The 288358-nt window shown below is 37.6% G+C and overlaps 1 protein-coding gene across 1 annotated transcript; it reads left to right on the top strand.

Annotated features, from left to right (window-relative positions):
- The first annotated feature begins 83571 nt into the window (after positions 1 to 83571).
- On the top strand, positions 83572 to 248106 carry SEMA3A (semaphorin 3A). Its single transcript, XM_066550951.1, has 17 exons — positions 83572 to 83701; positions 130291 to 130448; positions 133090 to 133152; positions 149557 to 149676; positions 180475 to 180568; positions 187387 to 187506; positions 210107 to 210249; positions 211386 to 211500; positions 211592 to 211661; positions 212711 to 212855; positions 218483 to 218702; positions 223788 to 223879; positions 226610 to 226651; positions 232132 to 232289; positions 236370 to 236437; positions 242127 to 242269; positions 243795 to 248106. The coding sequence occupies exons 1-17, from the start codon at positions 83590 to 83592 to the stop codon at positions 244248 to 244250; spliced, it is 2319 nt and encodes a 772-aa protein (XP_066407048.1). The 5' UTR covers positions 83572 to 83589; the 3' UTR covers positions 244251 to 248106.
- Positions 248107 to 288358: the final 40252 nt, after the last annotated feature.

The raw sequence follows: 288358 nt of genomic DNA, 5'->3' as shown, positions 1-288358 counted from the left end.
CTTTCACAACAAAACAAACAAACAAACAAACAGCCATTAAAATCTATTAACAAGAACTCTTTATGTTAATTGCCATGTTTTGTTTTGTCTGTGATAGTATATTAAGATAAATATAAAGAGATGAATTATTTAATCAGTATGTACATCAGCACAAAGTAAGAAACTAATTTTTCAGATTTATATTACACATAGGAAAAAAAATGCTGTTTTTCTAGACTGGTTTTGTCCTCAAGTTTTATCAGAATTGATATTGCAGAAAACCTCAAATATTGGCCTGGATATTTTTGAAGATGAAGAAAATAAGTTTACATAAGTGGAAAAAATAACATGCTTCATCTAAATCCATTAAATAGGCAGAGTGAGTCCTGTAAGTAAGAGCCAGATATTTCATTTGTATGTCCATAAGATTAATATAATATAATGAAAATAAATCCAATGGAACTGTATTGATAAAAAAATACAGACATTAGTGTTACATGGTCTGGTCAAGGATAATCTCAACAACTTGACCTATCATATTATCATATTTTGTGAAGTTATCATATTTTGTGAAGATCAGTGAGTCCTTGAGTGACTCTTACTTAATGGAGAAAAGAATCAACCACAGCTTCTAACTTCTCTTAACTTCTCACCTTACTCCACTTAGCACACATTGAACTTGCCAGCTGATGTTGGCTTTTCTCTCATCCCTCCTTTGATACCAATTTCAATTTGTCTCATGCCTAAATGGATGGGTGCATGGTAGATTTCCTCTTGCATACCTTAGAAGTGATTCAGTTCAATAGGCTTTTCTTGAGTATTGTACTGTAGAGCATTGAAACTGTCAAAATTTGCATGACATTTATTCCTGTTAGTTTTTATGCAGTGAACAAACTCAGCTGGGAAATACAGTTATGAAAAAGACAGGGGAAAACTGCAGACAAAAGCAGTGACCTAATGTTTTCTTTTCCCATTAAAAACTACACCCTGCAGGTTAAAGTCATGAAAGGTCACAATGTGCAGAAAGGATGTTGCACCAATAGGGTCAGAAGGCTCTGAAGAGGGATCTGGACAGGCTGTAACAATGGGCTGAAGCCACTTGTGTGCGGTTCAACAAGACCAAGAGGCTGGTCCTGCTCTTGGGTCACAACAACCCCTGGCAGCACCATAGCCTGGGATGAGTGGCTGGAAAGCTTCTCAGCAGAAAAGGACCTGGGGGCACTGATCCAGATGAACATGATCCAGATGTGCCCAGGTGGCCAAGAAGGTCAGTGACATCCTGACCTGTGTCAGCAATAGCCAGCAGGACCAAGGCAGTGATTGTGTCCCTCTACTCAGCACTGGTGAGGCCTCACCCTAAAAACTGTGCTCAGTTTTGGGCCCCTCATGACAAAAAAGACATTAAGGTGCTGGATAGAGTCCAGAGAACGGCAACAGAGGTGGGGAAGAGTCTGGAGTTCAAGTCTGATGAGGAGCAGCTGAGGGAGCTGGGAGTATTTAGCCTGCAGAAAAGGAGGCTCAGGAGGGACCTTATTGATATTTACAGCTACCTCAAGGAGGGTGCAACCAGGTAGGGGGTCAATCTCTTCTCCCAAATAACAACACAGAAAGAGAGAAAATTGTCTCAAGTTACACCAGGGGAAGCCTAAATTAGGTATTAGAAAAAAATTATGAAACATGCTGCTCATGGAAGTGGCAGAGTCACAATACCTGAAGGCATTTAAAAAACAATTGCCCAGAAAAGCTGTGGATGCCCCATCCCTTCAAGTGCTCAAGATAAGGTTGGATGGTGCTTTGAGAAACCTGGTCTAGAGAAAGGTGTGTCTGCCCATGGCAGGGGGGTGGAAACTACGTGATCTTTAAGGTTTCTTCCAACCCAAGCCATTCCATGATTCCATGATCCTATGGGGTGCTTAGGTTAGGGATATGGTTTCATTATGTGCTTGGCAGCATCAGGTTTATGGCAGCCCTCAATGATCTGAAAATGGTCTTTTTCCAACCAAAATGGTTCTATGACTCTATGATTATTACTTAATTGATCTCCCACCAGAAATAATGTCAAGATGAAAAGGAATATGGAGAAAAGTAAGTTAGAGAAGCCAGAGATTAAATCATCCCCTCCCTACAGGCCTTTTTTGAAGACAGTGAAGTCAGAAAAGGAACAACTGAAGGAGAATTTTGCTAGTAATAAGTTTTCTCCAGAAGGGGATTGAGATGGACTGAGTGTCTACATCTGCTCATTGGTTACAGAAATTTCATTAGAAGATATGGACATCTATTTAAGTCAAAGCTTCATAATATGGGGTTGAATTGTGGTTTCTGTGGGTCTGTGGCATGAAAAGTAGGAAAGGCTGCTCTGGGCTGAGAATTGAAGCTTTCCTTTTATGCAGTGTCAGCACACTAGCAAAAAATAGACATCTGATGTTCATTATTTTATTGCAGGAATTTTTATAAAGAAAGCAAATTATTTTATATGGTGCAGTGCATCCAGCAATGTTCTTGCTTAGGACTGGCAGGATGGAGTCTGGGGAAGGATTTGTTTTGGTATGACAGATAGTCCAAGGCATCAAATGCTTGAAGCAAAGCTCTGTAATCACTTTTGAAGGAAGTTAGTCAGAGAGTGTGTTCCTTCCACCAAGCTGTTACTATAAATCTATGGGGACGTGCAAGTGAGGGCAGGATGCCTGTTCTCAGCTTGTGGAGCTGGCAGAGCACTTCTGCAGTGACACAAATCCGGGGGAACCTTGGAGAAACTGAGCATGAACTTACATTTTAGGAATGACTGAGTGGGTGCAGAGCGTTTAACCACACCCACTCTCTGTATTTTAAGTCACCAATCTGAAAACACCCAACAAAAACAAAGCATGGGCCATGACATTCAATAGGTCAGTAAAGATTTAGATTTCCTAAGTTTTACTACAAGCTGACAGACCAAGAAATTCCTAGTGACTTGTGTGCTATGCCAATAAAACCATTACTCATGCAACAGGCAGAGGTTTGGTAGTGAAGTTTGCTTCTTGCATCATATTTCAAATGCATTTTTTCCAGGCAAAACCAAGTTCCCTGTATGGAAGCTGGCTGCATTAAGATAGCCTAGTGTCATTAAAAAGGTATCTGGGCACCCACAGAGCTGGTGCTAAGGCTCTGGACTTGACCATTTACTGTAGGGTTTGGTGTTCTCATTCTGACACCCCATGACTCAAATAAGTTGAGGTCATTTCATGGGGCTCTGGGAACACTGCATGCCTGACCTTCATTTCCAGGTTGCTGGTGATGAATTCATCATTTCTCTGTGCCACACAGGGTGCATCCACTCTCTGACTACACTCAAACTCAACCCACAGGTGACTGCCAAGGCTGGACTCTGCCTGTTGCAGGGTAAGGTGCACAGAGATGTTTTTCCTTGTTGGGGAGAGAGAGAGAGAGATTAGTCTGTGTTTGGCTGTGTTGCTCTCAGCATGGGCAGAGAGGGAAGGACAGAGCATGAGATTATCTAAACCAGGGCTGCCCTCAGGTATGTGTTCATTGCCAGGGCATGTCAGGAAGGATTAAGCGCTGTTAGCATGGCAGTTTGCACTGCTGCTGGAACTAAGTGTCGTCTCATCTATGGCTTTTGGGGAAGATGTGAAGAACTCCAGCAGGGAAAATAAATGTCTGTGGCATTCAGTGAGGAAGTGTTACTCTTGGTTAAACTCTCCTGACCTGAGCAGAGCTTTGACTTCAGGCTTGATCACTTGGCTCTGATATTTTGCTTAGCAGACTGAAAACCTGATTTCTTTAGGATTCTTCTTTTGGGAGACTTCACCCCCAGCTGAGATGAAATTAGCTTTTGAAATATATCTTTAAAAATCTGAAGTAGCAGAGTTTTCGCAGCTTCCTTCCAATGGCAAAGCTTGCAATAAAATATTGCTTTGAGCAGAGCTCCTATTGCCAGACCACTTTCAGTGACCTTGTAGACCCGAAAGTCATTTACCCAGGAAAGTGTATTCACTAGCAGAAAGAAGGTCAGAAAAATAGACATTATCTACTCTGTGTCATCAGTTAGACCTACACTGTAGTTAATTTTAATATTCAATTTCTGCTGAACAGAGAAAGAAGGTGATTAGGCAGTAGAATGAGATGCAGTAGATATACTGGTTCTTCCTGTGTTTCAACCAATAAGAGGTTTCAGCAGGGATAAGTGAAATAACTCAATCACCTGTTTACTTTCTGATTCCTTCAGATAGCAAAATGCATCCATGTGTTAGTGGTTAAGGTACCAGAGACTCTGGTATTCAAACAACATCAACAGAAGGGGAAAATAGGCTAAGAACCAAGCAGTGCGGTTTGCTTCCTTATTTTTATATTATCTCTTTTTCTTTGACAACTGCATAGCTACACCCAGAGAAGCAGTAATTATATCCAGAACCCAGAGAGGTCCATCATAACATGAAAATGTTGTGACATCATAGTCCTTGGTTAGGGAAATTATAATGATGGCAGAGGTTAAAGCCACAGTGTAGGACAGGCAGAGAAAGAGAAGAGCCTCAGAGGAGAGTTTCTTGCTTGAAAAAAGCACAAAACTCTCCAGTTTTGAAGGAGAATTGTCACAAGGTAAGCCACCTTACTTATTAAATGCTTTTTTGCATGGGGATGTTTTTGCAAAAGTTGTTCAATTGGTTTAAAACCACTCATGGGTGAGGTGGAGGAGAGGAAATAATGAGAAACAAATTCAGTGGAAAAACAAGTGTTGATGGTGTGACAAGGCAGTGAAGTAAATTTATGAACTGATTTGATCATGGATATTAGCACCTCCTTTCCTTCCAATGTGAGTCAGAATGAACATAAACATCAGAGCTATATGGAAAAATATACCACTGTGTGGAGGGGAAGGGGAGCAAAGGACAATTTAAAAAAATTCTCTTTTTTGCAAGTTTTTCGGTTTGCATTTTTTTAATATTAACTACAAAAAGAAATACAAACTGTCCAAATAGCTTTCCCATTTCTCTTCTGACTGGGAGGAGAAAATAAGAGGACTAAACACAGTTTTTGACACACCAATAAATTTAAAAGATAAATGCTACTAAGGCATTAGTGTTATTTTTTCTTAGATATGCCAATGAGCCATTATTTCCTATGCTATGAATTGTATTATGACAGGGCAAAAGGACTTTGTATCACATTTTATTAACTTTTCAAATATTCTTGGATTGTTATTTCTCCAGAAATAACAGAATATGCTAAGTTAGAAGGCTGCTATTTCAATGGTGAATTAGATGTTCACTTTGCTTTTCATTTTTAAGGAACTAAACTTAATTTCAGAAGTTTCAAACATTGACCATTTCACTATGATTTCCTCAGACAAATCTTAGATTTCTATTGTCTCAGCCATGTGCTTGTGCCTTTGTGCAATATAACAACCTTGTTTCTTTAAGTTCATTGGAACTGGCAAATAACAAAGGGAGCCTGAATTCCAAAACACACTCAAAATTTGCTTTATACCCATGACGAATGTAAAATCTGAACTCTATCTAATAGAAATATTGAATAACTTCATGCTGATCTCTTGATGCCAGCTATGACTGGCTATAATAGCTGAGGTCAGACCACTATCCCTGATGTGTATTCTCTATTCACAGAATTTTCTTTGGTTAGGAACTATACTGAGGAAGAATAGTTCAAGCTGGCCTAGTGCAATGAAATTAAAAACATTGTACCCATCCTGACATTTAATAGTCCTCAAGACTGCAGGAATTCACAGGGCTTAATTATTAAATTGGTATCTATCCAGATACTTTCATCTATACATATATTCTAAGATTTTTTTTGATAAAATAATTTTTAAAATATAAAATGTAGACATGTGGATAGGAGAATATGCAATGAAAAATTTTTATCATTTCTTAGCCCATATGAGGACTTCCCCCAAAATATGTTCTTAGAAAGAGAACAAGCAGACCCACCTATGATTAGATTTTTCTTCATAAGAGCAGAAAATTGCATGATGTAAATATTGTTTTTATTGTACAGATGTGCTGTAACAAAGAAAAATGCATGCAATATTGCGTTTTCTCTACTAAAAAATGAAAAAAGTTACAATAAAAAAGAGTAATCCTTAGCCTGTGGTATATAAACTTAAGGAAATGGTAATCAACCTTGATGCGTGGCTGAGGCACACATCTGTCTCTATGATTTATGACAGAACACAACCAGAGAATAAACTGTTCTTTTTTAAAAAAAAATAATATCCTCATTGTAAGAGGATATTCTGCTCTACAATGAAGCATAGATATTTTTTTTCCATATTTTCTTTTTCACTAAGCTAAGAATTGTTATTATACATCTACGAGATGTAGTTTCTTAGCAGTCATTATAGAAATCTTTATCAGTCTCTTCTGTATAGAAGCTCAGAGTTGTTTGTGAACAGAGAAATAATTCAACCTGTTTCATTACAAAAGGAAGAAAAATCTTCTTCCTAAAAAACATAATTATAATTCTGAATTAAATGAATTAAACTTAAGAAAGTTAAGTCTCTTTTATTTCTATTAGAAATAGGGCAAGACATTTTCATTATTACTATGTATTTTTAATGCTCCTTAGTTTGAATAGGACATTTCAAAGGGCTAAAAAACGTTGCAGCTTCATGTTTATTTCATAAAATTTCCAATCAAAGTATCAGCCATAGTAAAGACAACATGGCCATTATCAGTACTGGAATTTAACAAAGACCACTTAACTAAACCAGTGCAAGCTGCTGAATTATCACAAGGAGATTACTTTTCTTTTTATATAGATATAGACTGTATTTAAAGAAGTAAAACTTTACAGGTTTTTTGGCCAGTAGATTTGATTATAAATACAATATTGCTTGAGCTAGAACAGAAGGGCTTGGAACACTTACATTGACTCCAATGACAAGACTTCCACTATATTCAAATGTAAATTAATAAGCAATTTAATGTTTTCCAATGGCCTGCAGTCTTATCATCAACTTAATTTTAGATCAAGGTCATTAATGTGGGTTGAAACTTCTTTTACTGTAGACAAGTTACCACCCCTTCAGTGCAGGAAATAACATGGCATGATAGCAGAATATTCCGCTGAATTAAAAAAAACCAAACCCACTCAGTGAAGTGCCTAAAATCTTCTCCCCAGTGTTGTTCTTTGTTTAGAGTTGTAATGAAAAACTTTCAACTCACCAAGTCAATTTATGCTACTGGTGCTGGCTGGACCTGACAAACTGGCTGGCAGGGAAAATGATGCAAGAGACTCCCGTGCAAAATTTCTGGATCCCTGCCTCAGGGAGGAAGCAAAGTGTGCTCATGTATTTGTCACATTTAATGGCCTTTTCAGAAGGAAATTGTGTGTCCTGAGACATCTATGGGCAGGAAAGGTGACTTAATAGGGAAAGGGAAGGTCTTGCATTAGTAAGAACAGAGTGGCCAATTAGTAATTCTACAGTCATGGCAAAGCTATGTGATGATGTTTATGCAATACTGGATTTAGATGGGCCTGGAGGAAGCTTAAAAAGAGTAGGAGGCATGGGAGATGGCCCTGCCTCTGCTTTAAGTCAAGCACCCTATAGCATTAGGTTATGTTACTCTACAATTGTAGCTGCTTCTGCATCTCTTTCATTCATCCTGCAACATTTAACACAGAGAGATCAGAAACGTCTTAAGCAATTTTGCATATGGAAGAAATGTAGTTGCTCCACTTAATAGAATTTTGTTTGGAAGGCATACACTGAAAGAGATCAAAAGAGAATATTTATCACAATAAATGATTTGTTTATATAACACCAAAAAATAAATGTTAAAACACTTAAAGACAACAGTTCAGAAACTGCTCTCTATCCTTTTAAAATCTGTAACATGCCATTGGAGAAGGTTTCTACTTTTTCTTCTATGTCCAAATTCTATTATTTGTCTCTGTACTGAAATGGCATGAAATTTATACCAGAATGACAAGAATTGACAACTGTATTATTGATGACTCTAATTCCTTCCCAAATACCAAAATATTTAATTATCATCACATCTTAAAAAGAGGAGAAATGTGTGTATGCCTGCATAGTAAAGATGTAGTAGTAGAGACAGTAGTGCAGGTAGCAGAGGCAAAGATTTTAAAAATGTGAGTTAGACAAGAATGTCAGATTCCACAAAGTCTTAATTGCTCAGTTGTAAGACAGGGTTACTGCTGCTGCCAAAATATCAAATAGAGTGGAGACCTCTGCCCAAGGATATTCCAAAACCTATTACAGTCAATTTAGGCTCTCTGCTGAAAAACTTTCAGTTGTGTCTCATCTCCATAGCAATCTTGCTTGAGCAAGTTCAGGGAATGAAACTCATAGAACTGTTTTATTCACTTTGAGTCAGATTTGGGAAATGCACAATATTGCTCCACACCAGCCCAAGAAAGAGAGAATATAGCTCCTTGTGGACTCCAACAGGCATCTTGCTTCTGTGGCTGTGGGACCTAAAGGTAGCCATGAGATTTTTTTGCGGTTTTTTTCCCTTTTTTTTTTTTAATGCATCTAGAGCATAAAACAGGTTTTTATACTCTTAGAAGACCACCCATGAGGTTTCCTCTTTCTCTTTTACAAAGTTGTTTTTCACTGGGAATAATATGTTTGCCCTTATATGTACCAGCCAGGCAAAGCTTTCATTAATAAGTTCAGTTCTGAAAATGCCTGTGTTCATTTTCACCAATAAGTTCTAAGATAAGGAAGTGTTTCTGCATCTCTTTCCCTGATGGTGGGTTACCAAAATTTTATGCGCACACGGAGCAGTATGCATAATATAGCTTCTGAGAATGTTTATGTCAGCTGGAGACCACAAAACCTGACTAGCAGGAATTCTATGAACTTTCTCCAAACATACACTGGGACTCTGCCTTTCTGTGAGTCTAATTTTAAAAAGCCAGGTTTTAGGAAAAACACCTTTGCAGGTGACTTGTAGAGTAAAAATGATATGTACAATAACATGCCATTTCTCCATTATTAGAATATTTGCATTCAAATGTTATCTCTCATCATGTAATTATTATGTCTGGCATAAAGTTTATCTCTGCAGAAGACAGAAATATGCTTTACATAACTTTCTATCTGCTTGCAGCTTATCTCATGGCTTTGTGACAAACAATTCTAGCATTTGTTTAAAGACAAACATCACCTCTTAGGGCTCCTTGCTTATGTAAATAAGGATGTTTATGTCAATGAGGAATATCTTTATGAAAATGTATTCACTCGCATCTTTAGTGTTTTGTCCTTGATGAGATGCTGTGACAGGACACTTAAATCTTAAATCAGGCATAATTGTGATATGAGCCTGTCCAAATTTTCTTAGAGTGAGGAAAAAAACCCCAGACCTTTAATGCTGCATTTGATTAAAAAAAAAAAAAAGGCTTGGAGAAAGCTTATAGATCATAGGTGAAGGAAATGAAAGTAAGATGGTTTGAAATCTCCCTCTTGCCCAGTATAGCTTTCAGATCAAGATCTTGTTCCCAGTCAGCACTGGGATTCCCTTTACCTGGGACAAATCTACTTTTCCCTTTTTCTCTGTATTTCCTCTCTGCTTTTTTAAGAAATCCATGCTGCAAAGTCAGTCTTCCCTCTCAAGCTTCCTCCATCAACCCAGAGGCTTCTCTGAGCTTGTGGCATAGGTATGACTCCCTCATTTGCTCTCAGGAAACAATCTCTCCTTCCAGGGGCTCCTGTCTCATCTCAAGCTCAGTAGTTCAGACAAAGTGAGCTCATGGAATTCTCTCTTAGCTATAACTCAGACCTTTCAATCATGTATTGTATATAAAATATAATAATCACAGAGTGAAAAGAAAGCTCAAGGAAGAGATCTTTCATCTAAATTTATTTATTTCAAGTGTGGTGTATAAGCCCACTAATAAAAGAGCTAGCAAAACTAACACTTAGTTTCATCTGTGGAATACTCCACATACAAACTTAGTGAAGTGTATCTGAAATATCTGCCTTACTTAAAATTGCTGTATGTCTGCAAGAACTCATGGTTGAACAATTTATTTTCAATTTGGACTTTCAGTTGAGTAAAAGCTAATCACAGCCACAAAAGATTCCTCTCTGCTCTCTCTCTTCCTTTTGTCTTGTAAGAAATAATAAAGTGAACAGAATTTCCTATTAAATTTTTGCTGGTTCAACAGGGTGGTCTACTCCTTTCAACCCTAGAGCAGTTGTTAGGGGAGCAGGGAGCTAGAACTGGACTTGGCTGCTCGTATTTGATTATCAGAGCCAGCTGGAAAGGGGTCAAACAGTGCCTATAAAGGACTGAGAAACCTCAGCTGTAAAAAACAGCAGGAGGTAGTTTGGCTCCTGTGATTGGCCCTGAAGTTTTGGGAGCACACAAGGAAAAAGCAGTGAGGATCCTACAATTTTTTTAATAAAGATTAGTTTTTCTTTCTGCATACCTGTGTGTGTACATGTGGGTGGGTGGGTTGGTTGATCTTCACATCGCCATTCCTGAGACATTAAAACATTTGTGAAGTAAAATGTCTGAAACAGGTACAAGAATGTTGCCAGTCAGTTCAGGCAAGATGAATAAGAAAGATGAAAATCAGTGGTACTTGTTCTATTTATTACTGGGATGTTTACATTGAGCTTCATATGCATTAGAAAGAAGTGCATGCACCTGCAATCTGAATTTCACAAGGGATTAATTATCTTGGGTGCTTAAACTTTCAATGCCCGTCCTGGGAATCTGAAAAAAGCCTGACATTTTCTTCTTTTTTTTTTTAGTGTATTTTCTGTGATGATAAAAAGTCAGTTTAAAAAAATGGGAAAAAAATCACAACAGTAAATAATTTATTTAATGGGGCTTTTGTGGCTTAGAGATAAACTGCAGAACTTTTCCACATCTGATCTAAGGAAGTGTAGCCTTTTCAACACAGAGTTTTAATCAGAAACTTTTGTACGGAGAATGCTCTTTTGACCAGATGATAAAAAAATAAAAATACAGCTGCTACTATATCTCAGGAAAGCGTTGATAGAGCTGTGACAGAAGCATCACAATGACAATATTTCAATATCACTCAAATTCTGCTGTAATTAAGAATATGCTTTATTCAGCTGTTGCATGTTGAAGTCAATAGTTTAGTTAAGTGCATACATATTGCAGGAACTAGAAACTTTTAATATGAAGTGATTGAAAACCAGATTGTTTTGGGATGGGTGTTGTACAGCACTGTACAGAGACTGGATTAGCAGGATGACTACAGAGCTCGTGTAGTGACTAAGAAAACGAGCAGAATTGGGATGCTAAACCTGTTTAATACTCAGGACACTCTGTTGTCTTCTCAAATAATGGTTTAGAATCAGGTTAAGAAAAGACAAAACATAAGACTCTATAGAAGTATCTTTTATGGCTTCTGTATCAGTTTGCTTCTTAAATGGTGTCTGTCAGCCTCCTCAGATCTAGGGCTGTTAGGTTTGATGGATTTGCATCAAATTTGGGTCTTGTTTCCAGAGTCCATTGAAATGTCTAACTAGGTTTTGTCCAGGTTTTAACACAGGGCAGAATAAGGTCTGAAATATGTCTTTAGCCTACAAAGAAGAACACCAGTAGGAAAGGAAAAAAAAAAAGATTTTGCTCTCTGGAGAGTAAATCTGCTATTATTCCCTTTAGCAGATAAAGTAATTTATTTAATTTTGAATCACTGACAGTCTGGGTTGCAGAAGATCAGCTCTCTTATTATTGAGATATTGAAACTTTTTTTCCTATTTACTTCAATTATGTGTGTTGTCTTCTGTTTGACAGTCGATGTGGGCAAGATCTCAGCACTGGTTCCTACCACTGGATGAGTTTTCCTCTGCCAGCTCTTTAAAACTAGAGGCTAGAATGTCTCTCAGCAAACTTCTTATAATACATTTGCACAAGAAAATTGTCCCGTAATGTCATTTGTTTCTTCCTTATTTCAAAATGTTGTAGCATAGTTCCTCCTGTGTCAATCACATTTAGAAAGCCAGAGCATTTCAGTGAAACTGTAAATCATGATCCAAATATAGAAAGTTTTTTTGAAAAGCATGTAGCAAACAAGACCTTGCCTAATTTTACGTGAGAATGTTGCTAGCTTATTTGCCAAGGAATGTTAGGCATTGTGCAAGCACATATTAAAATACAAACTGTATCCTAGAAAACTGTAGGGTCCCATAGCATCTGCCATCAGAAATATAACAAAATTAACTCACACTGTCCATGTGTTCCAAACAGAAATCTTTAATTTGAAGTTTTCAGTGAAATGAGTCAACTGTAGATCCAACTGGGTTTAATTCCATTTGGACTTGATCTTTCATGGATACATTCCGTACAGAGAGTATTGAAAAGCTTTTTCTCTGCTCATCCATAGCCCTGTCACTCTCTAACATCTTGACAACCAGGGTATTTTTTAAGTCCTGGAGCAGGAAATCACATCCCAGGGTGTCTGTGCTCATGTGATGGGCACCACAGTGGTAAGTTTGTGCCAGTGCCTGAAAAGTCCATTTATGTGAGCAAATTTCTTGTTAACAAGTGGCAGAATTTCTTAAATATTTTTTCATTTACTTTAGCTTCTTCCACATTTTCAGGTTAAAAATAAAAAGCAGATTGGATGGAGAGCAGACATTCATGTAGGTGTAGAAAGGTCAATTATTTGAGTTTTTCCAGTCAAGTGTGATTCTTGTTTACAGCTGAAGCTTAAAGTTAACTGCTCTGAGCTACCTACTGCACCCCTGAAAACCTGCAGGGCCCCTCTCCAAATGAGCATCCCCTCACTCCCTGGCCTTCTTCTAAGAGAGATTAACAGGGTGGGCCATGGTAAAACCGCACTATAAAGTTTCAAAAAGTGGAACTATTTTATTTCAATATCATTCACCTAGGTTTGCCTTTATAAGGAGATATAACTTCATTCCAATGAAAATCAATGAGGGATTTGGGGGGATGGAGGACGTTCCTTGGGTTTGATATTTTTTCCAATAATGAGACAATCCTAACAAACTCCAGTTGCAAGCCAAGATGAGTTCACTTCATTACAGCAAAAAAAACAGCTGATACTTTAAATAAGTGCAATATGACTGTGTTTCCTCAAAAGAACCCTGCCATGCGCTATCCCAAATCTTACTGAATTAAGAATAGTACCTGTTACACAGTCAAGAATTTGGATGCTTTTAAATGATGCTTCTAAACAATGCTGTAGTAATTGATTATGTTCTTATTTACTGTTCAGAAGTAGGTAAACTTTTATGTTTTGTGGGTTTTTTTTCTTTAAACTGGTTGTATTTTTTAAATATAAAGTTATTTTCCTTTAGGAGTATCAAAAGAAACATCAATCAAACTGGATAATTTTGCTTTGACCATTAAACCCTTGTGGCTGTGTGAGGTAAGATCTTTTGTTCTTCTTCATTTACAAGAGACCATGCTTGCAGTCTCAGGTCTTGGCTGGATACTTGTATGTCTGAAATAGTTTCAGGTACAAGAGCTCAGTTACTGCACCTATGATTGATTTGACCAGCAAAAATTTTTAAAATTAAAACTTCAGATAGGAAAGGAAATCCATGAGGTTAATACCCTTGTGGTTTTTAATGTTCCCTGTATTATAGGAATTGTGGCTGCTCATGGGATAATTTTCCTTGCGTGGACTCTGGAGTAGTCACAATCGCTATTTGTATAGGTTCTTCTCACAGAGGTTGGCTTTGAGCACTAGTTTTATTTAGATATTCTGAATTCTTTTTGGAGCTGCCTCTTTTACCTAATTACACTGTGCTTGTTGCATAGATGCAACTTAATATTAAATGGTGCAAATACTTGTTTAGAGTTGCATCCTTCCAGGATATGCTTCTGTGAAAACATTAAAACACTTCACTGTTTGCTTGGAGAATTTTTTTCTCACCCAATGTATCAGTTGTTTCCTATGGAGCAAGGTACACAAAGGTCTTCTCATATTTCTGTCCTTTACCCCTGGAGTTGCATTCACAGTGGGGGGGAAAGGGAGAGAAGATTTCTCCCTCCCTTACACAACCAAGAAAGAGCTCTAATAATTTAGCCCTAAGTGTTTAAGCCATGCTCCAGTGCTGCTGAATCTGAGTTTGGCATCATTTGAAGGAGCTTGCTGAAGTGTGAAAGGCAATGATGTGGGTATGATTAAAAAGTATTGAAAAATTATAGACCACACTGCCAGAGGCCTTTATTCAGGTGGATGAGGTCAAGGCAGGTTAATACACAAGGAACACTTTTGTAGCTGATGCCTGTGTATGTCAGGCAAAGGCATATTAAGAGTTGTTCCATTGGGTCTATCCTCTCCTTCACCTTACTGGCCAGACTGCAATTGGCAGAACAAATCTTGCAGTAATAGAAGTTGATCTCACAACTCATAATTTTAGAAGGGATTGCTTCTGCTAATACATAACCTGTACTTAGTTCTCTCTATTCTATGTATCTAAGTATTTAATTTCTGCCTAGCTGAGAACCTGAGCTATAACGGAGAGGAAAAACTGAGAGTGGGGTATTTTATGTAACCCCACCAAAAAACTCAGGTGACTAAAGTTTGAAAGGTATGATAAATTTTAAAGGGGTTCCTGCTTCCTTGAGCAACTATTTCCATATCTTAATTGAACCTATTAAAACTGTAATATAAAGGTTTTACTTTGGGTTGATTTAAAAGTAAAAGCAGTATGTTAGCAAGTGGCAAACTTCCAAGATAACCACACATTTTAGGATGGGATGAATGTCATTTCCAACACTCTGGAACTATGATTGACCCCAATTTATAGATATTTTTGATACTCAATAATATTTTAGTCCCATTTTCATGGCTGTGTCCCAGACTATAGATGAAAGCTAAGTATCTGTTTTCTTTTTTTGGCAAACAATGATGTCCTGATTTTTCCAATCTAAATTGCCCTCCAGGGCACTAATAAAACAAGTCATGGCTCACAAAGTAAATTTCCTGTGTACTAATTGAAAACGGTTTCAAATTTATTAAGGTTTCAATCATCTTCCCAAGATCTAATGCTTGCATTCATGGTTCTCAATCTGACTCCTAATATCCTTACCTGAAAGGAGAAAGAAGCATTAAAGATACTTCTCAGGTATTTTAAAATAAAATGGGGGGGAAGGGGGAATGAAAATAACAATAACAGAAAACCACACATATCATACTGTTGAATGTAGTTTAAGGCAACATCTGAAACTAAGCACTCATTCTCATGAAATATTTGGGTCTATAGTACTTGCCAAAACTTCCCCTATACGTGTTCCCAGACATGGTTGTAATGCATGATCTACTAGGATTTGCTGCAAGACCTCGTTCTAAGGTGGTAGAAAAGGCAGAAAAGCCACAACATTGGTTTCTTCTTTTTTGCTAGGCTTTCTGTGTCATTGCTGTGTAAACTGCAGGAGACAGAGAGGGAGCAGGGCTGTTGAAATGTCCCAACTTTCTCCCCCTTCAAACCACATCACAAAGAAGTGTAAGTGCTGTGCAAACCGTCCCACAGCAACCCGCAGAGAGCCTTCTGCTCTGGGCTTCCTCTCTTCAAAATATTGTACTGGGAGGGAAGGCACTTGTCAGATTTTCTGGCACCACATTTCATAGCAGAGTTCCTCTAGCAAGGGAACCACAACCTCTTGTGCAGACTGAATTAATAACGTGACAAGAGCATTTGGCCTCCATGTGGATGAGGGCTGGCTGGAAAACTAGAACTCTGGCTTCTGAAAGATTTCAGGGTTTAGAAGTTTGTTTTATTTCCTTCATCATGCTAAATCGAATTGTGTAAAGGAAAAACAGGGTAGGAAAAAATCCTCAACCCCTATGGCCTTATTTTCCTAAAAATACCAAAATATTAATGCTCTAAAATAGTTCAATTATTATGAAGATCACCTCTGATTAAAAAGCAAAACAAAACTCTATTTCTCTCATGTCTCCAATAAAACCCAGGATAAAAAGAGTCTCTTTTCATTGTTTTTATTGTAATCGTTTTGGTTTGTGCAAATACTTAAATATTGGAAAACAGACTGGATGGCTTGATGGATATAAAAATGAAATTTCTATGGGCAACTGTTCTTTGTCTCAGGGAATATGGGAGACCACAGCTCAAATCTCATCCATTTTTGGTTCATGGTGATCCCTCAGGAAGAGGATGATGAGGTAAAACCCCAATTGTGAAGTGTCTTCAAGGCTGTCACTCTGTGCACCCTATGTCCTTGGAGAGATACAGTCTTTCTGATTGTCATTGCATATTTATACAAAATTATCTTCACTGGACCATGACAGACATACATTAATTCTCTATCCTCATGTTTTGTCTAAGTAAAAGTACAGTCAAGGCAAACATACTCCCTAGGGATAGTCTGTTATGGATCTATCTGAGAAAAGTTTCAAACACAAACCTTCTCAAAAACTATTCATTTTCGTTAAAAGTAATAATAAAAAATGTTCTAGCAAATCATATTTTTTGGGTAGGAAAGGGACTTTCCTGGAGAAATCCCATCCATCTGCAATGCAGATGGCCTTTGTTCAGGGTCTGAGCCCTGAAAGCTGCATGGAACAGCAGTAAATCCTCACGAGGTGGATTCCAGCCCCAGCTGTGTGTTTGTGCTGTACCTACTGTACCTTTCACCCACCCTGCCTTTCCCCTTCCAGCACCAGAAGCAGCACTCAAAGTCTCCCACCCCTGTTCTACTTGGCTCCAATTCTAAACACTGTAACTTCCCTCTGCTTACAGAGGTGCGTTCTCTGCTAGCATACCTAAAGGGACTACATTAATGTCTGATAGCTATTTTATCCAGCCACAGATTCTCTGTCAAGACTCATGTTCATGGCAGAGGCAGCAGAAGAGCAGATGAGCAGCAGTTGCAATGCTATAAACTAATTCCCAGATGTAGCAGAGTCTAGTTGTAATGGCTGTACTGTACATGTGGAAATTAAGTCTAAACATACTGCAGTCCCCATTCGCTTGTGAGCCAATTAAAATGTCACTCATGACAGCAGCATAGTAGATACTGTGTTTCTCCTTCTGTTCTCTTGTATGCATATCATCTTGGTATGTTCATGATAATTTATGGGAAAAAAAGATAATACAGACATTTCACCATCATATGGTTTTTGCTATGCTTAGTACAATACTACACTTAATTCCAAGAACTTTAAGAGACACCTATTGAACTCCAGTAATAACCATTCCTTTCAAACTGTTCTAAGCAGCAGTTGCACTTCTTTAGTTTTTCATAATAGTATTTTCCTATAAAGTTGCAGTATATAATTTATCATTTTATAAGTGTTAAAATATATAATCCATGTTTTATGCAGATGCATCTTTTTCTTGGCAGGACTGTACTCCATGATTCCAGTCAGAATCATGATGTGATTATGAAATCTGTCAAAAGTCAGATAATGTCTAATGAAAAAAATCTTGACACCCATTCTGTAGAATCCTTCAAATATGAATCTAGTTTTCAAGTCATAGCAAAAATATGTTTTATTCTAATAGACAGTTTATACAGAGATGATAACATGTCTGATTTTCAGCCTTATTTCTCATCAGCATGAGAGAGTAAAATATCTTCAAAGTTAGCATAAATTAGATCTACTTTTGTACCATTTGCAGTGATGGAAGGGAATAAAGCTAGTTGCAGACTGGGGTTTTTTAATTTAAAAATCCTAATGTTAAAAACTCAGTCCTCTCACACAGGTTATTTTACATTCAGAGAAAATAGTATTTTTGGTTCTCCTTTGCAAATATTCAGTTTCCTCATTATCTTTCCCATGAGAAAGAGCAGGAAAAGAACATTAATTTAGAGGGCACTGAGGCTGAGAGAAGGAAGGGTCACAGATTCACTGTCCTCCACATTATCACGCATTGATGAGCAGGACTGCTGTATTTAGTGACAGGCCTTTAACTTTCAGTGAAGTTTAGCCTTATAAGCAAGTTTGTATTTTCTTCATCTTTAGAAGGGAAGCATTCTTACACCAAAGTTCATTCACCATATTTGGTTACTTTTTTGGAGTTCCTATCTCAAATCTAAATTTACATGAACATTGACTAAATCTCATTTCTGAAGACTTTTTGAAATGAAATGGGAAAATGACAATGACATTGAGCATTCTGAATAGCACTTGAGTTTGGTTTCATGGGTTTGCTCTAGTACTGTTTACAATTACTTAATTCAATTAGCTTCCTCAATATTATGAAATTCGCTGAAGGAGAACCCCTGCTTAGATAAATAAAGAATTGAATTTGTGCTCAGATATTATAGGAAATAGTTAGACATCTCTTCAAAAGATTTTAGTATTTGAAAGCAACACTTAAGAATATTAAAAATTGCTATGAGGTCATCAGTGCATTTCTGTTCCTACAGCATTTGTATTTGTTCCAGTGGGGGTCCAAATATTTTGGAAGCTGAGTTCCATACGAATGGTGATTAGTGAACTCTAAAGCAAATAAGCTATACCTTATCCAATTACCTTGGAACTCTCACAAGGCATTTCCCCCAAGAAAAACACACTCACCAATCTATTTAAATTTTATAATAGCACTTTAATGATATACTAGGCACAGTCAAAAATGGATGAAATAACCAAAGGAAGAAGTATGTGTTCCAATTTAGAGCACAAATTTCTATAAAGTGGCTTGGAATAACTTCTGCTGGATTTATCTCCCTATTGTGTTTCTTTTTGTCTCTGCATTCCTGTGCTAGGAATTAGGCCTGAGAGGGAAAGCTATACTTTTAGCCTAGCCAGGGGCCAAGTACCAATCAGGCTATCTGAACATTCCTCTTCTGTTAAAGGCAAACCTCACTCTAATAGAAAATCTCAGCTATGTCCCAGGACAATGCTACTTCAAAGGTCAACATGTCATTCATGTCTAAGCTTCAGGGACATAGTAAAACTGACATTTGAAACCACAAGCCATGATGTTTCCTTGGGATTCTTTCTAATGTGTCACCAGGAATGGCTGCAGAGTCACACAGTCAGAAATAAACTGTGGACTCAATGAGGACACAGGCATCCAAAAGGAAAGCAAAAGCAAGGCAATGTGTGCAGCAAAAAAAATGTTTCTAAAATGCCAAAAGAACATAAGTTGCTATTCTGTTCACAATATATGGTAGCTTGATTCAAGGGGGAAATATAGATTTTTAGGAATGTCAGCATGAAGATAAACATCACACTCCTAGGTCAAGGGGTTGAGGAAGAGGATATGTTCACCACATTTTCTGGCTTTCTGCCCTACCTATGAAGCTGAACATAGTTGTACAACAAGTTATATGTGGTTATGATAATCATATTTAGAGACATATTGGCTATTTTGTTATTTAAAAAGTACATCTGTATCTTCCCAGGAGGAAATGCAGATTTGTTTCTGAGCCAGCTGACATAGCAAAATGAAAATCTGGACTGTCCCTTACTCAGCTGCACAGACATCCTTTTCTCCCTGCTTGCTATTATTAAGTCAGTGTAGGATGAACTTTGTAGTTACTAAATTTGTGTTGATTGCTTTGAAGAACAGCTTGGATAGGTCTGTATGACTTTTTTACTGAATTAGTGTTAAGTGCCTAATTTTTCCTTTTTCATTCTTTTAGTAAATTTTCTTAGTTTTACATGATACCATAAAAAATATTGAAAACTTTCTGTGGTACTCAGAGCTTATTTGTATTGTACATGTATGTAATTTATCCTATAACATAGAATATATATCACATATAAATATGTCACTTTGCTTTGAAGAAGTATCTGCTCAGAATTCAATGTCATCAAAACTAGGGGGGTTTCAAACTGAGATAATATTTTGTACCAGAAAAAGGTCTCTGTAATTAGACATAGGGAGCTTTTTTAAAAAAAGAATGATTAGAAGGTTTTTGTTGTTGTTGTTTGTTTGTTTTTTAATGAGATGTGCCTATTTTAATTATTTTGATTTCGTATTTTCTTCAGTTTGAAGTGTTCTTCTATACTTTATGCATTTTCATCTGTACCTATAGCCTATCTTGGAAACTGGAAAAAAAAATAAACAAAACAACCTCCCCTTCTCATAATGAAAGTCATGTAGAACAGATACATGGGGCAATCTGTGATTGCTTCTGCTATAGATTTTTTAGCAGTTACATGGGCATCAACTCTTCCCTTTCCATAATTACAAACTGGGAAATGAACTGTCCATAATTAGACAAAATGATCAAGAAACAGTCTATTTATGCAGAAATCTCTGTATCTTGGTCTGTTATGGATGGTGAGTAATGATTTAGGAAAGCTGCACAAACAAATGGATACACATCCTCAACTCCCCTGTCAGGGAAACAGTGGCAGTCATCGATTCCCTTTACTCCTCCTGACTTCTGAATTGGAATAGACAATTAAGCTATCTTAGCTTTCTCATAAAGCTTGTCTTCCCAGTTGGAGCAGTGTGAAAGGAAGCTGTGAGAAATATTAAGAAAAATAGGGCAAAGAAAGAGATATAAAGATTGATTTCTCTTCCCTTAGCGAGTGTTAGCAATTAGGTAAACTGATTTTCAGTGAGGTCATCTGTCACAATTGGAAGCTAATTTGAAAATGGATTAGCTTAGGAAGTAGCAATTTCTGCTCCATGGGATTCAGCAGCAAGTGATTCAATTCTGTCACAGAGCTCATAAACTGGCTGAGATCAATGCCCACCTAATGTTCCATTACACCCCGGGCACACTTCAGTGACAGCACAGGCAGCCCTGGCTGCAGGGAGTTTCCCTGCTGGCTTTCCCCTGCTCCACACTCGTGTTCCACAGGTGTGTTAGCTGATTATTTTGCCTAAGGGAATAAACAGTTTAGGAGAATTAGAACGGGTGAAACTCTTTCCCCCTCTCTTGAGAATGAGCTTTGTAGTCTGAGATCAGTAGCAGCAAGTGAGAAGGATTAGGTGGCACACCCTTTTCTTAGGAAAGGGCTGCATCTGCTATGTGAATGCAGGATTCTGCAGCAGCACAGCAGAGACTAATACACGATCTCCTGGAATTTCCAGTGACAAAGGACCTGGATCTGGTCAGATTTCTGGGGTTGTGTGAGCACACAGGTAAAGAAAAATAATCTCCTGCCCTGTGCCTCTCTTTTCCCAAGAAGATTCCCAATACCATTCTGTCATCTTCTCTGAATTATTTTGTCTCTTGAAAATCAGTACAGCCCTATTACCCCATCTATCCTTCTTAGCTGCCCATCCTCTTTCCCAGCCAAGCTCAGGCCCAGCTGAATCTCCCAGTGCAGGTCCCTGCACTGTGATCCAAGCAGGTTACAGAGACTGGAGCCCGTGACCTCTCATGGTCAGCAAGCAGATGGTGATGGCAGTGACCTGAAGTTGCTCAGGCATTCACCACCAGTTACTTCTAATGAATATAGAGATATTTGTGTAGCTGCTCAGGTGAGAAATTGAATGTGTTAATTGCCATCAATCCAGGGATGGTGACCTGTGAAGGTCTGAAGGGATTCAGGTGTATGATTCAAGTAAGCTTTGTTCAAGGAAGCTTTGCTGGACAAGAAACATCTGAAAGAGTTTTGTACACTGCCAGAGGGAGGAATTCTAGAATTCAAGATCGGGCTGAATTGATAAGCCTGGAGGAATATAGTAATATAATAATCATTAGTTCTCTTACAGAGAGAATTTTTAATATTTTGGGGAACATTTTTCTCTAAGCTTGGTCAAGATCTTTAGGCCAATATATTTAGAATTTTATATTAGAAGTCCAGCTAGCTGGATAAATTAAGAATCTTTGTTGTGATATTTGTACAGTGTTTCCTTGAAATTAATTCTGTCATCCTAAAATGCTTACAGGATGAGTGGCTTGCAGTAGAAGACTAGATTTTGAAATGGAAATTGATCTTGAAAAATGGGAGGGAATCTTTCACTTAAAAATGTGAAAAAGCCAACAATTCCAAAACTTTAAATGAAAGTCCATAAAAATCACTTAGCTGTTTTCTGACAAAGACTTTTAACAGGCTTTCTAAACCATAGAGATAAATCACGATGACCACCTAGTTATTGAGCTGTAGTGACAATATAAATTTGAAAGCAAAAAATGGTGAATAATTGAAGCAGATGAAATATTAAGCTTCACACCCTACTCTCAGGGCATGTGCAATTTATGGTTTCATTTTACAATGGAATAACCAGACACAATGCAAACACCAAGAATTAAGACTTCTAAAATTGAGACTCTGTTCACCCAGATATTTGTGGTTGTATAAATACCACAACCCCACATACAGCAATGAATCACATTTTTACTTCAGACCCTTAGATACAGTTGCTAACACTTCTTTTGTCAAAGAATTATTCAGAAAGATGAAATAGAAATCTTAGGATAAAATTGAAGGAATTCTTTAAATGAGCTCCTTAGGAATATGAAACGTTTCTATTGTCAGACATTAAACCCTTAGGAACCCATCTGATTACTGTATCTTTTAAGGGAAGTCAGACAACTAAGTAATATGGCTAGAGTTATGTTCCCCCTGACCAAGGCATTTTTAAAAGTGAATTTTAATCTGAAAAGTAGCTTAGATGCCTATCAGAATTTTTTGGGAGGTATTAGGAAAAAAAAATAAACAAAATCTGGAAAAACAGAGTTAATATAGTCTCTGCCTAAAGCATCAGAGCCTGTAAAGCTGACACTCAAATGCCCTTCCTTCCTTGTCATGCTTTCCTTGGAAAGGAAGCACATCCTCCTGGAACAGTGCAGAGTCATGGTGTGCTCTAATATGTCTTGCTTACTAGCCAGCTGAGGCATCAGGGTTCCATTTCAAGCAGTCTAAATACATGCTTAGAAATTGTCTCTTGTGCTATCTTAGCTTCTATTTTCCTATGTCAGTAATAATTTTAATGCAGAAAATTTAATAATTTCATGGAATTTCAGAGCAGATGTTTCATATAAGTGTGAAAAGATGCAGTTTCTTTGTTTTAATTGTATTTTTACCTATTGAATAATGATAATGTCAGGTTTCAGAAACAGTTATTCCATAATGCTCTCTGAAAGAAAAATTAGTAGTATCTTGACTCTACTGTGCTTGGAATCTACCATTGAAACAACAGAAACAAAATACCAAAGAGAATGATGAAAAAAAAATGGAAATCAAATATTAGGGGACAAAAATCCAACTAATTTTAATGGGGAAGTCTACCAAGTTTCTAAGAGAATTGTATCATGTCAATGACTGCAACAGCAACAACAAAGATGTTGACACTCAGGACTCTGATGCTTTGTACCCAGCTGTGCCTTTCTGCATCTCCACAGCAGCAAATACACTTCTTTTCCTGTTTCACTATTTCCTCATAATTTTTTCTAGTGTGATAATTGTAAGAAAGAATCATAAGAACAAATCCCTGAGTTTGATTCCTGAAGAAAATACTATGTATTATTTCCAGAGCTGGTTTTGCAAAAGCTATTTAACCAACAAAACTGTGTAGGCCCTCATTAAGATGATTTTCTCCTAACAATTAATAATATTAGAAATTCTCTGGCTCACCTCCTGTCACACTGGTGCAACATTCAGCTTGACTTTAGCAGCAGAGTGTTGAGTTTAGCAATTGGATGGGGCTGCACTTGTTTTTAGTGCAAGGGGCATTATTTAAGTCAAACCTAACCTGCCAGTGATTGCTATGACTGGACTGTGGGGTCACTCTCACACTGCAATTGTATGTCAACATACAGTTAATAAACAAAGTGACACTTTGTGATTATTGCACAGCAAGTTAGAAGTGAGGTGAAATTTCCTGCCTTTTCTGTAGAAGAAAATCAATGATGTCAGTGACACCAGCTCCCATTTTTTTTAACCATAAAAACTGAAAGAGGCTGGTTGGGTGATTAGATGTAGGAAAATTAGTTTTTGATGAAGTGTTGGCTAAACATGCCAAGTAAAATTCACCCCTACTATATGTTCATTGAGCACGTGGGAATAACACAAAAGACAAAATTTTTCTAACCTTAAACCCAACATTTTCTTTTACTTCTTAACTCTATCCTTCAAAAATCCTAACTGAAGTTCAACTTTTCAGTGTGCCTGACTCTTCTGCAGAGTGAAAGAAATTTGTAGCAGCGACTTCAAGGCAAATTGGCTTTTTAACACAAAGGGTATTAGCGGATGAGGAATTCTGTTGTCCTTTGTTCATGAAAGTCACAAGTGCTCAAGTATTTTGCTGACATCTTGCAGAATGGAGCCATCAGCAACACTGGAGTGGGAAAATCCATCTCCACATAAACAGCTGAGGCTTTATTACCCTTTACAGATGGGCATTGTGTCCATGGCATTTCTCAATCCTCCTTCTAGGCAGGGAGGATTTGGGATACTCAATCTGTAACTAACCGTGACTCACCAAATCTTTAATTTATCAAGAGTGTTGTCAGATGTCCGGGAGACATATCCACAACTCAGGATGTAAAATGAAATACATATGCTGCCTGATCCATTTTGTAGAGAAGAAATGAAGGTGCCCAGCTTGTGTTAGCTGACCCAGTTTCACTGAGGTATATGGAGGTGGGATGATCTATGGCATCAGCATGTAGTCTGTGTGGTGTTTAGATTGAACATCTGGGCTTGTGTACTTATCAGAGGTAAGAAAAAGTAATAATTAGTAATAATGAGGTCTGGCCATACTGTAGTATACTAGCCATGTGCTATATGCGGTAAATGTTGAAGCTTCAAAAAGAAAGGAGCTCAAGCCAGCTGAATGTCTCCTTACCCAAAGGTTCTTAAAGAATGTGTGTGACTCACTCCGTAAATCAGGTTGGAACTTTTGTCAGTCAGGTTGGCACTTCTGTCATTTTGCTGTGAGTATCACCATGTTTCACAGAGACTGGTCATCAAATTAGTGACTTCTACTGACTTGAAATATTATGGAAGGAATGAAAACATATCACATGTCATTGCTGTATGTGCTCTGCCAGACCTTCCCACCAGCTAACCACCCTGAAGATATGTTTGTTTCCTAAGATATTCTAAAGTCAAATTCTCAATGTTATTGTTCTGGTGGTTTTTTTTTATTTATTGTGCCTAGTAACTTCAAAGAGAGAAATTATATCATGGCTGTTTGAATAAAAAATATTTCAGCTTCATATACACATGGAAATATTTAAAATGAAATACTGGTTCAGCTAGCTGGAGAAACACCAAGTTCTTGTGTTGTACGCTTCTTGGTTTCTCTGTACAAACACAAATCCAAAGTGAACCAATAAGCATTTATACATGAGTTTTCCTCTGAGCTTCTTTAGAGACCATTTCAAATCCACTATGTGTATTAAATTATGAACCATAACTGACTTCCCCATATCAAATCCAACATCCACAAGTAACTGTTCAGTTATTTAACGCAACTCAGATGAAAAAAAACAGCATGTCTTATTCATGTCAAAAAGTATCACTGGGGAAAATAAAATAGTCCCCCGCACTCAAAGCCAACAGAATACTCAGCTTATGTTGATGAGTATAACTCAGTATAACTCTGTATCCTCTTGGATCACAGATCTTATAGGATCATGAGAAATGCATTCTGGCTAGTAGACATTTTTAAGCAGTTACAACTCTCCTTCTTAATAGGAGAAGAGTACACTTGGTTTCAGAAGGCAAAATGCAGAGACATTTCACTGACACAGTTCCCCCAAACTCTTTCTTTTAACATCCCCTTGGATGTTTTCATTACTTGAAGGAAAGCCAATATTCATACACTTCCTATAACCTCCTTTACATCTGAGGAACCCACAGGTATAGTTTTTACTTGATTGCTTTTGCTTTTGTAACTTCACAAAGTTTGTTTTGGGGATTTGGCTTGTAGTCACTGATGTCTTCTTGGATAACCACATTCAATTCTTTGTAAATAATGACTCACCATGCTTAATCCTCTGTCTGATAGTATTGACAGTACACTAAGTGGAATCAGAAACCAAGATGTTAAATAATCACCCATTGGATTCATAAGGAACTTCCAAGAATCTAGAACAGTCTCTTTCCAACAGACTTAACAGAGTCAGCCAAAAGATTTTCACATCAAGATTAGATATTAACTGGGTGTCCAATCCATAGTTACTATCTAAATCAGCATCCCATCATGTTCAGAATGGATAAACACACCACTCCCAGTACTCAGCCTAAGCACACATAATACAGTCAGGCAAACTTCAGATTGTTTATACAGTGATTTTCACATGAATAAACTCTGGAATCTGCCCTGAGATTAGCTCTTCTGACTAAAAAGAAATGTAACTAAAATCCTTTATCCTTCTTCAGAGATCATATTTTTTTCATTCGCCCTAGTGAGTCAGAGCTCTGGCGTGCACCCTCAGGCCTTCCATAGTGGCGTTTAACACTAGTCTCTAAGACTCGAGGACAAAAGAGTTTGTTTTATTTATTTTCCTTAATGCTTAAAGAAGAAGTTTGATACCAGCAAAAACAGAATTCACCACAGTCTGGTGGCTTTGTTAGAAGCAATGTGCCAACTGGATTTAAGAAGTGGCAGGTCCCATTAGCCCTGGATGTGATCAGCTGCTCTGTTGACAAACTGTAAGATAGGCAAAGTTCCCCTAGCCAGGCAGGTCCATAATGGAGCATTACAAGCTGCCTTCAGGCCTGCTCTCCTGAACATTTATGCTGCCATGTGCTGGGGAACCTGCTGTGTTTTCTGCACATGTACAGCCATGGATGCTCCAGAATTTACAGCACACGCTTGCCTTGCCTGCTCTGCATGCTTTATCATGATGCATGTAATTACACAGGTCTTTTAAAAAGTAAATTTTATATTTTTAATAAGCCCTTTGAATTCACTACTTCAGGTGATTTTCTAGTTATTGGCTCTTTGTTCATTATTTTGGGTACCTCTTTTAAAAATTATGACTGCTATGCACTTGCACTGCAATATTTCGTTTAGTAGTGGGGTTTTTTTGACTTGTTCTATTAAACACACTCTAAAATATAACTTTGTTTCCCCACATGCAGGTGTTATGAAGGTTATTTGTATCCTAAAGCTGTTTATAGTATATACCTGACTGAATTTCATATTCTCCTCTCCTTCCAAATTAAAAAAAAAGATTGTTATTAATCATGGTTTAAATTTTTTTATTTAATGCATCTCCCAGGAACTTGAAACACCTGCTGTGTTAACCTATGCTTTATAAGAATAGAGAGGTTATATATTAGATTTAGGCCTGTGGATTAAAATAAAGCTTTTCTTTATAAGAGTTCCACCTGGGAATGGCTGCTCTACAATTCTATAAAAACCATGAGAAAATTTGTTTCCAGCCCAAACGACTCCACAAAATAGAAGACATTAACATGAAAATGTAACTGAAACAAAATTGACAAATAAACTAAGTGCCATGGGAGAATCACAAATTTCACCCAGCCAATAACATTTTTGAGACCTGCTGTTTTACTCTAGGTGTCCACATGGCTCTGATTTTCCTCTGATTAGAAAAAAACATAAACATTGGCAAAGACAGTGAAGAAAGAGTGCTGACCCCACTCTGTGAACTAGCACTTGATGCTTTCTGCCTTGGTTGAGTCTCAGTTTGACTATAAAGATATATTCATTTGGTTTTAATTTGAGGACATTTTATATTTCAATAAAATCAAAATTAAACTCCCTTTGTTCAGATTAGTAAATTCTGACAGTTGAGTTTTACATAGATTTGTTGACAGTTAACCATGGCTCTGTCACTTCTTTAGTTGAGTTTCTTTTTTTCCTTAATATTTAAAAAAATACTAAATTTTGTCAAGAATATACCAAAAAAAAGGAAAGAAAAATGGAAGAAATCTATAAAACAGTAAATCAACACATTTCAATTTTCTCTGTAGCTTGTGTACAATGGGAGAATCAAATTTAAGGTCATATTCACTTCTGTAGGCAGCTACTTGCAAGAGACGAGGTGACAAATTTAGTCTTAGAAAACTTTGGCCTCCTGGTATTGTGGCTGCAGTTGCTATTTGGCTAAGTTGTGGTGTTGGCAGTGAGAACAGATTTATGCACATAAAGCTGCCATTCTATCAGGGCTTTTATAACACAGAGTGCACTTCTCAAGTTGTACCTTGGTCTGAAAAGAGCTGAAAGAAAGAAGCAATTGAGCACGGGGAGAATGGTACCAGATGCTGGCCTTTTGACACCAACCAGTGGGCCATGGCTGAGCACTTCCTCAGCAAGCCCTGCTCTCAGCCACTTCAGCTACCTAAAGAAATCCTCATAATAAAAAACACTATCAAAACTAAGGAGTTTCATGAGCTCCATGTGACAACAAAAAGAAAAGGGGGAAAAAAACGCTTAACTAAACAAGAAGGTGATAAAACAAAGCATGCTGCTGTATTCGGTTTCCAAGCTAGCTGTAGGTTTTTAAGGGACTGTTTTTACCTTTCTAACAGCAGTAAAAATCTGTAATTAGACGGAGCAGTGGGAAGATTGTAGAGAGACTCAGCTAACTAGAATCTCATCTAAATTAAGCACTTGGGCTGGTCTTTAGGAGATCTGCCTTTACATCCCTGCATCTGCTGCTTCTTTTCTGTACATCCTAAAACAAATATGTTGTTCATGTTTGAGTTCTTTCTCTGTAAAATGGGGATGATAATTTTAAATTTCTTCTGGCCTTTCATCTGTACTTTCTGCTCAGATGTAAATTCTTTGGGGCTGTGTTTTTATTTCTCAAATTCCACAAGGGCAAGGTGAAAAACCTGCTCATAAACACAGAGATAGACATTAGGAATTGACTCCTGTAATTTCAATTAACTTCTTTACACTTTTAAAGCACCTTTTAGCCAAAAATCTCCACATAGTTTACAAACGATGACAATGCTATGTTCAATCTCACAACACTCTTAAGAGTTCATTAAAAATTATTGCAGCTCTGTAGATGGAAAAAACAGGGGCACATAGTCTGTGATAGAAAAATCATTAGGCCACAGATTTTTTTAAGTGCTCTGTAATAGTGAATGCTAAAAAAACTACCATCCCTTCTCCCTTGCCCTCTGCCAATGTATTTGCAAAGTAATTGTATGGAGAGAGTAGAGACGTGTCAAACCACAAGTGATGCTCCTTCTCTAACAAAACCCACAAGCATATAATATTGCTATATTATTTCACCACCAGGATGCAAATACTGAGTCATTAAATGTATGGAAATCAGTTTCAATGGTAGAAGTTGAGCACACCCTTCCATGGTTTTGACAGAGAGAGTGTGGTAATCTTCTTTGATGTAGTAAAGGCTCCCTTATGTAGCTATGTCAACCTTATCCTTAGAATTAGAGGAGTAGAATGAAGTGAAAATGGTGACTGAAGGGCAGAAACAGTGACAGTTGAAGCATCCAGTTCCTAACTGTTGGAGAAGTCTTCAACGCTATTCTAGAGTGCTGAAGACTTCTCCAACACTTAGAAACTGACCCCAAAATAGATACAGTACTTACTTTCTTTTCCCTCTAAAAGAAATTTCTTTTCAGAGATGAGATTAGATCATTATATTTCTTTGTTATACTATACATTCTTCATTACATATGCTGCATTATATTACATATATCTATACCTTGGTTATATATTTTGCACTATATTACATAGTGTTTCTTCAGGGAAAGAAATGATGTCATACTGAAAGCTGAAATCTTGAGACTTGGGTTAAGTTCCTGCCTCTGCCACAGGCATCTTATGTCACTTAATTAAATCCTCTCAAGTTTTGCTCTTTTTTTGCTCCATATATTACCTAATTCCTTCAAAAATGCCATAACCAGTTAAAGCTGAAAAATATTTCTTTCTGCTAAAAAGACCATTCCAGAACAACTCTAAATATGTTCATGTGTATTTATCCATATATTTATCCATATTTATCCATATCCAAGCAATCAGCACAAAAACCCAGACACATAGGCGTGCATGTCTGAATAAGTTTATAGACAGAGACCATTTACTCCAATGGGGAAATTTGACCAGCTCTTAGACACAGATTGGTAGATATTTTCTGCTGGCAATGTTTCTCAAGGAAGAGAAAGTGAAGAATAGCTTCTACAGTTAGGACCTCTTGGAGAATTTAAGGCAGCATAATATCATTACGTAAGCTGGAAGCAAGCCAGGACACTGGGGTTAACACCCCTGCTCAAGTGAAAGGAGCCAGGGGACCATTCACAGCTATAAAAGTGGTCAAGAGTCGTGGTTTTAGGTTACATCCCAAATACAGGTAACTCAAGGACATTGCTAAATGCATCACATTGAGTACAAGCTTCACTGCTGTAGAATGGCATAGCATATTTTTAATACTTATGAATACTTGAAGCAAGCTTTTTCAGTCGTTACTGTTTGTGATACATAAAACTAAAATTAAAGGCAGAAGGAGAAGTTATATTAAGTCCAAGTGAGCATTCAGTTGTGATCCTGGTGAAACCACTGGGACATTTTCCTACTATTGAGAAAAGCATCAGATATGGTTTCAGTTTTATTGTGCATTGTGAGATGCCTAGCAAATAGAATGTGAGTCTTTCTGTATAGACTAGTCTTTATAGAGGCATCTCTACATGATGAGTATGTTTTCAGTTTTGTTTTCTGTCTTCTGTCTGTTTTCTAAACATATACAAAACTTGCTTGGGAATAATATGTTGTTATGTTAAAAGTGGCTGTACAGTAAAACTTCAAAGCATTTAAAATTTTTATATAAGGTTTGGGAAAGAGATTCGTTGTTCTGTTGAGTATTTTCATTAACTTTATTGCATTTGCTCAGGTGAGCTAAGATTGTTTGTGGTTCAGAAAATGCATGCCCAAAATGAAGTATACTCATGGACTTGTTAGACTCCTTTAGATCACATCTAACTAGACTAAATTAACTTAAAGCAGCATTGGCATACGTTCTGATGAAATTACCAATCATTACAGTATTGCTTCAGGAAAGACAGGACTCCTTGTTTCCACACCACAGTGGAGTGCCTTCAGTCACTGTCTTTTGTGATGTGTTCTGGGTGAAGGGATTTTTTATCTCTGCTGATAGATTATGACCAACAATGCAGAAACAGGAGGTCATGATTCTTAGGTGCCCTTATCTAGAAATCAGAACACCCAGCTGGGAAGTGGAGTCCTGTTTCTATGATAAAGTCTGCCCCTCATTGCCTACATTATTTTCTTCAACCTAGTGATGTGAAATGAGAAAATAATTTATGTAAACTGTCTAATCCTCTCTAATGAAATAGCTAGCTTTTACTGAATAGCACAGGGCTTCCTTAAGTGATCTGAGTGATTTTGCTCTGAAGAGGATGCACAGCACCTTTGTGATCTGTTCCAGAGCCACTGGCTCACATTAGTGTTGCCGGTGATGGGGACAATAATACCTCACAGTGGGACAGCTGTTTCCTCAGGGGAAGTCAGATCACAAGTCACATAAAGTATCTGTGGAGATGTACAGAACCAATTGTACTGATGGAGAACAAGGGATACTATGCACTTTCAGAGAGGAAATGACTGTGCAGAAGTCTTTGGAAAATGATGCTTGATGTCAGTGAGTGATGCTTGTCTTCCATGGATTTGAACCTCGTTGAATTTTGCTGCCTTTCCCTTCTTTCCCAGCCAGACATGCTCAGCGTGGCAGCACTCTGGCATGTACACCATGGAAACTTTAGTAGTCCATGTACAGCTGTGCTCAGCACACACACAGGTGCTTCTGCTTGTACTTTCTGTCTTGCCAACACTGGCAATGTATTTTTAAAGGCATTTTTGGCAATCCCACTCAGATTTTCTGCAGCCAAACAGTGAGTAAAGCCCACCCAGCAAGAACAAGTGAAATCATCCTTCTTCCTCACTGACTTCCTGGTCACTCTCAGCCTTTGAGGAAGAAGTCAGAGGGGTCAGCTGAATCATTGAGGAAATGTTTCTGTATTACCTTATGCTATTATGTTTATTTTGCTGTTTTGTAGCTTAGCCTGGAAGGCCTGAGCACAGCCTCTGGTGTGCAGTGAGGTCCTGCCTTTCCCCAGCAGTGCTGTTGGGTTGCAGAGGCTCACAGAGGTCAAGAGACTGTCCACAAGGTCATCCAATGACTCAATGCCTCAATTCAAACTCAGTCTCAGCATCTGCTTGACTCTTGATTTTTTGTTCAGACCGTGAGACTCACCCAAAATTAATTGGTGGAGAATTCAGTACTAGTTGGATTAAGTAGCTCCTTTTATGTTTGTGACAATAGTATGTCACTGCTTTCGTGATGAATAGAGGAAATCTGGTATTTAGCATCAATCCTTACAGAAAAATTCAGTCCTATTAGGATGATCAAGCTTCAGAAACTCAACACAAACACAAACGAAGGAAAGACAGTCTTGGGCCTATTCATTGATTCAGTCAAAGGCAAGTTTCCTTTCCTAATAGTTCTTGTGCTTCTGAGGCATTTTCTGCTGTGACCAAGGTCAGAATAACATGGCAGAAATCACTCTGGTAGGAAAGAACTCTGTCAGTGCTGGTTTGTATCTTTCCCTTTTTCTTTTCTCATGGTGTTTTGACCCTGGATGGATGCCAGGTACCCATCAAAGCCTCTGCCTCACTCCCCTCCTCAGCTGGACAGAGGACAGAAAAATATAATGAAAGGTTCATGAGTTGATAAGGGCAGGGAGAAATCACTCATCAATTACTGTCACAGACAGAACAGACCTGACTTAGGGAAAATTAGCTGAATTTATTACCGATGAAAATCGGAGTAGGATAATGAAAAGTAAAACAAATCTTGAAAAACACCTTGCCCTGCCACTTGCTTCTTCCTAGGCTTAAGTTTATTCTTAGTTCTCAGCCTTGGGCAGGGATGGGTGCATCTTGAAGCCAGCTGGTATTTGGCTATGTTGGACATGGAGGCAGAGAAGGCAACCCTGGACCTCCCTCCCTCCATTACCAGACCCTCGCTGTGGAAATCACATATATTTCTAAATCTTTCTTTTTCATTCTTTAAAATAAAGGTTACACTGAAGTTATGTCTATAATCCTTCTTAAAGTCCTGAAAATGTGAATAGTCAAAGTTTGAGTACATAATGCTTCTTCTCAAAGGAAGTCTTTAAGGCACAGAAAAAGAGTACTCACCTTGATTTATGGGTTTTTTATATTGTTTTATGACAATACACAGCTCTGTTAAATGTGGGGTTGAGTTGTTATTCCATCAACAAGCTGACATCGTCCAGAACAAATTGCTAAAGTGAAGAAGCTAGAACTATTTTTTTTATTAGCAGAGTTTCTTGAAGTCTTCCTTTTAAGCCATTAGACCTTTGAGGAAACCAGGACTTTCAATCTTACTAATATTTCTTTGTTTTTATTGAGAGAAAGCTTTCAAATTGTTAGTGTCAGTTGGATATAGACAGGAAAGAGTTTTTGGGAATGGGAGTTCCTAAGAGGATGAAGTAACTTGAGGTCATGGGGTGTTTTCTCATCACCAGCTCTCTCAAAAGAGAATTGGACAGGTTCATCATGTGGTATTGAGGACATAGCACCTTAAATCACGAATAGTTTTCTTTTGTAGGAGGGGCAGGTAATCTAACACTTTGCCTTTAAATACCACCTTTTCTTTCCATCTTTGCTGGAGCCAAAAAATGGAGCTCTGTTCTAGGTTAATCTCAGGATGTAAATTACATGCACACAAACCACGAGAAATCTCTCATTCCTTTCCATTCTTTCTGGCAATACTCCTCCCTGCCTTCCTCCATAAGTTTTGAACACTGTGGGTGTTTAAAACTCTCACAAAGCAACACAGCACAGACACTTCTGCTGGGGGGAAAGTAAAGAGAAGTCACCTATGGCAGGTGTCTGTCATATTGCCTGACACTATTTGGAGAGAGACTAAGCTCCTGAAATGAAAGGTGTCAAGAGCTTAGAAAGACTATAGCAGAGTTTCTAGGCCCTTGCAACCTACTTTAACAAATAGATAATTTTGATTATATCTTTCAAACACATTTTTATGGTTTATTTTTTTCTGCAACCACAGCCTATAACCCCTTGTTATCCTCCTGCTTTTTAAGGAGATTTAATTTTGAGGTATGTGACTACGTTTCAAAAAGTTAGAAACATCTAAAGTTTTTGTATTCTCAGATGATCACATGCATAAATACTTTTCCCTCTTTAAATAAGTATTTTTAAGCAGTTTCTCATTCAACTTTTTACTAGCTGTTTTTAAAAGCCTAGGAATGAAATAGTCTGCTTGCAACTAAGTGGCAGCACTTGTCCTGGAAATGAAATTCACATTGCTAAAGTGTTTATGGAATACCTGGAATGAGAGCTTATAAATCATGGTCTCTCTATGTACAGTTCAAAACCAGTAATTTTAAACATTGCAGGTATTACAGTGAGTTGTGCTGAAAAATAAGGCACCATTTCATGAAGGCAGGTGGGATGGTACTGACAAAATTCTTACCATGTGTACCAAAAAATATCTAATTTTATGTGGACCTAAATAAAGAATACACTTGATCAAATTTCACTTGTGAGCCTCTTTTAAAAACTTCAAAGATACCACTTATCACAGCACTGAGACTTTGGTGGTCTGAAGATCTCACAGTCTCAATTAGCTCTTCATTTAAAAAAGGAAAATAGAACACCTTAATTTTAGTAACAGAAATAACTAAATTTCCATGAAGAATGACTCAGAGTTGAACAATTTTTTTCTGTTCTTATGTTGGGGAAACAGTCAATTAGCTCTGATCTTCTGATTGATTTGATTTTTCTAACAAGAAATGCAAGTGGTCAGATGAGATTATACTGATGTCTATTCTACTGAATTTATAAATGAATTCTTCATTTCCAGAAATGGTGTACAAAGGCTGTTTTTGTGAATTCAGTTCTTAGCAGCCATAGCCAGATGGAAAGAAATAGCAGTTTCAGTGGGTAGAAAATAGAAATTATTTGCCACAAACTTCCTATTTGAGACTCTAAAAGAATGAGCTCCACTGTAGACAAATATACCTTTTAAGGTATTGCTTCTAATAGCATAATTAGTTTATACTTTTGAACTAGAAGATTATATAGTCTGTTTTTTGATTCTCCTTATCTCCCATTTTTTATAAAAATGGACTGCAGTTTCAAGCCAAGAATACCTGAAGTCAGTTTCCACATGCTGTTCTCAATTGCTGCTAGATAACTGTGTTCAACAGGAGAGTATTTGGCTTCTCAGTGTACAGCACATAAATCTTAAGCAATTGCTGTTTCAATTTTTCTCTTTCCTTTGAACTTTTGAATGGAGGGAAAGAATTTCTTAAAGAGTTCAGTAGGAATGTCCCATTACGAAACATCAATCATCAAATGCCTATTGTACATGGAAAGTGAGGTGACTGTAATAAAATTGACATAACTAAGCAAGCAGCATCTGACCTTTAGGAGCCAGAGCTTATGATCAGAAGACCTAGTCTTCCAAACCTTTAGGAGTTAAAAGTTATCATCTCCTGCAAAAAATACCTCAGTAAATGAAGTGCTACATATGAATGTATGTGATAAAAGAGGTGGAATAAATTTTTCCCTGACCCTTAGTAGGGGAGTGTTGACAGAACAGAGGTAGAGAGTGATTTTTGAAAGGAAGGAAAAAAGGAATGTATCTTTGGGTCTAGATGGGAGCAGCTGCTCCCCTTATCCTAGATCAGTGTTAAAGTAGTTGCTGTTCCTGCTGTGTCAGCCAAGTCACAACACAGCGTGCAAGGCTGCCTGCAGTAGATCCAAAGAAAAGAAGCAATGGGTACCGTGAAAACGTTGTATCCACAATATGAACATAAATCTTTTGCTTTGTCAACCTATTTGCTTTTGTCTATGCTGTTTTCCATGTAGCATGCTGTCACTACCATATTAGTCTTCTTGAGCTTGCCAGTTCTCCAAGTGTTTCAAGGGCTGGTTAGAGGAGACAGAGCCAGTGAGAGTTCTGACTCAGCATCAGGCTGCTGAATTAATGTCTTTTTTGTACTTGTTTTTTTTGTTTGTTTAGTTTCTCCCTCCTTCGCCGTTTTATTTAAGAGGAGTCAACTACATACACAACTGATGCAGCTGATTAGTGCAAACGAAAACATTCAATGTTTTAAGCCTTAGCAGGAGGCCCTCAGCTATCCCTGGAAAAGATTGCCCTTCCCATTCAGGTGCTTCATACTTTTGTAAAAATGAGTGACCATAGAGCAGGTTTAGTTGACTCCATGCACATACTTTGCCAAGAACATAAATGTTACAGGGTTATATCAGTCTCCTCCTAAAGTTTTCTGTGTATGTTTACATTATTGGTCAAATGAAAATGGCAGGAATTTAGAATTTAATATTTCCAGAAATCCTTGAGACAGTTCTCTCCCCACATCATGGAGACCCTACTTAACTGATCTCTGAGTTAAATATGTAAGCTTTTGATTAGATAATCCATTAAGCCAATATACAATAGAGTTGAACTGCATAGGGACTTTCACTGTAAAGTAAAAATTTCAAACCTTTCTAAAATGTTCAATTTCTAGAACAACCTTACAAAAAAAATCCCCCAATAGTTAAATTTTCATGTGAGCTTGATATTTATTACTTCCCTTAGGTTATTATCTTAGATATAGTCTGGTATTTTAGGATGACTTGACTAGTGGCTTCTGAGGTGGTAAGCAATATTTCCTTACTTGATCTGTGAAAGAGGATGGAGATACCAGAGTAAGAAGAAAGTAGTAGCAGTTAAATCTTTCTGTTCTTCTACTTTGATCTGAGAAATATTGAGTGCAAAGAAAGAAAAAGGGTAGGTTGCCCTCTCTGTGTTTTTGCCTCCATCCCTCTGTCTCCATGTTTACAGGACCTCCATTCCTGAGGTCCTACAGGAGGATCTGACAGTTCACATAACAAATTCAGAGAGAGTTTTCTGGCAGAGAGTTACTATGGTCTCTGTTTTGCAAACAGGAAACTGGAACTAAACTGCGGAGCAGAACATCCAAATAAGCCATAAGCAGAGCAATACATTAAATTCTTCCTTGGTCCATCAGTAAAGTTATACTTGCAAGAGGACTTCAGGAAGTGCTTATCTGGTTCTCTCTCTACTTTTTCCCCAAACACACTTTTTTCCCCATGGAGCACTATATTACAAAAATGATCTTTCACTTGGCCTGGCTTGATAGTGTTTGTGTTCAGGGGCAGATTATTAAGTTTCAGAATTAAGGATATTTATATCTCACAAACAAGTTTATGAACAAAACAAAAAGAGGAACTAACCATATGCCATCTTCCAGTTTGTGTTTTTAGAGAATGCATTTCCAAGAGCTCTTTGAACTTGAGAGCTAACATGCATTTTTTACTCTGCAGATGTTCCAGCAAACTATAACCCAGCACTGCTTCTCTGGAGTGTGGTGTACTGTGGCTTTAATTCAGCCAAGTACAGCATGTCAAATGTCAGCTTGTTATGACAGCAATAAACTTGTGATTCCCTTGAAGCAGATGTTTTAATTTGTTAGGTGTTTTTTGGGGAAAAAATCTGCTTGCATTTAAAGAGATTGAGAATGGAATTTTCTTGAAAACATCTTTTCCACCTGTATGAAACCAGTATCAGGGAGGCTTATGACACACATGTGAAGTGGTGAGAGAAATCATCACGAAGATGGCCAAAGTAGAGAAATCTCCTTCACACCTGAAAGATGACCTTTCTGAAGTCACTTCAGTATAGGAGTCAGATCTGGGCCATGTAGGACCCTCTTTAATGCATTTCATATTGCAAAAGAACACCGAAATCCAGAGTCTGCTGAGGCATCTTCTTCCTGAGGTGGTCCTTGCTGCTGTGAATTATCACCATACTCTTCTGATCTTTCCCTTTTTAGTGTGCTATTGGTTTTACCCCTTTTTGTAGTGATCAGTGAGGACTACAGTTTTAAAGGAGGTGCCAAAAGAAAAACCTTTGATGGTTTTCAAAGACAGGGAAGAATTATGCACCTGTCTGAGCTTCAGGTAAAGAATGTTACAGCTGTGAGAACACTATTTCAAATAATTAATTGATCTCACTTTGCAGTGAAATATTGGACCTTTGTCCTCAATAAATGATAGGATTTTCCCCAGGCATAAATCTGACATTAATGTTCATATCTTGCTGAATCCACATGGAAAGCAAAAATTTAGGGGACACTTTGCCATATTAAACAGTACAGAGAGAGATGAACTCCAAAGATTAGTCTAGAATTCCTTTTTTTCTGTGATTCCATGCTTCACATGTGTTCATTATTGTGTCATATATGTTTGCAGTTCACAATTTTTGCTCTAGTTCTTTATACAAGCTGGTGAAGTCCCGGTTGCTGAGGAACATATGATCTTTAAATTTCAGACTTTTTTCCTTTCTAAAATCTGGTAACTCCAAAAAAAGTAAGAAAATTTAAGCCTAATACCAGGCATGAACTTTTCTAGTTTCCTTGAAAGAAACACAAAACAAAACAAAACCCTGCTTTGTTTAATGAGTCTCTTCTCTCTGATAAAATTTTTAGGAATTCACTCCAGTCCACCTAGGCTTAAAACAATTCAGCAGAAGCAACTGGCAACTGTACAGAGCTAAGGCCCCACAAACTAACATAATCTAGCCCAGTGTAGACTGATTCCAGAATCACACACTCAGCAGAATTGTAGGGGCAATGTAGATCCATCATCAGTGGGAGTACAAGAATTTCTCCACATTACTTTGATTTATTTGTTGATATGTCTGCCTACTAGATACTCTAATAACTAAATAATGGCCCAGGTCACATGGCTGAATATCTTTTTTTTTAATGTTTAAAAAATTCTTGCATGTTCTTTTCATCTCAAAACTTCTGACCATTCATACTTGAAAGGAATGGTTAAATCCTGAAGCAACAGCCACAGAGCCAGAATAGCCAAAGGCTTTGAAAAGAAACTTACTTTTTTCTTCTTTTGAAACATGTTTGAAAGAAGAATTTGGGTAATCTGAAGCACTAATATTAACTTAATGGCAATTTACTTTGGAAACTTCATTTTCACCACACAATATATCTAATAATATATTTCCAAAGACAGCAGATTTGATGAAAGACAGACTTTAAGGAGAGGGAACTCTCTCTTTTCTGCTTTCTTCCCTACCCAGGGATACCCACACGTCTGTGGGAGTTTGAGGATTTTAAAACTTTACTAAATGGATGGCCTCACATATCCATGCATCATTGCTGTTTTGCTGTTTGAGTGTTTATAATTAAAAATCATGACATGTGACCTTTAGTCCATGGCCACAGCATAATTACATTCACCTTACCTTATTTATGAATGCAAATCAAGTCAATTTAACTCAGCAATATGTTTACTCTGCATATTTTTAAAAGACATTTCTTGCCACAGCATGTCTTTCTCCCAGCCTCCTGCACTTTGTGGTAATTGCAGAGCACGCTGTCACACTGGAATTGCAGGTATGGATAGTTTGAGTGGTGATGGAGCTTGAGTGGTCTGGAGATGCCTCGGATCTGTCAGCAGCCAAAAGCGATGCGAGCATTTGAGTGGCACAGCTTTTTCTTTGAATGGCTAACAATACTTCAACACAAGCTTTAATGGAACTGGCATACCCTGGCAATAAAACAAATACATCTCAACTGAAGTTCTTTGTGCTAGTCAGGGAACTAACTCCCGGCTTGTTATACAAGAGAGGAGGCTGCAGGTTTTGGAAGGCTCTGCCCTCAGAACTTGTCTATGGAAAGCCATTCTTCATTGTGCCTTTGAACCCACACCATGCCTCGAGGTAAACTCCTCCCAAGTGCCAGTGGATTAAATAACCCTTGTATGGAGGTACACAGGGAAAAGCAAGGGGAATTTCAACTGGTCATTATCAATCATGGAGCACAAACAGTTTGGAGAAGTAATCAGTCTCTCTGTCCTTCACACAAAGAGGTTTACAACACCAGAGGAGTTTATTATTATTGCTGGCCTAAGATCATCAAAGTCATTTTGTTTCGTCTTGAACAGTAGTCAGAGGGGTTAAAGGGAGGTTAAACTGCCTAAACAAAATGGAAGCAATTACACAGTGGGATCATGGATGACTGTTTGTTTTAACCCTCACTGACAAAAAAGGTACTATAAGAAAAAAAGTTTCCCGACTCTTCACAATCATTAAAAGCATCTGTCTATTTAAGTTCATGCCCAGCTTCTTCACCTAAATCTTTGGGGGAATGTCACTGCTTTAAACACTATCAGCTTCCTCTCAGCTCCCCACACAGCCCCCATTCAGTGTCTGATCTTTGCAGCATTGTCATCACTTTCCAAGCCGCTGTGCAGGGCAGGACTTACATGGTGCTAGCGATGCGCCTGTAAAAGCTGTGACTTCGCTCTTCTGCTCAGAGACTTGGCAGGAAAAGACAAAGCTCTGTGGAACAGCAGAATGATGGGGAATGCAGATTTGGACTGCTCCAGACTTTAGATTGCAAGAAGGGGAATTGACTCTTCTACTCCATTCAAGGTTATATCACAGCTGAGTTGTCAAACTTGGCCTTCCACTGACCTGCATCATGTGAGGGGATGAGATCTGCCCCTCACTAACCCTGGTTTTTCTGTTCCTCAAATATGGAAGGTAGTAGCATAAACAACTTTCACTTGCAGCAGGAACACTGCTGCTATTGTGGGGCTAAATGCTGCATTGAAGTCTTTATTCCCTGTAGCTCCACCACTGTTAAGGAGAAAAACATTTTAAATAGTCCTGGAAACATGATATGTTCAAAGAAAGCACCGGAAAAAAGTTTTAATTCCATAAGCAGGCATTGAAACAGTGTTTATTGAAACTTGTCTTTCTGAAAGGTAACTAGGGCTTCTACAGATAACCCAAATGAAAAATTGCATGTCTAATTTTATCATTATGTAAGACACTTGCAAAATGTACCCTGAAGGAATGCTACTAAAATTGCTTCTTTATTGATGTAAATCTTTGCAAAGTTAATGGTGAAATATTTCTGTGATCCTGTGTCACACCTCCAAACATGAGGTGACTCCATCAAAGAGTTCTCTGTAACATGTGAAGTGTTTATCTTGTTTGAGCTTGTTGCAAGTCTTAAGGAAAAAATCATCAGTGAATAGGATAGGAGGAAAGCACTGGATTTACAATTTTAAAAAAGCTTTTAAAAGAGCTTTTAGAAAAGCAATTATATGACATATCTTCTGTTGAAAAAAACCCAAAAAACAAAACAACAAGCAAAGAAAAACCAACAAAAACAAAATTGCAACAAGCAAACAAACAAAAAACTCCTCAAACCAATCTGTTTTTTTTATAAAGAGAAAATAATAAAAACAGCTTGTTGATGGAGCCAAAATGTTCAAGCACAAGAAAGATTTAACAGAGTCACAGTAATAGAAAGAGGCTGCACAGGGATGAATCAGGCTCTTACTTCTCAAAACATTACTGTAAATGGTAAAGACTAAATAATATTCTTAGACAAATATATATATGCATCTCTGATAATTAACCAGAGCCTGCACATGAAGGAACATATTTCAGTCTGTCTTGCTTCAGATATAAAGGAGTGGAAAGCTGTCAGAGTCAATGGGACTATTCTTTGTTTAAAACTCGAAAGCTGCATTGTGCTATTAGAAGAGGCTTATCATTTATGAGCATCTGCCATGAAAATGTTGAAACTATAAATAAGGTCAAGTTATCTAAAAGGCCACTGATTTGGCTGAAGTTCTGAGCAAATGGAGGAAAAGACTGGCACCTGTCCTAGGTTATATGTTAAAGAAAACAAGAGCCTGATTTTTTTCTGACTTGTCTGAGACAAGATAGTAGAAGACCTAGTGGAAATGTGCTTTCTGTTACAATTCAGAAGCATTTGAATCTGAAGAGTTAACACAAAACTGTCACTTGACTGTGTAACAGCAGTGTAGTATGCCAGTTGCTTAATTAAATAAATTTCCTTTCCTTCCTCCAAATTAATAGACTACTGGACCATGTCATGATTTATGTATCCTCTAATGCTGGCTCCCTAGATGCAAGAAGGACATAAATGTGATAGTGCAGGCACTTTTTTACAGCCAAGCAGACAACTGGATATGAGAACACAAATAGGAAATGCTTCTATAGTGTAACAATTTCCATAGTTTAACAAACCTGATGTCAAGATACTTGTTTTTGTGTCATGTCAGTGTAGTGTAGGGGAGAGTCTTATTCTTTTTTGCCTCTAAAAGCAGGATATCCAAAGATGTGTGAAGCTGCACCTGAATTAAGAGATCTGCACAAGCTCATATTCAGCAGCTTGTTTAATCACAGGATCTTTATGTCATATTTGCATCAATGCTTTTTCCTTGTACAGTCCTAAAATATAAATTTTATTAGCTAGAATAGAACTGAAGGCTATCCTGGAAGGTAATTCAGCCTGGCAGGGGTCAGTGGTGCTTAGTGACGTTCAGGCTGTAACTTATTGTCACTGTCTCACTGCTGACAGCAGAAAAAGGAGCCACTGAATTGCCCTGCATCTTCCTGTCACTGCTGCACCTCCTCCTGCTCAACCCACCTCCCCAGTGCTGCCTTGCTTAGGTAAAAGGCCACTGTAAATCACTGTGCTGTATAAAATAAACTTGGGTCAGAATGGGATGCACCAGGAAATGCTGTTGTACAGACTAAAGTTAATGGCAGGAATCAATTTTTGAGGCAAAGAGCATCTCTGAGAAAAGCCTGTGTACTCCAGTCTCCCAAAGATGAAATTTCCCAAATTTTCACTGAGGAGAGCTGCTGGGTATCTGAGGCTGCAAAATTAGGTTACTCTCCACAAACACTGAGTGTTACTAATTTTGTTGCTCTGTACAAGCTGGACATCCATCTTCTGTAAGCAAGAGATCAGAGGGGTTGTGCTGCATTCAGGATGAAGGACAATATTTTTGTCCTTCATTCTAGCACCAAGAGGATGGATTTACTTAGAAGAGAAAAAGAAGGAGTCAGTTTGTCATTTGAGGTCTTTGTTCCTGAAGCATACTAGCTTGTGCAGAGAGGAGAGATGAGACTTTTGGACTAATCCCCAATAATTTGTTGGGATTTCATTCTTTCCCCTTAAATGGGCAGGGAGGACAAGACTGATAGATATTTCAGGGCACTGCTTTGAATTAACAGTTTCAGTAGCAGCTATTATGAACAGCCCATCTGGGTTAGGATTTCTGATATCACTTTCTCTTTAGAAGCTCTGAGGCCAGCCAATCATTTTCTTCTTTTCTTTTTTTCTTTTATTTTTTTAAAATATTTTATTTCCTTTCACAAACTAATTCCAAAGGATTCCTAAACTATAAAAATGAAACTGCTCCCTATAAAATATAATTGGAGCTGCATTGTAGTTCAAGTGACAACCAGATGCTGGAAAAGAAACCAACAAACTGTCAGTCCAATTATATAAGTTTCTCGGTACTCACTGCACGAAGTCTGGTCCAAAAGAGATTTGCTTCTGCTAAGACCTTGCTGGTAATTTTTATTCATTCTTAACAGCCTTTTTGATAGCTTTTCTCCTCCTGTATCTACATGTTTTCTCAATATTCAGACACTAAAACTTGTGTGTGTTCTGTAGGCTGGGAAGCAAATTCAGAAGTGCCATAGGTATGAAAGCAGTTTATATAAAAGCAATAATGGCAGCTACAGGGGCTGTGTTCTCACCATCCCTTAAAACACACAAGCTATCTCACCAGGTCAATGGATTTCCATCCATGTCTAATAAATGCAAATCAAAGAAAATCAAGCAACTTATGTTTGCAAATCTGCATCTTTTTATTGAGTAAAAAGAAAAAAAAAAAGTGGGGGTTTCCTACTAATTAAATACAGTGGGGTTTACTTTTGTGTTCTGTGAAGAATTCCAGTCTCTGGCTTTGAGTGGCTGCACAATCCACTCAAACTCTGTCATAACTTATCTAGTTATCTAAGCTGAAAACAGAGTTAGAAAATTTTCTTACTTCCAGGTGGTGGCAACAAACTGAGCAGAACGGTTGCCCTGGCACTTTTAGCATCACTGAGCTGGTGGCAAACTTTTTTTCCAAAGCTTTGGAGTTTGTGTGTTCAGCTCTGGCACTGGATACAAGTATAACAGGATGCACCTAAAATGGGTATTTTGGGACTTCCTGCTGTCTAACTCCAAGTTCCTTCCATTTGGTCATTGTATAAATTAGTACCTTGACCAAGGTTAGTGAAAGTGGCTGTTAAAACTATACTCAATTTAAGTACTGGGAACATTTTGATGAGAGAAAATATTAGATGTGATTAGGCTCTTGTTGCCCAAGTCCAATGACAGCCAAAGTGAAAGTAAATGTCCTTTCTTCAGTGATAATTTCAAAATCACATTCTTCCAGTAGTCCAGTAGACATTAGCTCTATTTTCAAATGTCTGAAAATTATGATAGATGCTCTATTTACCTGTATAAAATTCCCATTTCCAGAAGTTGTTTTTTTTTTTTCCTTTTTTAATCCATGAAATCTTTTAATGAAAGTGTTTGTGTATTATGGCTTTTTGAGCTTCAGTAACAGAAATACTGACTTACATTACCTAAGAAAGTATGTTTATTTCATTGGAACCTCAATACCTCCTTCTGTTTTTTGCAGGACAGCACTGTACAAATGACCAGGCTTCTCCAACAACTGTTATTACCTAAGATCAAAAATATACAAAAATATAGCCTGGAATGCTTCAATTTGTACTTAGTATCAAAGTTGCTTCTGTATTACATATTTCTCATAACACTGCATTAGAAGCAGTTTCAGAGTGCTTCAAAGGCATAGTCAGAGATGAAGAGCTGAGTAATAATTCAGTTTTAAGTTAATAAAGACATGAGAAGTGGTTGGATGGTTGGAATCCCAAAGCAGGTGTCCTATCCTGTGCCTGTGCTAAGCACGTGTGTCCCTTTGCAACCACTGCTATTTGGATACACAATTTGCTGTGCTCAGTGGGCAAGTCCAAAGTCCTTTGGAGAGCTCAGGATTTCTTCCTTCTCATTAACTGAGCATTCATACAACTCTCCTGTGTCTCTTGAAGCACATAGAGGTGACCATAACGTCTTTCAGTCCCTGCAGGCCTGGAATAAGATTTTTATTGAGAAGGGAGAAAATGTTAGAAATGGGTGAACGTAAAAAGAGCCTTTGGATGCTTACCTTGGGCTGCTTTTGAATGAACTTTAACAACCAGCACTGAAAAACCACAAACATCCAACTAACAATGAAGAAAAATCAGAACCACTTGTTTTTTGGTGACTGAGGTGACTTGGTATCTGCTGTCAGAAGCAGCATTAAAACAGGAAAAATAATTCTAAAAACAAAACAAAACAAAAAATCAAGAAGAGCAAATTGCTTTGAATGCTCAATAGGGTATGTCACATTTCTTTGCAAGTGTTTATTAACTACATGATATACACCATCTGCAGTATGGTCTGTAAACAACCAAAAGTGAAATCAGGAATGCATTTGCTGTGTTTTTAACAGGACTTCTTAAGTAGTTTTTTATTTCATAGTTCTTGATCCTTTGAACAGAGCAACTTGTAACATGCAGTGCAGAACAACCCAACCCTATCAAATACTGACACTGGAAAGACACTGTGTGTCCAGATATACATACACTTTGTACCTGACCTGTCTTCCTATATCCTTCCAAAACTGTATGAGATTGGAGCTGTAGCACCTTAAGCAGTGTGACATACTCTTCATTTCCCTGCATAATTGCCCAGCGTGTCCCTGGGAATTTGTCTTCTATAAAACTCCCTCTCCTGGTAAGGGCAACCAGGGACAATGCTCAACCCTTTGGGGGTTGGCCTAAATGATTTTTAATGATGCATTCCAACCCAAATTATCCCATGTTTCTAAGCAAACAAAATCAGGGAACTCGAAATATTCAAAGTAGAATTTGGGATTTATTTTTAGGGTCAAAGCATCAGCACCTGCATCTGGCTGGAAGTTTGAAATTTATATGTGGAAGAGGATCTTGCTTGACAAGATTTAATGACCATTCTGTTTACTTCCTTAAAGTCTCAATGGTGAATGTTAGACATTTTTTCATTTGTCTTTTCTGATTCCAAATGCTGCTACTGACTTCAGCTTTCAGGCACAAGCAGGTACTTGCTTTGATATCTGTAGCTCTAAAAAAAGTCACAGTTATGCACTAATGGTTCAGAGGTTTATATTGCAAATTATTTGGGGCAGGAATTCTATATTCCTTGGTGTGTGTAACATCTGAGTCTCTGAGGACCCTGGGTCCCAGTGTTCAGTGAAAACAATTGGAATATAATATTTTGCTTAACTGGGTTTTAGATGAGGCTGTCTTGTTAACTGAAATGCAAAATCCAAATAGAATTAATATTTTTTTCACTCACCCTTTCCAAGGAGTGCCAGCAATCAGAATTTTCTTTGTCTTAAAGTCAGTCATAAATTTTATGACAGCATACATGCCAGAGAGCTTTGCACATAGACACGTTTCTCTGTTGTCAATAGTGGTTTGTGTCACAGTGGGAAATTTGACTGCTGTCTTCAACACTCAAATATAAGTGGCAGAACCACAATTCACAGTCATAATTTTATGAATAAATTTACCTTCTCTTCAGATCTCAGGGAAATTACTTATTTTGTTTGGACTGAGCACCAGCTCTTTTGGATGGCTTATATTTAAATTCAAGGCAGTTCATTCATATGCAAATACTGTGCCAGGGGCAAGTAGAACAAAGTAGCTGACATCCTGTTTTGCTACCCAAAGGCTGGTCCATGAGGCCATGTTTCCATTCCTACTGAACAAAAGTGTTCCTCTAGCACTTGTTTCAGAAGTGAGCATACCATTCTCACACTTAAAAAATACCTCTATCCTTCCCTACATTCTGATATGAACGACATGCCATGGACTGATGGCAATCCTTTTCACAGGTCATCCACAGCTTCTGAAAGCCACATTCTTGTCCTTTCCATTCCATAAACTCATAGTGTAGCTGAAGCACAGAACAACAGAAATATAATATATCATCAAGATGGTTGTGATTGCCACAAAATATAACAATATCTTGGTATGAATCTATCCAGGATCATTTTTTCCCCCTCAGACATTCACAAATGCATCAGATAGAAACTCTTTCAAGTGTTTGCCAAGTGAATATAAATATGAACAGCTGGGGCCAGGGAGGGAACCTTTCCTTTTATTTTCCCCTCTGTTATGCATCAGTATTTGATTGGTTTGTTTATCTGGTTTTGGGCCTTTTGTTTTGCTTGTTTGTAGATGTATGAATTTTAATGAACAGAGCGCTCTGGTATGAACAAAATATCTGGAGACAGCACAGAGCAGTGGTTAAGAGACAGTGTCTGTGTTCAGGTTATTTAGATGCTGTTTCAAGTCCTCTCACCTCTGAAAAATCTGTTCATTCTCTTCTGAGCATATGCCCATCACCAGTCTTTCTCTCATCTCTGGTTTTCCTTATCATGTTTCAGACATTTTTCTTTGTCCATATTTTTTGCTACACCTTATTCCACTGTTCAGCCTTTTCTTGCCATGCCCAGTTCAAATCTTTTAACACAAGAAGGTATAGAAAAAGCTAAATTTTTCATCACCTAGGGCTTCGGAGACCACAGCAAAATTACCAGCTAATACACCTTTTTTTAATGAGGTATCTTTTTGCACATCCAAAAAAGGTATAATTTGAAGCTTAATGCTACTTGATTTTGAGCCAAATAAGTAAAGAATAAATGGGATAAAGCAAAAAAACCATGGAGAAGAGTCCTATCAGCTGTGCCCTCAGAAAATCTGATTATACTCTGCTGGGAGGATGGTTCCCTTTTCCTTTCCATTTTTCTTATATTTCCATAAATTTCTACTGATGTCTTTCACAGAAAGGAACTGGGCTCTTGATCTGAACAGCTATGGCAGCTTTAAAAGTTTTAAGTAGAGAAAGATTAGAGGAAAAAAATGCAGTGATCAAGGCGAGGAAGACATTCTATCTTCATTAAATAGCTATAGGAAGAAATCTTACAAGAAAAACAAAGCAAAGGGTAGAAAAATTACAAGGCTCCACCAAAAAATATTCCAGTTGTCTTGTCACATACCCGGTTTAGACTTATTCCTGCCAATAAATTTCTTATAAAGAGACCAAACTGAAACACAGATGTCCCATCTCATCAAATGTATATCATGACTGGCCTTAAGCCATGGTGGAGTCTTGCTCATAACTGATTGGGCATTTCAGAAATCCCTGTGTCTCAATTGGAACAAACAGCTTTAGGAGTAAGAATGTGCGTGACCGGGAGCTGCCCTTCAAATACTGCTGCTGGCTTTTTTCTTACAGTGTGCATGTGAGGCCAACCATAGCCTGAACCTAAAGACACAGTGCACTTGAAACCTGGAAGTTAAAACCTGCACAGCCCTGACAAAGCTGTGCCTGGACTGTGCAGTTCAGTTCCACAGTACTTTTTCAATGATAGCAGGAAAATATATTGTTTGGCTTTCTGTGTCTTTGCTGAAGAGTATTTGAGAGAACTTGTTCTCACTCCCACTCTTTGGATAGGCTGGGCCTGCAGTACACAGGTGACTTAGTGGCTCCTATGACTTCAAATGTCTTACAAGAGGTTATACAGGAGCAGAAAACCTTTTTATTTTCTTTTTTTTTCTGTAGTAACATGATTATCGGGGTGAACTTTTGCAGCACAAATAGTGCTTTTGTGGGGATAGAAAATGCCCCAATGGGTTTCTCTAATCCTTCTTGAGAGAGACATCCTGGGGCAATCAACTCATTTATACATTCTCTACATTTTTCCCCCCCTTTTTCTTGAAGAAAAAGGCTGGTTTGCTGCCAAGACCTGTTTAAGTGGTAACCTATGCAATTCATTCTAAAAACACTCATTTATCATACCCAAATTAATCTTGTAACAGGATAGCTGCTCTTATTTTCATTGTCATTTTGCCCTTTGGATAAGAGATCACAAACACACAGATATCCAACTCAAAGGTTCTAAAGAGCATATATAAAAGAAGGAAAATAGGAATGGCATTGCTATAATTATAAACAGAAACAAGTAGCCATACATCTTCATTTCTCACATATAACATCTATTAATAATAGAATGAAATGTAATTTGTGCTGAATATTGCTCAGAGTCTTGTGCCAGCAGCATAATTATTTTCAATCAGATTGGTAGTTGGAAGGAAAAGGCTTTTTTTAAGACCACAGTAAACACAATTTATGCAAAATGATTAAAATATTTTATATTCAATTTTTTTCTGGAACACAGAATGCATTTTGACATGAAAAATTATATAAACAGTGAAGAGTTTGGTATGCAACTACTGTACAGAATTTTAAAACTGTATATGCACGCTGTTGTGTATAAAAAATAATATCTTGGCACTGGCAAGAACAGCTTGCTACAATGAAAAAGTTATAGATGTAATTTTTTACTGCAAGCACGCAGCCTTTTTAAACCTATGTCTTGTAAAAGCATTGCAGACAAATTTAAACTACGGGTCGAGGTTTCTGTGGCAGGCTTGGACTCGCGATTCTTCCTTTTTTGGGGGGGTGGGTGTAAAATTTTATGGGTTCTGCTCACACACTTAGAGGCTTTTCTCTCAAAGGACTTTCTTGTAGAGGAACACACTGCAAAATGTGTGATTTCTGACACCTCTCCTGTTCCCAGCAGCACAGGCCTAAATTTATGTTCTCTGTCCTGCATCCCACTCTGCAGGGACATGAAGAAAATAATGTCTTATTTTTCCTTCATTTCCCCACACACCCCCTTTTCCTTTATGTGCCAACATATCTCTTCAAACTGACTTTCCTTGTCTGTGGATATTGAATATCTCTAAGCGTTTTGGAAAGATGGTCCATCTCCTTGCATAGTTGAAAGGGTTTGAAATTGGGGTTTTTCAAGCAAGCTTGAAAGTGGGAAGCATTCACTGAACCCACTAAACCGTGATTCTTTCCATTGACTACAATGAGCTTCAGACCAAGACTCAATCTTCAGTCTTCATTGGTAATTTCTTTAAAAAATGAGTTTCCTCACTAAGCTGTGAGTTGTGATTCTTTAAACAGTTTATACCAACAATTTTAAGCTCATCGATTTTTTATTTCATTCATTCCCAAGTGAGAATTTGCTTTCTTTCTCCATCACTGTCTGCTCACTGGTTTGTCTGTGATGGGTCGCTGAGGTCAGTGGTACTTTTTCTGCTCCATGAATGGAACGACTCAAGTGTTTGAAAGAGACTAATGACTCTAATAGCCAACAAAGGATGAATTTGCTTATGTATAAACATCTTTGTTTGTGTGCCAGTTAGGACATTTATGCACAGTACATCTATTCTCCCACCATAGGTGTATGCAAATTGAAATAAAGCTGGGGGGGAAATGGCAAATGGAGCTTGGATTTCAGATGGAGAGACTTGGGAGCAGCCCAACTCCCTGGCGTGGTGCAGTAGGCGCCTCCGGTCCCCCTGTCTGTGCTCTGGGTTGCCCACAAAAGAAAATTGCTGCAGGTCCCATCCAGTCTGCATGTGGCAACAAGTCCCTAGTTAGGGTGTTTGGAGCAGAAGGACTGCAGGGCACAGCACCACACAGCCCCACAGGTCACATTATAATGAGCTGGAGATGATCAGAGAGATAGACTGGACACCTCCAATTCCCGAAAACAGCTGGAGTGTGTTTCTGATGCGCATTAGAAAAAGAAAAAAACAAGCATAAAAGCAAAAGCCTTTCAGAAGTCTCTGCCATACCTCCAGAGTTGAAATTGCTGTAAAGGATCTGCTTTTCAGTACCTCCTTCTTCTTCTCCTTTTTTTTTTGGTTTTTTTGTTTTTTTTTTTACTTCTGTCATCAGAAAATGACCACAGAAACCTTGAAATTTAAAAATAGCACATATTGACTAAATTCTCCTTGGGTGAAAGTGTTCCAACTATATACAAAGGCAACCCTCTTCCAAAATTATTTTTCAATTGAAAACATTGAAATTATCATTTTTCATTCTCTTGTGGGTTATTTTCTTCTGTCTTTGCATAGTTTGAATTATTTGTATTGGTTTGTCTGTTTTCTCAGACATCTGATTTCTTTTTATAAGCGTATCCATGCAAATGTTACATTAAAAAAGAGAGGAAATATCTTACTCTAGACCAGAGACAACTTTGGAGGCAGGGGGTAAAATTAAATTTCAAATTATTGCTGCATGTCTTAGGCACAAGCAGCAAAAACAAAGTTAAACATTTTCTATTGAAAAAAACAAAATTTGCATTCATTCTGTGCTTAGTGCTTTCTGATAGGTTTTTGTCACGTAGCACACTTCCTTGGTAAACCACAAAGCAGACATTGGAGCTCACATCTTAGAACCTTCTAGGGCTCCTAGGGCCAGACAAAGCTTTTAAGAAACAGAAGTGGAAGCAGCAGTGAAGGACCTGATCAGGTGAGAGCATCCCATACCCAGCCCCCCTCATGCCATCAGCTGAGGGCAGCGCTGCTGAGGGCCTTACAGAGGGACAAATGATGCCTATTAGTACTTCAAGTCAGACCTGCCACATCCTAAGATCTGTCTGAAGTGAAACATCTCTTTGGAGCTGAGCAGAAGCATTTTCTGAGATAAACAAGAGTGCCAGGAGCTGGGACCACCATCTCCTCTGGCTCATTGGGATGTCTGTCTGCCTTCACAGCACATCCAAGCCAGCGGGCTCAACACTGGAGCCCAGGGCTCCAGGCCAGGGAAAGCTTCATGTAGATATTGCCATAGAATGCCTTTTTTTTCTTCAGTAGTGGTGATTCCAAGCTTCCACCCACAGCCTGCTTTAATGACAGTACTGTGGAGGACAGTGACGCCCACAGTTTGGTACTAAGTCTGTTGTCAGCTCTCAAAGTTTCTCACAGAGTTTAGCTCAGCTATTTAGGGCTGATGAGATCATGCTGTTTAATAGACCAGAGACCACATAGGGATGATTTACCAGCACTTTGGAGAACCACAGTTTGAAAATCGTTGAGCACAGCTAATCCCAGGACTTGATTCTGGCAGGTAAGATCGGTCACTGGAATTGCTCCTGTCTAAGAGGTGCAAAAAGCCTTGACTAAAGCAGTATTTTCTGGATTTACTTCTGTAACACTGTTATGACTTCATTGATGCCTGCAGTAATGTATGGGAATGAGAGAAAAATACCAGCCATGATTACCACAGATCCTGTTTTTGGCACTGGTGCTTTCAGAAATGTACACTTCTTGTTTGGTACCTGCTCTCAGTTTCTCTGAAGATGTCTCTTTCTTACAAGCCTCTGCTATGCCTTGTCCATTACTGAATGGAGCTGTGAATTCCCCACAAATAGGGATCTATCCCTCCTGGCTGAGCAGATATTGCTGGCATTGTCTAAACACAAAACTGGGAGTTACTGTGGTATAGGTGATTTCTCACACCTCACTGAGAGTGCTTGGTCATGCTGGGTGTTGAGAGAAGAGGATCTGGCTTTCTTGCCAGTTGCCAGTGAGCTCCATGGATGTTTTTGCAGCAGGATCAGTGCAGGTACCTGTGCTCCTGTGGGTTTCCATGCAGAGGTGTCAGGGCTGGGTGCATATAAAGCCCCACAGCCTCTGTGTTTGCCTGATGCTCTTCAGTGCAGATCCCAGCCAGGGCTGGGATTTGTGGCTGGGCTTGGAGCCTGCAAAGCTAAGGAATCAGGATTTGGCCTGCATCTGTCTGTGTATTTATATGAAGACAGAAAAAGCAAATTCTTTACAAGCAAATATGAGTCAAAACAAAAACACTGCGAAGGTCAGCTGAGCACAGCAGTGGGATGATGTTATCCCAGCCACACTTCAACTCTTAAGCTGCCTGACCAGCCAGAGGAACTCCTGGGCAAAAGTCCTGAGAGGATGCCAGCTGGGAAACCACCCACCAACACCCAGCTGGCTGCTCAAAACAACTGGAGCCTCAGTGTTTGACACTCAGCTCCAGGCACAGCTGCAGGGCATAGCCCAGCCACAGAGCAATACCAAGGGCTTCTCATCAAGTTTTCCAAGAGAAATACTGCACATGGGAAAACATGTTACAAATCTTAATTGGTAAGGATTTCCTTTTTTTAAATAAGATGAACAGCAATAAATTTAAGGCTTTTTTTTTTTTTCAAGCTAGCTGGCATAATATTAATCCAGCAAGTCAAACTCTGGTTTAGAGTTGCTTTTTTTTTTCTTTTTTTTTTTTTTCCTATAAAGGTATTGGTTAGCATCTTGCTTTCAGCCAAGATAATATAAACAATTCACAGACACAGATCCAGTCCAGAGTTAATTAAGGCTGATCAAAGCTTATGCACAGCCCTGAACTCCTAGTGCTGAGGATAAAAGCAGAGGTCTTTGTTAAGAATGTGGTGTCCTTGGAAATATATATCCCCTCCTTATTTGTTTGGAATTAATTTAATTTCATTGTAACCTCATGTCTATAAATGCCCTTCCATTAAGTAATAACAATCTCAATGCAATTCTTCTTGGAAAAGTTTTGAAACTGTCTGGAGGCATTCACCGTAAATGTGTATTTCACTTTTAGAGATGTAGTAATGTGTTTACTGTAGTAATTTTGAGAAGTTACATTGCATTGTGATCACTTTCCTTGTAGGAAGACTCCAGCTTTGACCAGTTCCATTGAGTTAGGCTCTATACTTAGATACAATCAATATCTGCAAAAGTTTCCAGGCTACACGAACAAGACAACAGGAAGTTTTGTGGACATTCTACCAACTGAATGTAGAGACATCAGGGCTGAATCTAGAATTAAAATCTAATGTCCTGGCAAGAGGGCTATCTGCCCACCCCCCATCCCTCCAAAGCACCAGATGGACACACACCAGCCACCTACACTTGTGTTTTTCAGGTGAATGAGAACCAAACCCAAAGGGGAGGAGAACTTAGCAAACAGCAGCTGTTGCAAATAATTTGCAATTTGCGTGCTACATATTTGCCATTCTGTTTAGAGAAAGCCAAATGAGTTAAAATCTGGACTTCTAACAGTACCCTTGTTTCTTCAATGATAGACAGAATAAGTAAGTTGGTTGGTGCCTCCAGTATGCACCAGCTTTGTCTCTAAACTGAGTTGCCTTCAATAGATAGAGACTCTTAGTGCAGAGAATAGGGCACTTCAGAGCCCCATGTAATAATTTTAAATTGTTCCTCACATTTGCAGGAAGCGTTACCAGAAGTCAATAACATCTGCATTACTGCATAACAGGTGCTAAACCATGCTCATCTTTATGACCTTCAGACTATTCTGGGCCTAGAACAAGTTTGCTCCTGAAGGGCTGTACACAGAGAATGACAACTCTCTACTCAGGGGAGCAGTTTTTTCCATGAGGGCAGAATCTGGCATGGAATTGCCATGTGCCCCATCCTTCAACAGGACACGCTCTCACGTGCAGTAACCCACAAAAGAGCTCTTTTGTGTTATGTACAACTATGTACCAGATGTTTTACCCTGATAAAATGCAGATCAGGTTCTGTTTATGCTTATGTTGGAGGACAGCTTCTCATTAAGTTGGTGTGATGCAAACTTAATAATTTTGGCTGCATATAGTCCTCTCACAGAAATGGAAAATGGAAAATCCTATATCCAGTCTTGCTCACTCCTTGTGAATGGGGCAGGAAACCTCTCCAAAGACAGCAAAATTGGTCCATTTTTCTTTTATGCCCATATGCTAAATTACACAGATATTTTGCTTTACTTTTTCTTCACTTTTTTTCATGTATGAGTTTTGCCAATCCAGTTATCTTCAGAACAAACTCTCCTTACTCTGTGGCTCCTCACAGTACTTCCATCATGTGTAGAGGTAACTAATGCTCTATTCCTACAATTAAGATTTTGCAATATGCCCCTGAGTGCTTGATAAACATCCCCAGACTTATTCCAATGAGCCCATGGGACACTGAAGGCCATCTCTAGCCCAAAGCAGACTTTCCATTTGGAAATGGAATATGATTTTGAACTGGGAACTCAGAAGCAGAAGGATTGTAATTTCTATTGTTCTTAGCCTTTCATTGGTCTTCAATTACTCTTACTGTCAAGTGGAAAAAAAGATTATAGTGAAGTGTAAAGCAAAATGTCAAATTTTATTGCCTGCCAGGTTTTGTTGTCGTAATGGGAGCTGAACAAATTGGTAATGGGTAGAAGCCTTGTGCTCATAGTTACTAGAGAGACAAAAGAATTGGTGAACTTTGTGTTCTGCCTAAAAAATCACTCTGGGCTACTACGTGACTGCTATTTTACTGTGTAGAAATGAAACTTTTTTTCCTTAACTGCTGAAGCAACACAAGTATTCTCCTCTTCAATGGGAAAAAAATTAGAATGATTCCATCACTTTGTTAACAGCAAATCTTAATTATTTAATAAATTGTAAATATTTCCCTTAGGTTATATTTAAGGAAATAAACCAGCTCCTTGAGTTTGGATGAATTTGCACTTAGAAAAAGTGGTTCTATTTTATACTAAAGAAAAGTGAAAAAACATTAGTGGAAACATGACACAACGAAATATCACATCAAGTTTCAAATTTGAAATAGGAGAAAGTGCAATTTTTTCAGCAGATTTTTTCCATATAGATTTTTTTTCCAGCAGATTTTTTCTGCTGACTTTAAGATTAATTTCTGGTTTTGTTTTCCATTATAAATTAATTATTATCTATTAGTCTTCTCTTGCCCATAATCTGTGAGAACAGCCCTATATACATGTGAATTCTTCTGCTGTTTTAATTGGATGTGTCTCCAGTGTGACACCATAAGTCTCTCATTTAGCATCAGCAGTTTAACATCCTTTGGAGCAAAGTGAACCAATGACTTAATTAACTTCCACTTGGGCAGTTATCTGCTCTGGGAACCTGCAGGAAGTATTATTCTATTTGAGGGTGACAAATGAACATACATGAGGTACCACACGCCACCCAGTGGGAGATCTGACAAGAAACATAATTTATTTCATTAGTGGTGCCAAAATGGGCTTTCAAGCTGAAAACCTAAATATGTAGCAGTGTCTTAGAAGAGGAAACAGCATGGGCTTTGTCTGAAATAATTGATTGTGTACAGTTCACAACATATATTTCCATGGGAAAGTTTAAGTTTTGTGCCAGTCTTCATCCATCATACTGTAGTTTGTTAGATGTCAACCTAAGTGGTGTATAAAATAAACAATCATAAATACTTTTGGATTTGGTAATACTTATCAATTACATTATGAAATATAGATTTAAAAGAAAATAACTAGCCTTGATTCAGAATTAACTTTGGGGTTTTAGAACATATTTATAATTGCTCTGAGTATTGTAGATTTCAAAACATGGCTACAGTCTCCAACATCCTTGGCTTTCTTCAGATTTATTGTAATTTATAGAGTAAAAGTTAGTGGCAGCCTCTAATTACCCACAGAACCAAAGTTTCCTGAATGAAAACTTGAGATCAAAGGGCATGAATAATAGCCTTAAAGGCATCTCCCCTTACACAGGCTACTCTTAGCCCCTCTGCTGTCCTTTGGTATAAATTAAGCACCTTAGGATGAATAAAACATGAAGCACAGAAGGTTTAGATTTCACAGAAGATGAATGGTTGGATTATTGATGGGAAAAGGAGCATGGGAAAGTATAAACCATGTAGATCTAAAAATTTTAAACTCTGCAAGCAATCACCTTTGCTTTAGTAATTTTTTAAAATTTATTTTTTGGCATTTTGTTCAAATCCTTTCTGTTGATAAGGCAGCTGGGTTGTTCTGTGTCACTGAGCTGCACTTTTAAGCAAGCTCAGAAGCCTTTCACAGTTCATTCTGTTGATTTCAGTGGGCATATGACCAGGCCATAAAACCACAAGAGCAATCACTGGTTGTTAAAAACCATACAAGCACTTACATTCAATTATAATGAAAAAGGTGCATACCTCTTGTGTCTCATGAAACTCAGACTTGAAGGCTGTTTGATTCCCCTTATATATAGCATGAATCCAGTTCCTTCCTGATGTAAAGTTCATTGCCTTTCACTAGTGTTACACGTGCCGAATTTAATTCATTTCATATCCCATCATGGTATAAATGTGTGTAACTGTAGGAATTAGGAAAACAGGATCCAAACCCTTTCTAATGTAGATGTTTATTCATAGACAAAGATTTTTGGGTACATCAGGCAAAAGCTGTGTGTTAGTTTTGAACAAAATTCTGTACTTGATTTCCATGTAGAACATTTCCTTTGAAGGAAAAGTAAAAGTCCAAAAAGAAAAATCAGTAACAGTTTTGGGAAGCAGTAAAATAAAATGTTTCTCCATGAGCTACGAAAATGGCTGACTCTTCCTCTTGAAGAAAGATAATTTGTTAAGAATCAAAATATTAACTTTCTGAAATTTAGACATTTGAAAAGTTATTTATTTTGTGTTTATCTATATTGAAAGCGATCAATGAAAGCAGTCAAATGCCCAAATTACTTTCCTTTGTAAACCAGAGAGATGTATATTATAATCATACCTCTTTCAATCCTATGGCTCAGGTATCAGGGCAGCCAAGCAAACCCAGGGAAAAGCTTACACACTCCTTATACTTGATTCACATGTGGGCTTTGAACAAAGCTCATCTGGTTTCCAGGAATTTGAGTGAGGCTTTGTCTCTCCTCTTAAGGCTGTTCCACTTTTGAGGACACAATTAAAAATTCATTGGCCTGAGAATGGACCCCAGTGTCTCACATCCCCTGGGATGGGTCTGACCACTGTCTTATACAGTCATTTTCATGCTCTCTTGCTGCCTCAATAAATATTGAAGTATTTTATGCAAAACGAAAGACCCTCCGTATGAGCAATGGAGAAAAAATGCATTCAAAGGCTACTGCAGATTGAGATGGTTACAGCAGCCTTGGGGAAGGGAGGAGTCCTGCCTTTGACCCTTGCCTTGAACCAGGAAAAAAGAGGTTTGAACTTCTCCCTCCTCATGTAGGAGCGTGCTTATTCTTGGAAACTGGATTTTAAAAAATAGAAATTTAAACAAAAATGTTCGCTGCAAAGATCTCGTGCTACCTCTCTAGCTTTCCTGATTCCAAGTGCAGAAAAAAATACTATTTAGAAAATTGTAATGGCAAGGTTAGGGGTGTGTATTTTTTTGTTTGGGTCATGTTGGAATTTGGCTTAAAATTTTTGGTTCAGTTCAGTTTAGACGAAAGGTCTTACTGTAACCTAAATAAGACTTCTTCATATTTATATATGTTTTTATTTTAAGACAATAAATACATAATCAACTAAAGAAATAGATCAAGAACATTTCCTTGCTTTTTCTAAGCTTTTAAATTTTTTTCTCAGGTCCATTTATTTGAAGCAAGAGCTGTGAGTCAAAGTTTTTTTGATCATAGCCAAAAAAATTCAGTTTTTTTTCCCCTGTGAAGTATGACAGGAAAAAGTACCATTTTTCAAGTAGTTTTAATCTTATCTCTGCATAGGTGTAGTTGTACTTAAGTTGTCAGGTTTCAGGAAAACTTTGAGCTCCCAAAGCTGATCCAAAGCCCTCTGAGTAGGTGACAGTCTTTCTGTTGACTTAAACTGTCTATAGAGTGGAAGCTATCTGAGCTAAAACCTACGGATTGAGAATTTGTGCCTGTGTAATCTAGTTTATGAAGACAGAGGTTTACAGGAAGGAGAGATACCTCAAAGTTATCTTAATATTGCAGAAATTTGATTAATTGTGCTTTGAAGCAAGGATACTTTTATTTACTGTGTGTGTTGCTTGGGTTTCTTTTGCTCCCTGCTGTATTCTGGGTATAACATATTGATGGTGAGGACGCTGCAGAGGCCAATGAATTCCAATCAATGTGAACGCTCAGAAACCCTCAGCAGCAAAAGAGCTCTGGAAAACAAAGCCATTTTATAATGCATTGACACAGACTTCACATTGCCCTGAGGAATAGAAAGGGTAGTTAGTTTAGGCAGTCATGAAAAAATAAATCTCAAGGAGCAAATATTCTCACTTACAACAGTTTTCTGACAATAAGGCCATTTCTGACGGGAAGGGAGTTCACAGGTCATTCTTATTAAGTGCTTGACTGATTTATTTTAACACAACTCTCCCTTCTGCTGGAGCTGGGAGAACTGAGGTGTATTTTTCCTCCAGAAAAGGCTTCAAATGCTGTGCTGGGCTGCTGAGTGGAAAGGGTGAGTGCTGCTATCCCGTGGTATCAATTGCACTATGCTTCCATCAATGCAGCCAAAATGCTCTGGAAGGGAGAATTCTCCAGCCTGAATCCACTCCCTTTCTGACTCTCCCTGACCTCTGAGTTTGCCAAGTGCCCTTTTAGGAACTGTTAGGTGGTAGTTGTGCTTGTCCTTGCAAACTGGATGACCTGCTCTCTCCACCCACTACACTTCCCTACAATATTTATTTAAGGAATAAGGAATAGCCCAATTCTCCCTCTAGAAGATGGTATTTTAAAATTTGCCTTAAAGTATTTGTGATGTTTCTCAAAGCCAGACTGTACTGAATATTAAAACATCATATGGGGTAATATTTCTCACTCATATTATAAACCATATCTTTTGGGACCCTGGTTTCACTTTTAATTACATCATTACCCTAATTATCTTATTAATATCCATCCCTTTATGGAATAATAAAATAAAGGCTTTTTTCTTTGCCCCCGCAGCAGGCTCGTGATCAAATATTCAGAAACTATTACACTAATCATAACCATTTCACTGTTAGCTTCCACTTTGCCCATCTGTTTGCCCATACCCACTTGCTTCCTGCCACAGCCTCAGACTGTCAGCTCTCTGAGGCAGGGTGTCTCACAGAGCTTTGCACAGTGCTTTTTTCTGACTGGGGTGTGTGGGTGGTAGAACTGTTACAGTGATAGATTTGTTTTCCACGTTATCAGTAACATAATTGCATTATATTAAGTTGTTATATTTTTGCCAATGTATTTTCTTTTCTTATAATCTTGGAGTACTGTGCAGCATCTCCAAAACAATTTGGAGCAGCAATTCATTTATTAATTAAACAGATTGATAAATAGCAACTGAAGCAGTTTGGGTACAACAAAGGCAAATATTCTGTCCTTTAGTGATAGACAATCATGAGTTCCACATGCTTTGCAGAAATTAGATAGGAAGCAATGAAAAGAGAATTTGATTATGTGTTGTCACTCCAATTCATTCTTCTCACTTCTCACAATTAGTTTAGGCCCATCATCTATTCATGTCATCCATGCAACACTTCTGTGCTTGTTGTTTATCACCTCCCTCTTTTATTCCTGCTTTGCAAATGGGAAATTTTTGCAATATTGCTTCAGAGGAAATTATAGATCAGACTAGACAGTCACACTTTTTTTTTCTTTCCTTTCATTTATAGCAAGAAGAAATATGAATTGAAATCCATGTTCATCAAAGAGAGCATTGGGTTGAGAACACTGGATGCTGGTTGCAGTAGTAAAAGAGTACAAGCTGAAAATATGATACAGCTGTGCAGATAGCTTTGTGATTATTTTGAAAAGCTGGCTATCTGCCCCATCTGACAGTCTGTGAGCATGGCAAATAATTTAACATTCATGCTGCTCCTGTTTTGGCATCATATATATGAATCATGTGGTCACCACTTTCCAAATTGGTAGTAGATCAGAAAAGAGTTAATGACTAAGGTTTTGGTCATGACTTATTCCATTGTTCCATAATAAAAAACATTGTAAAATGAAATATCAAGGCATAAAGGACATCTGTGTCATGACTCAAAGGTCATGGAGAGCTTTTTTTTTAGTACATCTTAAGGAGTTATTTCTAACTTCAGAAGTTTCCTAAAGGGTTGATCAACTGCTGAATGCCAGGCATGGTCCATGGATTATTTTTTGACACCATAGGCTTCTGCACCCCCAAATAACCAGTCATTTACTGTCACTTCTGTTAGCTGGAAGAGAGCATGAAAAGGCTTATTTCATCTATGCTTCAAAATTCTATGGAACATTTGCAATTAGATTTTCTCAGTTTAAAAAAAAAAACCCAACAAAACAACACAAAAAAACCAAAAACAAAACCAAAAAACCAAAATGTTTATCATTTGCCTGAAGTTTGGGTTTGGGTTTTTTTGTGTAGCTGAAATATGTGAGAAGGGAAGCCCTCACTAAGTTACATGGTGAAAGGATGGTTTTTATCCTGATGGCTTTATCCTCTTTGCTCCAGCAAGGAGGTGGAGGCTTTACACTCACACCATTTGTGCTAATCAAGTTGGAGTGTGAAAATCCCCCTGTGGAGTAGCACTCTTGATCCTGAGTCCACCTGGGCACTGTGGTTATGTGAATGTCACTTTGGAGCAAAGCTGATAACATAATTAGATGATGTGCTGGGTGATTCTCAACACAGCAGTGAGCCAAATCACCTCACCAGCTCTTTCATGATTCAACAGTTTCTCTGAGCACGTGGGTGACCCCAGTAGCTGTCTTGAGACGGGCATCTCTCTATCAGCATCAAAAATTTGGCCTCTTAGAAAATCATGAGTGTCTGCTTATTTGAATTTAAGCTTTTGTTCTTTATGATGGCTGGACTAGCACAAGTTAAAAGCAGGGGTTTGTGCAAAGACAGAGCTAAAGTTACATTTAATGCCAAGTAAACTTGGAGTTTTCAGGGCAGGGAAAGCACAAAAGGAGAGTGAATACTGATGGAGCTATGGGAGACATGGCCTGTACCTCTGTGCTTTGCAATCAGATATGTCATAAGAGCATGAGAGAATATCACATTTACAAACAGGGGCAGGAATAGGTTATCTTTATACCCATTAGTGCAATATCAAATTTCTTTCTTTATCTGTCCTAGACAGGAGCAAACACAGTCCAGGTTCTTGAACGCACAGAGAACAAGAAGGTAGAAAACAGTGCCACCAGCCTTGCTGGTGACACCATGGAAGGGCTACCCTGCATTTCAGACTAAATCTTGTGAGCCACGGTGCAACAGCCTCCTCAAAGGCACAGTGGGAATTCAGATGTCTCATCACTACCCAAATACTTGTCTGCTTATTTTGTCACACAAGGTTCCTAGCTTGCTAGCTGTTTGTGCAGAACACATGGATACACCTGCCAGACATTTCACATCAAAGGCATTGTAAGCTTATGTTCCAAAGCAAATATACAACTGCTAGCAAAACACAGCAATCAAAAGCAGACAGTTCTTCAATTTGATGTAAGAAACATGAATTTGTATGAACTATGCTGATTTTATTTTTGTCTTCTACTGCTATACAAGAATATTCTTTTGATGATAATTTGAGCAAAGCAGAAGTCTGTTGAAACTTCTGTAGTTAGAATAGCAGGAATTAGATAACAGTTCTGGCTTGTGGCGTTGTTTGCTTGTTTGTTTTTGTTACTGGTGGCAACTGGAAATGTTCATGTTACCCAAAGTGACAGGGAAAAATTGTCAGCATTGCAGCAGTACCCATTGCCCCCCTCCATGAAGGAAAACACTCTCCTTATCCATCTGAGAAAATCCAGCTTTGATTGGAGATTTGCAAAGTCAGTTGCCTAAGATTAATAATGTTGTTAAGAATTGCATGAGAGGCTTGGAATCCTTGATTTAGACTTTATCCACCTGATATATCCAATCTGTTTTACCTCTCTCTAAATAGAAATTTACCTGTCATATCTAGGATTAAAATAACTCCTAGGCCATACAGTAGGCATTAGAAAGATTTTAACATAAATGGGAAAAGCCTAAAATTTAAGGGATTGCTTTAGCTTCCTGCTGTAGAAAATTCTATGTCTGACTGGAAGGTTAATAAAAGGAAATAAGGATTTACAGCTTAGAATTGAACAATTCTTTGACGTTTTCTTTACATGAGGATTTTTTTTTTTATTTCAGTAGTTAGCTCTGTCAACATTTTCCTTCCAAAATACCATATTAGTGTGAAAATAGCAAGGAAAAAGGCACAATAAAGCAAAGGTTTTATGACTGTAAAATTAATCTCCATAGAAATATGGAATTCCCAGCAGAAATGAGTAAGAAATCAATAAAAGTACTGAAGTGATAAAACACAATTGTCAGGGCAGGAGGTCTTGAAGTGCTATTTAGTCACTGTAGTGGGATTTTTTTTGTCTGCACACAGCAGTCAAATGAATAAGGTTCTATGCTATAGATGAAATACAATTCATCTCATCTTCAATATACTAGTTGGTATATCGTTATCATACATACACACACATTAAACTGTAACCAGATCATCTTCAAACACAGTTTTGAAACCCTGGTTTTACAGCAGGAGAATGAGGATTACATGGTTTAACTACAGCCAGTAACTAATTACCATGCAGCTGCTTGTATGGTAATATTAAAAAAAAAAAAAAAAAAAAAAAAACAACCACAAAATAAAGAAAAGGAAAAGGAAAAAAAAGGAAAAAGAGAAAGAAAAGCCAAGACAAGTGCTGCACAATGCAATTGCTCACCATGCACTGACCAATGCTCAGCCTGTCCCCAGGCAGCTCCTGACCAATTCCCCCCAGTTTCTGCACTGGACGTGACCCTCCATGGTATGGGATGTCCCTTTGGTCAGCTCAGGTCAGCTCTCCTGGCCATGCTTCCCCCTCAGATTCTTGTGCACCTGCCCACTGGCAGAGCCTGGGAAACTGAAAAGTCCTGGATTTAGAGTAAGAATTACTTAGCAACAACTAAAACACGAGTGTGCTTTCAACTTTTATTCTCATACGGAATCCAAAACACAGCACTCCACCAGCTACTAAGAAGAAAATTAACTCTATCCCAGCTTTGTTATGTATGAAACCAAATCTGGGCAGAATTTTTTATTAATGATCTGAGGAAGCAAAGATATGAAACCAAATCTGGGCAGAATTTTTTATTAATGATCTGAGGAAGCAAAGATAGGAAGCTATCAGTGATACTTCACTGCAGGATAAAAGCTCCCGTTAAGTGAACTGCAGAAGCTACAACCTGAGCAAGTACTTTTGCTGTGTTTGCAAACAGCTGAGATGATGATGATGATGATGATGATGGAAATAGCATACTAGCATACTTTAGACTCTTAGACTAAATGCCAATTTTTTTAAGTTTAGATGTAGCTTGATATGACAGAGAATGAAAGGCCTGAAAACAATATATGAACCAACTGTAGCCATTCTGGGAGAGATGTTTCTTTACAAAATTAGTGGCTTGAAGATTATTCTCAGGAATATCAGAGGCAAGAGTCTATCCAGTCTAGTAATACTCATCAGTGGGATTTAAAGAAGCAGAAAATGATTCATCCTGCACCAGCCATGTTTACCCTGGTGATGCTAATGCTACAGAAAGACAACTGGGAAAACAAATTATAGAAGGAGTTTGCTAGGGAAGTCAGAGTAACATTTTTCAAATGTTTTCAGAAGCAGTACTAAATATTTCTAAAGTTATCAAGGGTATAGGGAAATTTTTTAGATAAGATTTAATGGGTTGTCTGGGAGACACTTAGATATTTTTATTTTTGTGTTGCCCTGGCTCCTTTATTGGTGATGTTTTAATCATGAACTTGAGCCTGTTAATCTACTTTTTTATGCTTTTCTTAAAACTCATTCTCAGATGGGCAAGAGATGAGAAATTATATTGCCCCACCTCTTTTATAACTTTGTTACTGCTGTATTCCTTCAAAATTGTCCAGAGTTCAGATATTTGAGTAAACTATGCAGCATTTAGCTCCTGATGTTTTGAACTGAGCAGGACTACTCATATCAGACACCATGTAAATTTAGCTCTAGCTCAACATACACGAGAAAAGACTTATTGAAAACATAGAATCTTATTTCTTCTTTTCCCAGCAGAACATTATAAACATTGAAAATCATCATTAAAATAACTCAGAATTTCAAATACACATAACCTCTTTATATTTTATCCATTAGTTGTAAATGATCTGAAGTGACCAGCAGCCTTTGACATGCTGTCCCAGAAAACTTCGTGCTGTCCCATTGGGACCATCAGTCCCATTTATTTTTTGTTATGCCATGCCCACAGGTTTCACTGTGTCAATTTTCTGCTGCTCTTACTCAAGTGACACTTCCTTAGGGAAAATGACCTTTTCAAACATCTCTCCAGGAACTGTAAGGACATTACCCTTTCTCTAAAGTTTGTGGCAGTTTGGCTGTACAGTTCCACCCAAAGGATGCCACCGATGACTCTCTTAAGTCTCACAACATATTCTCATTTAATTTTAATAAAATGGTAACTTCTTTTCCTTTTTTTTTTTCCTGCCTTTACTTTTAGTGTTGGGTCTGACAGACTGCAAATGTCTTCTATTCCCTGGGGAACAAATAAGACTTCATGGCAGACTCATCACAGCACCCCACAAGTTAGTCATGCCTAGCATTGTTAGGAGCATGACTCCACAGGTTTTTTATTAGTTTCAGGGGTTTTGGGGTTTCAGTTTAGGTTTTTGGGTTTTGTTGTTTTTTGGGGTTTTTTTTGGCACCATTTTCTTGCTTACCTATAACATTTGGGATAATATCAATTAGGGCTTGCATTCTATACCTGTAATGAAAGTGCTTAAAATACCATTAACTAAATTCTGGCAGAATTTACTATGCAACAGGTTTCTATTAGATGTAGAGCTGGTTTAGCAAAAAATTACTTAGTACATGTGGCTACATGCTCAGCTGCAGTATTTTCTCTGAAAGTCATCTCTTGAGAGTCAGAATTATATTCTAACACAAGTATATTTATCCTTGCCAACTGAAGCAATATCATCTATGTGTGTTTTCCTTCAAGGTGCTGATTTTCCTTTATCATTAGCAGGAATTTATCACTCTTTCACTTAGATTTGGCTCAGGTGGTAATTCCTGCCAATGTTCTTAACTTCACTGTTGTTATAAAATATTTTTGACCTTCCTCTGAGGTGTTTTTGGACCATCACATGACTTTTACATGTTCTCTTGAATAGATATATTCCTGTAACACCCTAGAAATTGTGAGGTTGTTTCCTTTAACCAAAAGCCCACCTAGAACTGAATAGGCTCCCTTGCAAAGCTCTTGGAAAACTCTGATCCTACCATCCCATGCTGGTAACTTGGATGATTTCCCATAGTTCTACCTCAGATGTAGTTCTGGCAATTTCAGTCCTCATCTATCCCAAGACCTGAGTTTGTTCATGTGTTGGAAACTCCATAACTTAGTGATAGACATTGTTCCACTGCATGTTTGCCCCAACAGTTCTACTTTCCCCCTTTTTTATCTGTTTGACTACAAAACTTTGTATCTGAAAATCTAATCATTTTCAGGTTTTTGAACACTGGAACAGTTTTCCAGATCCCCATCTGATAGCAATAAATAATGGCTGACTGAGTTCATTTTAAAAGGGCATACAGAGTCAGAAAGAATGAGTTGAAGCTTCTTATTTCCACTGCTTAAGGTCAATGCCTTCTTTTGAGCAGGCTGAATCTCAGTTTTGGTTAGTGGTTACTGTGGTTAGTATGATACATGAGCATGGCTGATCATTTTCAATCACACTACTGTAAGCAGAGCCCTTCCTAGAACTTTAATTTAAAAATTAGGTTTCTGCTTTCTGGCCTAGTAGGTATGTAGTACTGTGTCTTTTAATAAACCCATCAGGTTTAGAACCTCTTTAAGCTTCTCCTTGATAGTCATTAGATTTTCTTCGGACAGTTTAACTTAGGAATATTTATCACAAGTTTCCTGGTATGACTGAGCATTGAGAAGAACTTGGAAAGCTTTATTTGGCATCAGGCATTTCAGTGATGACTTCAGGCTTATTATCAACTGCACATATACCTAGTTGTGTTAAGATCTAGTTGTGTTAAGATATGGTATGTCCAATTATGAATATTCAGATTTGGGCCACAATCTCTGTTTTTTCTCAAAATTCCAACAGCTCAGAGCTGTTAGTCATGGCTAATGTTTTATTTTTCTTTTCTAAAGCAAATATTACTTGGACAGGCCTTAGTATTGTCTATAGCACAGATGTACAACTTGTACTGTATAAACCAGCTATGTACAGCCTAAAGAAATATATCATTTAGTCCCTGGCCCCTTTATATGTTTTCTCTTTTCCAGGATAATCTGGTAAAAGTCTAATGAGAGACAGAAGGATTTCCCAGATGATGCACTGTCCAGGTCTCTGTCTTCCTCAAGAGTCTCTTAGGTCATTCTCTCTGTCATACCATTTAATATGTGCATAATGAATGTAATTAATTTTTTAGAAATGTTCTGTAAATCCATTTTTGGTCAGGAAGGCCAGTTTTAAAGAGGGTTCACTGTGCTTTGGTTCTGTACCTGCACAATAAACCTGATATTCCTGGGAAGAGTGTACAGTACATCTGGAGAATGAGCACAGCAAACAAAGGCTCTCATTGCTCATCTTTTAGGAGTGGGTGCCACATCAGCTCAGTGGTGATAGGGACAAATATTCAAATATACCCAAGAACACAGCAAGGGAAGCAGACAGAGAGCTCCATGAATTCCACCTTCTCAAAAAACCTTCTTTTCTTGGAGTTATTCTTTCAAGGGTGATAGAGGAATCACTGTCTTTTCACTAAAAACTTGATTTTCACTACCCCATGCCTCTTAGGGGAGGAAATATTGACCCAAGCCTTTAGCAACCAAAATATATAAACTCTGATATCAGTGTTAATTATTAATCTGCTAAAGTTAAAAATTTAGATTTCTTTTCAGGTTGACATTGAAACCCCCCCTCCATTTTAAAATTTTTAAAATTATAAACTTAAAATTTAAAAATGTTGTGCTTTTTCTCAGATATACATGCTCGAATGATTTGTGAGTCTCACTGTGTAGGGTGGGAACATTTAATGTGAAGCCAATTTAAGAACTCTTCCTTCCTTAGTTTACCCACACCCAGATTTATTCAGCTACTGGAGCTGTACTGCTCAGTTATTCCAGATTTCTTAGGCTCCACTACTGCACATGATTCCTTTATGTCATGGGACTTAGGGTTTAAGTAAATGCAATACACAGATTATTCAGGGCAGCTTCAGAAGCTCCATGGTGCCTGGGAGGTGGCCTCTACCTCTCTCCTCAAAAATTAGAAGTGACCAAGAGGGCAGGGGGCAGGTTGGGTATTGATGACACTCTTTATCATAACTTTGATTTTTTTTTTCTGGTGTTTTTGGTCTCCTTTTCAGGTATCACAGTTTCCTATTAAGGCTACTGCTCTTGCACATGGCAGGTGAATTATTTCTCCTGAGTGTAAATAGGATCAACCTTCTAATCCTGCTATATTTTATATCCATATCTCAGAGCCATTTCCACATACAAATGAACAGAATATCCATATGTTTTTTAAAATAAAACTGTAAGGCAGCTTTTACTCAAGCAGATTTCCCTGATATACATTATTAATTACTACTTTTCATTGCATTAAGGTGACACATAGAAATGCCAGCTGACAGTAGCAGTCTTTTTTTGTTGCATTTACATAGTTCACAGCAAATAGTTTGCACAGCATTTTGCTCTGCTGCTAAAAAGATATTACAGAGAATATATCATATGCATTCTAAACACAGGTAACTAAAGGCTGAAATTCATACAAAACTCTTTTAAAAAATAGTGATTAAATTCTCATTGGTACTGAAAGAACTTTATTGTGAAACAGCCCAGGTTCCAATGGGTGTTGGAAGAAGACAGAGATTGTTCTTTATTGTTGATTTTTTCAACTATCTGCCTCCCCAGAGATGAAGGCTGTTTATTTCTGGCCAGTAGAAACACAGAGCAGAAACAGAGAAGCTATGGTAACAGTAAAAAGAGAGGATCTAGACAAGATTTTCTTTTCTCCTGAACTGACTCTTCATGCTCCTGAGATATTGGGGAAACACTTTTACTTTTGAATAATAGGTGAAATTGAGTGTGTGAAATGTTCTTCCTAAAAAACAAATTCAGGGAACCTAGGGTAGTTTTTGAAAGAGAATTTATTACTCACTGAATAATAACATCCTTTTAAGTACATAGTAAGAAGCAGCAGAAATACAGATGGCAATGTAAACACTAAATCTTGTCCCATTCACTAAGTGTGTGGTGGATGCACCACCTTCTGCTAATACAACATAAGATGGTGTTTAAGCTTGTGCAGTTTTTGTTTCTCCCTTGACAATCAGTGTTATACAGATTTTTTTTGTAGTGAATTGTCACAGAAAAAGCAGAATAAAATCCTTTAAATTATAAACTCCATCTGCCTTGGCCACACTCTTTAGCTGACTGATAATCTGTAACTCAAACTATTGGCTGTTCTGAGGTGAAGTTTGTGTTACTTCTTTATCAGTACATTAACCTGTCTTGTTCCAGACACTGCTGATATTCTGCTTTACATGTGTATAACAAAGGTTGCCTTCTGGAATGAGAGGTGTCCCAGAATAAATTGCTGAAATTAAATTGCAGCATGTCCACTAACTCCCAACTGCTGTGAAGGAGGAAAAACCCTCCTTTTCTCTCTAACACAATTTCCTTGGTTCCTGAAATCAGCTTTTATCTGATGCTAACTGTGGTAGTAAAAATCCCAAGTCGGAAGTGGATAACAGCCAACTCTTCCACTTGTGCACAAGATAAGTATGCCATTAACTATGTCTCCTAAAGTTATTTATCTCATCCAAGCAAATGAGTTCAAAGCCTTCCATTTACTGTTATATGATTGTAGATATCTGCTGTCAGGTCTTCACTGGCCAAAGCTGGGCTCTTGACAGGGACAGAAGCAGAGTATGGCCCACAAATATAGATTTTTTTGCAAAATAATATGGCAGCTGGTAAAAAATATATGTTCTCTTTGTCTCTTTTTTCTCCTCACTCTCTAGGTGTATACAAAGCACAGCATCAGCAGCAGCCCTCTCCTTGACAGGTCTGTGCTCTGACATTGTGCTTTCCTCCATCAACTTGAGAGTTCTCAGATGGACAAGATGGACCAATTGATAGAATACGCACATTGGTTTGAGCTTATAGCATCTCATAGGAGAATTTCTTCATCTCTCTTTTTCCCATCATCTGTCTCTTTCAGACTTTTTTCTCTTATAGAATGTACAGGATATAGTACAGATATCAGCTCAATGCCACTATGAACTACAACATTCTCCAGAAAGAGCTTCAATTTCTTTTCCCACCACTTGGTATCTGAACTTAGAAAGCCAGGTTTTGGGGATTTTTATCAATTCCTTCCTGCATCATCTTCCCTTCTGCTTCTGATGAGATTTACAACTAGACTCCTTAGTGATGGGTAAATTGCTTCTGCACTGTGCTGCATTGACAAGAGTAAGGCTTCAGCAGTGAATAGTTACTGTGCAGTGGAGGCAAAAGTAGAACCAGAGGTGTTTTCTGCATTGGTAGCAGAGATATGAGCTCACACATTTTTACCATGAACTAAGCACAGGCTGTGTTCATATAATCAGATGTTGCATAATAACTCACAGTCACACAGCACTGTAGCTCAGCCCTATAGCCTAAGTCTCAAAACATGCAACCTGCTGAGTACCCTTAAGATGTTCCATATGGCAGAAAAATCCCCTATATATAACTATCCATGTACTAAGCTACCTGTTCTGCTCCCCAGGCTGTTTCCATACACCCAGAGCTGTTCCTAGGCAGGTCATATTAGTCCCATTAAAGCTTGGTGTTTAGGAGAGCTTGCTACACCCCACTTAGGGTGAAAAAATACTCCTGGTAGCCTTGAATGTAACTCCATGCCCTAAATCTTTCCATGTCTTGCTTCAACCTAAAATTAGCTTTGAATAGGCCTTTGGTGCTCTAGCTTGCATGAATAATAAAATCATAGAATGGTTTGGGTTGGGAGGGACCTAAAAGATCATCTAGTTCCAACCCACCCGCTGTGGGCAAGGACCCCTTCCACCAGGTTGCTCAGAGCAACCTTACCTTGAAGGGATCTGAAAATTTCTGTGGGCAACAGGTTCCAGTGCCTGACCATTGCCATTGTAAAGAATTTCTTTCTAATATCCAACCTAAATCTACCCTCTTTCAGTTTGAAGCCATTCCCCCTTGTCCTGTCACCCCACACCCTGTGACAAGTCCCTCTCCAGTCCCTGGCAGCCCCTTCAGCTACCAGAAGGCTGCAATAATGTCTCCCTGAGCCTTCACTTTTCCAGATTGAACAATCCCAATTCTCCCAGCCTTTCCACATAGGAGAGATGCTCCACCACCCTAATAATCTTTATGGCCTTCCTCTGTACCTGCTCCAACAAAACTGTGTCCTTGTGCTGAGGACCCCAGAGCTGGATGCAGAACTCCAGGTGGGGTCTCACAAACCCCACACAAGGAAACTTATGAATGCAAAGGAAAGGTTTCCACAGAAGGTACCAAAATTCCATAGAGAAATATGTTCATTTTAATTTCAGATATTGAAAAGAAGACCCTTCCTTATTTGTCTGCTTTCATACAGAGACCCCATAGGACAGAATTTTAAATAGCTTAATTCCCCAAATTTAAACCCACAATTAATACTTTCCAAGAGGTTTCCAGAAATGGTAGCTAACTTTATTTGGCTCCAAATATAACATTCTATGAAAAACAGTTTTTAAGACACCCATTACTGCAAATTCAGGACCTTTTAATTTGGTTCAGATGGAGGCTCTCAGAATTAATACATACTTTTGAAGATGATGGTACATATTGCACAAGAGCAGATGTGTCAAGGGGGCCTATGTAATACATTTCTCAACTGCCAGCAAGAGGATGTTAATGATGTGATTGTCAGCAACTACATTGTTTTAATGTAGCTGCTTGGGGATTTTTACCTGTAACATGGTAGGTACACCATTATAATGCTAAGCAAGAAAAATGCTTGAAACAGCAATAACAGTAACAGCAATAGAATCACTTTAGGTATCTTTATTCCAAATGTTAGAAAAAAAATTAAGATCTTTTCTAGATCACACACGCATAAAAGATCTAGAATGGTTTATAACACAAATCAGTGGAAGATAAAATTGAGGTCAAATGTGTGAGGAAGAAATAGCGTGCACAGAAACTTGCAAACTATTTCCTCGTTTCCAGACTTGAAAATGGCAGAGAAGAACATGTGGCAATTACAGAACCACTTTTATTGCTTTAGAGCAACACAGTTTAAATGGTTTGATATAAACATAGGAGCATATCTCAACTATGAGCAAAGCAGTGCACTCAATCATGTTACTTTTAATGGAAATAGTCTTGGAAATAGATTGCAAAAGGAACATTTGTCATAATGGCTGGTCTAGCAAATCATGCAAGCATAACTAGATAAATAAGGTAATGTGTCCTGCCACTTGTAACTTACTCCTCCAGTATATTTCATTAGATGGATCTTAATCTTCATCTGAATGTCTCCACCTTAATGAGAATGAGACTAGAGTTTGGCTGGAGCCCAGATCAATTTCATGCAATAACAATAGTAACCATCTCAAACTTTGCCTTGCCAGTAATTGAACTATATAATATGCTAAAAAAAGAGGAAACACACAAACAAGTGAACAACTTAATCTCTATCCTAAACTATACTTTGAAACCTTCATTTCAGGAATCTGGAAAACGCAATCAGTGGAGAAATACAGCTTTTGAGGCAGTGGCTGTTTCAGATACAAAATGTTGGAAGAGATTAGCGAAATAGCTTTTGCATTTTTCATGCTGATTCCACTGGAGATGTGCTGAAAGCCATAAAGATATGCTTCTTTCTCCAAGTCATTTATTTCACATATACAATAATTTGCGGTCAATAAATCTAGGATGGATTTGCATGGTGAGGCATTGGTGTGGCAAACAGAATGGATAATAGCTTTATCCATAACGTGGTTGCGGTATTTTTATAATCAGTTTCGTAATGTGATAATACTGGAGAGTATCATCAACCAGTATTCAATATGAAACAAAGTTTTCCAAAGCAACACATGCTATGTACTAATTCATGTCATCAGAGATCCATCTTCCGCTCTGTGAGACTCATCTTGTGTGCACATGGCTTTCATGGAGATGATAGCACAGAGAAATGTACTTTAACAATTCTATAGCTGGGCACTCCAGATGGATCATTTTACCATAGCAGGACATCTTACCAAGAAGAAAATAACTCCTTCACAGGCCAGAGTTCTCTTGATTTTGCAAGATAAAACTTATGGAAACTTCTGAGATCTTTAATGAGAGATAACAAGTTTAAAATAACAATTGCAGTAGAAACTATTAACAAAGTATTAGTTTACTCCTTTTCATTTGTTCACTTATATGTTTAGTGTCTTACAAAAATCAGAATATTTAAATTAAGGAAGTAATTTCCTTAGAAATATCTGTTTTAGAGGAAAACATTGAAATCCAGTCCTTTAAACAAACCAGAGTTTAATATTTGTTAAAAATAATTTACAGTTCAAATCTTGGTATAATGGCTTACTCATGCATGAAAGTTTGAGATTCTAGAAATCTTGGCCCCCCATCTAGCTGAGTTGGTCAGTAGGCTTAAGTTTAAGCAATCTTCAGTTTTCAAGTGCTATCAGCTATCAAGAAGGTAAGGTTTAGTTTATGCGGCATCTGATAACCTGCTTCCCTGGATACTTATTTTTCCCAGAGGTCCTTCCTTGAAGTTTCTAGTGTGCTACAGAAGAAAACTTGGCTCTCCCTGATTCTGGATTGTGCTGTCTGTCCTACTCCTTACAAAATTTCAACACACATAGGCACAGATCCAGCAAACCATGTGCATAATTTGAAACCCATGAATAACTCCAGTTAAAGCTGCCAAAGATGGTAGGATGAACAGAGAAACCACTGAATTTCAGAGCAAAAATACAGGATGAAACTGTATCCTCAAATGTAAGACTGCAAAACTTTAGAAGGGTACTCACTCAGCACTTGTCAAGAAGGATGTTGCTTTTCAAGTTATTCACATAAATCACTATGGTATCTGAAATTCATTGAACAATTCATGAGAAATATATTTGCATTTGATTTTCCTTTCCTTAAGCTTCTGTTTGTTGCAAATTTTAACTCCCGTGGGAGACTGGACTGAACTGTATATGTAATGTTTTCTTCTTCAACAGAATCATTAGACCTTTATCACCAAGCATTGGGCAGAAAGTGGAAATATTTTTAAAGGTCAAATCATAAAACTGTGAAGTCTGCAGGAATTTATCTCTAGGGAGTTATACCATGTGTACCACTCCCTTGTATAAAAACTTAATTGATGTCACTTGGTTGAAATTATTATCTCTTGAGACAAAATTTGATATGACATTATGTAAGATATCAGAGTAAAGGGCATTTTTTGGACCAGATTTTAAGCCCAGCTTGTAGAATCACAATTGGTCATTGTAAAAATGATTATTATATCACAACCAAGAGGATTATGATGTCAGGTGGGGAATAAGTGCAGAAGCAGATAAATTCTTAGGAAACAACAGTGATTCTGTTTTAAAACAGTGTCTTCAGGAAAAAATGACCAGAAGAAAAGAAGTAGAGGGAAATAAATGGAACAGAAGAGTGCTTGTTTCCAAATAAGATATTTCATAAGTTTTCCATAAGGTGACAGCTGCTTTTTCAAGCACCACATTCTGCTCTCTGTTACATCAGTGTGAGTCCAGAGGAACTGCATTTGAATCGTTTTGCTAGGGACTGACATCAGGATAACTGACAGTAAAATTTGGCTTTAATACATTTTCTCAGAAATAGAACCCATTTATTCCCTTCAAAATAAAGAGAGAATTACCACACATCATATGATGTCATGTATCATTCAACACTTTGGAAGAAAAATGGGAAGCAAGATTCATTTGAAGTATGGAGTGCTGGTTTTATCCTGTTGTCCTTCCAAATTTCACCATTTATTGTGAAAGCCCCTATTGCTGAAGCACAAAATAGACATTTCGGGCACAAGGCAGCTCTCCTAACAGTCAGGTCTGGCACCACAATAAAACCTTTAAGGACACTAATTCTAGGCCCACTGTTCCCTGCTAGCCACATCACAGAAACAGTTTCAAGGCTCTTGATCATCAGTTAAAAGGGTGAGTTTAAAACAAAATTGTCATTGGCAAACATAAATCTGACGTGGAACATTGTTGCAAACAGGTAAAGACTGAGTTTTTGCACACATCACATTTTGCAGTTTCACGTAAAATAACCTTCCTGGAGTGACAGTGTTTTCTTTAACTTTATCCTGTGGTGGAGGGGGAGAGGAGCAGAGCGAGGTTTCAGTCATTAAAAGCAAATGACAAGTAGCTTCAGAGCCTAAGAACTCACACACCAACCTGCTACCTTCATTTGTATTCAACAGATGCCTCAATTTTTTCCCCCTCACTGCCTAGTCTGTGCTGATCAGTATAAACAATGGAATTTTTGTCTTTATGAACATATTTTTTGTTCTGTTTCCCTTGAAGGTAGAGACAAACATTAAAGTAAAAAGAAAGGAAATATAGAAGAAAAGCAATCTTCATAGACACATTTATAATTTAAAAAATTGATAGGTAAAACTTTAAGAAAGAATTAAGATATTTAAGAAATTGGCTGAGAGATTCCTGGAATGAGTACATGCTGTTATAAGATTTAAACAAAAAAAACCCCAAAACCAGCAAAAAAAGAAAACCTGAGAGATTAATCTTTGAGATATTGTAAAGTGCCAGGGGAAATGAAAACGGCTAATTATGCTAATTATGGTCTACTCCCATATGTAACATGTATTGTCTTTATGTGTATATATATAGATATATCATATACATATATATATATATATATACACACACACATAATGTACATCTATACATAGTGTGCCTATATGAGTCAAGCCTTTTCCCATGACTATTTTGGTATAATATATTATATCTTTTAATTAAACTACTTTGCACGAACAAAGAACCTGGCTTATTGGTATATAATCTTTTTCCTTCCTAGTCTGATCACATGTCACCTAGGTGTTGCTAAGTAGGTAATTCTGGTCCAGAATTAAGAATTTCCACCGTTGTGGGAAATATTTACTGGCAGTTCCAGCATCTTTGTCTTTCCCTCTCCTCAGTTAAAGGGAAGAGGGCAGGGTCTGCGAGAGCAAGAAGGTGTTACCCAGTGTCAGCAGAGCTCCACTATCAGATGATCTCCAACAAGGTGTCAGGCTGGCTTGGTGCAGCACTCCTCCCTACATGTGGCCATATGTTCCCCTTCCTTTGCCACTTTGACACCTCTACCTCTATGGTTAGTCCCCACTCACAGGGTGAGATGCTTCAGGGAGTTCTGAGCAGCTTCTTATCCTGCCTGCAGAGAGGGAAGGAAGACTGCAATTGTTCAGACTTGGGTTTGACTACACCTTCTCCAAGACTAAGTACTGGTGTAAATCCTCATTGTAGAGTCAGGGATGTTTGTTTCAATACCTGATTTACCTGGTGCTCTTTTTAGTTATTCTCTCTGTGTACGCACATACAATCGTCACAGTACCAAAGTATTTGAAGTATTTCTAGAATTTCTGAGAAATAGAAACCAAGCTGGGTTTTCAGCTATTTTCCTAGAAATTTGCTCTAATGGTATATGCATGTGCATGTGTCCAACCTATGTTTGGATTTCCACAAAAAAGATTTGTGTGACTGATTGGTTCAGCTCCATCCTAACTTTGCTTTGGACTTCGGGAGAGAGAAGGAATCATTCTTTCCAATGTCTATATTTACCTGCCTAAAATATCATGAAATCTGATGTCAGAAAAGCAAATAGAAAAATAATGTAGTGTAAAGATTTTCTGAAATAGTTACAAACGAGATCTAGAGGAGGGATAAAGTTCCCCTCCCCTGCTGAAATCCCTATTCACTGGGGATTCAGAGAGGGAAAGAGAGAGTTAGTTAATGCTTTCTTAGAGCTTGTTTTTCTTTGAATTCCCCTCTCTCCTCTTCTAGCACACATTTGTACATATTGCTGACTCTAAAAGCATTCCCAGAGGTCAAATTATTGAAAGCTCAACCAAGTTTTCCTAAGCTATCACAGTTTACTTACCATTCCCAGTTTCCACAGGTTATCTGAGCAGTGATTAAATACCTATCAGTTTTTGGAATCAAAAGCCATAAACTGACTCTTTAGCCCCTATGTTTGTGTGATATTGTTTGATTTTCCAAAGACAATTTGCATCCACAGGCTCTATGCAACAGAATATAACTTACAATTTTTCTATGAAAAAACCATCCTCATTAAAAAGTTTTTCAGTCTAGAAAATCAAATAGGAAATCATATATGAAGATGGCAGTTGGTGTTTACATTTTTGTTGGGTTTGAATCTTTGTCATATACTAATGAACCAGTCAGCACAAGAAGAAAAAAAAAATAGAAGAAAGGTCCAGAAAAGAATGATGATCTTAGCAGATGCTGCACACACTTGCAGTTTGTGGTTTGCTGCAATTCACCTGGACTATTTAAAAACCTGTGATGAATGGGTAGCACAAAAGATAGTGTTGTGTCTTTCAAGCCTTTGACAGCTGGCACTAAATGTAACTAAGCAAAATTACATAGGGCCAAAAGGTTGGCGATGATGGATCCCAGATACAATAGAACAGGGGATTTTCTGTATATGGAGTGATAAGGAGGGACTTTTAGGGTTGACAGGAATGACTTGCATACTATGACAAATGAAGAGGGAAGGATGTGGCTGTTGGTATGATACACAAGAAATGCAGGATCAATTTCTTGTCATGTTAACGTCTCAGTGTGCGGCCTTGAGGAAATCCCTTGGGATCAGACCTTGAAAGGTATACAGGGGCCTAAAGATGCAAATCAGAACAGAAGACAACTTTCAAAGACAAGCAGAAAATCCTGACCTTATTTATGTCTTATTTTTCTGATCATAGCAGTTGGTTGGGTTTTGTGCAGGAAAATATTTTATGTATTGTCAGTTGTTCCAATTTGGAAAGAAACGTGGGTGATAAAAGCCAAAATTGGATTTGAAGGCCAAAGTAGCTGAATGTGTAATGCATTTGTGTGTAATACACCTTGCAAGTTGTAGCCACTAGTAGAGAAAAGGAGAGAACTAGTTTATAATCTGTCTTTTCAGAGATCCACCAGCCATTAAATCTGTTGGGATAGAGAAACAAGTGATTCTGCAGCTGGTCATTTGGAAGGAGACCTTCCGGCTTGATTTGACTTCTCCCACAAGCTGCTGTTTCTTTGGTTTTCCCTTTCCCTTTTCCCTTCCCCTTGATTTTTCTTGAATTGGCTTTTTTTCTGAAGAATTAGAACATCAAATATTTCTTTGCATTTCCCTCATCTCCTGTAAAAAAAACATATGTCCAGTATTTCCTCAGTGAAGGCCCAACAGCCAATAAACATAAGCAATTAGAGGGACAGAAGTCTCTGTGCTTGGAAGTTAAAAGACTTGGAAGTTTTGTTCAATTTGCATGAGTACCCTGGAGTTAATCCATTGAAAACAGAAGCTCCTGACCCATACCAGGAATTGGGGAAAATAACATTTTTGTAACTCATATTAAAGTCACATGCTTGGCACTGAGCTGTTAAGGTGGGTTTCTTACCACGGCTCTGGATATCACAGGTGCTGTACATCTGTGTCTGAGATGAATATCAGGCAACAGAGGCCAAGGGAATAGAAAAGATTTGTTTAGGTTTGAAGAGCAATCTGAAAATGTTGCTGTTCAGACAGGCATATAACCTGTCTACAGAACAGGATGCAAAGAAAATTTTTGAAGAATTTAATGAGGTGTTTAATAGACCTGAATGCATTGTGAATAAAACACATCATACTGATACAGATCCCATTATGCTGCCAAAAGTACTAGCATCACACAGAGTACAGTCTCATTAGTCCTGAGAAATGAAGGAAAAGTTGATTGTGACAAGATGGTAAGATGCAGTGTTACTGAGAGAATGCAGACACTGACTGGTGTGGTTAGCAACCCAATCATATCCAATAATAAGAAATGTTACGGATTTATATAGATTGAGGAGATTTGAATAAGGCTACCAAATGCAACACAGCCCAAGGGAAAGCTGGGAAAAGACCTGTCTAGACTTCCAAAAGTAAGAATATTTCCAGATCTAAATGTAAGCCTGTGATTTTGGCAACTCCGAGTTTCACAAAATTTTAAACTCTACACCTGCACATCTCTTTTTGCCGGTGCATTTTTAAATAAATTTGCTCTGTGATTGATTCAGAACTCAAAAAGTGCCACTCAACAGAATTTTAAATCCCCTAAAAAACAGGTGGAAACAGATACTTATAAGCACTCAAGCTAATGTGATAATCATCAACACTGTAAAAATAATAGCTGATATCCAGTTCAGCAGGTCTGGCTATCAGAAGCATTTTTCTTCTCTGTATAGGCCTTTTATAGGTTTCCTCCTTTTTGTTTTTTTCTTCTTCCATGAGAGCAAGAAAACAACTGTGTCAGCATTAAGCTTCACGTCAAATAGATTCCAGGTTTAGATTCCTGTCTTACATAGGCAAAGGACTTGAACTTCAGAGGTAGAGCTTCATGATATGTTTCCTTCAGGAGAGAGGATGACATCCAAAGTTCCTCTGCATTGTTGTTTTTCCACAGCACCACTTGATAATTCTTTCCACTCCATTAGCAGGTGCATGCACTGAAACTGCTTTAAAAACAACTCCTTTCATATGCCCAAAAGGAGAATTTCTAAACATTCTTGTTCACCATGTTGCTAGTATGTTCCCACAATAAGTTTGTAGCATCCCACATGAGACAGTGGCAGCCTGTGACATAAGGGTAAAATGTGGTAGATGATATCTGGATATTCTTACAGGAGATTTTGCTTCTGAAGTTCTGAGGTTGTGACACTGCATTCTGGGTCTCTCACACATCAAATGAAAAATGCACTTAAGACTGTTTTCTAGACTAAGCCTCCTTATGGACCAATAATGATTTGGTTATTTGAAAGCACTTTCAGAGAATCATTTTATATACAGCTGGAGAATTTCAAAGGGACCCTTTGCAGAACTGTAAACATTCTGCTTATCAAGCAATTCACCTGCTATAGACAAAAATAGCAGGGAGTGTATCCGAGAAGATTTCACATTTCCTGCATGATTGTGCTCTCTAAGGAGGGTTTTAGCAATCAGATGCAGAATGAAAAATTTTGATTTTTTTTCTCTGATTTTAGCCAGAAATTTCACACTCAACCCAAGAAATCTTTGTCTCAAAGATTACTGGATTAGTACCGAGTGTCAAAACTGGATTCTGGTAATTCTTGCGTAGTTTTGAGAAGGACCTGATCACATCCATATAAACAAGTAATGACTCATCCAAAACACAGGAAACAATCCTGAAAACAGAAGTACATTTCTAAAGCACACTAAAGATTTTCTTAGAGCAGTTAAGCTTTCAAGAGCTTCTAAGCATAAAAATCACAGCAAGCAGCAAGGTTTGAAGTAATTATGAGTCAAGTAACACTATTTCTGAGTAATGAGAAGCACCAAACGATGCCAAATTGTAAGTGATTGTTAGAGTAATTCTGCATGGATGGTCAGCAGTAAAAGCCCAGAACCGTCCAAGTATAACTTTTTGTGAGATCTATCAATGTGAAGTTGCTGCACATATTGGAAGGTGGCATAAAAAACCTCCAAATAATAATGCAACACAGCATGAGAGCAGAAATGTTAAACAGAGCTCACAAGGGCCTATCTGGGGTTTAAACATAAAACACTATATAGAATGTCTTATAAATACTATTACAGAAAATAAAATCTGCAACAAATATGGGAAAACATGCAGAAGAACTGTTATTCTTTTTGAACTTGCTTCCCAATAACAGAAAAATTCATTAAGCTAATAAGGGTGTTCTTCATTTCCTCAGGGGCTAAGGGTATTATCTGAGGAACTGAGAAAGTTTGGATTTTACTTTTTTGCCTCTCTCTAAATTCAGCAGCTAGACCTCTTTAAAAAGACCAAAGAAAAAAGGTGAATAGATTGTTATTTGAGAGTGAGTTGTTGCCCACCCTAAATCCCCAGAGTTGACGTTTCTGGCACTGGCTGTAAGAGCGTTGGCCAAGTCATTCCTTCCAAGCAGAGCCCAGTTTTGCCTTGGCAGAAGCACCATATGGCAATGGGTGCCTGTGAGATATAAAGCCTCCTCAAGCACCACTGAAGTGCTGCCATTGCCCCTGTCCTTATAAGGGGGTGTAGCATATGCTCTCCTGACTAGCTGATTAGCACTACTTAGAGCTAAATAGCACAAGGATCAGGTTTTACCCTTCTCTATGTCTTTGGACTGTCATATCCCACAGAGGAAGGCAAAAAGTGAGTGATCTCTCCCGTGAAGGATGTAAAAAGTCTCTGTCATCCCTCCTTAAATAATGCTGTATTATATTTCTCAGATGCAATCTTGGATAAGCAAATGTTCATTGTATCCAATCCATATGTTTTCTAGGGAAAATATATATTGACTGGGGATGTGGTTTGTTTATTTGATTGATGTAAAATAGTCTGGAGTGTTACACTTTCATTCTACATGAGAAAGATAGGTTTTTAGCTTTGTGTTATCTTCTTATAAGAAAAAAAAGAAGTAGCTGTGCCTTCTTTATGCAACTAGAAGTAAATTGAGTGTAACAACATCATTGTAAAATGATGTGCTTTATAAAGTCCTGAATATGGTGCATCTTTTGTGTTTTGTTTCTAATTGTTTGCTCAATACAAAAGGATAATTCATTAGGCCAATTCCCCAAATAATCTCAAAGTGACATGAATTCCTTTGCAGAGTGAATGTCTGTAGCAAGTAATCCATGGAAAACAGACAGGCGTCTCTTGTCATTTTGGAGCTCTAATCCACTGCCTGAAGCATGAAAATGCTCAGGATAACAAGTGTGGGAATGACCAAAATCAACATTATTTTTTTATTTTCTTTTCTTAACAATGCTGCTGATCAATAGAATTGCTGAATCTGGCAGATACAATGCCACAGGATTAATGAATTAAGCTCAGGAAGCAGAAGAATTTGTTAAAAAAGGAGAGGGAAAAAGCCCCTTCTTTTCCACTGGTGTGTGAATATCAAGCAATGAAAGCAGCAATGACAGAATTTTAGCCCTTGTTTTACCATAGTACCATAGTGCAGAGCCTTGTTCTGCACAAGCCTTTACATTTTAATTAGAACTATACTGACACCCGCTTTTTCAACTATGAACTTCACTTCTAAATTGGAAACTATTTCCTACATGCTGGTTTAGCAGCTAGGTCTGAACACAGAAGAGAGATGCTGTGTTTGTGTAATTCAGCGTGTAGTGTGGTCACCATCAGTGGGACTAGATAACTGGTTTTTAAACCACAGTAAATAGTGGTAAAAGGAAGGAAGAGACTCCCACTGAAATGCCATTGACTCTGTCACCATAAAGCACTCTCGTGCTCTGGAAAACCATAGAATGAAATACAGAGGGGTCATCACACTTTGATGATGCCAATGTTTTACAAAGGTCGATTGCCAGTGTTTCTGTCAATACTGCATTAGGAATGTAACGTAGGATACATATCTGTGTAAGACATTACATTCCTAAATACACATTACATTGATATTCAGCACAGCATGGAGATTTTAATAAACCACCACTGACTAGAAGGGGGTTTGTTCAGATATGTGGGAGGGGAGAGCTTGAGTTTGCTTATATGTTTGTATTTACACCTCCTTAAAGACCTCTGGGGATTTTGCGTGTCTTTCTGTCTAAACAAACAAACAAAAAAATCTTTATCTAGTTTAATTGCACAAAAATATATTACAATAATCACACAGTCCTAGAGATTGGAAGGTTTGGAACATTTTCAACTTGTAAGAACACTTTAGAGAATACCCCTGTGTAATTTATGAGCCCCTACAGACCTGTCCATGTCTTGAACTGATTGCTGAAGTGGGCTTTACTAGGAATTTCTTTCCTTGAATTGGAGTAGTGCTGGAGGTGGGGAGGGAGGGAGGTTACAGCAACCTTCCCTAACAAGGCTTTAAAAGCTTCAGTGGTAAAGTTCTGCTGATGGGAGATTTTGTTACTTGTTTTTAACTGGGAACAACCCGAAGAGGATTACTCTATGGGCAGGAGCTGTTATTTAAGTGGGTGGCAACGTCGTGGGCTGTGTTGTGCTGTTGTTGTTTTTAAAGTGGGACGTGCATCTTTTGATTAGAACTGCAAAATAGCTTAAAAAAAAACCCCTAAAACCCCGAACAACCAACCAAACAAACCCCAAATAACCCAAACCAAGCAAAACCAAACCGAACAACCTGGACAATGACATGAAACAGCTGGTGAAATGTCTAGCTCCGTGCCTTCCCCAAGCGCGGCGGAGCGGAGGTTTCTGTTCTCTCATCTCTGCCGCGATGCGTTTCTTTTTCTTTTTTTTTTTTTTTCCCCTTTTTTTTTTTTTTTTTTTTTTAAGCTCCTTGCATGTGCTGTGACAGCCGGGGAAGGACGGGGGGGCGGGGGGGGGTCGCGCTGCCGGCGCTCCCATCCATTGTCAGGCGCTCCGGGAGCGCGGGCAGCGCGGTGTCCCCGGCGGAGCGCGGGGAGCGCGGGGCCGCCCCCGCCGCCGGGACCCGCCCGCCCTGCGCGGGGGAGCGGAGCGGAGCGGAGCGGAGCGGGGCCCGCCCCGGCCCGGCCCGGCCCGGCCCCGGCCCCTGCCCCCGGCCCGCGCCGCCGCCGCCGCCCGCAGCATGCCGCCCCCCCGCCGCACGCCGCTCGGGGGCTGCCTCCCTTTCCGGCCCGCGGCGTGTGCGTGAGAGGGGCTCCAAGTTGCCCCGGCGGCGGCGGCGGCGGAGAAGAGCGGGGGGCCGGGGCGGCAGCGGCGTCGGGGCGCGGCGGGCGCGGAGCGGAGCCCACCCCCATCACCTGTTACCTCCGCTCCCCAGGTTGCCTGAAGTTCCCCGGCGGCGCCCGGCAGGACGGGGAGCGCCACGGCTGCGGCTGGCGGGGACCCTACGGTGGCTGCTGCAGCATGGGCTGGCTCAGGGGGATTGCCTTGCTTTCCTTGGGAGTATTACTAGCAGGAAGAGTCAACTGCCAGCATGTGAAGAATAATGTGCCAAGGCTCAAATTATCGTATAAAGGTAAGTCTGTTGTTCTCTCTTATTCTCGGTTTTCCTCCGAACCTCTTTTCTCTTTGCCCCGTCGCTCCCTCCCTCCTCACCTTCCTCACTGCTCTTCCTTATCTTCCAAAGGGGAAACTGACATTAGAAGAAATTCCTGAAAACATTTTCTTAAAAAGCCTCTCCGTGCTGCGGTCGGTACCAGGCAGTTTAAACCCAGACAAAGAAGAGTTAGTTGCGATTGCAGACGAGGACTCCGGATCGTGCAGATCCCTGTTAGAGCATTTTTTCAGTCTTGTGCTATTTCACCGGACTTTACTCTTCAAAACGATGAGTCGCGTTTGGCCACCCAGCTCACCTCCCCCGTGCTGAGCGTGCAGTGCAGCCACAATTTCAGATCTGCTTTAAACATCATGGAATGGATAAAGATTTATATATTTTTTTTTTATATTTTAGGCATGAAGTGGTTAATTTTCAAGTCATGAATATTCAGTTTGTACAAATCTGACAATCAGATGCCTAACATAAGCAGTAGATGGTGGGTTTGCCAAGAAACTATAAACTGAAAGGAACAGATCAGTCCAGAAAAGGAGGAGAGGACTGCTAGGCACCAGAAAATGCTGCCTATGGATGTTTAATGCAGTGCGATTTATTTGAACCAGGGTTGTTTTTGGTGTAGTCTGATGTGTGTCATTAGAGATCACAGGGAAGGTGTAACTGAAGAAAGAGAGCTGTGAGATTACGTTTATGTTTGAAATTGTGTAATGCCACTCACACTGCAGTTGTCAGTAATTAACTTTTGTATAATAGTGCCAGTATTAAAGGAGAACAGTGAAGTAGACAGGCTCTTCTCTTTATCAGCATAGTTCCACTCTAAGTACATTTTCAGAACAATTCATGAAATCTGGAGAATGTACAACTGGGAAAGAAGTTTAAAATGTAAGAGCTGTGGAGTATTTTTTTTAAACGGAGAGCTGTACACCTAGGTACATACACATCTCTCTGAAGAGCTGCCTCCTCATAATTCTTAGATTATTGATGGCTGAGAGAAGGAGCTGCAGCTACGGTTCTGAAAGGAGAGAGGAAAAATGACACATTGCTTCTACAGAGGGAAAAGAGAACATGTGTGTGCATGCCTGGTCATAGATGTCAATCTCAGTTTACAGCATAGTGTCAGTACATCTCCTGCCAGTAGAAATACGTTTTCCTTCTTTTTTCATCTTTCTCGTGCTGCAAATGAGAGGGGGGAAGATCCTCTCTGATACAGGGCAGGCGTCATTTCACACTCCAGATGAAATAAAGAATTAAGCACCTGCAAAACTTGGATGCTTTGTGTGAAATAAATGCATGTGCCGGGTTTTCTTAAAGAACACATATGTGCATATTTGTGTGTATTTAAACTTGAAAATATATGAATGAAAAGAACAGTTTAAGGGGTTCAGAGTCTGTTAATGAGAAAAAAAATGTATTTAACACAAAATTGGCTTTTTTGAGTCATGGAGTCTAAAGAAAGCTTCTACAGTAACTACATGTCATGTCAGAAAACTCATTAAAAAACTCTTAATTGCTTCCAAACTTCTACAGTCATATTGAAACTCAGATGAGTACACAGAAGCATAAATGCTGTAAAAATATCCTGTAAAAGGGTTTAATGCCTAATTAATTATTGTTGGGGTTTTTTTTCACCTTTTAAAGTTTATCTATGGCTGAAGTCTGCTACCCCTGCTCATATTGGCTAAATGCACAGAAACTATTTTCAAAGAGTTGCCAAATGTGACCGACAGTGGTTTTCTTTTTTTCTTGTCTCTTTTTTCTCTTAGTTTTTTTTTTTCCACCCTGCTGGTGCCGTATCTGTGGACCCTTTAAAAAATATTTTGCTACTTTGCCGATTGGTTGTTTTCCAGTTCTGCTCTTGCTGGGATAAAGACTCTCATTTTCAATTTTTAAAATATCAGATATCAAATTTTGCTGTATGGTCAGTCCTATATGAGGAAGACAGGAAACTGAGTTGAACATCAAAACTCTTTCATACTTGGTGGGTCACTGTGCAACAAAAATGTGTTCAAATGGTGAGCAACCCTGTTTCCTATCTAGTGAAGACAGAAATGTGTACTTAATCCAAAGCAAATTGAAGTCTGAAGACTTACAGGAATTCACACTGTAGCCTTTGATTCACATATTTGACTTCAAATGTGTAACTCTAAAAATCAGATGGGACTGCTTGCATGCTTAATGTTAAGTACTGGTGTAAATGCTTGGCCAGGTCAATAGGAGAGTGCTGCTGCGTTGATCCCCAGGTATGGGGATATCACTATTAGTCAGGGAAGACTAAGCCTTGTCAGCTGGTGCTTCTCCAGAGAAATTTTGCTTCCAGCACAGTGCTCAGTGCACAGATCAGTGTTAACACCTTGCGTAGGAACATCCTTGAGCGCTGTGGGTATTGAAAATACGTCTTTTAGGCACTGACAGAATAGCTCACATGCTAATACTTATCTCTCTGGATATACTTCACCGCCATGTGACTAGGTGATACCAAGTGATTCATCTCTATTTAAACTGCTTGCAAGTAGAAGAAGAAGCTACTCAGTTACTTACCCATTCCTCATCTCCATGAAGAGATGTGGTTGGGTAAAATAAACTTACGATATTGAAAAAAAACCCCAAACATGCAGGGTGAAAAGAGCGACCCAGGTGACTCCACTTTTCTTTGACCGTCATTGTGCTTTCTTTTAAGATGTAAGCTTGTTGTTTGGCTAAACAAATACCTTGGAGCTAATTGTTGGTGCTTTATTTCAAAAGAAAATCAAGGATGTATTTTAACTTCTTGTTTGTCTCGACTAATTAGATGTCAAACATGGTTAAAAAGCTCAGGCATTTGCTTTAAAAGTTAGCAAAATGAGTCATGAAGGGTTAAATCCCTGCCAACCTTGATTTCCTATGGTCACTTGCTTTCAAAGGCCCGGTGTTAGCCCTGCCATTTCCCGGGTTGCTGGACAGAAGTTTTGGTGAACTCCTGTTCTTACTTCCTCTTAATGTCTTATAATCCAGTCTTGCAGAAGATTAGAAGCATCATACAGGGCATGGTTTGGATGGGAAATGGCAGAGAAAGTGTTTTAAGTGCATATGTTGAGGCCATATCTGTGATCTGAAAAGATTCTTTCTGTTTATTGTGAAACAAAGTGCTGGTTATTTGGTTTACATCACCTGGATTCTGCTGCCATATTAAAGAAAGGAAATTTGAGGAGAGCAGTAGGGAAATCCTTGTCCACTTGAAGTCTGTGGTGAAGCTCCTGTTCAGTGGCTTCTGGGTTTTGCCCTGTACTTTATAAAGTTTCCGAGCATTTTCATCTTTGTACATGGATTGGAAAGGTTTTGCTCAGATGATACTCATCTCCTTATTTCAGTCAAAAGGAATTGATATGATTAAAAGCCTGATCCAAAGTTCATTGAAGTCACTTAATGCTGGATCATAGCCTAAATGTGGTACAACCAGCCATAAAACTGAAAGCTCTGTTGAGCTCTTCAACCACTGAGATCCTCTACTTGTGTCCTTCAAAGACTTTGTATCCTTATTGTAGAGTAAAAAGAAATGTCATTGTTGATGTATGAAAAGAAAAAGAATCATCCCTTATAGAGTGTAGGGGGCTTTGTTCTTGCCTTTTTTTTTTTTTTGGTGTGTTTTTTCTAATACCATTGACTTCAATTCTGATGTTGGTTTTAAGTCTCTATATTGTGTCACCAGGTCACAGATTCTGTTCAGGAAACTCCTATTGAGCACAGAGTTCTCAGAAAGATGGTGATCAAGTTGAGTGTGCAAAGTTTAAAACAATAAATATAACCTTAACTCCAGATGGATTTCTTGTATCGTTTATTGTTTTGTATTTTCTTTTGCTGTCCTCTGCATGGGGAGGGAACAGCACATAACAGAGATGGAACCAGCTATAGTACCCTTTAAATATAAACAAATAAGCCCAATGAAAGTTTCCATTAACAATTCCTTGATTTCCAGATTTTTTTCATAAAGCAACCCTGATTTTTGCCTCCACGTGAGTAAATCTTGTCAACCCAACTTTCTCAAATCCATCTGTCACGTCTTACTTGTCTATTGAAAATTACTAAATGCCGTAAGTATGTTTTGCAAGAGTACATGTGTGGTTCTCCTTTGTTATTGTTGCTCAATTGGATACATATTACTTGAGAAAAAGTAAGTGGAAAAGCATTGCACACAGATTTAGCTCTATTACTCTCTGGCTTCAATTCAAGCCATATTAAAAGTAAGTGTCTTGTTTAAAGTTGCAGTGATAGTGACAACTACTCCATCCTTGATGTGCAGTTGATTTACAATTTTATAGCATGGATTTTTATCCAGATGAAATCCTGGCCCTAGTGAAAGCAATGGCAAAACTTCTGTCTGTTTCAATCTGTCCCACGTGGGGTGATGAGGGAGGAATGGCACCACACTGAATTACCTGTATGTAACTAATGTAAATATGATACCTGGCTTGTAGTTTGTTCACTACAACCAGTCTGGTTGTAGTTGATGACCTGCCAGTGGGTTTGATTGTGGTTTTTCCTTTCCTTCAAACTTTATAACTCACAATTCAATACCTCTGCAAATATTGGGAAAGCAGGACAAAGTGGGAGAAGGAAATAGGGAGAGAAATATTGGCAGGGGAGCCTGTTTCTCTTGAGCTGGGACCAGTATTGGAGTTTGTCTCAGATTTCAAGGTGTCTGCTTAAAAACCTTTGCTTAAGAACTATCTTTTAAGAGTACTGTCTGAGGGAAAAGCCTCTCTGACATGCCTGAAAGTGAGAGAACAGCCCTGATTTAGGAAGAAGTCTGTGAAGGAAAGTAAACCAGGGACATTTGCATCTCCACCTTCCATCATTTGTGACAAAATTTCTGCACAGCTCCAGTGCTCTCAGACCTCACAGTTCAGTCAGTGCAGGAGGCTGCAGGACAGTGAAGGTACCAGATACATCCATAGCCCCGTCAGCTTTTTTTATTTGCCCCAAAATAATGAGTCTTTCAGGGAAGATCTATTTCTTGGTCTTCCTATCAGCTGGTTGATTGGGGTCTTCCTAAGACCTGGGAGCTCTCAGGGAGGTGGCAGGACTACCCTGCCTGGCTCTGACAGCTCACAGGCTGACAAGAGAGAAAAGCTGATGAAGGAAGTGCCTAAGCTCAGATCTTGCCTATATAGGGAAATTTTCAGCTAGCTAATTAGGGCCTGAGACTGGCAGTGTAATTGGAACAAGGAGGGTGAAAACCTAGCCCAGCATTCTCATTTTGCATTTCCAACTTTCCCATTTAATTCTAGTGGAAAAAGTGGTTTCTGAATTACAGAGCCTCACTTTTCTGAGAAGCTGGAGTTCTCTATAATTATTTTTAGTGTATGGTTTGCAAATGACTGAATTATTCATGGAAGGTGCTGTATTGACAGCCATGGAAACTCTACTCCTTTGCTGCAGACAAGGTGTGCAGCACTCACTTGTATTGTTTGTAACAGCATCTTTAAAACTGACCTAGTGGGGAATTTAAATATCCATAGTTAACACTGAGCTCGGTGAATCTTCTGATATGTGAAATCTGCCTTAAAATTTACTTCTGTGCTTGAAGCTTTTGATCAGGACTGAGGTACTTACCTATTTGCTTGGGGTTTATTCAGGTGTATACTTATCCCATAACATTTAGCAAAACAGTATTTAAAATGAGAAACCCACTCATAGCAGGTTGTTACAATGTAAATGGGTTATTTTTTATAATCTCTCCTGCAGGCGACTCCGTATGCACAGAAAGAATTTCCATGGAGTTCCCACCTGAAAAGAAGCCATGAAATTATTTGTATTTTTAACTCATGCTTTTTTCTTGGAAGTGTTTTTTAGTTTTAATTTAATGCATTACTATACTGTGATCCTTTTAATATGGTTTTGGTTTTCTTAATCACTGATTGTGCATATGGCCTGTAATGCCCACAGCTGCTGCTGGAGAATCTTCTTTATTTACTTCCTCTGGCCCACAGACTTTTCCCTCATGTGCATACCTGGAACGCTACAATGGAAGTGCCTGCAATACAAAGTAGTTCCAGTATTTTCAACATTTTCTCCATCAGCTGGAGCCTGAGTTGACCCCAGTTAATCTGAAGCAAAATCACATCTTCACCTGAGGCAGTGCCTAAGTGACTGAGAAGAAAACAAATCCTTCTAAGCGGTGTCAGTGGTTGTGACATTTTCCAGTTGTTTGACAACTAAAAAGAGTAAAATTATTTTCAGGCTCCCACACACTAACTTTTAAGCAAATGTGTGGGGTGGACCCTGGGAGTTCCATGTCAAACTTTTAATGGAGGTACTGTAACCTGTTATGGTGCTCTTGTTAACTAAGGTTACATGTAAAAATTGTTGCTGCTGTTGTGCTGGTGGGCAATTCAGCAAATTCCTTCCCTTGCAGGATTAAAGCTCCCTTCAGAAATGTCTGCAAGTTCACGGTCCTCCCACATACAGCCTTCCATAGGTTAGCTGCTCTCTTCCAGTAACAGCTGTGAATAGTGAGAATAACTGTGGGGATAGTGCTTTTACTTGACTTTTCCTATTTTTTCCAAGTGGGATAGCATCTGAATATACAAGAGAGAAAAGGATGGCCCCAGCTGTTGAGAGCATCAGAAATCTTAAGAGTCTTGTAACCTTTCTCTTGCGCCACAGGAGGTTCTCTGTGGTGTCTTTTTCTTTCTTTGTGACTGACACAGTCAGCCACTTCAGGCTCTTTTCACTCTCAGGGGAAGGAGAGATACCTCCAGAGAGCTAATCTTGGGTTAGGCAGTCTGAATGAGACTTTAAGGGTGCTCATCACTTCTCATTGACAGTAACAGGAATTAAGCTTCTTGTTCATTTATTTAGTTTCTTTCTCTCTGGGAATGTATCAAAAGAAGGTACTGATTAACTGCTATGGAAGAACTTAAGCTGTATTCTGATCCAAATTTTCCCAATTTAAGAAACTGTTTTTGCCTAAATGAGTATTTAAAGCAGTGTAAAAATTGAGCTGATTAAATATACATAAGAACTCAGTATCTGTGATCTTGAGGTCACCTGTGGCTCTGTCTAAATTTGCACCAAACTTGCGGTGTAGAAAGAACTAACAGTACTGCTACATTTTTCACACTCTTAAAACAATTACCTAATTTACTTCTCCTGTTTCCCATGTCTCACCTCCTTAATAAGCTCATCCCAAATCCAGTGACACATGCTGGAAGTGACTGTCTGGGGCTACAGAGCTTTACTAATTTAATGGCTTAATCATTTAGAGCTTTCAATAAGCTGTCCCCTGGCTAGCTCCATTACCGTCTGAATGTTTCTGCACTTTAAAGAGAAAAACATATTCAAGATTCAATTTCATAGAGCGCGGTTTGCAAATAAAAATCCTTGTGTATATGTGCTATTCAAAGGACAGGTGTCTTGACCCCGTGTCTACATTTTTTCAGCTGAACTATTTCAATAGTGAGAGTGGGATGAAACCTAATTTATTGATTTCTAAAAATTCTGAATAGATTTAAAGTTTGGGGGATTTTTTTCTCCCTTTGGGGATTACAGATCCCCCTTGAACTGGACATATCTACAGCAATCTGTGAAATGTGTGAGCACTACACTACTTTGTGTCACATCTAGTTTTCATCCTTTGCTGTTTGATAGCCAAACACAGTAAAGTCAGAAGTTTTTGCCATTCTTCTAATGTTTTAAAGTTGTTTGACATTTATTGGGCTGCCTGCTTATCTCTCCAGCTGGATGTTGCAGAAACTTTAGAAGCGAACAGTCAAATAAAATTCTCATCTCTTATAAATATTTTCATGCAAAGTTGGATCTTACAGGGAGCAATCTGAGGAATGAAGTAGTTATTTGCTTTCATCTAACTTGTGGAAGGAGGAAAAAGAAAGCTCTCCTTTACTCCTTACTCTAATGAAGCAAAACTCGTGTTGGTTCTGATGGCCCCTCTTGGCTCCTTTTGAAATTCCAGCCTTGTATGAGAAAAGGACACAAAAAAGCTCTGTGAGATAATTTAAAGGATTTAGAGCTGCCTTTCAAGGGGGATGGGTTGGTGGCCTTTTCTAGAGGAATCACATGATAAATGCAGCTTACAAGCATCCAAAAGAGGTGCAGAGAGTGCAGGGCACAGCTTTCATCTCCAGCTGATGCTGGAATAGCAATAACTCCTCTTTGGTAGACACAGATCCAACGTGTGGCCAAGGCATAGAATGAGGTCCCTTAAGATGAAGTGATGATTTTAGGGTGTTAATATTACTTTGAATTTTTTCATGGATTTCCTAGTGCAACTTCATTACTTTTGCATGAATGTGTAGTCTGAAATAGTTCTGACTCCTAAAGAAGCATTTTTTCTCAAAGTACAACAAAGGTCATATCAATAATGATTAGTGTTGCTCTGTAGTATCTGTGGGCCAACTTTGTCTCTCCTCCACCACAGGAGGTCCTTTCCCAGATCTCCATCCTGCTAGGCCCATGTGATAAATCCAGTTCCTGTTGAGGGATAGGAGGGACAGCAGAAATGATGTCCATATTCACTTCTACTACAGCAGATGAATGACTCTATCAAAACTTCTTGCTCTGATGGCCTTGTAGACAACAACATAAATGTTGAGGTACCTGCAAATTGCAGACTTAGGGAATATCTTCATTCTGAATTGCTGCTTTTCCAAGAAGTGTCAAGAGTCCACCCAACAAGATCAAGTGTTTATTCAGTCGTACAGGAAGGTGTGGTTTCTTTTTCAAAGAGCTCTAGTTGTCACTTCTCTGCAAGGTCACAAACATCAGCAAAGCAGTACTCCAGGATGTTGGCTTTTGGGTTATCAGTTTGGTAAAATTCAGTCTGTATTTTTGTTCCAAATGTGTATTCCTAGTTGTTTGTTCTCTAGCCATAAAAACTTAGCTGCAACAAGTTGGCAAGTGAGATTTCTTCACAAGTGAAAAGATTCAGGAATTTGTTAAAATTGAAGGAAATTTTTAATAGCTCATTATAAAGTATTAACAACAATATTATATGTTGATAATTTTGCTTTTCTCTGCAGCTTGTAGTATTGAGACCAAAAATTACATACATTTCTAATTCTAATTGTTCAGATTTTTTTCCTCATCTGTAATGGGAAACTACTGGATATTTTACGTCCTTTTCTTGCATCCTTTTACAAATTTGTGTGTTTCATCATTCTTTAAACCTGAATTGTGAGTCACTTCTTTACTGGACAATAGTCATAAATCAGGAAAGTTTTTATTTCATCTCACCTACATCACCTACAAATGGAGGTTAGACATTAACAGAAACCCAGCACCTCAGCTGATGATACACAGAAACTCTGTACTGTAAAGAGAATCAAAGAAAGTACCATAAATGTGAAATCCTATTAATTCCTTAGCTATTCTCTGTCAGCTTCTTCACCTGTAAAGTGGTATTAAGTGATTTCCTGAGGAATTGCTGGAGGTCAGAGATTTGCCATGCTTATTCAGAGCTGTATCCTGCTCTCAGAATAATCCCATTAATGTGTGTATTCAAAGTTGAGTCAGAACTTATTTTTGATCAACACAGAAAGGCCTTACAGGTACTTTAAAGTGATTATAATAGTAATATTCACAGCTGTGTGTACCTATGACATGAAACACATCCCTATTATCCAGGAAGCATATCTAACTTGGATATTCCTGACAATTTTAGACAGGAGCTCTTCAAAATGTTTTTTGGAGTACCCACCTCTATTTCAAGCTAAACACACTGTGAAGGTGATTACAGAAGGCTCTGGAGAAGAGTCTTTGTGTTCAGTCTTTGCAGTGTTGTCTACCAATTGTGTGTGTGTGCTCGTGAGATTCTGGCCAATTTCTCTGAGTTTAAGCTAGGGTTTGTTTTTTTTTTTTTTATCATAGCTGATAGTCATATTTTAAAATTAAGAGGGAATAAAAAGTATTTTGGTGTTTTTTGTTTGTTTGTTTATTTTTTCTTGTGATTATCAGATGAAACTGAGGGGCAATTTCTCCCTTTCTACTCAGTCTGAACATACCTTACCAAGCCACTGGTGCTAAACATTCTCTGGCTCCTTCAAGTGTATGTGTTCCCTTCCCAAGATATTCTGGACAAAACCTTTCTCTTTCTTTGGGCACACATCCTTTTTTATGACTTTCCATACCCCAAATATTCCCCAGCCTTCTCCAGGATGAGGGCACCCTTTCCTAGACACTTGGGGAAGTATTCAGTAATCAGTTGAGTCAGTTATAATTGCCTATCATTTGTGACTCACTCACTGGAAAACTGTTGCTTGACAGCCCTAGTTCAGACCTAATAATGAGGATAAAGTGCTATAATAAATTTATAAGTAGAATTTTGCATCTCAGAAAGATTCACATCCTCATTCCTTAAATAAATAAGAAAGCACCTGTTCCCTTTGTCAGCCTGGCCTATGAAAATAAAATTTGTGTTTCTTATATTCCACATACCTTAAATGCAGCATTTAAATCTTATCTTCAGTGAATTATCTCAAGGAATGTTTTTCTTTGCTTTTATACTTCCTCATGCCACTTACATGATGTAATTGTTGTTTTGAATAGCATTCTTTTTCTGTAATAAGCTAACCATTTTCATGCCATTAATTAAGAAACACAGGGAAAATACAAGTTTTCGTGTGATTTTGATGTTCTTTTGAACTTCAGACACAAGTTGGTAGTTTAACGTGTTTAACCATGGTGTCTTACTTGACCACATGCTACATGGTTTTCTTACAGTTTTGCAGGTGCTAGAAGAGCCAAGTTCAATTCTTGAGGCTGGTAAACAGACCAGCTGAGAGCAATGAAAAGGTCCTGTTTACTGGTATCAAAATACTTTTTCATATATTTTCAGAGAGACAAATGTCAAGTACCATGTGTATTGTTAGAAGCAGTTATGAACTATTCTGGTGTAAACCAAATGTAATATCATAACTGTGACTGCAGTGCTGCATATTTAGACCCCTGATGCTGCTAATTGACATTTTACCAAAGGGAATGAGGACATGTCTGAGCAATGCATCTTGTAGCTTTTTAATACAATTTCCATAGCTGAGACCATAAACAGCCCCTTAAGGTTGTTTCTCATAACTACCACTCTCTTAATTTTTTTTTTCTGCCAGTATGTAGGAATATGATAAATACTGAATTTTATTTCACTGTAGGTTCACCCCCATTACTATGCATAGAAACTATTTTACCTTATGCCAGACATATGGAAGTGATCAATGTATGTAAATTGTATGAGGAGAGGTGAAATACAGCTTTCTAGACAAGGAAATGTGTACTTGTTTCTGGTTATAAGATACCGAGAGCTCACCAGGAAAGACTTTAAGTCTTAAGACAAGTTTTCCTTTAAAAGTAAAAATTGGCAAGAGTGAAGAATAGTGATGATTTTTGATAATCACCATGAAAGCACAGTTTTGTCCTGAGCTGAACTGCCCAGTCAGATCTCAGGGTTTAAGAGGCAATTGCTTGCATGTGCAGGGCCAGGCCATGGACCTCCTCCTGAAATGCAGAGGTGAATTGTTCTGGGACCCACTGTGCTCAGTAGTACAAGTCAAGTTTCTTCAAACACAGGGTTTAACTGGCAGGGCCAGTTTAAATGTCTGCTTTTCATTTTCCTCCTCTGATGTCATGGTGCCCACAGTGCAATGACTTGAGCCTATTCTAAAAATCACGTTTTGAGGGGCTGAGTTATTTTTTGGAGGAAAAACCAAGAGCTTACTTCAGTTATGCTTTTCAAATATGTTTTAAACTTACTGTCCCCCAGATGGTGACTAAGAAATCAAGACTTATTTTATGACTAATAGGCATTCACTGTGCTCCCCAAATTTTCCATTCCAATAAAGTTGGATTTTTTTTTTCATATTCAGTATTGCAGAATAAGAAACTAATCTAGAGTCTGGCAGGCCTTTATTCTAAGGCATTGTCATGGCTTTCATTCTGAGTTGAAAAATGGACAGATCATTGGGTTTCATAAATGTGTGGAGGAGCTGTCAAAGTTCCCATTTGCATGTGAATGGTCAGCTGAGGTAGGAAGGGGGATATGTAAATAATTCTCTAGCTAGCTCCTGGCAAAGATCATTGCATTTCAAAGTACTGTGAAAAGCAGTGCCATAAAACTGTAACCTATTCACTGGTATGGAAACTCCCACACCTTAAATTGATCTACTCTAATAATGACCACTTGGGGAAAAATGAATCTTAAGAAGCAATATCAGGTCTCCAAGTACTATACATTTTCTGCCTCTTTTAATATTTCATAAAAGATAAGCTAAAAAAGCCACTCTTCCTTCTCCCCCAATGAAGGGGGGGAAAAAGCACAAGATCTAAGCAGTAAGCAGATGTAGACCTTCATTGAATATCTGGCAGATAAGTGTGATAGGAGTGAAAGAAATGTAAAGGATTTGAGTATTATTCTGTATTATGTCAGTATCTGACCCAGGTGCCACCCAAAAAAATCATTACTTTAATCTTCCTTACAAACTGCCCAGCATTTCACCGTTCTGCTCTGCTGCCATACTTCAGTACATGCTCAGCTAGATAAAGCTGAATGTTGTAGTTTAAAACCAAATGTGTCCTTCAAAATACACAGTTCTTTGTGTCTCCAAAAAGGTGAAAAAGTAAAAGCAAACAGTGGAAAAATGAGGAACACAGAATAAAACAAAATCTTAATCGGCTCGGAGTCAGACAGTTTTCTACATATTTTATTGTGCCTCATTTCTGTTTAGATAGAATTGGAATGTGTATATATGGAGAGACAATGATTTACTAAGCCCTTTATGCCTGTAACAGCCTCAAAACCTGTGATTAAGCAGGTACAAGGACTAAAAATGTTTCCAAAGTAAAGTTCACCTCCAAAATTGATAGGGGTTATGTACCTACCCCTTGATAATGCGATAGCTTCTGACTGTTGCTGTAGTTTGCCAGTATAATTTCCCTGATACTGTTTTGTAGTCTCCATCTGCTTACCTTAAAATACCATGATGTATTTAATTCAACCTCCATATTTCAGAAAATAATTAATGTCACCTCTGTAATCACTTACAGCACACTCCTTCTTTCTCACAAAGCTTCTGTGAACTTACTTGGTCTGGTTACACTGTTCCAAAAACCTTAAAAAGTTAAATGCGATTTAATTCACTAGATTTACAAAAGGCTGTTATTCAAAGGCTCTGGGATTTGTTCTATTACATAATATTCCTGTAATGAAATGTGATTTGTCTTGATATTTGCCAGGAGATTAAAAACAACAACAAAAAAGGACTGATCTAACAAATTCCTACTCACATGAGTAGTCCTTTTGATTTCAATGTACCTGGCACTTGCAGAGTGAAGTGCCTTTTTGAGAGGCTATGCAAGTTATTCTTCACTTGGAAAATAATCAACCAATCAACCCAAGAAATTGTTGGGATCACTTGAAATTTTTGAGCTCTGCCCATTTAATGGGGAGAAATGATGCAAAAACTGTTCAAAATGTAGTTCTACTCAAATGAAAGTTTTCATTCAGTAATAATCCCTCTTAATCTGTTTGATCCCATGTTTCTGCTGTGCTCCACTAGAGGAGCATTCCTTGCCTTGCTGTGGTTGATTGTATCCTCATGTCTAGTGGGACAAAACATCAGTTAAAGTCACTATGAAAGACCCTTAGTCTGGTAGATATTTGAGTAGGAATGTGATCTGATTTTTTGAATGGCCAGCCAATTTTAAACTGAGTTTTTGAGGAAAGGAATGTCATCTCTTATCCAAGCCCTGTCCCATTTTCCCTGTTAATGGGTCTTTCCATGAAACCCTCTGCAGAAGCCCATCTGTGTGACTGTATGTGGAGCACACATTGGGCAGTTCTGCTGATTCAAGCACAGTAACTTTTGATAAAGTAATACCACAATATTGGAATATGCCATAATGCAGCAGTTCTGTTTCAATTACCATTCCAAATCCATCAAAAAAGTGCACAGCATTGTGAAAACTTTTATCCTTTACTGGAGTATTACTTATTTATTGTAGTGCTCCAGGCACTTTGAGTGAAAGTTAGTCTGATTGCTTCTCACATGAGCTTGTTGGAGAGAGCCCAGGAGATCTCCCCACAGCAGGAGACTCCAGAGCTGCTTTCCTGCTACTCCAAAGAGCTGCTAAGGCTAGCAACTGAGCAAGGAATCCCTGCTCCTTTTCAAACATCAGTCTGACAAAGTGGGACGGCGAGCACGGGGCCATGTGCTCCCTCACTCCAGACATCTTGTCAATGGGCTCTCAGTGCTCTTTGCAAAACAGCAAGAGGAATCTCAGATTGCAGCCACTCAGATGTAGCCACTTGTGCAGACACTTCTATTACCCTAAAATTTATTGTGGTCTGTGTCACATGTTAAAAAAACGCAGAAAGTCTCAAATGCATTAGAGGGTGGTGAGGCAATAAAATTTTTCACTTTTTATGATAACTATACATTTAAAGAAGGAAGCAAAAATAAGGTTTTCTATTAAAAATAGGAGCAGAAACCGTTTGTGGCATAGAATCCAGTAGGAAACACATTTACAAAACTTCTGGTTATGGTGCAGTTGACTGTGAAGTTCTTCAGTAGGCTGTAAGGGGCACCAATTTAATTAATGAGAGCTGTTACTTAAATTATGTTAGCAATCAGTGAACAACCCACAGAGTAGCTCATGAGTAAGTCTGTGATGTCTTGGAACAGAGGCATCCTAATGCTTCTGTAATGCTGGCCATGGAGATGTTGGAAGGCAGAAATTGCATTATTTATTACCACACGTGCAAGAGATTCATACATAAGAAAGGCCACGTGCTCTAAGGGAACTCCTGATCCTGTTCAAGTGATAACTGAAGGACATGTGACCACCAGACATCTGTACAAAACTGTCAGCCCAGTGGGGTGATGGAGTACATCACCAGGGTACATGGAGTGTAAATGCAACATGAGAAACTCCTTCCTTCTCCTGTTCTGTCCTACTGAGACCAGAAGCTCTCTCCCACTTCACTGCTCTTGCAAAGGGATTTTTTGGATCTGGCAAGGCTCAGCTTATCCCTCTGTGATGCCAAGCAGAGGGAAGAAACATACCAAATTCTGAACTGTGGAAATATCCTTAGGTGCATGCATGCATGCATTTACCTACATAATGTATACAAATATGAAGCTATTTACACACCCCTACTTGGCCCAGATCCACAGACAGTGCAAAATTACACCACACCTGGCTGCAAGTTATTTTTAGCTCCTCCTCAATGTAAATGTCTAGTTCATAATTAAGTTTCAAAATAATGAATGATGTGTTTTGTGTTTCAGTGGGTATAAACGTTTGCATTGCATAGTGAATGATTTAAACATGAAAGGTCTTGCATTCCTAAATCTGTTACAGAATGTGGGTGGGAGGTGGATCTTTGCTCATACCAGGAAACAAAGACTGAATGAATATTTGTCATGATGTTTCATCAAGGCAGTGTTAATGTTAGCTGGAGATACCTTGTGGCAAGACTGACAGCTTGCTTATTGTAAATTTTTCTGAAAACCAGGACATTTTAGTGTTTGTAAGGGGTATTAGCAGTGTTGATACTGTAGCCACCCAGCCATGAACCTTGTGCAGTAGTCAGTTAATTAAGCCACAAATTAAGGAGATCAAATGCTATTAAACCACCTCCCTAAAAAATCCCCCAAAAATCAAACCAAAGAGCAAACAAAAAAAAAGTCCAAACCCAAAAAACAGCAGCAAAAAACCTAAACCTGACTAAAATCCCCCCACCTGAAAACCCAGCACAATTTTCTCTAGCTTTGACATAAGGGCTGAAAGGAATTATGTATTGTCTTGTCCTCGTGTTCTTTCCTTAATCATTTGTGGCTGGTCTTCAGTATTAGGGTGGCTTCCTCATGAGGCTGCCTTTTGGTCTGGCTGGATTGCCCTGTTCTGATGTTCCCATCTCCAAGATCAGTGTGGACATTTTGCCATAAATTCATGTACTCAGTCCTTTACCTAGAGACAAGGTGATCCCCATGTACACACCTGCTAAAGAGAAATTGCAAGACTGAAGAAAGAAAGAAAGAAAAGAAAAATCAAGAAAAAAAAAGGAAAGAAGGGAAGAAGGAATAATAATAAGAAATAAAGTGTTGTTTTCTTTGTTTTCTTCAGCAGTGTCCTTATGTCTTAAACTGGAATTGTAATGGACTGCTATGCAGTACAAAACAAAACCCACAACAACAACAACGAAAACCCCAAGGAGAGCTATTTCTAATAAAAACATTACTCATACTAGGATCATAGCCCTGACCTTACATTTATTGGCATAAATGTGAACTTAGAAAGCTGTGTGGATGTTTGCCATATGCAAATCCATCCATCCATAAATCAGCATACAGACTGGAGACTGCACAGCTGAAGTGACTGTAATGGTAAATGAAACCTTTCACCACCAGGTCAAATGCAGTTCAGCATATGTGGTAAATGGAAAAGCACTGTCATGCAGGAGTTGATCTGTGGCATGTGTAAAACGAGTGACTGACCAGTTCACACTGTTTACCACCACAACTGGCTCCCCACCTCGGAGCTGGCACATAAGTTGGAGCTGCAATGGCAAAGCAGTGAAGCAACCTGGCAGAGAATTTGCCTTATGGGACTGTCTGGTAGTGTATTACAAGGATTAGGCAGGCGTTTTTCATCAAAATGAATTGTCAATGAAAAAGGAAGTTTCCGTTTAATCCAAATTTTCCACCAGTTCTATCCAAATGAAAACATTACTTTGGACTGTGGTGCTGATCTAAGGCACATAATATTATATTCATCTGACATTAACCTCTGTGTGTTCAGGGTAGCAGCAGGGTTTGCAAAAGGTTTGTGTGGTTTTTCTCTTTCTTGCCCATTCTTTTCTGAACAGGACAGTTAACTCACATTAAAATCTTTGAGAGGCTCAGAGATCAGCGTAAGGATTATATGATAGCAGGATAGCAAAAGCCATATAGCTCTGTCTCAAATCCTGGGCAAGAGGTCCAAACCAGGGATGAGGCAGGTTTATCATTTGTATAAGGTGGAGTTCACTGTCAGAGGGTGCCGTGTGAGACGGGACACACCCAGAAGCATTTCCAGGCTTCTCGATTCTGGGATATGACTTGGCCACGGCTGAACTGTGGAGTGTATTTTTCCTCCTTACAGTCTAAGGAAGTTGGACACCCTGACCAGAAAAAACATAGATAAAATGATAAAAAACAAGGGTCACACATTCCTGGATTTATTTTTTTTTTCCTAAGTTGTCGCTCTGAGAAGTTCAATATTTTGACTGTTTGACTTAATTTGGAAACAGATGTTGGAATATTGTAATTTCCCTTGAGACAAAAAAAAAATTCCTTACTTTTCTCAGCTTTCCTTATTTCTGCTATGAAACCATGTTGTCACAGAGAAACAGTGTTTCCTAAAGCTCCTATGTGAGTTGTGAAGCTCCAAACCAGCTTGACACATTCAGCTACGTGTTAATGTCAAAACATAGTTCTCAACATTTATTGCTGCTAAAACAGCATTAAAAATGTATGTCTGATTCTTTGATTTAATTCAATACGTTATTTTAAAAATGAGTATTGTTATTGGTTATAGTTTGCTTAACAGAACATTTGTTCTACTTTTAAAGAATAAATCTTTTAAGACATTGATAAGTTGAGATATGTGTTTGCCTTCATGTTTCAAGGATGTTAATAATGCTGGGAAGATTGGTCTTGTGGCTAATGTGTGAATGGATAGATGTTCTTCAGTTCCAGGATCTTACTCAAACATTTTAAGTAATGTCAGACAATATCCTTGTGCCTCAGTCTCTAATCTGTACAGGCTTTTTGTACATTGTTTTATTTTCAGTGACATTGTATGTGTTTGAAAGCAAGGACTATGCTTTTGCACAAGGAAATTCTATCTGGACTTTCAGAACGAGTAGTACAGCTGATAAATAGCAGAATATTTAGTTCAAGGCTCAAACAAACATCTGAGCACTAAGAAAATGACTCTTACTCTTGCTTTCTGGTATAAAGAAATTTAAAAAACAATTTTTTAAAAAAAATTGAAAATTCCTTAGCAGTATAATCAGATTATTTCCACAAGTCCAAGAAATTTAGTTTCTTTAGCAACTTTAGTTACGTTTCTTGCCTGATACCTTTCTGACTGCATTGTTTTTGCCACTGAGAAGTGAATGTCTTTAGGAACCTATTCCTTTTAGGGGGAGGGAAAAAATGTGGTTTTAGTTAAAAAGGTTACTTTTTCCTCCTATCTTAAAGATTCTTTAAGTGATAATGCCACTACATATAAAATGCAAAAGCTGAAAATTTTCCTCCTCAAAATTTTTCCCTTATATGTTATGCAATTCTCTGGATATAAAGGCTGAAGGCTGGAAAATTATTCAAGTTTGTTACACACATACATTCATTCCAATATGAACAATATGCCTGTCTTATATTTCTAGTGAGGAGAAGCAGTTCCCATTTCATTTTGATTGGTGCTGAAACTCTTTCTTTGTGCATTTTCTTTCTTCTTCCTTTTTTCTTTTTTTTTTAATTTTAGTCTGTGGGTTCAGGTGTAGTTTGTCATATCAGTTGACTGGAACACTATAGATTATCAGGGGACTTCCAGGTGTCACACAAGAAGAATGACTGTTTTCCAGAACAAGCTGTGCAGTCCTCTAGGCTCTGCCATAGATGAATATGAGTGTTACTAGGCATAGAAAACAGTTCTGAAAAGGTAATCCCATGTTGAATTTGAATGTTAAGGAAACCATCTACTCGTTCTGAGGGGCTTAACCTTTCTTCAGGAGGTAAGTCTGGAACAATGGTCCTTATTTACAAAAGGTTTCCTTTATTTCCCATAAGGAATACAAAACCAGAATTTCTCCTGTGCTAGAGTTGCTCCTTCCTTGCTGTAAGTATGCATTGCCATTGTTGATTCATTCAAATACAGATTATTACAGTAATAATTAGTGACAAGTTATGTGTTATTTTGAAATAACACACATTATGGTTCACATCATGTCTTCAGAGACCCGAGAAATATGTTGTTTCACATTGACAAATGCTGGAAAGTGTTTGCTCTTATGAATAAAATATTCTCCATGCATTTTGACTTTCAGGTGTGCTTTGTGCAGGAGCATTAGGATGTGGCCTCATCACAGGCATCCTAAACCTCTGTCACCTCCTGCCTGGATTATTGCTCTCCCTTCTGTGACACTTGTTGCAAGCTTTTGGAGAAGCATCAGTGGACTTTGATCAGTCCTTTAAACTGGTTGTGCCTCTGCCTTGGTCCGTTTGAGGCTCTGGATGCGGTTCAAGTCCTTGGTATTGTTCTTTGGAGGTGCAATCTGAACCATATTGAATTCAGTAAGATTTTTCCTACTGATTTTGGTGCCTTGCAAACCAGGCCACAGTCTTTAATTATAGCTGATGTTCCAACATGCCTTCTCTTTCTGACCTCAACCCCAAGAGCTTGCCTTACCTGCAGGGACAGCCCAAGGTGTGACACTATTTGCTTGCCTGGGCTTTCTGACAGACTCTTTTAGGTGATACATCAACAGCTATGCAAGCTGGAAAGTGCTTTAACATACAGGAGTGATGCAAGTGCCAATTTTTGCACATTCGCTTGCCAGCTAAATGCAACCCTTGCTTTGGTCCCCTGAAACTGAGCTATTATGTGTGTGTGACAGCTGAAATTAAGAATGGTAACATAAAGCAGAGTAGGACCTGGTGTTACACAAGCTACCTCAGGCCTGGAGTGAAATGTGTTGTGTCACTGGGTCTTTCATTAGACTGTTCAGGATGCTGCAGGTCTGCTGGGGCAGATCAACGTTCAGTCCAAGCGTGGCCAGTGGAGCCTTTTCCATTGGACTGCTGCTGAATTTGTTCTCACACAAGAAATATCCAGGACTGTATTTTGTAGCAAAATGCAGAAAAAAATGTGAATCAAATCATCAGCACATCTTTTCCAGTTCCAGTGCAATTTACCTCCTACATAATGTTTCGAATATAGAAAGTATTTCAAGAGGAAAATCTCACATGGATTAATGTTTGTTGGTTGCCAAGGCAATAGTTTGGAGACCTCTCTAGCACAAAACAGATAATATTATAAGCAGAAGTAGATTAGTATGAGGAGAAAATTTATTGACGTTAGGGAAGACAATAAGTGTATGTCTGTGATACCTTTTAGAGATCATATTAATTTTGCTTTGGGCAGTTTCCCCCTCATTGACATACTTCTGTGCTATTACTTGAATGTCAGGAGAAATTAAATCTCCCCATGAAGGCTGGATGCCACTGTACAATGGAAAACAATGTTTCTGTGTGGAAAACCTGACAGTCCATTTAACAAGTCAGCCCTAAGGTAGGCTGGGAGCTGAGAGGCTGTCGAAATAGTGGTCATGCCAAGGTCATACTGTGACTCCTTGGGAGACATGGGAAAAGGACACAACCACATCAGTCCTCAGTTATTCAAGTCTTGAACAGGCAAACACTAAAAAAGCCAAACTGAACTCAACCAAAACTAAAAAAACCCTATTATCGATCTATTTTAATTATGAGGAATAAAATGTAAGGCACATTAGCAGATGCTACAGAGATTGAAAACTGACAAGAAGCAGTTGATATATAAAGATGGAAAACAAACTCTGAGAATTTCTGTATTTATTTATTGCTAGCAAGTTTTGTCTTTAAATTCTCTTCAGTAATTATAAAAGAGCATCAGTATATTGAACTTTTCCAAACCAAATGTGACCAGGGACCTAACCAAAAGAAAGAATCAAGACAACATTCACTCTGAATCATTTCAAGCCTAGCAAGAGATTACAAGGACATTTCTGACAGGAATGGGAGCTGTATTCTGTACAATTCTGTTCCAGAATACATCTGTACCAGCTCTTCCTCCCTTTTTTTATAGTCTCCCTACCATCATGATCCAATCCACGTTACAGAAGAAGGTGTAAAGTAACCATGTTCCTTTAGAGCTGAACATCCCTGACTCCTTGCCATTTACTGCTTGGTTTTGTCTCTGCCATTGTACCTCTGCAGCTCTCTTTACAGCTCTTCTAAGCAAAGTCAGGACAAAGTGATAATGACTTTTCAGATTCTTTGATTAACTGATTTCAAATTATATTCAGTTTTATCTATACCCTTTGATATTTCTAAAGCAGCTCAGAACCTCAGTTTTTCAAAGGTAGCTTGTCAGTAGAAGTGTTGGATGTTTAACACCTTTGAAAGTACTGTCTTTTGAAAGACAAACCATATCAAAATAATATTGTTCATTCATCCTTTAAAAGTGATGTGTTCTTCTCATCTCTGCCCCACACTATACATTTTTAAAATCGTGTCCAAAGTTCACTTTTAATCAGATGTCCCAGGAGTCCCTGTGCCTTCTAGTGTATATATGCATGTGTATATTCTGATATATATATATAGTGTAAAGTAAGATAAAAATATTGCAAGTACATTATATTGCAATGTCTCCTGGATACTAGAGAGAGATAGAAACAAAAAAGGAATAAAATAATAATAATTAAAAAAAATATCTTGAGCCTTTTACCAGGAATGCAAGCCAAACTTTTCAGAATTTGGAACATATTACCTAATTTTTTTTTTCTGAAGTATTTTCTTTTACTTGCTCTAGAGGTTTTCACTGACCTGAAGAAGTAGGCCATACCAGTTTTTCTGATATTTTTCACTCCACTGGATCAGAGGGCTGCTAATCTCTCTTGCCAGGAGATTCTATTTGCATCTCAAGTAAGAATTTTCTGTCTTGTCATCTTAATTATTTACCTGGGAGACTTATTTACCTGAGAGACTTTCAGGTGATATCATCTCACTGCCTTCATCAGAGAGATCTGGCAAGGTGCTAATGTTGTCTCGCATTTTCCAAGGATGATGCACAGACAGAGTCTAACACATTTTGATATATGATTGTCAGAGAACTCAGATATGGGATGCTTTCTAACTCAAGAACTGAAGGTTTTACAAATTTTATTCCGTACAGAGGTTTCTTAATTGTTCATGACTGCGGTCCCCTACTCCTCAAGTGTAATTATGTTGCACCAGCAGGTGTTTGCTTTCTCCTGCTGCTTCTGCCCCAGATGAATTCAGCACATTTTTCCCTGGAATGTGGGGGGCTGTTTCTGTTTCCTTTGTGGGTTTGGCTCAAGGTTATACTTGGTCAATGAGGAGACAGTGGCACCAGGCATGTACTGAAGTTTGAAGTGTTAGCACTGCATCACCCAGATGTCCTGTCTTTAATCATGATACTTTTTGTTGGAGGAGCTTCCCAGCATGAATATCTGTTATGGATTGTGACTGTTTGTTTTTTTGCTGGACAAATAAGCTGAGTATGGAGGTCACAAGGATTCCAGACAGGGCTGCCAGAAGAAACCTACATATTACAGTGGTCTGGGAAAGCAGTTTGAGTCAGGATCCACTCAAGCCACTGTTAAGATCCTGTGTATGCAGTGAACATTATATTTTCTTGCATGAGGGGTAGAAAATTACCCTAGATATTATTCTGTCATGCTTGGTAGGAAATGTATATAGGCATGTTACAATATTCCCTGTGATCACAGAACTCCCAGGAAATGTGTGGCATTATGCCAGCTGCATTCAGTGCAGCTGCAAAATGTACTCAAAGATCAACCATGAGGTTACCAAGATGGCTCATGCAGTTGTCAGGATGTTTTTGACTACAAAATGCTCAAGAATAAGGAACCCCTTCTACTATTCTTCCTGTGAACAGGCACACTAAGCCCAGAGTTTTGGAAATTATTCCAGTTATCTGCTGGTGGTGTCTGATGAAGTAGGTGTTGACTAGTGGTCAGGGCTAGCAATACATATGGGCTGACATTGATCACCCCATCCCTGTGGGGCATGAGATAAGGAAAAGCAGCAAGAAGCAAAATAGAACCCAGTGATCTGTAATAAGATATACAGGCCTAAAATATCCCTATGGGTGCTAATGTAGTTTTTCTACATAGGTCTTGAAATAAAATATTTTTTAGAAAATAGAAAGGGGTAGTGTAAACCTTAGGAATATGGCCCTATGTTGTAAAAATCCAGAATAAAGGGAAACTAGACACTGGATTCCCCATCTCTCTATTAAAAGCAAGTGCAAAAGGAGTGTATGTGCTTTACAATATGAGTTTTCCATAGAGATTAAAGCAGCAGGCTCTCTGAAGTTGACTCCAAGGCTTCAGACCAGTTTTCAGGAAGAGGAGCTGAGTCTCAAACCATGATTTGTACCTTCAAAACCAAATTAAACTTCATGTTTCAAATGTTAAGTGGAGCTAGTGCTACCAGATCATCTTTGAACCATGTCTGGAGGCTAAAGGGTGAAAAGTATTGATATTTTTAATAATAAATAATAATGATAGACATTACAGAGGATTTGTCTTCACTAACTTGACTAAAATTCTCTTGAGACAAATACTCTGATATTAGACTCTGTTTACCACATAGTGCTGTGGTTTGGAGGAACACTAAGTTAAAGAAAGAGAAGAACATTGTGAAGCCAAAGAATTTACAATATATGAAAAATTAAACCTCTCTACCACAATTGATAAAGTACCAAAGTAGCTGTGACTTAAACGCTGATCAGATCACATTAAAAAATTGAAACATTATTACTGAAGAGTTAAACTGTGAATTCCTGAAAAGTTATATATCTGTTTACCAGGGCAAAGTTTGACATTGTGCTATTACTTCTGAAAATAGGGGGTACCTTGCACAGTGTTCACATTAACGCATTACACTTTTTTCTTAAATGCATTGATTTTTAACAGTAACATTTTGATGTTTCCAAAGTCTAAAGATATAAACAAAGCAAGATTTTGAGACAAAAGAGAGCTTAAAAAAAAAAACAAAACTGGAAGGACTGGAAAATGATGTTAAAGCTTCAGCCACACACACGTATAGACCTTCAAATTTACAGTAGGGAATAAGAACTCTTAAAAAAGAAAAGTATAAGGGTTTTGATTGATTTTACAATACTCTACATTTTAGAATATTACTACTAGAATGTCTGGCTTGTGGGTGAAGACTGTGAAAAGGGCACCTTTTCAATTTTTGCATCTTTCTTACATTGCCTTGGATTTCTGTTTTGAATTCATGTCGGGATCTGTATTGAAAATAAAAGTTCTAAAAAATAGACTATAAACCAAAATAATCAGAGATGAACTTCAACAATATGAACCTCTTATACTGGGTGTAAGAGCCTATTTAACAGGATTTCTGTTCATCATGCTTTATAATTCAGTGTGATATTGTATTCCATCACCAGCAGCTTAATTTATTTCTTTCACCATCTGCTCTTTTTTTTTTTATTTTTCCTTGCCAAAAATTCAATAGCACTCAATGAGCAAAGTGAAACTATGCTGTATTTCAACTAAACTGGTTTTATGCTGTTGTTATTCAGAATATATTGGCCCATTTCTTACACTGGTTTGTTTAGCTAACCATGCCTTTTGTTTTCTAAACCTGCAAAATGTGAAACAGTAAATACTGTGTGAGCTATTAGTGCCAGCACTTCTGCAGCCATTACTTTATGAGACAAATATCAGGCCAGTTGGTTTTTTAATTACAGGCAATAGCTGAAGCTTAATAAGTGTGACTGTCCTTGCCACAGCTCTATCCAGCCCATCCCTTGCACAGAGCAGGCTGAGCCACTTGCACAAACACAGACCAGTAGTCAAAGCACTCTCCATGCCAAGCTTTGTTAATCTATCAATATCTCAAAATGTCCTTGTGTGTTCCCTGAGCCGCCAAAATAATTATGTAAGTTTTGTGAGCTCCTAGAACTACAACTGTGCTCTCATTAACACCTTCTGTTCCTGTGGAGATAGAGAGATGTACGAGTCTTCAGAATACAAAGTTTTAGATCAGACCACTCTGCTCAATACAGGAGTAAATGAAAACTAAAATCAGTAACACAGAAACTTTCCTGGAGGTTGGAAATAGAGCAGTGGTAAGGACCACATCAAGGTGGTGTCCATCCATCTGTGGTAGGCTTACATGCCACATATTGCAAAGAAATGATGGAAAATGAGTTTGGAAACTTTGCTTTGGAGCTTCCAAACTGTGGTTGATGTTCTGGTCTAAGTTGGAATATATTGGACCTAGGTCATTTAACCATTCATGTGCCATAAAGCACTATAGTATTTAGGCTGGGTTAGACATTAAATTCTCTAATCTTAATTTTGTTGCTTCTTTCACATAACATGATGCCATTTAATTTCACATCATGGTATCTTTAAGTTGGTACTTTCAGCTGACTTGTTCTGAATGATGTGCAAATGATAGAGTGTATGATCAGTCAAAAAATGCCGTGGCAGAACTCTCATAGTTCTTCCAAGATAGGACTCATGTTCTTTTTTATAAGAAACAAAGGATAATAAAATATGTTTTACTAGGGAAAATAGGGCTAGCTGCACAGAATTCCTTTCCGCAGGCACTTATAATTTAATACAATTCTTTCTTCTACTAAATACTATTACTGTAATGCCAGGAATTATGTTGGATTTTGGGTTCATATCCCAACTGTACAATTCAGGATATGCTTCAGACCTGTTTATTCAAATAATTTTATTCAGACTGTGGCTAACATAAACAGAGAAGCAATTTAAGGAAACTTGATGCAGGTTATTCTGAAAGTCTAGTAGACATAATGATTAATATTTCCAGGAAAGCTGATGATTAGACAAAATAATGATATAGAAAAGAGCTTAGAGAAAAAAAAAAAAAAAGATGGAAAAGTACTCTTACTGAAAATTATTGGTAACCTAAACCATCTGAAAAAATAGTGTTTGCAGTAGAAGCCCTTAAAGTTATAACAGAAGTGAAAATAATACAATTATTAAATTAAGGATAATTGAGAGATAAAATAATGTGATTGATAAGTGGCTGTTGTTTTTCCTCTCTGATTTCAAACAGAGCACAGGATTAATTTAGGATTCATCAAACACATGTGATGAAAGACAAAGAACTAGTAGGAAAAATACATTCTGCCTTACACAGTCATCATTATAAGATGTAGCTCTTTGTCAGCTACCAATTTATCAGCACTGAGAGTGCTTGCCTGCTGCACCTAACAACATCCTCATGCCAACAGTGCTGTTTTCTCTTGAAGTCTCATTTATCTTCCTACACAGGTCATTAAAGTTTGAACCTGCTTGCTTGAAGTTGTGTCTATGGTTGCCACTTTCTCTGTATCCACCCCCACAGTGTTCTTGTGCTCCTGAGATATCTTTATTTCAACAACAGCAACAGCAGCAAAATTACTGGCATTTTCACTGACAGAAAACTGGGAAAAGCTTTTGTGTTAGTTTTATCTCAGTTTGTAATTTTAACTAGTTGCAATAGTTTTCTCTGAACTACAAGATCTCAGTTTTAGGGGACTTGATTAGAGTTTCTTCTCTCAGCTGCATAACACATGGTACACATAATCTGCTATTATCTTGGGTGTTTTACCTTGTTTTGCCCCACTGATTCTGCTCTAGGTGCCTGTGTGCCCTGACAGAAAAACCTAATTCATCATTGTGATTGTTCCTCCCTACTCAAGGAAAGAAGTTTACCATGTAGACTGCTGCAAAAGTGGTGAGATATATATTAAAAAAAAAAAAAAAGAATACCTGTGTGAAAACAATAATAGCTGTGAAAAAGAGAATATAAGTAAGAGTTTGCTTTACTCAGTGGGCAGGTGTATCATTAAAAAGTCAGAGTAATTTAGGTTGGAAGGGGCTGCTGAAAGTCCTTGGGTTTAACATCTAGCCCCTGCCCCAAGCAAGGCTGACTAAATCAGGTTGTTCAGGGCTCTCTCCAGGCAACTTTTGAGTATCTTCAAGTTGGAAATTCCAGAGCTTCTCTACCCCTCTGTGCCAATGGTTGACAATCTTCACACTGAAGAAGCTTGATCTGCTTTCTAAACTAAATTTGCTGTGCTGACTCTTGTCACTGGGCACTTTAGGGAGAGACTGTTTCAACCTTCTCTGTAGCCTCCCATTCAGTAGTTCAAGCCAGCAATAAGATGTTGCTATAGTAGACAACCAGTATGTGTATTTAGGGATCAGTGCAGCAATATATTCTAACAGAAAATAATTGTAAAGATTACAGGAGATCAGCTAGTACAGAAAGTGCCAGCCCAGTTTCTGACTGGGAAAGAATAATTATGCATGTTCTGTACTGAAATGGTGACTCCTGGATGACATGCAAACTAAATTCCTTGACTTGAAAGCAGACAGGATTTAATTCTGATACTATATTATTATTATTATTTTTAATAAAAATGTAACTGGATTCCTGTAAAACTTAGGTATTTGAACATTTTCCTAGTCCTCCTTTGTTTTGATAGCTACAGTGTGTATTTTGATTCCATGTTTTTTTCCTAGTATTGTGCTACCAGAGTTTGGCACGTGACTGTTCCAAATGACTGGCTACCTGTATTCCATCTCTGGATCACATGTACTGTATATATGAGATCTGATTATTCTGGCACTGCTGAGACTGCATCTGGTTTCTGGGTAACATCACCTCTTCCTGAACATAAATTGGATGGAGTGAAACCAACGGTCCCTCAGTTCCTTCATGCTGTCATAGCTCATTTTGATTTCTCTGTGTGCAGTGTAACTTTTGATACCAATACCTGCTTACCAGGGTGGACAGTAGGGTTATTGTAACTTGTGTGTCTGGTGTGGAGGAGACAATTCTTACCGTTTTCTCTTTTACTGCACTGCTTAGTTAGGTAAAATGTAAATAAATCTTATTAATAGTAGAGACAGGTTTGTTTCTCATTCTGGCTCAGAGTTCTGGAGATGCTGAAGGTAGACAGCTGGTGTAGACATACACTCCAGTAAGTCAAGGAATTGAGAAAGAACATCTGTAAGAGATACAAGAATATTTGATTTCAACGAGGCAGACATAGCAGTGTCATCTATTCTTCTTAGCTAAATGACTTAAGAAAAATTTGAGAGCATTACTATATGTTATGGTCTTTGGAACAGTATATAGGAGTAATTCAGAGGAATCTGAATAGGCAAACTGAGTGCTCTGCTCTCCTCCACATGAATGCTTTTTAATTACAGGTTACTGGAATAGGCAAAAATGTACAGCAAAATCTAGCTTCTGTGGCACATGTCTTTAAATGTGGTAAAGAGGAGCTCAGGTGTGCTTTATTAGGGCTCTAAAAATACTACATACTCAAAGCATTCCAAGATTTCTTGGCTTTATGAGACCACAGTTGGCACACATCACATGGAGTCAGGCTTTATTTCCTCCTGCCTTCATTTGATATCCTTTGTTCTGGAACCCAGCTAGGAGTGTTTGTCTCTCCTGGAACCACAGTACAATTTTTTTGGTAAAAGAGCTTTTACTCTCTAGCAGTTTGCTTTTTCATACCATGTATTCATTGAGATTTCCTTTTTAATAGGTAAAATGATCACTTGAAGAGCTATGGAGATTCCTAGTTTCTGCTAAGATCCTAATGATGATGTTACCCCATGCTCTATTCTATTTCCCAACAAAAAATCAGAGGTTTTGATTTTTATTAGGTCATCTACTTCACATTTTTTGCCGCAATCACAGAACTTACATTACCATGGGGAAATCAAACAGCAAAATTTTATTTCTTTTGTAAATTAGTTAAAAAGAATAATCTTCTTCCGATTTTTGATACAAATCAAGTTGATGCAATACAGGTGAAGTACAGGTTGATTTTGTCTATTCTAGGCAAGGCTGGAGCTGTCTCAGAAATGTTCATGGGAACTATATGGGAATCAGTCCTTTCCACCTAGTATTGTGCCTTATGAGATCCTGCAAGCTTTTAAAAATTTCATTAGGAGCCAGATTTCCATTGTGAGGGTTTGCTCATCACCAGAACTACCATCCATGGAAAATGACAGTAGAAACATTTATTAACCTTGAATAAATCTGTTCTTTCAAAACATATCTCTCCAACTGTTGCTATGAGCCCTGCTTCCACTGCTGCAGAATCTATCTGGAGTCTGAACTGTCAAAGGAATTTAAGACTGGTTGAGCCTGCTCTTCCCTGTGTACCTCTGTGTGTGGGAGTCAGGAGAGGGTGAGATCATTCAGTGCTCAGCAGAGCCCCAACAAAGACTCCTGACTTACGGGGTCTGAACTGACATTTGTGGGTCTAACACACACCCCAGAGTGAAACTGCCAGAAACACTCTCTTCTCAGCTGTTCTTTGCTAAGTGATTCTTCTTTTGGTATCTCTAGAGTAACTGGAATCTTTGTGCTTCTTATCTTCTAGCACATCAAATATATCAGGTAATAGTTAAGTCAGAACAATAAGAGATGAGCTGCTGTGTCAGCATGTGGGCTGCAAATGGAACAAAAGAGTTTTCTTAAATTCAGTATCTTCTGAAAATACAAAGTAAGTGGTAATGTTCAGCCATGCAGTAACAGGCCATAAAAGGAAAAGGAGTTAAACTCTTAACACTGCAGTTCTTTTGTCTTTTTGTATCAACATTCCCTTGTTTTTTAAATAGCCACAACAAATTATACTCTGAACTCTGTAAGTACCTTCACTACTTCTTCCAGACTATTCTTCTGCAAAATAGACTGTGAAACCATGTTTGTTAAGTCTCATTGTGTTCTTTATGGCTGTGGTGCACATGCTGTCCAGCAGCAGGAGTGAGATTTGGGGAATGCTGAAGTCAAAAGGACACAAATTTTTTCAGTGTGTTGAGACTGTTATTTAATCACCATTAAGGTGATGTTTACCTGTGCCCCTTTTATTTGCTATTTACCACATTGTCTCATGAAAATTTTTCACAGGGATTGTTAATGTGGTCATGTAATAAGCAAACAGTGCTAATACATAAAGGACTATTTTGTAGAAACTATCAATCCAGAGAACTATTGCCTGTTTGTGTTTGCATGATTTAAAAATGCTGTTACTTAAAAAGAGATTGTGTTGTGAATTTATGAGGGTACAATAAATGAAAACATGATAAGTAGATTGAAATCTACATAGCTATATTGCCATCTATTATGCTGTTTAAGAATCTGGCCAAAATTGCATCTGAATTCCTTTATTTGACATATCTAACATGCATAAACTGTAATGCATTTCACATTTCAGTCCTCTGTCTTTTAGGGAAAGCTCATTTGCTCAGTAAAGGAGAAGCTGTAGTGTTTATACTCTACTGTAGCCCCCAGCTGCTTTACAAGGACCACTGTGTGCCCTGTCTCCTGTTGCCCATTTTGCTTTCTGCTCTTACTTACTGTAAGGGAATTCTTAACCTCAGAAATACCTCAACAAAAATCAGCTTTAAGAGATATTAATAAGTTTTGGAGGATCTTTTTGTTTGTTTTAATAACAGGAACTTGCCAGTAATGTCCTCTGGTGTTGTTTTTTTTTTTTTTTTTTTTGTTTGTTTGTTTGGGTTTTTTTTGTTAGCTCCTAATTTATCACAGCTAAATCAATATATTTAATGCATAGGGAAAAATATGATTGGAAGGTTCTATTTCAACCTCCTGCTCAAAGCAAGGCCATATTCAAAATTAGATTGGGGGTTTTGTGTCTGATTGTGTCAAGTTTTGATGATATCCAAGGGTGAAGACTGTAAACTCTCTGGTTATTGTTGCAGTTAAGAGTTTTTTTCTGTATATCTCATTCAGTATTTCCCTGACTCAACTTGTGCATGTTACCTCTTGCTCTTTGACTGTGCCCAACAGGTAGTCAAAGACAACACTTAGATCACCCCTTAGCCATCTCTTTTTCTCCACAGACATTACTCACTCAGGCTCACCAAGCTCCAATCTTGTGGTGCTGTGTCAGCCTGAAATGGCACTTGGTTTTTGTGGTTCAGCATGGTTCAGGTCAGCACAACTTAAGGATTTTTTGTTTCATGTCATGGAGATAACCCACAAGTAGGATAGTACAAGAAAGGTTTAAAACACTTACTTCCATCTTGAAACTCTTCTACACTGCCCACATAAGTGACTGAGAATGAGACTTGGGTCCTCTTGTTTATTAGATTGCGGTTAGATCCTTGCATGAAGGGTAATGCACACTGTAATTAGTATTATTAACTGTGAAAATACAAATGTTTACTAAGCTGGCATCGAATACACCTGGACTATAAATTATGCTTTCTTTCTCTCACACAAAATTCTGATCTTCATATCTACACTTAATGGGTAGTTCAGTGAATCAGACTCTGGAGTGGAAGGATTGGACACAATTAGAGTATTAACTTTAGATAGTAATTGCCAGCATAGTTAACTGTTGGTTTATTTAAATATAGCCACCAAATTATAATGGGCTGTAATGCATGGGAGTGAATTGTAGTCTTGTTATGTTCAGTGAATACTTAGCTATATCCTTTATGTAAACATCCTACTCACAGTAATCCAGTAAGGACATAAGGTAGAGTCTGTTTATTTTAAGAGGTAAACCACTCAGGATTATACAGGAATTAGGATGTGCATGCATATATGGAGGTTTCAGATGTGAGGAAACTACAGGTTGTCCATTTCACTCTGCTTTTACTCCATGGTAAAATGTGGAGTGTGTTCCCCTAATTATTGAACAGTCTATATTCCTGACTTGCAGAAACATTTTAGTGTGTAAAATCTAAATTGGGATTTAAATTCTGAATTCAGAAGAAAGGTGTGTTAAGTAAGCTTTAAGACTAGAAATCATACATTTCCTCATTGTAAATGCTTTATTATTTGAACACTAATTAACTGCCTGGTATTTCCTGGGATAAATTGATAGTTTTGGTTTCTCAAAATGTGTAACACCCTGGATTGAAAGTTTGCATGGTCAGTGTCTTGCTTCTTTCTATTTGGAAATTTTCGGCCAACACATTCATTTTTGGATGTGAATCTCTGATGTAGAGCCTGGACTACTAATAAATCTGAATTCCAGAGAGGAAGCCTTTCTCTCCTCACACAACTGGAGAATTCAGCAGCCCATTTCATATGCAGAAGTACCTTGCAACCTTTAATTACACTTTTTTTTTTTTTCTGTTGTTTTTATGGCATTTCTACATCTCTTGAGCAGAATGAGGCTGGTGAGATCTGTGCAGCAAGGTGAGATCTGTGTGTAACACCCCTGCTTCATTCATTGCAGATTCTGGTCTGTGTGATGAGTGAGACGGGACAAACAGATTCCTACTATTCTCAAAGGCTTGGGGTTGATGAGTCAGATCAAATGCCTGTTAGTTTAGGGTACTTTTGTTTTCTCTCTTCTTGTGTCTACTTAAGTTAGGAATTGGAACAGCTTCTTTTCAATTGAATCATGTTTCTGACACACATATTTGCTTTAGTATAGGTGTAAAGCAACTTAATAATTCCCCATTCTAGATCAGCATTTGAAGGTGTGTAGTCATTAGGAGAAGTAATGAAAAGCTCAAAAAGAAAGATAAATTTGATGTTTCATCCATTCTGCACATTGAACAAAGTAAAGATAGCATACAAATAAACCATGCATTTGAATCTGTCATGATAATAAATGAATACCTACAGTTAAAAAGCTGCATTCCAGCTTAATGCTGAGGTCTCTCTTGCAGAATAAAATGATAGTTGATTAATTTATGTTCTTAAATATAGGCAGACTTGATCTCTCTGTGGAGATCCTCAGGGGCACCTCACGACTTCCACCGACCTACATTAACACTTATTTTTGCCAAACTGCTTCGTGACACAGCTAAACTTGGGCCCAGATCAGGCATCCAGGTTAGGTGTAGTGCACACCGTTTGTTATTTTAGCATTATTCTGAAACAGAGTTCTCAGATAGCATGGCAGACAGTGGGACATGCAAGGGACATCCATGAACCAGCACCAAATCCCAGTTCCTAAAGCCCATTCCAGCTCAGATGAGTTGGACTAAGGCAAAATAGAAAATTCCCGCTGCTGGTATTTTCCCTACAGACATCATTGTAAAGCATGTCAGCTTGAACATTTAATCACAAAATAAGGAATGTATTTGGAGCTCTGTGCACAAGAGTGTTACCTAGTGACATCCATTGGGACCCTGTGTTTTAGCTTAAAGTACATACTTTAAAAAAAATGTTTCTGAGGTTATAAGGGTAAATGTTTTGGAGGAGGTTCCTGAAAACATAGGTCCTGTAGGAATCATACCCTTAATCCATTGGCTTGATGCAGTTTTCAGCACAATGAGTAAAATCCCACTGCCTTTGCTTGGCTTTGGATTAGACCTCAAGGGTCACAAACTGGTTGAACTAAGCAGTGGAGCAGATGCGAGCTTCCTCAACTTGCAGACCTTTCTACCAGATTCCTGTTCAGACTTGTTAGCATCTGAATCTCAGGAGTGCTTTCTGGAATATACATCTGCAGAAACCAGCAAATGTGTAAATTATTCTCTTAAATCTCAAAGTTTTACTTCTAAAAAGGGCAAAAGTAACTTTCTTTTTAAGGAACTCAGTACTACGTTCACTTACACTTCCATGCTTAAAGACCTCCTCTTTTGTGGGGTGTTTATGCACTCCTTATGCAGCTGTCATACAACAGTTTAATTAAGCAATTCTGCACTGAAACTGCAGTCAGCCACTATGGCCAGGGTATGTTTCCTCTGCCCACCACGGAGAGTTGGCTGTTCTAATTTCATTTGTTCAAATTAATGTGTTAACTCCCTCTGAGGAGGTAAGTAGTGTGTCACAGCTGGAGGCAGGACCTGTGCACACGATTCCTTTTAGTTCATAGCAGGATTCAGGCATGCAAATGTTGACATTTTGAAATTGTTTCCCCAGAAGGTCAAATTAGTGTGACTGGCTGCAAAAAGAAAACACATCTACCCTGATGCCTTTCATAATTAGACTAGCTAGAAACAAACCCAAGTGTTTGCCGTTATATTCGAAGCTGTGTCAGCTGCTACTGGAATTACATTTGTTTATGGGAAAAAATAAAACAAAGACTTTATTTTGAATATTTATTTGGCATTACAGGAAACAGATGGTTGAAATGAGTTTTGAAATGAGTTTTGAAAACTTTGTAAAAAGTAGTGTATTTGTTGTGCACTGATTGGTAATGAGCTATTTTCAAGACTGTGAGATATCCATTCCTGAAGGTTTTCAAATATATATGAGTCAGTAGGAAAGCTCTTCATCATCAGGACAAGGAGTCATTTTCCCAGCTATCTTGGAACGATGAATGTGGTCTGCAACAGAATGTCATGATGCTGCCTTGTATTGTCTTTCTTGGGTATTACTTAGTCTTCAAGCATTATAAACATGTAGAAACTATATTATGACATTAGTTTATTCCAAATTTAATCAAAATCTTGCTAGACAATAAGAAGTTTTAGACATGTTTAGTACATTTCACTTAAAGTGTTTAACTTATATCCACATCTGCTGTAAATTAATTTGGGTGTATTAAAAGCAATAAGCAATAGTTATATCAGTTTCTAGTCCACTGAAATGTGGCTTTAGACCTTATTTGGAACCACCCAGTGCTACTTTAATTTGGAAACACTGAATCAGTGTCCTGTTCAATTTTAGGTGAATTGTAACTTCAATTTTTTTAATTTACCCCCCTCCCCAAATCTCTGGAGTGTACCATTAACCACAATGTGTTAGTGTATGAGCATCAAGGAAAAATGTGAGTTCTCCTTTAACTTTCAGCGGGGATTTTGTGTGAATGTTCCTCATCTGTCAACAGTGACTCATGGTATCTTGGATCAATGTGGGCATTTGGAAGCCTGTGTGGCAGTTGACATACACATACACTTCAATATTGCACCCAAAGGAGCGTTCTTTTGGAGGGAAATTAGTAGAGCAACCAGTGGAGCTGCTGAGAATGAATAATATCATTGGGTCTGGAAGGGGAACTGGAAAGTGCCCTGCCTTTTTCCCCACAGCATTCCAAGTTTTAATGCGCCCTTTACATGAACCAAACTTACACTGAGGCTACACAACGTGTGTAAGAAATTCATTAAATTCACGTTGTGCTGGCGTGGCAATATGGTGCCAGTGGACAATGTTTCCTAAATCCAGGTGAAAAATGGCCCTGCTTCAAAATACACAAAGTGCAAATAAATTCAGGGTGTGGAAAAATAAACTAGGTTAAAATTCGCAGTACATTTTGCAAAAATTGTTACATTTTGGTTATTCTCATTTTACATAGTAAAGATAAGAAGGCAAACTCTGCTTTCCCTTGCAGTGTGCCTGGACCATTTCACTGATACCTTCAGTCTACAGATCAGTCTCTAAAGGCTTCTGTTCTGACAGGGACACAAAGTAAATGATACGAATGTGAGCTCTGATTTCTGTCTTGGTAAGAAAAGTGCAGTTTTTGTGGCTTGAGGAAAAATGATATAATGATTCTCATTTATATTCCACTGGAGCTTCAGAAATAAAAACTTCCATTATTTTTCTTTCCTGATGGTAACACTAAGGATAATGATGCTACTGTGTTGATGCAAGAAGAGCTACCATTTATTTAGAATTATGAGACACTAGGATCAGTGGTGTAGTCTAGATCACATTTCTGCTAGTCCAAAGAGAGTGGAAAAGAATAAAACCTCTGGAAAAAGATGGATATTTAGCACAGCAGGCAGCCACACCAGCTTTTTCCCCCTCCCCTCCAAGTTAATTTCATTGAAGATAATATTGCTTGGTTTTCATTACTTTTGGAACAGTATTTTCACTTTTTCCATTCTAATTTGTGTGCTTGTCACCTCCCTCTTACTGACCTTTGCTGGAGGAGGTGGGAGGAGATGTGGCTGGACATGTTGCAGTTGGGCCAAGTCAGCTGGGAGCAGCCACCAGGGACCTGCTACGAGCCAGTTCAGGTGGGACTGGCCGAGTGGTCTTGGAGTCAAAACGTCATGAAGTTACTTTCAGTTGTCTTTGGATCCCCTTCTGAGGCTGCTCTAAATAGGGGCTGCTGTACCAGGTGATTTGTTGTTCAAACAAATCCAACTGTATCTACACTGACAAGTCTTTGAGCAAGTGAACCTGTGCTCTGAGGTCAAGCCCTGTGAAGTTGTATCCAAACCCCGTCGTGCATTAAGCCCAGCCAGACGGGAGGTGCTACCTGAGTGCTGCTGATAATCCACTCACTTTTCCTCTTCCACCTCTACTGGAAATTGCTGATGGGTCTTTCTGAAGTTCACTTAAAAGATCCAATATGGACAAGTTATTTCAAAACAAAAGGCGTTTAGAAGGAATTAGGGGTTGAAATGCTGTTATAGAAACTGAATTCAATCATTGTGACATTATGCTCTTTGCAGATTACTCCACTCACCCAGGGAGGGCCCAAAGGGTTTGAGGAGGGGAGGTGGAGTGGGGAGGAGGAAGGGTGAGGGAGGTTCCATGGCCAGCTGAGAAAGGAGTTGCAGCAGTCATTTTGCTGAATTAGATTTCAAGTTTTTTATGTTCGCTTTCCTTGTCAAGACTCAGGTCATTGCTGCATTTTTATCCAGCCGTGATTAGGAGGGAAATATGTTGTCTCCAGCCACAGCCAAAGCAAACACATAGTATGGTGTTTCCATAACCAGGGTTCTCCATCGTAGAAGATATCAGGGTTAGGTCAGTTAGAGAGTGAGAGTTCCCCAGAATACTCTTTGAGTTTTCTGCAATTTGAATTTCTGGAACTTGGTGAGCTAGAGGCTGTGTCTCTAAATTCAATAGCCTCTTAAAGTTTTTGTTTTCTTCATTTTGCCACTTTATCCCTTGAAACTGTAACCAATTTTACCATTTACAACAGCCTATGCCAAGAATTTCTGCAGCTTAACTTTGTGTTGTGTGGATTATGAAAAATTTTTGGTGATTTTAAAACTATTTAAAGCTCTTCACACTGTGGTTTCTTGGTGTTGTCAGAACTACAGTTTCAAGTTTGCTTTGATGTAGTGAAATTGTAGGTAAAAATGCATTCCTTCCAGCCCCTTTTGAGTATGCCCAGAATCCAAAAAATGAATGTAGAAATTGTAAGGTTTACTTTCCATTTTGAATGTTAATTATAAATTTTTGAATGTTAATTATAAACTTTTGCTTCTTATTTGAGCATGTAGCAATTATAAAAATAGTGAAAGTAGATCTAGTTTGGTTTGTGTAACTTGAAAGACATTACAATTTTGACTTACAGAGCAGTATCAGGCATGAGAAAATTCACTTTGATTTGAGAAATGGGGGGTTAGCTGCTGAATGATTAATTATGTTTATGACATTTGGATGGAAGTGAAAAACTGGAAATTCCTTTTTGATGCACAGAAGGTTGTAGGTGCAACTGGAAATGTTTGATAAATAATGTTTACTAATTTGTTCTAATGAACAATACATATATTAAACACATTGCAGAAGCACTGCAATCAGAATCTTTTATCCACAGTATAAATCCATTGGTTTTCATTAGGATAAATTAAGAGCAAAATTGGGCATTGTCACTTTATTTTGGCATGGAAGTCTGTGCAAGGAGTGTCAGGGGTTAGAAGTCCCTGCTGTATTTTGCTGCAATTAAAGAGCACAGTGGAGCTGTGTGTATCTGTCTGTGAGCTACACAGACTGCTTAACTGCAGTCGTTGCTTTCAGCCCCTTGCTGAAACTCATCCAAAACCTCACTTACAGATTAGAAGGAACAAGAGCTATCAGAAGAGAGAAGGATGTAAATGCAAGCATGAATTTTACTCATCCATTCTATTAATGTTAAAAGACAATTCCTTAAAGTGCTGGATATGTAATCAAAGTCAAGGGTAGAGCCATTCTGGAAAAACAAAATTTTAACAGAAGAAGTGTTGATAGCTATGTCTGAAATTAAGAATATGAGGTCACTGATATGTACCCATAAATGAAAACCTGGACACAGTCCATCTAAGCCAGCTGCTACATAAATTATAATGATTATAATGATTTACCTACTAGCAGGACTAACCCAAAGCCCTTTTTGCATGTTATTAATCAGAGGATTTTGAAGAGTTGTTACACAGATAGACACAAGAGTTTCACACATGATTTTTAAGCATAAAAAGACCTTTTGTGAAGCAGGTCAGATGTATTTTCCATCACAAATCTGCTGAAAATATAAGTGTTACTTTTTCTATTTTGTAGTTTCACATATGCAACTAAATTTCCAGGGAATCTTCCTAACCCTATTGTGCATTTTAAATAATTCACCTAAGTAAATAATTTGTGCAGGTTTATATTGTCAGTTTGGTAATAAAAATAAAATATATCAGAGGAGGACTTTATAGAAACACAGAATGGTTTATGTTGAAAAAGACCTTGTAGATCATCTAGTTCCAAGAGTATGGGACACCTTGCCATGAGCAGGAGCACCTTGCACTAGACCAGATTTCTCAAAGCCCCATACAATGTGGCCTTGACCAGTTTCAGGGATGGGTCATCCACATCTTCTCCGAGCAACCTGTGTCTTACCACCTTCATAGCAAAGAATTTCTTGCTCCTATCAAATCTCAACCTGCCTGCCATCACTTTAGATCTCATTTAATTTCAGATCTAATCTGTCTCTGCTGGATTTCCTCCATCCCAGTGTCTGAAGCTGTAGAGACACTCTCCCTTGCAGCCTCTTAAGCCAGTGAAAGCACTGACACTCTCACTTACTGATGGCTCACCCTCTGCAGGTCACCCTCATTCTTACACTGTCTCAATTTTGACATCTAAATCCTTTACAGACCTACCCCATTAGTCTTTCCAAGAGTCAATGGTAGCTTGCTTATCAAACAGCAAAGTCACACTTGAAAATAAAACCACCAATCTTTAAAAAAATTTCCTCTGATATCCATTCCTATGGAACTTAACAGCTCATATTTGCTAGTTCTTCTAGATGAGCTAACTTATTTTTGAAGTACATTGATTTGGTGCCTGAAAGCAGGATTTCTTTAAGAGTTAAAAAATACTTTAATACTTTTGTCCTGGGAAAGAAATACACTTGCATGAGGAAGGGTTTTATCATAACTTCAACTCAAGTACACGTGGACATTGTTGTTACTTTTGACTCCTAATAGTCCATGGTGTGTAAATCACAGAGACACTGACTGGTTTCGTGACTTTCAGCTTCAGCTGTTAGGAGATTCCCTTTTCAGAAGGGAATTTTCTAAAACTATTTAAGTAGTTTTTTTATGTAATAGTCCCCAAATGTCATGACAGGTTCTGGCATTATTCAGACAGTTTTATGTCTGAGTTTTTACTCAGAAATAATGACTATTTGGAAGATGAAATGATTTTAGTAATAATAATTAATAAATTATCATGAATTCTTGCTTTATTTGGGAACAATCAGTGAATAAGAATTGTGCTCTGTACTGCACTTGGACCCAACATGTGGCTCGAGCATGCAGAGGATAGAGTGTGGCAGTCTTCCTACCTCATTCCTGCTTGGAACAACTGTGCCTGTGTTAGTCCCTGCAAAGGTGTTTGTGCCTCTGTGTTATGATATTTAACGAGACAAGGCCAGTGCTGTTTATAGATAAGGTAATCACTCCTTGAAGTTACAGCTACCCACAGTTTTACTTAATTGATAACCAGTACCGGTTCTGCTCGCTGGAAACTAACTTCATAGAAGTATCATAGAGAGAGCTGAAAATTGATTAACTTCTAACTAGATCTGATAACTGAGTTATTTAATGAATAGGATTTAGCTGGCTGTTTACCTGTGCTAGCTCAGATGGTGCAACTTCAGGTCACGCCGTGCCACATTGGGCTAAGCAAACTCAGAGGGCTGAGTTAACATGCCTGCAATGTTTCTAGTATTTGAGTTAAAATGTTTATAAACTTTGCATTAGATCAGTATTTTGCTGTATTATTGCCACATTTTAAAGAACCTTGGTAGTTGTAGATCTCCTTAAGATCTGGGTACTCATTAGTATAATGCATCACTTCCATTATTTCTCCTGAGCAGTTCTTATACCAGCACAAATAGGAGGGAGCAAAGATGTTACCTACTCAAATCTCAAGACAGGTGAATTTTCCCTTAGACAGACAATATTTTAATAAAACCAGATTATGGTCTCCTTTTGCCATCATATATTCCTGCCTGATGCATCACACACACATAAAAAAATGCTATAGGTAGTATAGGTAACATAAGTCTGTGATTATGTGACAATGTTGGGCTTAAATACTTGTGAAGTTCATAGTTAAATGTGTGCCATAACCTTTCTCACAAAGACAAGTTCATAATATGGGATGTTATAATAATTTTACAAATATATGAGATCAAGCTTTACAAGTCTTTGTTTAGTTCATAGGTTAATATTTCTCATGTTTTATAAGGAAATAGCTGAGCCATAGGGATAATCTGGATTCACTTTCAAAGACCAAAAGGACAAATAATACGCATAATAAAGGGAAAACAGGTTGGTTTTAAAAATCTAAATGTTTTATGTCTTTGAAATATCATGCGACCCCTTCAATTACTCAAACCAAAAACACTTTAAGGGCTGTCATGTAGCTAAATAGTGCTGACATTAATGAGCTAAAATCTTCTCTCAGTTTTACAGTATAAAAAACATATGCATCAGTATTTTGAAGTCAAAGGATTCCATGCTTATACTGGTGCAACTGAAACAAAACATGGGTGTAACATTCCTTCTTCCAGGTATCTGGTTTTAATCAAACTATACTCCTGGCCCCCAAGTTTTCTTTGCTGCAGTGAAAGGTAGGCAGGAGTGTTTCATTTAAAATCCTTGGTTTACATCATGATTGCACAAAAAACTGTATATCTTGTCCTAGCTACCTCTAATTGATAAGTTGTAATAATTCCCTGAACTGTGTTTCTGAACTATGTGTTCTCTCAGAAGCAGAAGTTTGCTCAAAAACAAACATGGTACTGTTTTTTTCTCCTTTTAGTAGAGTTCAGTGAAACCAGGTGATTGGCAACTGTTATGGTAAGGTAGATGAAGAGGATGAAAGCTAGGACTGATTGAACAGCTGTGAGGGGCTCTGTTCCAATTGTATTTTGATTACTGATAAGATAACCCTCCCTTTTCTCCCAGTGATTTATCTCATTCAAATTACAATAACACTGAATTGCCATCAACAACAAATGCTGTGTAGTTTCAAGTTTCCGTGACTCTAGTGTAGCAAAAACCCAAAGGTGCTGATTACAAGTTTTCATGTTACGTTTCTAAAAATGGATAAATCACTTAACTGCACTATGTGATCTCATACACTTCATAAGCCTGTTTTTTGTTTCATTTGAGATAAAACTGGTCACTTTCTGGTATTTCCAAGCAGCATAATTCTAAAATTATCTGAAAGCATAAGTTGTTGGGTTTGGTTTTTTTTTTTTGAGGGGAGGGTGTTGATAATTTGTATATCTCTATTCTTCTGCTCCTAATATGAAATCAAAGACTTACTGGTAAAAATAGGTTGGAAATATTGGAACAGTTTGAATATAAGTGAAAGGCATATAATCTGACCAGTTAAACTAAAAAGATGTCACAAACCAAATGTTTCTGCAATTATTTTTTCCCCCTCAGGTGAAATGCTAAAAAGAAAAAAAAAAATTGGTAAATTAGTTTTCCTTGCTTTGTTTTATAGAAGTTTGAATAGTACCACAAACTGTTAGCAAGTTATTTTTAATTAGGGTGGGTGACTGAACCATTCTCCTCACTAAGGGCTAGATTCTAAGGTTCCAGTGATGTCTGAGGTGTCAATGAAAGAAAGTAATTGTGGTATAAAGTAGTTAAATCCTGGGTGGGGGGAAAGGAGTTGTTATCCTCCAGGCTATTGGCCATTTTACTAAGCATTAGACCTGGCATGGGGTCAAACTCACCTGATTTCAGACTGGTGTTTTCCATTATGTATGGAAATACTCCACTGAAGTGTCACTGTATGACAGCCATTGTCTCGTCTGGGTGGGGACTGCACTCCCAATAAGTACTGTGCATTTTCCATGCTTTTCCACTGCTGGTTTTGCCACATAGCTCTGCTGGCCCATGCCTTGCAGGAAGCTCTCTTGATTTCCTGCCAGTCCCTGCCTTTTCCATAACTGCTTGACTGGGGCAGAAGTCACCATCTGCACTCACAGCAATGAAATGGGGAAGCTGCAGGAGAGGGTGGAAGTTAAAATACACAGTCCTTTCCTCATATGTATCTAAGAATTCAGCAAATAATTACTCAAAGAGTAATGACTAATTTACACCTGGGATTATTTAGAAAGATACACATGCTGATATACAGAACAGGCACAACATGCATCTGTGTAAGCAAGAAATGCATGTGCAAACATGTGGCCACCTGATCCTCTGTAGCCAAAGTAGAAGCCTGGCGAGAGAAGAAGGAAATGTTCCAGCATGACGTTGTGGGAGGCACTGCTCACAGTTCAGCAAAATCCCTGTTTGATGGCATAATGGCATTGACTCATCTTTTACCTACTGCTGGGAGATCTCCAGCGAGATCTTATCGCTGCTGGCAGAGGAATGCAGGTCGAGTTTTGTGCAACCAGCAGCCCACTCATTGGCTTCAGGAGCGTGTTGTGACGAGCAGCACTCCCTGCATGATCCAGTCGCTCTGCAGAGTCACCAGGAATAGGACAGGACCAGATTTGAATCCTGCTGAGGAAACTAGCAAACCTTCCCTCTGGTTTTTAGAGAAATTGATGTGCCCTTTTGACCCTTATCAACAAAAACAGTCTTGGCTGGTGTGTGTCATTGTGAAGTCTATAACAGGGAACGTAGGCCAAAGCCCACAAATTTTCTAAGTTGTTACACAGACAAACTCCCTCTTGCTAAAAAGATTAAAGATAGTTTGCTTGCTAGTAGATAAGTGAAAAATAAGATGGTTTTCTTTTGTTATGTTCTCCTCCTGACAAACTCCACTGAGGGAACACAGACATAAAACAAGGTTTACAGTGGAATACCAACCATGGATAAACCAAACTCCAGGATCTGCATGAATCTGTATTCATCTCAGCTATAGCTGTGGTTTTCTGGCTTCTTCTTTAATGAAGAAGTGTGATAAAAATAAACCAAATCTACATTCCTTGTGCATGCATATCTCCATGGATTTCACAGCAGGAATTTGGCCCCCTGTGTGTATATATACTATTAAGTTACAATTCCATTAGCAAATTAAATAACCACGTATTAAAACGAAGGGAAGAGTTAGGGACTGGTTTTCTTCTGTAAATTTGCCAACTCTCTGTGGCAAAGTGAATGTTCTGACACAAGTCAGACTGGATCAACAGACACATCAGTTAATAGAAAAAAGACCATGCAGAGTCCGCAGAAGAGCACTTTGAAAGAAGTCAAATACTTCAAGCTTGGACACTAGCTGAGAAAGGAGACTAAGATGGAGCAAGTGAGTCAGGAATGTGAATTAAAGCTAGTTGAAGTGGTTGTTAGGGGCATCTAGCCCACAAACCCTGAGAAATTCAATCTCCATCTGGTTTCAGTGATCGTCACATTCATTATAATATGATTATTTTTTAAGGTATGGTGTATTTGAAACTGTTAGTTTTGGTCTCCTGCAACGCTTAATAAATGTGAGAATGAAGCACCAATAACAAAAGCAATGGCATCTCTTTTACCTTCAAAATACCACCCCCCACTTCAAATCCACCTCATACAGCCTTTCACAGACAATGCTAGTTGTAGTGTGCAGTGGTTAGCTGTATAGCCCTCATTCATTCCTGTTCAAAGTACAGGTGTGACTACAGCTGAGGATGTGTCAAAAGGAAATGAGAAAATTATCTCAGGGCAATTACTGAAGAAATTCTCTGGGAAAATACTGAAGAAACGGTGGAGTAATGTTACATCTGTGCAATAAAAATAACTGCACAGATCATAGAGGATGAAAAAAAAAAAAAAAGACTTCATGAATGGGCAGCCATTACCTGTCTGCATAGAACATAGCTAGACCAACATTTAGTAATAAGAAAAAAAAAAGGAAAATATTTAGGCTATACTAGTAGACAGTATTAATTCCATTGATTAATTGAATGCATTTATCATTTCCTCTTGTCAATACAATGCAATCTTTGTTGTAAATCTTGGGTTTATGTTATCACTGATCATCCACTAACCTTGCCAGCATGAGTGATGGACTCAGTAGAATTGATGGATGCCAGTGCCCTTCTGGGATTGAGCCCTGTCTTTGCTCTTTCTCTCAGCAATAGACACTCATTGAATACTGAAGACAGCGGATAGTAAACACTTTAAAATTAATTAATTTGAGGAGGTGGCATACTTAATTTGTATTGATTGTGCAAATGCCATTGCTTTGCTCTTCAACACCCTTTTCCAGGGTGGCCTGTAAAGCCACATTCATCACTGAATGAGTATATATCAGTTAGAATCAACAGCAGAGGAACTGCAAAAATGATTTAGGATTTCTCCTCCTACTTTTGATGTAGCTCAAACCTACCTAAATAAGTAGTGACTGAGAATCATCAACACACAAATGACATTTTTCTCTTCAGCCTATATTTTCAACCTGATCCCTGACAGGGAGAAACCTGATGTCATGTGATTTAAAATACACTGCTTGGAGCATTTCTAGGCCTAATCTTTTGGGCAAAAGACCCTAGAAATCCAGTTGTCATCTGCAAAAGTCAGTACTGTTACAATATGACACATACTGAATTAAAACCTAGAAGAAATGTCCCATTCTTAGAAAAGGAAATGGGATTTAGCTTTTAGTTTGACTTTAAATTGCATGTTCATAAAAAACCCAACCGTGTTTGGGTTGCATGCTCTCAAAGTCACAGAAAATGAAAAGGAAAAAAAACCCTATTAAATATTTCCCTGCACAGCCACACCTGGTCCTTTTAAGTTTTACTGTGGAGACTTATGAACAGTGAAGATGATGATGTAATTTACTCTTGGCCATAATAAACCTTAGACTCCAATGCTATGATCTCACATTTTTCATGAATATTAGAAAGAAAAAAAAACAACATCAATCACCATCTGTAGATGTGAATATTTAGAACTCTACATTAGCAAAATCATATCAGGCTTCTTTTAAGCCAAGTAGCTGTGTGCCTAACTGATCTCATTTTCATTTTTATCAGTTTTACCTTTGTGTAACATCAGCTTCAGCAGACACTTGTCTTTACGCTGCAGTCACAAAGGGCAGAATCATACGTATATGAGTTCAAACCAACAAAGATGAAAAAATTACAAAGGTTTTTGACAGCTGTATTATAAGAAAAATGATCAGATACAGATGACAGCAGAGCATTTCTAGCCAAGAGAGAGTTTTAAGACAAGTTAAGCAATCAATCATCTACATCACTCACTATTCAGCGAGTCGACATTCAACATCTGAATCAGTCATTACAGAGTAAAGAGAATTAGTAAAGTCTCTTACAAAATGCAAATAAGTGAACTGGAGGACAATAGAGTCAAATTCTAGAACTTGGCAGGAAGCCATAAGAATTATTTTGACAAGACTGCTTGAGGTAATTTGATTGTTACATTTAAAAGAAAAATAATTTTTAAAAAGTGAGCTTCAGTCTTGAGCAGTACAATTTGTGATATAAATGTATAGTTATATTTAGTGACAAAAAATGTAGAATAAGGAACAAAATATGGTGTCTACTCTGATGCTTTGCCACATTGCTATGTGAATTAACTATTTTTGGTGGGAGTGAGAGCTTTTCCAAATAAATACAAAGAATATTAAAGCTAAAAGCTATCTTAAATGGTATGCAACTAACAGTGTTTGTCTTCCTTGAGTATGTTGCCTACTAATGTTTTTGCAAAGTTTCAACCTGCTTCAAAATCCACCTGGTATAAGGGAACATCAAAAATACATTTAACATCTGCAGAACTACAAAGCTGCAGGTGTGAAATTCTGTAAAATCATAAGTATCACTATTACCTAGGTCCAAAAAATCCCCAGCTAACATCTTCCTTGTTCATACAAAAGAATGAGTTAAAAAGAAGGAAAATTAGTTGAAAATTAGGCAGAAACTTTTAACAGCAGTTTCTCCTTGATTTCTGTCAGTATATGGGATTACTCACTTCTCAGTTGGAATAATTGTTGAAAATGGAAGTTATCTTACTGAAAACTGAAAAGCCATAGAAGGTCTCTGTGAAGAATACTAGAACTAGAAAACTACTCTTGAGTTTAAAGAGAAGCAAGGTTAGTTTCTCTAGTTAAATTCTTGTTCCAAGCAAGGGAACAACATTCTACCTGTGAGAAAGCTCAGAAGATAATACATTTAAGAATAGGTGCTACATGTTATTTTATCTCATCAGCGAGTCATTCTTATCTCTTTTCTCGTAACTTACAGATCTTCATAAATTTTTTTTTTTTCTGCTGGAAATAGATTTTGTGTTTAGATGTGGTTATCAGTCAGTTCTCCCCAAGTTTATCCTTGCAAATCTCATTGATTGAACTAAATTGAACTTTGTCCAACAGTTGATGAGCTACATGGATAGAATTTTACCACCTAAAAGCTCATACAGGTTTTTAATTGATTTCACCGTTGTTTCAACCTCTTTGTAGAGCTGAATCTCACAAGCAGTTTGGGTGCTTGAAATAAAAACATTCAGGGGCCCAGGTAAATAATGCATTCACTTGTTTCTACACCATGAGCACAAATTCCTAAAATGATATCTGTACAAGTCAAAATAAAAGTTTCTATTTTCTTTGACCATATTAACAACAGAAGTATTAACCATTATCTTACAGAAATGTTGGAATCCAACAATGTAATCAATTTCAATGGACTAGCTAATAGCTCCAGTTACCACACTTTCCTCTTGGACGAAGAACGCGGCCGGCTGTATGTTGGAGCAAAGGATCACATATTTTCTTTCAACCTGGTTAACATCAAGGAATATCAAAAGGTACATTCATTCATGTTCTGTACAATGTAAATATATGCTTTGAATGTTGAAGACTCGTTATTGCTCAGGCTATGTTGTGCACTGTTGGAATTATATAGGAAGTGTTCAGATGTCAGGAGTACTGTTACGACAAAAATATTTGCTGACTCTATGAAAAGAAATTTATAATGAGCCTGTGACCTTTGACTATATAATCTACAATATTTTTTTTAATAAGACTACAAAAAAAGAAGTCAATGATAAGTGAATAATCCAGCTATTTCCCAAACAAGACATACTTTCATGGCAACTGCTAAAAAAGCCAAGCATCTGTTATGACAGCTTAAACAGAAAGACCATACTGCTCTGTATTTGTCTGCAGATAAAAGAAGCTATTTGGGAGTCCAAGTGTTGATTTTTCTTCTTTAACTCAGCACTTGTAGGCACTCTGCTCTGCTGCTTTTGAACCAAAACAGTTCCAGTATTAATAAAGGAGGAACAAGTCCATAAAATATTGCCATTCTTGATGGAGATTGTAATTTTCCAGTGAAAGTTCGTGACTAATTAAAAGCTGACAAGCAATTTAGTGTCATTCTTCTGTTGGAATCCAAAGAAATAATTGAGTTTTCCTTTTTTTAGTAAGACAAAATGTCAAGAAGGTAAACAATGGGATGGAGGTTTGATTTGTTATATTAAGTATTTTGATGGCACATTTTAAAATCCAGAGAGTACCCTTTTATGAGAGATATATTGCTTCAATACCCAGGGATTATTTTTTTTTCTCAGTGTTCCTGACCTTTTGGCCGTTTGACTATTAGCTTCCTAAGATGATAGCAATAAATACCTTGTGTTTTCTGTTCAGAGGGAAGACAGGCTATTCATTTGTGTTCTCTAAGGATAAGAGGATAAAAGGAAAACTGAGTATTTTCTTTTCTATTCTCTTTAGAGCAGCTATAAAGGAAACTAGCTATTTATTTGAATTCTCTGAGGGATCAATTGCTTAATGTGCAAAACATCTGGAATAATTAAAGGAAAGAAGGTGTTTCCATTGCAGAAAACAGCTCTGTAGAATGGGAGTGATAGTATTTTACGTACTTACATATTCAGATACTTTTAGAACACTGTTTGACTTTGTATACAAATATTAATAGATTAAATAAAGAACTGCTGTCAGTAACATGGAAATGTATGTTAGCAACAGATGTAGAGAATTTAGATTTAAGAGTAGGCAAAAGGCTTTAAGAGTTTGGGGATCTGTTTATTATAGATAGGAGAGTCACGTAAGACACTTCAATCAAAATTACAATGCAGCCAGTGGTACACTTGAGCTCAAACTTCACCAGTTGTTGCTTCTGCCACCTAAGAAAACCCCTCAGGTTTCTGTCTAAATGCTGATGGCAACATCAAAACTCAAAAAGCCAATTTTTTCAATGTACTAAATCCAGTGTGACATAGCTGTCTTTTAAACCAAATTAGAGGAAAAGATTTTACTATGAAACTAAGGAGAAAGAACATCTGTCTTGAAATACACTGGTTTGAAAAATACTCAGATTTTTGCCCAAAACTTGAACTAAACTTCAACCGGTCCTTTTGGGATATCTGAGAAATTTGGTTAATGTTTTTCAACCTAGTAAATTTAAATTTTCACATATCTGCACATTTTAAGCTGAGAATAGCAACAGGAAGTAGTGGGAATCCTCTGAGGGCAAATGTGCTCATAAAATTTTCAGCCTTATTTTATAGACTTAGGATGTTCGATTGCTGTTTGGATTACTTTAAGAAAATCTCGAATTTAAAAAATGTTGAAAACTATATTTCCAAATATCATCTGCAACATCTCCTTTGACCCCTTCAATCATCCACATTCCATCTTTTTTTTTTAATAATTTGCATTTTTCTTTCTATTAACAAACTTTATTGAACACCAAGACTGTAATCCAGACTTAAGGCCATTCATATTGCATTATCTGAGGCTCCCAAATGAATAGCCTGGCAATTTATGGGAAGATCATGTTTTATTCTATATGTAATTCCTAAAAGCTTTTCAAAGAAACATGAATAATTGACTGTGAGGGTCTCTGGATTTTCTCTGTATGAGGTGAGATCCATTTTCTGCTAAGCAAACACTACAGAAAACCTAGATTTAGGATTAGTTGCTTTAGGGTGGCTCTATAGAAACAGCATAAACATTTCTATTTTGATGGTGCGATATTTGTCAAATACCATGACTCCTTTTTTATTATTTAATTAACTGAACCAGCAAAAGAGGGAACTATTAGATACACTCTAACAGAAGAGGCAAACACTTTATTTCTGATGCTGGGACTCTAATGTGAGATTGTATTTCCATTACGTGAGATTTAAAAGATTAAAAGAACACTCAGTCAATGGAGAGTCCACCCTCTTACCATTAGGACTGGAGATTCACAGCTGAAATTCACAGTGCAGACTTCAAGATTGTTTTTACTATGACACCTATTATTCCTGGTTTTGCTCCCAATATTTCATTCCTTTGTTGTCAAATTTAAAAAAAAAAATGGAAATAAGGAAAATAATGAAGGGAAGATAAATTGGGTAAAGAGACTCTCTAAGCATTTGGCCTGCAATTTGTGAATGCTGAAGCATGAAATAACACAATGTGATTTTTGTTTTGTGTCTTTAGATTGTTTGGCCCGTATCACATTCCCGAAGGGATGAGTGCAAGTGGGCTGGAAAAGATATTGTGGTAAGTACAAATCTTTTTAGTGTTTTTTTTTCCTTTTATAAAACATTGTAAATATTTTATTATGTCCTACTGTGTTAATTCTTAAAGTATTTTTCCTATTCTGTAAGGTCACACAACATAACTTCACTCTTGAGTTTTATCAGTCCTCTTATAGAGAAGGGTTATTATATTACCAAGGGTTTCAATTTATAAATGGAAATCATACAGATGAAATAAAATTTATATACCAAAGAGAAAAAAAAATCAGTAGGAAAGAAGAAATATCAAAATGAGAAATACCAGCCCTTGTATACTCATCTCCTGATGAGAAGGTACATAATGTTTTGACCCATTTTTGCCCTGCTCCAGGTCCCAGTTCTCAAGGGAGTTCCAAGAAGTGCTTTCTCTTTGTAGCATCTCTCTGGAACCAGTGAGTTCCCCAGAGCCCTTTCCTGCATGGAGTTCATAGCAATATTGAGGTCAAGGTGGTATAAACATTCTGCATCAGTTTTGGTGCCTCAGAAAAGTCAGGAAAGACGCTGCTACACTAGGCATCATTTTCTGAACATTTTCCCTCATTCCTGCGTACATCCTATTCCCTGTATTTATGAGGTAAGAGAGACATAGTCAACAGCCCCCAAATAGCAATCATTCCATGCTGACAGTAGCTGTCTTCTTTATAGGAACAGTGTGGGAAATAGGGCTGAAGGAAAGGGGGAAAAACAGATAAAAAATACATGCATGCAATAAGCCAAACAAATACTTGAATAGCAAAGCCAAGTGGGAAATCATTGTGGTTGCCAAGGTATAAGTGAGAGTGGAACTTGGCCCCGTGTGTATATGCTATTGGCCTGATTTTCAGAGATGATTCTGTAAAATATTCATAATGCCAACCATATGCCTCTGGAGAGCTCCATTTGAATAATTTCCTAGGTCATAATAAAAATAGTCTCATCAGTCTTTACCTAGGCCATAGAGGACAGTTGTCTTCAGAAAATGCCATCTGGGAGCAGTAGAGGTAGATTGGGTAAAAAGTAAGAAATATGGGCTAAGCTAAATATGTGATGGAACAGCTGAAATGCCAGATAACCCAGGCCATCTCATTACCTAGAAATAATGCATTTAAAGTAATCCATGCTCATGTCCACAAATAATTTCCAGGAGTACTTTGCAAGGTGAAGCCTAGAATATCTAATATTCAAGGTTAAAAAAAGGGGCTAGTGTTAAATATATGAGCAAATTAACTAACCTTCCTGCTTCATCTCATGTGAAGTAATATGATTTTACGTTAACTAGATTTTTTTTCATGACTGGAGTAAAAAACATAGAAAACTAATTAGAGATTCAGTACCTAGCATGAAAGTATATTAGTTTTTTTTTAATAATTATTTTTAGAAACTCACCATAGTAAGGAAGAGTATGTTTTATACATTTGACTAAGCTGATTCTAATTCAGCTTAGTTGTTTAAAATTGTAGAGACACATCTGGAGTAAGCTGAGAGGTCCCCATCTGACTGTGGTGAGCTTGAGAGGACTGCTTATGCTGTAACTTTTATTCACCTTGGTTCTTTTTCTTCCTGTGATACAAGGACAGCTACACCTGCTGATCATGAGTAGGTGAAGCCCACACCGCTGTGCAGTATAGTGTGTGACCCTGGCAGTAGATCCTGTAAGGTTAGATCCTGTAAAGTTTTTTGGGGTGGTTTTGCTTATTTTGGGCGTGTTGTTTTTGTTTTTTTTAATTTTAGGGTTATCTACAGTAGTAGGTGAGAAATAAAATAAACATGTAGGAGGCTATACAGAGGGAATACATATCTTGATGTGATCAGAACATCGTCTTTAAATATTTAGAGCTACCATTCCATAAACCAGTGCATTACAAGCAACATATTTAATGCAACTGCTTTAACTCTAATTACAGATAATTAAAAAATCTTATTTTTCCTCTCTTATTTATTTCTTAAGGCCATTGTCAGTACCTTGGGAGTGTGAAATATAAAGGCCATAAAAATAACTCAACAAACTCTCATTAGAGGGAACAGGAGAAAAAGAGGACAAATAAAATGACTTATAAACCAGGCTCGATATAATACTGCTTTCAGCATGTACCACTTCTAAGATATTATATACTCTTCACTTGTGGTGGTTCCAAACTTTCTACATGACAGCCTGTACTTCTGCATTGAGGTCTTTTTTAAAATAAAACCTCCTTTTAATTATTGATCTCCAGGGTGTAAGTCAGTGCTGAAAATGCAACCCCCACTAATGGGCCAGGTGCGCTGCAGCAGCTGCAGCACAAGCACAGCCCCGGCCTGCCCCAGTGCTAACCTCAGCCATGACCTCTGAGATTTCCTCTCATAATTAGAAGAGGTAATTCAGCGTTGTTTGCACTCCTTCAGAGGGATTCCTGATCCTGATGCTGTCAGTCATGCCCGTCTCAGCACAGCAGGTTTGTGGCTCAGGATGGTCCACACGGGATTTGAGGGGAGCAGCCAATGGGGCCTATTCCTGCTCTCCTGCTGCCCCTCTGTGACTTAAACAGTCATTTTAATTTCTGTTTTTAAAGAGCGTAGAATATGTTAATTACTTAAGCTTTACTCATTGCTTAGGTAGATAAAACTTTTAAAGTGTGCTTTGGATTTTTTTCCATATGAGTAAGCTGAGAAGAGTTGCTAAAAACTCTCCCCCCCCAGCTATGCAATACTTATTAAAGCAGGACTTCTCTGAAAAAGGTTAACTGCTAAAATATAGATTTTTTCCCAATAAAATTGTAATTACTGACCCATGTAACTACTTAGTATTACAATATATTTCCATTTCCTCAGTATAGAGTATCACAAGCACCAAAGTAACATTGTTCATGAAAAATTAAAGGCTATAAATAATAAATAGGATATTTGCTTACGTAATTCAACGAAATGAGTAATTCTGTGAGGATTTCTTGCTATTCTGGACTTCAGTGTCTTATTTGATCTATTCTGGTTTCTGTTAGTCCTGTGAATATTTCTCATGATTCCTGGCCAGACCTTGGTAATGATCAAAGAAGACAAAGTCTCTACAGAATAATTCTCAGCTTTTATACTGAACTTACAGAACAGTCATGCTGCTAGTCATATTCCTTACTGGTGAGCCTCAATATTTCATTTAAAAATACAACAGTCACCTACAAATACACATGGCAACCACATTAAATGTGGGATAAATAAGGGGTAACTAACAGAAAAAGAAAAAAAAAAAAAGTGGCTACAATTCTATTTTGACATTCCTGAGATGGCATAAACCAGCAAAGCAGAGCTTGGTGGTTTACAAAAGTTATCACAAACACTAGTTAGTTTTGCAGGTAGGCTTGGAGCAAGGAAAAGTTCCTGACTAGAAACCTTATTTAGTCCTTAAACTGTTAATTTGTCATTGCTTTGAAACTTTTGGCTGCTCTGGCTGTTTAGTCAATAAATCTCTGCATTAGATTTGCACTGTAGCAGTAGTTCACAAGTTACACAATTAATCAGAGTAATTCCTATTAAAGGGTACAATAGGTTTCTATTACCTGAAAGCTTAAAAAATGTGTTTCTGAAGGGCACCTTAGGATGTTACTTTAAGTGCAATTTGACTATCCAATTTATATAGCCACTTTTAAAGATTCCAGGTCAAATTAAATTGTTGAAACTGTCTCTTCTGGCCTTGACATGCATAAATGTATAAAATTTCAGTAGGTGCTTTAACAAAGTCACATAGGACAAGCTGCACAATGACAGACACACACTTTGCACACTGTGAGGTATCAGCTTCTCCCTGGATGTTTCTGGTGAGAAATGCACATTGATGTACAAACAGATACAAAGAGTGCCAAGTGCTTTCCCTTGGTACCAGCAAGTTTCTACATCTGCTCTGTCACATGAACAGAGAGTTACTCCATCCAGGGCCAGAAAGAGTTACACTTCTGTGTACACAGCTGAAGTGTACCAGAACATTTGCATGTGGGTAAGCGCTGACTGGATTATAATAATAAAAGGAGATAGGCATCTACCTGGGCTCTTTAATTGGAATTAAATTTTACCTAGTTATTATCTCTCACCTGATTCCAACTGTGCTTAACTTTTTTACACTTAACAGTTCTCTTGACAGCAATTTGGAATCACTTTTGATCAGAAACCTATTTCCAGTGACAAAGCTTTAAAGGCTCTTTACACATATTATATGACATAGGCATTTTCTGTGCATGCTTCTTTGCGTTAAAGCGTAGCTAGCACTTGATTATTCAATTTATTGTTCATGCAAATACAATCACATGACTGTAATTTACTGCACCATCTCATTTATTATAGTAATACTTAAAGCCAAAATGTTCATATGTGATCTTAGTTTATGGTTTCCTAAAAGTTTTCTGTCCCATTCCTAAAATATAGGAAGGCAGGGGATTGATCTTTAGGCTTATGGATCCATCAGTGTGCAATGATTTCATTTGGAAAGAAAAAAAAAACAAAAGAAAGTAAAAAGTAACTCAACAAGTGTCCCTCAGCCATATCTGGTGATATTTTGGGAAAAACATAGTTGGCTATAATTGAACACAAGTCCCCTTAACTCATTTTATTACTGTTGTTGCCTTAGGGAAAATAGAAGAACATAGAGGCAGAAAGTAAACGTAATTCTTTTCATCTGTTATTGTAAACAAAGATCTGAAGAGGGAATCTGAAAATTAAATATACAGTTCTGGCTGGATATAGAAAGCATGTTTCTAAATTCATCTGACAGGCACAATTTTTCCAGTCAAATTACCTTTGGCCCTTTGGGTGTCCCAAAGAGAAGTTCATTCTGTCAGGGTTCTTCCTTTGGAGGACATCTACAGCCAAATTTCCAGCTTTTCTCCAACCAACCTTCATTGCCGTCCCTTTTTCCTTTCTGGCTTCCTGTCTCCAGCACAGCAGTAAAATTCTTTACCAAAGCCTAAAGACCCAGGATGCCCTTCCAGTCTGGGGAAAAGAGAAAGGTGAATGTCCCCTGGGAAGAGGGGGGAAATTAGTAAAAATCCTAAACAACAGGTCTCAAATGAGTTTGGGGACAGAATTTATTCTCAGTACAACCTACTACAAGAAGAAAAGTGGTTTTTTGTGACATGTGTAAGATAAATAGTGCTGAATCATCTTGCTTCTTACTCTCAACTGTCCCAGTTAGTACGCTGGGTGTTTCAGTTTGAGGGCTGCTTACCCCTTCTTCTTGTGGACACAAGATTCTCTAATGTGGACACAATTTCCTACCAAATAATTCCTTACCATTTGGGAGATGAGACATTTGTAAGCAGTGTGCAGCTGTAATACTGCACAGACTACAGACAAAAGAGAAAGATGGGGGAAAAAGCCCCTCAAAACCTACAACCACTTCACTCATAGGTGAACTGGGTTGGTGAAAAAGGAGTTAAGGACATTGGAATCTTTCAAAGTCCTGTGGAGCTCTCAAACAGACCTGTACCCCCCAGGAACTTCTGGTTGTGCCAGCTCCAGTTGTTGGATGGACCCCCACAACACACCAGCATAAAGCCTCATTTATGGGGTATTTCAGATGTTGATCTTACAGCTTGTGTTCATTAGGCATTTGCATATATTTCTTTCTATGAACTGACCAAGGAAAATCAGTTACTGTAAGGTAATAACTTGTGTCCTTGTACAGAGGAAGAATTAAGTTGGCAGTTGTTCATATTTTCATATTTTACCCATTTATGTATCATGGGAAGTTGTTTAAGTCTTTCAGTATGGGGAAAAAAATTGATATAGATCAAGGAGAAAGCTAATTTTCCAATTTTGGGATCATTTTTCTGTTATAGGTGTGACTATAGAAATTTGCTTCTGAGGGAAATTTAATATTCAGCAGATTTATTTCAGTCTTGCAGAAATGTTTTCTTTGTTGCTTTCAAAATACAGAGTTAGAAGAGGGAAAGTAAAGGAGAAATGAAGGAAAAAAATCTTTCCAAAGTTGTGGGGTTTAATTTTCTATCAATATGTGTTCCTCATGAGCCCTCATTTGGCCTTGGCAAAGTCTGAGAATTATTTATGGCTGAGTTTCCAGCTCTTGCTATTTCAAAATGTTGTTGGGTAATTCCATGTTATGATTTACTGCACGCCAAGATGGACAGAGTAAATTTACTCCTCATACATTTCTTTCCAGAAAAACACATTAACTAGATGACTGGTAGAAATTATAGATATGTTCTGTCCCTGTTGTTTCAGGGCTTCAGTCTAAAGCTCATGAAGTTTAAGAAAAGCCTTTTCTTTGGTGCCAGTCACTATTTTCTCTTAAATTTGCTTCATGCCTATTTTCTTTTTAAATATGTAGTGTTTCAATAAAAGTTAATTTAAAAATTAAGGATAGGTTTGCTCTGAAAAAATGCATATCACAGTTCCTCTATACTCAAGATGTGGTCACTATAGTACAATTAATTTAGGCCACAGCTAATTTTTTTCTGTAGTTCTCTTGCTTACATATACCAAAATTAGGTCTACTAAATTTCTCCCTGCTGCACACAAGTTAAAGTACTGTCTTTTTTCTTTTGTAATAACTCAGAGAACTAAAGGGAAAGTTCTTAAAATAACCTAGAAAATAATACACTATTTTTTTCTTCTTTTTTTTTTTTGTTTGTTTATTCTTCCTCTGACTGAATGGTGGAATCTCTGTTGTTTTAAATAATCAAATAATCTCTTATTCCTTTAGGTAATTCCTTTCGGATTAACATTTTCCAAAAACTTTAGGTTACTATACATGCATCATAAATATATGTAGACAGAGAAAGAAAATCCAACCAACAAAAAGATAACAAAAAACCCACCAAAGCCATTCAACAAATTCACATTTCACTTGGGTGCCAGGTTTTTACTGAGTGGGAATTTTAAGCTTCTGTCACTTAAGGTTTCTCTGGTGCAGCATCACTCTGTGGTGTCAAAGCAGTTTAATATCCCCACAGAAATTTCCAGCTTCCCTCAGTAAGACACGTGTAACCTCCTAGAGTAGCTTACACGGTGTGTTTAGTTACAGTCATACACACTGCTAAGCAACTGCCCCGTGGAGATGCCACAGCCTTTTGCTTCATTTCAACACTTCATGGCTTTGCCTTCCCTTTCAACGCACAGGTTTGGAGTGTGCTTATCTGAGGTGGCTGTGAGGGGAAGTCATTAGAGGATATGTCTATACTGTGCTGAAGAAAAGAAAAAAAAAAGAAAGAAGAAAAGGCAAGCTGACTGATCTAGAGCCTCAGTACCTTACGTGCCTGTAACAGGCTTGGCAACCTGTTTGTCTGAAATACTCCACCCAATTAGCAGGTGTTGATCCAATTCGGAAAGGAGGGGTGTAATCTGATTTCTGCAGGAGACAGGTGATTACTCCACCCAGATGGAGGAGATGAGAGAGACTCCTTAGATCTAGGCTGTGGTTGCAACTTAAATTGCTGCTGGGCTTGGTGAGACTGCCTGAGCTGAAACCCAACATTAATGTTCATTTCTTTGCTAATAAATCTGTGCTCATATTGTGGGGCAAGTTTACTCTATAGAACAAAAGAGATTTTTTAAAGTTATGGTCAGAAAAGAACTGGCTTCTGCTTGACCTCAAATCTTCCCAATATTTTGATTTATTTCTAAAATACTCTTCTGTTTCTTAAATAAATTTATTTTTTTCTGCAGGAAGTGCATACTGCTGAAAAATATAACAATTCAAAATAAAGGAAGCTTGCTAGAACTTATGGAAAGGTTTCATGTGCAACAGTCATTCTGTGCCTGCAAAACCCAAAAACCCACTTATTTGCTGGACTGCATCCATAGAAGATTTTGGGTTGTCTTGTTAACTATGCATTAACCAGATGTAAAAAAATATGACATAGTCATTAAATCAGGTATTTTCTGCTGAAGCCTTTTCTTGGCATCCCTCTAGCTGTTCACAGGTCTGGAAAATTTATTATATGCCTCTTCTGAACAAAAATTTCAGGGCTTGATCCATGTCTTGTAGTTTGAACATATTGAATGCAGAAAAAGTTGTAAAAATTTTACTTCCAAAGATCCGTGGGTCAAATGATTAGTGCTAATGACAAAGGTTTAGAGGTCTGATGTGTCAAGGGAGGCATCTACAAAGCATGGCTTCTAATGACTTCTTTTAATGGCTTCTGGATTAAGATTGTTTTCAGGATGGACCCTAGGGAATATCCCACCCAGCTCAGCTACCTCCATGCTTGGCTTTGCTGGTAAACCCTGGGCCAAATGACCAAATACCAGTGGTGACCCAGATTTCCAGGTGGGTAGGTAGTGAAGCAGGGAGACATTTTGTGTTTTGCCCTCACAGACACAAAGGCAGAACCAGAGAAACTTTCCATCTGCTGTGCAAGTGTGCTGACAGTACAACTGTTTGCTAATATGGCTAATTTGCAGTTTTGTGGCTTGAAAGGGATCAGGATATATCTGCCTTAATTTTTTTTTTTTTTTTTTGGCTGGCTTTTTTTAATCATCTGTTTTCTTCACTTCTTTTTTCTTGTCTTGATGCTTTAATGGTTTAAATTCATGCAGACATCCTGAAACTTGAGTAAATTATACACTTTAAATATTCTCAAGAACTCTTGTCATATCAAAAAATCAGACAGATAACAGGCATAACTTACTTGGAAAGATAACTGGAAGTGCAGTATATATCTGTACACAGTATACATCTGAACTATGCAACCAAAAATGTCTTATCAGCACTCATCAGTCTGAAGTTTCTCAGGGCATATCTTCTCAGCCAGAGGAAAATTTAGGTATGAAACTAATCAATGGTTCCTGTGCAATGCTGGCAGTGGTTGCCATGCCTAAGAGTAGAGTCATTTATGATATCTTCAAAGGAGTCAGATCCCCCAAGTCACAGTACCATAAAAAGTCCTGTAGATCACAGCCTTACATAAGGGCTACTGAATCCAGGGATCTGTCAGCTTTGAAAAATTAGGTACAATCTTAGTTTGTATTGGATTTGTGTGTGTGTGCCTGTGTGTGATGAAATGGACACTGCTTGTAAGGCTTTAAAAAATGGGGGATGTAACAAAGCAGAAGTGAATAGAGACTTCTTTCTGTAACACAGACCCAAATACTTCAGCTGCTCAACTTGCTTCACTCAGCACTGCAGACTAGCTTTTTCAGAGGGTAGGACTATAAAACATTGATCCTGCTAATTGCAAGGAGCAATAATGACAAAAAGGGGATGTAGATGATGGTATTGATCCCAGCTGCAAGGGGTACACAGTCATAAATCACAGTTTGCAAACGTTTTCATGCCAGCTGTCCTCCCCCACTCTAAAATCATGCACCTGCCTATACAGGTTCAGCTGGAAGGTTATCTCATGGAGTACAGGTGCCAGGCAGGATTTCCCCACCCATTAGGGCCTGCACTCAGCTCCCAGTACTTGGGGACTTTCCTGTTCCTGCCAGCATTACCGCAATAGCTTTGCAGCACTGTTGCCAACCATCTTACTCCAATAAAATAAAATTTTAAAAGACCATTTCCTTTTAACAGGACTCCAATAATTTGCTTTGTTTGCTGCTGATTCTGGGCCTGTTTAAGCTAACTGTGCACTTGGACCAGTATTTTTCCAAATGTTACTGTAATAAAAAGAGGGACACAGCAGTAATTTTAAAATAATGGTCCTGCATTTTATAAAATCTTGCACCCAAACAAGAGGAGCTGTGAAAGCACACACGAGGCAGAGTGAAGAGGCCTCCTCGCCCATGCTTGCTGACATGCTGAAATCTTTCCCAGGTCTAGCTGAGAATCCATCATCTGTGCACATGGCTATCACACGTATATTTATTGCACTAACACTTCAGAAATATTTTCCTTGAAACAATGCTGCTCCATGCTGAAAAAAATATCTGCCAGTACTGACTGAAGTGATGGCAGTCAGCAGTAGCCCACCAGCAAAAGAGAGAAGTTAAAAAAGCTCCCTGATAAGTCCAGAACATCTTTCAGCAGTGTGATGGATTTGAATGACAGCAGTAATATCAGGGATTACTTATTCTCCATGGATATCCCTGACCTCATCACTTGAAAATTCAACTAATGGGACAAAAGAAGGAAGAAAAAAGTAAACATAATAATTAACCTCATGCATGGGACTCTATATGAAAGCTGTCCATCCATTTTGATTTAAGACAAAACATGTATTTATTTTGCTTGTCCAGCTGTTAGATGATAGTTCTAAATCCTCTTGTCCATCCAGTTCAGACAAAATCTTATAATATTTTAATCACTTGGCTATGTGGGAAGACTGATATAAAGGAAGAATGTATTACTGGGTCTGATGCTTATCTGGATTAAATCAGCAGAAAACTGTTGAAGCTAATGATACTGTAAAGGATCATTTAGCCTACTACTTATTGCCCTGCATAATCTGGCCATTTGCATTTGCTGCAATATCTGAGAAGCAGTATGGACATCACTATTGGTTTAAAGAAATGAAACCTCTTTCTTAAAATAAGGAGAAAAATCTGGATATTAGTTAGTCACAGGGACTTATCTTTCAACTTAAAAAGATGTCACTAAAAACTCTTTGCTGCATTAGTAATCCAGATCGAAGGACGTAACTTCCAGGCTTCTGGAGGAGAGATAATTACTGGAAACTCATAAAACCCATCTAAATTCTGTTTTAATTTTCATACACGGAGCAGATGTTTTGACAGATGGATGGACTTTATTTTTGTAACTGTCCAGGAAAAGTCTGCATAACACAGCCTAATCAGTGTTACATATCTTTACTGTTTGTTTTTCAATCTTTCTGCATTTGGCTCTTATTCTTTTGGTTGCAGACATTTTCTTTGTAATTTATTTTTTCAGGCTAATCTCTCTCTGCATAAGCCCTTCTATCAACTTGATATATAAATATCAGAAAACTCTTAAAAAATAAATCTGCATGTTTGCTTTGTAAGTCAGATACATTGATCTTCATATAGTGGGTGCCTTTCTGGAAAACCTAATTAACACTTTATCTCCTCCTCAAGACAGGCCCTCTGCCCTTATAGCTGCTAGAGAATTTGGAATTAAAATTTTGAGTTCCCATACCTGTCCAGACACACTGGACCTCTTTGACTTTAATTCACACTCTGAATAAAATCGACAATCTAATAATTTCTTAACTTGTTTTACAAGTAAGACTTTAGCACAGAAGAATTTGCAGCTGAGGTAGTGCTGTGGCTGCATTACCATAGTATGATGCAAACTCTTTTAGCCACTTTTATTTCAATAAATCATCAGCATGGAACTGAGGATCTGAACCCCACAACTTCCTCAGTCTAGTCTAGAGGAACTGTAAAAAGGTTTATGGTACCTGAAGTTCAATCCTTTTTCTCACTCAGGAATGCCCAGTGAACTTCTGGGACATGCTCCCTCAGGTGGCCCAAGGTACCTTTAACTCCCAGATGCAAGGTGGAATGGCTCCAGCTGGATACCCTGGTGCATTTATGCACCAAACTAAGCCCAGGAAACCTGTGGGAGCTGCTTTGGTGAAGGTTATGGTCCACATTCCTTCAAACAAAGAAACAAACTGGATTGTGTCTGAGGTTTGTGGTGCCTGCTTCAGCTACTGCACATGTCACCATTTCTTTGGCCATCCTTTGTAGGTTGTTGGCAATCATGCCATCTCAACTGTTCGCAGACACAGATCTAGCAGATCCAGTCATATACATGAAAAAGTAGCTATCTAAAGAAGTTCTCTGTGTCAGAAAAGAGAGGAAGACCTTGCAGGCTGTGCTAGAAGGTCTCAGATGTGATGTAGGAATTTAGTTTCTTGGATTTTAAGATAGAAACATTTCTGTACAAGGCCAAAGGCAGAACCTCCAGCTCTTGTGGAAACCTTAGAGCATTTATTGAAATATAAATGAAGATTAATCCTCTCCAGGGGTAGGCAGATAAATGAATGGGTATTTTTGAGGACTGCAATAACTCCCACATGATGTACCTAATTTTCCCTTTGAATATCTACTTCAAACATTCTATGCCATATGCAAGCATTCATGCTTTCTGCTCTATGTATGTATATATAAACTCAACCTTTAGGGCATAAACCAGTGTTTAGCTTCATATAGACAAGAAAGGTTTCCTAATATTAAGCTACTCACTATAACAAACAAGATTATTAGGAGCAAGAATTTATAATGATTCACTGTGATGATCCCAGCGCTCCTCTTCTTTAACATTTATTTTTCATAACTCATACAAGTAATACTTTCCTGCCTAAAGAGAACTTTTCAAACCTTTCATTAATTTGTATTCACATTATTAGGCTAAAAGTATTTAAACTCCCACAACACCCTGCTCTCAAGTTTGAAAAAAAACTTATTTCCACGTGGAAAAGAATATTTAAAGTCTGGATTTCTTTCTTCATCTGTTTTACTTGACAAAAAACAATATGCAAAGGGTATGGATATGTCCAGAATATATTCCCTTTGAACAACATCCCTATCTTGGGGAAAATAAAAATGGATACAAAAGCACTGGGTAGCTGGACTCACACATGGCACAGTGTTGAACTTCCCTGAGAATTTTTTCCTCTCAGCTTCTGCCTCTGGGTTACCTCCTCTTCCTCTGGTGGATGCTTTCTCCTGTCTGCTGTCTGCTGTATTTTGTATTTTCTCCTGTCTGCTGTATTTTGTGAGACACTACATGCCTTTTGTTGCCTTTGTCTCCCTTCCAGTGCCTTAGACTCTGCAGTCCTGCAGTGCAATGCCTCATCCTGCTGGCACAGACCTCCCCACCATCAATACAGAGCAAGCCTGGGGGTCTGGCAGGGGGACACACTGATGCCAAGTGGGGCAAGCCCAGCTGGAGACACCCAAGGCATTCCAGGCCTCCAGCCAAGGGGTCTGGGGAGCTGCTTTGTAGTGGAGTTGACGTAGCCACCAGTGTCGGGACCAGCAGAGCTGCCTGCCAGGTTTCACAAGCAATGGGGCCTGAATGCCACTGAAGTTGTCCTGTGAGAGCAGGAATGGGGAAACTGAATGGGAATGGGAATGGGAGTCAGTCACCCAAGTCTCACATGGTGGCAGACCCAAACTGCATTCAGTGCACACACGCTTTCCCCGATCCCTTCTTTGTCATACCCATGTGCTGAGATTTAGAGTCTCTGCAAGTCATTCAAAGCTGTTAAAGTTGGTTTATTACAGGTTTGTGGGAAGCTTTTTTGTTCCGGAGTCACATAAACCAGGAAAACCCAATATTCACCCAAGCAAACTCATGCTAAGTTCAGAAAATCAAAGGACCAGGTACGACATTTCCGCACACAATGGTGTACCTGTGCAGCTGTGCTTGAGCACAGCTAGACAGAGGAGGGAGTCTGAGATGGAAATCAATGTGCCTCTTGCTATTGTTCCAGGGAGAATAGCACCGTCTCCCAGGCAGGGCAGAAACTTCACTTTGAACTTCCTGAGTTGACAAGGGCTTAAATCAGAACTGTAACTTTACTTTGATGTCATTTATTGTAGTTTAATACCCCCCTTTATTTATTTTTTTTACTACCATGTAAAATATATAAAGAAACCTAATCTGGTAGAGAGGTGTATGAGAATTTACTGAATAGACCTTAATGGTTCCTTTATGCAGCTATAAAACAGAGGGGAGCTACAAGAGCTGTCTGAACTGGACTAGGAACTTTAAATTTTATATGAATTTATTCGTCATAGTCAAAGGTTTATTGCTGTAGGTATTTACCTTCCCCATTGTTTAACTAGGTTGTGTATTTCTCAGACATCTAAGGTAGAAAACACTCTGTACAAAGAATTAGGAGAGCTTGAAAAGAAGGATGAATAAGCTAAATCTGCTTTTGGAAATATGCTGTAAATTTGAAGTCACTTGACTGATATTTACTCATTTACACTACTATCAATCCTGAACACTGGATGTTCAAATATGGCTATGATAGGGTTAATTACCTTCTCCCACAGGCTGATCTGGAATAATTCACTGGAGGTGGTGATAGAACTTTTTCTTAAATTCATCTGCAGAAATCAAAGAAGACTGCTGCCCCTAATCTAAGTAGGGTTTTTCCATCCCACCTTTACAGCATTAGCCATCTAATACCTTCTTGCTGTGTGTTACAGATAAGCTGAACAGCCTCAGTGGGCTGCAGGATGGTGTTAATAGCACCAAGGCTATGTGTTCAGACCCCTTGTGGGCCATTCACTGAGGAGCTGGTCTTGATGATCCTTGTGGGTCCCTTCCAACTCAGAATATTCTGTGATTATGTGATTCTGAGTGCATATACAGTCACAGGTGGTGTGTTGCTGTAAATCAGAGTAATTCCTCTGAAATCAGCACAATTTATTCACACTGGCTCTAGGTCCAGCCCATCTACTCACTGCATTTTTTCTGTGGCCACCAGCCTCTAACACTTCATGTTCTTCAGGTAGGTAATTTTAACAGCTTTAGTAAAGGGTAGTAGTGGACCATAAAGACATTTTTAAAATCATGATGCATTAAACCTGATGAGGCAAAGCACTGTTCTAGAGAAACAGTGTTGTGTTTATATCAGGCCAGATACAACTTTTAACTGAAAATTTTCTGATTTATTTAATAATGCATACACAGCATTGCTCAGTTTTAAATTATATGGAGTCAAAGTCAGATGCTCCATTTGAAACACAGAATGTCAGAATTCAAGAAAGGATCTATTTCAATTTTGTTAATGTTACATGAATTTGGGGTGTTTTTCCATTTTACTCTTGAAGACATTGGATTTTTAATACACTTTCATGGGTTTTCCATATTTCTTTTACTTAAAACAGCAAATAATAACAGCATTAATTAAAATATATAAACATATTTTTTATGATTTATGCCCAGTATTTGCATAGTACTCTACCATATGACAGTGGAAAGCAGTCTGTGCATAAACATAAATATAATAAATGTATGCTCATGCTTGTACTTGTGTGTGGGAAGAATAAGAATGGACCAGAAATTCTGTGTGTTTTCATTAAGAAAGGTCAGAATGGAAAGAATTAAGAGTAACATCGATCTCTATTTCTTTCAATTTCCTGTTGGATTACCTTAACTATCTCTATGTTTTCTCTTCCATCTCTGTTGAAAAGATGACAGCAGTAAGTCAGGGCTGCAGTAAGATCCTGGATGCTTTTCTCTGGGTGCTCTTTTTAATACATTGCCATTATGTGTTATGCAAATATACAATAAAATTGTAAGAGCAGTGTCATTCTGGCGCAGTCCTTTGTGTGAGGCAGGGAATCAGTGTTTCATCTGTGTAAGTTCATTGCTTCTCCCTGTGGAGGCCTAAGGCATGCCTCAAACTGCACATGCACTTTCCTGGCAGAGCCTTTATTTTGTGTTTGGGAGTATCTGGTTTAATTAGCAAGTGAGTTACAGAGAGGGAGGATGCCAGTCAAGGAGATTTCTGTGCGTGCAGTAGCTCAGGTGGTATTTCCATGGGCCCTCGTCTACTTGGAAAGGTGGAGTTGAGCAGTGTATCAAAAGTCATCAAATACACAGAGAAAATTTTCCTTATCTTCAACACAGACTTTACTGGAAATACTTAATTTGATTGTTCTCATTTTCCTTCTGTTTCAAGTCCCTTTTCTTCAATTGTGTCAGTAGACTGACTTGCAGGCATTGACATATTTCTTTTCTGTATCAGACCAGGTTGAAATAAAAATATTAAACAAATGGAAAAATTTGTCATCTTGACTATCCATTTTAATAACATTAGGCATTAATAAAGACATTTTGTTAACAGGTAATGTTTGTACTAGGGACTGTTAGTGTTGCTATTGAGCTTTTATTTGCTGAGAACTAAAATAACTCATGATGGATAATTTACTTAGGAATAAAGTATAAAGTCCAGGTCTTGCAAAGCTTGTATTCTAGGGGTTGTAAATGATTGTATGGAAGTTTAACATATGTATTCATATGTGAAAGACTGGCCCATAGATACAGGCAGTGGGGGTGAGGCAGCATTCATATGATTGTTAAAAATGCTATATCAATGACTTGGTTTTCATCAAGTCCTTCCATCTGGCCCATTTTTCTTCTGATTGTTACTTAATTGAATACAAGCAAACAGTTGGTCCATTTTTCTTCATTATTTCATTCTGACACATTTCTATAAATGGGTTTTGTCTTACAAACACAGCAATAGCATAAATTACAAAGATGAAGCATGTCTGAAACAAAAACTAAGATTTTTTTTCGATAATCTTTTCTTTGAGGTTGGATGCTTTATTAAACAGCAACCAAAGATATTTAAATGAGAAATTAAATCAGGCTATTTATTAAATGCTTAGCAGTAAACAATCTTATGAACAGCATGAAATGATCACACTTTACAAATCTGTTCATTCAGCCATATATATCTCTAACACAGAAGTGCTCCTATTAGCCAGAATCACTGAATTAACTCTATGAATAATTTTTTTCTCCTTTTCTTTGCAGAGAGAATGTGCTAATTTCATCAAGGTGCTTAAGGCTTACAACCAAACCCACCTGTATGCTTGTGGAACAGGGGCTTTTCATCCAGTCTGCACCTATATTGAAGTGGGAAGCCATCCTGAGGTAAACTATCTTAAAACAATATTTTTTTTTTTGCTCTTTTTAATCTTTATTGGTGTTTAGCCATGATCTCTTCCTGCCAAAATGCATTCTCACTAGTTTCTGTGGCTTGGGAAGCAGATCTGGTAAGACCTGCTCCTGAATCAGGTGCTGGTGTGCTGATTGATAAATCACAGCAGTATCTCTAACTTTTCTGCCCTGCACAGCATCTCTTCCCCTAGGGGCTTAAAGAAGTATAAGTAAGCCCATTCTACCTGGCCCATGAAGTTAAAAAGCACTAGTTTTTTGTAATTGAGACAAATACCAGGTATAAGAGGGGTAGTTCAGCCACTGTGTTTATTCTGGTCCCAACACTGTTTTTAGTTTCCTCCCAGTCAGTACAGTCTGACACCACCTCAGCTTTCTCCCAGCTGAGAATTAAAATAGTGTCACACCTTCATAAATCCCTCTTCTCAGGTTTGTCCTAACATACTGGCAGTTTTTCATATGTCACCTAGGTTTGGTTTCCTTAGTTTTTTGTGAAAAATTAAATCACTCTCTTTTCGCCCATTTCTTTAACTCTTGCTAATTTTTGCTCAGTATTGCAGAATTCTTGCAGTTGCTCTTGTACCATTTTCTCGGTGATCATCATAACTAAATAGATAAGTGGGATCTTCCCTGGTAAAAAGCAGAATCACTCAAAGGAAGCCATGGGACTAGGCTGGTTTTCCGGGCTGAAGATTTGACTAGAATGTCTCTGTGCTTCCCTTCAATACTTTTTCTCTCCAGAGCAGCCTATCTCTTATTTTTCTGTTGAGTATGTAATATAAATTAGTCTCCTTTACTGTGTTTTCTGTCTGGCTTACATGAGTATTGCTCAATAGACTGTTTCAGTTAAGCAGTCAGACTCCTGATGTGCTTTCAGCATTTATGGATATGTTTTACTAGTGAATCCATAATTGTGTTACTTGTAGCTTCTGTGATCTTCAAAAAAACAGCTCTTTCAAGTTACCTTATGCCTTTGCAATTCAGGTTTGCAGATTTCCTTGAAAATAAAGACATCATTGTTGAATGAATGGTGACTATTTCTTCACACAGAAAAATTAACAGAGCCTTTGAGTGTTGACTTCATAGTCTGGGAACTATTTTTCCCGATGAGAATGTCTTTTGATATTTGAAACATAAATCTTTAAAATGTCTTAAGAACAAGGTTTTGAAGGGATAAGGGAGCTGCAGAGCAGAAAGGGTTTTGTTCATATTCTTTAATGCTTTATTACAATGCATTCTTGGCAATTAGTGATTGTCTCTTGACCACACACAGTATGTCATTGCTTACTGCATTAAACAGATTCTCTGCTTCCTGAGATCCATTTGGGAATTGGTAGACATATTAATTAACTCTAGTTCCGTAAGATGTGTGTCAATCAATCCTTGGCTATCTGCCAAGGGAATCTATCCACACAGAGATAGCTCCTATGAGGTCATTTACTTCTACATTTGGCTGTTTTATTGCTGTACCATAAAACTAACACACACTTTATCAAGGATTTATAGAAAGGATGATCAGAGATGAGAGGCCAGATCTAACCTTGGTTTAACATTCTGAGTTTTTAAAGTCTTGCATCAGTGATGTGTTTGGCCCTGGAGTGAAAGAGAACTCTTGTTTTAGCTTCTTTTTAGCAGTCCCTAATTGCAAACAAAATGTAATTTTTTTGGGAGGGGGGGGTTGGTTTGTTTTTTGTTTTTATTTTTCATTTATGCAGTAAGTTTGTAAGTCTCCTTTAGCCTGAATCATTCTCGTGACCCTTGGTTTTATCTTTGCAAATGAGCGAAATCAGGAGTGTGTTTTTCTGAATTGCCTTGGACGCTGTTGACTTTTGTTTTCTTTTTCATACTTTAAATATGAGTGAAATCATCTTCACCTGCCCTTCCAGTGGCACAAGTTTCTGTGTCCTCTGATTAGTTGTGCAGGAGGGTTTAGTGCTTTCTCAGGTCAGGTCTGCACATGTAGAGAGAAAGTGAGGCAGGCAGGATGCAGTGTACCCACCTCTTCTTGGGCTTTGACAGATATAACAGTCAGCCTGGGTTCTGTCCCTTGAAAGGGTGAAAATCAGATTAATAAATTAATTCATTAGATCTGCAGTGAAGAATAATCTGTCCTTACTCTCAGCTAGAGCCTGTTCCTTCCTCTCCCATACTACCCAGCTAGGAATTTCAAATGTGCTTCTTCTGTGCGAGATGAGGAAGAGGAGGGTGCTTGATTGACAGCAGCTATTAGAGACACCATGAATGAGGGGGATACAATCTTAACCCCTGCACCCCTGCACACTGCATCTGTGAGAGCCAGATGGTTTATGTTGTCATGTCAGACAGCAGCACTGGACGTGTCAAAGGGCCATTGCTTCTGTATCATGGAGAGTTCATACCTCCCCAGCATACTAAAGAAGGTAATAGTATAGGCAGAGACAAGCAGTTGATTATGAGTTAAAAATTGACAACTAAAATACTTCCTGAAGATTTCTTTTCTGCCACAGCACTTGTGGAAAATTAACTGATTTCACCATCTGCTTATTTATTTTTCAAGCACTTAGAAAGGTAAATGTGAACTGATTAGGGGAATAGTCAGGGAATGTACCTACTCTCTAGCATGACTGCTTGTTTATCTGAGCTCTGAATGTAACCCACCTGCCTGAATCCACAGAAGAGGAAATCAGTGTGTGTGCCAAACTGGAGAGGGTGGAGAAGTGAAATTTAAAGAAAAGAGTGGCAAGTGATAGAGGAGACTCTGGAAGCAATTGGAGTAGGCTGCAGGAGGCTGGAACATGGTACAATTTTATTACTGGGGAAAGGAAATAAATTACTTTGTGTGACAGTCATAAAGTAATGGGAATATGAATTGTTATATCTCTTGAATATGTCTTTGGTATGAAACAATGTATCACAGACCCATTCCATACCTGAAGAAAATAATTTCTGGTGATGGAACTAGACAGGTTTAATTGAGTCTGATGAAGTACAGTATCAGAAGTAATAATAAAAAGCTAAAAGGATATGAATGGCATGCTGTGCATCTGATTAAAAATGATGTGCACAAATGTATACAACCTAATATGTTGTGAATTACACCGCATTCTGAGGAGTAAAGCAGACTAATCTTCACTTAAATCCATTCCAGATGTGTAAGCTGAATAACCACAGTATTTAGAGGGAAGAATAAAGTTAATGTTTCAATAGGCTTTAAGCACGTAAGCCATGAGGAAGCAGGAAAGAACATATTTAGAGAGAACATAGTGTGTGGATATGCAGAAAATACCTGAGGGCAGCCAAATGTAAAGCTTGATATCATCCATTTTATGTGCATGAGTCTAGGGGAGATGACCTAACACAGACACCTACACAAACTTCAGGGATCTGGGGTTAGGCAATATGTGGCGTTCTGTCCTCATAATGCAATATAATACAAGAAACCAATTACCAGACAAAGCAAGAAAGTGATTAGTAAAGCTGTGTTTTGCACCCACTGACTTCTGAGGAAACAGAGCTGGATGTGTAGGAGTGTTGTACTTAACGGTTGCAAAATTAAACAAGTCAGATCTGTGCTGGAAAGGAACAAATCCAACTGCAGGGAGACACAGAGGTGCATTAAACCCCCTAGAAAATCACAACAGGATGCAGAATGCACCTGCCTATGCATGCCTGAGCAGGGGGAAGGAGCCCTGCTCCCTTTCCCCGGGGCTCCCTTTGGGGTAGTTTGAGTGAACCAGCAGGGAACAGTCCTGTTTCAGTAAGAACAGGATTTTCCATTTACTTAACCCTTACACACAGGTGGAGGTGTACTGAATGCCCTATAGTACCTTTTTTTTTTTTTTTTTTAAATGCTCAGACAGGCATTGCAAGAGCTTTGCAAAATTGGTTGCCAGATCCTCAGCAGGAATACATTAGGGTTTCTTCAGCAGAGGTAAATCACTAAGTGCTGTCTGAAGAACTAAACCAGCTTCTTTTATTGTCTCCTAATTCCAAATTTCTTGTCATTGTCCAACAGATTAAAACTCATTTTTAACTGTATGAACTTAAAAGATCTGGGATTACTTTACTTGCAGGTTATTTCTCAATCAATAAAGAAGGTTTAAATTCAGTTTAGATTTATGATGTACATAAAACATTAAGTTATTGCATATGAAGTTATATAATGCTACCACCTGTAACATATTTGCTTTTTCCGGACTCTGTGTATTTTAAAAATCTTTGGTTCAGCTCATAAAATTTTGCTGAAATATACTTTCCACTCTTTTTTATCCCTTCTTTTCTTCATATTATAAAGAGGTCCAGAGTGCATTTCCTAAGTAATGGACATCTTGTTCTGACACATTTATGCATCTATCAGTTTGTCTCTCTGTATCTATTGTGCATATATATAGTGATGGAAGAGCATTTTTTTCCTGAAAGAATGGCTTTGAAGAAACACACTAACTGAAGGATCAATGCTGCTGCTGGTACTAAACATGGTGTGTTTATCTAATGTAAAAAAACAGGGTGAAACATTGATTTCAGTAGTAGTAGATGTGGCATAAATTAGTCTAATTTCATTGAAGGCAGCAGACCTGTGTCAGTTTACGTCAGTCAAGATTCTGAGCTGTGGTTTTTAAGTGAAACATTACAGCAAATGGTTTTTTAAGTTAAAAATCACCTGGGGCTAGTTTTCTTTCCATCTAATTAACTGTACCTTTATATGGTATTTTTATGCTTATATAGAGAAAGTATGAAGGAAAAGGATACTGTTAAAGGATTATTCTCATTTGAGTTTGAACTGTTATGTGTCACATACTCGTTCTAAGCATCACAATAATTACAGAGAAATGCCATTAAAAGATGATCTGCTTTACAGACTGCAATAGCCTTCTTTAGTTCACAGGTGCCTTAACCTTTCAAACTTCCAGATATCCTGTTACTATAGTACAGGAAAACAAAACTGAAGAGACAGAAGGCACAGTGTAAGTACCTTTTAGAGCACTTCTTTCCATTGCATGAGTAGTTTTACCACGGAGAAAAAGAAAACATCTCTTAGATCTTTAATGTGTCATAAAAAGCTGAGAAGTGATTTCTGCCATACAGGGAAATCCCAGGCACTAGAACACTTTGCTTGTACTGATGTTCTTGTCTGTGGAGGATGGCAGCTAACAGGGTAATCAGTGCTAGGCACACATCTGTCCAGGCACCTCACAGGATTAGTGGCCAAAATCACAAAACAAAGGGGCTGGATTCCTCTGGAGGTGATGAGACTGTAAACCATCACTTCTGCTGCTCCATATGACATCGATTTCCAGTCCCTTAGGCTACCCTGTGTGAAAGTGCTTCACACAAAATCAGGCTCTTCACACATGTAGTTTACCTCCACTTGTTAAAAAAGAATAAATCTTGTCATAGGTATCACCCTTCTAGCATATTTTAAGTATATAGTTTTATATACAGTTATATGTAGCTATGTATAGCATATAATTTTTTTTCCAAGTCATAATTCATTATGGCATTGTTTGGGAAGGGATGTGATATGTTGACTTTTCAATGACCAAATTTAACATTTACAAGAGGAGTAGAGGGAAAGGGCAGAGAACATGACAGTCCTTTCTCATATGAAAATCTAAGTGAATCAGTTGTTCTGGTAAGGTCTGACAAATATTTCAGTTAGGAAACCAGGATGTATTGCTGGAAGCTCTACATGTTTTTAAGCACCATCATGAAGTACACATTTCTTACAGGCTGAGTGCAACATCCCAGAATGGCACCTCTTGTTACGTTTATCTTGTGATAAAGTTTCAGAAATAGAAGGTCACCATAAAGAAGTAACCTGATTCCCATTTAAAAGACTTTTTGAAAAACTCCATAAACCCTTTTGTAAACAAATATTAATCAGGTTCATGGTTAAATGCTATTATTTATGAAGGCCTGTCTTTGAATACACTGCAGATCTCCTTTGACTTCAGCTGTATTTTGAACACTTGCTTTGCTAAAAGAGAAGTTAAACCAGGAAAACTCAGATTTTTCAAAACTTCATCCTGTCATCCCCAAGCAAAATATATTTCCAATAAACATTTATTTCCAGAGCAGATCCTTTAAAGTAGGACTATTAGGCTTTATGCGATAATTTAGCTGTCGGAATAGTTTAATTTATGAAGTAAACTTCTCTCAACTGAATAGCACACGTGGCAGCAATGGCTGACATCTTTCCTACCCTGCACTGTTGGGAAAGTCTACACAGCTGCAGTGGATATTTCATCCTCAGCAAAGTGGAACATTAAAACCAAAAATTTTGAACTTTTTTTTTCCCCCCCAAGTATCTTATTTTATCCTTATTTTATCCTTAAGATAAGGATCTATTTCTTAATAAAAATGATAATGCATACTAAACTGTTAATGTAAAAAACACAATGAAAGTATGATAAATTAAATATGTAGCCACTGTTTTTTATCCTGGTAAATTCAAGTAAGGAGGATGTGCCTTTTTGACAGCTGAATTCTTGACAACTGATCCATTTGACCTTCCATTTTCCTATTTAAAAGTGTATTTGTAAGGATAGGGATATTCCAAATCATAAGTATGCAAAGGATGTGGCTCAGTATCTTAAAATTCAGATGTGGTACAAATACCATTTTTGGAAGTAAAGTATTTAGCAAAGGGGTCATGCTTTAATCACTGACAGGAAATATGAACATTGTAGGTTTTCAGCTGTCATTTAATGCATCCAGTCCTGCCCTTGTGTATTTCATAATTACACCTAAGTAATTTGGAATATATTTATGTCTAAAGTGACAAAGTCAGTAATTATGTCTGTGGCTCACTCTGAGATTTACAGGTTGAACATTTTCATGCAGGATATGAAATCAAGTTTTAAACTAACACAAGTGAGAACAGTGTGGTGGCTATTTTATTTCTTCACCTTTATTCCTCAGACTACATGGCTGAGGGTAAAATGGAAGCATGGTTCTTTAGTAAGTCATACTGAGGAGAGGTATAAAATACGATGAAAAACAGAACAAAGACGTGGAATTTACAACTGCAAGGGCCATTTGTTGCACAGCATAAACCACTAATGAAACTCTAATCACTATTCAAGTCTGATCATTTCAGCTATTCAGCAACTAACTTTTGTTTAGGACTTGATAAATATGTCCAAATTGCTATGGCAGACCTCCCAGTTTATTCTTAAGAAACCAAGCCAAGCCAAACCAAACTGAAAAAAGAACTCCAGAACAATATTATTTTAATATTACTTTATACAGATTTTTAAGGAAAATATAAGTGGAAGTCACTGTGCAGGTGATGTTCCAGTATTCTAGAGTTTGGATTTAATTGAAACAAGTAAAAGTCTGAGATGAGGGAGAACTAGTAAGGAAATGGTCTGGAGACGTGTTGGTGTTTCCGTGGATCTGGTCTGATCTCTACAGGTATGCAGTGGCACAAAAGGAAACTTGGAGCTGGCAAGATAATGCATCTTGGCCTTCATTGTTGGAAAAAAACAACTCTAACAAAGTAATTGATAACACAGTATGGTTTTTTAGGTTTTCCCAATACAGAAAGGTGTGTGAGTAATAGTTTGAAAAACTATTTGAATTAAAATTTGAACTAAAATTTGAATCCCCAGCCACCTAATGAGAGGAATCTCTGCAGTAGAAAGCTTCCAGTGAGATAACTGAGGAGACAATTGTTCCCTCCCTGTACATGGCTTTCGTCCTTGGTGGCGGAGCAGAACTGGTTGATTACAGTGGAGAGCTGTACACAGTGTGCCACAGCTGAATGGCTTCCATGAATAAGAAACCAAAGCCAGTCGACATATTCATTAGGTTCAAAGAAATAAGTCTCAGAACTGTGGGAAAACTATTGTTTATGTTGCTGCAGGGGAGAAAAAAAGACTGAGATAGAGGGAGACCTCCATGGAAGTAAATTTGCGGAGGGGAGCGTGCACATGTGCACACGCAGAACCACTGGGTGGACTTTCACTGATACCACATGTGATGTCTTGTTTTGTGAGTCCATGTCTTAAAACCACGGGTAACTTTGGATATGCTCAGATAATGAGTGATTCAAGTTAAAGACCCTCTTAGGATCTGGGTTTAATTTATTCTTTTAAAGTATGGGGTGCTTTTTTCTAGACCTATTTGTCTTCGGTGGAGTTCCCTATGACTTATACTGGGGTAGCTGAAACTGAGGTGCACTTTTCATAGTCACAGGGAAAAAATGCTTTAATTTCTAGCATTGTTAAAAGGATTACTCAGAACTTTGTGACTGCTTTAAGGAAATTAATTTTAGTGATGACTACTAGAGGAGCTGAAAATACACCCACTGTTTGCATTTGGATGTTCATTATTTCTCCTATCACTTAAAGGATGCTATGCTGAATTATTTGTTCCCGTAATGTAAATATTCCCACTGACACATGGTTACCTTACTTTACCATGAGATGATACAGTTTTCCTAATTCATTACAGACATAGATTGTACTTTTAAGAGGTATGGCAATCATATTAAGATGTCGATCCAGTTTTCTGGGTGGGAATATTATGTTGGCTCATCAACAGAGCCTATAATGTTTCTAGTAACATAGAAGTTCAGCATTTGGGTCTTGTTAGAGTAACAATTGAAAACATTAACCCAACTTCACAGTCATACAGCATATGCAAAATTTCATCCACACACCTCCTGAAACAAAAGACAAGTATGGTCAAATCCTTTGATCTCTTGACCAATATGGGGGAGAAAAAAATAAAATAACAAACCACCATCTGTTGGGAAACCAATGTAATAAAAACAGTGGAAAGACAGCTTACAGTATAGACTGACTTAATTGAGGAAATGACTTATAAATATAATTATTTCTTGATTTAGAGGCGCAGGAGGAAACAGAACTGAAAGGAGTTACTGAGCTCAGGTTCGGATAGATGAGCATCAGAGCAGCATTATTCATTGTGGGATTCACGTCACAAGGCTCCAGTTGACAGGGGCTGACCTTATGAAGAAGAATCATAAATGTGATTTCTGCCACTGAAGGAACTGACTGCATTATGTTTGTAGCTCAGTATCAACATCTTGTCAAATAATCTTTAAACAGTCAAGGTCACAATGCAGCAGGTTTTAGCTGTGGGTGATGCTCCACATACAGACCAGAGTGCTGTGAAATGCTGAACAGCAAACTAGCCAGTTATATGAAATACTCAGACCTGAGAATCTAACAAAGGCCTTATTGGTAAATTAATTTCACTGGTCTTTGCCTAAAATTTTATGACAGCTGGCATGCTGTGGAGTGCCTTTCAGGCATTTTTTAAAGTCTGTGGGATATATTTAACTCTCAGAAACATGTGAGTCTGAAAGCACTGCTTTTTCCCATGCTTTCAGACCAACCTAATATTCGTTGTTCTGCATGTTCACAGTATATGAGTTTAATGGTACACTGGCAAGGTGACTGGCCTGCAGTTAGGCCCAGGAAGGGCCCAGGGAGGCTGAGTATGGCCATGGCTCAGCCTGCTCAGCAGTGATGGAGAAATTCATGCCTGATCTCCTCAAAAACTGTTTCTGATGTTGCTCCTGACCACAAGACTTGCACTGATTCAGAATTCCCAAAAACCAGGGAATTTCCCCAAATGAAAAATGAGAACACTCATGGATGTTTTCAAACAGCTTTCAAACAGATTCAGGAAAGAAAAAATCACTTTTTACAATGGAAGGCCTCCTTGGTGTGCTTTCAAGTCCCTTAGAATTCTCTTTCTTTCACCAGCAGCTGCAGTTGGCATGACAGAAGTGGCTTCTCCACAATAATGAAATATTACCTCTTTTAATAAAAAGCAAAGCAGCTAGAGGTGAAGCTGCTGTTTCTGTGAGTAAACAGCAGGACACAAGTATTTCCAGCAGTTGCCTGGTGGAACAGGAAATAATTGTTCTTCTCCTGCTATCTCAACCATCCTCACTTTTATTTACAGACTCATGTTGATATTAAAAAAAGCTTTCATAATACTTTCCAGATGCTTCCTTACCTTTAAAAGATTTTAAAACTGTGTCTCTTCTCTACCCTCTTACACAAGGACTGTCTTAAATTTGTTGCCATCTAAATTAATTTAAATAATAAAATTCCACTACTCCATAGTTCAGTAAGAAAACAGTACTTATTTGACTAGTAGTTAGTACTTTCCTTCCTAAGGAAAAAAATTACTGGATCATGTAAGAAAGTGAATAAGGATTAATCCCATATATGCCAGACACAAAGAGAAGATGGCTGGAAGAAGAAGGATCTCTGCAAAACAAGAGAAGATGTAATTTACTCGCTGTACACTTTGTAACTTTCCTAAATACCCTTACAAAGTATAAAGACTGTTTCTTTGCCAGTATACATACAACCTTTCATCTTTTTTGCATTGTATGTTTTGCTGGCATAAGATTAGACAAATAAACTAACAGTCAGTTATGTCAAGATCTCGAAAGTATTATAAGAGAAAAATTCCTTCATCCTACTTTAAACAATGCTCTTGTGAGTACAGACACCACGTACAGCGATGTGTGCTTGATTGCTGCAATGCTACCTCAGAGCAGGAAGAAAATATAGTTTAAGGAACAGGTCATGGCTTAGACAGACATTGTGTTTTGTGCAGGGAAGGAACATGGGACTGTGCACAGAATTATCTAAAAATAACAGATATAAAAGCAGTGTATAGACATAAGTAATTATCTTTCTTTTGCATTAGTCCATATATCTTCTGCCGTGAAGAGTTAATTAATTTACTGCTGAAATGCTGTGGGAGATTAAGAATAGTTGTGAAACAGGCAGTGTTTTAAATATTTGTGCTTGTCCCATATGCCTACAGCTTGTGTGATGCTGGAAATCAGACTAAGTGATTGCAGCAACTCTTTCTGTTCTCAAAATCCAAGAATAGACCCACTGGAAGTCACTTAGAAAAAGAATTGTTTACTCTTCCATTCATGCTGAGTTCCTGCTTACATATCTTGTAACAACTTGTTTTCTGTTTGTGGCACTTGGTAAGTCTGGAAATGTGCCAGCTTCTCTTGGAGCTCCTGAGCATGAACCATATAGAATCTCTGCATCGTCCCTCAAACATCATTTCTGTGAGGGAAGTGTTCTGTGCCCTTCTGTTCCTTCCTTCACCTCTCCCTCGTTCATGTAAGAAAAATAATGCAATGAGTACGACCTGACTCAGATGAAAGACATGCCTCTGGCTCGTTCATGCCTCTGTGGACTTGGAGTAAATTAGTTTATTTCCTAAGTAACTCATTTCGTTGGAAAAGGGTGAGTAACTTTACAACATTTCTTGGGAACTCAAGGAAAGACTAGTTAATGCCTGCTTTTTCTTTCTCTTCAGCTTCTGTGTTACTTGCTGTAGACAATTCACATATGGTTATTTTTATTTTTTTCCCTGAAAAAAGCTTTATTTGTGAAAATATTTTTTTTTTCTGTAACTCAGTGAGTCAGAAAATGTGAGAAACATTTGGATGAAGAAAACAGTCACCATTGGAAAACTTAGCTAAAAAGGAGTATTGTGCAGAATAAATAAATGTTATCATGATGAATTCACGCCTGTTAGAATTGGTGATGAGTTGCTATGTCATCTAATCTATTTTAATTTGTGTACATTTGCAGTCATCTACAAGTCTGGACTGTCTTCTCACCTGTAGTGATATAAATCACAACTAGTGATTCTTGCAGAGCAGCATTAATTTACATCTTAATTATTTCAGTTTCAAGTATTGCACTGCTAATCGTAATTGTACACATTGTCCATCCCCAAGCAATTTCCTATTTGGAACTCGTATCAGCTAGGTCCAGAAGAACTGTCTGTATGATTCTATATGGTTTAGTTAAGAAATGCTTCCTGATTTGTAAAAATCTATGGATTCCTCCAAGTTGCAACATGGTCACACTCAGATATGTTATTAAATGTTTGCAAGTATATAATCAGATGAGAACACAATACTCTCCATTAATGAAATATGATCCATAATGAATCTTGCATGGGAGTGCTAATAACTACCTTTAGGTTAAAGTGCTCAGATGTCACAGTATAACAAAATCTGTCTTAGATGTGTATCATTATGGCAAGTAATTAAAGGTTACTTAGCTGTTAAATGGTTACCTTGGAGGAATCCTTCAGTAACATGGCTTCAAGCATTCCTTCACAGTGAAATTAATTAAGTAAATTAAATATCAGCCTTGCAGTAATTATTATATGTGCAGAATATCAGGCATATAAATGTATAATATTATTGGTCAGAGGACTTGAAGATGTATCCATTTGCTATTAAGCATTAAAAACAATTTTGGTTGTTCTTACATGTAGAATAAAGCTGATGCATGTTAAAAAGAACAGTGACAAGACTGATGAGGAGAAATGGAATGTCAAAATTATCACAGTGATGCTCCATGTACTGCATAAGTGCAAAGCTCAAGTAGCAGCATTCTGATTAGAGAAGTATTAAAATTCATTTGGTCTTTTTCACACCTCTGCTGCTACATGGAGTTAAAACCTGGTACCAAATGACTTGAGTTTTGCTAACAGCTCAGTCTGACTCATCAGGAGGATGCTTTCAGGGATTACTAGCTTGCTGCCTTCTTCTGTATTTAATATAAACCACACCAGAAAAATTGAGCAAGCAGCTTGATGTGGATATAAACATTTTTTGTCACCTCTTAAAGCAGAAATATGACATGGACCACATCAGTGACAGATTTTGACTTTAAAAAAATAATTTCTTAGTATTATGTAAACTGGCAGTGACAAATACAAATAAAGCAGTACATTCTGTTTTTTATTCTTTGTTTAAAGGGAAACAATCCTCTAGATAAATAGATCCTTCATCTGAGACCTTTTCATATGTAAACAAGAGGATGTAAAGTTCAGATCTCTGCTGTCCTCCTGAAACACTGGCTTTGCTCCAGGCAATGACATTATTAACATACCTTAAGTTTACTCTTTAAATGTTTTGCCTAAGTATGTCTTCTGTTGAAACAGAAAAGAAATAAAAAAAGAAATATGTGTTGTGCTACAGAGAACTTTACTCACAACAGCTCATAAAGTATTAGCAGCAGGAAAGGAAACATGAAGAATTTGTGATAGAAATCAGGGGATTTTTTCATGTTCTGATCTTTTTGGTTTTTTATGCCAGTGAGATAATTAACAGTGGTGGCACCTTCTTATCGGTGATATGGAAAACTGCTGGACATTTTGGTGGAGGATGACAACAAACAGTGTTAGGGGTTCTTCTCCAGTTCTCAGGCTTCTCCCCAGGGCAAGTTGTTTGGCCTTAATGGGTTTTGCTCTCTGCAATTCAGATTTCTTAAAAGTTGAAGCTTCAGTCATTGTCATGTGAAAATGGTCTTGTGTCCCCGGGCCAAAAAGAGTCCCCAGAGAAGGTAACTAGAGGTGGTGGAACTATTTGCCCTCCTGATAATCTTTAGATGCCCCTCTGCACACTTATGGGCCAAGCCTACACTAAGTTATCATATGTAGGAGTGAATAGAAGGTCACACTCAGATTCTCATAGAATTGGTCAGTTCTCTGTGCTGTAGCTTCTCAGATAATACAGAGTTTTACCTCTAAGGGACAGTAAAATATACTGATTGATTCAGGCTGGTTCCGAACTTGGAGACAGTTTTTGAAGGAGTATTAGAAAACAAACTGTGTAAGAGAGGAGGGGAATTAGAAAACAAACAGTGTAAGAGAGGAAGATTATCTTCCAGTGAGCTCTTTTTCCCTGAAGTATGAGGGTGGTTTTTTTTGGTTGTTTTGTTGTTTTTTTTTTAATTACGAACCAGTAAGTGTGTAATCAGAAAAACAAATGGCATTGATTACTTTTTCAAAGCAGTAACTCTGATCATTTCATCTATACTTCCAGCTTGTTTGAAATATGGAACCAGCATAAAACCTGAAAGCATTTGCCATTTGTATAAATCAAGATTACTCTGTGTAGCCAGTGTTTATTTACAAGCTTGCAAAGGGTTTCATAAGGGATATTTGTGCACCTACAATACAAACCATGTGTCAAACAGCAGAAAACTGCAGAGCAATAGCACTGGGTTTTTCCCCTCATTTAATCCAAGTTTCTTTTTTTTTTTGGCTAAGCATCAATGGTCATGAAGGTGATATATCAACAATAGTCATGGTGGCACATTTAATCTAATTATAGCTGGTTGATGTTCTTAACTTCATTTACTCTGAATAACAATTTATTTTATACTGTTTTAACAAACCTTTCTGTTTAAGCATTTCATCATCTGTTGTTATGAGAAACAGGGATCTCATTTCAGTATTTAAGTGTGGGAGTAATGAAAAGTAAGTCTTCATCAACTTACTGTTTCTGTACCAAGGGTCTTTGGAATACTTACTGAAGAACAAATCCCTTGAAGTCTGTAGAGTATAGTCTAGACCATTAACTTTGATTCCTAACTAAAAATCTGTGAAAGTTACACTGAATTTGGAATATGGATAGATTTGGCATCATTTATCATAAAATGGTTTGGGTTTGGAAGGGGTCTTAAATATCATCTGGTTCTAACTCCCAAGCCATGGCACCTTCCATTGGACCAAGTTACTCAGATTCCCATTCAACCTGGCCTGGAAAGGAAATGACTGCTATTTTACATAGAAAAAGGCCACATTATTCCAACAGGTATAATATAATAGTGATTCAGACTCAAGTACAAGATTTAGGTATTCTCTTGAAGACTGGTGAGGATAAATGGAAAATTAATGGGTAAAGTTGACTTTGTTTAACCTCTGTCAAGAAGGGAAACTAAAAAATGAGGGTTTGAACAATGAAGTGGAAGCTTTGATTGTGAAAGAGCTCTCTGCATGACTTTAGCCTTGTCCATAAGGAAACTTGTGAATGTCTCACGAATTCAGTGTAAATCCCTGCACAGGCATTCTCATTTCAGTTAAAGTAGCATTTCAGATCTGCTCTTAGCTGCCTGAAAGTAGCTGAAAATAAGCCGCTCTTAAACTGAGCTCACTGTGGCACAGAGTGCATGTGTTTACTGGAATCTCATTACATTCAAACATAGGGATACAAGTCTGCAGATTAGTGCTTGCCCTGAAAAGGCTGTTTAGCCTTTCAAAGGATTTTGCAGGAAAGCAAGCTGGAATACAAGCCCTTTCTGCTTGTCATTTGTAGGTTTGTGGATTTAGCTTTTATTTCTTTGTGCAAATGTGTTTTCATACAGACAGTGAAAAGCCATGACCCTCTGTAAAAAGGATTACCTCGAAGGGAGATAGTAAGACTACAGTGTAAGGGATGGTTAATGCAGAAATGCTAAATCTTGCTGTACAAAGATTATAGCACAATAAATTTTTTAACTCAAGGTACTTTCCTGACATTATAAAAACAGTCACATATCAGAATCACAAAATAAAAGTCTTCAAGAGAGGGCTAAAAGAAAATAAAGGAAAATATCTGCTATTTTTTTTGGTAAAAAGATGATACAGAATCCCTTAAAATATGTTTTCTTTTAGCTGACATTGTAGCAAGTAGTTTAGATAACATTTAATGACTTCGATATTATTTTTACAATCAGTGTATTTCATGGGGTATTAAAGATAATAAATAAGGAAATACTTTAAAACAGATAATAGAATAACATAAAGAAAGCTGAAGGTTTCAGTTGCCTACAAGAAGCCTGGCATCAATGACCCACTGCCACATGACCCATTTGAATAAGAGGAATCAAATCCCAGTGCAGAATTATTTCTTTGGTGGAAAAGTTCCCAAAAAGAAGATGGGTGTTTTTTAAACTTATACCTAGTTTTTTTAAACTTATACCTATAAGTTTTTTAAACTTATACCTATTTTTTTTCTTTTTTTGTTTGTCTGAGTAGTAAGCAGTATGGTCAGAAAAAAATCCTGAATTAACCCTTCCAAAACTTCCTGAAGAGATAAAAGCAATATACTTTGGGGCTAATTAGGATCTCAATTACTTCAAGACTTAAACTGGAGCAGTAGTTAAATAACTGTGGTGAGTTGCCCAAGCTTCCCTACCTTCTTTTTTCTCTTTTGGCACTGCTGCTTCTAAATCACTTGGTCTCCTACAGGCTCACAAGACTAAAGTAAGTTTCCAAAAAAAGGGTGTGATAAACTGCAACAGCAGCTGCAACTGCACCCAAAGTCTTTACTTAAAAATCAGAAATTATGTTGTAGTAGAAGCCAGTTTATTGAACAGAGGGAAAAAATGGTTGGATTTGAAGGTTTATGCTTAATGTAAGGAGGATTTTAAATGTAATAGCCATCTGGTAAAATGTGAGATGAGATCTAACAAAAAACATAAATAGCTACTACTCACATTGCATAGGTGAATGAATGAAACTGAATTTAATTGCAATAGCTAAAATATAGATTATTTCATTAAAAAGAGATTGCAATATTTTTTTCAAGATATTTTGGTGAACAATTGGAAACCATGAATATAAAAATTGCATATTTACTTTTAAAGTTGCTTTTAAAGCTTAATCTCTGATGCACTTTTTACCAACTGACTACTTTTTGTTTTCTGTAGAGCTAGCATTAGGCTTTATGTGCTAATGTCAAATTAGAGCATTAATTACCTCTGCAGTTGTGTCCAGTAAGTTGCTTTTATATAAAGCCGTCTCAAGAGCTCATTCAGAAGGAAATTTGAGTGAATTATTTCAATGTTTTTGGGGAGATTGCTCACATGTGTGAAGTAAAACTGATACTGACAATTTTCAGTGTTTAGATGCTTCAAAAGAACAGTATAGTTTTGAGTTTTATAGGCTCTCCATTGGCAGCATCACAGGCAGGACACTGAACAGCAAAAGGAGAGGGATTTGGGGTTGCTTAAGGTGCCCGAGAACACAGGTCATGAAATGGAGGGAAAAAGACAGAAAGATGAATAGATGGCAGCAGGGAAGTATGTTGGAGGATAGAAGGTTGTTTCAGATTTTGCTATTTCCTGATGCTAAGGCAATTTATTCCCTACAGATTTAGATTACAGCTTATTTTACAGGGTAGAAGTCATTTTACCTGATTTAATTCACCTGAAACATATTCAGTTCATCCAGCCTCATCCTTAGGCAATGTAGAGAATTCTGCATCTTCAGAAATAGTGTTTATCCTTCACATCTACCATAGCACCTGAGATGTTAATGAAATCAAAATAATAAAATAAAATGAGTCAGGCACTCAGAAGCAGTGCATTGTAGAAAATTTCCTGAATATTGATTTATATTTCTCTGAACTAGAAAGAATAAAATTATACATATTGAATCCAAGATGGGAAATCAGGAAGCAGTATGAAATTTCAGTTACAATTTAATTGTGCAAAACTTGAGGCAAATTATTGTCCATCTTAAAACAATCCACACCAGCCACCTGAAGACAACATGGACTTAGGTATTCTGTAAAACTTAGGTTTTAAGGTTCACACTCGTGGCATGTAAATTTAAAAATAGAAGTCTTTGGAGTTCTTCCATAGACATTTTCACCAAAGACAGTTGATCAAATCCTCATGCTGAATATTGTATAAATAGCTGAAAACTAATGTGATGGTAAGGTAGATAGCAGTCTAAAGGTGGGAATGCAGCAGAAAGAAGAAAGCATATGGCCATTGTAAGAAAGCCTGGTCTGTTTTGCATCCTGTTACTGTTCCTTCATTTTCCATTTGCAACTTGCAGTTATTAATTTTCTACCAGTAATCTTTACTTTAGCTGCTCTGTAAGCGAGTATCCTCATCATAGTGCAATTTGGAATAAATGAGTTTTTAACTTCTTATATTGCTTAAGAAGATTAACTGTGCAGAATTTAAAACCTGTGACCAAAATTTGATGAGACGACTTAAAATGAATGACGTTTGAGATAGCAAGAGGCTTCTGAATACCAACAGACAAAATCCAGACAGCAGGAAAATAAGGTTAAAACATTCTATCTGAAGCCATTTCACAAAAAAAAAAAGAGAGGAAATGTGTGACATATGGTATCGAGTGAGGCACTTGAAGTTGAGTCTAAAAATGTTTAAAAAGACAGCTGTTAGTTTGCATGATTAAAAAGGGGAAAGGAAGGATATTATGATACATCAAGAAGTAAGGAAGTTATGAAACCAGAGGTGGACTGGTTGGATGTTTGTTTGCTTTTCTTATCCAGTGGTTTCTAATGTTTTTATTAAATTTATCTTCAAATTCACCCTCCACCTCTATCTTCCGTTCTGTTTCTCCCAGTGACATCAGTTCTGGCTAGTAACAAAAAAACTGGGTGGATCCTTGAACCCTGAAACCAAATCAAAGAACAGTTTAGGGAAAGAGATAATTACGTATCAGCTCTTCTTCCCTCCAATATGTTTCAATAGATTAGATTATTTTAATAAGCTTTAGAAGTGATGGTAACATTTAGAATAATATTGTCACATGAATCTCCACTGTCTGCATATGAGTGATAGAAGTCAGTGAAAAAAACCCCAAATTTGTCTCTATGAAATATTGTTGTATGCATTTTCTGATCTTTATTCTAAACTAAATAACTTATTTATTTTAAATATTTGTTTATATGATAGATTGGTTAATTAAGGCGCTTTAGAGCAGGAAATCTGTGAGAGGGATCTTTTGCTTCCACTGCTAGTTTTTGTAAAACTCCAGTGAATAGAAAGCAAGTGGCAATTTGCATATGGCAATTTGTCCATGCATGGGGAACCCAACACAGATATTCCTTGGGAATCACAGGGAGACTAAAGGCTAACTGTGCACAAAAGCTGATGCACTCTCCCCATCACAAGTGATCCTTACCAATTTTACTTGGCACGTTGTGCATAGCTTTGCATGTGCTGAGTAAGCTCCGTCGCCATTCGCTTGACTGGGATTTGAGGCAGGACTTTATACTTTTGTTTATGGCACTGGGCAAGGCTCAGGAACTAGAACATTAGCTTTTTGCTTTGGCATAGATTTCCTGGCTAAATTACCTAATTTCTCTCTGCCTCATTTCATAAGAACAGTCCAATCTGTTCAGACCAAAGGCTCATTTAGCCCAGGACCTTGGTTCTCACCGGGTCCCATAATGAGTGTCAGCGGAGGAGAATGAGCGGCGAGCAGGCAGCAGTGATATCGTCTCCCAGGCTCCAGCACTGCTTGTTCAGGGATTTCCTGAACCAGGGGTGGAATCTCTGTGTTTAATGCTTTTCAATGACTTGGTTTTGATAAATTAGTACTGGCATTTCTTGAGCTCGTATATCTTTTAAGTATCCACGGCATCTCAAGTCCTACAAATTGCAACATGGGAGGAACATCCCTTTATTTTATTTTAAACCTTTTGCCTGCCAGTTTCTCATTTGGAAAAAAAAAAAACCAAAACTGAGAATACTCTTCTTTTCTTCTTATTTCCTTCAATGGGTATGTTTTCTGAGTTAGAGGACTGTAACTTCATAGAGTACTGAAAATGCAGGAGTGCCATGCTTTTAAAGAGGCATAAAGACACTGTTGGTTTTGTTCTTTATTTCATTCCTGAAAATTCTGTACGAGAAATTTGCTTTTTCTGACTGTTACCAGGCATTGACATAATTCATGAAAAAAGAAAAAAAATAACATGACTTTAGGCCTTGAATTTGATCTATTAAATATGTACTGCACTAGTGTTTCTAGAATTGCTTTCCATGAAAAGATACAGAAGGAAACCATGAACACAGCTTTGCATAAAGTGCACAAGTTGTTCTGGTCTATTTTAGCTGAATAGAAACACTGAAACATGAGAAGACAGTGCCCTGGACTAAATGGCTTTTGGGGAAGAAGATGCTTGGTTATTGATATGAGAATAAAATGCCAATCTTGTGATTTAACTTCTCTGCTACCGCTAACACCTCCTGAAACAGGAAGACAGCTGGGCTATTATATTTCAAATTCTATTTGTGTTAATTTTAATGCCTTCATACAAAAGGAGGGGAAAGGGGAAAAATGCACTTCATTCCCACATGTTTTCTGTGCATCTCTAAATGAACAGTGTGACCCCAGTGAGCCTTTTTGGCCTTGTGAGATTGTCTTACAAGGGATCTCCAGCCCGTTCCAGTTTTTTGGTCACTTTTCCTACAAGGCCATATCTCTGAGTTCTTCCCCTTCAAGGGACTTCCACTTCAGGAACCATTTATGGTTGACAAAGTTTCAAAAACTGTCTCCTATTTCTCAGGGGCCTGTAATCAGTGTTCAAATCTGAGGTAAACAAAGTTTTGTCTCTAAAGAGAAGATAAGCTCAGCAGAGTTCAGAAGGGGCCTCAAGCAGCACAAACACCTTCTTCTATTGAAATGTTTAAATGTTTACATCCAAGGTGATAGAAAACTGAGCAGCATTATCTTGCAGATGGTCTGAGAAGATTTTATTTAATAAATACCAAGGCATGTGTTTTTTACCTACCAATCAGGTTCAAAATTTCCAGATCCAAGGCTAAGTTAAAGCAAGGAAAGTCTTGTTGTAAAACTAAGACAAGAAGCAACCCAATCATTCAAAAGTTATACCTATGTTGTGGATATGCAGAAAACATATGGATCATTCTGATAGTTGTTCTTCTTGATAATCTCCAAACTCCAAAGCTGACTTTGTTCTTTAATTCTGTTGGCTTTCACTGGGGTTGCACAAGCATTGCTGAGGAGAGAACCCAGATCATTGTCTAAAGGTGCCTTTGCTCGTGAATAGCAAATTAAAAGGGTAATTTGGCACAGCAGGTGAGACGATTAATATTTCAGGTCTTATGATTTTTGTTTGTGGATATATGTGTTTGTGTGTAATTATACATTTCAAGGATGAAGAGCTAAATGCAGTTAAACATTTCCCATTTATCTAAATACATGCAAATTGAACTTGCATTGTAGAACAAATATGAACACATATGATTTTTCTTCTCAGTGTTTATTGCCATTACGTTAATGATGACAAAAAGCAGAAGGGTGGTGGTACAGATGCAGGTTTAGGAATCATATATTCATCAGTTCAAACCTTTTAAATTGATGGAGAACAACTGTTTTAATTCATACTAATTTGGAAGGATTTGCCATGACCTCGAGTTAACATGTAAAGATGGCAAGGGATATAAGAAAGATTCCTCTGGTGTTCACTAACTTGAAGGGAATCTTGCTGTGACTTCTCCATGCTGAAGCTCTGAGAACAGGGTCAGAGAAGATACCCATGAAAGTGTCAGGGACCACAGCCCATCTGGGATGGCACCAGTCTGTGGTGTTTAGTGCTGTGGTGCTTAACCCTGTGCAGAGCACAGGTCCTGCATAACTCAGTTCATGACCACGACCACTCCTCACCGTGTCTGTGATCTGGTGGGGAGGGGGTGAAAAATGAAGTAATCAGAGTGCCAGCTTTCTTTGTCAGGAAAAAACCAAAAAAACAACCAGCCCAAAAAAACCCCAGTTCATGTGTTTGTCAGTTTGTTTTAACCAACAAAATCAATCTGTATTATGCTGTATTAAACCATACTAAACTATGCTGTACTACACTACACCATACTATATAATTGGCAGGATTTGGAGCCGAAGTTCTGTTAAATGAAAGGCTGCATTTCTACTTCAAAAATACAAATACCAGTAATTGGTTTACCTGGTTGGATGCTGATTAGCCCTGTTGACACTGTGCAATCCCATTTATGAACATACATAGACATACCAGGTGAGTGTTTCAAATATTCTTGCCAGTGTCAATGACTCTCTCCCCTTCTGGGGATTCCTGGGTGCTAGAAAAGCAGGAAAGATAGTGAATAAAGAAATGAATTTTAATGTACTTTTTTCAGTCACCCTGAATCAAAACCACTTAAATCCATCTGTTACTGTGTCAGTGAAGTTTTTGTTGCACTGGGAAAAGAATATCAAACATTCTTCACTTTTTTAATAAACCCCCCTCAACCAGTATGAGAAATGCATTGCTCTTAGACACAGAGCCATGAGGAATAATTGCAACTTGTCACAGAGAGAGGTTATAATTATGTCTACTGTTAGTTATGTCTCCATGCGCACAATAGAAGTTACCTTCTCAAATGCATTGTTCTCTAATGCAATACCAGTTATTAAAATTTGACGATATTATTACTTGCTAATGAAGAAAAATGAAATGAGGCTGCAGAAAGTCTGGGTGCTGTAACACTGAAAGCATGTGGAGGGAACAAAGAGGAAAGAGAAGTGCTTATTGCAGAGATTTCAGATCTAAGCTTTGCCTCAGGAAAAGCAAAATTGCCCAAAGGGTCAGAATTTCAGCTTCTGTATTTCAGACTTTGTTTATGTCTTTTAAAAAATCTGAATATGTGTCAAACACTGGTCTAGTTCTGACACTTCATAGGCACCTCTGCATGAAATGCTGCAAATCAATTGCAGTATGTTAGAGACAAAAACAAAGCTTAATAGTTGTTGCAGTGGTTGCTGTGATGTACTTTTCTGCCCCTTTGTTACTGGCACAAGTTCTCTGAAAGTATGCTCATAAGGTCTTATTTTAGGGAGAAAGAATTAATTGTATTCTTCTAGCCTTGTTCCTTATTCTGTCACTCATTTACAGTCAGAGTTTTGAAGCCTTTAATTTAGGTCATGTGTTCATATTAGAGACTTCTTCCTGGGAATTAAAAGGCAGATAGGATAAAAAGCAGTGCAGACATATGCCTTCATTTTCAGAAGTGACTAACAGCTCCAAGTATCAGAATTTTAAATTGCCCAAGAAAGTATTTGCTGAAAATCAGAGCCCTTGAGCAAGTTTTAAATTGGGTGCCCAACTTGTGAGTGTGCAAAATCACTTGGGAAATAAGAAAATCTTGGCCATATGCTTATATGTTAACACCACTTGACTAAGTCCTTTCTGTATGTTGCTTCCCTAATTTGCAGTTGGTTTTGTGTTGTAAATAAGATATCCTTGACTCAGACCTGAAAGTTCCCCAGGAAAACTAAAGAACCTTCTCTTGTTAAACAGCACCCTAATTACAGAAGCAATTTTACAAACAATCCCCTGGGGGAAACATTTTTGTTCTCATCAGGAAGGCTCTTGAATAAAATAACACCTTTGCTAACTTCATTTATTTACAACAGGACACAAGACTGAGGCTGGGTTAGATTTATTGCCATTACATCACTGATGCTCAGTAATTCATAAAACATTGGGTCTAGGAGTCAGCACTGCTGTTATTTCCTCTGATACCTGACCTCACCACAGTCTAATAACATACAGGAAATCCAGAAGACAAAGGAGGAAAGAAGTGGTCTTGAATGCTAAAAATAACCATAGAAAACTTGTACAATCATGTAATAGAGTATGGCCCAATAATTTATTTAACATAATAGTAGAATCTGCTAAAGCAATTAGAATCTGTTCCAAATGTTTCTAATGGAAAATATGCTAGGGGTAAGAATAAGCTCACTTAAAGAATGGATACTTTTAGGTTATGTAGTTCAATTACGTGTACTGGTTTTAGGTTTGTATATCTTTGGTTTTAGGTTTGTATATCTTATTTCTTACATATGCAGACCACTTAACAACTTGACTAGAACAGACAGTCATTGTATGGTGGTTATATTTCCAGAGGTCATCCTATATGAGCCAGGCAGTCATCTTAGGTGATGTATTACACTTGACAACCCAGAAAGTTGCAATACAAAGGCATTTTAATTCTCAGTGTCCTCTGAGAATTATTCAATATCCTTGATGGTATCTAGTGTCTGGTATGCCACTGGGATGACATTTTTGGTGTCTTTACTAATCAGTCAAGGTTAACATCTCATTCATGTTAACTGTGTGTTTGGTTTGTTTTGAGTTGTTTTCTTTTTTCGAATCACTCTATACTTGCAGGAATTTCTAAAGCAATACATAGTGTAATGACACTACAATGAAACTCATCTCTGCCCATTTATTTGCTGTAGAATTAGAACACACTATCCAAAATAGGCAGAAATTTAAAATTGGTGCAAATAAATAAATGACATCATCAGGGAAAGACAAAACCAAACCCAAAAAGCAGTTGCACGAAAGTCAGGTAAATCTGGTGAATTTAGTTTGTGAAATATTGCAAAAGCAAGTTCACAAACATACGTATCTTTTCTGAACAGCTGCTCGGTTTGACTGTGCCTGCCCTCCCTTTTATTTACATATGTTGCACAGTGATTTGAAAGTGGCTATTATTCATATAAATACCAATATTAGTATGCAGACTGGTATGCTCAGGTGTGAACAAGTCTTCACCATTTGACATTGACACTTGGTTTCTCTCCCAGTCGGAAGCAGAAGCACTTACTGATCATGAGCTAGGAATAATGAATAGATTGAACCAGCTGTTCCTCAACAGCCCAGTTGGCTGTTTTCCCTTTCATTAAATTCATTGGATTATAATTAGATAGATAGATGGATAGGTGATAGATAGATAGATAGATAGATAGATAGATAGATAGATAGATAGATAGATAGAAAGAAAACATTCCCCTTTTTGGAAAGGTGTATGGTAAATTAATAAATATTGATAGATTTAATTTCAGAAGAAAGCAAAGTAGAGTGGGGAGTTTGATAATTGTCTGAAAGCACTTATTGAGAGGGTGAGTTGTCCAAATTCAGTCTAGTGAGTCAGGTTTTCAAAACTTGTGCTTCCCAGAATTGTCAATGGACAATTTTAAGCATCTAAGGCTTAAAAAGTAATAGGCATTTTAAGGCATCTTCTGAAGATGCTAGGAAAACTTTCCAGTAGAAGTGATGTATAGGGATAAAAGAAGAAACAGAAACCTGTTTTTCTTTCATTAACCTACAGAAATGAAGCATGGAGCTGGTCATCATCACAACAGCTCTTTTGTTTTAATTTCAAAAGTAAGATTTTCAGGCACCAAAATGACAGTGAATATCTACAAGTATAGATCAAAGAATATCTCTTGAGTCTGAAGAAGAGGACACAGATTAATGCAGGGACTTTGCTAGGTCTTGGAATGATCCGGGAACTGAGCAAACTGCCTGTGGGAGGCACGGAGAGCTGGGCAGATCTTCATAGCTCATGATCAGTTTTGCAGGTAAATACTCCTCAACAAAGTTCCTTCTCTGTGCCCTTTAGCACAGTACAGCACAGACATCCCAGGAAGTTTCAGTTCCAGCTCCTACAGAAGCTGGAGTCCTTTCTTTGGGAACACCATTTCCCTAAAGATCTGTCACTGAGAGTGATTTCCCATAGGATTTTAAAACTGATTTTCATAATTCAGTTCCATTAAGCCTCAGGTTGGAAAAACAAAATGTAATAAAGGTGTTGCAGAGCCCAGTGTCCTCCAGATGTTGCAGGTAAAACCCTATAGCACATGGAGCCTTAAAACTAAAAGTCAGAAGCCCACTGTGTGCACTTCTTTTTTTTTTTTTTTTTCTTTTTTCTTTTTTTTTTCTTCTAATAATTAATGATTTAAAGCAATTGCATTATTATTTCAATCACTTTTCACCTATTTCCCTAATGGTTACCACTTGCCTCAACATTTACATTTGTTTTAATATTTTTATTTTTTGCATAATTTCTCACATTATATTTATTTGCACTTGCACTTTTTTAAAAATAAAGCATTCCATGGGGATAAATTTAATAAAAGTTTCTCATTAAAAGTTCTGTAACAGCATGATTCCCAAACCTGAAACCAAAGTCTTTATATTTAACAGTTTTCATGACTCAATAGATTAAGTGTGAAATAGGAAATATAATAACAATAACAACATAGCCATATCCTGCACAGTTGTTTCACTTAAAATTATTCTTGAAAAGTAACATAATTCATAAATAAATCTATTCTCACAGAGTGAAATTTGCTCAAAAGGCCCTCTGAAATAGCCTTGATGTAGTTATTTAATGTGTGCACAGAAAGTTGTATGGGCAAGAGGTGAATCAAAAATTCACTGGTATTAATATTTTGGAAGGCAGGAGAAAAAAAGAAAAAAAAAGGGGCAAAAAAAAACCCCAAAGAGCAAAATCATCAAATTTCTGTTTTGTAAAAGTCTCTAAGATGTCTCTAATCAGCTGCCTCTGCAGTGTTCATTTCAGAAACATTCTTAGCTCAGACCTAACTTCATATGAAGGTTCCTCTGTGGTCAGTGATGAGATCTTGCCCTTGGGAGCTGCAGTTCTGAGCTGCTCTGACTCCTCCTTCAGAGGGACCTGTAGCCTTCTGCTGTGACCAGGGCAGCAAATTCAGCCACCTCAACTAATCCTCTGTGTAGAGAGGAGAAATCCAAACCTAACAAGTCTGAAAGTTTTTCCCTTGAGCGGGAAGTGGAGCCTTGCCTTTTGAACTTTCCAATACTGAACAATGCAGAGAACAAAATATTTCCATGCCAGCAACTTCTTACTCAGTTAAGAGACATTGCCACTGGCTTTAAAGTCCTTCATTGCACAATGGATGCATTGTTGTGCTCCAGGCACTCTGGAAATCATTTGGAGCTATTTTTTTTTCTGGGGTTTTGGGTCAGGGGTGTTATTTTTGGGGTTTGTCCTTTTTTTTCTTGATCAGTTTGTTTTATAAAATACTTCATCATAGCACAACAGAGGCTGTGTAAATAGCAAGGGGGATGTCAAAATCAAAAATTATCACAGCTATGACCAACTCTATCTTTTTAATTAAACAAAGATTGTGATAGTTCCTAAGGCTCTTGGCACATTGCATGTTTCTGGACCATTCTTTATTCAGCAGCTTCTTGTAGAAATCAGTTAGCCCCTGAAAGATACCCTGGAGATGTGCTCCTTTCTATTTATGGTTTGGGGGTTACAAGAGTAAGGATATGAGTTCATTCCATTGCACTAGGATGGCTGGGGAGCTTCACTGCTGTCATTCCATGCCTAATAATTTACACCAGTACTGACTCCATAGTAGCTGTACACAGTCCATCAACAAAGTCTCTTCAGATCATTTACTTTCCCTGTGTCTATTCATTATTGACAGCAGTGGTTTTGCTGCATTAGGCTCTGCAGTTCTGGGATGATTTCTGTAATAATTGCCAGAAAAGTTACAGGATAAAAATCCCCCTGAAATTCAACAGTCAATGCTGTCCAGACTTTGGATGGTAGGTTAGTGCTTCCTCACTGGCCACATGTTCACCTCCATGGCAGTAGTACTAAACTGGAAAATAAAATCTATATTTACCAATAACAGCTAATTTAAGTTTTCCAGATAGTACTGATGGGCTAGGTACAGGCAGACATACAAAAAAAAAAGTTTAAGAGGTTATCATACTAGGTATAAATATTTTATATATATATGTGTGTGTGTGTGTATAAAAAGGTGTAGATTTGTTATGTTTATGTATATATAGCATATATATACATAACTATATATATATATATCTATATATATATAATGTTTTATTTGCTTGCTGGCCGACTGAAGCTATTCAATAACAAGATGTGAAATGTCTAGTCAGAGGCAAGGTCTTGTCACCACTCAGTGTCATGATCTGACATATTGTTTCAGTATTTCAGCTGTTTGGAAGCGAGTCTCTGGAGCCTGGAAGTGGCAGATCGTTGGGAATCACAACAATTGTTTCCTTCGTTTCCAGGACTGAACTGTAGCTCTTTTTGGCTAAATCTTGCCATCTATCATACTGTCTGCTACAGGAAAACATATGTTTTAAGGAGCCAGAAGCATTATCTCCTTCCATGCAAGGCATTTACTAGGTGAAACAATTCATGTCATATCATGAGCCAGCAGTCAGTTGTTGTCTTTATGGGTTTGTGGAATTTCAAGACCTAAATAATCTCATTTTCAGTGGTTTTACTATGTATTTTAAAGAAGCATCAATGAGATATAAACTTAGTGTTTAATAACCCATAAAACATGCCACAGCAAGGTTTTAACTACAAGGATCTGTAAAAAAGGTTTGAAGTACATTGCGATATCCTTTTGGGATGCCAATGCAACTAATGAAAGGTCTAGACAATAAATTGGGCTAATTGCTGAGTTACAAAGGCCTTTCTTTGAATTTTCTTTTCTTTCTTCTTTTTGCATTTCTTAAAACTTTTCCTCCCACCTGGCAATCTTGCTTTGTCATGAATTCCTGTCCTTGATTCTGTAATAGCCCTCATAAAACTTTGCAGCATTGAGCATTTGTTTAATACAGAGGGGGTTTTGCTGTCTATGGCTCAGGCATTTGCTGACTCACTGCAGTACCACTCTTTGTATTCAATTAACTTCAAAACCCAAGAAGCAGCAAAATTACTAACTGATCAGAATTCTTCTGAAATCAGTGTGCATTCTTTCCATCTGACAGCTCTTGTCTGTACTGTATAAAAGAGGGCCACACTCACATAGTCCAAAGACCCCCTAAATCTCTGAGCAGAGCCTTGTTCTTTGCTGTCTCCAGGCAGACTGATGAAATTTGGGTGGAAATGTGACCGGTGTGATCAAGTACCTATCACAAATCAGACAAGTGACTAGTGTGATCAAATAGCTATCACAAGTCATATTGCTTCCTAGGCTTTTAAAATGGCAGGTGGTGTGTAGAAAAGAGTTTATTCCTCTGTTGCCGGTATGTTCTGTTGGTTTGTAGATAGAGGTGGATTGATTTCAGCACCCAAAAAGCTGTTTGGGCAAGTTGCCCTGTTTGTGACACAGACTTCCTACAGCATGTTTATCAGACCTGCCTGGGGTCTCAGACTAACCATGATACATTTATTTGGCACTTAACATCGATGTATTTATTGTCATTATTACTCACCCATAAATTTGGAAACTTAGAGTATGTGTCTGTTCATTGCTTTTTAACTGAAATGTGAAAACACTGTGGGATTTCCCTTTCAGGCCTCTTATTTCAAATGTTTTATTCCACAAACACTAAGAGAAGGGTAGATCATCTCTGATTTAGGTTGACCTGGGCCTCCACTTGTTCTTGCCTTCTGCACACCAATATCAGTAGAGTTACAGTGACATAAACCAGAAGAATACAGTCAAAAATCAGATCCTTCCTACACCAAATCACTTTCCACATCTGTTTCCTATTTGTCTTATAATGACACATGGGATTATTTTGAGAATGTATTCTGCTTTAACTGTCATGCCACTGACTCTGTAGCCTTATCAGATATTAATTGATATTCAGGTTGAGCAATTACCATCTACTAAGGAGAAATGCCAAGAAAATGTAGATTGATAATAACATTTTTCAATAATAGCTTGTAGCATTAGTGCCATCTTCTATTATTGCAGTTGAGGTTTAGCATTCTCATCAATTTACTACTTTTATTTATTGTGCAAGATCTAGATATGGACCCTAAAGTAGAATTCCAGAAATGCTTTTCTGTTTGATTATTTATTCATCTCTGGTTAGAAGGAGCAAAGCCAGAAGACTGGAGAGAAGGAAGGAATGTGTCTGGATTATTAAGAACCAGAAAGAAAGACAACAGGAGAGAGAGAAATGTTAATATTGTGTCAGATATTACAGATACAGGATGACTGTATAAACATTATCAGGCAGGCTACATGTACAAGAACGTGCCTTAGGAGATTTTCTGGGAACAAACTTCACTCAGCTGTGTCCAACCTTTTTTATCTAACAGTGCAGTAAGCCATAGATGGCTATCCTCCTAACAGTTCATTCTCCCTTCATCTTTTTCTTCAGTGAGTGGAAGGAAGTGTGAAATCCATCTCACGTTCTTTTGAAAATGCGTAATAAATACACACAGATACATGCTTGTGTGATGTAATTGAACAAGCCTGTAATAAAATCTGTAGCCTGTGGCTTTACAGAATCATGGATTTGAAATAACACAGTTTGGAAGTGTGTTTGGTCACTAGCCTGGCCTATGCCTGGGTTCAGTATGGATGATCAATACAGGGAAGGCAGGGAGCCAAGGAGGATGCTGCTTCCAAGGTGGAGGTTGATCTCTTCTCTTTGGGGCTCCTTGACTTAATTAGGGTGTCTGCAAATTAACCACAGTGCAAGTGGGAAATGGAAATCCCAGGTTTTGCTGAGGTCTTCACAAGTCTTTTGTGAATGTTGAAGACTTCTATGCACAAAGCATCTATTCTTCTGGTTTTATCCTCAGTGCAAAATGTAAGATAAACCTACTATTCAAATTGATTGGCAGACTTGGTCCCCCTGTTAAAATTAATTAAATGTACTGAAAAGCCCATTGCTTTGGATTTATTTACCTCATTTGAATTAGTGTTGACTGAGGCCCTTTTTAATCTTGGTTTATATTCCCCTATGATTTGCCCTCAGCCTGTATGTTTTAAAAGTGTCATCTTAAGGTGTCGAGTAGCAGTAGTAGTAGTAGTAGTAGTAATAATAAGAAGAAGAAGAAGAAGAAGAAGAAGAAGAAGAAGAAGAAGAAGAATACCTTTCCTGACGCAATTGAAATTGAATTTGAGGATATACTCAGGCTAGGAAAAGCAGAATTTAGCATCATGTTATGTACTAATCTACAGTGGTGGCGCATTTCAGAAAATAATAGTCATTAAAAAATAGATTTTATCTTTTTTTTTAGATAAAAGTTTCAAATTCCTGCTTCTTCAGTTACTGTTTCTCAGATGTATTCTCAGTGAAAGCAAAAATAATTCAAAAAACACATGAAAATTAATATGAAAATTAATTATATGTGAAGTGCAACAGAAGAGACACAAGCTGTTTATGTGTATTTTTGCCTTTGACCAGCATTCAGCACATACTGATTAGGAGATGGGCACTTTTACCAGGTCCTCACCCAGCACAATTTTGACTTCCCTGAAGCCACAAACCCCACTAGGACTCACATACACTTCACTCTTCTTGAACACAGTTCAAATTAATTCTTAGTTTTCTTTAATGAAATAATGTTGCTTTTACCTTCTTTTTTATTTTTTAAAAATTTTTAATTTTTTTTTATTTCACAGGACAACATTTTTAGAATGGAAGAGTCACATTTTGAAAATGGGCGGGGGAAAAGCCCTTATGATCCCAAACTGCTGACAGCTTCACTTTTAGTAGGTAGGTGCCACATAACAAGTTCAATGAGATGTGCATTCACTGTTAATAATTTGCCAGTTTTCTGCTTTTTTTTTTTTCTCCTTGCAGGACCTAAAATAGGCATTTGTTTTATGCAATTTATTTCCAGGTTAAAGCAATTCTGGTTTACTTTTAATACAGTTGACCCAAATGTCCTGAGGTGTAAACCAAAATTCAGGTGTCACAAGAGCTGCTTTATACCCCAGTGGTACCTTGATTCTGCTGAGTGTTTTTCCTTCTCATGTCTTGGTGGAGGCATTTTAATCACCCAGTTCACAGGCTGGCCACACTGTTGGTCACACAAGCACAGCTGAGAGCTAAGTGAGAGCAGGAATAAATAATTCCATACATCAGATTTTCTGCCAAGGAATGTCTGTCACCCAGCTTTACCTTGCATGGAAGCTGGAGATCAATGAACAGCCCCTGGTCTAGGCCCTAAGGTGATGTTTCAGCTGAAGAGATTCTGCTGACAGTAAATAAAGTTAAATTCCTGGCCAGATCAAAAAGAAATAAATTAAGTGTTTCTGAATTGGTAATACTTCATTTCATGGAATATGTAAATACGGAGCAACTGGACTGTGTCAATCTAATTGAATGAATGCAATTGATTTAATTTATCTAATTGATTAAACTGATCTAATTAAATTAAATATGTTCATTGTTATTACTTCACCTTCACGAAAAAGGCAAAAGGATGTTTTATGAGACTAAATTAGGATGAAACAGATTCTTCTTTCCCTACACCTCTGCCTAGGTGTAGCCACCTTATCTTTAACATCTTTACATGTAACTTTCTGGCACTTTATTACAACTTTAAATCCAACAATAGTTTGAGAAAATTGGAGATTCTCATTTCTCAGAAGTCTTCAGAAAATGACACATAATGAGATACATTGGTTTATTCAGACCTTTGTCCATATTGTTACCCTTGGGCCTTGCTTACTGTCTGCCCTTATTCTATTTACTTTGCATTTAAAAATTAAGCTATTCAAAATAGACGGCAACAAAAATTTAGTCCTAAGTGTGCCTCATTTCCTGATCTTAAAAGCCCATAATGATCTCAGGTGATGAGCTAACCTGGGGACACATGCTTTTTAACAGGAAAAACAGGAAAGACATCCACATCTTGCTCCAACTTGTACCCTGTACAAACAGAAACAAAAAAGTGTGTGTAAAAGGCCAGTGTATAAATTGGTGCCTGGAGCAACTTGAATTTGTGACAGAGCTACTCTCAAGTGAATAGCTTTACTATTTACTTTAATATACAACAAAGAAGAGAATGATGACAAGCCAGTATTACATGGTATAACCGGTATGCAACTGCACAAAGTCAACAGCATCTAGCTTTTCACATTCCTTTTTTTTTTTTTCACTCAGTCCGTCACAAATATGATTATCTTACTTCCCTTGGCTTAGATTTCATGTCTTTAATACATCTTTGCTTTCTTGAGCCCCCTTCCCGTCACTATAATTTTCACTCCATGTATATTTTCTTCTAATAAAGAATAGACTGAGCATGATCATTTGTTTTCAATCAGGCCTCAGTTAGAGCCACTGGGTGTAATAGCACAATAGAAAATGGTGCAAATTGAGCATTCAAAGCCAATGAAAAATTTCTGCTTCAGTCACACAAAACTCAAGGTGAAGCTGAAATTACCATTCCTGCATCCTGAACACAAGCAGCCTTCTTTCTCTGTCTCCTTATATTTGCCTCACAGCCACACTGCATTACTGGTTATGATGTTGCATTTACTGCAACCCTTTTCTGCGGAGTGTGTATTGGAGAGGGTGTTTGCCAAATTCACCACTGGTTCTTTGCCTAAAAGTAACTCCTCTTTGCCAAAAAACACCTTGTTTTTATGGTAAATTGATGACCCAAGGCAAAATGATTTCCACCCCCAAAACAGTTGAGAATCGGGGGATGAACTGGCCAAGCAATGACTGGAGATGGAGAGGTTTGGTCCAGCTGCTGTCCAAAGCATGGAATCACAGGAGGGAAGCAGTGAGTGAGGCCATGAAGGCCAGGGAGCCTCTCAAACACAAAGATGTCACAACAGGGACATGGATACACTGCTGCTTCTCTTCTCCTGGGCTGAGCTGTAACTCAGCTGCTCCTGGCCCTTCACGTGACAGAATATTGTCCTCTTTAGTGAACATGGTTTATCTAAGATTTAAGAGGGCAGCTATGTAAAAGAATTCCCCAGCATTCATTAAAATGCAATGTTGTAATTAGTAATTGAAAGTAACTATCAGAAAAGTAAAAAAAAGGCTGAGAAGAGTAATTTAGATGGTTACTGAGAGGAAGGAAGGAAGCATTATCTCTCTTCTTCATCAGAAACACTAAACAGATATTTTGCAAAGTGTGGAAGGACAATGTTTTTGCCACCATAACTAGAAACTAAATTTTAGGTAAGTGAAATGCAGGAATTTGGGCAAAACATGAATGTTAATTTGCAAAAAAAGTAACTTCAGGTCTTAAATAGCCATTAGTACCCAGGAGGCCCATTCTGTATTTCACCTGAAACAAGCTCTTACCAGTGTAAAGAGGATCTTCAGTTTTCCCTCTCTCCTAAAAAAATCAATATTATTTGAAAAAAAAAAAAAGCCACACTAAAGCAAAATGAAAATAAACAGTTCATCATTATTAAATTGTTCCAATATTTTTCCAGTATACATTCCTTGTTCCATCCACCTGCAAACATTTTTCATTATTTTTTTAACAGTTGTTCATTAAAGTTGGTTATTGCTACCCTACTCTAAAGTAAATGCCAGCTGGGAACATGATACAAGTGGTTCCTAGTAATGTAAGACACTGTGCAGCCATTCCCATCTATGTGCTGCTAACTAAACACTCTCCATTTGAGTGGGCTAATGCATGAAATGTAGGGACCAAGAAATCCCTGGGCACCTCTCACGAGTATTCCAGTGGGGGAGGAAAATGAGAAGCAGCATGATTTCCAAGGAATATAATCACAGGAGAAAATATCACTGAATATGTTAGACTAAAGGAATTGTATTGGGACAGTTGGAAAAAAAAACAAAACCAACCCTTCAGAGAAGGAGGCAGCATTGTCCCAACTGTTTGTTGAGGGAAATGACCATTTGGGATTTTCAAAAGCTTTGGTTGTCCAGAATTCTCAAAGCTTTTTATGCTCCTGTGTCTCACTGATTTTTTTTCTTTTCTTTTAAAATTCACAATTCCTTTTAGATTTTAACAATTATTTAATCTTTCATTTTTAAAAAAACAGTTTAGGTGCCATAATGCTCCCAAATATTTAATTATATGATCTGAAAGACAGTAGCATTTCAGTAGTTAGGAACTTAGTACTCTATTTCTTAGAAATTAGCTAGTTAAGTACATATGAGCTTCAAGATTTTAAAATGACTGTACTTTCTAGGAAGTTTTAGTTACTGACCTCAAAAGAAGTGAAGTCAAACCACCTCTATGTCTGAAAATCTTAAATTTAGTGAATAAACCCTTTAACCAAGGATAGATTTCATTTTTGAACCCTTTTACCATTGAGAGCAATTGTGACATTCAGGCTTGGTTTTGCCTATATTCCTCATTCATTCAACTTCCTTACTACTTTGAAAAGAAAGTTTACAGTTTTTTACTCTCCACAAATTATTTTCTTTCAGAATGCAATCTTACTTAAAAGCTGAATAGAAACAATTTATCAAATAGATGCACTTTGCATAGCTTTCAACATCTTTGTATCTCATGACCTTGGGGAGTTACTCAGAGTTCTGTGCTGTTTATGTAAAGGGTTCCTCCCCTCCAAAAATCAGCATTACTGTGGACTTTAATTGTTGCCTCTTTATTCAGTAAAGTCAATATATGTATCTCTGTTTGCATTTGTGTGTCAGCATGCTGCTCCTTTACAATAAGTGGTTTTGGTCCAAAACATATTTTTTACCAATGCAAACAACTGAAGGCCATCCTTTAGTTCTGGACAATGGTTCCTTTGTGCTGCTGGGCTTGAAATACAAATTGACTAATTTTTTATTTTTCTTTTTTTTTTTTCTCCCTTATTCTTTCCCTTTGATAAATGTTTAACAGTTTTCAAACTATTAATTTCCACTTTCTTCTTAAAGTTTATAAAACTTCTTTTTAAACTGCTAACAGTAGAAGTAACACAGTGAAGACTATCTGTGACATTAAAGAATCATTTTCCAGACTAGCAATGAGTAAATTTCAGTCCAAAAGAAAGTATGTACAGGGAAATAAAGATGAATGTACTTCTATCTAGACAGGAGGCAGAATCCTCATATAGCTTTTGCATAGCAAAACTCAAAGGATGTGCACATCTGGGACATGACTTGAGGCTCACCCTGAATTTTGCAAAAATTATCTAAAGCCTTACAAAAATAAATGGTATTCCTTGGTATTTCTGTCTGGAAGAAGTCAAAATCCCCTTTTTGCATGACTACAGCAGATCAGTTCAAACTGCAGGCAGTGGTTTAGGTATACTGAAACTTGGAGGGGCTGTAGTAGGGATGATAGAAAGGTCAGACAGTTTTCTACAGACCCTTCCTCATTTGAAACATGCTGAAGCCAGTTATTGGCAAAACTTTTATCTTGTCACCATTGAAGAAGAAGTATCAGCCACAAGAGCCTTGTAGTGTCCTCTTGGGTTGAGCTGAGTCCAGCCTGGAAAATATGGACTTTAATTGTTGCCTCTTTATTCAGTTCATTTCCAGTGGTTTTTATATATCAAGTTAGAAACTGAGGTGTCAAAACGACCTTACAATTCTAAATATTTCAAATATATAATTTTCATTAGTTTTCAAATCGCATTTGGTTAAATTTTAGCAATATAGTATTAAATATAGATTTTTTTCTTGACTGATTGACCTTTAGATCTGTTGATAACTAAGAAGAAAAATAGCCCTTGTTGGTTTTTCCTTTCCTCTTTGATTTCTATTGATTTATCAGAACTCACTAGGGATTGAAAGACAAGAAAATGAAGATAAGGTTAAAGAAAGGTTAAGCATAGCATCAAAGCCCTTTTCACAGGCAAAAAGGTTTTATGATCTTTAAAATCTCAGCTGCATACTCTGTACATAATAATAACTATAATTAAGTGATTGTCTCCCCTTCAAAAAAAGTTGAAAATGACACAGAAGAATGGTAAATCGTTAATTAATGATATGCTGCTCTGTTTCCCTTCTGATTACACCTCCTGCTGGGCATGACTGGTCTATTTGCTTCTAATCTCTGCTGTGAATTCATTCAATTCCACGCCTTTCCGCTATCATGTTTTCACTCTTCCTGACTTTCACAGCTACCATATGGTTACAGAGCCACTCTAGGTTCAGTTGGTGATTTCATGGTGTCAGTGTTCAGGGGAAAAGATGACAGTGATATCCAGTAGGCATGCTTGGATCTGGTTGTCCTGCCATGGAAATACCTAAAATTGCCATGAAAATGACAAACTTGTTCCTAAAAGGGTGTTTTAAAATGAGGATATGGTAGAGTTCATCATGACCATGAAAAATGTATTACCTTAGCTAAAGAAAGAGTTATTTTATCCTCAAACTTGTCTTTTTCACAAGGGACCCGTGTAATATGGGTAGTTTGAAAGTAGTAGCTGGAAGGAATAATGCTTTTCAATTCCATTTTAACAGGATAAGGTAGGTTATCTCATTTCACATACAGATGTAGAACACAGTCCTAAAAATGCATTTTTAGCATTTTTGATTCGGAGTGATTTCATGGACAAGCTGTAAATTAATGTCAGAAAGATATGTGTAGTACTTTGATCCCTGGTTCTTTTCTGTGGCTCTTGTTACAATGTCATTATTATTATTACACTCTCTTCCAGCTGGCAGGTATTTAACTTGACCTGCTCCTTAGAATTTAGACAGTCTCTCTCTCTCTCTCGCCACCCCCTCTGTCTCCTCTGTGGCACTTCTAGCTGGCTGAGAAGGGACACACTGGGATGAGTTTCATCTCCAGCTAGGCTGTGTGTGTGCCATTTATGGGCTGAAGTATCACAGGTCAATTTTCAGTTCAGTTGTTCACTGTGAAATGCATGGGGGTCAAGGTAGCAGGGAATGACCTCATTTATTTTCTCCCTCAGCTGTTGCCCTTTGCCAGTACCAGTTACAAAGGTGGGCAAAGGAGAAAGGCATGTTCTGTCTTTCCTGTAAAATATGCTGTTTTCTGATCATCTGCTCAGAAAAAAAGAGTAAAACCAAACCATAATAAAATGGCAACAAAAACAACAACAAAAAAACCAAACACCAAAAGCAACAAATCCCAAAACTAAAACCCAAAACAAAACAAAAAAAGCCCCTTAAACGAACCAAAGTAAAAATCACATAATTTCTATAGGAAAAATTGAAGTGCCTAAGGACTTTCTGAAGCAAAAGTGACTGAGCTGGACTCTTCAGTTCCCAGAGTCACATAAACCCAGTAGGTTGGAAGGTCTCCAAACCAAACTCCTGTTCTAAACAGGGCAATTTCACAGTTAGGTGGGTTTTCTGAGGCTGCATACTCCTGCCTGCCAGGGTAGGTGCACTGGCTGTCACTGTTCCAGCCTAAGAATTCAGACACATTTTTGCAAAGCACACCAGCAGTCTGCAGATACAGCTCATTTGCAAGAGGTTACAATTAAGCTCTGCAGTGAGAAATTGGGTCTAATCTCTATTTTCAATGACAATACGTTGCATATGGCTTGTTGTTTTGTAATTTACTCATTATCCCTATTAGTGAAATATGAACATATGACAGCTTTCTCTGACTTGCCATGACTGGAAAATTGGGGAATATTGCTTACAATTATGTCCTCCTGCAGATGGAGAACTGTACTCTGGCACAGCAGCAGACTTCATGGGCAGGGACTTTGCCATTTTCCGAACTCTGGGGCATCACCATCCCATCAGAACAGAGCAGCACGACTCCCGGTGGCTAAATGGTATGTAAAATGCACATTTCTCTGGTTACACTCATCCAGCCATTAAAGACTAGCACACAGCTCTGTTCCAGCAACATCTGTGACATATACACTCCTCTTTTATTTGGGGCAGAATTCTGCCTTAAACCAGTTAAACTAATCAAAAGTGATTTATAAAGAAGCATTTTTGGTTTAATTACACTAAGATTTGTGGAGTGTGATTAAATTTAAAACATACACAGACAGTATGAGCAGCATAGTCATGCAAGTTGGACAGAAGCTCAAGGCTTGAGGCATTCAGCCACACATGAACACAAAGTAGCTCCAGAGCCTTGGGCAGGACTGTGTTTTGTACAAGGTTTAATTTTTGCTGGATTGAAGGGGACACTGGCCACATACAGCCAAAAGTCAACCAGCAGAACTTCGTGAGCAAGCCAGAGTTGTCAGGAGTTTGCAAAAAGAGAAGGGGGTCCTGGGGATTCCAAGTGATTTGGTTTCAAAATATCCAATAGTTTAGCAAGGCACAATAGCTTGCATTACTGTATGGATATTAGCAATCAAGCCTGTGGTTGTTTATTTGCATGTCTGAGGAGGGAAAGATAGTTTCAGAGGAAATTTGATTTTGCCTTCATGTACCAATATACTTTAGAATACATCTGAGTACTCTATCCAAGTTCTACTGAAGTCAAATTTACAATAGCTCAAATGGAATTACACTTGGATTTAGCTATACAAGGATATGAGCATTTTGGAAATGAGAATTCATTGTCTGAAAAAGCTGACATTTGAATTAAGTAATACTAACTGTAGTTGCTGAGTTAATTTAAATTTTAATTTTTTAAGTGTTAACTAGCTCTACTTTGGCTGTACATACTGCTTGCACCTGCACTCCTGTTTTTGAATACACAAAATATTTTATTCTTAGACATTTTTTGCTCCTAGCCGTATTATTTATGTCTCTGCTGAGGTTCAGGCTTTCTTATGTGGTTTTACAATTTAGTGCAAACTGTTCACACAAATTTTAATGTGTAAGAGCAGAGTATGTTTTAAAACACAGTTTGTTATTAGTTAGTGAAGATCTTTTAGTATCAAACTGGATATCACATCAGCTGTATATACAATCCATAACAACATCAGCCCCTGACTCATAATTAAAACCACAAAATGTTCTTGCAAGTTGGATTAACTCTATATATAATATACATTGGATACACATATCATATAAGTGTGTATATAACAAGTATGGAGCTGTATTTTAATATGAAAAGTTTATGAATCTGATGCATATCCTGTTAAATTTAGTTTTGCTGCAATTAATGTGGACAACTATCTATCTGGAGAACAGATTCAAGTCTACAGCATTTCAGTTCTACAATCTGTGTTTATCCAGTAACATAAAAATTGTATTCATTGGGTCATTTTATTGTGACAGTAAACAAGATTTCTGGTCTTCAGGAAGCAGTAAAGTACAAGGGTTATAGACATACCCATCTATCTTGATACCTGGTAGAGCAATAATGTGTTAAAGATGACCAACGTCAACTTCAGTTATGATAGTCATGATGACATTTTAAACCCAGTCATGCAAGCAAAATCTGCTTTTGTGCAGTAGATTTGCACAATGACAGCTGAATCAGGAGGATTTATGCAGTGGGAAAATGCAGCCATTGTCCACAGGCCCTGTACTTCCCCGCTGAAGTCGTGTCATTCCGTCGTGGATTCGGTTATCAGGCTTTCAGCACTCCATGTGAGAACTGCTTTTCCCAAATTAGCACTGAGGTTACATCTGACAGTGCAGAAACCACAACTGCTCTGTGCTCAAGGTGGGGAGCTGATGAACCTCAAGCTTTCTTGAATTTAAGTATTTTACAAAATAAGCATAAAAGTAGAAAGCATTTTTTGTGTTCCAGGGTGAAAGTGATTTCCAACTCTTAAATAAAGTTATTGCACTATATTCCTGTATGGAAAGTTTCAAACTTAATTTAAAACAAGATAAGAATTAAATTGAAACCTTTAGAAATTATTCTCATAACTGTCCATAATTTAATAGAGAATGATCCTTAAGTACATTTTTAAAATCTCTCTCTCCACTGCAACTTAATACATTTACCTTCCTAATATGGAAAGATTGGCCTAAAATTGGCACTACAACATTCCTATTAGAGGCTCTGAGGCTTTACTGTTAATTTCCCAGTGATAAGATCCTGGCAGCCTTTCCACACAGCTCTCCTAATTTCAGCATCTAACATGGAAATCCAAAAATGATAATAGTTTGGGTTCGAAACTCTGCAGGCATGCCAGTCCTTTGATAATTGTTTTTAATTTGTATTTTTTCTTTTTAAAATATAATTACAAAAGAAACTCTGTGTTTGCACATTATTAAAGTGGATATACTTTTAATGAAACAAGCTCTCATTGAAGATTGAGGTGTTCACTGCTTTCTTAAAGATCTATACAAACTCTTTTTGAGCCTTAAGTTTGCAGACCTTTATTAGTTTTTAGTAAAGACATGGATTTCTGTGTAGTGATGAGTTTGCTTTCCTAGCTGCTTTTTACAGAGTGCTTAGCTTCAGGTAAAAAAGGAGTATTCTAAGGGGCATATACTGAAAGCTGCAAGAGTTCTGATCAAATTTAGAGACAAATTCTCATCTCTGTAGAGTTTAATAGTTAGGTGGTGAGACATCCAGCTCTAAGTCCTTGCTAGTATTTACTACAGTCAGAGCAGGAGCTAAACTGCTTTTTCCATACTGAGGCTAAGGTCAGAGCTGACAGGGTGCAGAAAACACAGCTGATTGGTACCAAAAATGGAGAGGAGAAGGCAGTTGCACGTGAAGGGCTTGTGAACTTTTCCCAGAAATTGTCTTGCCCTGAACTGGCATAAAAGTAGAACAACATTACAGAGAGTGATTAGGTTTTTGGGATTTAAGCAGGAATACAGAGTTACTACAGACATCACACAGTCACATGCTGGAGATGCTCAACCTTGTTACAGAAATTGTATGTTTTGGGGAAGAGAACTGTGCCCAGCCCAAGGGAAGGTGCTGACCAGCAGCTCTTAAAGACTTCTTAAGTCTCTTAGAGATATTAAATACTCACAGGCTTCTAAAGCTTTCATTTTGTATAAATAATTAAACAGTCACCAAGCCAAATAAAACAAGGGAGACTGATTCTATAGCCATGTAGTCAGGGCATTCATCTAGAAGCTAGGGAACTATACATCAGTCACTGTAGCAGTGTATATTTAATTATTGATACAGAGTTGGCCAGATGTGACAAGGAAGCATTTGCAAATACACAGTAAAAAAGCTGTGCTCAGGGAAGTCATCTTGGACATGAAAAACTGCAGTTCAGTGCCCCAGACTGAATCATGAGCTTTGTTATAAGCCATGTTTATGCACGCTTGAACATTACTGGCTCCTCTGGTACGTGCATGGAGTTTTCTCTGCACAAAAGAAGCTTTGGCAATCTTAACCAGTCCCAGTGAGAGTCAAGAATTGTTTTGAAACTCTCAGAAAAAAATATTCTGAAGTTGAAAAAAATCTTCTGTACAGCTTTACTATAAGGAACAACGGCCTTGATGTTACTCATAAACCTTACAAAGTCTTGCTTATTGGCAAGTACACGATTCCCTTTAAATGTGCCATTGCATCTCATAGTTCAGAGGCATAAAGTTACTTTGAAGAAGCATGGATCACATCCTGCTTCCATGAACTGCTGCAGAAGTGAAAAAGAAAGATGAGTAGAGGCCTGTGCAGGTGGGAGCAGCTTCCCCTGGTGACAGGGAGTTCCCTGCTGCTCGGCAGGCAGCGTTTGCTGTACACCATCCCCACGCCTTCCTGCAAAGGCTGAGGGCATGGCTGCAGGCAAGAAGGCAGAACTGGCAGTGCAGTCTACCAGAGCAAATGCTGAGCAATGCAAAGGCAATGCACCCAAGGCAGTTTTCAAGCTGAAGATTAGAGGAGTGGAAGGAGAGAGCTTAAAGCCGCTCTCATCTTCTCTGACTTGAGCACACGGGATCTGGCCTTAAATTGTTAACGTTTTGTAAAATGAATAACCATAAACATTTATTTTAAAAGCAAAGCAGGATTGGGCTGAGCAAAATCTGAAAGGAAATGAAATCACAAAAGCTGCATTAGGATAGTATTATGAATCTGGTTTGCACCCCAGAAATACTGGCCTCACTCACCCTCTTTACTAGACCCGGGGTTAAGAGAGATTGTCAGTCTGGATTTCCAGACTTGGCTTGGAATTTCCTTGCTTTTTATGGGTTTAAACCACTCTATGATATTATTTTAGCATACTTTCCATGGCTTAATTTTTAGAGTGGAGTAGTAACTGTGCTTAGTTCCCTGAGGTTATTGTCCTTGGTAATCTTTACAGTTACATAAACAGCTGAGAGTTATAGAAGCTGAGTGACTGTTCAATAAAAAAGAAAATGCCCTCTTAAATTTAACAGGGTCCAAGGCAGGAAACACAGGCTTGATACTCTCCTGGCATTCAAACAGACCTGTAGACATCACTTTGTGTAGTTTCCACTTCAGACACTTTGTTCTGCCCAGCATCGGCATTACATATATGTGATCTTGAGTATATATGTATTGCATAGCAGACTAATGTATGGCAACAGAAAGAAAAGATTGCAGATAGTTTACAGGATTTTTACTTCTCTAATAAAATGCATTGAATGTGACAAAATGTTAGAAATTAATTACTCTTGCTGAGACTTGAGTGTGTACATGTTATGATCCTTGAACCTATAATTAGTCTTTGGTTAACCACCCCAAACCCTTTTCCTAGCTATACATAAGCACTGATGGCCCCCTCTGCTGTGCCACTCCCTTGTTCCTAAATGCCTTTCTAGCTTCCCTTTTTCCAGCTCATCTCCTACACATTCTCAATCCAGATATACAGCATGCAGTAAATACAGGTATCAGCTGTGGAAACAGGGCCACAGAACCAAACATCCTGGTACCTGGGGTTATGAAACAACATGCGTTCTTTCATAAAATACATCTAAGATATTACTGAAGGAAGAAGGTGAGGGATGCTACAAATAGAGTAAATCTCCATCAAGAGAAGAGCTTTTTAAACAAAGGACATTAAAAAAACCCAACAACTGTGAACTGCATATGAATTTATTCAGTCTTCAAATTAGAAATCTTAAACTATGATGGAAATGAAATTAGAAAAAACTGTCCAATAGAAGTAGTCAGTGAAGCAGCCTAGCTGGTTTTCAGGGGAACTCAGGGAACGTTTTATGTGTTGTTATATAGCACTCTTGCCTGACATCCCAGGAGACTAAGAAGCCTCTTCCAGGTCTGCATTACCCATGAATTTACAAGGACATATTTCAACAACCTTATGAGTGAAAACACTGTGGAAATTTTTTTGTGTCATTTTTTTTTTGTTGTTCTTTTGCTGTTAATTTTCCTGTGAAAGGATCTCTTGCATTTAAAATAGGGATTTCTATATTTGAGCAGCTGACACGTCCTGTCATGCAGGCTGTAGTGTGGACTGAGTTCCACACTTTCCCACCGCGGCTTACAGAAGCACGAGCAACTCCAACCCTTGTGGCACAAAACATGTCCAGATATGCAAGTCTCATTTCTCACTCAATAAGTCCTCCCACCCCCCATTCCCACTATCTTCATTGCTAAGAATAGTAATAAATAATTTCACAGTGATAAATTCCATGTGTGACAAATGCTAATGTCACCTAACACAGTGCTAGGAAGTGCTCAGAAACTATGGTGACGGTGGCATAATACTGTGAACAGAATGGCACACAAACTCAATTTACAAGGTTTGTTTTTTTTTTTTTCTCCTTAAGTCTGTAGATCCATATTTGAGAGATTGAGTATGAATTTTAAGTTGTTTTTCTCATTGCAATCTAACAAGCTTTATCTATATACATATTTTGTTACAACCAATTCTTTTTTTCTTGGAAGACATGTAGAATTTCTGAAATCAGAAAATAAAGGGCTCTTTCTTATTGTTATTACTTGACATTTATCCTGTCCCTAATCTGAAATGGTTACAGGTCAGGAAGACAAAGGCCCTGCTGAACACTTGACAAGAAGATACTCATGTATTTGAACCAGTTGATTCAGTTGAACCTGTCTGAAAACTGTTCTCTGTATCTTTATACAAAGTAAGAGAAGCATTTGGTTCAGAAATCAAAGACCAAGTAGCAATTAGAATGTGCTTAACAGTTTCTCTGGATATGAGAAAGGTCATGAAGATGGTAGGTGGAGACAACCAGAAAAAATAAAATCTTCCCATCAAGTGGCCTAAATGAAATTATTTGAAATCATTCTAGGAAACAGATCTTCTTTCTCATTCTCTATCCCTCCCATGCCCCCTAGGATTAGGTCATTTTCTTCATTAAATATCCGTGCTGTGGATGCTATTTTGTTCTGTTTAGGTTAAAAAGATGGTAAAAGTAGCCAAAGGACAAGTTCTGAGATTGGAGTGGAAAAAGTGGATAGGAAAGATGAAGCAGCAGAGAACATTCTCCTGGTCTGACTGTACATTTTGAAGGCTTCCTGACACTACAGAGAACATGACCAGGAGCAGGAGGACTTGCATCAGTAAACACATTGGTCTGAGCTATAGCCACAGTATGCTCCAGGAAGTTAGGATACAAGTTAGTCCAGGAACCTGAGTTAGGACATGTGTATATTACATGGTTAACCATGGCCTCATTTATGGGTTTTAACTTGGTCAACCTTACTATCCACACCAAAAAATGTAATAGTTGGGAGTGTAGATTAGAAGCCATGCTTGGCTGCAATTCATTCATTCTGTGACTCTCTTTATAGTGCATATAAGATCAAAAATAATGGTAGAGTTTAGAGTTCTTTGTTCACTGTTTCCACTGGAGACCAGAGAAGTTTCTCTGCTGCATAAAGTAAAATTTTAGGAGAGAAGTTCATAGTTCTCAAAACAATCAGTGTGGGATATGACCCCAGTCCCAATCAGATCACCGCAGCATAATCTTTCTAAAAAGAGACTTGCCAGTGAGGGACAGTTTGAGATCTGCACTCACTCCTGTGCACTGAATTGGTCTATTGGTGATGTGCCTTAAAGTTGTTAAATTTTAAGGTTTTTATTTCAATTGTGAATTGAAAGGTCAACATATCAACACATATCAACAATATAACAAGCCAGTAAATCCTGATGAGTCTTGTGCTGGGGTGAGATCTGAGAGTGCCCCCATTCCCATCACCTTCTCTGGAAGGCATTGGATGAAAGAGACAGAACAAGCTCTGGGGAGATTCTGGATGTGGATAAATCAATGTACCTCTGTACTGGGTAAAACTGGAAATCTCATTGAGGTGTTCAGATTCAAATCTGATGATGTGGGTGAGTTGATTTCTATAGTCATCCTTTAGAAAAATAAATCCAAGTCCTCTCTGCTTCTTTCAGCAGCAGGAGCTGCTGTGTAAAATTCCATCTGCATGCGCACACTCCAGGAGTACATTTAGTTGGAGGGGTAAGGCTCTGTGCCCTTCTCACATTGATAAAAAACACCTCCAATTTTCCAATTATCAATAGGCCCAGTGATATTCTATCTCCTCTAAAAAGCGTTTTTTCTTTTCTTTTTTTTTTTTACCCTAGGATGGAATATTTTTTCTATTGATTTATTTCAATGGATAACTTACAGAGTTGGCAGTGGATGGCTTTGTAAAGTCTGCCCACTTAAGGTGACAAATTTAGTCTATTATTCATCAGTGGCAATAACCTCGACTAGAAAGTTTTGTGTACTACTTTTAGTTAATGTTTGATTAAAAAGATAATATCTATCTATCTATCTATCTATCTATCTATCTATCTATCTATCTATCTATCTATCTATCTATCTAATCTATCTGTTACCCACATGCATCACTTTATAGAAGGACTCTCCCTTTTCCCTGGAGATAAATCTCAGTAGGGAAAAAAGAGTAATTTGTCCAGAAAAGGTGTAGTGTTCGGGTTCTAAATTTGCATTTTGCTTTGCTTTTGGTACAGAACCCACTTTAAATTACACAACACCAGTTTCTTTGTAATTATCATTTTTGCAGAGATCCAAATCAGCTTAAGCAAAAGGAAAGTTCAGATTAGGTGGCCAGATTCCAAAGACAAGCCTCTGTGTTATAGACCTTGCAAATTCAAGTAGGTTTCCCATGATCTCTGTGAAAGCTCATCACAGCTCTGATGCTTGAAAACCAGTGACTTTTAACTACCAAATTGTGCCTCCTTTCTTGCTCACAAAAGTCACTAACCAGTTTTTCAGACAAGTTAAGCAGAAATCTGTTTGTAGGAGTCACACAGCAGAATACTAATTGATTTAAACAAAGGAGGAGTGGGTCTGTTACAGCCCCCTTTATTGGGATATGACATACATCCGAATTTTCCTTTTGCATTCTTGTGTTGTTTTGTGTTTTTTTCCTTCTGCTCTAGCCATCAATTTAATGAGTGTTGACCCTGTCAATACCAATTTCCTCTTCTCAGGCCACCACGTTCAGAGTTTGGTGGGCATTCAATAGAGATTTACTGTTGACTGGGTAATTTGAGTTCATGTGTGTGGTGAAAAATTAGTGAGGAGAATTACCCAGAAAAGTGGATGCCATGACAATGCATGTCACCATGGTGTGACCAGCTCTGCTGACATAGGTTTCAAAAGCTCTCCCCCTGTGAAAATGGGGCCTGTTTGCAAATTAATTAGTTTCTGGCAGCAGCTTGATTGTTGACCCAAAGTTTGTAGAGTGGAAAAACAATCAGATTAGTGTGTTCAATATAAAGGCCCAGCGCGGCGCTCGAGTGCAGTTTGCCAAACTGTTGAAGCCGTGAATAGAGTGAAACAAATTCTTCTTTGAGAAGCCAAGGCAAAGGTTAAGTGTGATGTGACTGGAGCACGCTGGCCATGGGGTGGTGGGGAGAGAATTAAAGGTTTCAGCCACACAAAAATAGAGAGTGCTGAGCAAGTTGCATTGAATTTAATGAAATTCACAGCTTCAGACGCAAAAGTGTTTGGCAATGTTTTAGTCTGTGTTAAAAGGAGAAATAAGATGGCTTTGTTTTAAGAAGTTTTCTTTGTACATCCATGTGGGACACCAGGGACTGAGCCTCTAAAGTGTATTAGAGAGACTTCCTGAGCCTGCACGCTGTTTCTAAGCACCTGCAGACTGAGGTTTGTACCAGTACCTCCCACTCCCCACCACACACTAACTCCCTTTATTGCTAATGATTCAATCCAAGCTTCCCATTCATCACCTCAAACATTTGGACAGGGTCCTTCTTTTAAGTAGTGCTTGTGCAGGGGCTCATGGACAAATATATCAGAAATCCATGCTTATGAATAAATGACTGGTTAAACCTTATTATCGAGGTAGTGAGTCAAAAGATAGATACTAAAAAATACAACAGACCAGATCTGTAGTTGGTAATACATGACAATGACCTCTATGCAGCCAAGATCCAATTTCTGATCTCATTATTGTGCTCATCTCATTTTATTATTACTCTTCATTCCTTCAATGGCTATTTTTTTAATATATGCTTGCCCTTCATCATCCATTTTTGTCATTCAGTCTTGCTATCACCCTTTTAGTGTTTTCTTTATATCAAACAATTCCTATGTGTATATAAAACTATTGTTTTCCCACTATGACAAATAGAAAGAAAGAAAATACCAGCTATTGGGAAGGAGCCCATGTTCATGGGCAGTTGAGGTATCTTCTCTTGGACCAAACTCTTAGTGTTGTTGGCCTGGATCAGAATGCCTGGCAATATGGGAAAATATGAAGGGCTGCACACAGCCCCCCACATAGCCCCCACCCCATCAATTAACTGAGATGCCCAGCAGAGTTAATGATGTGAGGATACGGCCCCTTGGTCGGTTCCCACCTCTTTTCCCCATTCCATAAAATTCCAGCTCTTAGCCTGCGACCTGTGCAAACTCTGTGGTTTGTTCTCGGTAATGGGGCTGAACCTGCCCCCTTCACAGGAACATTCCTGAACCGTGAATTGCTTGTCCCAAAAGGCATTTAGTGTTGCTTGCAATTAACACAACTGATTGCTCAAAGCCGGCACCTGAGGTGGCGTGGAGCCAGCTGGAGGCATAATTGGCTCCTTAGCTGAAGAAACATCCACTTCAGAGTGGAGTCTGTGATGACGGAATTATTAGTTCAGAGGAAGCCAGGTATGTGAATACCTGTTCTATGCATTAAAGCCTCCACCAGCACTAGACACAGATGAATTATCACAGACTCAAAGCCTCCCTTGCTCTCTGTCTCCGGAACTTCCCCTTCCCTTTGTTCCTGAATTCATGCACATTTCAGCCTGAATATTTGTAGAGCTGAGTAATTGCTTTTGTTCTTTGGGTTATTTAATTACAAATCTCAGTAGATGACAGGTCCTCTGCTCTAAAGGAAGACATCACATTTGCACAGTTACAGAATCCCAACACAAATGTGTGTGGCAAATCAGTGACTGCAGATTTATTCATGCCCTCTGAGACCTGCACTGCCTTTTCAGCTTAGCATGCAATATGATTTAAATTACAGCTTGTGCAGAGCTGTGCCTTGGGATTACACTCCATGTTTCCAACTGTTTATAGTTCAGTGAGCTTTAACCTCTGTGATTCTGAAAATTAAATAATGTCACGGCTGATATCAAACTGATGGCTGGTACTAGAATGCTAAACACTGTGTAGTATTAAAAGCCTATTTTTACAACAAAGTGGAAATGTCAGTGTATTTAAAACATTGATAGCACATTCAGGTAGTTCAAGAACACAATTCAAAATTTACACTAGCAAAGAATGGCAAAGCTAATATTAAACTCTATTATCAAGGATAGTGTTTCAACTCCTGTGTTTATAGACTTGCGGCTGTGGACTTTACTAGAGCAGGACTGAGCCTAACGCAGGGCTTTGTGATGACACAAAGACTTGTAAGATCAATAAATGTAGATAGACCATCTGTTGTGGTTAAATTCACATTTGTTAATTCCTTGTAGAAGTTTCATTATTTCTGAAATACTGTGATATATCAAATGTTACATCTTGAAGACGTTTCTGTGCTGTAACTGTAGACATCTTAATATTTCTGTAGGCTTTGAAGAGGAGCAGAGGAAACACCTAATTAGAAAGCTCTGTATTTAATATGTCATGTAATTTCCCTTCAGATTACATTCCATTATTTGCAAGGGTTTAATTGATACAAAAACATTGAGATTTTTTCCTCCACTTAGTTCTGCAAACCCATGTTTCCAGGATAGAAACTGTTCCAGTCCCACTTGAGCCACTTCACCATGTTCCTCCCCAGGCTCTGTCAAGGCAACACTGTGAAACAAAAGGGTGAAACTGATGTCACCAACAGCATCATTTAGGCCACAGAGCCTCATTCATGACTGTAGTGTAAGGAAGGGGAAACAGGAAGAGAAAAGGACAAATGGGAGAGACAAATGGATACTTATTTTTCACTTTTAAAGGCAGTATGTTGGACTAAGTAACAGAAAATAAAGAAGAATTCACACAATTTCAATTATCAGATATGATGGACAGATCACAGACACAAAAAATATTTTACAAATGGTTCCTCATTTTTTGCCTTTAAATTTTGACAGTGGAATAGATCCTGCACCTCCCATTTTGCTTCATTGCCAAAGTGATGCTTCTTTTTCCCCTTGACCTTTAGAATGCCCTATACTACTTATTTCAGTCTTCAATGTCCAGCTCATAGTTCTCAAAGTGGTGTCAGAAATATCCCATCCCTTGCTATTGCATTGAATTCCATGGGCTTGTGTAAATTTATCCATTTTAAAGGGTGGCTGTTAAGTTTGATTTTTAAACATGTAGCTAAGTGCTTTTACATATCATATGGTAAAAAAAAAAAAAAACAAAAAAAAAAAAAAAAACCCCAAAAAAAAACCAAACCAAAAAACCCCAAAAAAAGATGATGTGCTGATGTACAGATAGCATACAGTGTTATTGAAATGTGATAACATTTTTTTGAGAACCTCTATATCAGTCTCAAATGTAGTAGTGTTGTCCAAAAAACTGTTGAGAGTGACCCACCAAAACTGAGGCTGATAAGCCTTTTTTTGCTCTATTTCCCTCTGTTCTGAGATCACTGTATCACTGGTGTCTATAGGTTGAATGTTTCTGTTAGTAAGGTGAGTTGCCTTGTGGTATGACCAGGGAAAATTACCTCTTTCAAAGGCAAGGGTTAAACTGTAAATCTTTGAAACCACCATTTATTGTACAGCATCCATCAGAATTCGTTGTTCCAGAGCACTTAGAGCTGCCACAAACACACTGAGTAAATGAGGATAAAATAGTTCCCTTTCTGATTTACCTTTTAAAGTGATAAGCTGGCCTGTGTTTTTGTTCTTAGATTATGGAAAAGAGTATTTTTAACATATCTTTATATATATAAATTTAATTTCCTTTTGGCGGGCTTTAAAGATTTCTGTTCAGATAAGTACAGCAAGATTTTTAGGAAGATTTTGTTAGAGAATTTGGTATAAACAGAAACAAGATAACCTTTCAGAGACAGCTTTTGTACAGATGATCATTCAGAAAAAAAAGCAGAAGAAAAATTACTTTGAAGACTGGGTTACATATTTTTCCCATTGACTGCACAGGTCTTATGAAATAGTTGCAAGCATTTAGTGATAATATATTGTATCTGTTAATATTGCCACATATCTGAGAATTGGTGTTTATTGATTTTTTTACTGCTGTTTGGGCAAAATCCAATATCCTTGTAAGTCAGAAGTGTTCTATTGATGTCAGTGAGATTATTCATATTTCCTGAGCTCTAGAATAACATTTGTCACACTGTAAAATTTGGTAGTCATGGGGCACAGCTCTCTTCAGCTACCCACCCCTTCAGTCTCTGTGTCCTGTTCTCCTGTTTCTCTAAAGCAACTTCCAGTAAGGGCAGAAAAAAGCCCCATGGAAGAGGAAGGTACAAAACCTTTCTATGTGGTATTTTATGTGGACTTGTGGATCATCAGCTTTTTCACAAGATGGTGTATATGGGTTGTCATTATCAATATTTATTTCCGTTCCATGTTTGACATACTGTCAGCTTTAATATTTTGTGCCAGACCTGTTGGTAGAAAGCATTCTTTAAAAAAAAAAATCAGTTTCCCGTTTATTATAGGGCCCATATTTTTTACTGCTTTTCTTTTTTTTATTACTTTTTAAATACTTCTGTTAAACTTTTTGCCAATTCCTCTCACTGCAATTTATGTATCACAAGCACAGTCCCCCCTCACTGCCTTTAAAAAACACAAAAATTTTGAGTCTGAGACAATGAAATTTTCATTCTTATAAGTCACAGAAATAACATCAAATATTTCTGAAGTGCTGTCAGTGAATAATAATAAAAATTAAAATAATTAAAATGAAAAACAGTTTGCTTGTACGGGATTAAAGTATAAGCCAATGAAAAGCTGTTTGAGAACAAAAACTTTCTGACAGTGCAGGTACTCTTGCAAAACTTTTCTATCTGAAGCAACTTCACAGTTTTCATCTCACCTGTGGTATCAAATACTTTTTTTTCTTTTTTAATGAACAGAACTAAGTTTCACATCAACAATAAATGAGTACATTATTTCAGTTGTGTAAAACCCTGTAAATACCTTATGTTGACTGAAGCTAGATTAAGTTGGAAACACATAGTGCTTACATGACTACTGAAAGAGGTTGTCATAACTGATGCTATCACACTGAATACCTCAGCTTGTGCTGAGGGGTTTTGCTCCCACTTACAGATGCCCTATTGCATTTTGTGTTGCTGTGCTACACTGACACATGAGCTAAAACCAGTCATTCATCCAGCTCTTTCCTCAGTTTTTGCTGCCATCCCTCATTAATCCTACTTTAATGGATTTTGTGTCAAGTTGCTTTACACTAGCTGTAAAAGTTCATTAAACCAACAAAATGTTTCTTGTAGTTTGACAAAATTACCTCAGTTCTTTAGCCAAATCTAAAGGATTTCACAAAGAAATTAAATTACAGGAGACTGGAAAGGTTAGGAGATTGCTGCAGGAGTTCTCTACTGGATGAGTCCGTGGGAAGTGGTGTAGGCTGATGATCATTTCCAAATGAATGAACATCCCTCATGGAGAGTTGAGACTATGGTAGAGGCCTGTCCAGTTTTTGATGTGCCATCAGGGAGAGGAGATCTTTTTTACAGCTACACAACCCCTTCCACACACTTCTAATTGAACCTGGCAGTACGAAAATTTGGAGTTTTTCTTCCTGTTTTCAAAATAGATGATTTTTGACGCCAAGGACATATTTTTTCACTTTTTAGGCAGAAAAAAAGTAATATTTCTATGGGCAAAGGGTTCTGGAGACAGGGTTGTACACTGCATGGAGCTGACAGAAATATTAGGAATTTAGCTTTCAGGAGACAGAGGCTGAAGATGCGTGTGTCAAGCCAGTGCTGTTCAGCTTTTGCCAGTTGTACTGCTGAGGGCTGTCCCATTTTCCCTACTCTGGAATATGTTTGCCATGATAATCCTCAGCTATTCCTCACACTCAGCCAGGTATTTGCCTCCTGCAAAGTGCTGTGTCAGGAGTTTGGCTGCAGCATGTTCCCTCAGCCTTCAGGACACCTTCTTGTGCCCTTAATTTCCAGGTGGGAAAGTGGAAGAATATTCCACCAAGACATAAACACACATCTCTCAGCATTCAGAAAGGCCTGAGAAAATCACATTAATGGAGAGGAACAGGTTTGGGTTTCTGACTTCTAGGATCAGCTGCCATAAACTGCTTCAGCATCTCCAGGGACTTGTGCTCCACCTGTGAATCTTCAGAGCTTACAAAAGGCAGGCCTGTAGCATGGCTCTATATGCCAAAAGTCTGTAACACCCCAAATCAGAAACATCTTTTGTCTTCAGTGCCTCCACGCTCCACTTCCTCCCCTAATACATCACATCTTAGCATAAAGACTCTGGTATTTAGTTCTTGTCACTCATCCAGAGCTCTAAAGATGTAGGTTACACAGTTAAGGCACAGGCTTTCTAGTGTTTTTATTTCCAAACATCAATGTCAAAAACTTCAGATAAATGACTGAGAGAGGAAGAAACAGGCTCTTAGCTGGAACTCTCATTACCTTTAAGAAATACAGAAAATTGAGATTAAAGTATTCCTAAATGGAGACAGTGTGCTGCAAGCCTCGCTTTCTCTTCTGTGATGGACGCTAGTTTTCTCAGTTGCCCAATTACTCTCTCTGAGGGACAAGTAAATAAGTTTAAAATTAATTGTGTTGATAGATATACAACAGCCTTGAAACACAGTCAGTAATGGAAAAGAGGTGTTAATTTTGCTTGTTGTTCTGTAAGGAGATAATAATCACCTCTTTTAAATTAAATAGTGTGGATAGATCATAAGCATTGTTTTGTGAGAAATCTAATTTATGTTGAGCATTAAGCTATAATTTTACTGAACTTTTATATTCACTTTTCTTCACCATATAATTAGTCTTTAACAAGGAATCAAAACTATTGTTGTCTCTTTAGAAGAAAGGCTTCAAAAACTGATAATTGCATCAGAGATCAACATTTTCTCCCTTCTGTTTCCTGTGGGAGCCAAAATGTTATTCCCAAGATATGTTCATGCTGAATTATGCCTCTAAGGCAGAGGAGATGAGGGATCTTGGGGTGGTGGCATTGTCTTGGCAGGTACTCAGGGACTCATTCACAATACTCCAGAGGTGCTGAGCACCCAAAACTGAGGTTGTGCTCTCCTTGCCCTGCATCACTGCCAGCCCCCAGCCTGGCCTTGCCAAGTTTTCACTTCTGCTGGCTGCCCCCAGCATGGAGCCTGAATGCTTTAGGATGTGTCAATACACTTTCCATTTCTTGCTTTTTGCCTCAAATACAGATCCTTAAAAAGCCTCATCATTTAAATTCAGTTTCATTGTCTCTCACAATGAGAAGGGTGCATGGATGACACTTATGGTCAAGCCACTGTAAAAGCCACAAGGGCTAGACTCCTGTTGCTGTATATGTAAGTGTACCTTTGAGATGCAGAAGAATTTACATGTGTAAAAATATGGTGTGTCTTTTTTAATTCATGTCTTTTGAGTGTTACATTGCTGCTGCAGCCATGTATTGAAATGACAGAAGAGTGATATGTTGTTGCTACTTTTAATACCTTTCATCCTTGAAAGTCTGTAATCTCTTCGTGTCACACAAGTCACCACTGAAGCATAGCAGTTGGAATCTGCAGAGGAAAGGTTTGTTGGTTTGAGGTTGTTTGTTTCTTTTTAAATTATGAAAAGAGTTTGGAATAAAATATTTTTTAATTGAAATTAAAAGAAACTTTTGGTAAACCTTACACTTATTAGTGTGTTTTATAATCTGTGTCACAAAAATTGCCTTTACTAATCTTTGAAAAATTGATAAAAAATAGGATATCACTTCTAAGAAAGAGAAACTAGCTGACATAACTAATGTACTACTCTAAGATCATCTTGACTCAAAGATTAGCCATTTGATGATTATCATCAAGCTTTAAAACTCTTTCTGGGGGGAATTTCCATTGCAAAATCAGTGAGGGACCATGAGGCTTCTTACCTTGTAATAGCTGCTGGCAGCTTGATCATGCATGGCCTGCATGCCACACATCCTCCTGACTTTGTAAACAGCATCTTTAAATGACATCTCTACTCTGTGGTCTGTCCTTTCTATGTTAGCATCTGACAATAAGTTACCACAAAACCCTCATATTAGCTCCATAATAGCCACAAGTTATCCCTTGTGCAAACAGCATTCCCAGTTCGAGGATGTGGTCTGATGTGGCCATCCGTGTTATTGAGGAGCTTCACTAGAAGCAGTGAATCCATGAGAGCTCTGCAGCATTTTCCTGACTCAACAGCAGCAAGAGGAATGTGAAAGTTGAGGAATTTAAATGAAGGAACTTTGAAAGAACACCACTAAAAGCTTTGCTGTTTTGTAAACTACATTCAAGTGTGTAAAACCACAAACCATCTTAGCTCTCTCATCACCACATATTAACAGCTTTGTCCTCTGGTGACCTTGCTGAGGCAGAAGCTCTGCTCCGCACATTTGTGACTGGAACTGCAGCTCTCTTCTCTGTGGGTAGTAGGGCTTCACAGAGAGAGCAAGTCCAGATTTTGTGAGGACAGTGTTTGGTTCTCTGTGCTGGGTCCCAGCGGACGGGTGCTGTACGTGGTTATGAAGCCTTGAGTAGCTGTCTATTTTTGTTGTTGTTAAATTTTTAATTTCATCTTCTCTAGCCTTCCTCTCCTTAGGGTCCCAGTCACCCTCCAGTACTTTTCATTAAATTACAGCAATTGCAGTTTTACTGAGCATAAAATTTCCCTAGTTTCCTAGAATTTTCTTGCTGTGAACTGATAAATTAGTCATTTTGACCGTAAATATACAATAATAGGGGCATGCAGTTCAAACTCTTTACAAAGCATTTCCTAAGAGAACTGCCCTTTGGTTCTTGTCAAGTGATGAAGAGATGACCCCAGCTTCTGTGCTTTCAGCTTACTCAATCTTGACAGCTAAAGGTAATTTCTGTGCCTTCAAGTTTATAGATCTTCATTAAAATGCTAATACAATTCACTTAGAAAGCCAATTTCTGACTTTTATTGTTTCCTGCTCTTGGGTGCGTGTGTGTATTTGTGGGTTATTGTTGGTAAAGGGTAACATTTGTTAAAGAACCAGTGCAGATCGATATACCTTCGCTTTCCCTCAACCTGAAATGCTGAGACAGGCAAAACATGTTTCCATTACTTAAATAAGCAAACAATGGCAAATAAATCATAAAGGCAGCTGGACCAAGGTGTCGTTTTCATAAAGAGCCAGATTTCTCAGAAAGGACAGTTTAATGGGCTGCTGCCAGAGAAATGTCTGCAGAGCTGGTAATTGCAGGAGGGCACACAAAGGTGTCATGTGGGATCTGAGGAGTAGCACCACAGCCAAGACAACTGGAAAAAGGAGACTGAAAAAGGTGTGGACTTTAATGATTTGCTTCTTAAAGGCTGATTGTTTTAAATAAAAATCTAAGTTTTTATTTTTAGCTTGTTCACTTTGGCTGCAAGATCAGAGAAGTGTTTTTAGCTGTAATTTTTATTTTGATCGTGTTTGTGCTGTGGCTTTGTTTCTCCTTTGATCATGCTAAAACACATTTCAGAAATGTTTGTTTGATGTATGCTCTTTTTTAAAGCAGTCTTCTATATTGTCTGCCTGTGTTTTTTAAAAGCAATGAATCATTGCAAAATATTTGCTGTCAAATTATTTCTTAAATCCATTTTCCCAAAACAAGCTTTCTGGACTTCTAATCAATGGGAGACTGCTTTCAAACAAGAAAGTGTTGAACTGTTGTTGCAGCACTTCTGAGGGCTATGTGGATTGGAGGCAGTTTTAGGATTGCAGAATACTCCATAATTCATACTCAGAAATTTGAAGTCATTCCGTCTACCCCCAATAGCAGCAGTGCACTGACTTTTACAATTGTTACTGGTGGGTTTGGATCAAAGTCCTACTTCCCATTCAGTAAAACTTGCTTGAAGTTCATTCCAGCATTTCTTTTGTGGCTGTGTTGTGTTGAATGTATGAAATAGGTCAACCCTGACTGAATTATTTTAAACTTCCCATGGGGACCGCTTGATACCAAACCTGTTTAAATTTGCAGGGTAGGGCAGGGCAGTCTCGATACTTGAACATACACATTCATGGATGACATTCTTTCTTCTGCTGCATGGGTGAGCAATTAGGAGAGTCAAGGAGAAGTCCCTTATTCCCTCATCTGTGGATATCTCCCTTCCAATCCTCAAAGAAGAGCAGTAAAAAAGTGCTGTGCAGTCCGTGGAGAGGGCTGTGTTGCGTGACTGCTGGCCATCTGGCTGATTGATTCATCAAGACCCTCAGCAGCCAGTAGTGAGCATGGTCTGAAGCCCTGGGGTTGAATGCAAGTGTGCATCAAGCCTCAGGCAAGTCAGGCAGCCTCTGTGCTAGTGGAACAATAAAGAACACACTACAGATCACTGGTTCTTAGCTTTATAACCCATGAAATTGTCAAGCACTTTTCTCTCCCTGTCCCCGCACATGGTATCATGATGTTGTTTCTGTAACCACTACATTCATTCTAAACAGAAATTAATCTATTTCTATATGCAACAGAACACATGTAGCCTGCTCTTCATTTATTTGGTTCACTGCATAGACATAAGTCTGTTAGATGGAAGAGGGGGAAAAACCCAAGCACCACCAGGTAACAAGAGCAAGGGCCCTATAACATGAAGAACCACTTTTTTATTGACTAAAACATATCGATTTACCTAGATGGAAAAACAGTCCAAGGTGTGCTCAGTAAGAAGTGTTATTCAAGAAAAGGTGTTTCATGATGTACAATGGATGTGTTTCTAATAGAGGTTGTGTGACTACTTCATTTGCAGGGATGTAGTCAGGATTATTAATCACTCATTGAAAATCTGAATCCATCTCTGATGAGCACTGGTAAGAAGTATATACAAAGCATACTCACATGTGCTCTAGCTGTGGCATTAGTTTTATCTGCCTGCCTCACAACCCTCTTCTCTGCTTTCACTCTGACAGAATAATTTAAAATACATATTTTCAATTTATTCAACTATTTTTCTATCATTGTTGTGTCAGTCCTGCTTTAATACTAAACTGTCTTACTATTTCTGGTTCACTTGCAAAATTATGAGAGGGAAAGAAAAGAATAATAATATGCTAACCGAGGGCAAGTTTACATAACCAGTGCTATATCAGCAATATTTTTGCCTCAAAATGGGGCTCCCCACAGTATCTTCATAGGCCAATGTAAAGTTAGATTTTTGACACCTGATAATATAGTGATTTATTTTAGAACTTGATCTCTTGTGATTTACAAAACCCATTGTGCTAGAAACAAATCATTCAACCATTTGGGAATGTGTTTAGGTTTTGGTTGAATATTTTTTTTACCCTTTTTCATTAAGCCCTTAAGGATGTAAAAGCAACATATTCAGAAAAGAGGTTCTCCAGATCCAGTAGCCAAGAACAGTGTATTATAATGGGAATCCTCTTTCTCTGGTGGATCCTTCCCCAGTCTGCAGTACAGAAATTTTCAAGCTGTAGCCGTTGTTTCTTAAGATTGAAGTTGCATGCAAAGCCCTAGTATATCGCATAAAAAACAGTTGAGATATTTTTTATCTTGAGTCTCATGTCACTGTAACTTGAAAGCTATTAAATGCACACTAGAAAGAAAGGAAGGACATTTAATAGCTTGCATTACTGGGGTTTGGGGTGGAGAGCTTAAGATCTCAGATTTTTCATGTTCTTAGATGTCTAAAAATGTTTATTTTAAGAGACAATAGGTGGTAGATGCCATTTCACAGAGATCTGTTTTGTGGCCTGTGTTGTTCAACATGTTCATAAATAACCTGAAAAAGAGGTTGAATGAAAGGCAGGTTTTTTTTCACATGAACCTAAGTTATTCAGCAGTGTGAGACAAAGGAAGACTGTGAAGGGTAACAAAAGGATCTTAATGCAACTGGGTAGCTAAGCAATCAAATGACAAATTAAATTATTTTTGATGAATGATGTAGTGATAAACCATGGGGAAAACCATGAGGAGAGTATGTCTATCTTCACATATAAAAGAATGGGCTATGGACAGAGTACCACCAATGAAGAGTGAAGTTCTGAGGTTTTGGCATGTAAATTCCATGGCAATTTCAGATTACTGTTTAGGAGCTGTCAGAACCATAGTAACTGCTAGAAATTAATAGGAAAAAAAAAAAAAAAAGAAAAAGGAAAAACTGTAACAGAGAATTCAACAAAGAGAATTGCTCCAGCCCTTGTTAAAGAGCATAGTTCATCCACATCTTGGTCACTGGGCATTTTTCCAATACAGGAATTGAGAGGAACTAAATGAAGTTATTGAGATCAATGTTCAAAACAAAAATCAGAAGTAAATTTTAGTTCATTACATTGTGTAGGTGAGGAACAAATTCCAAAAGGACATGCTGAATTCTGGAAATGTGCATGGGTTCAGGAAGAAACTAGACAGATAACTGGATTGAAAGTCTATTGAGAGTTAACTAAGGACACAGAAGCAGCAAAGCTCAGGGAATCAGCTACACTGAAAACAGCTGAAGGAAGGGATTGTCTTCTGGGAGAATATTATTTGTAATCACCATATTCTTTCTTGTCTCAAATAATTACTTCTGGAGAATCTTGGAGGTTGTGTGTTGATCTAAGTAAACTTTGGTCTGAGCCAGTAGGGTCATCCTTCTGTACTTATATAAAATACATACACGTATGCACCTACACAAACAAATACATGAGAATATATACATATATATATATATATATATATATATATATATATATACACACACACACAGAGTACATGATAATCTAAACTTCTAAACTTCTGCTAAACTTCTGTGTGCATAACTTGTCAATGTGTCTTAAAAACACTGCCATCCTTAATAAGGCAATGGGTTGCACAGGCCAGCTAGTGCAAACTGGCAAAACATAGCAAAGTTCATTATTTCCATGATTATCTGGCAAGAAATATACACTGAAAAGATGTTAATACAGACACTAAAATAGCTTACAATTTCACATAGGAACAGGACTCTGAGTAGTTAAATATAGTTCTTTTACAGTTAATTATCCCAGCAGGATGTAGAATGGTTATAAAACAGATTGGTAAATCTGTTGGATATGCCTTCTTTTTCCAAATATAGTGAAAGATACCAGCTGAAGTATCTCTGTAAAATACAGTGATGAGCCAGATGCACCACTGGCATGAATTTATTGATGTGAATTCTATAAAATTCTCTCTCCCAAAACTTCTTTTCAGTATTTTTATGTAACCCATCAGTATGTCCACATTATATGTATTTTCGCTTGTTGATGTATCTTTTTTGCCACCAAATAAAGTTGTCATTCTAATCATTAAGAAATAAAGTTTATGTATGTAAAAATAATACTTCACAAAAATGGAAAGACAAAGTATTTCAACAGCTTGAGTAGAAATTCTAAAATATATTTCTCTTCTGAAAAGAAGACAAAAATTTGGGAATTTGGGAATTTGGGGTATCATGTGCAGGTAGTATCAATCAAAATGTGGTTTTCAACTTAACTTTTTTTAACAGTAATGAACTAACAATTTTCTAGGTGTAATTTTTTTTTAATTTCTAAAATGAGAACTTTACATTTGTCTCCATAATTCTTTCATTTTAATTGTTACTTTAACAGAAAGACTAACCGAAGTCCAGACATCCAAAGAAGAAGAAAAATGTCAGTAAAAAATACATGGAATTATGAAATCATGCTGTAATGTTATACAAACATTTGTAAAGTGATTTCATAAAAACATTTAATTGCTCCAATAATAAAGTTAAGATTTGTTCATTAAATACCTGTAGCAAACACCTCTCTATATTAAAGATAAGAGGAATGTAAATACCTGTCACACATTAGCAGGTGATGATGTACCTAATATAGAAATATTTACCCAATGACTGGGTCTTGGGAAGAAAAATGACAGTCTATTTATGTAAGGAAGAGAAATGATCCAGTTCATGCAGTAGTAATGTGCACAATGGCATTGTCTTCTCAGATCCCAGATTTGTCAGTGCTCACCTGATACCAGAGAGTGACAATCCAGAAGATGACAAGATCTACTTCTTCTTCCGTGAAAATGCAATTGATGGAGAGCACACTGGAAAAGCCACCCATGCCAGAATAGGGCAGATCTGCAAGGTCAGATGATGAATTCTTGGTGTGATACTGAATGCATTTGCAAGCAATTTTAGAAATTGTGTTTTCTCACCTGTTAACTATTCAGTATTAATTGACTCTTGGGTCATCCCAAGACAAAAATAGTGTGGGGATGACATACAGAAATCAATACCATTCAATTCCTTTTTAGGGGGGAAAATTCTCAAACTATGATGTTTGGTTTAAAAATCTGTAGGCATCTTCTGAGGCTTAGAAAGTGTCTGCAAAAGAAAGTCTTTTTACAGGAAATGTGATACTTCCAGGTAGGCCAAAAACATCTGAAGAATTTGCTTTTTAAGTGTTAATACCTTTCCATTCCCACATTAGTGAAAACTTTTAAAACAGAGGCAAAGGAAGATACAGAAAAATGATTGTTTAAGGCTAGCTGTAGAAATGGGCAGCCATTCCAAAGACCCTTAGTGACTGCAAGATTTATCATTTGTCCACACTGATAAATGTCCAGAGGTTTTTCTGACAGACTTCCAAAAACATTTCTGCTAATGAAATTATATTAAAATATGTTGTAGTTTTGGCAACTGTAGTGTTTACAGTAAAATTTTCTGTTAATCCATAAGCACAACTTCAATTTACCTCCTTGAATTCAGAGGTTCCTACTTTTAAACCAATTACCCCACAACTATGACGTCCTCAGGGCCCTTGGTTTCTACATTTTGTGGCTGTACAGCTGATCTCATGGTTCTGGCATTTTTGTCTACTTTGTTCCATTGCAAGTTTCATTTCTACTTTATTGCTACCCATTTCAGCATAATAAACCCCCTCAGCTTTTCCAGGACATGGCAGACTGGGAGCTTTGGAGCAAGATGTTCTGCCGATTCCTTTTTTCCCAGTGTTGAATATGTATAAAGTTATATAAAGAGATTTGAGTGTTTCTGGTTTTAAGTTATGAACTAGTATGATATATGGCATAATCAATGTAAAATAAAAATAATTCAGATTTTTTCTCTTTGCGACATAATATTGCTTTTGTACATAGAGGTGAATTCTTCTCTCTTGTTTTCTCTAAATGTCATCTTATTTACTATATTTTATCTGTACTCTGTTGATATTTGAAACGAAGACTGTTGCTAAATATTAATGCAAAACACTTCTGTTATTAGAATGACTTTGGTGGACACAGGAGCCTTGTTAACAAATGGACAACTTTCCTCAAAGCACGTCTGATTTGTTCTGTGCCAGGACCCAATGGCATTGACACACACTTTGATGAACTACGTAAGTGGCAGAAGTGGCTGGAAAATAGAAATGTCTTCAGGTATTACCTGTATGAATTTAACCTGATTTTCTTTTCTTCTTGTCATTACAGAGGACGTGTTCCTAATGAACTCAAAAGACCCTAAAAATCCAATAGTCTATGGAGTGTTTACAACTTCCAGGTACAGAGCATATCATTTTCTTGCATGGAAATTTGGCTGCTTGTTTTAAAGAGGTCTCTTTGTTAAAAGTGTTTTTAAAAACCACAAAATTTTCTTAACCTTTGAACCGAGAAGTCAATGTCAGTAAGAAGTAATGAATTAGGTTTCTTTCTTATGAGCAGCGTACATCATCACCCTGAAGCTAGCAAACACAAAGACTATCAGTTTCTCAGGCTGTTCTTGCCATTGAATTGGCTTTTTATAGCAGGGATCAGCATTTGTAGCCCTTTCCACACAGATTTGGAAAATGAATGCAAGCATAAATAAACTTGTTTGGGGGCAGTGTAAAATAGGAAATCTGTGGAGTGAGAAATTGGCTAGTCAAGGAGATTTTAATAAAAAATATTGCTGAAATCTGGAAAGTCTAGTGATCTTTCAAAAGTTCTGTTATTGAATCACATATAACTGTGACTTGAATGTTTTTGTTACATTGTGCTTTCACCAAGAACAAAATATACTTGCAGCTTTGGCCTGAGGAAGGTTTGCAGTACTAGTTATATTGCCACATTTGTCTGTGAAAGAAACAAGTTTTAGTTTCTAAACAGAAAGAATGTTTCTAGTGATACCAGGCATAGAAGAGGGAGATTTACAAGTCCTTACTGTCTTCTGTAAAAAATGTCAGGGTAAGAAACAACACTGAAGTTTGTACTTGTGCTGCCCAAATGATGGAAGAGACTGCTAAAAAAAATAGAAAAATGTAGAGTGTAGGAAAAAATTGAATAGTTCTCTAGGGAAAGCCTTACTGAAATTTACTCAAATTTGGGCTTTGGCCTTCTGGGGACAAGATGTTTTAAATAGTGAAATAGCAGCCATCTGCTAAGGAAAATGTCTGGGAGATCATATCAGTTTTGCTGAACTTTCACAGGAGGTGAGTGAGGATTGCTCTGAGAGCATGTCAGAGGTTTGATAATCATCACATGCAATAAATTAGAAAGCATCAAGCTGCTATTCCCATAGCTCTAGCACTTGATTAAAGAAACTGATTTGATTTCTTCTCCCCTCATTTTCAGTAATATCTTCAAGGGATCAGCAGTGTGTATGTACAGCATGACTGACGTCAGGAGGGTGTTTCTTGGTCCCTATGCCCACCGAGATGGCCCCAACTACCAGTGGGTTCCCTACCAAGGGCGAGTGCCGTACCCACGGCCAGGAACTGTAAGTACCCCAAGGAATCTGAACTGGGAAAACTGTGGAAAGTATTTTCACACATTACACGGTCCTTGAGCTGAGATCCAGGAAAGAAACTGACACAAATAACGCAATAGATAGAGTGGCAGAAGGGAAAGCTAACAGTTCCTCCAGGTCCAGAATGTACTGATTTTCTTGTAACATATGAAACTGCAGTAACAACTTCACTTGGATTTTAATTTTGGCATTCATATTAACAACTTCAAAAGAAGTTTTTGTAATGGCTGGAGAATTTTACTGAAAGTCAAGTGTTTCATAAATTATATTGCATTATCCTTTCCTTGGAATTAGGTTTTTTCCCCAAATATTGGCTGACTGAGCCATTCTTCATAAAAATGAATGGAAAACAGGATTTGCCTCACTGTTAGGAACTTTCAGTCAACGTTAAATCCAGGACAGTAAAACACATATTTCTGCAACAGATGATAGAGTGACTACAATAGTTTCTAACTTCCACTGGGAATTTTTAAAAATATGTGGTTTTACCTGATTCTCTGTTTCTGGTTTATAAATGAGTAAAATACCAATCCATATAAGACATCCATATTTCAACTGATATCATCACATTCTAGAAATATGTAACTGCCTCTGAAATTTCCAGTAGTCTAAGAAGATGGGACATTTATGAAACAAGCATTAATTGTATACATTGGGCTTGCTCTTTAGCTTGTGTAAGTCAGCTTGGCCCCATTTATGTTGAGGATTGTCATTGCAGAAGATTACATATATATATACACATGGATACATAAAAATGTATATATGTAAATAATATATATGTCTACAACATTCTTCTCAAAGTCTTCTTAAGTGTAAGGCACAAAAGAAAACTGGAATAACTTTGCTTCTTTAGTTCATCAAATTTTCTACTTTTCTGTGGTATGTTTGAAATTGTCCTTTCAAATCTGATCTTTCAACTGATATATATGTTCAGCTAATGAAAATTACTTCCTAAGTAAAAGAAGACAGTGGCTCCCTGACAGCTGGATTCCTCAGCACTCCTCACTCCTTCACTGCAACTAAAGGAATTTCTAATTTTTTCCAGACTTAAAATATCTGCTCTGCAGCATAAAAGAGGTTTCATTTCTCATCTGATGGTGAAGCTTTTTTCCCAATTATTACAGTTAATTCTGTTATGTCAGGGAGTTGGGTTTTTTTTTTAAGTTCTATTGTGTTGCAACTCTAGAAAATGTGAATGAGTAGATATTTTTGGTATTTCTTATATAGCTATTCTCACCTTTTCAGTTTAACAGACTTAATGTTCATTATTCTGTTCCTTTATACTCCTCTTTGATTGCAGCTTCAATTAGCCTTTCTGAACGAAACCAGATGCTAGATATTATGTAGAATTATAAGAATGTTGCATGTTTTTATTACAGAAGTAGACTGAGATAAAGAACTGACTGCTGCACACAGACTCTGTTGCATTCATTCCTCTGCAGAGATCAGATGCAGCTCTGTTGAGATTCTAAATACACAACTCAAATACTGGCAATTCTGTGTCCTGAGACACAGTTCTGGCCTCAGTTCTGCCTGGGAGTTACTCCTCAACTTCTCTGAGGGTCTTGATGTGAGTTGTACATGAGAAAAGAATAACTTGATCAACTTCCCCAGAATAAGCAGAAAAACAAGGGCCAGAACCCAGCCCTTAAGTGACAAAGTGACCTAAGACACCAGAGCCTTTGTCAAAGTAAGGAAATGCAGTTAGGTTACAGATACTTCTGTTTCTGGCTACCCTATCAGAATGGAGTTTACCTTTATGATTTCATTATAAAATGCTTTTATTAAGATTCACAAAGTGCAAAGATGTTCAGATTCCACCATAAGATGTTTTCTTGCCTAAAAATCAAATGTAGTCCCAAATTTTACAGGTCTGCTTAGCCCCACAGATGTAGTGCAGGAGGCCATGCCACTGTAATTGGTGTTAGAGTGGCTGAGGCCAGCAGTTTGCCAGGACTCTAATCCTGGGTTCTGCCACTTTAAAAAAAGAGGCATGCCCTCGCAGTTGCTAAAATCATTCTGTTGTATTAATAGGATGAAACTGAATTGTAAAATGAGGTGCATTTCTGGCTGGAGAGAAGCTTTTTGTTTATAAAGTGATGAAGTTGTGTGTGTTTTCAATGATTTGAAGATCTGTTGAGAATAGAGAAGAAAAAGATTTTTGAAGTTCCTTAGATGTCAGACCTTTGGACTCCTTTTCCAAGAAATGCAGAAAGAGATGGAGGAAAAAACCTGATGTTAGAGTAATTCATTTCCAGATTGCACTGCAGTTAAGCAGTACTGAATTATCTCAGGAATTTAATAGGTGAGGTGCCAGTAAACTTCTTGAGCATCTGGTGATTTGCCCAGTATGAGTAAAAGAAAAAGAAAGGAAATGGTTTTTGAAAAACCAGAAAGCTTGGTAAACAATTCTGCATCAACTTCACGTGCAGCAAAGAAATTGCCAGAGTTTTTCCTGTATGATCTACAGGACTTGGGTTTTGTTCTTTCGTTTCTTTTTTCTTTTCTTTGTTTTCCTTTTTTAAACTTTTTTAAAGTATCTGGGAGAGGAGGGAGGACTTTTGTGTATACCTCATCTAAACTCAGGTAGCTCATCCTGAATTCCTATTTGACTTTCAGTGAATTCAGCTACAGAGCTCAGGTTTTCTCTGCTTCATGATACCAAGAGTTATGACCAAAGACCTTTTTCTTCCTACCAAAATGTAGATAATGATTCCTTACTAGGCCTAGTCCTGGTAATGCACTTTAAACTTCACATATAAAGACACAGGGTTACAGTAATGTTTTTATTCTCAGAAAAGCAGGGGATCCAAGGAGTAATAAGGGTCTCAGAATTGAGAGTCTTATTCAAACACACAGAATTATGACTCTAATTCTAGTTTTATGAATTTTCTGTGCAAACTATATCTTGGTTCATAGAATGATAGAATATCCTGAGTTGGAAGGCAACCACAAGGGTCACCGACTCCAACTCCTGACTCTGAACAAAACAGCCCCAAGAGTTACACCCTGTGCCTGAGAGCATTGTCCAAATGCTTCCTGAGCTCTGGCACTCTTGGTGCTGTGACCATTTCCCTTGGGAGATTGTTTCATATTGCTGCAAGTAAAATCCTTTGTTAGAAAATGAGCCAGAAAGTAAATATTCAAGCAGTTGAAACACAGCTGAAATTCATTTGCCTAAAATTGAAATGAATGTTCATTTAGTATTTTTTTTCAGTGTTTGCCCAGCTGCAATTAACAATACTTAGTTCTTGTGTAGTGATTTTTATGCATAGAGTACTTTACAGCTATTATCTAATTAATTGCTATCTAATTAATCCAAGTAATTAGTATTGAACTGTAGCTAGAATATTAATTGAGATGCAAAGCAAACTTAAAGTGCAGCATTTGAAACACTATTTTTGAGACAGAGAATGGTTTGGCCAACAATCATGAAAAGTCCATCTGATTTTCTCTTTGTAATATTTTTGTACAAAAGAGCAACAACATATAATAATAAGAAAAAGGTTAAAAAAATCTTGAAAAACTAAAATAGATAGCTAATTTGGTTTCTGCTTTGTCTGCTCCACGTGCCTTAATCAAATATTCTTCTTCTTTCCTCTCTTACCTTCCCTACAAACAGAATTTGCTTACTAACAAATATGGAATTTGCTTACTAACAAATATGCCCACAAGGGACAATTTACACTTTATATGTCCATGCTGGAAGTGTCCCTTTGCTGAGTACAGCAACTAGTCTTTTTTGACATTGATTTTTAAATTTCATTTCTGTTGAATTATTAATAATTTGGATCAAGGTGATAGCAAAGACAATCGATTTTTTTCTGTTGAGCATCCTGCAAGGTCTACATTCTTGCTTTATAAGATCTTGTCCGCTAGGTTTTTAATTTAATTGGAAGGCATTTTATACCTGGATATGAAGGGCAAATTATCTCGGGCATTTTAACACCGGTTGTTTATATTTGAAGGTCAAATACTGGAAAATAATTAATTTCAGCTGGGATTCAGTGTTTTATATGTCTTTAAGAGTTATCTGAACAGATCTGTAGTTGGGGTCACCAAGATCTTTGACAAGTATCTTTGGCCTTTGGTCATGGTGGCTCGTTTCATTCACCCATTAACAGTACTAATATAGTGCTAATGCTTATGTTAATGTTACAGGTAACTGTTCATGAAATACTTACCAATTCTATAGAAGAGATGATGACAAATGGTGATGATCAGCCACAGAGTGTCCTGATGGGGATATGTAATAGCTGAAAGCAGGGGAATACTTTTGTGGCTACCAAGACCATGGTCTTACCTCTCTGGTTTCTGCTTAGAGTGGGAGAACATGAGCTAAATGTGAAAAGAAGAGACGTGTGGCTCTCACAGATGAGAGGCAAAACTGTCTGGCCCACCCCTGGGTATATGCAGGGGAAAAGTGACTCTTTTCTGTCTTACATCATTGGACCAGATTCATCCCAATGGGACACACCAGCTGTGCAGGACAGTGAGGAGTTACTGCAGTTCCTTAGTAAGATCCTCTCACCTAAGAGTTCACGTGGACAGTATGATGAGTAACACTCACAGAAGGCTTTCTTTAGAATCAGAGGGGGAAAAAAAATACATTTAAGACATGACTCACTAGATTTGATTTAGTGTAACAGGATCCACATTATCGGGGCTACACGGAGGACACAGAGTTGTTGAGACAAGCAGGGGTTTGAAAAGTCAGTAGAACAGGGCATTGTCCCAGGATTTAAGGATTTGGTTCCTCACACATCAATTTGGACTTCCAGTGAACTTCTGAAGACAATACTTTGAAACAAAGATGATGGCCTGACAGATGAGTAATGAGATGGTTGACTCTCATAATTAAGAGACAAATATTATGTATATATGTTAAGAGAAGTTTTATAGACTTATGGTTATGTTTTACCCTCCCTTGCATTGTTATCAGTCGGTGGCCTCGGTTCAGGACATTTGGGAGGGTTGGCTTGTTGCTATTGCAACAAGAAACTGACCTCCAATCAAGATTTAAGGAAGTAAACTCCACCACTGGACAGTGAAGGAGGAGTTGATGGACAGAACTTTGGGAGGGGCTAAAGGGTTAAAAGGTGGAACATCCAATGGGGGAAAGATCCTCCACCCCCAGAGCCGTAATATTTTCTCTCTTCAGTCTTCTGTTATATTTTTGATAAGTTTTTAATAAACCTTTTAATTTTTTTGGAAGTGAATATAATTTCTCACAATATCATAATTAATTAATTTTGTGTTATATACATAACCAAATACTGAATTGCTTACCTTGTATTGAATGATTTAGATATTTCAGGATTTCTTCTTTCTGGCAATTAAAGACTAATACTAATCACAACTGGACTTAAAAGCCTTTTGCACTGAAAAGGAATAGGAAAAGTGATGTATGAGGATCATTTGCATTTTGTTAACCATATTGGTTTAAATCCCAAATAAATTTAAAAATAGAGACTATGAGTAATAGAATTATCTTTTGCTGTCTGTCACAAAAATCTTAGATTCCCTGACATATTTAATTATAGACTGCCGTAGATGGGATGATAAATAATAAAATGTTTCCCTTTTTGTTTTCCTAGTGTCCCAGTAAAACATTTGGAGGTTTTGATTCCACCAAGGACCTTCCTGATGAAGTTATCACATTTGCCAGAAGCCATCCTGCCATGTACAACCCAGTATTCCCCATCAACAACCGTCCCATCATGATCAAAACAGACGTGGATTACCAGTTCACACAGATCGTGGTGGATCGCGTAGATGCAGAAGATGGCCAGTATGATGTGATGTTCATTGGCACAGGTGAGAGGTCTTGAATCTACACTGTTATCCTCCTCCAGGATTGATGGAAACCTACAGCAGATGAAAATTCATAGTCTGAAAGACAGAGCATTGACTGAAGAACAGTGTAAACATGTGAAAGTTTGGGGCAGGACCCAAAACTGTGCATGTGGGGAGGTCTTTGTTACAAGCATCCAATGTTACAGGTTCAGGCCATAGCCTGCACAGCTTAATTCTTTAGGAGCTTTGCCAACTGGACTAGGATCAAACCACCCTCTTTCCAGCTACTGCTTTTAGGGTTTTTTTTTAGAAATGTCTTGCCTTATTAATTATAATTTAGTATTAAAATGAGGGGTTTGAGGTACCCATTTTGAAGTGCAGCTTAAAAAGTATTAACGTGAATGAGGCAAATATCCAGGTATGGTAAAAGTGTTTTGTGCCTTTCAAGTATTTCAAGTATTGCCTTAAGATGCTCAGCCCTTCAGCCAAGAGGTTGTATCATTTTACTTAAGATGAAGATATCTGGCACAAATGGAGTGTTTCAGAAGAGCTGGTATTCAAATAGAAAGATGATATCCTTTCCAAAGCATTTGCAGAATCATACAGCTTGGGCATCTTAGAGAAGTGCAAATATGCACTCAGAAAAGACATTTTTTCCAGAAAGGTAATAATGAGAAAGAGTGTCCAAAAATTAGCTGATAGGCAGTTTCCCAAATTCAGTGGTTTCAAAACTCTGCTGAGTAGCAATTGGATCTTGTGAATCTGTTTCTTCATCTGTGAAAGTTTTACATTGGTTGGCTGGTGCCTCAGTTATGTTGAATAAAAGTATTTTAAACTTCTACTGAACATAATTACTAGTAATTAGACATTGGCATCATGAAGCCAAACCAAATCAAACCAAAACCCTACTGCTTCTTTTCAGTGTTGGACCAAAAAATACCTCTGTGTCTGTCTTATAGCAGTCCAACTTTTTACATACTTTAAATACAGTTCTGGTACTCTAAACCTGGAGTCAGATTTCCAAAGCAATAAATGTAAGATCTCTTTCATGTTGGTGCCTGAAATGTATTATGAGTAAACTGAGAGCTGGTGAAGTTTTGTGTACCAAACACAGTGCAAGTATAACAATTCAGAACATTTACTGCAGAAAACACAGCTCTGCAGGAAGGGTTAAAGCACTTCAAAGCTGTAAACTGAGTTATTAGATACCAGTGCTACAGTATGTTCTTGCATAAAACATTGACAAGTATTTTCATATGATTTTACACAACATATAGATTTTCCATCACACATTAGAGACTTCAATGTCATCCACAATTCACAGTGTCTGGTGCCTTTCAACAAGTCCTCTATGACCTGATTTGGCCCACAAAAAACAAATTAGTCACATATATGGTATGATGCTGAACAAACATAAGGAACTTATTTAAGTATATTTCTTGAGAAAAAGAGGTGGCATTTAACTCTCCAAATCTTGGCCTGTGGGCTAAGAAAGATGCTTTGGTTTCTGCAAGGGAAAGCAAAAAGTTCTTCCAGAGATCCACTGTACTTTCCTCAAGACTGCTGTTAGAGTTAGATGAAAAGACAGAAGTTCCTGTCTGTTTCAGGCAGTGCAGGAAGATTTGCTTAAAACTGAGCTACAGCTTCTACGTAGTTATCATTGCAGACACTGGCTATTTATTTATTATGTCTAGAAGTTCTTAGGTAAATCAGTCAGGCAAGATCTCCCTCTAAAAGAACCTAAATGATAATTTTTACCTTTGAGTTTAGGGTTTTCCTAAACCACTAATATTCAGATGTGAGGTAAATGCTCAGGATTCCATCCAGTGCTGGTGATAGCCCTGCCCACAAACTATAAGAAAAGTGTTGAAACGTTATTACTTGCACTTTCCAAAAGACATTTCAGCACTAAAATCCTGTATTTCTAAGTGCAGAGTGTCTTTATTTTTTGAAGTACTACTTTTGCCTGTAGAAACCATTTTTCTTCCAGCAGGAGGTCATACCCTCGTGGGACAAAAACAGGCATTGCAACACTCATGCCTGGAGCTGGAGCACAGAAGCTGCTTCATGTTCCTCTGGGCTCACTGTCCTTATTGTGGTTTCCAGAATCAGGAAAAGGTGTCTTCCACGTGGAGGGGAAGGCAAAGAGGCAGCACTGAGCCCTGCCTGCCTTCTGCCAGAGAGCTGTCCTGAGCCAGCTGCTCAGAGTCAGAGGAATCACAAACAGATACACAATCAGCATGTATTACTTCTTCCCAAGCAAAGAACTAACTGGGAAGCAGATTAGGGACTTTAGTCACAGTCCATTTTCCCACTTTGTGATCTGAATCTATGACAAAGCCAGAATTATGCTCCCTGGGGTATGGCTGGGTTTTTCTGTGCAGGTCTGTCCCATCAGATTAGATAATATTTCTCTGTATTTTCCCATTGCTGTTAGAGCAATCTACATTATTCCCATGTGCTGCTGAACTGCACTATGTTGAAGAAATAGGTTTTTTTTTTCCTTTTCACTGAATAACTGATGATAATTGAACACAACATAATTAATAGCCATCCAGTGTGGTCACATTTTCCGTTCCTGTGGGGGAAATCTTGAGCTGAGCAGTTTCTTTCCCACTCTGATTGTACCAGTGTGTTTCACAATGAAAATAAAATCCTATCAGTGTGCTTGAAAGTAATCAGAAAAAACAGGATTTCATGCATATCCTGATGGTCTAATGTTTGGCATCCTTTGGCACAGTTAAAGTACCTCTGTCAGTAAAGCCAATTAATAACAGTAATCTTATCTTTCTAAGCAGAGCCTATTGATCCTAAAGGAGACGCCTGATTCTGTTTGTGTGAAATTGTTTGAAATGCTACTCTGTAAAACTTGATGTAGAAGTCAGATAAAGCTCCATTTTGGTACCTATGGCCTGACCAGAGTCTCCACAGTGATTAACTCAGTGTATCTTTGACCTCAGAGGCTTTCTTGAGATCAGGCAACTGTAATTGTTGCAGGAGCCACTTAAAAGTCTGACCTTTTGTTGAAACAACATTAAGGGAAACTTGTGTCTGCTCAATGCCCACTCAGTCTGTTTTATGAAAAATCTCCATTTATTTCTAGGATATAGCATTTAATGGGCTGGGACTGAGGACAGTCCTAGTCCAGCACTGAATAGAGTTGTGACACTTTGCTACACTGTTATGTTTATTATGTCAGAGTTCCCTGTTCTTCACCCATAAAATGTATTTTCCTCAAAACCACAGTCATCATATTACCAGGATAATTAAGGAAATTAACTTATCAATTAAATTACAAATATAACTACTGTTAGATTTTCTGTTATTCTGAATTACTCTGTAGTAGAAATGTGGATTTTTTCTTATTATTTTAAAGTTTATATTGTATTTGTTCTGAAACATTCTCAATATTTCTTGTTCTAAATATAGTCAATCAGTCGCAGTGATCATAATGAAACCAATCCAAACTCACTTATCTAGTATATTTTAGTAGCAGAATTTGAACATGTAGATGCCTAAATAAAAAGAAAGATGTGCTTTGCTTTGTTGTTGCTTTAAGAAATAACTAATGCTTTGTGTTTTTAAAAGAATATATTAATTTGTGGCTAATTAAAGAAAACAGTAATGTACATATTCCAGGGGAAAAGAAATTGCATCTTTCTAAAATTCCAAAAATATGTATCTAGAAACCAACATCTGCTTAAAGGGAAGCAGATGGAAAAAATGAAAAATCTCAGTTCTACAAGATATTCCAGGTTTTCTAGAATACTTAAATACAAAACCATGTAAAGTTAAGTACCACTATTTTCTTTTTGATTCAATAGCTTTTAAGTCAGTTGCCCTATAAAAACATTTCTAATGCATGTGATTTCTTTGTCTCAGTTTTATGTGCATTTTAGATATAGAAGTAGAGTTGTCATCTTTTTATTCAGAAATTTCAGCTAACACCCACAAACTATATATACTTATAAAATGTATATATATATATATATATATATATATATATATGCTTTTGTGTTATTGATGGTTAAATTCTTGTTTTAAGAATGTCAACCTTTATAGTTATTTGAGAATTTTATCCACTTAAAATGCCTTGTGTTTTCCTAAACCATTAAAGCTGTAGGATGTGCAACATGAAGAGTCCTTAGGGACATAGTTATTCTACCTGTGATACATTTACATGGCACTACACTTGGCTGGTTAAAAAGAAAAGTCGCATACAGATTGTTTCCATTTCAGAGAGTCTGCAGTGATGTGTGCCAACCTAGAAATGGTTCTTTGTGTTTTTGTTGTTTCCTGGAAATTGTGCTCGTAGAAACAAAGAAATAAATTACAGATGCAGAAGCTGAATAACAGAGATGGTCTTTAGTCTCAACCATGTTCACAAAAGCAAAGGCTGTGGCTCTGGAATTTCAAGTGCTGGCCTTGTTGATTTTAAAGCTTGTTGCAAAACTCAAAAAATGTAATTTGATATAATACTAAAATGCTGGCATACACCTATTTCTAAACCAAAGGCACACATTGTATGCTTTTTACCCCTCAGTGAAGAACCAGCATCTTACACACAGAGAAATAGAGATGCCTTAAGGGGCTTATACATCTTAGGTACTTTGTTTGACACAGGGAAGATCGCAGGTACTTAAGAGACCTAACAGCTTCATCTGTCTAAGAACGTTTGTCCAGATGGTTTTATAGCCATACTGCAGTATCTTCACATGCATTTTAAGAAAGAAAAACATCATATTCAAAATGGACTATAAAACACACCTGGGTAAATTTAGAGCATTTCCTTCCCCAGTCATGAATCTGTCATTTTATACTGTCACCTAAATAGTTTTTCAGTCCTGTCTATTCCTTAATAACTATAATAGTATGTATTTTCTTTGATGCATTTTGATAATTCAAATACTTACATGTTCTACTGAAATACGTTGTTTTCTGAGGTTATTTTAAATAGCAGTTATTTTGAATGAGTGCTGAGAGATATGTAGCTTCATAGTCTTTATATGTGAAATAATTATATACTACAAGAAATTCTGGCTGCTACAAAGCAGAAGTATTCATCTTAAGCACCTGAAAACACTTTTTTTTTCCCCCCTTTTCAAGATATTGGAACAGTTCTTAAAGTGGTTTCAATTCCTAAGGAGACTTGGCACGAATTAGAGGAAGTCTTGCTGGAAGAAATGACAGTCTTTCGGGTAAGTGCAGCTAAATTTCAAGTGTCAGGTTGTAGATTTCTCTGTGGACAGCTGCAAACTCAACTACTTGCAGTCTAGCCAAGGAATAGCCTGGCATACCCCTCTAATTAGCTTGTCATTTAGAGAGCCTGACACCAGTCAAAATAAATCTTGAAAGTTTCAGTGCGAGCTGGAGGTTAATGATAAAAGAAATGGCATTCTGGGCTCTTGTTCCATGGTTTAAAAAGTAAATTAGTATTTCTGAATCTTAGAGCTGTTGCATGCTGGAGTTAAATATCTACCTGTGTGGGTCTGGGAACAGTGCCTGTCTGTTTTCTCCCACAGTGATATGCAATATATGAATTTATAATTCCATCAATTCTCAAAAATATTCAGACTATCAGCATATTGTAACTAGGAAGATACTTTAGGTAAAACAATGATCTGTCCACATTTCTTATGCTTAATAATCTGAGGAACAAAGTGTTTATATTTTCAAAGGTCACTTTGGGGTCTCATTTTCGTGGTCTGACACAAGGCACCATAAAGACCCCCTAACTCTAACACTTTTTGGTGAAATCAATCTTCTCCATTTTTCCCGTTTGAGCCACATAAAAAATACAGCATCCCATAGGCAGCCCTACAAGGAAGGGCTGAGTAAACCTTTCAAACACTTCCCAGACAGAACCCAGGGATGTCTCGTGTTTTGTACACAACAACGAATCATTTACATTCCCCACGTTACTCTTTCTGTCAATGCCGGTTTATGGCACCACTTCCCCATCTCCAGGCAGCTGGGGGTTGTCCCTGGCTGGGAGCACAGGGTTGGTGTGACAGTGTGAAGATGCTGCTGGCATGCTCCAGGAGCCTCCTGTGCTGATAGGGACTGTGCCCTGGCCCTGCCACCACGTCCTCATCAAACTCTGTTGCCATCCCTTCACCTTTTTCTGAGCAGAGACAATCTTGTCTCTGTCATCCATCTAGCTGAACAGAGCTTCTTGTGGGCATTCCTGCTGTTACTGGTACCAATCATGCTCAGAAACCTCTGTTCTGAGTGCAAGATACCACTGAAAAATATATGTCCCTGTTCTTGCAATCCATGGGGTTTTTTGAGGACAGAAATCTAGGGTGCTCTTTTTTTCCCTTCTTAACATAGAAACTATGAGAAGAAAACGAGACAAGATTTTTTTTTTCCTTTTTGTACATGCAAAAGTCATTACACAAACACAGGGTAATTTGGAAATTGTTTATAAGAATCTCTTCCCTGAAACAGGTAGAAGTGCCAAGCTATAGGAGATCAGAAAAATATAAAAGTGAAAGAAGGAAAATAAATAGAATTCATTTTACTTCAGAAAGGTTTTGCAGAAGTAGAATAGGTAATGGCAAATTCAAATTTGAAATTTTACTTTACATGTGTATTTTTTCATTGCATGAAGGTGTTTTGGTGTTCTGATTTACTTGAAAGCTCAATTATCTCTTTAGACGTGTATTTAAGCCTTAAAGAGGGCATTGATGTATTTCAGTGGAATAAGCAGAATTTGTGTGTATAAGATATGAATCTTTCAATAGGGAATTTCCAACAGATTTTACAAGTGCCTCATCCAAATGTAAGTTTACTTTAGTTGTAAAGAGTATATGTGCATCATGAGCAATGCATTTTGATGTTAAGCTGCAATGTCCTGAGTACAATGCTTTTCATTTAAAATTCCACAGAGCTGAAAGTCTTTCATATCTGTTACATTGATAACAAATGCCTCTTTAAACCCCATTTGTGCAATATTTCTCTGAACAGCTGAGCAAACAAACTAATGAGTTTGTTTGTTTGTTTTTCAATTTTCATTCAAATGTTACATTTAATTAATGATTTCTAATATAAGCTCTATTAACCCCTCTGTAAGGGCGAGTCCATGTTTACCATCCACTGACCCATATCAAATTCTCTCAGGATAAGCAAGTTGAAAACTATACAAGTATAAAAGCTTAATAAACACTTTATTAATGTACACAACCAAAAGTATGATGATCAAAAGTATGATCAATAGCAGATTTCCAGATGGAATAAAGTTCATGCAAAATTGAGTGGCACACTGTCTAATTATGCCACTTTTAAAATTAAAATCCATTCAAGAACCTGGACCTAGAAGTGTAGCAGTTGATTAAATGATGGATATTCCAGAGTGCAAAGAAGCTCTTGCTCATTTTGGTTACATGTTCTGAAAATGCATGTAACTTTTATATAAGTGAATAGTGTGGAGCAGTTAAAAAGATTATACTTGGGATTAAAACTTGTTCTTATGAATAAAATTTCACAGGAATGAGGTTTTCACCTCTATATACTTAAAATTAATTGCTTATTTCAGCGTTATTACCTTAATAAATAGTATCTATGGATTTTCATATAGCCCTTATGATTTTCATATTACCTGGGAAGTTCTTGAAATGCAATTTTAGTATTAAGTGTTGGTAAAAAATTCAAGATGTGGAACTAGTGACAAAGTGATCACAATTAAACTCTATTCATAATGGAAAATTAAATATCTACAATCAACATAGCAATCAAAGATGCACTCAGATATGTACATGCATTCTAATTCCTTTACAGCTAGAAATTATTCCACTGCAAATGACAACAAGGACTATTACTAGGGAGTTTCTAGTTTAATTTCAGGGGTTTTACCTTATGCAAATAGTATTGTAACAGAATTTTTATGTTTATAGCTCATTTTAAATTTTAACTCTGTTTTTCCCTAGGAGCCCACGGTTATTTCAGCAATGAAGATTTCCACAAAGCAGGTAATATGTGCACAAATGTTAAATACCTTTCAAATATTTATTGGTCTCTGTCTTCTAGAGACAGTAACTTGGCAGTCAGCAGAGACATATTAATTGCAGCAGCAGCATCCCATCTCTTTACATAAACAGCAGTATTTTCTCAGGAAAATGTGACATGCAATGGGGAAAGGAAAAGCCTAGAACGTGTTACTTACTGACTGGTAAGGTGGAAACTAAATGAAAACTAACCAGCTGTCTGGTGGATCTCTAGGAAAAAAAAAGTCCACATTATAGAATGCTTCCATGACAGAGAGACTGTTCAAAAGGAGTGGCCAAACTTGGTGCCTTTCTTTAATGGGACTAGTTCTAGTCACTGTAGAATAGTGGTACAAAATACAGATGGTGGAAGCAAAGGATGGAAATGAGACATCCTCCTGTTTTTCTGTCCTCTGCCAATTCCATTGTGCCATTCAGCTTTAACAAAAGATCAACTGACCTGATGCAGGCCAAATTTTCCATGGCCTTCTGGTTCAGTGATGTGGTTAAGAGAAGGGTTTCACGCTCCCAAATTTATATTTCCTACTTTCTCTTGAGTACACTAATAGCAAGCTGCTTATAGAAAAAATATGTGCTATAAAACGAGCCCATAACTAAAATGAATGGAACTTCTTGATGGATAGAGGTAAAGTTTTGTCTGACTTACAGTAAAGGTGATTCCTGCATTTCTAAGCAAATTTGTGAAGCAGTTGATAAATTATGTGGTTGTGCAAAGAACATTGGTTTGCAGTCCAGGAATGAAGTGAGTATTAGGGGCCTATCTTCCAGTTTTGCCTGGAATTAGGTGGATGGATCCCAGCCACTGTCATTTCCTGTCTCAGGAGTCTGAGACATAAAATGTGGTGTCAAATTTAACTTTTTTTTTTTTTTTTTCTTTTTCATATATGTGCTCTTCTGGAAGCTAATTTGGTAAATATAGGGAACTTCTTTTTATTCATGTCACTGTCAGGAAAGAGGAGATTTGGTATTACTTTCAGGACTAGGTGCACTAAAAATTGTGCACATTATAAGTGAAATTTAGTTAATTCTACCTCACTCTATACATTATTAAACAGAAGTCAAATTCATTCTGTAATGGACAGAGGCCAATATTATATTTGAAATGCTGCATATTTAACTCTGAATTCACTGTGTTAGGACAGTTGTCTGAAAGCATTCATGTATTTGACAGAAAATGTTTGGGGGGGACACTGTTCTAACAGTTTACCACCTAAATCAGCAAAAATGGCAGGACAAAGAGAAAGATACTATTGAATACTGGGGTATTTAAAAACAGACCTGTCAAGTTGTATAAATGTCCACATCATACCAAAATGCTCTGATTTGGATTATTTTTATAAGTACATTCCCTTAAAGCAGCCAGTCATATTTGAAAATTGACCAGGCATTTTCATACAGCTTTTCCTCCAAAGCATCTTTAGTTTTTCAGGAGAGATTACAATTTTCCCTGAGTTTTCTGAAAACAAATTTACACTGCTAAAATTGTCTGAAGCTAAAAAAGAGCATAAACCACAAGTTATTCAGGCAGAGTAAAACTCATGAAAAATCAACCAGCCTCAGGCTAAAAATGACAGAATCATGATACACTATGACAAGCTTTTGGCAATATGTATGAAATAAGTATATGGCAACATGTTTCCATTTTACATTTATGATTTAAAAATACTGCAGTTCTATAACTCAAACACTTTACTCATTGTGTTCTGATAAGCAGGGTGGTTTTCATGTAAACAGCACGATAATTCTATGCATTGTGGAAAGCCAGAGCATGAAATGTAAATAGTAAAACCAGCATGTTCTATTGAATGCCTTAAAAATAATCACTTCATTTTGTTTTTTCACTAACAAATCTTTCATCCAATTATAAAAACATGGTACAGGGAGTTTCTCCTTATTTCTAAATGTTTTACTACTCTGGTTGTTCAAAGCTACCTCTTTTGCCACCATGCCAATATGTTATGTTACAAATTACTCTTCCTAAAGACCAAAATCTACAAATTCTTCAGGAGCAGAACTTAGATTAGGTTTTAAATTACATTAAGCTCTAAAGCTCCTGTCTCTCTCTCTGAGTCTGCATTTGGCCCTTGAGCAAGAGTGGCTTATGAGTAAATTTAGCTTTTATGTGCAAGACTAAGCCTTAATACATTCTTTTTCTACTCTGCTGTCTTTAACTCACAGGAATTGTGTCTATATTTTCTCACTGAAGCTATACATTCCTCCTGATTGTGTTCAGAGCCCTAGGCTTTTGTAACCTTATCTCTTAAACAGTTTATGCTTTGTTAGCAATAGACACAAACCTTCAGAGCATCCTTGAGCCACTGCAACACCCTGCAGCTGCTTCAGCTCACAGTTCTCTGGGACACATGGTACCTCTTGGCTTTGAGCCTGCCAGGTGAAGCTCCATAATTTTTCCCTTTACAAACATGGGAGCAGGCCAAAAAGTCCAGCCTGGGTTTCAATCAAAGGTGACTTTTTGCAGAGCAACCTCTCACCTTTTTCTCAGGGTCAGCTTTGTGATGCTCCTTCAAAAAAGCTGTTGGATTTCTGGTGACATGGGAAAAGGACAAAATTCTTGGCTGAACAAGTCCTTGTTGGGTCAATTGCTACAAAGAGCTTTGTTTCTCTTGTATAAGATTTTCAAGCAAAAGCAAGGCAGACACCTTCAGAAATATCTTAGTGACTACTTTTATAGTACCAAATACTGAATTTTATTCAATCAGCACTTCTGTCCATAGTGAGCACATAGAAAGGACCAGCTCTAAATGGATATATCACCTAAACAGCATGCTGAACTATTCTGCATTACTTCTCAAGACATTCAATTAACCAAATGGTACTTGAATTTCATGCTCCCTAAAGTTCCTTTAAAGATTCTGCTCAAGTTCTTCCTCTTAAGCATTACATTTTCCACATTCTGTTATCCCTTTGTCTGACTTTTTCTTAGGAGAGGCTACTTTTTTGGGCAGCACTGTGGGGTCAACAGAAACCACTGGATTGCTTAAAATATTAGTCTCCTCAGTTTTTCTTGAGTTCTGATACTTGTGCAAGAATTTTTAGAGGACGACTTTTTTCTTTTTTGACTCTGGTTTATCTGAAAATCTCAATTCATTAAATTAACAATGTCTTGGAAGAGATGGCTGAAAAGGCAGTTTTACTGTGGTATGGCAAAGGAAGGTCAGACCATTGATGCAAATAATTCTATTTCTATTTTCTGAATTTCAGACTGCCTGGATTTTTTATATTGTTAGTGTCCAGAATAACGATCACCAGCTGGAGTCTAAAACCATGATCAGAAGAGCAGCAAACGAGGCAGCAGCCTTAAGGCTGTGCAGCACCTGAAACATATGCTGCAGTTCACTGGCTGAACTATGAACTTATCTACAAGGAATATAGTTTTTAAGTAACCCTATTTTGGCTTCATTTTTTTTTCTTAGGTTTCTGGTCATTCTTTAATTCTAAAGACATTTATTAGAAATCAGGGAGGGGATTTTTGCAAAATAAAATTGGTTACAGAGGTACATAGGAAACCATTACACCATTCTTTATTTTCCCATGTGCATTCTCTGGGTTGATTTTTATATTAGTTGCACCACACGTTCCTACATGCTTATACAGATATTAATGCCCCAATTACACAGGACTCAGATCAATACCATCTGGACATTTAAGATACTTAACTGAAGCTCTAATTTGACCTCTGCTGCCTCCATAATCAGTAAAGAGAAGAGGCTTCCCTTGAGAAGCAGTTAGGTCACCTAAGATTTGAATTGCTGCTCTTTTTACTGCAGGATGTAGCCCTAAGGTGGGTACTTGATTAAGTCCTTTCAGTTAGAGAGAAGCAGCTCATCATGTCTGTTGTGTGTCCTCTCTTCTTAAGGCTACAACTCTGACTGGGACGGTTTTGTACAGTTCAGGCTTTGTGTAAAGCCCTGTGTGGTCAGAGATTTCTGCCTGGAGAATGTGGGTTTACAACCCAGCTATGAAACAATAATAGATGGAAGCAGCTGCTTTGAAAGGGTTTAGTTTTCAATCTGCCAGTGAATTTTCCTTTGGGGGCTTTCCTTGTCATATTTTCCTTGAGAAAATACCGGTGTTTATATAAATGCGCAGGATGTTTCTGTTACAATTAATATGGCTGTGTAAACTGCCAAGCTGCTGTCTCTGAAAGAAGTTAACACAACACCTCTTATGAGTGTTTTTGGTGCTGCTATCTCCTGTTACCTGGTCCTCATTATGTCTAGTTGGTAGGTGACCACTGCCATCTTCCATTCCTGAATTTCCTGAAAATGGTGCCTCTGGGACATTGCAACGCAGGAGATGACGAATTTTGATAACATTTCTTGAAATCCTATTTTTTTCACACCACCTTTATGTTTTCAAAGAAAGAAAAATGAAAATAAATTTGTATTATCTTCATGGGACTGCTTGGAGTAGGACCTTGAAGACAGGTATTCATCGGTCCACTGTGGGTGCTTAGTGTCAAGGCTTGATAGCAAAATGTCAGTGTTTCCAAACCAGAAGGATTATACCCTTGAATTTTTGTGTATCTGTTTATTTAGTGTTCCCCTAGTTTTGCATCCCACTAATACTTGTTTTCTTTGTGAATTTTTCCTAATCTGAAATATCTCTCTTTGGACTTTCACATGGGATCAGAAGTTCAGTTTTCTCATATCCCTCTGGGGCTGGCTTCCCTAGTGGACCACATGAATTTGATATCAGAGAGGAAATTGAGAGAGACAAGATATTCTATTGTGATGCCATGCAAGGCTGTATTTCATTTTGCATGCATGTTTTTTTATTTACTTCTGCATTTGAACTGCATCTTCTACTCAACACTGGTTTTTATCCAAAACAAAACAAAACCTCTCCTCTCATTAAAGATATATTCCCGTTAAATCATGACTTACAGAAAAGAGTACAAAATATTGGAATTACCAGGCATGCAAAGAAGTGCATGCATAGCACCACTCCCAAACTGAAATATCATAGCATCAGTCTGAAATAATTTACTTCAGGTTTCCTCCTCACATGCATAAATTGAGGTAATGCTTAGGAAATGTATTTTCTTTTTGGTGTTGATTTTCTTTTTGTTCAAATTCAAAAGCATGTTCTCTGTTGCATTCTGTCACTGACTTTGGGTGTTTTCCCAGTGTGAAGATCTGAATACAAAAGGAAAAATTGAAGAGTAGGTTAATTTTCTTTCTGTTTAGGGTACCCACCAAGGGCTTCATGAAAAAATAAAGTTTTTCCTATTTGATTTTTTTTACCCTCGGGACAATTCTGTTCTCATTCCTTTAGCATACATTCGGATCATGATCCTTTATTGTATTTGAAATGATCCTAACAGATGATGATATAACATTTTTATGCTTTCCTGGAAAAAGAAAATTGTAATTTGCAATATTTTTGAACTTTTTTGGTTTTTTTTTCAATTTTTACAACAGCAACAGCTCTACATTGGCTCAGCCACTGGAGTTTCACAGCTTCCTTTGCACCGCTGTGATGTGTATGGAAAAGCTTGTGCTGAGTGTTGCCTTGCAAGGGACCCTTACTGTGCCTGGGATGGCTCCTCCTGCTCACGTTACTTCCCCACTGCCAAGAGGTAGGGAGAGTTCTGCATGTCTGCATGGTTTGCTATTTGTTTTGATGGTCTCAATATGACCAGAGGGCTTTGGAGATTTTTTAGGGGATGGTTAACTGGAGTCCTTTCTTTTCCAAAGAAAACATCCTTGTGGCAGCTACATGCAATATGAAGTCTTGGTTGATTTAAAGTGACCACTGCTACTTCTTGGGCTGGCTTAAAAAGCTCCTGTAAGAAAACATTCAGACAAGAGTTGTCTCTGAAATTAGCTCCTAACTTTATAGTCATTGGTAAACAGCAAAAATAAAAAAAATTCATTTTCTCTAACATAATGCGGGAGCTCAAAATCAAAGAAAATCACTACTTGCCCAAGTAAATTATTCTGCATTTTCATGAATTCTGATTCAAGTGAAATACTTCTAAAATATTTGGACGCTGATAGAAACTTATATTTTTTAGTGATATATAACATTATTGTTATTATTCAGAATAATAACTTGTATGTGCTGATGTGTGTCTGGGTGCTGCTGGATCTGAACAGCCACTGTTCCACAGTCCCTCTTGCACTGATGCTAAAGGCTTTGCAATGCAATCACTGGGGGAAAGCTGACTCCCCAAATCAAAAATAACAGTTTTATTAAAAATTTACAAGTCTAGTTGCCCTGATCTGAAGGTTTAGAGTACTTATTTCTTTGCTTCCCCTTATCTTTGAAACTCCTTCTCTAAAAGTATACAAGCTAGTTATTGAAGAGTTCCTGGCTATTGAAGTAGAAATTAGAAATAACTGAACAGGTAAACATTTGCAAATAGAAGCAGACATTGGTGTAGTTTGAGATTCCATTGATAAATTGAGTAAAATGATAAAAAAGTGCTCACATTAAATTGAATATGCCAGACATCTTGCACATATGAAGAAACAAAGAATCCAAGGGTTTATACACATAAGGGTTTATATACAAGAAATTAATTGTAGCAAATACTTGGTTGAGAGTGCCAGAATTCCAAATTCCAGGTTTTGATTGGTTCTTGAGGGAGATGAAATGTGGTAAAGGGTGAGAAGTTGTCACAGACGTTTCAGATGGAGGGAATTAAAATTTTGAGGTTTGCATTACAGTGTATCCTAAACAAATACTGATGACAAAAGCTGCTCATGGAACATCAGCTTCTATTTTTGCACCAGGAAACAGAGTTAATAGGAGAAAAGCTTTTTGTGAAATTCTTTAGAAAATAAAGAACTCATCCCAAGAGAAGAGCCAGTCAAATTTTCTCAGCTACGTGGGCTAAATTCTTATTTTTGCTGGTAGCATGGCAGTTTCTCTGGAAGAGGAAGGAAAGGAGAGGGAACAGTGAGGTTTTTGAGGAGAGTCTGAAAGACTGTTTTGTTCTGAAAAGTTCTTTAGTATTAGAAATCAATATGGTTGAGTATTGCCTCTGAGCTCAAGGAGACAGTAAGACCAGGAGTCACTGAATCACTGTTTTCTGCTACTCTCTATCCCTGAACCTCATCTTTTCTCCGCATTCCTAGCAAACATTCCTACCCCCAGCCAGGCTCAAGATCCATAGAGCACATCATTCCTCTGCTTACACTGGTGGAAGAAATAGGGCTCTTTGTCTTTTCCTTACTCTCCAACTTACTGCTGCAGATGGAGCTCACCTTGCCATCAGGGGTAAAGTGACTGGGACTTCTTACAGGGATTAACTCGTGGGGTTTCCTGGGGCCAAACTGGGTTGCACAGCTACAGAAATAACTTGGGATGCAGAATTTACTTTTCTGGAGGCTACTGTGAAAGAAAAAGTTAGTGCTGGGAAGCTGGGATCCAAAAAATGCATAAGCAAAAGCTGCTGTCTCTGCCTCTTGCCCCCAGTTTTTCCTTGGCAGCAGCAGCAGCAGCAGAGTAGAGGTCTGTGTTACTGGGAGAGAGGATCCTCTCTTCACCTGGTATCTGCTGTACCTATTGCCTCAAGCCAGCTTGGAATGCATTGATGACAAAATCAGCATTGCTGGAAACAGCTTAAATGTCAACATTTTCCTAATAATAAATTCTTGTCATTTTAGGCTCCAGAAATATTGGGAAAATGGATTCCCGAGGCAATTTTACAGATGTTTTATTCATAGTTGAGTTTAGGGTTTGGGTTTTGTTTGTTTCTTTTTTCTTTTTTTTTTAACTGAGATTTTTTAAGCCATGATTTTATTTGTTTTTCTTTCTTTGTCCATTTTACAAGTCTAAATGACAGTTCAGAGCTCCTGTAGTGTGACCACTTCACTTTACCCTCTGCAGATGTGTTCTGGTTCATATTTCATAAATCATTGTGTTGATACAATGGTGATATGTGCAACATTTTCCTGAAATCCCAACTAAACATTTCATTCAAACTCCATTGACAGTAATATGAGTCTTTCCACAGATTTCTTTTTTACAAATTGCATTTATAAATATGCTGTTTTAAAACTTAGGTAGGGGTAGCAAAATTTTATGGCTCCTTATATCTTGGGTGTGATTTTGTCATTGGTAATGAGTAATATGAAGATATTGGAAATTACGATTCGTACATTTTTTAATCATATATCATTCAGCAGAAGATTCCTGCTTACTAAAATGTGCTAAGATGTCCTAACTCATAATTATAAAGAACTCTGAATTCTAAAGTTTTTATTTAGAAAAATATTTAAAAATGCTCATCTAACTTTTTTTTTTTCCCTCAGAAAGAAAGCTTTTGCTGTACTTGGTATAATTAGTTTTAGGTTTAACGCTTCAGTAGCTTTCAGTGGAAGAGAGTATGGTTAAAATCTTTCAGGCAAGAGGACTCAGCTGTGCAGTTGTGCCTCTGTGAGAACTCTTGGTATGAGCTGATGCTGGGCTGTTAGTGGGAGCCTGCAAAGAGGGCTGGTGTGGAGAAGAGACGTGATCTCTGCTGAAGAACAATGGCTTTTAAAAATGTGGGCTGCTGTCACAAGGGAGGGACCAACAAGGCTTTTTACAAGGCTACTTGACTTTTGCATATCCGTTGCTGGATACCATAATCTGAAATCACAGCATTGTTCAGCAGCCTAATCCTCTTTGTTCTCCTCTAATTTTGCAAGCCCTCAGGCTTTCTCCGATTCCTAAAGTAAAGTACTCACACTTGAAACACATCTTTGTTTGCCTGGTTCTTTTTTTCTTTCTTTTTCATATGAAGCACTTTTCTTTGGCTCAGTTGAATTTTGTGTCACAGCTATTTAAACAAAACTAGGAGCAGACAAAGACAAAAAAACACATGCAAAACAAAACTGTATTAAAAAGCTCTTTTCAATGAAATACAACTCTTTTTTTAGCACAGATCAACATGTTTTTCAAAAGAGCCAGTAGAATTCAAACTGGGAGAAGAGTTAAAAAGACATTCAATCAAAGGTAGAATTCAGACTCAAGCTACAAAAGAATATAAAAAAAAATAAATGGCATTTCAAAATCTTTCTTTTCAAGTTTTTATTTTGGTTTTTCTGAAGACAATTTAGAACAGTTCTGTAAAAGGTTTTATCAGAAATGTTTCAGTGAAACCCATGGTAGCTGAAATGATCTGTGCTTTTTAATTTAAATTGTGTAGAAAATACAGCACTTTACCATTCATTCAAAGGCACCCATCTTAACATTTAATCTATCTAAAAGATGCTGCAATACTGAAAGTATTCTGTACTTGCACAAATGAGTACTTTTGAAGCATGTTAAACCCTACGGTATATATTCTAATGCTTCAGCAGTCCCTCTATCTGTGAATCGAGTAATGAATTTATGTATGACCACTATTGCCCACACAGTTAAAATAAACTTCATATTTTATTTTATTTGTTTTTTATTTAATATTAATAATTAGCATTGAACATTATTTATTTATTTAGTATCTCAGTGCAAGAGGTATGTATTTACCAGTGTCTGAAGACTTCACCTGTAAGAATAAAGCCTGAGCCTACAAAATGATAATGCACAGAATGTAGTAGTAACAATATGATTTCCCTCCTAATGTTGTTTAGGTGCACTTGTGGCCTCTGTAATTATAGAAATGTTCCATTTGTTGCTGTTGAGCACTGGGAAGGGCACTAACAGATTTCAAATGTGATCTTTGCAGGCGCACCAGACGACAAGACATCCGAAACGGGGACCCGCTCACCCACTGCTCAGACCTGCAGCATCACAGTGAGTTATGGGCACCGCTCAAGTGCAGCTCATTTGTATGTAATTTACAGACTCTGCACAGAGTAGGATAGGAAGCATGTGAATGATTTGTTGGTGACAATTGTCTGGAACATCTGCAAAAGATGAATATAATACATCATTATCCCAATTTAGATAGCTTACAATGGCCTGGATCAGATGCTGAAGTCTATTTGGGTTTGGTTTTTTGGTGGTTTTTTTTTTTTTTTAGTTTTCCTCAAATAAACAGTTTAAGCATTTTAATTTTCCTGCTTCTATTCCCTGATAATACCATGCCATCACATTAGGCATATTATATCAGAAAAGAATTGTATTTTCTTCATGACATCAAGAAAATGTCCATGTTGCTGTACATAGTTCGCATAAGATGATAATAGCAAAATAAAATTACAAACCAAATATGTTTGTAACTATCATGGCAAAATATGGAGTGACCTTTGTTGTAAGTGTCACACTAAAAGCTCTGAAGATTGGGATGTTCTTGCAGCAGGCATATCCCCATGTGCTTTCAGCATGGGTTATCTTAGATGTATTTTGGTTTGCTTTTTTTTTTTTTTGTCAGCTGTTTCATTTTCACAGTATATTGATCAGCTTCCTTTTCTGACTTGTTTGACTGACAAACTTCTCACAGTTACTGATTTGTTGCCAAACTTTTCAGAAGACCTTCACTCAGAAAATTAAAAATGTCCATTTTGCTGTAAGGGAAGGGAATACTTAGGCAATGCTTCCCTCTGCTGGAAATAAGTGATTCCTCATGATTGTGGCACATCTACAGGAACTTTTCACACAGAATATTCTGAGTTTGAAGGGACCCATTGAGTCCAGCTCTTAACTGAATGAGCCATACAGAGATCCTCAAGCCCTCAACCATGGTGTTATTAGCACCATGCTCTAACCAACTGGCCTAATCTCAGGGTTAAACCACTGGGAAAACAAGGAGGTGACTGATAACGGAGGTACCTCAAAATCCTCTTGTCTTTCCAGTCCATGTAATAGCAAAAATGATAAATAGTCCTAAATTTTACTTTTGGGTTAGCTATAATTCACTACCTATAGTAATTTTCTCTATCTTCATTTCAATCATTTGAAACTCAGAGCTGACATTATTATGGCTTTTCTTTTTACTTCTGATTGTCAGACTCAGGCCAAGTTACTCAGAGGGAAAAAGGAGTTTTAAAAGTGCATGAATAGACTGTGGTCAGTATGTAGTTGTCATATTTTCAGAACTCATGAATGTACAAGTAGTTTAGATTTGAACTAGTCAATTGTGATTAGTAGAAAGCTCACAAATTTCTCATTGCATGATATCAGGTAATATTTACACAGTGAAGGTAAGACCATCCTTATATTGGGAATGAGATTTTCAATTCCAGAATAGGAAAGTTTCACCAGGCACTAAACATTGATTTTAATACCAGCAGGAGCATTTCTTAGCTTTACATTTTTACTCTCTGTGCAAAACTATGAACTGGTCTACTACCACAGGTCCATTCATTTTAATGTTCCATAGCCTTTGCTAGCTGTGCTTTATACAACTGTAGGTCTGTTCTTTATTTTCATAGATGCAAAATGCATTTCAAAACACTTCAGGTTTATGTCTTCCCATATTTGGTAAGCATATTTGTCTGAAAAAGGCACTTTCTGGCCAAAGAGAAGAGAGTATTCCAGTTTCACAGTAATCCAGAAATGCAGATTTTTCACTGATACAGTCATAAGAACTCAAGGTCTGGACAAAGTTATATGGTACACCTGACCAAAATGAGTTTTAGTACAGCTTTGCCAAAGTGAGGAGAGCAATTATGAAACAAGATAAGACAGCATTAGAAGGATCAGTAAGTTACAAAAATTAGTGAGGGAATGCAGTTCTGGATCCTAGATGTGAAGGATACACAATCATAATACTTAATGAATGGTTTAGATTGGTGTTAAAAGAAATTTTCTCTAAATCATTTGAGTTGTAAATCTATTACATCTATATTTACTTGTCATTTACACATAATCATACATAGTACACATGACTTAATGACCTATACATTTCCTATGCCAACTTATGCTGAGTTTTTCATTTGTTTGTGACCAATAGTTCCCTGTACAACAGATGAAGAATTGGTTTTGTCTATAGACAAAAAAGCTTAAAATTAATTTCTTTCACTACTTGTCTACAGATTCATTTACAGGAAGTGCCAATTGATTCCCCGTGTGAACCAACAAACACACAAAAAGAGAATATTGTCTTAGTGTATATCTTTTAAGGACATTGCAGAAACCAACTTTGCAATCAGTCTGAAGCAATAATATTTATAATCGGGTTTATGTAGTGTTTTCAGCTGCTCTTTGCTTCAAATGTATAAGAAGTATAAAATGACTGCACAGCAACATTAGAGAGAGCTAAGGATCCTTCACTGTACAGCTGTTTGCCCAGACATTAATGTTTAAATCTAAAAGTGTGGTCACCTTTGTGGCAGCTAAAGGAGAATGTTACATAAAGTGTAAGATACTAGAGGTATCAAGAAACAATAAAGTTTGGGGTTTTCTGAAGAAGAACTTGTTAAAGAAGAGGTGGTTTTTTTTAACATGATTTATCCCAGGGGAAGTTCAAAGAATCACTCTGAATTAAACTGTATTGTGAGATTCATTCATCTGCAGAGCAATCTTGGTACAAGTACTGAGCCTTTCATACTTCTTCAGTTATGTCACAAATTATGTACTTAAAGGATATTTATCAGGGCAGTAAACTGATACTGCTGTTGGGTTCATTTTGGGAATTACTGCTTTCAGGCAGGATTTTGGGCTGAATTTCATTACCAGCTTCATGACTTCTATAATTTTCTAATTCCTCCAGCTGCTTTTCTGAACTTCTTAGACTTTCATTCTTCCATCCAGTCTCTTCAGCATCTCAGTCCCAAAGCTGCACTCTGATCCTGTGATTATTCCATCATTGCTTACTTTCTTGCACTCCGCGTGCTTAATATTGCATGAAGTTTATAAACATTTCTGGACCTGCCTTCTGCTCCTTCAAATCATGGAAATGGAAATTGAAGGCTCTCTAAAAGGCTTCCTCTCTCATTGTGTGTCTGTCACCCATATTGTGTTTTCTGTAACTGTGAAGAAATGTAAAGAGGACTTCGCCCACTTCCCATGGTGTTCTCTAACACACTAGAATGTCATAGACCAGATCCAAGGAAACAGAAATTTGAAATGGTGCCAGAGTGCACATTTTCTAATAAAACTCATTACTAGATTCTTAGATACTAAGAACATTCTAAGTACCTAAGTTTTCCAACATAAGCTTCTCTATATATTTAAAAACATGCTGCTACTCATGGGCCATAGGACTTTTACCAAAGAAATACCTGGTTTTGTCCTTTTTACCAATATTTATGAACTTTTTAGAAAACTGCCTCCCCTGGATCTAATGAGAACAGTGTAACATGTGCTCTGCCTCTGTGTAATGTGAACTAAGCCACGTTCAGGAAAATATAATGAAATGGACCTGGAAGCCCCCTAATGAGTAATTTGCTGGTTAAATTGTCCTTTCAGGATGCTGGAGATGAGGACCCACATTCACTTAGGCTTAGAAATTTGACTTGATATTTCTACTTCTAATACAAATACCCAAACTATTGGATTGCTGTTGTTTAAGATGGGAGCCTGGGAGAGGAATTGAGACAGAGTGTGCATCCTAGGGTGAAATCCCTGTGTTTCCATTCTTTATTATGGAAGTCTGTAAATCACTGTTTCTCAGAAACACATCACTGGAGCAGTAACATATGTGTCCCAGGCTATAAAAGGGGATATTTTCTACTGTCTTATGCTGAAGGCCTGTATGTGCTGTCTGTTGTGGATCCCAGTTCAGATATCAAACAGCTTTTCTCTGCATGAGGATATCTGGCTGCCTGCTCAGTCATGTGAATTTTGTTCCTTAAGTAGAGCATCTGGCTTGAAACAGAAGAGTTCAGTACATCAGCCATTCACAGTGTTAAATCTGGACCCATCAGTTACCATTTCCAATCTTTATCTTATCACTTCTAACTTTATTCAGTCAATCTCTTCACATACTTCAGTTCTTCTGTTTCAGTAACACAAATTCACCTGTGCTCCATCCACCTCATCACCTTGGCTATATTCTATTACAGCTGTTTTACCTTTCTCTTGCTCCTTTGTTTTCTAATTCATGCCTTCACTGCTCCCTATCTTCCTGGCCCACAGCTGTACTGATATTCTTCACAGGAATATGGTTTATGAGAGATGTCATAAAAGTTGTTTCACTCAGTTTTTAATAGAACACGCCACTCACTTGGTTAAAAGGTCCACAATCCAGCAGAGGAGGGCAAGCAAACCCATTTCCTATTTGTTTAGTGTTAATAGGCCATTTGATGTTTTATGAGAACTGGGCAAGCACCATTCTGCTCCACATCCCTTTTGCCATCCTCTCCCAGGGCTGAAAGTCATTATTGAAAGTCACATGTAATTCTGTATCAGCATAAGTCAGGAGCTCAATTTTATTTTTACCTTTGTCACAGCCATCTAACAAACAGCCTGTGTTTGCTAAACAACATGGCCAGTAGGAGAAAGGCACAGTTGGGAGCTAACAAAACTGGACAAAGGATTTCTCTTTAAATAGTGTTTTAAATAGACATAATTTTCCTTTTAAAGCATTTCAAAACAGTGCTAAAAATGTGAAAAACTTTTCAAATGTGAAAAATTGAAAGAAAGACAAAGAATGGCAAGGAGTCAGGAAATCCCATGAGATCAACACAGTGTTCAACAGTCTACCCACCCCTTCCTCCTCGTCCACTCTTCAGGATTATTGTTCTGTTGTCACTTAAGTCCATACCAGCATTTCAAAGAGTTCAGGTGGACAGTTGAAACATGATGCCTGAAAGCTTCTGTGGTATTGGAGAAGAATCAAATACCATATAAGTCCTATAGCTATGTGATATTTCCAGCAAGTTGATGAATATCTTGAAACATTGTTGTTACAAAAGGAAGTAATTTATTTAACTTTCTTTTTCCCCTCCCATAATGTCTGGTTTATTAACCTCCTTACATTTCCATAAATTATATCAGTATGAGAGGAAATGATTAATTGAAGATCATTTCCTCAAAAACATTATTCCTGGTCATTAACAGTTTCAGCAAACTGCAGTGCCATATAATCTAAAAACATTCTTCTACTTTTAAATAGCCTCATGTTTTATTACTTTGCTCTAAAGTATTATGACCATAGAGCCCAGGAGGCATCATTACAAACATTCTGCAACTACACCCTGAGTTTTCTCATTGCATACAGTTTGCTATTAAAAATTCCTGTCATGTCCTAGATGTTTTCCTTGATGAATAATAATGAGGCTTACAAAAAATTTCACAATTAAATTCATTAAATTCTCATATTGAAATGTTAACAGCTGTTAGGATTTAAAACACAATTAAAAATAAAACCCCACAAAACAATAAACCAAAAAACATACCGTGGGTCCTTACATCCTTACAAAGATAGAGGTGTTGATGGAGATTTTTCAAATGGTATACTAATATGGGGAAATTATTTTTTAATTTTTTATCTTTAAACACTTTAAAGAAGTCAAAATTCTAAAAAGAAATTACATAGCAATTAAGAGTTATTAAGTTTCATGGCAATTTTTTTTCTATTTTTTTTCATGCTTTACAGATAACCCAAGTGGTCAGGCCCTGGAGGAAAAGATTATCTATGGAGTAGAGAACAGCAGCACTTTCCTTGAGTGCAGTCCGAAATCTCAGCGTGCTGTAGTCTATTGGCAATTCCAGAAGCAAAATGATGATCGCAAAGAAGAGGTACAGTAGGAAAAAAAAATAAAGAGATGCAACTAATTTTCTCTATAAAGATAGACCTCAGTCTGAGTCCTTCCCAGAATAATTTTAGTCGAGCAGAACTTCTCTGTAATATATGATTTCCTTTGTTCTTCAGCATATTCTCACTCTTATTACCATAAAATCCTGTAAGGTCCTTAATAGGTTTTACAGATTGTTGCAGCAGCAAGCATCCATATCCTCTCCTTCCTCAGACTCCCTAAAAACCACACTGGTTCCATCAGAGATCCCAGAAACAGAAAAAGCTTGAATTCCATCTAACTGTCACCTGAAACATCACACAAAGATTATACAAACTTAAATATCACAAGGCCTTAAAATCACCTTTGAGAAAAAGCTTAACTGCTTTCCCCTCTCATATTGTTTGAGTGAAGCACAGCCTGGCAGGAGCATCCCATGTGCTGCATGCAGACTTCACTGCAGAGAACAGAGTCAGAGAGTCAGAATGAAGAACTGAGAACTGTAGTGGACACAAGAGTATGGGAACTTTTATTTTCATCAAAAGCAGTATTCAGAGAGGCAGAAACACTTATTTCCCTGTTTGCATAACAGTAAGCTGATACTTTATTTTTCTCCTTTTCTTGTCACCGTCATTCTTATGTTATTAATCACTCAAGTGTTCAAGTTGTATCAAGCCAGGTCACACACATCTTAGGAGAACAGTCTACTCTGGTAGGTAGGGAGGTCAAGGTAGGGAACAAAAATTGTTTTGTTCCCATTGAAGTATTTGGAAGTATACATACATATATTTAAAGCATGTTCAGAATAATTACATTAGCTGCTTTAAATATTTTTGTTTTGTTTGAATAAGTAGTAAATTATTAAGAATTTAAACTTGGTGAGAGCAGCAAACAGGTCTGTGCTTTTCCTGTCTGCAGCAACATGCACATTGAGAGAAAGAAGTTCCACTGTAGATATGAATTAATTCAGAAAAAAACCCTGTATTTTGAACAGTTGCTTTTTGAATACTAAAATTTTTAGATTTGATCCTTAGTTGCTTGTTTGTAAATTTTCCACTTAGGCGGAACCCACTTCTATGCATGAGGGTTTTTGTAATAAGGAACAACAGGAAGACAAAGAACCTTTCCTGCAAATGGGTCTAGATTTGACTAGCAGATAATGAGACTTCAGTAATATAGCCAAATGAATCCATGTTTACTCTGCTGATTACAGGCTCAGATCTTCTGTAATCTTTCCAGCAACTCCATCTGACAGTTGAAACAGATCTTTGTTCAGCAGCAGTAGTTACTAAGGAGTAAATTCCTAATTCCCCAAACTCTTGGCATTATATCAGTTTTTCCAAAATATTTGAGCCTTTCATGATAACAGATGAACTGGCAAAGGGTTTTCCATTTTTTGTGGGTTTGGGCATTCTTGGCCAGGTCTTACCAGTTAAAAGGAGCAGTAATGAAGAAGTAGCATGGTTAGAGGATAATGTAGCACATGCATGAAAAATAACTATTGAAATAACCACTTTTTCCCAATACAGATAAAAGTGGGTGACCACATGATCCGGACAGAACAGGGCCTGTTGCTACGAAGCCTTCACCGGAGGGACTCTGGGGTTTATTTCTGCCATGCTGTGGAGCATGGCTTCATGCAGACCCTGCTCAAGGTGACCCTTGAGGTGATCGATAATGACCACCTGGAAGAGCTGCTTCACAAGGAAGAAGATGGTGATGGCTCCAAGATCAAGGATGCCACCAACAGCATGACCCCCAGCCAAAAGATCTGGTACAGAGACTTCATGCAGCTGATCAACCACCCCAATCTCAACTCCATGGATGAGTTCTGTGAGCAGGTTTGGAAAAGAGACCGCAAACAGCGCCGGCAGCGGCCTGCCAACGCGCAGGTGAATACAAATAAGTGGAAGCACCTACAAGAGAATAAAAAAGGTAGAAACAGGAGGACCCATGAATTTGAGAGGGCACCACGTAGTGTCTGAGCTACATTACCTCTAGGAACCTCATCCAAGTAGAAACTTGTATAGACAGATAACTGGAAAAAAAATGCAATATTCATGAACCTTTTCATGGCATTATGTGGATGTTTACAAGAGTGGAAAGTTCAAACAGTTTCCACTAGGTTTAAATAAAATCCATTTCTAATTTTCCTAGCAAGTCCTTCCTCTCTGCTCTGATTCTAAGACCAGAAAAACCAGAGTTTCAAGGATGATAACTCACCTGCACCTAGGTTACTGCTCAAAAACTTCTGCAAGTATTCAGCAGGCAAGTTTTGCTTTCTCTTTTGATGGAGATATAAAGAAAATAGTGTATTTCATGCTGTCATCTTACAGGAAAGAAAAACAAGCCCCACCTTTCATCATCAGCACTACCACTTCTAGACTTATATAAAACTGCATGAACTCATTAAGCTGATGAACGTCTAAACACGTGATTGGACACAAGGATTTTGTTCTTGTTTTGTCTACCAGTTCTCCTGTTTATATGTGCTAGAAGAGGAAAAACAACACTGAATGAGATTGATTGTGGAAATCTGAACAACATAAGCCATCCATCATCTGGAAGAAAAAAAATGTGGAGTACACTGGCCTACTACTGATGACTTCTTTCAGCTTTGATCTAAAGATGTATTTTATTAAAAGTATAATTTAAATGTACCATGAAAAAATATGCAGCAAACATTAGCTCCTTTCTAAAATAGATTAGACTTTTTGTCTTAGAAATATTGTACTTTCTAATTATTGGTTTAGAGGAAAAAAAGAAAACTTCCAATTATGACTGCTTTACTCTTTTGTTTGGGAAAACTTCCAGGGGAGCTGGTCACACTGCAGTTAGCCTCCTCCCCTGTCAATAATCTATATGACATGTAACTTCAAAGCAATTTTAAAACTAAACTATTTTAACATGAAAGTCACTGTATAGCATGGAAGTATTCTGCATTCTGTTTTTCTAAGTATGGTATTTGAAATTATTCAACTTGTTAATACCTTGCTATAGATGAACCAATGAAGAGGAGAGCATTGATTTTCAGTTGTATATTTTTTTTAATTAAAAAAAACAAATAGCATTAAAATACCCTCTGCTAATTACACTCTTGCTTTCTTGGTTCATATTTGTGAATGCTAATATTTAAATACTGATGCTCATAGACTGTCATATACCCATGAGCAAAGCTCACATTCAGTTTAAGGAGTTGTATTCCCAGCTCTGTGGTAGAGATTTGTCCACACTACTGACTCTCAGTGCTCTGTTCTTTCTGTGGGCCAGACCACCAAAATGCACAGAAACAGCACTAGGCCACCTAAATAACAACCCCAAAGCCAGCTCCCCATTTTAAGATCTGAGGGACAATTTTACCTGTGGGTGAAATCTGCTGAAGTAGTAAATAGGTGAAGTTCAGCTTAAAGACTAGTTTATGCTAACAGAAAATTTGGTCCTGCACTTCTGTATGATTCTATATACAGGAGAGCAACAGAGTAAAACAGACAATGTACTTGCATCATGAGTGTCAGTTTAGGGTTATAAGTAGTGGATTTATTCACCTCAGCACAGATGTGCCTTTGGTCCCCAGTTCTATGGTGTCCAGTTCTTTTGAGATCATCTTTCTCCAGCCTCCCATATTTTATCTTGGTAGAGTCTGTAAATGACATAATTTCAAGTAATGTCATTGTGGGGAAAATTACTAGAACAAAATCCTTAGTTTGCTAAAGGAGCTTTTATATAAAAGTGTGTCTGCACTGATGACTGATCTGTTTTGTTGTTATTCACTCTGTGGTATTTAATTTATCAATTTATTGCTACACTATCAACCAGCCTTATCACATACAATATAACACAACTGCTATGACAGCATCTCACAATGTGCCCCAGCCTCCTTGCCACTCACTAATTCAAGTATCCTTCTGCTTAGAGAAGCCTTGGCTCCTTGCCTATTGGATTAGAAATTGGATTTTCACTAACAGCTGAGTTACTTCAGTCCCCTTTGAATTCTTTGGAGGGGATGAACTTGCAGGATTCTTTTGTCATTTAATTCTTCAGGAAAAAAAGTCATTGAATAGGCTGGGACAAGGCTGTAGGGCCATGATTTAAGAAAGCACTTGGGAATTTATTTTTAAAGCAGCTTTAAGTCTCTCTTATGTTTAACCTGACTCTTGTGAACTTCAGTATGCTGGTAAATTCCCATTATTTCATGATGTGCTGAATATGGATGAATTAAAACATATGTTCGACTATGTACTTTTCTGTACAGAAGTATTAATTTTTCGGCTCAGCTTATGGTTAATTTCTGAGCACTGTTGTCAGATGAATTATTTAATTTTAATCACAGAACATTCTTTAGCCTTTTGTGAAGGGCTTTTGTCTACTATCTAGTTACTACAGTACTCTTTCTTACAAAAGGAAACAGTTTTAAAATAAACCTCAGAGAACTCAGTGGGATTTTGGATTGATTTCAAAAGACCCCAAATCACTTTGTTTCCTTTTTTACAGATTCATGGAATTGCTATGTAACTATTTTTCTCTTCCATGTTTATAGCAACTGGTTCTATAGAAACTCCTTAAAAAAACCTGAACCAAAACCATCCTCTTTCACAATGCCTGAAGAGGAAACAAATAAAGTCAGAATTCCAAGATAGTTTTTCTATACTGAGAAAGATAATCTGTGGGAACAAAATTACGGAAGTTGCAACATTTTTACCCTGACCCCGCAGTCTCATTGAACAATTGATATGATCATATCTTACAAACTTCAGCCCAGTCCTCACTGACATGAGTAGTCTTGTTTAAGATTTTGTATTTGTTTATATAAAGAAGAGGGCAAAAGATCAAGCCAACAGTGGTAATTTTTGATTTTTTATGTTCATGTTATGGTCAAGTTAAAGCAACATTTAATACTGATGTGAAATGAACTTCCTTTCAAAAAGTATAGGCCTTAATGAATTAATGTATAGAAAGATGCCCTGCAGCTTCAGTAAGATTCATAACCCCATTTATGTCATTATTGTTAAAAGCAACATAAAGTTTGAAAATAAAGATTAAAATGGTATTTCTGTAAATGGCCAATAAAACCCTTTAAACCTCTAGTTACAGACTTTAGAAGTAAGTAAAAAGTTGTGTTTAAGCTGGAGAGAAATAAAGGATTTCATTTATAACCAGAAAGATCTATTAACCAGAAAGATCTATTTTCATTGTTTTAAGGTATCCATCTGAAAGGAACAAAAATATATTTAATCTTATACTCTTTGCACTTGCACAGATCACTGAAATGGGAATTCGTTCTATGGCTCCTAAAAACTGTATGGTTATGTTAAACTCTAACATCAAACTGAGAAAACATGCATCTTTGCAAAACAAAGTTAAATCTCCATGACCCAATAAAGTCACTATGTAAAAAAATTAAATTAAATGCATGTGAATGCGCATTTACTGTTCCTTTTTATGTATTATTTAGTGAATATCAATGGTATGTGTTTAATAGTTCAGTTTTTGCTACCTACACATTAGTCAAAAGAGATGTAAATATTTTTGACTAGGTAAGGAGGTACAGTGTAAAGTACTGTTATCTAGAGGTACTCCATTTCGGTGTGTTCAGCAAAATACTAAAATGCAAGATTTTGCCACACAGGTGATAAGGTGGTTTATTTGCCATACCAGTGTTTGAGCTGTGTGCTTGTTCTTTAAACACATTCCTCACTGGGTAGTAAATAATTCCACTTCTGTATTTATCACTTCAATTCAGATGGGAACTAGAAAACTGGAGAGAAAGTGTAATGAAACTGCTGCTGTAAATTATTTCTTTTAGCATGTATTCAGTTGTTAAATAAACATTTCTTCCAAATATTTGAAGTTCAGTGTCTTGACTGTTTACACGGAAATGTGCCCTGTAACCTTCATGAGCATATGGAGTGCATTGTTGCCAATATAATGCTATCAATGTGTATGAGCTCTGTTTATTAGGCCAGAAGGATTGCTATTAGTATTAATGGCATTTTTTGATTCTTTTTTGAAGGCTACAAACTAATAAGCCTGAAATGAGAGGCATGAACTTATCTTCAGCCTATCTTTTGGCACAGCTGCTGAGCTTGTGCAGATAAAGCCACACATAGACACACATACCCCCACTCTCCACTCTGTCCATGAACCAAACTGTAAATCAGCCTGGAAGCCATGTGAATATGAGCAAGTTGCTGTGCTTGATGAAATTTCACTCAATGTTAATGGCTTAGGACAGCTATGCTGCTTCCCTTTGGAAACTGGCTTGCACAGAAAGCAAGTGGAATAAATCAGGTTCTGTCTGTTACCAACATACTCTTGTATCCTTAGGTAAACTTAGCAGCTGTTTGGAAGTGCTTAGGGGCTCCATCTAAAAGTAATATGCTGTGGCACTAAGCATTGTGCAAACAGCTAATAAGACAAATGGTTGTTCTGGAAAGCATGAAGTTTAAATACACTAGACAAGGAGTGGAGGAAGGAAAGTATCAATATTTCCATTTGGCACGTACAGAACTGAAGAATCAACCAGTAGTACTGAGCTGTCACTAATCCATTCAGCCTCACCCATGCTCCTTCCTGTAGAGCAAGGACAGAGGAGTGTGGTTCAAAAGGATGCTGTAAGGATATTTTATGGGTACTACTGTTTTCTGAAATTGCAAATGAGCCCTCAGCAGCAGCCAAGCAACTCAGTGGATTACAAAAGATGCTGCAAATACAAAAAGGACAAAATTAATATGACAAGCCATGAATCCGCTAATTGCAAAAGCAGTAACTTTGTATTTCTGTGACCAGTGTACAGCTTAGAAATACAGAGGAAGAGCCTTGATTCTGGATTCAGTCACACTGTGTCCTTTGCTAGAATTCCCTGCAGAGCACAGCTAAAATGAGTGTTCTCTGTTACTACTCTGTACCTTGCCAGGAACGTACAATACCTAGGGGCCACCTTCAATGACAATGAGTGAGAAGAAAGAAGAAACATTTAAGATGTAATGCTTTTATGTTCTTAAATACAAATGCACAGATAGATAGCTATACATTTAAACAGCCAGCTTTTGTCACTGAGATGAAATTCTCCTTTAAGGATTTGAGGATCTAGATGTAATTCTAGTACATCTCTGAATATGTTTGGTGGCTTCGGCTGTAAAGTGTTATAAATGTTTCCTCTGTGAAGACTGAAGCACACTATTCTGTTTCCTTACAGGTCACATTCATTGAGCTCTCCATCAAATGTCAATTTAATGGCAGGCAACGTTATGATGTTTTTTCCAAAGCATAAAACAAAGGGACTATTATCCCTAGAATGCTCAGTAACAGGATGCAAGCAGATCAGAGTAATAGTGATTCAGCCAGCTTTTTTGCTCCCCATAAATACTTGCATGAAAGCTTGGAGGAGCTTCATAGAAAAACTAGAAACTGTGGAGAAGAGGCCTTATTTGAGACCTTTTTGTCCGGGAATTTATAAAAGATTGACATTTTGGAGAACTTCAGGATAATCCGAGCTAAATCCCAAAGCTTTAGTACCAAAACTGAAAAAGTTTCACGTAGCTTAAGAAAGCCAACTACCATTTCTCTCTTAGCAATTTTTCACCCCTCAGGAAATGGGCTTCTGCTTGCCTCAATATTAACCTGAAGAAGTTATTGTATGGTTTCTACAGTCCTTGTTGAAGGTTACTCTCTTCTTCAGCACACCTGAGGTACCCCATTTCTGACAACCAGCCCTCCTTGAGCTGCTTCTCTTGTAATGTCTGTTAATACCAGGCCTAAAAATGTCCTGTTCTCATGCACAGGTATAAAATCAGGCCTTGGTGGGCAGCAAAAAACGTGTCATCATTGAGCTATGAGGTGCCATGCAGGAAGATTCCTGTCAGGAAGTCTTAAAGGATGGAAAGTTTCTGGTCTGGGGGGCAATAAGGGGTCTCTGAGGACCTGCCAGCCAGAGCCTGACCCCCACATCGAGGACAGGGCAGGCAAGGGGACAGCTGGGGCAGCTCCAGCTCCTGGCTTCAGGCACATGTCCTGAGCATCAGCCCCCAGGTGGATCTGGCTTGACACGGCCTGTGGCATCGTGTGTTTTTAAAAGCATTTATGTTGGTTCTGTTGTAAAGTTAGTTATCCTGTGTAGAAGTTTAAGAAATGGTTTGATCCTCGGATCCCCCCATGTAATCCCTTCAGAATGGTTTCTCCCCAAGTTGTTTGCCACCTGTTTTTCCCGCCAGTGGCTTGTCCCTCAAAATGATTGATCCTTTGTTCCTCCCCCTATGCCTTATGAGTTTCTTTCCGCCCTCATGGTGCTGCCCACTTCCCCTGTCTGTCATTGCAACCCCCTCCCCTTTATTTTGAGAATTTTCTGTGTCAATCATCCCTAACTTGATATATGATTTGCCTCCAGAGCTTCTTCCCTCCCCTATGTGATTCTCATAGGCTCAGCTGTGTCTCGCACTCCTCCCCTGACCTTTGCCTATTGTTTACTTTATGTCTCCTCCTATCACGCCCACTCCCTTTATCAGTGCCTCCCCAAACCCCTCTCCCTTGACACTTGTCCTTGGTCGTGTGTGGGAGTAAAGTTTCCCTGGTATCTACACGAGTGTCCACTCTCCCCTTCCTTCGCCTTCGGGACTTCGTAGCCACGCTCTCGCCTGCGCCCCCCACGCCGCAGACAGCACCACTACGCACAGGTTCCCCGAGGAGAGCCCGGGGGTGGCAGATCTCGTGGTCCTCTCCGGTCACAAAGGGAGTGGCTAGCCGGCATTTATGCAGCTCCTGTGGCCGCAGAGCGAGCTACAATGGCCCATGGGCAGGGTTGAGTGGGATTGGAGATTGAATCCTGCAGCCTCTCTGGGGCAGGCGCTGAGTGTCTGGGGCTGTGGGCAGGGTGGGATGGGCCCCGGGGTGGGATGGGCCCCGGGGTGGGATGGGCCCCGGGGTGGGATGGGCCCCGGAGTGGGCTGGGTCATTAGGGCTCCTGAGTGCAGACCGGTGAACCTGGTGCTTGCAGCCAAGGAGACTCAAACACCCTTCCTGAATTGCTTTTAATCACCTGGGGTCACTTGTCTGCCACGTTCAGAGTCAGTTCTGTGATTCTGAAAGCCTACAATAAACCAACAGTACCGTAACAGCGCAATTTGCTTCCAATTTGATTGGATCAGGTTAGCTGATGTTGAAATAAAAAGGTAAATTTACACCAGACAAATTTAATAATAAATTCACTAAGAATTAATGTACACAGGATTATAACACTTTTTCTTTAATCAGAGACAATAAAGGTCTGGCCTTCTCCCTGCATGTGAGCCTGCCAGGTCTGCCTATGCACAGCCACATTCCACAGAGCTGCATCTGAGGCACCTGGGACAGGTTTTGAAAGGGTGAATCTGATTTCAGGAACAGGCTCAGTAGTTTTTCAGGCCATTCCACCTTTCAGTAAATTAAATCTGATCCTGTGTCCTGGGAACAAAACTTTTCACTTCTCAACATGGGGTACCCCTGCAGCCTGTATTACTTTCATGCTTTATCCAAATATACTGTATTCATTTCTCTGTGAGTTTCATGGTCATATTTTCTTGTAAGCATGTTAGCATGAATTATGATTGTTTATGCAGAGGCAAATGGAGATGCATGTTTCTGCATGGCAAAAGGATAAAAAGACTATGGTAATTCTTTTAGATCTACTACACCAAGTAAATATCAAATATGACTTGAACTTCTCATTTCTTGCTATAGCTGCAGGCAGGAGAGGAAAAGAGCAGACAAAAGAAATAAAGACATTTCAGCTATGTTCTGCAGTCATCATTTCCTTAAGCCCTTAAGTTTCATATGTCACTTTTTTTCTAGGCTTGTAGCACTACATAGAGAGCATGCATTCCTACAAACTGCTTTTGCTGAACAATACCACACTGAATAGCTCCATAAATCAGAACAAACAGACTGTGCCAGTTCCTCTGAAGGAGGTTTAACTTACCTCTTCTGTTTGTTATTTTTATTATTATAGCAAGACTGCTGCTTCTATTTTCTGTAAAGGTTTTGTCAGCAATTTTATTCTAAAGCTCTATTGTAAGGGCCTTATAGTTTTGTCTACAAGTTAAAAATTTTAAGTATCAGCTTTTAATCAACAAATAATTTTACAGTTCCTTAAATTAAATTGCTAGACTGTGATCAAAATTCCATTTTGAAAAATGGAATTAAATTAAATGGAATTAAAAAAGATGAAAACTTTAGCCACGTCAGGTAGTCGTTTTAGTGACTGCACTGCAAAAAATTATGAGTGAGATAAAGCTTAGTAAGCATAATGAAAAGCTGCTCACCTGGCTGGATTTTGTGTTTGTTTTAGAAACGTCTGGGTACTTAACAGAGGTTCTGAATGAGACAGCAGCTTAAGCACATTCTTCTCTAATTATTTGTGTCTTAATCACACGTGGCTGTTCCTAAGGTGTGTCCTGGACTAGAATGTTTTTATGCTTCATGCCTGTCTCTTCATTTAAGCTGATTTTTAGTTGCTGTTCTATGTGAAGATAATGTAGACTCAATTCTTTACCCAGTTTAATAGATGTCTGATGTCCAGTACCCATGAAAAAGACTGATTGTGCTGTTTTGCATTCTAGATAGTTAAGGAGAAGTGGTGTTTTCTGCTCTGTAATATTTAAAATTTAAAGGATGGAACTGATCTGGATCTGTTAGAGCACTGTGGAATCTTTCGCTGTATTTCTCTTCAGTAATGAAAGATGTGCACACACCACTCTTATAAACATGACAATGCTTCTAGAAATCAGCAAGTTGTAATTTTTGTCTTTAATGCTAACCAGTATACTTAGCTAGATCCCCACCCAAATAAATAAAGCTCTGTGCTCCAGCCCCATTTCTGTTGACTGGAATCCATCAAACAGTCAGGGTACTGAAAGGTATGAATTCAGTCCTTGTGCTATTCACTATGGCTCAAAATGCTACTTATGAAAGCTAAACAGTTCGATGCCAGTGTAAAGCAATTGAATGTAACAGGCCTTCAAGCTATGATAAATGTTTCACATCTGTATCTGTGATCTTCACAAGCTGGAGGGGGAGAAATGGCTGAATGTAGGAAAATTAAACTACTTGTAGTTAAGTTCACAGTTGCATGTCAAAACAGCAGACAAAGTGCAGCTGAGAAAATCATCTTTGGACACAGAGTGGATCACAGGCACGCTTGGCATATAATGTTTGTCTCCTAGAAATTCTTCTGTTTGGCATCCACTGTGCTTTCGCAATATGTTGGCAGTTGTACATATTGTTGCCTGACAGAAAAGTATTTCTGCAAATATTTGGATCTATTGTTAACACTAAATCCTTTTTTTTAGCTCTTGGATTTGGAAATTGCTGAAACCTTAAGTAGAGCTCCAGGGATATTTCAAGGTGTGGTGCCATCACAAATTACAGTTTGCTTGTAATCTCTGTGTAAATCATGACAAATCTTTCTAGGACCATTAAAGGGTTAGAGGTGGTCTGTGGATGGAAATGAAAAATACCACAACAAAATATATGGATGCTTTTTAATAAGAAAAAATGAAAAAACCCACATCATTTTAGTGTAATAGGGAATAAGAACACAAAATGCAGTTTCCCTTTCAAGTCTCACTGTCTTCTATATTTTATTTTATTTTATTTTTAAAGCTAGAAACATTATTTTATATTTCGTCACAAGTATGAATGCTGCTTCTATTACAAGCATTGAACATTTTTGTGTTCCTTGCAAGCCAGTTAAAAATAAATGCAAGTAAGTAAAGAAATGCTTATCAAGCCTATAAAACAGACTGTATAACTGTTAAACTTTGACTCTTACACTAGTTGGGTCAGTTAGATTTATATATGAGAACCAGCACATATACCACAGAGGTAATGTGATCTGTTGAGGAATACTAACTCATTTTCTCCAGGCAAGGCAGTGTGCTATTATTTCTTCCCTTCAACCGGCTTCTCAAAGTGGAACTCAATTTGTTAGTGCCAAGGAATTGCATCCTTAATCCTTTATTCCAATGACTCCTACCAGACAGCTCATCCTGAATGAGGCCTGCAATATTTTACCTCTGTCACTCCTTCAAGCCAGGAATTTATCCAAACAACAGAGATCTCCATAAGGATTTATCCAAATCATCAAAATAGCATTAGAGCTACAATGCTAAAAGAATTAAAAATATGAAATATTTCCATAATAAATACAAGCAGCAGTTACAATTACTGGTAACCTCTTTAGACCCAGTTTTCTGTTAGAAGGATAAAGGGGTACATGCTCATGCACAGGGCTCTTCCAGTTCATTCGAGTATTACAGGCATAATGAACTGCTAAAAACCAGGAAAAGTTCATGGAAATGACTGAAATCTGCTTCCATCATAGGTCTTGGAAATTCCACCATTGTCTTTAATGGAATGGGATCAAGCCAGGATTTGCATTTCCTACCATGAGTCACTAAAAGCAATGGCTTGAGGCATTCAAAGTCAGGTTCTGTATAGAAACCTGTTTTGGTAGTGAATTAAAAGAAGGAGGTGCAGAAACAGTGTTTCTATTAAATGAAATGAAGCTGCATTTTATTCTATAAAATGAACTTGCTATAGATAAGACATGCTTTAGCCCTGATTTTGCATTTGAATTTTAGGTGCAATGGCAAGAAATGTTACTTTGAACTCCTATTTGATTCACATAAAAGTTTACATTTTTTTTTCTCACTCTGGAATTGTGTGTCAGTCTGTGGTCACTCAGAAAGGTGACTGACAACACTTTCAACACCATACAATGACCCCCTCAGATCTCTGCAGATCTTGATATTTGAAATAGACTTGGAGAAGAAAACTGAAGAGAATGTCAGTTTTTCATATAAACACCTCCAGGGAGTATAAACTTCTAGCATTACCAAGAAGGATATTTTCACATCATAAAAAGAGCTCGGGCTGAATTTTAAGCCAACTGTTTCAAGTCTGGGTTTTTTTCTTGCAGCATCTTCTCAGAAATGATGCTTTATAAGAATAGATTAATATAGAAAGTACAATACTTGTCTTCAATAATTGATGTGTGTCACTCAGTTCCATGTTTCAGAAGAGAAGTAAAAGTTGCCTCAGAGAATAACTGTTCTTCAAGGGTAGTAAGGAGATAAGCTGCAGGAGTACTTTGTTCCTAGAGTTCATCATAAGGATACCTAATGATTTAAGTTTTCAAGGACAGTTTTCTCTTTCTGGAGGAATGTGGAAATGTAGGTTGTTTGGATATGTTCAGGGCTGTTCATTCAGTTAGAGTTAGATATAATCATGTTAGAGCTTTGAGAGGCTGAAAAAAATCTGCAACACATTAATTAGCTCATGGGTTATTATGAAGATACTGTAAACCAAGGTTTCCTCATGCTGGACTGCATATCTTTTTGAATAACATGGTCAATTTCTGTATTATTTTTATGAAGTATGTGTGTCTTTGTTTATCTCTTTCATCAGATAAATGGTGGTTTAGGCTGTATATTAGTAAAAATGTCTTCACTGAATGGATTGTCAAGATTCAGAACAGGATTCAAAGGGAAGTGCTTGAGTGGTTAAATCCCTGGAGGTATTTAAAAGATTTGCAGATGTGGTGATTAGGGGTGTGGTTTAGTGGTGCACTTGGCAGGATTTGGTTTACAGTTGGACTTTAAAAAAAGACATTTTCCAACCTAAATTACTCTACAGTTCTATAAATTCTAAGTTGCAAAGCTTCACTATTAGGACCCAAGAATTCATTCTTACTAACTCTTCATAACATAGGAGTATAATGAACAGTGACCTTGCCTAACAACCTGTCTGAAACACTGGTAGAAAGTCGATGTGGACATAAGACTATAACAAATAAAAAAAAACTCCAAACAAATACAGTGATGATTCCTCAGAATAATCTCCTACCTTTCAAATGTTTCATATCTGATAAATTCATATGATGCCCTCCTATTAATTTTACTGGGACAGTGCTTGAGTATTCCATCTGCAGGCATTCTCTGCCTCCTTTAAATAATTATGTTAGAAGATTCACCTAGGCTTTGTTTTCTATCCCTAATTTTTTATGAAGTTTGCTAATTGCATTCTGTCTATCTGATACTCTCAATGTATTTCTGCTTAGGTTAAATGCTTATTTGGTTCTTGTTTCAGCATTAATAATATTTGCTGTAGTTTAACAAGTGTTCTGCTTCAGATTGAATAATCTGATTCTTAAATAAAAAATCCCAAAGTACACTCTATGTCTCCACATTGAGAAGTATTTTGCAGTTAGATATATAAACATAACTATCAGATATTGAGAGAAAGCAGATATTTAAAACTCCTATGTAGCATTCATTTTATTTACTGGTATATTGCAAGATTGTAAAAAGACCTATGAATTACAATATTTAATCATAAAATACACAAGTAAGAAGATGACCTGTGCCAAAATGGTAAGGACAGCCTAAATCAAGAAGGAGCAGGTCAATAGAATAATCAGCTGGGAAGAACCACCAGACAATGCTGAGATTCTACTGATTAGTCTAATAATTGCTTTATCACAACAGCTAACAAGCTATTGCTGAGCATTGTCTTATGAAATGCCAAAGACATTTCCACTGAAGACTCTGAGAAAACCAATTGCACAGCTGAAACTCTGTAGAACAATGCAAAAATGGGATTATACTTCTATCATTATCCATTTTATTTTTATAAGCATGATGGGAAACCAATTATGATGACAGCTGTGATAAGTCTTCTTTAAAAATTATACTGATTATGTCTTGTTTCCCATTATCCATATGAGGAATAACTAGAAAGAAAAATAAACCTGATCCTACATGCACAGTGCAGCCTAGTGTCTTCCTAATTCATTCTAACAGCTGTTTAAAAACAACTGAATTCAGTGAATAATCAAATTAAAACTATATAAGTAGCCACTTTGTTTCTAAATGTATGATTCAAATAAATAAAAATTAGGATTATTTTATGTTGTTTATTATATGCATTGTTCTTCCTACCTATGTAACTTCCAAAATGCCCTCATGGATTCATTGTTCCGGGTATGAGCTTGTGTGTTCTCCATTATGGGGGTGAAGGTTGCAGAGGATGTCAGTGTATATATGTGAACATTTAGCACATTGCCCACAATCAGAATTTGGGATTGGAATGTAATAACAGATGACTGAAAGAGGAAAGACATCTGTATATGTTTGAAACCACAGTGATTATTTATCTTGGCATTTGTTCATAACTAGTAGATTAAAAGTACCTCTTCCATAAAAAGTCAAATAATTTTTTTCAACTAATTGGAAGGATTATTTATTAGATCCTTATCAAACATTAGTTTTTTTAAATTTATTATTGAGACAGCCAAAATGACTTCAATATTTTATTAAAAATCATGTATGTTTTTCTTAACTTCTTTTATGAATGGTCTTTCATTTTATGGGCTTCTTTTAATATTACAAGAAACGGCACAGCTTTTTGTAGGGAAAGTAATCAACTGAAAAATCCCTTTTTAAAAAACTTGAATTTCTCCCAGAAATCTTCTTAGTAAGTATTATTTTCCTCAAACTGTTTGGGGCTTAGCACTATCATACCTTGACAAAGCTAACACTAATTTTTATTAATTATAAGCAATCAGAGCAAATTGTTCATATAATAATGAGAATGGCATATAATGAGAATGGGACTTGATCTATAAAGGCACTTAGATATCTTATTTTTTCATGCCTTTGGTAACAGATTTCTTTCTTCCTGGTGTCACATGTAGGAAATAGTGCTCTCACTGCTCTCCAGCTGAGAACTCAGGCCAAGGGTAACCCAAGTGGATGGGTAACAGTGCCTGAGTGCCTCAACCAGAAAATGAACCCAGCTTTTCCAAGCCTGAAACCACAAAACTGTTTGTTCTTCTTTAGTAAATGGGTTTGCAATCTATATTTCTATATGCTTTGTGTTTGCACTACCCCAGAATCATTCACAAAATAACCTAATCATCTACAAAATGACCTAAATTCCTTACCACAATTTTTGTTTGATATGAAACTAACTACTTTTTTTGTGTGTGTGTATAATATAGCCTTTCAATTTTTTTTTTTTCATATTCTCACTCGTTTTATAACATATCTTGTTTCATAGCAAAAATTATATGTGGTATGAGTTCAAGCCAGCTCTGTTTAAACTACTCAGTGTCTTTCAAACATATGAAATGTATTTGATCAACTATCTGGGAAATATGATTTTTCCGTATGGCTTAGTTTTCACATAAGGGAGTTTAGTGTTTCTTTGGTGAACATAATATGCTCAGACAATTATACTAGGTAAAGAGTTGCAAACCAGAGAGTGGGAGAAGCAGGTGTCCAGCTGGATTTTCACAGAGGAAGGTCATGAAGGTCACCGATGGTGATGAGGTCTCAGAGATTCACAAATCTGCATGCATAAAGTTATTCCTTCCTTTCCCAATACACTAATCTCCTACTACTCTTGATAATCCAGTGACTCAGGAAGTAAAGCCTGTTTTTTTCCCTTTTGTTTGTCAGAAGCAGACTGAATGACAACAATTTTCTGAATTACTATTTATTAGGGTAGAACAAGAGCGTTCGCAAAGGTCACCACCCAGAAGAATATTCATTGATTGATGTATCAATATTTGTCTTCCTGCTGTCAGACTAGAGTCTCCAGAGAACAAAAACATAATGGTAGTAAAATTTACAGCCAGGTATGACTTTCCCCACTGCCCTAAAATGGGAACACGAACAATTTGATACCCTTGTCTGGCAGAGAACTGAGTGATGTCAGCCCATTGTAAAGGGAATACTTGATGGTCACTTCCTTCTGCTTTCCATTTCCCAGAAAGGGATGACTTTCATCCACATGAGTTGCTTGATCTTTGTCAGTTGTATTTTATTCTCTCTTGCCTTTTTTTTCTGTTTATATGATTCAGCTTTGCTTATGATCCAAAAGAATGTTTTTCTTGGTGTTTTCCTCCACCTGTTCTCTTCATGATTTACCTTTCTCCTCATGATGTCCTCAGCTACCTTCATCTGAAGATTGTTCCCACAAAAAAGAATGCAACCACTGAAGGGAATTGTCTGAGGAAGAAGAACCTGGAACAAATAATATAGCCTTCTTTGATAATTTTGTTATTGTTATCTCTCATTCTTAATGCAGCAGACTTAGAACAACTTGTGAAATTTAATGAATTCTAAAGGTACTATGTTAATTGAGCATTGTAAATAGCACTATTTTTGATTTCATAGAGGTAAAATATGAAGAATACTATACCGATGCACAGAACTTTTCAGATAGCGTCAGTTAGTAGCCTCAGTTTTCAGATAGCCTCAGTTGACAGGCTTTGATGTTTTCAGATTCAACCTTTGGTAAATCTGCATCTTGATTTTCACAGTAAAAATTGGCTAAAAGGAGGAGCAGTGAATATCCTTTCTCACATATAATAAGAGAACCCCCATCCGCCTAGAAGTACTGCCCTTTGAAAGGAAGATGAGAGCTAACCCTCAGATCAGTTTGGGATTTGTGGAATGATAGGGACACTATTGGAGAAAAGGGAGCAGATCCAGGACATAAGAATCAGTAAGATACTGCTCTGCCTCATTCATGGGATTTGCACCATGTCTGTCTTTAGAAATTCTGCTGTCAAGCAGTTCTAAACAGCCACAAATGAAAGTACAGCATCAGGTGGAGGAATACATTCAACCTCGAACCAGAAAAGAGCTGAAGTGGAACAGATGGGCCTCCAGATCCCTGTAAGGGAGAAAGCTGCACAACTGAGGGTCTTGGCTTTGTGTTGACGGGACTCACGCAAGATGTGCAAGAAGGTATTTTCTGTTTCAGAATGTTTATTCACTTCCACATTTTGTTACAGGATAAGTATAGTAAAAGCATTTCCCTTATGATAACAATAAATTAGGTAAATTAGTTCACTTAGCTGGACAGTGTAAACAATCTCAAATTCTGCCACTTAAAAAGTGGAGGTGCATACCTTTGCCAAAAACAGTGGCATAGTAAAGACATCTTGTGGTCTTGGCACTGGTTTGTTTAAGTTTGGAAGAAAGAATAATTGACAAATTAAAGAAATAGAAGACCAAAAAAAGTAAAAGAAGAAAAAATATTTTAAAAATAAGTTCTTGGAATGTGACTCAGAAATCTTATGAGAAATTCTAACTTCTTTCAGTGCTGTATGTGGTATTGGTTCTAATTATTTAACTCTTAGTCTGTTGTGGAAATAAAGGCTTTGAACATTCTTTGTAGATTATAATTACATTTGAAGACACCAAAAAAAAAAAGAAAAAAGGAAAGGAAAAGGAAGGGTAAAAGAAAAAAAAGAAAGAAAAAGTAAAGAGAAAAAGGAAAAAAGTAAGAAAACGTCTGTAGTATCGATGATTCACCCCAATCAAGAGAAATGATGGCCTGAGGTCTGATCTTGAACTGGTGACCACTCCAGACTGAGAGGCCTGGCCTATTTTAAAACAATAAAACTAAAGGCTGAACCTTGATTCATGTGGTTAGTTGCTTTCACAGATCCCAGGCACTACAGAGCTGGCTCAAAATTTGAATAAGTAGCATTTTCCGAAATGGAAATCTTTGTATTCTGGATAGTCATTGTATTGTAAACACATTTTATTATGTGGTAAGAAAAACAAGACCAAAGGTCATAACTACAACTAATAAAGTCTATTTTATACATATTTGGTTTCTCAGTTATGTGTCCTTTATGGTCACCATCACTGCCCTGAAGGAATATGCTATTTACTAATGACTTAAAAAGCATTTTCACTATTTAAAAAGAAATGTTGCTGAAAAAGTTATCCCTTGTCACTGCCAAACCTCCTTTAGTTTGGCCCAGCTGATGTTAACAGTAATCTAGGATATTAAGGGTGGAAAAAGATGGCTAAAAGGAGGAACATCTTAATTTCCATAAGATTTTATTATCATTTATAAATAGAAGGTTTACTAAGAGGCAATGGCACACAAGATCTGATGAGATGTTTTTAGCCCTAGGCAGAGTGCAGGGTGGATGATAGATTTGCCTCTTCAGATGAAGTCTATCAGCAAAGTCACTGAGGGTATGGACCTCTTTCACCAGGCACTACAGGCACGAGCCTAAAACAGCGACAGTGGCTCAGATTTCCTTTAGCGCTTCTTGTGCACTGTACTTTGTGGTGTGCTTGGAAAGAAGCTGGTGTGTGCTTTGGAAATGTCTCAGTGAATGGTTGTTGCTTGTTGTCTGGGGTTGTATTTCAGATGTGGTGACTGCTCTTTAAAAAGGGTATTGTTGCACTCGCTAATGCAGAGTTAGGCTCCAGGGTGGCTTGTGTTCAGATTGCATTGATAAAGTGAGAGAGGATTGTTTGCTCTCAGTCTCAGCTGTGCTGAAGTGTTGGAGTGACTTGTTGTGGAGGATTTTAAATTCATCTGATTGTGTTTTCTGCTGAGGCTCCCTCCGGAGGAGCAGAAGCGATAGCTGCATATTCCACAGGCAAATCCAAAGCTCTCCAGAGGCAGCCACCTGGCCAGGCTTGAAGTTTCAAACATGTTACATCTGCAGCACAGTATAATACTTACCATGTGCAAAACAAATGCACAGGAACAGAAAATCAGTAAGTATCACAGAAATATGCAGCATGATTTGGATAGAAACATTCAGATCTTGACATCTTCATACAATACGTGAAAAAGGAAATAGTCTTCACACTGTGGCTTTAGACATCTAATTTAGGGGACTAAATGATACCCTAGGCACTCTTCTCTACTCAGCAGAGGTCTGGGTCACCAGTTCACTGCCTCAAGCACCTCATCTCCATAGTTCAGCTGAAATGGTGTGAATTCTTTACATTGTCTCAGGCCCTCACCCCATATGAGAACTATGAGGTACAGATACTGAATGTTTTTAAAATTGCTGTGTCTCTTTCCCAGTAACAGACATTTAATTTTGCAGGCCTAAATGAGGGAAGAACATGCTTGTGAGGCACACACACTTCATTTTGTGAAATTTTTATTTTTCTAAGAATGTTCTTTCTATGGAAGGGGGTTGCCATAAAGTATGCATAAAATGGAACAGGTATTTTCTTGGAAACATGTATGTCAGTTCTTTCTTTGATGCAGATTCTCCTCCTCTTGGAACAGCAGACTGAGGTTTTTGGAGCAAGGCTTTTTCAGAGGTTCATGAACATCTAGGAACAGTTTTGCTTGGGATTTTTCATGATCTTGCTGTGTGTACTGACCTTGTTATGTGGGTATCAGCTCTGGAATTGCCACCAGTACTAACACATCTAATGAATTTCCATTACATGACACACACAAACAAAGGAGGGTGAAGAGCTCATTCACAAGCAGATTACTTGTTCCTTCAGTGAGAAATGGATGGGGAGACAGGGCAGCAGTCTCCTTACTAATCCTCACTGATTAAGCAGTGTCCTTGCTCTGTTGGGGAAAAAAACTTCTTACTGAGTTCTAAATAACAATGTGAGGCCACACAGGAACAGGCAGAAACCGTTACTGACCATGGGTTTGCTCTAGTAGTTCAGAGAGATGAGGAGATTTAGGAACAGGCTCTACTTCCTTGGGGCTGAAATGCCAAACACCAAAAGGTCAGCAGACAGCAGCATGGTAAATCACAGAGTGATAATATTGCTGCTTACAGGGTGACAGACACAACAGGGAAAGCTTCTGTGCCAGCTGGAAGAAGGAGGTCATGAAGGAGGGATATCTTGGTCTTTGGCAGGGGAAAGCAGCTTGGGAGGGGTAACTGAATACACCACTTGTCCAAGGCAGTAGAGATGAGATTTCTTCGGCTATAATCTTACCAACATGCTGAGAACTGCGCCAAGATCACATTTATTATGCCTGGATCCTACAAAGATTTGCATTTGTAGTGTGTTAATCTGCCTGTTCTGACCTACCCTCTGCCTCCATTTATTCATCTGGAGAAAGTCATCTCACAGAAGCATAAACAGATCTAACTACTGTAAAATCAGAAGTTAATTGTTGTTTCAAAACATATCTTTCTCGTACAAAGATTCAATATCAAACGTAGTACACTGATGTCAGCAGGTTTGTGGGAATGACAGCAATAGGACACGTGGCATCTTGGCAAAACTCCCCAGCTGTTTCAAGGAGAATGTGGAATTGTAGAGGGAACCCTTTGGTCAGTGTTTTCCAAGAAGTCTGGAGAACTTATTCCCACCTGGGGGAACTTGGTCCTACCAACTAATTTGGAGAACAGGAAAAAGGAAATTGCACACTGGCGGGGTTTACGGTAGACAATGGAGCAATCTCCTTATTGCTTAACATTCAAGCTGGATACTTTTGACTCTACCTCTCTTTTGTTGTGGCACCCCCTTCCTCCCCCAAAAAAAGCTGAATAAACATGAAAGATCAGCGGAGGTATTACATTTTACACAACAAAGTGTGGCTTTATAGGGCTTTGTTACATCTTGAAAAGATTAAGTGCACCTGCATGTGAAGAGTCTCCGTGCCTCTGAACAATCAGGCAAAGGCACCTCGGTTTCTAAGGGCACAGGCCAGGGACACACTTGGGTTGCAGGTTTGTAACACAGCCTGCTCAGCCAAGGTTGCAGCCTCTAATATCTAAGGAGCAAGGCTGCCATCCAGTGGCTCTTCTCTAGCACAAAACTGAATTTAACAGCAACTGGTTTGAAGAAAATGTCATGTTTTCTTGATTTAAATGGGGATCTGTGAATCTACTAATTTCTCTTTTGCTTTAATCTTTAACGCAGATAGCACACCAGCAGCAAACTGCATGGAGAAAAGAAAGGTTATGAGCTTACTTTAAACTATCACTAGCTTTTTTTCTTGTTGACTTGGATTTTAAATTTATAACTTGATAATCTTTCTGCCTACATGAAACAGTAGATAAGATTATTTAAAATATTTTTTAAATGCCTCCCTGTGAAATAATAGTGTTCCATTAGTGTATGCATAACATTTTAAAATGGAAGACACGTTTATGCATAATTCAAAGCTGGTAAGAATAATTTCATTCTTCAACAGGCTTTGAATCAGGCCCTCTTCGAATAGAAAGGAAATTCGAAGTTATGCAATATGGAAGAAAATAATCATGCATATTAAATATATTCATCTCTGGGGACTGACAGATCTACAGGTAGCATTAGAAGGAAATTTCCTGAAGTTTATCCCCTTCCAGATCCACTCAAACATAAATGTTTTTATCTACTGAAAAGCTGAGGCTCAGGCTGTTGGATAAGGCAGAAGGATAATCTGCTCCTGAGGCAAATCATATAAATTCCCTTTGCCTCCATTTCCCTCTGTCTAAAGCAGGGATAATGCTTGTCTAGCTTCCAGGCAAGATGTGAGATTCAATACACTGTGAATTACAAAGGATTTCAAGCTCCTCAGAAACAAGAGAGTATTTGTGTACTTCTTAATACTGTTTATACAAGACAAAAATCTATCAAAGGCTTGAAGGAGGCTGCATTGCCCCGCTTCTTCCACTCTGCTTCTCCCCAGCTAATTCTTCTTAGCAGACCCCCTGTCTCCCAGGGCACCAGTGAAGATGGGGGTCTGTCCTTTTTAAGTGTTATTATTAACTTCAAGTACTCTTGTTTCAATAAACTCACTAACAAGGATGAATCAATCTGTTTAGTTTAAGCAAAAGAAAGCAAAGACATTTTCATCACAGTTTGGGGGCTCTTTATTGGGAGACAGAATTCAGCTAATGAAGAGCTCTCAACCACAGACTGCAAAATTATAGTAACATTCATTACTAAGATGAAACAGCATAAATTCAAATGCAAACAAGGGCATGCATGCCAGCAGTAAGAATGCTCAAGAGCCAAGCTAGAAGGAGTTGTGGTACATTCAGAGTCAGGACAGATGTTTAAACCAAATGTAGATTTTTGTTTTCCTGGAAATCATTCATTTGGAACATGAATTTACTGATAGAAATCAGATAACCTCTTTTACCCCACAGATCAAATCAGATTATCACAAGGGTTTCTCTGACCTTAGGATGTGTTAACCTATGGGGCAGTTTTTAAAAACTGATTCATTGCTAGAAATACTTGTTAGGAATAGAAGAAATTATTACAGTTGATGAAAAGAAAAAAGAAAAACATTTGAAATAAGTTTAAAAATGGAAATACAGTCTAAGAAACAGCTGCTGACTCTTATTGGGAATTAGTAAAATATTCACAAATGTGTCATATGGGAAGTGTCAAAATATTTCAATCAGTCATGTATTTAGTAACACAGTTAGGAATGCAGGTTTTTTATAGGGGAAAAAACAAGTTACTCTGAAATTTTTTATTTTTATATTTCCTATAGAGACTACAGGGCATTTTGATGTATTTTTTTTCTTCATACAAAGGTGGAACATTAAAACTCTCAACATTTTTTGTTTATGATGAGCAAAACTCCTCTCCCATTTCCTCCCATATGTCCTTTTGTCCAAACCCTTCAGATGGAAGAATCTGATTAGAGAGTTAAAATTCCATAGCTAAAATGAGTGAAATTTTTGATTTCAGCATACTGGGAGGACAGCATTTTTTTCTGGGTTTTGGTAATTTTGAGTGGATTAACCTTGTTTCTCTTTGGACATGTAAAAATTGTGAGGCAGTTGCCCTCCACCTTCTGTTCCCAGCACAATCTAAATTAGAACCTCCCCTATGAGGAACACAAGTATCTTACTCTACTCAAGGTAGGTTTCATTCATTCAAGATAGATTATTTTTGAAAAATTTAGTCTATTGTTATTAAAATCCTATCTAAATCCTTAATTACTTGTTTTGGTTTTTGTTTTGTTGTTTTCTTTTGTTTAGCTTTGTTTCTAATGCATTACACTTATTAAACATATAAGCAAAGGAAAAAAGCTCTCGTTGGTCAAAATCCAGTCCATTTTACTTAGCTTGGTAATCCTATTAATGAGCTTGAGGTCATTTAAATAGAGGGCTTCCAAAAGACCCTCATTTGTAGGAAAATTCAACCCAGAAGAATGAAGGAACTCTATCTCTCTCAACCAAAATTTACTACTCAAGAATTACTTTACAATTGCTATACACTCAGAAATTAATATCCATTTCATACCTCAGTGATTAAGTATCTATGTAAGTTGTTAGATACCAGTAGTGCTCTGATTTTGAAACACTACTTCTATTCTTAAATACAGAATTCTCTCTAATAACATTCTCTTATACTTATTTCATTGGTCAAGCTACAATCATGTTACATTTTCCTAAAATGAACAAGTTATTTGAAGTAATTGAATTTAACTGCAAAAATTAAAATGCTTTTTCAACATATAATTTCACAGGCACTTGCTATCTATATTAATAACAAAAAGGTAAAATATGTTTACTTTGAAGAGCAAGCAAACAAAAAAGTCCAAACCAAACCAAAAAATCTGCAACTAATCCTGACTGCTGCAATATAAGGAAGGTCCAAATGGCCTTCCTTACACAAAGACCAAGATAACAATAATGATCTCATTTTCCTTCTAACATTTTATGAATTGTGAAACATTATTCTATCTGTCTGTTCCAGCTGGGCTCTGGAAATAAGAATGTGCATCTGAATAAGGACAGCAGACCTTGGTTTAATAGTGTGCAGTTTTAGCTGCCTCATGGAAGCCTTTCAAATCTGTGCAATGAGAACAACTTGACAGATGGAGCCACACTTAGATAACTTTTATTTTGCACTGTTTTTTTCCTTTTTAAACCTTGACTTGTGCTTGTGATACGGGATAGTCTCAGCTGGAAATTCTTGCAGTGAGCAAGAACTCCCTCTGGTGGTAATCCATAGCCCCAGACAGACTTTGCTTGGTTTTCTTTTTTTTTTTCCCATTAAACTTTATTTATGTATTTAGCACCTGGGGACCTTTAGCTGTTTAAAGGTACCAAAGTCCCACATCTGAGTCTAAACTCTTAAAACATCCTCTGCCTCTGTGGTGCCTCAAGCTGCCTCATGCATAGGGCACAGCACAGCATTCATGAGTTCTCATCCCTCTTCCTGACCAGGGTCCTGAAGCAAAGGCTGCCCTTTTATCTGTCCTCCTAGAGCTGGGAATTATACATATTTACATGTGTAAAAGGTCCAGTGGCCTTTTATGACCAGAAGAAGCCTTTTAAGATGTGCCTGTGCCTTTTGCAATCTAGAACTAAGCCCTTTTTTCTGCTACATTATTCAGTATCGGTTTGCTGTCCCATGACATAACCCATTGTGTGACAGTTTGCACATTAGAAAATGTTTAAGACATCTTAGATCTTGGTCACAGACTCAAAAAAGCTACAAGTGTTGAAGCTGCTCAGACCTGCAGGACAGTGAAGACATCAAACAGTAAATCTGAAAGTCCATTTTATTCTGGCATAAATCTCCATATAGAGCTGACATTTTCCGGAGAGGTTAACTGGTAAGGTGCTTCCTAGAAGAGATCTGTGACCTGTGGGAATCCATAAAATCAGAAGGTTTTGGGAAAGCTGCAAAAGGCAGGACTCAAAGACAACAGAACTGGGATTACAGCTAAGCAGTAGCCATGAGATAGGTCAGCAGAAAAATTATGTAAAAAGTAGAAAAGCAAGGACAAATAGAACAATGGTCTGTGTGTTAACGCTTGTCTAGAATAACTCCCTAAGCTGCAGAAAAGTATATCTAGAGAGATATTAGGAAGTTCTAGGCTTAGTAATGAAGCTCTGTGCATTGTGTTTTAAATCTTACAAAAATACAAATCTTGTATTTGAAATAAGCATTGTTTTAACCAAAGGTACTTGTGCTTATAGTGCTTGGATAGAACTACTGTCAATATGCTTTTGCTTTGTGTGATTGGTCAAAAAACTTATAAAGTGAGTTGTATCATTAAGTTCTTGGTCTGCTGCCTGGGATGTGAGCTGATGGCATCTCCCCATTGTCATAACCATGTACTGAGACTGATGCTGGAAAATAAAACGGCTCAAGGCACGTTCCACAGCAGCCCCGTCCCGTTTGTGATTTGTACATCGCCCCCAGCCAACAATACGACCTATCAGGGAAAGAACATGGACACCTGAGAGAATGCTTCTTTCCTACTGGATTTCCAGAGGTTTGGGTGCTTAACATTGATGGTTCTCTAGTGTCAAATGCCATCTGTAGGTACTCATACAGCCCTTGACACTGTGATGACCAGAATACCCAGGTGACTTGGAAGGAAATTCCATGCATCAAAAAAAGTTCATAGGAAAAAAACACATGGAGTAGCACATGTGAAACCATCCAAATGTGTTTGAAATGTAAAGCTATTCCAATGCATGTAAGGGACAATAAAAGAACTATTTATCTTTGAGTAAAAAGAGCAGCTGTGAAAACATCAGCGTTTCTCAACAGGGGCTTCTTCCAGGTGAACTCAAATATTATCCATAAGCATATCAGAGCTGAACATTTATTTTTTTGAGATTTACCAAGTAATTCCTGTGGTTATTATTTATTATTTTTAGACCTACTTGAGTTTTTAGATTTTTTTTTCTTAAAGGCTGACAAATTTCAACCTCTGTTAAACTGAAAAAAGAAAGCTCATCTATGGGGTTTGTCTGTTTGAATTTTTTTTATTATATTATGCAGCATATCTTAAGAAGAAATTCTATAAAAGCATAATTGCACCATTTCTTTGAGTTTTGCTAAAATCCTCTTAAGTGCAATCAAGATGTGAATGTATGAAAAAGACAACTTTTATAAAAATTACTTTCTGTCCAATTATTTCCCTTTTAATAAAAGCTCATTTTCATGGAACAGGAGGTTTGAGCAGTTGTACTCAGCTGTGATATTTGTTTTACAGTATCTCTTAGAGATTCTGGCTGAAAACTGAACTGTACTGAAAACACATATCACTTTACAGTAAATGGTCATGCTTAAAAACAAACAAGCAAAAAAAAAAACCCAAAAACCAAAACCTCAGTAATCCAAGAGAGAAAAATCCCTGGCTATCTGAATAGCCATGATGTATAATACAGAAGAGACGGCAATCTTTCACAAACTGGGCTTCAGAAAAAGTCCAGTCTGACTTTTCAGAACTTTTGAGCACATAAAATCCTCACAGATGTGAAGTAAAAAAAGGCATGATTTTTTCAAAATTAGGACATAAGGGATTTTACTAGTTCTTTTCAAAGAGCAGGAATGAGTATAAATATCAATCAGTATTCTATATCCAGTCAAATACTGTAAATTAAAAATAAAACAAACAAAAAACAAAGCCAAAAAATTACTCTCTAAAAATATTTATTTATCTTACACTTTGGCCTGATCCTGTTTTGTAGTCTGAGTAGTTGTTGCTCCTTTGGTTTGTGTACTTGAGTTTATAATTTTTATTACCACACAGTGACACATTAACTTTCCCTAATACCGTAGGTTACTTATTCTGTTCTATTCAGAAATATCTTGTTGACACTAGATTTTGGCTCAGTGGCCTAAAGAGTTTTACTTTTCTTTCTCCCAGTTTTCTAACCACACTGTGAAGAAGAGATGGGATGTAACTGAATGCCACCTGGCTTTTGAATGTCTCCAAAGCTTTTATCTGTTCATCCAGATGGCTCAATTTGCATTGACAGTTTTTGTGGCCACTTCAATTAGCTTAAGCTGCTTCATGGTGCATCCAATTATCTCAGTATGCATTTAAAAAGAACCTTGAATTCAAGAGCATATTTTAAATGCAGGAAGGAAAAAAATCTCACATTAAAAAAAAAGCAAAACCCCCAATTGTCCTCAAAATGCTTACATATGTGGTGATAAATTTCCAATCCTGTAGGCTACATAATGTTAGATGACTTTGTAATATATTATATTGTATTGTATTCTATTCTGTTCTATTCTGTTCTATTCTATTCTAAAAACTTGCTGTGGTACAGAAAAGATAATTCATTTTTTCTAACTTGTTTTTTCACCTTTCTTTTAGATTGTAGCATATTCAGCATTCTGCAAAGCAGTATTACATATAGGCTATTGTTATGTATATAAATATCCCTATGGAGTGAATTTTACTTTTGTGGAGGTTACTGTAAAAAGATGAATTTGAGATCAGTTTTTACTAATATAGAGGAGAGAATTGTTACACTGTGGTGAAATATATTTGTTTCCTAAATTTCAAGGAAAACACACTGGAGTTTTTAAATTATATTATGAAGATTAACCAAATCCCAAATATTTAATTTTGCATGTAGTAGGAAAACAGACTTCTTCATTAGAAAATAAAATAAAAAAAGACTTTGAGTCAGATTTATCAGGAATACATTTTAATTTTTAATATGACCAACAAAATGCTTTGGTGTGTCTCATGTAATCAATTTGTTGTCAGCCTGACAATGCCTCATTTACATTTGCTAGCATTGACTAATATGGCACTTGTTATACTTTATCAAACTTACACAATGTCAAATCTGCTGCAAATGTGTCACTGACCTGTATCACAAGTCCATCATATCCTAGTGACTTCAGATTTATCAAGCATTCCAATTAGCCAATTTTGTGAGCTAGGTAGAGATTTCTCCTGGAGTTCTAATCTATCACCAGATAGAGATTCCTGCTCAAAATTTTAGCTTACCACACAAATTGCTAGAGGTGAAATGTTGCAGTGTGACTTCAGTGAATCATCCCACAATCTCTGCTTCATTGTCTTACTTCAACTACATTTTTCCATTAAGCTTTCCTTAATTGTGGAGGTGCTACTAGAGGTTTTAATGAAGATATAGAGCTGCTTTTGTGTTCATAAGCAATTGGAAAAGTAGAATGGAGAAGTGTAAAAGGATCAGGGAGAAGAGATAATATAGTCAAATTATTTCAAGTTTATTCTGGTTTAAGAATAAAAAAAAAATAGCAGTAAGACACAACTTCAGTGGAAGGGAATAGTCTGATTTGTAAATTGATTGAGCTGAAGCTGTGTTCCACTGCCTTAAAGTATTTGTTTTTGTGGGTTTGGCTGGTTTATATCAACCATGACTGTTCCTGGGTTTTACCCACATAAAACGAAAGACATTATAATGATGGTCAAAAATTGCTTAAAAAATTAAAGTGGACAAAAAGAATACCTTACATTCATAAGAGTAAGGAATGAATAGCATGACTGGTATTTTTCTCCTCTGCTGCTCCCAAGACACAGTATTCTGTGTCATGTTTTAGTTTGTGATGAATTGGAAAAAGCTCCCTGACCAACAGTTTCCACTAGAAGGTGTCATCTCCCTTGTCATGTTTGTGTGACTTTTGATGTACATGTAAGTCATTATTGAGACCTGCTAAGATATTGTATTGCTCCAGCTTCTGGTACAGAATTCAGATAAACACCTTGAGAGAATGATTATTTTTCAGGAAAAGCCTGATGTGACTGAAATTGGCTTAACTAGTACAGTTATATGATTTAACCAGAGGTTTCTTTTGATGATCTGATTTCCTTTTAGGTCTCAATTTTTAAAGCCCTGCCTTATTCTTTAAAGAAGAATAAAGTAGAGAGTGCCCAAGGGAGGGTCACAGAGACAGTGAAGGGACTTGAGGGGAAGCTGTATGAGGAGTGTCTGTGGTCACTTGGTCTGTTCAGCCTGGAAGAGACTGAGAGGGGAATTCACTGTGGCCTGAACATCCTTGTGAGGGGCAGATGAGGGCTAGAGATTGATCTCATCTCTGGTGAACAGTGACAGGACCCAAGGAAATGGCCTGAAGCTGAGTCAGGGGAGGTTTAGGTTGGATACCAAGATAAATTAAAGTTCTTCACCCAGAGGGTGGCTGAGCATTGGTAAAGGCTCCCCAGGGAAGTGGTCACAGCACCAGCCTGACAGAGTTCAAGGAGCATTTGGGCAATGCTCTCAGGCATGTTAAAGCAGCATGCTACATTTAATAAAAAAATATATCCCTAGTTAACAGATCAGAAAACAAAACCTGTTCCCACAGTTTTACAGACAAAAGTGAGACAGCTTTAATCCCTTTCTAATGTGTAAGCACACAACAAAAACAAAACAATGGAATTTGATAGCTCATGCAATGAAAATTAGTTAAGCAAAGTTACTGGATGTTTTGTTGCCATAGGCTAAGAACACAATTACACTGGTTCATTGCATGCTCAGAAACTTGTTGAGCAGTGGGAATTTGAACATGTGTCTGAGCCTTCTGTGCAATTATTTTATATCTCACATTGCTGATTGATTCTGACTAAGCAGTTTTCCTTTCTGTTATTTGCCATGTGCAGTTGTACGTGTTCATTCTTCTGTTTTCTGTGTTACATTCTTTATTCCTCAGACTTCTTTTCATCTTTCAAGGTCCACAGTGTCCCTTCTCAAAATTCCTGGTTTTGAACAGTGTATTCACCCCAGCAACAGACAAAAGAAGTCCAGCTCTTACATAGCCAAATTGGAAAAGATCCCAGAATAAAGAAAGCATTAAATAGAGCAGAAAAAAAAAAGTCACCATATGGATGCTATTGGTGCAGAAGGAGAATAGCCAAGTGCACTGTAGAAATTCCCACTTGGAAGATACAAGGAAGCAGTGTTTGTTTAGCTCACACTGCTGCCAGTCCAGAGGACAATCATGACCTGTAAAGTAAACCCAGGAGGTGGAAGGGTTGTCTCATAAAGGGAAACACAAATATTGTAAATTCAGTTTTCATTGTGACCAAATGTACATGAAGAATGAATTGAAAATTTGGAGAATCCCTCTCAGTGCTACCATATGTGAAAGTACAAATCAAACCAAGTCCCAGCTAACTCAAGGTTATGAGGCACCTCTAGTGACAGACTTCTTCAATCTAGATAGAAGTTGTAGAGCCAACAGCTGGTACAAAGGCAAAAATCACATCAATTTGGACTGGAAGACAGACCTATATATTTAAAAAACAATTAACCATCATTAACTACCATCTGACTAGCCATCATTAATCATATTTTAATAATACTGGTACATTTGCATCTCTGTGGGGATCATATTGAGATCATATAGGTTCCATATTGAATTTCCTAGTGAAATATGTAATGATCTCTGAAAAATCACAGTAAATTGCATGTCTGAGATATAACATTAGGTCTGGAAGAGGATGCAGGAATGAATGAGGTATGAATCCATGAAGATGGCAGATGCTGTACTCTGTGAGCAAGGAAAGAACCTGAACTTTCATTTAAAAAATTGTGAAAGAAAATCATCCAGAGGAAAAAAGAGAAATCAGAACAGTCTGTGAAGCTGACAATCACAGAAGGAAAACTTAATCTTTGTCTACAGTTTAGCTGGGAGATTATTTTACAGTAGAATTGACTTATTATCATATCTCTCTTCTGTACTGAGTTGAAGTTCATTGTGGTCTCAGAAGTTGGTGGAAGATAAAATTTTGGTCCTTTCAAAATGCATTGTCACTTTTGAATTTAAGGATGTGTGCTTCTGTCACAGTATTCTTGTTGAATAACCTATGTTTTTTGTAAATTTGCTGGGAAAAATATTCAGAGGAATGTTTTGAAGTTGAATATGTGTTACATTTATTGGGGATACACATACATATTCTACCCTTTTTTTTCACAACTTCAAAACTGGCTTCTGATATTAAGTAATACCTCAAAGTCTGCTGCTGATCTAATACTTGAGCATGATCTTCAAAAAATATCTCACCCTTTTTTGATGAAGATCAAATAAATATCTCACTTTCTTGGTCACCAAAGAAGTGGAAGTGGTTTGTGTAAGTACAAAAATACTGCAGATCATAAAATAGTGGCAAAAAAAATCTTTTTAAGATTTTAATGATCAAAACTAAACGCAATCTGGTAAAAGATCCTTAATATGGATTCTAGCATTGATGACTGCATTCTGTTTGTTCATTAATTATCAGACTACAAAGGTCATCAGTCACACTTCCCTGCAGTGAAAAATAGCCACAGAAAAATGTTGCATCAAAATTTATCCACAAACACATGCACATTGTCCCATTTGCCTCATGGTACCCAATAATCCCCAAATCACCCCTGCTGAGCAAGAACAAGTCTGAAACCATGTATGTGTTGTCCCAAAGATCAGGCATTAAATGAAAACTGAATACTTTAAAATTCAATTTGATTAAAGCATATGGACAATATATTTCAGTCTTTGGTACTGAAAGACTTCAGCTTTGAGGAATATTCTCAAAATTTGGGCAGGTATCATTTACATTCTTGTATACATTTAGCTGCACGTAAACAAATCAGCTAAAGCAAACAGCATAAGTAATCACTCAGTATTATCTTGCTTGACAGGATACATATATATATAACTGTATATGAACAGAAAAAATAGCATTACAATTTAGATTGCATTAATTCTACCTGTCAAATGCAGAACAGTTTTAAACATGCTTTATTTTTGGTTCATATTTCTGCTGTTTCAATACAAGGTAGCAGTTAGGATTTGTCTGTACTAGAGTCTGTGCTTACCAGAGTCTTTATAATCCAGGTATATAATGAAGTTGGGACATTTTAATAGGTTACACAAATAGTGACTACTATACATGCTGTCTTCAGCTGTTGTTAGTGAAATGCATAAAATTGTAATTTAAACCTTTTTTCCTGAACTTTGTTACTCCATTTAACTTCATCATTGCCACAGTTTCAAGTAAATCAAGTATAGCAATATCAATTCCATACCAACTATGTAAAAATCAGCTTCTGAAATTTTTTTAACTTGAAAATTAATTTCTGTTATTCGGGAAATAATGACTTCCTTACCTGGAGATATGCTTAAATCTTAAAACTTGAGTAGTTCTAAGTCTTTCTGAAGTTGTGTAGGGAAATTTACTGTGGCTGCTTTAGCATTCTGAATTAAATAAATGCCAATCACTATTTGAGGAAGTTTATTTTACCCACTTCCTTTCTATCAGCTGGAAGTCAAGAGACCCAACAGTTCTTTGAAAGATGAGATTTAGAAGCTGTTCCAGTTTAAATGGTTCTGGGTTCATGTTCTTTTATTATTTCAGTCAAGAATGGTAATAATTAAACATCCATAATAAATCTGTAACAATTGTGCTATCAGAAACATGGTCAAAATTTCAATTGAAAATGTTATTCCTTTGTATAATGTAAACTGTAATGATTGCAAAAATATTTTTAAAAAAATTAATCTATTTCTAAACATGTCTATAATTGTAATATACAGCATGCTGCCCCAAGTCTATTTTTATTAGACTAGTTAACAAGCTTAATTTAATTTTTTTGTCAAAACTGGAGTTCTGATAACTGTTTCCCATTTTGATTCAAATAACTTCTTTCAAAATAAGGGATAAAGTAAAAGAAAAAAACAACAAAACAAAAAACCCCCAAGCACTTTTAATATTTTGAAACAATTTCTGATTTTGTGAAAAACACTTTCTCCTGTTTAATGACAAAGTGGAGATATTAAATCTCTAACCAAATTTAAATGTACATTCAAACATATTGAGACAAAATTCAGTATCTGTAATTGTAACTCAGTGCACATGCATCGCTTATCAAAGTGTTACAAGGATTTATTTGTCTTTCTTAATTCCATCCATCAGGTGTTTTTTGTAATTTAAAAAGTTACTGAGTACAATAATAAAAGAAATGACATCCTAGGCAAGGTTTCTGCTTGTTCATGGGCCTTTTTGGGGAAAGAAGGGCGGCTTTGACATCTTGAAGCTGTACTTGTAAAAGTCAGGTAGTAAAACAGAAGGGAATTTTTCACTATCTGATATCAGAGTTAAACATGATTTGGCTGTGGATTCAGACTGGAAGAGAGAGCAGAACTGTACAGAAAAATGCTGCCCACTGTCATTCAGCCTCCAGCCACAGCAACCACAGATGAGGACAGATTTTCAGAACCTTCCCAACTGGGAAAGTCTCTCTGTACTCAGCGAGCAAGGGAAGATGAGCATCCTACCTTTTGCCTTCATCCTGAAGGGAAGGAAGTTTTTTGCCTGGATTCAGAGTACCCGGAACCAGGCATATGGCTCAGGAAGACAAACAAGCCTTAATCATATGATCAGTGTCCAAACCAGACTGTGACTTTCTGAGGGATGTTTTTGCCTTTTCTGATAATGTTGCCACAGCCTCTCACATAGAATATTTAATGCTAGTCATCCACTTTGAAAAAAGAAAAAGCAAGGACAAAGAGATCAAAAAAGATCAAAATAGGCTACAGTTGGTACAAATCTGCCAGAGAAACATGTCTAAGACATTTGGACACGAAGAAGTAACATATTAAATTTTATTTTAGCTCCAAGAGAAAAATAAAACAAAAATCGTGACTGCAGCAAAAATTCCTGAGTAGAACTAAAGCAGTGATATTTTTTTATAAGCTAGCATTTCAAGTTCAGTGAATGAAAAATTCAGTGCATTGTTCATCACGTTTGTATTATTGCTTGGAATCATGCAACAGGCTCACAAAGACACTGAAAAAAAAATGATGGGGAGCAGGGTTCACAGCTTCTTACCAAGTGGTGTAGCTGAACAACCACCCAAACAAACTCCTATTACATTGGCTGAAGCCAGGTCTCTGATGAGACACAGGAGTAAAGTTTTAGGTTCCAAAAAGAGCACTGTCACAGCCCAAAGAATCCTCTGGTGTGCTCAAGAAATGGTGATAAGGACAGTTTAAAGGCTTTATTCATTTCCAAAAAACATAACATTTCTGGTATTATCAAAATGAATTATTTGAGAAATTATATTCTGTTAATAAATTTGGTACAAGCAATAAATCTAGTGGCCATCCATCTTCCAGTTTGTAATGTTAAGAATTCTGGGCATTCTAGTAGAATCTCCTAGGGATGTCAGAAGGGCAAATGTAGTTACCATGAGATTTCTTTCTTACACTCTTATCCTTTATTTCTGCTTAACACCAATACATACACAGACAAAATGATTTTTCTTGAATTTTGCAAAACATTTAAAATGAACATTTGTATTCTAAGCAGCTGGATTACCCAGAAGTCATATCTATGTCTTTGCTGATGTCTTTTCCACATCTCAGAGATGCCAGTACACAGCCTACAAAGCAGTCAGTTGCCCACAGTCCAGCAGTCAGTGGCCCAGCAGACTGTGACCCAGAAGTGCAGTCTAACAAATATCTACTTGGAGAAAGTACTAAATTAATCATTGCAATCCTTTCTTTAGGGCTTTGAAGGCTTAGGAAAAAAACACAAAAAAAAAAAAAAGAAGTTTGGTGGTCTCTTTTGATGCTTCTTTTTTCCTGCTGTTTTTAAAAATAATATTTTACTTTGAGTAAAAATATCCTATGATCTGTGTTAGGAATAAAGATACATTCTTAGAATAAATCTTTCTGGCTTGACAATCTCTGCTTATAGAAATAAAGTACAGCATTTAACGATGCACACATCCACCTCTTTCTCTTGACACTTATAAAGCTTTGATCTATTAGTTCATGCATTAATGCAACAAAAGATATTAGTTTCTAGATATGTGCAGCTTAACTTTCTCTTTTATTATTCATTAAATTTCATTTTCCTTCCACCCAGCCAGTCTCTTTTCTTGGTTATGATGGACTCCTGCAGTGCTGTAAATACATTAACACAAAAAATATGTCATTGCATGAGTAATATTTTGTAATTCATTGAAAACATTTTATATGATCTATAATTTTTTGCAGTCCAACTGCAGCTTAATATGAAATGGAACCTAAACACTGAAGGCATAAGACAGAGGAATGATAGGCCATTTCCCTTCAGAATTCTATATGTAAAATTCTGGTGGAAGTTGCTGCTCACAGGTTTGCATTTATCTGTTTCTGAAAAAGAGGAAACAGAAGCAAATTTGAATCTACCTATTTACCAAAGACATTGAGATCTCTGTCCTGAATGATAGTAATCAGAAACATATGTAGGATCAACACAAAGGGCAATTTGTGACCAAGTGTTCAATCAAAAAAGGTAACTGAAAAGATCAACTTTCATGATTCATGCCACTGTATGTGCAGAAGTCCCTTAAGTAGTCATCCTCAGTATAGTATATCCTGAAAAGACTTTTTTATTTACAAGTAAAATAATCCCATATTTTTTCTTCCCCTTCTTCTTCAGCAGTTCTAGACAAGGCAGTGTCAGATTTTCCCAATTACTGTAAAAAAATAACTTAAGAAATAAATAGTGGGCAAGTATTATTAAAACTTTTCCACAGAAAATGCAAGGTACACAACTTATAATTGAACTTTTCCAGGTCACTTCTTCTATCTGTCTGTGCCTCTCTTGGCTGTCCATAGTATGGAGTACCAAAGTGTTGCAAATTTCTTGCACCAATCAAGTGAATATCTCAAGTGACCTAAAATGTGAATAACTTTGTCTTTGTCGTTTGTACTGTTCATTTCTGCTCCTTGCCTTTAATGCAATTTTGTGACATAGTGGAAGTTTCTGGGGACAGCTAAACAGACTGGTTTGGGTGTCTGATCTCCTGCAGTTGGTTCTCTCACTCTCTTATAATGCCAAACAGCAGCAGGCATTGAGTTATTTCTTTCTGTTCATGCTTGCCAGGGGTTTTTCCAAGGATATAGTGTATTTCAAGAACACTTCTGGATATTCAGAAAATCTTAAAAAAAATTATTTATGACTTTCTTATGTTGGAAGCCAAACAGAAATGCAAATCCTATCTTCTAAAAGGACGGAGTAATCATAGTCACCAGAGGTTTGGATCACCCAGGAGTCTTGTTGAAGCAGAAACAGGCAGCTGATCAAAACTGCCTCACAGGCCACTTTGCTAAGAGGTTACTTACTCAAACTACATTAATTGGTGGTGAAATTCAGGGCTGTGAGGCACTGTAGGAACAGATGACAATTAGGGTGATGGAGGGAAAGTGCAGAGAGGTCAGAGCTCCTATAAAATACTACAGCAATGGCTTCTTGAATAAAAATTGTACATTACAGTCTTCTCAAATCCCTGGGTAAACATCATCTCACTGCCTGGAGCTACTGCCCTGAGTCCTGAGCTCAGGAACTTGCCACTACTGAGGGACAGAACTGAACCACAGCCCAGAGGAGGATACATTACTGGAGGCAGACTTGTTCAGCTGGTTAAGCTTTGTATGTCTACAAAGACTCCTTCTCCTTGGCCAGCCTGTAAATGACAGCATTTCCTGCTGAGAACCTGTGTTTGGGTATGTACAAAGTATGAGGGCATCATTTGCCGTGATGGTGGTGTGCTGAAATTTTGTTTTTCATGGAGGTACATGGGGAATGGCTGGATAGCAAAATGTGTACTGAAGTTATCACTTGGTGCAGCCAGACACTGCTTTGGAGCATCAGGCAGCTGCACAACACATGCTGTAGCCTGAACAATCCAGGCCAGTGGGAAAGTGAGCATTTTCTGACTGGTTTTATCCAGTCCAGAAAGAAAGAAAGGTCGTGTTTACCTCATATTGTCTGCCATTTCAAGGTAAGCAGCAATCACAGCATTTTCTTAATTAGGACAATGATTTTTTTTCTGCTATCATTATATCTTCTCCTTTTTTGTTTGTCCAGAATTGTTGGAAGGCTTTTCTTTGTGCAGTTGGATTTCTTTGTTGCTGTTTTGGTTTTCTTTCCCAGTTCAATCTAACTGGAAAATCCTTCTCTCAAGGTCGTCTCTAAGCAACACTCATCAGAGAAACAAGTTTGCATCCCTGAGTCAAAGCACATAATGAAACACAGCTTTCTCTTGAGGGCACAGTGCAAAAAGAAAAAAAATCACCTTTTATACTCTAATATTTGTTTCATTCAGATTCTGTCTGTCTTGAAGAGACAACCCTGATGTAATTGCCTGTTAATAAAAAAGTTTAAAAAATAAGATCCAAACAAACTTGCAGAAAAGTAAAAAGAAAAAGGAAAATCACACTTTAGATGTACTTTGAGTGAGTCATGTGGAAGAACAGTCACACTGCCCTGGCAGCCATCACTTTGAAGTCCCATGCACCATCTTTAAACAGAGAAATCCAAGCCATGACCAGAGCAGCAGCGCACATCTCTTTGCAGATGTTCTTCACAAGTGTCTCAGTACATATGTAAAGGTAAAGTGTACTGCTATATCCATGCATAACTACAATTTCATTAATATGTAATGTACAGCCCATATATAACATTTATTATACATCTCCTGTGTTCATTAGAATTGGTTAAATAAAATTTGTGCAAGTGATTGTGACAGGGTCAACAATGTTTTTCAGTTCAGCTATAATAGAACCCATAAGTTTAGCAAAGGCTGAAGACTTTTTTAATAAAAAAAACATTTAAAAGTGCTTTTGATACAGTTAATGTTCTTTTTCATTACTTTTCTTTCCTGTTGCCTGATATTGATTTACATCTTTAGTGACCTTCATTGGGTACAAGTCAACTATTTTTTGCTGCAGCTGTCACTTTACAGGAACTATGTGTTGCACATCACAGATTAATCACTGTTCCAAGTTATCTATACACTGCAACTTAATGTCATATCAGGCAGAGGAGGAAACATAGGAAATAGACTTCAGGACTCAAAAAAGTCTTTGGATTGCACATAGATGTCTTGTTGATCTATCTGATTCTTTATTTCAGATACAGCGATTGCAAACCCTTTCTTCATAAGGTAGCTCAGCTTGGTAGCTCAGGAAGCTCAGTCTGTTTGCACTAAAAAGGGCATAAAATGTTCTAACAAATCTTAAGAGTCACAGCAGGCAATGGTGAACTTCAACTCTTTTAGCATTTGGCTTTGATTGAGGTAAGAATCAAACAGCTTGGGTAGGTAACTGAACCAGTCTGACATCTTGAGTTCGTGATTTGAGGTTGGGAGTCTCCATTTTCAAGCTTTCTCAAAATATTTTATCCTTTTGCTGTGTTCCTGGCAGAAAGTTGTAGAAGAACAAGCTCTATTCATGCAAATGACAAGGCATCTGTGGTTTCTTTGCTACAAATATTTTTGAGGCCAAAATATTACCTGATTTTAAACAAGAATATACATTTATACACAAAGCAGAAAAAAACAGTGATCCTTCTAAAAATTACCCCATGTATTCTGCAACATACGAAAAAATTGTACAAATATGGTGAATAATAATGAATGGCATAAATAATTTCTTTATAAAAAGTGATCAGTAAGACTGGCCAAAGGAGCCATTACGTAATACCAGTATGTTATATTGTAAATATAACAACACTTATACTACTGCAACACTTCTCTTTTTTTTTCTTTTCTCTAAAGCTGCTTTAAAGGTCGTTGGAGTATTTCCCTACCAACATTCATGTGTGAGTAACACTAATTAATGGAGAAGGTGAGTGGGAAGAGTTGAGTAGAAAGGGACACTTCAACTTCCCAAGGCCATGGCAGATCCATAATCAAAAACCCAAATGAACTTTGCTCAGGGAAGTTTCCTGAAGGCTTTACCTCAGGAAAACTTCAACTATGAAACAATTTAGGAAAAAGAATACACGTAAGAGAACAGACATTGTTTAAAGTGTTTAACCTCCTTCAACTGAAAAAAATCAAAACAAAAACCCCTCAGAATATATTCAGTTCTATCAAATTAGTCCCTTGCTTTCTTTGGGCACAATGTAAGCATGAGTTCTTTCTTCACTGTATTAAATACTTTCTCCTTCTTTATGCCTCTAATATGGTATGTGACATAAAAAACCACCTAGTATATGGCAACAGAAACAAAACTTCAGAGAAACATAATGAAACCATCACTATATGGCCCTTACCTTGTGATAACAAAGAGCCCAAAACTGGATTAGTAAAAGAACTTTCTAAAATTGTCAGGTGATACAGAAAAGAATAACCTGGGAAGTTTAGAATATGCTTTGTCCTTCTCTATCAAGTGAGCAAAGAAACCAACTCTGTTTTAGTGAAAGGTTAGAACTCTCTGCATTTTGGTGATAATTCAGACCCAGGCTATCAGACCTACCTTAGACTGTGTCCTGGTTGAGAGTTCAGTGTGAGACTGTTTCTTACCCCATTCCGTTCCCCTGCAGCTGCAGGGAATGCAGGACCTGTTAATCTGCAGACAAGCCCCTGTGTGCAGCAGCTCTGTGCAAAGCTGTAAAAAGTGGCCACAGAGCCTCTCTTCTCTTTCTTCTTGAGGCATCACCAAAGTCTCCATACCCATCCCTTTGGTGGCATACAGGCACTTTACATCTTTTTCTGAGGAGAAAGCCTATGGTTATGATAAAGTCACATATTTTTTTTCTAGAAAAGGGTCTTGAACTGGGAACTGTTTATAGATACTGCAGAAATGAAGGCTGGAGACAGCTGGGTGCAGAAATGGCAGATTAAAGTGTCCATGCACAGAATTCATTTCCCTGCTAGAAATTTCCTTTCTGTTTTCTACCTTCTCATTTTTTGATGGTCCGGAATGAAATTTCTGGTTGATTTAAACAAGTAATTGGGTTAAATTAAATATACAAAAATCCAGGATGAATATCCAGAAAAACTCCTGAGAGCAAACAAAGAAATCAGCAAAGTCTCCCAAGGGAAGCTGTTCAAACTCTGTTACTTGGGACTCTTAAATTAAAAGGTACTCTGGGGAACAGTTTTAGGAAATGGGCTTAATAACTTATTGGGACTTTCCTATCATTAAGCCTGGAACAGCAGTCATCATCATCCAGAGTAGGAGCATGGTTCATTAAAGTTTATAACAAAAGCTGAAGTACCTATTTGTGTGATATGAATGTTGATGAAACAGAAAACACCAGGAGACACTGAGGGAGCCCCAGCTCTCCTTCAAAGAGTGGGAGAAGAAAGGTGCAAGATGAATTTTTGTTCCTTTTGCTGGCCCAGGTCATTCTTGTGCACCTCACAAGACTGACCCAAGGGTTTGGGCAGCTACATTTCATTCACCTTTGTGGGCACACAAGGGTCCATGCCCATTTTTTTTATAGTTTAATGCTCCTAAAAAAGGTGACAGATTTTATATCAGTGATTTATAGCCTGCTCATCAGACTGTAAGACACACTGCAAAATTATGCTAAAGAAAATGGGGAAAAAGAAAGATATTAAGATATTAATATCAGATATTAAACATATAGGTAAGTGAAAGTTCCAGAGTAGACATTTATGTTTTCAAAGTTATGAGTCACATTTTTTTACTCTCCTGTACTATCCCCTCTTTAGATTTAGGCTTTCTCATCCAAGGCAGCTGATGCTGGGGCGATTAACAACATCTGATATCAGCTGACAAAACGTGGCAGGATCCACTTCCAAGACATAAGTCCCTTGTTTTGTCTACTTTAAAGAGATCTAAGGTATTTCTGGACTAAGACGGGTGGATGGGGATTTGTCTTAACATTAGAATAATACAACTGTCACAGCTTTTGTAGACCTCATAAATCAGTTAAGTATAGGTCCACAAAGACATGTAAGAGCCTCACTTCTATAATTTCAGACAGACTTAACTGTCTAACACCTTGAAGGATCAAATATTAATTTCTTTGTGCCTAATTCTATATGCAGAATGAGAATAGTAGTACTTCTCACCTCACAAGATAGGAATACATCAAGATTTAAGACATTTCAGCCCTGTGTCAATAAACCTGTACAGTCCCTAAACTAACTCAGTTGTGCAGTACATGCTGACAGTAACACACCAAAGTCTCTGGCCCACTGACTCTAATTCTTCATTGCAAATTGTGATAACAGACTCATTTAACTCAAGGAGAATTTTACTTAGACACTGTCATGTTCTTACCATGCTACAGAAATATTAAGCAAGACTTAAAGAAGATTTAAAGCAGAAAATACTAAATTTTGAATGACTGATATAGAATTAAAAAAAATTCTGAAAGTAATGAGTTAATCAACCCTGAATCCTGCACTAATTATAGCTACCTGCCACTACAAATTCTTCAGTGTCCAGGTACCATGCATAAGGTACATAATATCTATTTTGATTTGATTACAGTTTAATTTTCTACCTTAATTATATCAGGCAGCTAATCTGACAGTTAGAAAGCTCTATGCCTAGTAATTTTATGTAGGGGATTTAATTAAGCCTAAGGAATGGTGTTTTACTTAGCTACATAAGACTTACTGGAGTTGGAAATTCATAAATTGACTGGTGCCAGAAAATGTGTGACATTTGTGATGTTATCAGGAAAGAAGGGCATGATACTTGTTTTGGAACAAGTCCTCAATGAAATACAAAGTAACCCAAAAATCTGTGCAATGCTGATTCAATACCTGTGCCTAGAAAGATACAGCAACAAAAAAATCTTTCCTGACTGGGGGGATTTATTGCAATGAGGAGACAAGAGAACAAGAGGAGGCAGATTTGGCATGTGAGTGCTCAGTTGTTAACATGCCAATTGGCACTCAGAGAGACAAAGTCCAGACACAATTTAGGATAGAGCTTGCATTAGGGCATTTAGAACAAGCAGTATGGAAAAACTTGCTGTGCTGGTTTTGGCTGAAGAGAACTCATCCCTGGCCACATGGATGTGATCTGAGCTGCCCCACTTGCTCGGGGAGCCCAAGAACAGATCTTGGCCTGTTTTCCTTGCAGCCATGAATATATCTTCTGGATGTGCTCTCTGCCTCCTGTCTCCCCTTCACTGAGCCTGGGCAAAAGGTGATGACAGTAAGAGCTTGTTGCTAAGTGAACCTGGCTCTTGCGAGGTTTTGACAAGAGAGAGGAGAAAACTGGCAGCAGTGGCAGCCCTGACTTCATTGCCCCTATCCTTTCTGGTAGACCAGGTGCCTTTTCTGTCAGCAACACACTGCAGACTTGCAGACTCCCCTCCCTGCTATAGATCCTCAGACTGTGCCCACAAGTCCTTGCTATTGCACCTCAGGTAGTCTCTCCTTGTTTTCCCAACATTTCTCCAGTTTTGCAGCAGCTGTTTCCAGACCTCCCAAGAGCCCCATGCAAGTGCACTCATTCCCCATCACTCCACTACAGAGCTCTCCACCAAGGAACAGGATGCCTGGAAGACATTAGTCAATCATTTTTAATGTCTTTGGCTCCAGAGAGCTGGAAGAACTGGTAGTTCTGGTTTGTTTTGAATTCAGTAAACAGGTTCTTGCACAGGTTTGCTTCAGGCTTACAAAAACCCAGCAGTTTAACAGTTGTGCCTCAGGCTATGGTGAAATACAGCAAGTACAGCCAGCTATTAAACTTATCAGTGCACCTATCTGCTGTTACCAGGTGTATTTTTCAAGTGAAACCTAACAATAAAATGTTTGGAGGCTACTCATTAAACTCACAGCAACAGCTTTGACCTGACCACAAAAGCCACATTTTTGCTCCAGATGCTGAATTCTACACCCAGTAATGAAAAAGGAGATATTTTTGAATTTATTATCCAAGTATTCTCCTGCTTAGGAAACATCCTTCTGTGGACATCTACAAAGATCTGCTTGAAAACACTCCCTGAAACTGTAAAACTGAAATCCATTCAGAAGAACTTCAGATTTTCTGGACTGATACAGGGACAAACTCTGCAGCCACATCAATTTCAGCTGCTACCATGGTAGACATCATAACTGAAGTCTAGTATTTGGAGTAGAGATTTATAAGATCCAAGTATGTAGGAAGGAAATTAGAGATTGAGTAGGTAAACTATAACTTATTTTGCAGTAGATGCTAAGAAAACACTGTTTCTAGTGTGCCATCTTTCAAAAAAAAATAAATCTTGACTGAAATATCAGAAAAGAGCTCAGGGGAAATGTTAGAAGAGCCTTTTCTTGATGACCTAGCCAAATTACCTTTGAGGGATAACATTTTTAAAATTAAAATTACCCTGTAATTTCATTGGTTTACATTAATCCTAATTTCCTTTCCTAAACGTGGCATGTAAATCTGATGGGATGAGATGTCACATTCACTATCCTAACACATAAGGAGAGATACACAAACAAATTTCAAAGTGATTCATAGTTCTAATCGTGAAAGATAAAAATAATAATAAAAATAATGTATTATATTTCATTGTGATTCTCACAAAACGTAACTTCCAGGAATGATGTCACTTCTTTAGCCTGGAGTTCTTGGCTGACCTGGCAATGCCATTTCTGGAAATCTAAAAGTAGAGTAAAACATGCAAGACTACAAACAATTCAGCAGTGTTCGATAGTTTTGTGATAAAGTAGATAGATCATGCATAATTCCAGTCTGTTTCCTGCCAAATGTTAAGTCATATTGATGTTAGGTAAGATACAACAATATATTTTTCACTCATTGCTTCAGAGGATTATTTCTGCACTCTGTACAAATTGTGTGTGTGCCTTTGTGGGAAATACAGTTCTTGTGAAACCTGTGGTAATGATCACACCAGGAATTATGAATAAATCCTGCCCCATCCAAAAGGTTCTGAGCAAAGTCTTATACTCTAAAAACAAGAAAAATTGTTTAGAACTGTAGTTCTGTGGCATGTTTCATGTTTGTACTGTCTTTAGCATGAAAAATTACAAGTATATAGAGCACAAATTAAAAATAAAAGTAATGTTGGAACAGCAAGGTGTCTGTGTGACTGTCACTGACAGTGACCACTGCTAGAAGTTTTTGTTAATGCTATGCAACAAGCAACACTGTGAGTAATATTTCATAATCTGGCTATGAAGAAATGTTATCCCTGGTTTCCATTAGTTTACTGAAACTTGAAAGATGGTGCTCCACTTCTTCATTTACTTGGCTTTCATGTTATCTCTTCTAATAAATAAATAAATATTTCTATAATATGTTTTGACTTTATGAGTTGGATTTGTTCCAGCATAACTTAGAAAGAAAAATGCAAATGCTAAGATTTTGGAGAGGTATCTGAGAGGTATTCTGCTGTAGCTTGAGGCCTTATTTTATTAGAAAATGTTTTTTGTTCCTATTTGAATACTTTTTTTCATTCTTCCTATTTGCTTTGGAAGTTCCATATTATTCTGTTATGCAGAAAGAACAACTTTTAAAAAAATTGTTATTGTTATTTTTATTCAAAATAACTTTATGAGAAATTCTTAGCATGAGGACAATCTTATCTATACTGCAATAAGGTTGATACATGTCTGGAATCCTGAACTTCTTCACTTGTAAAAGGCCTCTTTCTTCTAACAGGATTCTTTCTTGTGGAAATACCAACTGATACATATCAAGCAAAGGACACTGAAAAAAACCATTCATTTATCAATACTGACCATCAGATCCAGCTGTAAGAATAGGCCAAAAAATCTATTTGCCTAAAAAAAGACATCTGAGAGCTGTGAAACACCCCTACATCTGCTGAAGAGCTGGAGTGACAGGTCAGGGTTATCAAAGTAACCTGTACCATCAGGTGGAGATGGATTCAGCCTCTGCATGATGACAAAGCTGAGCTGTTTCTGTCCAGATAGGATTTAATGGTGTTACTGCAATAAAAGATTTGTGCTATCAAGAGCTTGGCTGAAGAGCAGAGTGGCACATAGCAACGTGCTGGTGCAAATGCAGCTTCAGGCTGCAGAGCTATACCAGGTGGGGTGAGAGGCAGAAATGCTCTGTGATACTTCAACAGGACAGGGCAATGCAGGGAATGTGCAGGAACACAAGTCAGCCAGGAAAGGGTTACTGTCCACCTGCCTGGTGTATGACTCATGTCTGGAGCTAAAGCTGGCCTCTTGCTCTGGGATATGAAATACAAGAGAAAAATTGTCTGAAAAACTGTTGCATCATTTTGTTAGAGCAATAAATTGTTTTCTGGGAGTAGGGTCTGAACCAGTGGCAGGTGTGATACTGATACCTGAGTGAGTGAGTGTCCTACACCCAGCAGAGCCAGAAGTAAGCAGGAATGAATGAACGTTCAGGAAGGGCAGACAGGAGGTGGAGTGCAGGAGGACAGTCAGAATGAGTTTTTTCTAGGCAGAGGACAGATTTATACATGGCAATGGCAGAAACATCTTGATGATATTTGAACTCCAATCATAAACAAATGGGGAAGTTTGATCATATTTGTTTCTATGAATATTTCATAAGCTCCAATAACCTGAATAGTTATTGTTTGCATAGCAAATCTCAGCCCCTTCAGCACATACATGCTCCCAAAACCTTTGAAGATTTCAGCAGAAGTGACCATGTCTGTTTTCAATAAGGGTCAAGGGAGCAGATGTGTGCATCAAAACGCCTTCAGAGACATCAGCCTTAAACTTTAATCTGATTGAATCTTGCTTGCTGCTTAGACTTCCCTTCCTTATTATGGTCAGGAAGTTCCAGAAATTCACCATTAGAATGTTCCCACCTTGATCTAATTTTTGCAGGAGACATTTCCTTTTTTTTTA

Source organism: Molothrus aeneus, chromosome 5 (assembly GCF_037042795.1).
Source record: "Molothrus aeneus isolate 106 chromosome 5, BPBGC_Maene_1.0, whole genome shotgun sequence".
NCBI lineage: Eukaryota > Metazoa > Chordata > Aves > Passeriformes > Icteridae > Molothrus > Molothrus aeneus.
This window is presented reverse-complemented; position numbering and strand designations above follow the sequence as displayed.

Coding starts and splice junctions, on each gene's coding strand:
- SEMA3A (XM_066550951.1), top strand. CDS start 83,590: ATGGGCTGGCTCAGGGGGATTGCCTTGCTTTCCTTGGGAGTATTACTA. Junction 149,677..180,474: donor AAGTGGGAAGCCATCCTGAG/GTAAACTATCTT, acceptor TTTATTTCACAG/GACAACATTTTTAGAATGGA. Junction 226,652..232,131: donor TGAAGATTTCCACAAAGCAG/GTAATATGTGCA, acceptor TTTTTACAACAG/CAACAGCTCTACATTGGCTC.